A 288,358-nucleotide genomic window follows, 5' to 3' on the forward strand; every position below is an offset into this window, starting at 1 on the left:
CCTCCATCTCTGGTGGCTGTATGTTTCTTTGTCATTCTGATCAAAGTTCAGTCTTTCTTATATTAACAATAAAGGGAACCTTGAACTGATGTTCAACCTTCAGAGGCTAGACAAAAATGGCCACACATTTGCTGTTCATCATTTTTGCATGTAAAACAGCTTTTTATGACCACTTAGATTCTTTGATGTAATCACATTTTTGTGTGTTGTTGTTGTTCAGATTGCATATCTTAAAAAGTCACCAAGTGAACCACTTAGTTTGAGGAAACCGTTTTATTGAACTAAAAATGTGTGACTGGTGCACCAGCCTTCTGTTGTTCAAAATATGTACAATTTTCTTTTTCACATTCTAAACAAATTATATATCAAGTATGCAAGCTATATGGAAGCTTTTCTTTGCAAGCCCTGATCAAGATAAAAACAAATATGTGACTATTTCCTACAAAAAAAAAGAAAGAAAAAAATCAATTTTTTTACTTAAAACCGTCTCACTCTTTTTTTTTTTTTTTTTTTTGTCTTTACTTTTTGCACTTGTGCATGCAAATTCCTTACAAAAAAATTATAAAATATAAAAAAAAGCAAATTAATTGTTATTTTTAGACAATACGGATAAACTTACAAAAAAAATACATCACTGAAAGAAGTTTATTAGGTTTTAAAAGGTGGAGTGACAATTATTATTAATATTTATTTTTAACTTTAACTTTTTTGCAGATGGAAAATCGCAGCTTGAACATTATGGCAATTTTCATTGTGCAAACTCTTCCTTTAAACTGGAAAATCTCTTGGTTCTAAAAATGAATGTGTAAACAAGGATGGGCATAGTAAAACATATTGTTCTGATATCAGATTGAGGTGGTTAAGATTAGTTATATGATAAGACAGATTAAGATGTAATTGGAGAGAAAGTGGCACAGAAATGAAGCAAGTAAAATGAGATCTTAGTGGAGAGGAGGAGAGGGAGTTGAGATGGAAACCATGAAGAACAGAAAGATAGAGAGGGAAGAGCATTATGAAAAAAAAAGTGAGAGAGAAAGCTACAGTATAAAGCAAGAGATAAAGCAAGCACTCTGGAGGAGTGGTCTTCAATCTCCTCTAAAGGATTTAGAGTTGAATTCACCATCACACTCGAAACACACACACACGCACACACACCTGCTGTGGATATGCCGTTCACTGTTGTGCTTGATGGACCCGCGCCGTGGGGCTTTCGACTTATTGGAGGACGGGACTTCAGCCAACCCTTTACCATTGCCAAAGTGAGTGTGTGTAGATTTAACAGTTTTGGACTTAATTCAGTGAAAAACAAAAAGTGCAATGTGCATTGTAAAGAGCTTTTGCATGTCCACAAGGGCATCTGACTCATTTGTAGTATCTTACATCACCATATAGACATAAAAAAATACACTCAATCAGACAGCAGACATGACTGTTAAATGACTGACCTGTTTTTGGAAGTGTGTGTTCATATGCCTTGTTTTATATTCTTTTTCTCAGTGATTTAGAATGGCCATCTCTTCTATAATAATAACAACAATAATGTGTGTGTGTATATATATATATATATATATATATATATATATATACTGTATGACCCTCACCCTAAGCTCAATTAGAAAAAGAACACTTCATAGTGCATAACGATATTGATAAAGGAATAATACAATACATAAAACATACAGGATGAGTAAAAGAAAATAAATCATGAAACTGTGTACAACAAAATCTGGCATGAATTGAGGATTGCAGTATGTCATCCCTTATAAAGAGAATGTTTTAAGGAGGAGAACAATGGCTATCCTCATGCTCTATTTATGTGTGTAGCTAAAATTGCTGATGAATCATTCACTGGAACTAACATGTGGATCCTCACACCTGCTGTGGCAGTGGATTTGTGTATTCTGCGTCTAAACAAATGTCAGAGCGAGTCCAAAAGAGAAAGAAAGAAAGAAAGAAAGATAAATAGACAGTCAGGCAGATAGATAGATAGATAGATAGATAGATAGACAGATAGATAGATAGATAGATAGATAGATAGATAGATAGATAGACAGACAGACAGTCAGACAGACAGACAGATAGATAGATAGATAGATAGATAGATAGATAGATAGATAGATAGATAGATAGATAGATAGATAGATAGATAGATAGATAGATAGATAGATCTATTATTTGAAACCATGATTTCTGTCTTCCTTGAAACTCAAACTCAAAAGGTGAATTTTTGAGGAACATCCTGGCTGCTCTTATCCAAACTGAGGCTGAGGCTTTTGTGTTCCATGGAAGAAAGGCATACAATATCTTTCAAAAAAGCTTCTTTAAATTCACATGAAAACTGAATCTTCAGACAATAATACTGTTTTAAAAAAAATGTATTGTTTAAATAACTTTTAAAAGGTTACAACCTATTACATGATCAAAACTCCAGTGTTGAAATACACAATGAAGTGATTGTGCTGATCTGTTTGCGCAGAGGTTTTATGCTTTTGTTCTCTGTGCAGCTCTAGTTTTAGATTTCTACTTTGCTTTAATGAGATTTCACACTTGGAACATTCTCTGCTCACTCTGCGGTTCAGCATGACACTGTTACTTAATCTCAACTTTGCACAGCCATTTTTGGTCAAACACCCTCCTGTCCTCTGTCTCTAGGCCTTGGGAGTTGTTTTTACTTACAGCTAGGACTGTAATCTGGACTTTATTAATCAAAGTATGTTTGGAAACCAGGCCTGTTTTACCCACAGCAGGTTGTTGAACTGCACTCAAAATGTAAGAGTGGGATCTGTTGGCCTCAGAAATGACAATAGACTGTGGAACTGTTGGAATAAAACTTGAGGTCATTTTTTATATATCTGTTAAGTTGGATTCTAGAAACCACTCACCAATTTATTATGAAACCAGGCTTGATATATTATGCAGTTGAACTTCTCAAGTAAACCGATCTTGTTTTAAGCATGTTGAGATATTTAACTAGAAAACAGACCTTTGTATTGTGAAAATCATCTTGATTTAGTCTGTTCTGCTCTGTTAGTAGAGCAAATGCCTTCCAGTGGACTATATTTGAGTTCTGAGCATATGAGGTATAAAAGTACTGGTGCATTTGTATATTAAATTAAAAAAGATAAAGATGCTACATCTGGGATGAATGGATGAGAGACTATAAGAAACATATTGAGTTCTTGATCTGTCTTTCTGCTTGTGATAAAGAGCTCATTTAGGAGTCAGTGCCTGATTCAATGCCAAACCAGTGCAGTTCCACAGATAAACCCCACTGCACCCAGAATGCATTTTGATATATGACTAATATGATGGATGCACCTTTACATTTGGTTCTTATATGGTTATACATGCCATTCTGCTCATGTAATGCAAATAATGCAGTGCATGTGCAGTTTCATATAATTCATCTGTAGCGCTTCATTCTGAAAACTGATAACAGCAGGACTGCAGAACTTCTCTGGAGACTGTTATTTCCTCAGCATGTTTACTGTGGAGAGTAGTTTACATGGGTGCACATACCAATGATGACAAGGACTTACATATACACACATACACATTCAGACACACACACACACACAGTGTCATATGCTAACACTTTCAGTTAGCTCCTGCTGATGTTGTCTACCATTTTGTGTTTCCAGATATCACCAGGAAGTAAAGCTGCCAGAGTCAACCTCTCTCCTGGAGACATCATCTTAGCAATAGATGGAGTTTCTGCAGAAAACATGATGCACTCAGAGGCCCAGACTCTAATCAAGGATGCCACCCATCAGCTCACACTTACTGTTGAGAGGTCAGAGGTCACCTTTAGATCCTCTTAACTAGCTGAACAGCAGCACATGAGCTTGCACTCTGCACCACATAAAGGGGTAGCTGATGTGCATTAACTTTTTTAAGATTTGGGGTTTTGGGTTTTTGAATGTGTTCAAATAAATATATTCAGACCAATTAAAATGTAATTGTTTTGCAGACCAGAGACTAAGTTGTGGTCACCAAATGTCACTGAACACAGCAAAATCCATCCATTTAAAATGAACCTAGAGGCAGAGCGACAAGTATGTGTCTTCATATTTTATGTATGATGTCTATTTGTATTGTGTGGTTTAATGTGATCAATAATGCTTATAATTTTGCCTGACAGGAGTACACACCAATAGGAACAGGCCATAATAGAAGGGCTTCACCCTTTGTGGCCGCAGCCAACCTTGATGATACGCGTCAGGTGGTGAGCCCAACCTACAACTCCCCTATTGGCCTTTACTCTTCAGGCAATATCCAGGACGCCTTACAAGGACAGCTCAAGGGCCTCATCCCTAGCAAACCAGAAAGGTGAATGTTCGAACCTGAACTGAGCTTCTAGGAAATGTTAGTAGTTGTTAGTAGCACTGAGCTGATCAGGAAACATTGCTCAGTTATCATCATGTATTGAAATATAACATCTAGTTTGATTCTATGAAGGAGACTACATTGAAATTACGTGTGTGTAGTCCCAGGAAGCTTAGCAATATAGAGGAGTCAGATGTATATCGGATGCTGCAAAGAAGTGAAGATGAAGATGAGCCCCATGAACCACGACAGTCGGGATCCTTTAAAGCCCTGCAGAGCTTTATCAACAGTGAGGGTATGACATACTGTACACACACTGCACAAAAACAAAAGAGAATGCACAATTTTTAATAGGTATTATGCAACATACACACTCGGATGTGCACTACACACTGAAAAAAAATGGTGTAGGATTTACTTTGAAACATTTTTTACTCATAAATTGCTAGTATATTTATAATATTTATATTTATAAATATAAAAACAATTACAAATAAATTGCAAGGTTAACACACTGAATTAAACACATTGAATTAAATGTGGCATTTTGAACAACTAAAATAGTATTTTCTTGTAAAATATACTCCAGTAATTTTTGTTTGAACTTTGAACATTTATTATTTGCAGTACACAAGATACTATACTAAATATTAGATGTAACACTGATCTACAGCATCAATATTATATTAAACAGTACACAGTTCCACAGTTACATACTGTAAGATAAAACTGTTATCCATTATTATCCATTAAATATGACAAAATTAGCCATTAGCCAACCTTGGAATATTTGCGAAAGATATGTCATAAAGAGAAAAATGTCAATTATACACACATAAGTTTAGTGACATTTTCTGAATAGATGTAATGCACGTTACTGAATACTAGAATCAGATAACAATGTTTAGGGTATGCATATAAACAATACTTTCAAAATCTGCAATTGACTTGGGATCATTCAGATTTATATACTGTAATGTAAACGTTGACTGGTACTGGGATTCAGATTTTTTTGATTGACAGGTACACGTCCATTAGTGACAAGGAAAGTCTGTGCACCCAAGACCAAGCCATCTGCTCCGGCGGGGAACTTGCACAAGCTACCGATGTGTGATAAGTGTGGTAACGGCATAGTGTAAGTCAGGCCACTTGAGTCATTGCTCATTGTCAAAACTCTTATTTTTATATTTATTCTTGGTAATACATATAAGCCACCAAGTATTTCTTCTACAGAAGAAACAAATTCTGTCAAATTTGTATCCATGTGTACACCTAAAATGAAATGAAATGAAAATAAAATTGCACTACTGTTCAAAAGTTTGAGATCAGTAAGATCTCATGAATCCAGGTTAACATTTCTATCCCCCTGTCTCTTTTTCTATGGCTCTCTCTGATTGGCTCCATCTCTGTTTTCTCAGTGGGACGGTTGTGAAGGTTCAGGACAAGTTTCGTCATCCGGACTGTTTTGTGTGCACCGAATGTGAGGAAAATCTAAAGCAGAGAGGATACTACTTCATAGATGATGAGCTATACTGTGAAATCCACGCTCATGCCCGGGCAAAACCTCCTGAGAGTCCCGACCTTTGACCTTCTCGTTGTTCTTCTGAATGCATGAGGGCACCAAATGCAACTCAACTACTCAGTGCATGAAAATCTTGTTTAAAACCACAGACACAAAAGTTTTACCACAATTCATGTACAATCATGTCAACCAAATACTGAGAGACACATTTATGGATAGTGCATTGTCATGTCATGTGTGCTGTTTTGCACTTACTTTGTAGGAATAGGGTGTGTTGACTGAAATAAGTTTGTATGAATAAAGTTTTGTTTTTGGAGAATCATAATATCTCGTCAAGTGTGTTTTAACAAGACGTGGGGAGCATTTTCCTAATGTGTCCTTACATCTTTGCCATTATTTTTGATGTCACAAGAAGAATTTATGGATTCAAATGTGTCAGGCATTTATTCATTTCAATTCAAAATTCCTTTATGTTCTTCTTCTGTCGTCACTTGTCAAGAAAAGTCTGCTTTGGAGTATTACTGCCACCTGGAGTGATGTACTGTCCTGCCATGGCCTAGCCAAATATAGCTATGTATCATATTCATAAATACAAATTATTTATTTTTATACTTTTTACATAAGATGAAAAAATTAACACAAGTGAAATTTACATGCATTGTAATTATTCTGTTTTCTACCCAGATCACATTTAAAAAATGTTATTACAAAAAAAAACAGTTTGGACTTAACATTTACATTATTGACGATCGATTGTCAATATTAGCCTCAGAAACAATTCGTACTAACACGCGGTTTATATTTATTATTTACGATAACATAATTAGACATGCGATCGACTACTGAACAGAGACAAGAGGGCCTGGATAAAAAATAAAATAAAGTATAAAAAAAACTTATAAAAAAATAACGCGGCGACGTACAACAGTGACGCGAACCGCACGAGAGAGACTATCGTTGCCATAGATACACACATTAAACTAATGTAAAATGTAGAAACAAATTATCAGCAAGTGTCCCTCTCTTCGCGGTAATGTACTTTTTCACCCACAAAGAGATATCTGGATATCCTAATGAGACGAAAATTACTAAATATTCGGTGCTTAAAGTGATCTTGCAATCATTGTTACGGTGGGCTACAAAATAGGCTGTATTGTAAAAATTTTTATATTTATTTACTCATGCTTTGTTAATATTATATTCCTTTTCTATATCTAAATATTGAATAAAACCCTGGTTATAATAATGATATGTTATAGTTATCTTTAGGCTATTTGTATTGTTGGTGTGAACGGACCTTAAATTAGTTTTAACATTACTTAGTCACGTTGTTTGTTGGTTGGTTTAGTTACACAGTTAATGATAAAGGTCTATTTCTTGTTTTTGGTTAAAAGCAAGAAATAAAATGAGTTCAAATGTAAATGCAATTAATTGCATTGGGTTGCTACTCTAAATACATTCGAGATAAACAAGGTTATCCTTTTCAGGAATCCCACACAAAAGGAAAGAAGTCGTTGTGTAACAGGCATCAGTCCACAGGGTGAAGCAGAAGTCGAATAGCTTTACATAGACTTACATAGACAACGACACACAGCAGAGCTCTCAGTGCCACCGACATCATGGACAAGTCTAGATTTTCAGACAATAGTTTACAATGTGGGTTCAATTCTACCCCTGCCATGCAAACAAGAGGAAGAGGAGGAGACCAGGTTATGGACAGCAGGTCCCAAGCAACCACAAACCTTAAAGAGACCGTGCATCTGGAGGAGGATAATAAGAAAGAAAATAAAGCCATGAAGCATGAAGCAGGCTGTGCTAAACAAACCCGTAAGTGTCCATTTGAGGCCTATTTAGTAAAGTGCACACAATTAGAGAAGGAAAACCTAGAGGTTAAAAAGAAGTTTAAAAAGATGGAGAAATATTCCAGAGAATGCAAAACAGATCTGCAGAGATTTGTGGAGAAGTTTAAAGAGTTTAAAAACATCAACAAAGACCTGGACACAAGGAACAAACAACTTCTTATTAAAAACCAGCAAATGAGGCAAAGAATTACAGAGGTCTTAAAGCAGAACATACTTCAGTCTGAAGATCTGGAGACAGTCTCATGCTGTGAACACCAGGAGAAGCAGCAGCTCAGAGAAACAGCCGTTGTTCTCCAAGACAAGGTTAAGAACTTAACGGAACCAGTCAGGAAATCTCAAAGAATGAAACGGGATTCAGAAATAGTCGAAGAGAGGAAGACAACGCAGCTACAACAGGAAAACCAGATTCTAAAAGAGAGACTGGACCGCAGCAGTCAGGCCATTAAAGATGCTGAAAGTAGAGCAGAGAGAGTTCAGGAGCAGCTGGATGAACTAGAATGCTGCCTGCTCACTGTAGAGACGGAGAGGAATCTACTGCGTCAGGAAGTAAAGAGGCTCCATCAGGAATATATCAGCCTTACTAACAGCATCTCACTGCAGCTGAAAGGAAACAACAAACCATCAGAGCCTTGCTTTACAGTCCACCACAGCAAAGTCCCCCAGCTCAGCATCCTATAAGTAAGACCAGTTGAAACAAACTGTACATTTTGATGAAGATTTTGATTATGTTCACTATTTACAAGTTGGCTTTATTTTTAATTGTTTTCTTACTGATAGGAGGAGACACAACATAGCAGATAAAGGTTCAATTTGAAGACATACAACCAAGGAGAAGGACAAAATACAAAGACCTGGGAAAAATATCTGGGAATCTTACTGAGACAGATATCACACACACACACACACACACACACACACACACACACAGAGAGAGAGACACACAGAAACACACACACACACACACACACACACACACACACACACACGCGTATATATGTAAAGCGTTTTTTGTTATTTTAAATCGTAGTAAATGTTATTTAAATTAATAATATTCTTTCAATAAATATTAAATATTATTGTCATACATTCATAATTGTTTTTGCCATTCATCTTCTCTCCCACAACTATTGTTTCTTTTTACTGTTAAAGGCTAAAAACTAAATAAACATTCTCAAGCAATATTACTTGTTCTGAAAGAACATGCATTCTTTACTTTCAGTTAATTTATTAAACAAAAAAGTCGTACTGTATATTTTTGTCATTGCCTTGTATTTGGATCATTTACACACTGCGCGGTCACAGTCAGGTCAGCAGGGGGCAGTAACAGACTGTATTTTCCCTGTGACACGAAATCAACTTTGCGAGGAAGATGCGGACGTGTTATGATACGTCATCAAAGATGTCAGCCTCCTGGTGACAGCAGCTGAGTTTGATCATTGGTCGAGGGACTAAAAATGGTAATAAGCTAATTTGAAACAAACTGTTGTAGGAAACAAACCGCTTTCTTTCATGAAACCATGTTAATGTTTATGAGCTACGTTAGCCTTTTGTCAACATATGCTTCAGAGAGAATTAATGAATAGCAAGTGAAAGTCGTGAACATTTGTCAAGTATGGTATGGTGCTCTGCAACACACCATGTGAGAAGTGAACACACCGTGAAACACACACCCGGAGCAGTGTTTATCCAGAGCCCGGGGGCGGAGCAACTGTTAGCCTTTTGTCATTCACTCCCTCCCACCTATCCTGCTTCAGAGAACCTTCTGAAGATCCATACTCCCAATTAATACTTCCATAAAAAGTAGCAAGATCCATACTCTCAATTATTTCTGTCTTAAGCAGTTAATGTTGCGCGTTTTGATTTCCTCAGGTTTATTCAGAAGAGTGCGACTTTATATTTCGATTGAAAGGAATCTTGGAGTTCGCTTGCCAGCTTGACAATCCAAATGGTAAAGCTCAGATTATAAAAGGATGAGATTGATTTGAAAAACTTTAAATTTTAACTTTATTTTATGAAAAAATGTTTACATATACGCTGGTTTTTATTTTGGCAGGCGTACAAAGTCAAATCACCATATCAAAAAGTTTCCAGGATCTCCGATCCAAAGTATCATCAAAAAATATTGTTTTCACTGTAAGTAACAGTCCAGTATTAATATGGCCTAACACTGGTTTCCAGTCGAGTGTGGAAAGCTTGACAGAAGCGTCAGCATGTGGAGACATTCTGCAGTGGATAGAGTAAGTACTGTTAATTCTTTCATATCTTTAATGTTTGTGAATGTAGAGTATTATGTAGTATGCATCGTAAGAATGTATGATACTAAGTATGATACTTTCTTGTTGCTGTACACAGGTCAGATGATGGTGGGAGCAAGAAGTCATCAAAAAAGAAAGATAAGAAGAAATCTGGACCTGTGAGAGTCTTTGACTAGATTGTTTGAAAGGTGGTGACTGTTAACAGATACTCTAACAGTAACTCTCTGCTGTCCATCTTTATGTAGACTGTAGTGAATATGAAGCTGTTGTTTGAGGTCACAGAACCTGCTGGGAATACAGCTCCTAGTCTCATCCGAGTGAGCACACAGCAGCATTGTGTGAAGATGCCACTGCCTTTAGACTGTGCTCTGTCTGTGACCACTGATGAGAGATTGGCAACGTGAGTTGTTGCTGTTGTTTTTTTGGCTCAGGTTGTCTTAAAATTGTTGAGGTTTATAAGGAAGTGTTCCTCTGAATTGAATGATAAGATCAGGGTTGTGAAGTTCAGCACAATCATTGTGTGTGTGTGTGTGTGTGTGATTGATCAGTGTGTGTACAGGGCTGGTGGAGGCATTAAATAAGCAGTTAGCAGACATGGAAGAGGTTGTGCTACAGTACAGAAAGGGCTCATCTTTCCTGGTGCCACAGCCATTTCACTTTCAACTGCCTGAACCAGCTGGACTCATTACTGTAGTTTACCCTGCAGGAGTGCCAGATAGCCAGCTACAGGCCGTCAGAGAGGTAAGACATGAACAGATGTAGTACCATTCAAAGGTTTAGGGTCAGTAAGAATTTAAAAAAAAATTAATTAATACTTTTATATAGCAAGGAGACATTAAAATAAATAAATAATCCTGAAATCCTGAAAAAAATTTATCACATTTTTCACAAAAATGTTAAACACCACAACTTTAATGTCTTTAACATTCATAATAATCAGAAATGTTTATTGAGCAGCAAATTAATATATTAGAATGATTTCTGAAGGATCATGTGACACTGAAGACTGGAGTAATGATGCTGAAAATTCAGCTTTGCCCTCACAGGAATAAATTGCATTTTAAAATATATTTAAATAGGAAACCGTTATTTTAAATTGTAATAATATTTCACATTATAACTGTTTTGCTGTATTTTTTTTTTTATTTAAAAAAAGCATAAGAGACCTGGACTGGTCTTTTCAAACAATTAAACATGAATTAAACATACCGACCCCAGACTTTTGAACACTAGTGTACACAGTACACACACAACATTTTCATCAGAGGAAGCACAATGTCTCAATCCTATGAATTGCTGATTATTACTGATCCTTGTGTGGTCCCTAAACCAAGTCAACATCCTATGTGTGTAGGATCTGCACAGGAAGTTTGAATTACCCTGTGACAGGCCATACCTGAGACGTGCCAATGCCTTTCATTTCCCTGATGCAGCTTATAAAGACGGTTACCTCCGCAATCCCCACATACACCTGAACCCACCCAACATTGAGGATGCTAAGGTGAGATTTTAATAAAGGTAATAAAGTAATATTAAAGTGTAATAATATGAATAATTCACCCACAAATGAAATTAATTCATGTCATTCCAAACATGCTAGCTTATTTTTTTACCTTTTTATCCGTGGAACACAAAATGAGAATTTTAAAGTATGCATCATAAATGTTCCATACATCTTATTAAAATTATATTCCAAGTCTTCTGAAGTCATATGATAATTCTGTATGAGAAAAGATCAAATCTCCCCTTGTACTTAATTAAAAATTTGGCTTGTTAATTTCAAAATGGAGACTTTAGACACATCTGATTGACATTGATGACAGATACTAAAGAAAATGACATGGGTGGTAAGTAAAATGATGGTAACGTTTTCATTTATCTGTAAACTATGCTGTTTGAAGGTGGCTGAATATGTCATGAGCACTTTTTAAAGTGCAAAATCTCTTGATGCCAAAATCACATTTTAACCATTAACAATCTTGTCTTTGTCTTGTGTTTCTCTCTGTAGCTGTATCTGGTGCAGGGTGTGTACAGTTATCATCACTACATGCAGGATCACGTGGATGATAATGGCTGGGGATGTGCATATCGTTCCCTTCAGACTATTTGCTCTTGGTTTCAGCAGCAAGGATATGTGGAGACGGCTGTGCCCACACACACACAGATCCAGCAGGTAAACAAAATTTTCACTTTATGGGATGGCGTTCAATTTCTGCTGTCTTGTTCTATGTATTTAAGAGGAACAACCCTTGTTCCAACCATACACTGTACATTTGGTGCTTTTTCAGGCTCTTGTGGATGTTGGGGATAAAGAGCCACGTTTTGTGGGTTCACGTCAGTGGATTGGCTCCATCGAAGTTCAGGCTGTCCTTAACCAGCTGCTGGGGGTCACCTCAAAGATCATGTTTGTCAGGTAGACAAAGTGTGTGTGTATTGACTAGGGTGGTAATGGCCACAACAGATCATATTGGAGTGTTCTGAAAAACTGGACGCGTTTTTTTTTCTTCTGTATACCACTGCACACAAGTGACTATGCAATTTGGTTAAAGCCTGGAATACTCTACACAACTTTTAAGATCTGAACAAATTTTAAAAACTAGGCGTCATACATTTGCGTAATTTGTAAATGATTACAGAAAAAAAAAAAACTGGGCATCATAAACTAAACAACTAAGGATCACACAATACCAGACACAACAACAATATGTAATATCTAAATTTAGCTCAAAATAAAATATCAAGCAATCATGGATGGCAATCATAGTCTGAAAGCTAAAACGTTTGAAATATTATGCAATTTTCTGTGAAATCTGTCAACTCTGACTGCTCCATTGGCTCTGACTTTCGGCAGCTAGTGTCAACTCTTCAAGACTGAAAATCGGGGCAAAAGTCCAGTAGTGTATTCCAGCTTTAAGCTTAACTAAAGCTGATGCAAGATTATGATGAAATAGATTTACAAGTTTCTGAATAGTTTGAATTTTTAAAATGATTGTCTTTCTGTTGAACAGGGATCAGAGCTGGCAACTAAGGGCAGAGAGCTGGCCAACCACTTTCAGACTGAAGGAACTCCTGTCATGATTGGTGCGTTAACATTGTTTAGCGCCTTCCTTCAACTTGTAATTGGATAGGAGCAAGGTTTCCCCTTCAAAAAAAATTATATTATTATAATGAACATCTGATCCAACAAACTTGCAGAATACGCTAACATTTAAAACTTTGGGCTTTGCTGGTCTTTTCTATTTCTTCTATTTTTTTATCTCAAAGAATACATACATATATATATATATATATAAATATAAAAATAAAGCCAATATTTTTCTCACCAGGTGGTGGAGTACTTGCACACACTATTCGAAAAAAAAAACAAATATTTTTACCCACCAGGTGGGGGAGTACTTGCACACACTATTCTAGGCGTAGCGTGGAGTGAGAACACTGGACAAATACGCTTTCTTATCTTGGACCCTCACTATACTGGTGGAGAAGACCTGCAGACCATCACTGATAAGGTACATTTCACAATGTCCCTACTCTAGTCAGACCTTTTCATTTTAATGTAAAAATTCTATAAAATTCTATTCTGCCTTAATGATAACAAGCTACTTTGATAACACCAATAACAATAATCTTTTATGATATTATTCCATTATACCCAGACACATTGGATTTGAAGTGTATTATTTAAAACATCAGTTAATAGTTCAGACATTAGAAACTCTTTAAATTGTGTCCGAACGACAACAAATTATAGATTTTGCTGCACCTAAAGTTTCTCTAATGTCCTATTTATATTCCTCTCCACATAACTATATTATGAGGTATAGCATTGGTGAATTAATAGCTCAGTGTTTTAAGCAGGTCATTTGTTAATGATGTGCGTTTGTATTTTCTTCAGGGCTGGTGTGGATGGAAGGGGCCAGAGTTCTGGGATCAAAATGCCTATTACAACCTCTGCCTTCCCCAGAGACCCAAGACCATTTGAGTCACATGCATGACACTTGTTCGCTTTTATTTTATTTTTTTTTATTTTATTAGTCTCAATGAGTGCAAACCCACATGTCACAGAAAAGGGATTTATTACTCATTGTCATTATAATGTTTTAAATGTCTGTGCCTATTTTAACATCTGCTTTGAGTCACGCTAAAGGTTATGTTGATTTCAGCAACATCTTGCATGATTTTCGGTCCGGCTGCAAATGGATGATATTAATGACATCATATCCTCAAGACTGCCCAAGTGTACAAGTTCATCATACATCACATTCACAAGATATCTTTGAACATCTACGCAAGATAAGGCTTCCTGCAATTCAATAAAAAGATACTGCAGCTAAAACATCTTCCTCAAACAGTAAATGTTTCCTTATTCATTGATTATTGCACAGTCTCTGACTTTTCTCAGAGTGTCTTTATTAGCCAAGCTTGGAGGCAAGTCAACTGTCTTCTGTTCTTCTCATTTCCACTCTGTCATACGTTTTGTTTTAAACTTTGTCATAAAGCATTTCAGTGACATCAAGGTTTTATATGATTGGTTCACAATACACACGTGATCCAAGTTCAATTTTTCTCACTTTTTCCTCCAGAAGTCTCCCCCTTTTAAGAAAATTCTCAGCCTTTTCCTTGATTCCCATCTGCTCTTGTTGGCAGGTATAACGTGCTGAGCACATTGAGCTCTGAGCAGTTCTACAGTACCAGTGTCAGTCCTTCCTCTCGTACTTAAATCACTGACCCCAGAACAGTCAAGTTTTGACTGTTGAGGCTACAGTATAGGCTCAATACCAAATGTCCACCGGTCTTTGAATGGCATACTGATACATCTATTTACCATTCACTCCAGTAATGTTTAAACAGCCTATTTTAAATTTAAATTCTCTCTCTCTTTATGAGAACATTCATCACCAGTCCCTTGCTTTCTTCCCATCTTGAGCACTGGAGCCCGCGCAGCCTCTCTTCTGTCCTGCGAGAGTGCTGCTCAGTATGTGCCGTTCAGAGAGGGATGATAAAGAAGCGTTCTTCAAGTCCCGTGTTCTGCGATGCATGTTCAGAAACCTCCCGCACTCATCAAACCCACAAGACCATGCAATATCTTCAGCAGTCTGTCCAGCGTTGTTGCAAATGCTGAATGGAAAAGGAAGAGTTAATTGGAGAAGTGTTCATATTCATAAAATATTTACAGTTGACTATAATCGATAACGTTTGCTTTAAAGGGGAAACAATGGGACATTCCTGTTATGTTTGAGCTCTTTTGAAAATGAATATGCCCTTTTATGTCTAAATTTAGACTTTTTCAGTAAGGGAGTTTGTTTTGTTTTTGTTTGTTTTTTCAATGCACCACCATTCAAAAGTTTGTGGTCAGTCATTTTTTTTTTTTGTAAAGAAATAAATGCTTTTATTCAGCTAAGACAGATTACATTTATCAAAAGTTTTTCTTTTCATCAAAGAATCTGACAAAATATCATGGTTTCCACAAAAATATTAAGCAGCACAGCTGTTTTCAAGACTAATAATAACAATAATAATAATGATAATTTCTGGAGGCTGGAGTAATTCAGCTTTGCCATCACCTGAATAAATTACATTTTATAATATATTAACATATATTAACAGAGAATTTAAATTCTAAAAATATTTCACAATATTACTGTTCTTACTGTATTTTTGATTAAATAAATGCAGCATTGGTGAGCATTAGAAATAAAACCTGAATGGTAGTGTATATAAAATAAATATTTTATATAGAAATACATTTTATATGAAAATTTAAATATTTCAGCGTCTTTTGATTTAGTAAATTTTCATATCTTTTAAAATGTTAATAAAATATTACATAATATTTATATTGTATTAATATTATTATTTTATTTAATAAGATTAAATGTTGTAAAGTGAGACAAACCAACTTATATCATAAAACTTAACAGAATTCATAAGATCCAATATCTGGTCTCGTTTGGACTATTTAAGTGACACCAAAAACAATAGTAATAATAATGTTTTTTTTTTTTTTTAATGTTGTAATGCCAGAAAATGATATTGAGAACATGAGAAAAATCTATTAAGCCGTAGCCAATAAAAACAATATTCTCAAGAAAAAGTTGTTAAAATGTTATGATTATTAGAAGTTATGAAAAATATGATTTCCAACCAATATGATTATAACATGATATAGAGACATTAAATATACTGCATAAATACATATTGAGAATATTTAGCAGTTTCTCTCTGCCAAACAAAAGCTTGAAACAGGAACTATCAAACCATCCACTTACTCGAAATGCGCATCACTTGCCATCAGCACACTGATGCACTCCAAACTGCCCGCTCTGGCTGCTTTATGCATGGGTGTCTCTCCATTCGCGTCCAAGAAAATCACATAAAAAGTTGAAAAAATCACACACACACACACACACACACACAAAAATGTAAAAAAAAAAAAATAATAATAATAATAATAATAATAATAATAATAAAAATATATATATATATATATATATATTATATATATATATATATATATATATATATATATATATATATATATATATTGCAAAGGGCCTGGGAATTCTGGTTTGCATCAGCAAAGGTTTTAAACACCCAAAACAAGCAGAAATCCATCACCACCCATTCCCAAAATTTGTACCTGCTGGTTTGCATCAGCACCGGTTTGCAACAGCCAAAGCAAGCAGAAAGCCTGTCCTCCGCATGCCGCGAGATGAGCAGGAGATTGTCCGGGACCATTCAAACCTCCGTTCACCGCAAACCCGCTTTCAAAAAGATTACTCATGCAGTCCAGCTGAATGGATATACAATGAAACACAAACAACATTTACACATACAGACACTGTTTTCTAAAAGTTTTAAAGCGCGTTTTGACAAATAGTATGCCTATGGCTTTCGTTTTTAAATGTTTAAAACGCAGGTTTTTTTTTTTTTTTTTTTTTGTTGTTACTTGGTTAAACATGATTCTGACTTTTCATACCCATAATAGTTTCAATGAAATAAATTGACTTACCGACTCTGTCTCAAGCAGAAACATAGCTGAGGTCTGGATAATTTCACAAAGAATAACGCCGTATTAAAGTTTGACTGGGCTTGACACAGTCACTCCGCTGTTGATCTGAAGTGTTCTGCAATCAAACAAGCACACAGATCCACGTGACCTTACAACGAAAAAGCAGAGGTACAAAGCTATTTAGACCACGTTGTTCTACGACACAGACCAATCAGCATCAAGAATGGGCAGTCGTTGTCACGTGACTCTGCATCAATCCTACAGCTTGCGAAACAAGCTGTGCAGTTCCACACGTACGCACTTTTGCATCAATTCACAATCACTCTGAGATACTCATACTCTGCTTTAATAAGTAAATTTGATAAAGACATTTTTACAACACGGTCTTATTTGAGGGGGGAAAAATATATAGTTGGTAATTTGAAGTTTAAATGGGTGGCTCAGGGATAAATAATGTTATTGTTGGATTGTGCAGATTTTTATTTTTTTTACTTCATGCTTATGAGTTTATTATGAGGGGCCGTATAGGCCATAATTATTGAAAAGCCTCTTAAAACACTATTGAAACGAAAAACATTGATCAACCTTAGTGAAATTCATTCATATGCATAACTGAAAAACCTCTTACATTACAGTGAAACGAAAAACATTGATCAACCTTAGTGAAATTCATTTATATCTTGCACCCACCTTCTCAGACTGTGTTAACGCCTCTCTTTTCCGTCACAGAAGTTCAACAAAATTGAAAAACTAGCAAGTGGTTTTGTGGTCAGTAAAATAAATTATTTATAAATGTAAACCACTGTGGCACAGTTCTGCATTGTCCTTTACTTGGTCATGAACCAGTGTAAATATTTTTCAATTTTATACATTTATTTTAATAGCAGAGGATGGTGAACTTGCAAGTCTGTCTTTGCATGGTGTAAGGATGGTGGCTCTCATTCCACTTGTGCCAAGCAAACATGAAAGAGGCTTTGAGGGAATGTTATGAGCTGCACGCCCACAATCTAGCAGAATGCCAGCCTTTAAGACTGAGCTGGCAGCAGCATCAGTAAACATGCACAGTGGTCACGTACTGCGATATAATATAACAGGCAAAAGCAATGCTTGTTTATCAGCTTGAGAAATAAGTTAGAAACAGATTGTAACAATGCAGCACAAATGGTTAAAGATGGCTGCTTTGTCACTGACATTATACAGTGTTGGAGAAAGTTACTTTTAAAAGTAATGCGTTACAATACTGCGTTACAATACAAGTAACTACGTTACTTAATTACTTTTTATATTAGTTTTGTGTTACTTTTTCTAACCTATGATGAGCTTGTTTGTTTGTTTAATAATAAAAAAGTTATATGTTCACATCAAAAGTAAAGGAAATGTAAATTCACGTCTGTACAGTAGAGGGCGCAGCTCAAACAAAGCAACTGCTAATTGTTAAATCTCTTAAACACATTGATAACAAGAAGTTTATTAAGGCTTGTGACAATGTATTTCCTACCGATTGATTGTCGTAGTATTTTTTATCCTTTATTGTATCTCAATGCAGTGCTGTTTCGTATTGTTCTTTTTTTGTCTTGCAGTAAAAAATAAATGAATAACAAGCAACCATCAATATAATCTACAATCAGCAGCAGGTCAGCATAATACAGTAAGATTAAAAACAGCATACTTGAGTTATTTAACATTTCATTATTGCAGGTTTGCATAATATTCTGAGCATTTCACTATTTTAATTAATTTTGAGAAATAATAGAGTCTGTTTTTGTGCAAGGGAAATTAGTAAATGCATGTTCACAATTATTCTAGTAATTATCATGTTTACACAGCGCACAGAACGCCACTGAAACTTAAGTTACTCCTTACTTCTCTCAACATGGGAACCGAAGAGCTGCCAGTCAATAAATGCGCATTTGCGTTACTTATTTGAAAACATAAATCAGATATTTTAATGTAATACGTTAATATTAGTCACTTGAAAAGTAATCTAATCACGTAACTCACGTTACATGTAATGCGTTAACCCAAACAATGGTCATTACCAAATAAACGAATGCATGCATATGAAATTTAGTTCAAAACAATATTTAGACAGTGGATATTAGTTGATGAAAGTAATTTCGAAGCTTCTCGTAGATTTAACATGACTTGCATTTAATGGCATTTTTAAATGCTCTTATTTGCAACATTGTAATATATCTGGCAAGGCAGAGAAGGACCCAAAGACCTGAAGAGAAATAAATACAGCAGACTGCTTATCCTCGCTCTCTTCTCATTTTGTTGCGGCGCCAAACTATTTGAGGAAATGACGTCACCTGGTTACAGTAGCTAACGAGCCCACACACTTCTCTGTGCAGCAAGCTGGACAGCTGAAAAAGCCTGTTTTGGCTCTTATCTTCAACCTTTATCTTTCTGAACAGCATTTGGAGATAAACGGCGAAATCAAATGAAGTACGTCAGCTGGAGATGTTGTCTGACAGTGTCGCGGTCCCGCGTGTTTCCGGTGTGAATGTCTAAAGGTAGGCAGTGCTAGTGCTAACTAACGTTACGTGAGCTGAATGAGTTTTGCGTATGTACATTTATTGTCTAATCTCTGATAAATTTAAACATGCACGTTCAACGTAGCAGAGCTTGATAGTCCGCTAAAGGTGGATTTCTGTGGAAGGATTGCTAAGCAACTTGTTAAAGTGTTTGTCATGGAGACATGTCCCATGTGTGTATTATGATCACGTTCAGAGGCCTCTGTTTCATCTCTATTTCATAACACAAGTTTTAAGCCAGGCTTATTTCAGTTAGTCTTATTTCGAACCAAATCAACTGACAATAAGTCAGACTAACTGAATTAAACTGGTAATCGTGTTTTATGAAACAGGCTATGAAACAGTACACCAACGCTTTTACCTCTGCTTTCTTAGTGTTCATTGCACTTTTTCCAGCTTTGCAAGGATCTCCATTGTATTGATGTTTTTTTTTTTTTTAATGCCAGGAAACAACAAAGATGAACTGATAATTGGTTATCAGTCCCTTAATGTTTGGTGTACTTTTTATTTATTTATTTATTTACTGACTGACTGAATAACTTACTGTGTTATGTTTGGCTGTATGTGAAACCGTGAACCCTTGTATTTGACCCCTTTATTTTATTTTATTTTATTTTATTTGGTTTGATTATTTTTTAATCTTAATTTAATTTTATTTATTCATTTATTTTGTGGTCTGCAATCTATGTTCTGTATTCAGTTATTGCATGAATAGAAATAAATAAAAAACATCGGGTGCACTGATAAATGGTAAAAATCTTGTTACACAATTATTATATTACAATTTGTAGCCATTTCATACATTTATAATGCTTATGTAATAATTTTTGTGTAATGATTTACTTTAAAAAATGTTGGTTTTGCATTAATTATTATTTTAGCAATCATTTTAAAAAAAATTAATTGTCTCTTCAACAGTTGTTCTTAACTTTTTTGACTCCAAACTGTCGAGAATACTTTTAAAAGGCCCCATGAGTTTTTCTATTGTTTGTGGTTTACTAGACAAGGATTAAGCATAATAGTGTTTTTAAATGCGTTTTACTCAAATTTTAAGTAAATAAATAAATAGAATTTGGCATAGCTAGAAAAATGTATAAAATGTATATATTATTAAATGTATATTAAATGTATATATTATAAATATAAGTATAAGTATAAATATAAGTATAAATGTTTATATTCCATATTTTTTCCCCCTGGGCATTAGGAATGGTTGTTGCTGAGGTCAGTAAAGATAAAAAAAAAATCTTAAAGATAAAAATAGTAAAGATAAAAAAAAATTGTGATATTTTTAGTCTTTTTAAAAATACTTTTAAATTATCATACATTGTGTGCCTCAGCCCCCTAGATGAGAACCACTGCTTCAGAAAACGAATTTTTCCACTTGCATAAAGCATTATTCAACTTTTGATAGCAGGGGTGCACGATAAATATCGGCTGATAATTAATGCACATCTCGTCAGTAAAGTCGGTAAATTCCATCAGGTGCGTGATTTCACATAGAGCAGCTGTTACTACAGACAAGCTGCACAAATCCATGTTCATTAACAGCGTGGATTTGCGCAGCTTGTCAGTTAACAACGGCTCTGTGTAGTGCTGTTCCAAAAAGTTTTTTTATTACAGCTTCTTTTCCTTTTTCCGTTCAGATTCCACTGAATGAGGACACATTTGAAAGACTCCCTGCAGACATGTACAGCCTCAAAGAGCTCGAGGGAGAAGTTGACCACTCCTTCTTTGACAGTGACAGTGAAGCTCATGGACTTGGCTCTGAAGATGGGCAGCTCAATAAACACAAAGTCTCAGAAAGACAAGATGAGAGAACAGGAAAAGACACCCATGTTTCAATGAATCAGTTAGGAAATGAAGCTCAAGGTAAAAGGAACAGTGAAGATAAAGCCAGACTGGAGGATGATTCAAACCAGGTCAGGAGAACGCAAAGAGAAGAGACAGAATATGAAAGAGAGCGGCGAAGTGTTGATGGCTTATTCAAAGGCTCTTCATCACTCCCAAGTGCCAAAAGCTCAGAGATTATAAACAGCAGTCAGTCAGATGAAGGATCTAGTGTGCATTCATACTCATCTGATGAGGAAAGAGAGCCTGATGATGATTTTAAACTCAGGAAAACCAATGATAATCTCAACAGTGATGATGATGATGGATACCATCGTAGTGAAGATGAAAGTGAGGAGGATGTGAGATCACCAGTGACACAATCAACAAAACATCATGGAACGCCTAAAAAATCTGCTGGAAAATTCCACAAGCTTAGACGTAGCCGTTCATCATCATCTGATCCTGAGTCCTCCCACAGTAGTGAAGAGAGAGGCTCTTTTCGATCTCAGAAATCACCTGTAAAACATCAGCGGGTGGGTTCAGCTCACCAGAAAGAGCGACAAACAGAAACGGCAGAATCTGAAGACACGGTCACTGATGTTACCCCTCTCTCGACACCAAATGTTAGTCCTTCTCAGTCCCTCGATGTGGTTCTACCCTCTGAACCTGCAGCAGATGCTCAACAACAGCCAAGTGTTACTGAGAAGGTGTTTGCGAATGATGTTTCGGACAGTCAGGGCAGTACAAGTTCTGAAGGAGAGGATGGACCAGGTTGGTGAATTGAATTGAGAAATATATTTTTTTGTAGCTGTTTCTTTTGTAGCTGAATCTCTTTCTCTCCCTTTGCAGTGTTCTTAAAAGTAGAGAAGCAGTTAGACAGAGTACTTGTGGTCTCCAGCCCTTGCAGTGTTGGCAGCAGACGTAAGAACTATTCCTTCACAAATGAAGAGGTACAGGAGATCGACCGGGAGAACCAGCGGCTATTACGTGAACTGTCCCGTTCATCGGCACGTTCACGTAGTGGCAGCTCCGCCTGCTCCAAAACCAGCGGTGGCAGGAGTAGTGCACCACCCATACGGCTTTACCACAGCGCCCTCAACAGACAACGACAGCAAGAGCGAATTCAGAAGGAAAACCTGGTCAGTGTCAGTCTTTTATTTATTTAATATAACAAAAAATTAAAAAAATAAATAAATAAATCTTCTATCTCCCTCCACTAGAGGGAACTATTGCATATCTTTTTAGTTATGCAGTGAAGTCCTATCTAACCTTCAATTAGATTTTCATTTTAATTACACTGAGCAACTCCTATTATAAGAGAGAAACTTTGATTATTTGTCAGCCTCAGTCAGGCAAGAGATTGTGTTTGAATGTGTTCATGCTGAGCATATTCATGTACACTACCATTCAAAAGATTTTTTTAGAATGTATTATTTTAAGAAATTAATACGTTTGCTCAGCAAGAATGCACTCAATTGATCAAAAGTGACATTTACAAAAACATTTAACTTTTAAACTTTCTAGAAAATGTATCACATTTCCACCAAAATATTAAGCAGCGCAACTGTTTTCGACATGAATAAGAAATGTTTCTTGACCACAAAATCAGCCAATTAGACTGGAAATATTGTGAATATTGTGAAAATGTGAAATATTTTTATTAAAAGTAATTTACATTATAATAGAAATAATATTTCACAATTTTGCTGTATTCTTTTTATCAAATAAATGCAACCTTGGTGAGCATAAAAGACTGTCAAAAACAGTAGTGTATGTTTGGATTTGTCATTTACGGTGTTCTCTCAGACACCCCAGTATTTATCATTTTTGTTCCCTTGTTCTTTGTGATATTATTCAGTGATGTAATGGTGTTCTGTGAATGTTTATTTTAGTATTCTGTGAAAGTGTGTATGTGTGAATGGGGTTGGGGGGGGGGTTTCAGCCACAGCCAGTGAAAGCAGAGAGACAGTTACCACCTGACTGAGACGAGAAGAGACAGGTGGAAGCAGTTTTGCGCACATGCTGGGCTTGACATTATACTCTATTTACCCCCTAGCTTCAGTGACGGAGAAAGTATATCAGGGCTCCAAACAAAAAAATCGAGTAAGGAGCCATTGGCTCCTATAAGAAAAAAACTTAGGAGCCAAATAATTTTTTTAGGTGCCACAGAATAAACGTGTTTTATTTATTTTACGATTATTATTATTTATTTATTTACATTTCAACATTTCAGTCATACTGTCATGTGTTTATGTCTCATCTTTTCTTGACTTTATCAGCATTTTAATCCATCTTGTAGATGACCTGGGAACTAAAGTTCACTTAAAGTTGGAACTAAATGTCTTTTCCAGCTCGAAATCTACAGTCACAAAGAATTGTTCATTACACAGAGTCTGTACCAGTAGCCTATCATGGAGCATAAGCATCACTTGGCCACTGAGTGTAGCTTGGGCTCCTCCTACATGAGACATTTCAGTAAGTTGTACTGTAGGGTCTCTTATAAAATAGCCTACCTTTTGATGTTAATTCATGTTCACTATGTACTATGTTAGTAAAGAGAAAGATTAAATGGGTTCACTTGCCTTTGAACTGAGGCGCTAAAGCGACCGCGCCTGCCCCATTAAGGAGCGCCAAAACTGTATTTGAATTTCGTTATGAATTCGGAATAATTTTAAAGCTGGCCTGGTACTTTTTATTAAAAAGTTACAAAGCACAGAGCTTTTTGCGATTGCGATTAAAACAATTAGGAAAAAAGGCATTACATTAAAATTTTTAAGTTATAAGATGTAAATATATACCCAGATAGCAATAACCCTCGGGCTGATTCTGGCTGAAATGCGTCTCTGTCGGTTCAGTCTCGGCATCGGTGAGAAGATAATGGACTAGAGCCGCGCCGACTCTACAAAACACTTCTGGCTGACAGACGGCTTTTTCTCTATGGGCCGATCTCTGCTGAAAGCTGTTGTACACGCGACAGGTCCACACTCGGTGTAGTTGTGTGTATAAACCTTCGGCCCGAGTTCGTTTTATCACAGACGGGGCGCTGCTAGAATGAAGCGAATCATCCGCCTGCGAAAACTTTTTTAGCGGTTAAATCCTGAGAAGCTTTCGGCGGGTAGTCACCAGTGGCGACCTCAGCAAAAACGTCACTCGCAAATTAATATTTATGGTCGCAAATGCGACTGTTTTAGTCGCAGTTTGGAGCCCTGTATATAGTATTTCTTCCAAACCTGTATGATTTTCTTCTGAAGTTTTATAATATCTGTGTTGTTCCCTGATCTTGCCACCCACTATAGCTCACAAATCTTATTTGTTCATTTTAAATATATCCATATTTTTCAGGCTGATTAAATAATCAGGATCTCTCTCCTAACCTTTCAGTAACCCATGGCCATTAGAAGCAAAATAATGTGTATTGTTTGTACTCTCACTTGCTCACTGTTACACATGTAAATTCTCTCGCTCTGTCTTTTTCGGTCAACTTACAGATCCTTAGAGAGTCGGACCTTCCTCTCTGTCAGTTTTAATTGAAGAAATACTCCTTAATCAATAGAAGCAGGAGTGTGAGCTGTGACTCAGAATGCATGTTCCTCTATGTCTTGTTAGCGTTTCACTCCCTGGCAACTAATGCTGGAACACAAGAACAAGAGTACCAGACAGTCACTCTCTTTCTCTAAGAGCACTGAGCGAGCTGTCCTCTATCTTCACTCTTACTCTATTTCCACTCCCAGCTCTTTTCATGTGTTTTGCTTACTGAGAGGTTTCCAAAGTGCTGTTTGTACAGACATACGGAGGCATGACAGCTTGTGACATTCTGATCCTCCAGTACTGGTTATTTTTATTCTCAATGGCTCACTGTGACTTTTAAGAATACAGTACATAGTTGTATTCACACTAGTCTCTTGGTTATCTTTTTTGAAGCAAGTTAATTTGAGTTAATAGATGTCAAATATGTTTTATTAAAGTATTTTTAAGACCAATGTGGACCAATGTGATTTTTTTATCACAAGTTCTGTAATGGAAAAACATTATTATAGTAAATTGTCAATATTTTATTCATTATAGCAGTATTCATTAATAATGCTTAATAAATTTCATTTGATTTGGTTGGTTAAATATGTGGTGTAGAATTCTTAGTGGAAATAATAATATTTAAATGAATACAAATACGTACAATTTATCTGATTGTTATTTTTTCTTCTTCTTTTGTCCCAGATTTTTTTTTTAATTATTTATATAATACACAGTCTAATGAACCTATTCATGATGTTAGTCATTGTTTGATGCCTTTAGTTATTTTTTCAACAATTATTTTGATCCATATTAAGTTGTTTTTGGCCAAGCTAAATAATGAAAGGAATTCTCTGTCAGCATGCTAAGCATGTTAAAAATTATCATTGTAATTAAGCTAATTTGATTTGTTGCTTGTAAAATATTAACAGAGGGGTCATTGTTTGTGTAAATATGTGCTGTATGCTTGCAGGCATTCCTGAAGCGTCTAGAATCTGTGAAACCCACTCCTGGCATGACCCGAGATGAACAGCTAGCCGATTACCAGCGGCATTGCCGATACCTGGGAACACCTGTTACAGCTCTTCCTCCAGTCAAACTCAAGTCCAGCAAAACATCTGGTACATGCTTACACACAACACACAAATTTAAGCACTTTATGTTCAGTTATCTGCATGTCATCCTATTGCATTATTCCATATTCAGCTGTATGTTTCAGAAATCAGGAATAATAAACTAATTACTTGCGATATTGACGATTAAAATATATTTTATGCATTATATAAATATTGTACCTTCTGTAGTGCATAAAATATATAATATAGTGAATTCTGTTTGCATTAATATTTTCTCCTCTGAGAAGAAATATTGAGCTCCTTCTTTAAGAACTTTGTATACTGAACTCAACTTTTGTCTCAATCTCAATTATATAATTCCTTTAACTGCATTACTTGCATTTTATTCTGTATATTGTTAAATCTCAAATTAACACAACTCTTGTCTTTCCATGAAACAGGGAGGACATCAAGACCAGGCAGTAGTCCTCACAAATCTAGACCGGAAACGGCTAAGCTTAGCAGAACAATACCACATCCTGCATGGTCCTGATCCTAAAGTCTTTCCTTCTCTCTCTCTCTACCCCTGAGAATTTCACGTACATGTTCTGCTCTGACTGTAAGTAGAGAATATGACTGTAGGTCAAAACACCAAATATTCTGGGTGAATGTTGCAAAAATTCAAGCTGCTTGAGCTCATGGTAATTTGTCCAGATGTGAAGTGATATAAATTTAAATATTTGTCAGAAAATCTACACAGCTAAGCATTTGCTGACATTAATTATTTGTCAGTGTGTGGCTTAAACATTTTTTTGATGTGCTAGGTGACTAAATGAATTCAGTCAACACTGTTCGGGTGGACCATAAAGTGTGACATTCCATTTTCTAGTGCCTATATGTGACAGACAACAAAACGACTTTATATATATTTAAGCTGTGTATAATTTTAAAGCCACTGTTGCTGTTATCAGAGTAATCAATTACGTGACGTGTCTGTAAATCTAATGTGAAGTAAATGCTTTATTAGTTATGGTATTCAGTGTTGTTACATTTATTCGGAAATTAAAAGTGATTTGTTTATTTACTCAGCTGTAACACTCAGCTGTGAATACCTGGCATGCTCATATGAAGTGACACACATGCTCAGATGGTGTTTTTAACAATGTTAGTCATTCATCTGTCACTCCTGAACTGCTTTTGGAAAGGCTGACTGACACTTGCTGACACAAGGAAGGCTAACAAGGTTATTGTGCAAGCGCAGAGACTGGCACAGTAGTCATTTAAGTAGAAGAGTTTGTTGTTTGACTCCCATTATTGTAAATACTGTTACTATGTTTACACTTTAAATGGGCAATTACTATTATAATAGCATTGTGACAATTTAATTGAGGCAGTTAACAAACATTAAATAACTAATTTAATTACAGATCATTTAATGTGGAACATGAACATGTGGTACATGAAGTGATTTTTTTTTAAGGTATTATAATTTATCATATATTAATGTTAAAAAATATTATTTTATAATTTATTGTATTATAATATTTTGATGTGATATTTACACTCTACGTTTTGGGGTGGGTAAGATTTAGTAATATTTTTGCAAGAAAGCGAGAGTAAATAGTAAAATTGTGAAATATTACAATTTAAAATAACTGTTTTCTATTTGAATATATTTTAAAATGTAATTTATCACTGTGATGGCTGAGCTGATTTTAAGCATCATTACTCCTTCAGTGTCACATGGCCCTTCAGAAATCTTTGTAAAATGCTCATTTGTTCTAATTGATATCTGCCTAATATTTTTGTGGAAACCATGATTTTTGTAACCTTTAAATGGTACTATATTCTTTATTGAATATGGGAACAATGTAGTTTCCACAATTATTCTGTATTCTATTCATTAAAATGTACTTTTGTCTATTCATTAAAATGTACTTGTTTGTGAATTAATTTAAACTATGAGGCCAATATGAATCCATTACCATTACTGAGCTGACACAAAACTTTTTTATTCTGATCATTAAAGTTATAAAATCTGGAGTGAGAAGTATTATATTGTCACAGGAAAGTACCAAGCAGAAGTTGTATTTTCAGCTTTATTCTTATTAAAAGGACACATAAGGTGGAATACTAAACAAAAACAGTCAGCTTTCCAGTGTACAGCCACTTGTTTCAGTCCGGAAATAAATGTTCAGCTAGCTACAGAAGAGAGGAGCCACCGTAGAACATGTAGACTCTCAGAGAGTTATGAGGGATGGATTAAAATAAATAAATGAGAAGAAGAAAAAAACAACTGGACCAGACAGAAGGTCAGCTAAAACTGAGGGGCAGTAGGTAGATTTAAATATATTTACAAGTGTAGGGGTGGAGGGTGCAGTGGCCACCGGCGATCCCATTATCTCAGTCCAACCCTGGGCCAGCTTGGCTAAGTACACTTCCCCTGATCTCCCTGGTTGTTAACACTCTATGCAATTAAGACATACACAGCGCTCAGGGTTTCCTTTGGTGGGATGGACACGATGGATGGAGAATGTTTATGTGTACTTCTTGATCTCGTCGTACAGAACCAGCACAAAAGCGCCACCCATGCCTCTGAGCACATTGGACCACGCACCCTTGAAGAAAGCTTTGGGACCTTCATCCTTGGTGATCTTTCTCCAACAGTCGATTGTGCCTTTGTACATAATGTCAGCTTTTGGGAAGAAAAATATGTGTTTGACACATCATCAAAAAGCTTTTATTATCATCCATAAAACAAGCTTGTGCCAAAATGCACGATCCTTTGGCCTACCTCCTTTGCGTCCGGACTGCATCATCATACGACGTCTGACGGTGTCGAAGGGATATGAAATGATACCAGCAACAGCTGTCACAGTCTGGGCGATCATCCAGCTGATGACAATGTGCGTGTTCTTGGGGTCTGGGAGCATACCTGAGTGATAGACTCGGGCAATGTCATTGAGTTGTATTTGACAAGGGATTTATTTTATCCACATCAGATGTTTCTAATTAGTTGCTTACCCTTAGCTGTATCGTAGACACCAAAGTAAGCGGCTCTGTAGATAATAATGCCCTGGACAGACACATTGAAGCCAAGGTAGAGACCCCTAATACCATCTGACTTGAAGATCTTGGCAAGGCAGTTCCCAAGACCAGTGAACTCTCTCTCCGCTGCGCCTTTGCCGATATCAGCAGCAAGCCTTGTTCTGGCAAAGTCGAGAGGGTAGACGAAGCACAGAGAGGTGGCACCGGCGGCACCGCCAGAGGCCAGATTACCTACAAAGAAACGCCAGAACTGGGTATTCTTATCCACTCCTCCAAGGAAGATCTTCTTGTACTTGTCTTTGAAGGCAAAGTTGAGGGCTTGTGTGGGGAAGTATCTGATGACGTTAGCGAGATTGCCTCTCCAGAAAGACAGGAATCCCTGCTCTTTGGGAATTCTCACTACACAGTCGATGATGCCTTTGTACTGTGTCTCAACTGTGATCTGTCTGCTGGCATGCTGGACCTGTGAGGCAGCAGAGTTTGGAATGGTAAGTGGAAGATGGCGTCCTTTATATCATTGTGATCACATCAGATGTGAATTTTGGGATATGTCATGGACTATGGAGATTTAATATCATGTATGCTCAAGTGCCAGTGTTGCATGATCAACTTGTACGGGAAATCCAAAAGTTGTCTTTGATTTTAAGTAAAAATGGAAGAATTCAGAGTTTAATTCTTTACACTCAGGGATCAGCCTAACCACGTGCGCGCTGCACTTGGCGTCACACCCCACTTGCGCGCAGGGTTTCAGTATAGGGTTGCAGCCTCCAGACTATTTTTAACTTTAAACTTGCACCAAATATCGCTGCTCTTCACAGTCACGATCTTAACACACATGATTGGCCTTCATGAACTCTGGAACTGATGGAAAGAGTGACGGAAGTCTTCAAGGTCAAATTATATATATATATTATTCCACAATTTTTTTAGGAAATGCACTTCTTAAATGACAAATAACATCAATCAAAGCTTACCTAAACTTACTCTGTGCTGAAATTACCCTTTTTTCCAGTAACGCTTAATGAAGTAGCACCATGGACAGCTCCATCAATTTTCTGTGCATTATTAATAAAACCTTTTTTCTTGTTTACTCTAAGTAACTGATTCATTTTGTAAAAAAAATAAAAATATTAACTAACTTATGCAATATCATGCCACCCTCCTTTTAATTTATGCAACTGTGAATTAAATGCAACCTTTTCAAGCTATTTACGAGATTATTTGATATAATTGTAAATTTGTATTATTTATTTCCTGATTTTAAACGTACCTGCAATAAAAGTTTGACTCTTTCAATGGGGGCCACAGCTGTCTTGGAGATGGCAGCGGCCACACCACCGGCCAAGAAATCTTTCAAGAAGCTAATCACCGCGTCAGACATGATGTCCTTTCTTCTGAATGACAGTCTCACCACCAAAGGACCCTATAAGAACCCCAGCGACGCCCCTTCAAATGGGCGAGTGCTCGTGTTTGCTCCTAATATATCTGGACTCATTATCGCGAGAGGCGCAGATGATGCATCCACAAGCGAACGAACAGAAACTCAAAGCTGAAAAAATATCCCGGGTCATAGGCCATAAGTCTTACAAAAGTTCATTAATGTCCTGGGTCATGGATTTGGGGGACGTTTAAAGGAGAAATTGTATTCCTTACATAGCCCACAAATGTATTATCATAAAACTATCCGATTCGTAGCCCCTGGGAAAGGGTTCTATATAATAAAAATTATAATGCAGTTGTAAGTAGCCGTAATATTATCACAGAATCTTGTCAACATTGTATTGATTGTTTTACAGGAATATTACTGCATATGAAAAAAAAAAGTAACAACTATTTTGCTTACTGAATCATGTGTTATAAATTCATTCATACTGAGTTTATTTATGTCTATTTTGAATTCGGCTTGAATTGTTAATGTTTAGATTTATTTTGATGATAAATGTATATTTTTACATTTTAATTTTCATTCTGATGTTTCAGTGCAAAAGTAGCGTAGTTCTTGTCAGATTCCAACTCTTCTCTCTCTCTCTCTCTCTCTCTCTCTCTCTCTCTCTCTCTCTCTCTCTCTCTCTCTCTCTCTCTCTCTCTATATATATATATATATATATACATAGTGTGTGTGCCACAGCCCCTCCAAATGCTAATTTATCAAATAAACATTTAATATAAGTTCAATGTGATAATTATACAGTTCTGAACACTGTAAGACATTATATTTCATTCAAAGTTATTGGCAATTATTAGCGACTGCTGCATTTGATTGCTTCCAGATTAAAAAAAAAAAAACTACTTGAACTATATCCCACTTTTTTTTCTGAACTCACCTTACATACTAGACCACAAGTTTCACATTGAGGTTAAGCGAGCTCCACTCACCTGTGTCACGTGGCAGACTGTCCTTAAGACCTAAGGACCTTTTTTGCAACTTTTTATAAAGATACATTGATTTATTACATATGACAAAGAAACTTAGTTTATTTTTCGTTATTACGTAGTCATAATGCTTAGATGCTTGTTTATTAATGTGTTGAAATTACTGCCTGGTACAAACTAATATATAACCTCAACGTTTGGATGGTAATTCTATGTCTGGTCACATATACATTTTAATTACACGTTCGTTCTGAGTAATATGGATTAATTTTGTGGAAACTTTATAGTTTGTGTGTAATACTGCTATTGCTATATTTATGTGTAACATATGGACATTGTAACGTAGAGTGTTAAAAGGTGTGTTCACTGCACAAACCCCAGCGCATTCTGATTGCAGTTTTAGATATTTGAAACCATCACCCCATATTTTCTCCCCCTCAGACTGTTAGTTAGGTCCGTTGCCTGGCTACAGTACAGCCTGAAGGTCTTTTGAATGTTTCTAAAAACAAAGCAGGAGACAGTTCTACAAACACAATGAAGGTTTGATTGGGTGACAGGCTGTAATAACACATCAGCTCAAATTTCCTCAGTCAAGAACAAGAACAAAACTATTCAATTCTCTTCCTCTCTTCCTTGAAGCTGGAATATTATGCTGCAAAAAGAGAGGGCCAAGAGCGGTTATTTGTGATTCTGAGGACTGAAATTTGCATTTTATTTGGTTAAATCGCAACTGAGTATGTGGGGGTGGGTCGGAGACAAATCAGATATATCTCACTTTGGAGTCTTTGAAAATTTGTTGTTAATGTAATAAAAGAACCCGGTTCTTGAATTAAAAATGCAAACGTTTTCTTTTATCGGATTGGGTTAGGATTCTGAGCATTTACATTAAAACGTAGCATGTCTTTATTTAGATAAAAGAAAAAAACTTGAACGCGTACTCTTGGTCTCGTGTACTAACATCACGCGCATTTAAGATTTGCTCGTGCAACTTGCTACCTCAGGCGCGAGCGCTTGCTGTTGCTAAGAGCAACTTGGCTGCTCTTCTGTAAAACAGTAGACAGTCATCTCCTCTTATAAACGTTCTTCAACATTGTACTATACAGAACGTTTGACTTTTAGAGCCATTATAAAGCAACTGAGCTCGATGCGTAATTTCTAACAATTAGTTTCTTCGTAGCGCATAACGCACTTTGGGAAAAGGGTTTGCAGAAGATTTTCAAATCTTAAAGCATTTGATTCAGAATGTCTACTGTGGCTTCAGTACGGCTCCCGGCCATTCAACACCCTTCATCAAGACTTGGAGATCCGGAACTCATCTCTCTCCGGGGTTATTCCACAGACGGCGGCAGAGATCAGAGATGCTGGGTTCCTCCGAGAGGAACCAGACCTCGGTCTCCTGGGACGGAAAGCCTGGACTCTGCTTTTCGCAGTGAGAGCAGAAGAAGTGATATCAGTTCTCTGCTGGAGAAAGGAAAAAGAGGAGGATTAGATATTCCAGAGAATATCCCCGAGGGAGACGAGGTCATCCCCGCACAGGATAAATCCAAACTACCCGCCTTCCGTGAGTCACTAGCCCGACGTTTCTGAAGCTCGTATCAGTATTAAGCTGGTGATAGTGTAATGGTAATGCATTGTGAATTTATGGAGGTCTGGCTGGAAATGAGCATTTCAGCATTTGAATCAGCGCTAGAGGACTGATGTTAAACAGCTGACTGTGAAACATCTGTAGTGTCTGATGCAGATCACGACAGCTTAACGTACACATTTTATTTTAGTTAATTTTGAGGGGGAAATATGTGCAAATGATGGTGTAAATGTAATGGTAAAAGCATTTGCAGCCCTCAGTAGTTTGTTGCCAAATTATGAGATAATTTCAGATTTCAAAACAACATTGTATAACATATAGCCTTTCAGTTATAAAAATACATTCAGTCCATATTATTTTAAAGCAGTTCTTTGATCGTCCCATTTATTAGCCTAAATAAAATAACTACTGGAAAAAGTAGCCCCTTATTTATTTCCAGTCAGACACGACGAAAAGAAATAGGCTTCATTTTGTAAATGCATTCCCTGAAAAAAAAAAAAAAAAAAAAAAAAAAAAAATCCGTAAATAAAATGATTATTATAACCTATACGTTTTACAAGAAAATATTATTTCAGTCTTTATACTTCGATATTTCACGTTTTTTTTTCAATGTGTTACTTGCCGTTTTTTGTCATTATTCATTATTTGCGAAATTTACTAGCATTTTTTAGATGAAAATTGCCTCTACATCTATTTTTCTCGGTAGCCTACTAATGAGCCTATAACGGAGCGAAAAGTCATGAAATTCATTCGGTTTTGGTATTTCTTTTAGATTTGTTGTTTTCATTGATGTGCAACCTGTAAATATCTGTTAACATCTCAAAAATGTCTTTTAGGGTTTCATGACCTTTAAACCCACATTATTAGTAAGTTGTATGGTTATTCAGTCTTACACGTGTTAGTCCACACGAGGGCGCTGTCTCATCAAAGGAATGAATTGTCTAGTGGTCAGTAAAACCAGAGTGTGTCTTTTTGCTCAGTCTCTGATACTTATTGTATAAATACTTATAATGCAGGAGCAGTATACTGCAGGCACATGTAGCCTATAGGTTTATGATTTACATAATTTTTGCATTGTAATATTTTCATGAAAATGACCAAGTTTGGATTTTTTTTTGTTTACTTTGGTCCCTCATTCAAGTAAATAACCTACTGGATGTAGACTACAAAATTCTGTAATTTTTCTGGTTTGTGTGTTTGATATAGTTCACAAGGCAGCATCAGAGAATCGCTCCATAAGTAGAGTCTCTCATACAACACACTCCAGCACTGGGCCATGGATGACGAATCAAACTGATGACCAGGTAGTACACACATTACCTCATAAATGATATGTTAATGATCACTGCACTAAAAACACACTGCAGCTACATACAGTAGCCCAAAAAGTAGTATTTTTTGAATCAATATTTGAACACTTAGTAGATGAATATAATTAAATTTGATAATAAAATATCAGAATAATTAGCTTTTATGATATAAAATAGAAAATATATATACCGCTTCTTAACAATAACTGAGATTGCATGGCAAATGCAAAGTTGAATTTTCAGCATCATTACTCCAGTCTTCAGTGTCACATGATCCTTCAGAAATCATTCTAATTCTGGTTTGCTGCTCAAGAAACATTTCAATCATCAATGAACATGTTGTGTTAGAAAATAATTCTATAATAATTCTAATTCTATATAACAATTCTATAAAAAATTATTTCAAATAAATGTTGTTATTTCAGTTGACTGAATTCTGTTCTTTTTATCATGGTTTCCACAAAAATATTAAGCAGCAAAACTGTTTTAGTCAGTCAGTTTTTATTTATCCCCTTGGGGAAAGTAATTTGCAGCATACTCCCACATACATCACAATCATATATATACTGTATATATATATATATATATATATATATATATATATATATATATATATATATATATATATATATATATATATATATATAGCATATACAAATTAACAATCAATGATTTAAAATTCAATCTAATTTAAGCTGATCAGACTGGCTGACCATCAGTCAAGGCTGGATTTTTTAATAATAATAAGGACCATTATTTATATTTGAGCTCCAAAATTAGTGATATTAATATTTAATTAATAAGAAGTAATATTAGTGCTGTGAAAAAGTCCAGCATAATTTGTTGCAGATGCCATCTGGTATAATATTTTATTTAATGCAATAAAAATAATACTTTATTATTGTGCACATATTGTGTTTGTATAGGTGCACAATGTGATTCCCACAGAGTATAATTCTGAGTGCAGTGCATTAATACAGGCATGTTTTCAAGTATCCCCATGTGCTCTCCTCTCAATGACAAAGTTGCTGGCCTGTGTTCCCCCTTTTGACATCAAAGCCTGGCATTATCCCATTGAGAACGAGAGCGACTGCTCGTGTAGAATAAAACACAAGAACTGATAAAATCTCAGCTGCAGCTCAGTGGTTAAGACCAATGTGTGACAGAGTTTACCCAGGAGAGATATTAGCAAAGAGAGATAAAGAGAGGGATAAGGAGGGAGTACATGTGCAAATGGGTGTGTGAGAGAGAAAGTGCTGCAAATCTGCAGGTGTCTGTCTTGTAGAGGGAGTGTTGTGTATGATTAACCCTGCCAGTCTTATCCCTGGGGTCCTGTCTGTCTGACCGACTGAACCCAGCACACAGGCCCCCTCGACTCCGCCTGGTCACGAGAGCTGCCTTAGTCACACAGTGGGGGTACACACACACACACCCATCATAAGAGTCAGAGTGGGTGTATGGATAAACACACAACCCCTCCATCCCATCCCGCTCACAAAAGAAGCTTGAAATGCTGTCACTCTTCATATTTAATACATTAAGTACTTTAAAATCTTTCAGTTACTGCAAATGAATTTACACGCTACCCATAGGTTCACACATGTTCTCTCAGATTTTACATTGAGAAGAATCTTCTGTGATCAGTTTATGAGTGCTCAGTTTATTTATTTAGGTCAAATTTGCAGATATATTTGAAGAAATGTGAATGATCTCCAGAAAGGAAAAGTAAAATTCGGTCTGCAACATATACACTCTTAAAAATAAAGGTGCTTCACGATGCCATAGAACACTGGTTTCCAATCCTGGTCCTGAGAACCCCCAACACTGCACGCTTTTGGTGTCTCTCTTACCTGACACATGCATTTGAGGTCTTGGAGTCTTCACTAATGAGCTGATGAGTTGAATCAGGTGTGTTTGAATAGTGAGACATCTAAAAAGTGCAGTGTTGGGGGTTCTCCAGGACCAGGATTGGGAACTACTACCATTGAAAAACCTTTTTGTCTAAATAGTTCCATAAAGAACCTTTAACATCTGAAGAATCTTTCTGTTTCACAAAAGGTTCTTTGTGGTGAAATAAGGTTCTTTAGATTATGAAAAGGTAAGAAAGAGGTGGTTCTTTAAAGAACCTTTGACTGAATGGTTCTTTGTAGAACCAAAAATGGTACTTCTATGGCATTGCTGTGAAGAACCTTTTGAAGCACCTTTATTTTTAAGAGTGTAGCAGCAAGAAGTAACAAAAACATACAGTATATTTCTTAAAAAACATTTTTTTCACCATTTAAAAAAAAAAAAAAACTAAGTTTATTCATTCACATAATTAAATTTGCAGTAATGTGTGTAATTTCAAGAAAAGAAAAGTAAAAATCAAACTACATCAGAACAGAGTAAGTAAAACACATGTTTGTGCATTTTGCTTTAATCTCAATTACTTATGAAATAATGTCTTGCAGCCAAAAAAATGCCTATTTTGGTTTGTGCAGCAGTGTGTTAGGGTTCCAAATGAAAATCTGCGTGTTTCTGGAAAAAACGATGTAGAATATTGAGTTTTGAGTTCATAATTTTGTGTTTTTGTAAATTTGTTATTTAAAAAAAAAAAAAAAAAATACAGAAACCACACTAAAAAAAATATACAGATTTTACTCTTTCTTTTAAAGCTGGAGGATGAGTTAAAAGAGCGCATTCAAAATACAGGAGCTCTGACACTCAAAATCCTGTTCAAGAACAACCACCCTGACGGCAAACCTCTGGTCAACAGGTGAAGACATGCACACACACAGATGTAAATATCGGAAATGCTTCCATTTTCTTAAGTTTATTGTTTTCCTAGATCTGCATTACTTGAGATCCTTACAAATTTCCTGAGGAAGCCTGTCACAGCTAAACAGCTGAAAAAACTTCTATTTCGGTAAATAATGACAATGCTCAAACAATTCTCAAAATATAAAATTATGTTTTTATCCTTTAAAAAACTGTCTAATAATTAGTTCTTCAAGATCCTTTCTTGCTCTCTCTCTCTGTAGCCTGCACCTCTCTGACCGAGTGCTTATCAGTTTTGAGGAGTTTTATAGTGCCCTGAAAGACCCAGACTCCAATAAAAGTAACCCCGCAGGTCTTCTTACCATTCCTCAGACAATGGCTCTGCTGAGAGGACCTGCATGCAGCAGGTGAGATCTTTGTCATTTGACGTTTTCTGCAAAAGTTCCCGTCCTCAAATTTGTCAGTCCATTTCAATTAATCGCTGGTATCACTCTTGTCAAGGCTGTCATTCTGTAAATTACATAATTTTACCATAAGTGGCATTAAGTGAGTTACTCTTTGAATCACTGACTCGATTTGTTCAAAAACTGATTCATTCAAGAACTAGGTAGGTACTGGTCTAAAATACTGCGTGTAAAGTGTAAGTTATCTTCTTGTTCATTGGACCCCCCCCCCCCCCAGAATCTAATGCAACATGTTAATGTTATTGAAGTCTACAAATACATTTTAAGATCATATGATGATTATTGAGTCTAAATTGTAAAAAAAAAAAAATAAATTCACACAAACAGTTCTCTAGAAAGAGACAACAGTCCTGGAACAAGATGTGAACTGCTCACGCTCAAAGTTCAGCAGCAGGGAGTGAGACAGCAGCTCAGATGCTCAGGGTGGACAGAAAGCAAAAGGATGATCAGCAAAGCAGCTTACCGCTCTGTTGCCCCCTCCATTTCTCCCTCTCTGTACTACTGCAACTATTGTACCTAACTGTTTAAAGCATCAGTGCAATACAATGAGGCTGTAGAGGGAGTGTGCGATAGTGTGAAAGTTCAGTTGGTGTGTGTGTGTGTGTGTGTGTGTGTGTGTGTGTGTGTGTGTGTGTGTGTGTGTGTGTGTGTGTGTTATACTGATTGCATAAGACCTGGTCAGACCAAGACACACTCCAGCCGTGAGCAAAATAAATGAAATCTCTGTGACTAATCTCACACATTTCTTCCCTCTCTTTCTTACAGACACATTGACTATGAGAGTCCAAGTGAGAGATGGAAAGATAGGATGAGAGAAAGAAAAAAAAGAATGAATAAAAAGACAGCAAGAGAGGGATAAAGATGAAAGAGCAACAGGAAAAGAAGAGAAATGTGGCGCACATAAAAAGTGTGCAAAAGGCAGATTTATGGGTCCATAAGGCTTGAAGAGAATAAGAAAGGATAAGTGAAAGAGATAGAGGGACGTAATAAAGAAGATCATATGTATGATTGACATTGTGTGTATGCGTGTGAGAGACCGACAAAGAAAGGACAAACAAAAACAGGACTTTTAAACAATCTCTGCAATGTTCTCTCTCACACCCCCACACACTCAGACAAAAATGAATGAAAAAAAAATCATTTCGGTAACTTACAAAGCGTAGAAAAGAAACCAAATGAGAAAAGTATAATAAACTATATTTAAATGTTTACTATTTTGAATTAAGCCATTTTATATAAATTAAATAGATTTTCAGTGTGTCAATATTTTGAATATTTAATGATATTTAATGATTTAATGAAAATTTGGGCTCAGGAGGATTTTTATTAATTCTTTATTTAGAATTTAATTCTGCAAGGGTGCATTAAAATGATGAAAAGTGAGAGTAAAGACATTTGTTTTCTTACAAAAGATTTACATTTCAAATAAATGGTGCCCTTTTGAACTTTCTATTCCTCAAAGAAGCATGAAAAAAAGTGTTTTCCACAAAATATTAAGCAGCACAACACTGATAATAAGAAATGTTAAATCAGCATATACGAGTGATTTCTGAATCACAGAATAAATTGCATTTTAAAATTTTAAAATATTAATATATAAAATCTACAAATATATATCTTATATTTATATTTCTGTATTGTTGTATATTTGATCAAACAAATGCAGCCTTAAGAGGCTTTCAAAAATGTAAAAAAAAAAATAAACCGACCACAAACTTTTGACCTTTAATGTAAAAACATGAAAAATGAGCTTCTGATGAGCTGATTGCCATTTCTTCTACTGTAGGTTTCTGGAGAGTATAGAGGTTTTGTGCAAGTCAGACAGTCTTACTGAAAGCTGGATTTCTGCCCCAGAGTTCAGAAATATTCTCAACAAACTCAAACTTCACTTGAAAGATAATGATTTTGAAAAATTATGGAAAAGGTTTGAATTTATTTATTTATGCTTTTATTCAGTTATGCATTTATATAAGATTTATACCATCAAATCATTATATCGAGTTTAAGATTATAATTATCTATTAAAATAATAATAATAATTAAAATGCCTATCTTTTTTAAACAGGTTAGATGTGGATGGACTTGGAGCAGTTAAACAGACTATTTTTCTAAAGAAATTGGGCTTGAGCAGAAGGATTGAACCAAACAATGAGAAAAACTACCACACTTGCATTACCCCAAAACCTGAGGAGACAAAAGGTAAAGTTACATGTTAGCTAATAATAATAACATATGTAGAATACCTGTATCACAATCATAATAGTTTTATTTATTTATTTATTGGATTTATAAAGTATCCTCAGCTGTCAATTTACAAAATAATCAATAGTCAAATTTATCAAGAGAAGTCAATTTACAAAATAAACTCTGCACTAGAACAGCTTGTGTCCAGTCACATTTTTAAGTAAAAGAAATTTAATTATTTTTGTACTATTAATTGAAATAGGTATAGATAAATAGTATCAATTGTCTCCGAAGCAGAGGGAGCTTTGGACAGACGAACTATAGAGGGTGATGTGGTCCTGTTCCTTCAGAGTCCTTCTTCATAGATTTAGCTTTTGCTTGGTTGTTAAATATGAACTCATCAGAAAATTTAATTAACCAGAGAGTTTAAATGGTCATCTAATACATAATATCCTGTCATGTCTTCCTCTTCCCTGCAGCTCCTGGTAGGACACTCTCTAAAGCAGAAGAGGAGCGCCACACATCTGTCGCCATAGAGACCTGGCTGAAGGAGAGATTCAGGGAAGGAGCTCAGAGGATGAAAGCAGAGTTTGATAAACTGGATCCTGAGAACAGTGGAAAGGTAGCAAATGGCAAATGACTTCACAAACTGACTGGTATAGAAATGTCAGTCATATTGGTTCATGCAAATATTGTGTTTTTTGTTTCGTAGGTGAGGGCTGCAGACTTTCTGCAGGTGTTGAGGAAGTTTGACCTGCATCTGAAGAGAGAGCACCTGGCTCTCTTTCTGTCTCAGTGTGGTCTGAAGCTGAAAAAGGGTTGTGTACAGTACTTGAACTTCCTGCGCACCTTCCAAGACAGAAGTTCAGACGGCATCACTCACAAGATCATCTCCAACCCAAAACACCGGTCAGATTTACATCATAGCAATATCCTGATAATATTATTCATATGGAGCTTTGATTCTTCCAGGTTCCCAACACCTGCCATTCTGCAATTTTATTTTATTTTTTTGCAGCAAAGAGAAAACTTTTTTTTTATTACTAAGGTTTTAAAAACATTTATAGCAGTCCTATATTTTTACATTTTCATAATTCATCATACCCTTGTGATTTGTTTTTAAGGACATGAATAATTGAGTTAATTTTGTATTTTTAAAATATAGTGAGTTTTAGAATTTCAAATAGTATGCATAATCAATGGAAAGAGAGCTCAACTCCAACATTTCCAATAAATTATGTGCATGTTTTAAACTTCGCTCAAACTGACAGTGATTTACATGACACATACATAATTAAATAATAACCAAAATCTCTTTTGGCTAATATCAGAATATTCATCAGAAATTCACATCAACAAACAAACAAAACTTTTATCTCACTACCCAACATTTAATATTATTCTGTTCTGTCATCAGTAACAATGCAATGTGGAAACAGAAACTCTGAGTCTTTTCTGTGCTTACACAGAACCCAAATTACACAGACACATCTACAGAAAGTGATCTTTAAGCCTTGTAGTCAAACTCTTTCCATTTCTAACAAGCTTACGTCCCATAGTTCTTCCCTGCCCTGGGTCACCCAGCACACAGGGATCAGTAAACAGCTGCTGAACACTAGGCCTAGCCTGACTGTGTTTGGTTTGATTGGGGTGGTCCACAGCTTAAAGGATTGGCGGATGAATAAAATGGGACAGGCAAACAATTACAAAGTATAGAACCTTTCACCATGGTGACAAAATACAGTGGCCCTAAAAAGTATTGGGATAAGCCACACTTTACAATCTATGAATTTTATTGCATCAGATAACAAAATATTAGAACAAATGCAATCCGTAAACAAAACTTTTAACTTTAATTTATATTTTTGTAAGTATTTTCTTAATCAACTCTGATTCAGCCTCATTTGTAGTGCATGTTTGAACCTTATACGTTTTCGTGAGGAAAAAACATGTTTTGATTTTTTTTCTTTCATGCAGGTTTCATTCCAATGAAAACATCAGTGGTGCTTCCTCTTTAAGTGCCATAGAGGTCAAATTAACTCGCCTGTTTCAGTCAGAGTACCTCTCCCTCCTCCAGACCTTTCAGTGAGTACAATTGCGTTCTCTCTTTCTTCTTCCACTCTTTCTTCTCTTTTCTCCTTGTGTGCAAGTCCCCATAAACATCCTCCAAATTGAGAACAGGTATTAACATTATAATTAAGAAACAATACTAATAACCTCTCTCTTTTAAGACACAAGATGTTTTACTAAATTTTGGGTCAAAGTTTGACATGTTTTTTAGTCTCTTTAATTATAATTTTGCATTGTTACTAAGAACCTCATCACAGAAACCCTTCTGCTCAAATGAGTTTCCTTTCAAACCACTTCAACTCCAAATCCTCTACCTCGAAGCATCTCTCTTGAGTTTGAAAATCCAATTGTCTTACCTAGAGCTTATGTGCTCAGAAAATGCTCTATAATACTTTTACCAATATATGTGTGTATTTCTCTGTGTGTGTATTTGTATAGGAACATTGACAAGCTTAATAAAGGGACTATTAGTAAAGAAGAATTCAGAGCTGCTATGGAGAGCAGGTACACTCTTTCTATCTCTAATTAAGCTGCATGATTATTGTGAGAAAAAGTTGTTTTTCTAAATTATGACAAATTATACATTCACATTGTCTGATCGAGTCTCAACTTAAGCATGTTTGTTTTAAAAATCATTGTCATCAGCACTCTCATTTGGTAACACAAAACACATCAAAATTACAAAAAGAATATTTGTTATTTGTTATTTATTTTACAGTTTTTTTTTTTTTCTCACAAATAGCAATTTCCCAGCAATGTCTGCCTGATAAAATCTTTTGGCATAATTAGAAAATGTATACTATAAATGTACGGTGTTTGTTTATGTAGGTATGTATTTTAAATCATTTTAAGTCATCTTGCGGCCCCCTTGGAAGTTTGAAAAGGCCCCCTAGTGGGCTCTGGGCCCCTGTGAGAACCACTGTACTAAACCATCATCTGTATATGCTGAATTACTAAATTGTTAAAAAGTATTTTTCTTAAGTCATGCCTCAGTAATCCAGAACTGTGACTGGTGCCCCCTCAGAAAAGCCCCTGCCTTATGTTGTCCAAAATGGAGTGAGAACCTAATTTACTCAAATTACTAAAGACTGAATCTCCACTGTCTTTTCTCTCTGTCCTTTAAAACACATTTACCTCACCATAATCCTCTTTATTTGAGTATGTAGTATTGTAGTCAGTGTGGACCGTGTCTGTCAGATCTGAAGGACAAGCTCACATTTTTATTCATAATCTTTGATAAGTTAATTTGTCTTTATCTATGTTTTCTGGAGCGAGTGATGGTTGTAGTTTGTGTGAGTGAATATTTGAGGGTGTGCATACGTGTATGTAAAGTCTAATCCCTTGATTGACTGACCAGTGTGTGTCCAGCTCTGTGCGATGGCCGGGTGAAGAGGGCAGCTGACCTTATGACCTCTTGACCCTGCAGTGTACGAGAGGGTCAATGAGTGGCGTATGCTTAAGGCCTGCTGGACTGGCCAGCCCTGATGAGTGGACTCTCAGGTTGTGGTGACATCAGTGATCCCATGCTGACCTTCCCCTGACCTTTACCACAGGTTTGGCCTGGAGATTTCCGACCCTCAGTTTGAGCAGCTGCTGGACAGGCTCCCTCTTGACCGCCATGGAAATGTGCAGTACCCGATCTTCATGGCAGCTTTTGACACCAGGTACAGGCCATTTTGACCGGTAAGGTCAGCATTTGTTGCATCACTGTTCACTGCACACTAGCTTTGAATTTGAATTTAATTCTTAATTTAATGTAGGTATCATACTCAAGAATTAAATATATGAACATAGTAGTACCACAAATATTACACATGAAATTGACTAAGGCGGCAAGGTCTCCAACACTGTTCAAGCTTAAAAAAAGTCTTGTTTACATTTTTATGGGCTCTTGCAATCTGTTTCAGAGATTTATAAACTCAATAACTGATGGAAAAATAGTATGGAATTTGGAAAAACATAAACAATATAGTTTCCTTTATTCATTTAGATGTTTCAATTCATGACCATCCATTTGTGAAAGTAGTTTACAGCTAAAAGGCACTGAACAGAAATTGTATATACTGCACATATTTTTATCATTTTGATGTAATTCTGCATATAACACAGTTCATGATGAATACAAACATGGCACATTTAAATTTCTATGTTTTACTTTTAAATAGTTAAATCACAATTATTTTATTTTATAGACTTTTACTCTAGCTAAATACTGAAAATCTAAGAGAAATTATAGTTATATGAAAATATAAAAATAAGAGACAACACCAGCATGAAGTAAACTTTCCTTTGCAAATCATTTATATGTAGCTTTATTAACCAGTTTTTACTAAGTTTCCTAAAAATGTAAAATATTTTCTGATCAGCAGACAATACAAGCCATCATTTAAATGAAACGCTTTGGAATTGTATTGTGTCCAACTTAAAGTATGCTTTTATTTGTGTGTGTTTGGTAAATATGGCTACAACAGTTTGTGTGATTTGTATTCAGGAAGAGGGAAGAGATTAGGTCTATAGTGACATCATGCTTCAGGGTGGCTCTTTTCTTTGCTTTTGTATTTTTGTCATTGTGTTTGTCTGGTTGGATGCCACATGCAGAAAAAATAAGCCTACATTAGCCTAAAAATAATGCTTAGGTTTATGAAAATACTTGCACAAATATAATGTGTAATTGATATGACTGAAGCTGATTTGCAAGAATAATTATCCTAGAATGTAACAAGTAATTTTTAAACTTATTTTAAAGTATTCGCTTCACGGTTGTCCTGGCATAAAGAATTTTGAATTCAAATAACAAACAATTTCCAAATCAACAGAACTTGAAAGATATTGTAATATCTTTGAACTAAAATTTATGTTGCTGAAAACAATGGTAAACCATAGGTGAAATAAATGCAACACATTAATTTGTTGGGGAACATATAAATAGACAAATATGAGAATAACCAAATATGGTACGTATTTGTTGCAATGAGTCCCTCACATTTGTGTGTTTGTGCTAAGATGCTTAAAAATGGTTGGATATGAGAATTAGGATCTGACCACCCTGGGGGACCCATGTGAACTCCCCTTACCACCTTATGAATGACCAACAATAACCAACGCAATGTAAACGTTTCTTAAATAGAACAGGGTAATGAATTTTAATCTGCTAGAGTAGCAGCTCTGAGACATGCGGTTTTAGTGTGTGTGTTTCTAGGGTGTGTGCACGCATCAAATGGGGGCGCAGGGTATTAGCTTAGCTGCTCATTTTATTTTCTCTCAGTGTGTGTAGGGGATAAAGACCTAGAGAACCAGCCTGGCTTAGTTGACAGGTGACAAGGGTTATACTGAATGGGGATTTTGTTATACTAACAGTGGGGAAAAAGCCCATGCACCAGGGGACCTCCTGAATAGAGAGAAAGAAAACTTTAAAACTTCTGTACTTGCAGAGAACAGTGAGAAAGGCCAACCATGCCCAGCCAATGACAGCTACAAATTCTCACTCTCCCTCTGTCCCATGAGAAATGCTAAATAATTCATGCTAAAGCGGCCTGATCCCAGTGTCAGTAGTTCCTGTGTGGCATTTCCTCTGTTCGGGTGAAACTTTGACATGTTAGTCAAACAGAGCTTTAGCTGTCAACATTCAAACCTCGCCAGATTAACACCTCTCACATCCCCCTCTAGCTTTCTTCTGAGTTTAATCACATTATTGTACCTTATATTAGATGTTTAATAGCAACAATAAAAAATGAATGCATTTGTATACATGGAAATAATGTTTTTTTTTTTATTATTATTGATCCAGTTTATTTGTTACTAGATCTATCTGTCAGGAAATATCGGATTTTGCTGTAACCAGCTCAGGTTAGTTTCTATCAGTTTCTATCAGCCAGAATAGCAAGAGCCAGGTGATGAAGTGGTGTTTATAATGAGCAGAAATTCTAGAATAATTTTAGTTGTGTCTTTGTTGAAGCTTGGACTAGAAAAAAAATCTAAATGTGTTGCTGTAACAAAAAAGGGAATGGAAATTTACTGCTGAACTTTCTCAAGCCCATATCATATCATATCATATCATATCAAATATCATATCATATCATATCATATCATATCAATCATGTCATACCATATCATATCATATCATATCATATCATATCATATCATATCATATCATATCAATGTTTCAAAAGTTTGATGTCAGTATGATTTTTTTTTTGCCAGCATTCAACTGATATAAAAAGTGACAGTAAAGCCATTATACAATTACAGTCTTTTTAATAAATCTAATCTGAAATAAGTCTTTAAAATAAATGCTATTCTTTTGAATTTTCTATTCATCCAAAAATCCTGAAAAAAAATGTATTGCAGTTTTCACACAAAAAAATAAAAATTAAATTAAATGAAAATATTAAGCAGCACAACTGTTTTCAACACTGATAAATAATAATAATAATAATAAATATTTCTTGTGAAGCCAATGAGCATATAAGAATGGTTTCTGAAGTATCACGTGACAGTGAAAACTAGAGTTATGATGCTGAAAATTCATAAATTACATTTTAAAATATATACATTTTTTTTAATTGTAATAATATTTCACAATATTACTGTTTTTACTCTAGTTTACTGTAATATATTCTATTTTCTCATTCCTCTTTGAGAGTTCAAACAAATATGTTGCTTTTAAGAAATTCTAACTTTTTGAGAGGCTAGTAAGCACCATCTGTTAAGATGAATTTCTCACATCATTCACTTCTTCACATTTGCATGTTTGACATAATTAATGTTTGTTCTTTCTGTTTGAAAAGTATAACGATCTGATGAATAAATCATCAGTTATTTACTGTTTGATGACCTCCATCATGAAAGATTAAACTATATCAGTCTTTTTGTACTGTAAACTTTTGGTAGTTAGAAGATGTGTAGTGTTAAGAGAGTTTCATTAGCCACGATTTAACTGGATTTATTTATCTCTCTCTATAGTTTTAGAGGGTGTTGAGCCTCTCACAGTTTGTGTGGTCCCATAGTGAGGCCGAGAAAGCAAGCAGTCATAGGATGGGTAGATGTCAGATCTTCGTGTGGGAACCTCAGACGTCAAAATCCCAGATACCCCACCCTAATCTCCAGCAAAACATTTTGTTTTTCCTCTTTCTCTCTCTTCGTCCCCTCTCTCTCTTTCCTCTCCTCCCTCCACCTATTTAGGGCTTTAATTTTTATTCATGGGGTGTGAAGGGGTTGAGACAGGGGTGTGGGGACAGAATCGGGATGGAAGGGGATAACTTCTTGAGCTGGGTCCAGGGCTCAGACCAGCGCTGCTGACAATGGCCTCAGTGTTGTGCTGGGTGTTGTGAGCAGGCCGTTTGGACATTCTTCCCCTGTCAGTGGAAGCAGATCTGGGAGGTAGCGGTGCCCGGGATTACCATCTCATTAATAGCAGCCATGACTTTTGTTCAAAGAACGACTTGTGTAATGTTGCCGTGTGGATGATGGGTAATCCGCTGAAGCTGCAGCTGTAGGGGACACTGGACACAAACACACACACACACACACACACACACACACACACACACACACACACACACACACACACACACACACACACACACACTGTGACTATACAATGTGACTCCTTTTATGAAAGAGGCATTGAAAACATTCAAAAATTTACAGATGTCGATATTGACAGGCAAACTGACCATCAACTGCAAACCAACCTAAAAATGAATTTTAATATCAAAACTCCATTAAATGAAAGCATGGGGCAGCTTAATTAGGGAAAGACAGTAACCGGTCAGTCTCTTCAGATCTACAAACCCCATTATTATAAAGAAACTTTTTTTTTGAGTAGCATTTTATATATAGCCCTTTTTTAAAGAACATAATACTTGATTAAAGTATTAATCAAGTGTTGATTAGTACAGCAATATATAGGTGGATATAGAAAAGAACTGTATATTGAGTATATTGGATTTGTTTTTATATTTTGGTTATCTTGTTGCTGTTGTTGTGGATGTTTGCTAGGAAGTTTAGGTGGTTGCTTAAGTAAAATCAAAAGACTGATTGCTTGGGAAAGTAATTGCACACTGCATTCACATCATATATCAAAGCAGAAGATATTTTCCAATTGTTTTTGTTTATACAATGAAAGTCAGTCTGGTCCCAAACAATATTTTTCAAAATATCTTCTTTTGTGTAGTATAGGAAGGAATGCAAACAGGTGTGGAACTACACGGAAGTGAGGAAATGATGACAGAAATTAAATTTTGGGGTAAATTATCAAAAGTAAATCACACAAACACAGATTCTCAGTCTGAGCTCCCGCAGCTCACTCATGTGGCTCTTGTAGTCTCTTTCACACATTCCTCTCTCCACACACACACACACACACACACACACACACACACACACACACACACACACACACACACACACACACACACATACACACACACACACACACACACACACACACGTCTCCTGCTCTCAGATGGTGGCCCAGATTAAACAGAACAATACAGACCAAACGTGATAAATGTGCATCTACTTATTCCTCTCTTTCACTCCCTCACTCAGTCCATCCATCCTCAGACGAGATGAAATGAAAGCGAAATAAGCAGCCCATTCATACACCAGTTATCTCTGTGGGCATCTGTATCTCATCTCTGCGAGTGATGGGACTCCTCCTTACCTCTTCTTTTAATTTCAAATCCCTCTATCTCAGCTTGTGGAGAACAGTGGGTCCGCAAGGAGTTCAACCGACCCCTCGTCTGTTAAAACAACATGCTCTCTCTCCTCTCTGAAGATCAGTCGTCTGAGGCAGAGAGGGGTCAGCCAATGACTCTGAATCAGATCTGAACTTGGGTGGCAATCCGAATATAGAGTTATCTAAACAATGTAAACATGTCTAAATTCAAAACCACCTTCATCATACAGTTTGAACTGGCAGAACTGAGTATATGGGGTGAGAACATTTTTAAAGGCAAAACTATACTAGCTACAGTTTTTGTATAATAACATGTATAAAATAATTTAAATAGATTAATTTCACTTCCAGTCGTTAGGATGAAAATGTTTCATGAGCAATTGGAGGTTTTGACATGAGGTTTTGACATGATTAAGAATCCTTAGCAAGTCAAACTAAGAGTCATGTGCCCCCTTATGGGCATGAAAGAGACATGCATGTGAATTACCTTAAGTGATTATCTGGAAAACAAATGCAAAAGCTGTTAATTTGTTTACTGTCTATAGCAGTGTATTCTAGCTATAAGTAAATAACTCAACAGCTTATTATTATTATTATTAATTTTTAATTATTTTATGACTTCTTAAAAAAATATTTTACTGTTTTATTTGACTTTATTAGTATTTATTACTATTATATTTTCAGTTTTCTTTTATTATTTTTAGTTATTTTATTTTTAGTTTATTTTAGTCCTTCAGTTCATATGTAACATCACATCCAAATATCTGCTTAACTTATGGGAGTGACTAACAACTTGATTTAAAATTTTCACTTTATATTTTAGAGTTCAATTTTTTTGGAAATCTTGTAACCTGACTCTTTGGCTCATTTCACTTTTAGTAGAGTGTCTGTTTGTGGTATATGCTAGTGTGATGTCACGTCCTGCTGTGTTGGTTTTGTGGCAGGGCTGCTGGACATGGGCGTCCTGCTGAGATGTCCGTGGCTGGGTCACAAGGTCTCTTCCCTCAGCTTCCGACAGGTCCACTAATAGACTCAACCGCTGAATATGATGAATTAACCATATTTAGCTCTATATCTGTTCTGCTGTGACAAGCAGACTGACAAACAGAGACTCACTCTTTGTTGATTGCATTTTTCAGGAACTTTTCTCACAGAGCTTTCAGTTAACTCTTATGTTGGCTCATTCAGGTCAGCTTAACTGTTGAAAAGAGCGGTTTGTCTTGAGAAAATCCTGAAGGCACGTTCATGTTGTCATCGGCACAATGCACAAACACAAACTTAATGCCTCTTGCAGTCAGTGTCACTGCCGTTTGTCTCTTTGAACTGCTATCAACATTATTTGAAGCATCTGTCTTTTAAATCTCACCATCTTTCTCTGTCCCTCCCTTGTATTTCTTCCTTTTAAACAGTGCGTCTAACTCTACTCTAGCCCGTGACCTCTCAAGCCACAAGTCCGCCCACCTTGTTCGGACTGTGGCCTTAAGATGGCCCAGATCACTGCCCTAAAGCCTAGGGAGTGGTTGTCCTCTCTTGAGCACAAAAGAGCCACGGCTATCCGCTCAGCCGAGTGCGGCCCCCATCAACCCATCCAAGCGCACAGGGAATGCATTAGCCTAGGCTGGGCTTTGTGCATCCAATTTTTCTCATGTGCTTCTTCATAGCTTCGCTAACACTTCAAGACCATCAGGTGTCTGCCTGGTTTGACCACTCCAGTTGCTCTCAAAGCGGTCAGCACAGCAAGGCCGCTTCGGTGTCAGGTCTTGTAGCTCTCCCTGTTCGCCACTCAAGCGAGAACAGCACAAAGCAGGTCGCTCATTCTAAGGGTTCCTCAGGGCTTCTCTTATATTGTATGAAGTTATAATAAAAGATCTAAAAACCAAAGCCATGGTCTCAAGGACTTTTTCTTGCTCCCTCAGAAAAGGAGTTCCCAGCCTCTTCCAGGCAGCCGCCCAGCCTGTCTTGAATCATAATTCAGGCGAGGAGAAGGGCTCAGGAGAGGATCGGAGTGACCATGAGGTATGATCTCATGTGACTTCATCTGTTGTAAATTCCCAGATGTACAATGCCGCTTTACAACCTAAACAATTCAAAAGTTTGGTAATGGTAAGATTTCTCAATGTTTTTCAAAGAAGTCACTTATGCTCACTATGGCTGCATAAGTTTGATCAAAAATGCAATATTATTAACAGTAATATTTTGAAATATTATTGCAATGGAGAATAACTGTTTTCTATTTTAATATATTATACAATGTAATTTATTTCTGTGATGCAAAGCTGAATTTTCATCTTTTTTTTTTTACTCCAGTCTTCAGTGTCACATTATCCAGACATCATTCTAATATGCTGATTTGATGCTCAAAAAACATGTTGAAAATGGTTATCCTGCAACTGTGATATTTTTTTCAGGATTCTTTGATGAATAGCTCAACTTTGAATGGCAGTGTAGATTTTCCCAGAAATAACTGTCTAGAACTATCAGAATATCTATATGATAAATTATTATGATAAATATCAGAACAATTATTATTATTATTATTATTATAACTTTTTCTTGAAAATATTGATGTCTTTTATTGTTTAAGGGTTTTCCTTACACTATATATTTTAATCTAAATCATTTACAGTACATCAAGAAATACTCTTCCAGATCAGTACCATTAATGAACATTTCTTATGTTTCAGCTGTTTAGTCTGGTGAAGAGTTTGGTGGCAAATCGTTACAGAGATGTGCTGAGAGAGTTTGAAGAACTGGATGAGAAAAACACCAGACGTCTCACTCAGGAGGACATGTACCAGTTACTTAAAAGGTGACGTACCACATATACAAATAATAATAATAATAATATTAATAATAATAAATGTTCCCTCATATTTGTTTTCTTCCATATTGCAAAGATTTTATTGTCTGGTCACAATACATACTTGTCAGTATTTATCACTACACTCTCAGAATAAAAGGTACAAACGCTGTCAGTGGGGCGGTACCTTTTCAAAAGGTACACTTTTGTACCTTTTATGTACTAATATGTACATTTAAGGTACCAATATGGACTCTTTAGGTACAAAGCTGTGCCTTTTGAAAAGGTACTGCCCCAGTGACAGCTTTTGTACCTTTTTTTCTGAGAGTGTAGAGCATAATAGTAATAGTACCTGGCTATAAGAACCAAAGAATGCATGAAAATCAAATTATAATTAGAATAATTGATTTGTTTTCAGGCATAATGTCTTCATTAGTTCTTTGAGTACCTCAGTTTGGTAGTCAGTACTTCAAAAGATTATCTGGGGGACATTTATATAGTTGTCTCCAACACACACACACACACACACTATTGAAGAAGTACTGGAATGTGGAATGCGTTCCTTCTCATTGTCTTTAGCACCATGCCGAATCAGCTGTTGTAACACATGCATTCCTTGTGTGTCTCACAAGACCCATGCAGTCCACCCGAGTCTCCCAGCCCTGGTTTTTACAGAGCTCTTGCACTCTTTTGTCTCCTAAGACAATGCCAACGGAAAGCAGGCCTTTTCTCTTGGCAAATGATGCCTTAATTGTGCAAGTTAACAACCTACTCTCTTTTTTTCCCCATGAATGACAATGTGTTTGGTGTACGGAGCCTGAGAGAGCTGTTGGCACGGTGAAGTTCTGAAGCCGTTGGTTTTCTATGGCCTACTGCATGCTTGTTTAGATGTTCCCATGCCTGCTTCACGTTGAGCTACACTGCTGTACTATTCTATGTATCTCTGTTGCTCCTCTAGTTAGAGGTATTGCAAACATTACTATTACTCTTTCACATATAGTTTTTTTTTTCCTTAAGTTCTAGCCCTTAGTATTAAACTACTACATGACTACTAACTACTACATTATTTACTACATAAATAAAATTGTATTTTGTCTGGCTGATGAAATCCCCCAGCAAAATTCCATAGACTTGCATTGAAGGACGAGTCCCAGTCATATCTAGAGATCAGAATATTATAGTCGTGTGGCTTTTTTAGATTCCATAGACGCTTTAGAGGGCCAGAAAGTAACACCCCAACAATCACTTTGCAACTACCTGGAAGACCCTAGCAACATTTTGCATGGCCAGAAAGCACATTTTCATCAGTGTATTTTCAAATTGAAAGCATGTATGTTTATTTTTAAATATGTATTAATTTATACATATTTAGTTTCAATATTAGTTATACTTATTTTTTATTCATGTTAAATATTCCTGACATAATCTTAAGGATCTTTTTTCTTTTCTTTTTTTGTCTTTTCCCCTATTTATTTATTCATTCATTTGCATTACTAGAAAATGACTTGGTGCCTGATGGTCATATCACAATAACTGTGATTTTAAAGTTTTTTCCTGAGAGTTTGAACCGTTTGATGAGATTTTTTTCTTTGATATCTCTAGACAATTTCACCAGCTACACATTTTTGAATGTATGCACCACCAAAACTATCAAAATGAATTAAACTGCAAGAAATTACAACATGTTGATCGTGGAAGAAGTGTGTTCTTTGTCATTGTCTCTATTATTTGCAGTTTTTGCATCATGTAATTGGTTTTTAAGCGATTCAGTCTCTTAGGCTCTTGTACCTGTCATCTATTTTTATATCAACCCTCAACCCTTGTCTCTTTCCTTTAACAACTTGTCTTTTCTCACATCTTTCTCTTTTCTTTCTTTCAGTCTGTGAACTAAACATGTTGTTGTGGTGACCTGAGTTAAGAGTCCTGAACTCTTCTGAACTGTTCACCCCATGTGAGAAACTCCTCCATTTCTATAAATTATTGATCTGTTTGTTTACTCTCGTCCCTCCCCTCCCTGTGCTGTTTTTGCAGCTCTTCCTTTGACCCTTTTGTGATTTCTCTCCCACCCTTTTTTCATTCTTTTTCTGCATCACTCTCTTTTATCTCTCTATTCATTTTTTTGGCTGGAATATGGCGGCAGGCCTTAAAGGAGTCGTGGTCTGAATGGGGGGCATCGCGAGTGGATTTGCATAATCTGTGGCGTGGCACTGGTGCACAGACACTGAGAGAGACGATGCCAACCAGTCCAAGGTGAACTGAACTCTCCTCGCCAGCTCAGAGATTAGTGACACTAACAGGCTTTACAGCAGCCGAGTTCACAGAGGGTTTGGCTGATATATCAGTGCCAACTTCTCTGGCTCTCACAGTATGTGTGCGTGTGTGTCTGGTGAGAAACTGTTGCTTCCTTGATCGACTAGTACAAGGCAGTGACCAGTGCATATGTGTTTGTGCACACGTACTGTATATATGCACACATACTCAACGCAAGGCTGAAAACTATATATAGTAAACAGTTAAATAAATAAAACATAACCTAACCTAATAAGTATAACATTTTAACATGCTGCAGGGTTGTATGATACAGACGTGTTTGTTTGCTGTCAGATCTCCTGTGTTTTCTCACAGTAATGTTTTTTCTTTAGGCGTGACATTGTATTGTGTAACAGTGTGAGAGAAAATGTTGCTTCTATGCTGTTGGTTGCCAAGTTTTAGCTTTAATACTGCTTTAAATAAATAGGGCAAGGGGGTCTTTGGGGTGTGAAGGGGTTTAAAGGATATAGTGTTCACATTCTTCTAAGAATTTTAGGTGTATTCTTCATGTAGAGTACTCTTGAATCCCACTATTCTCTCCCTTTCCCTCCTCCCATCATTTATTCCTCTCTCTTTGTTTTTCATTCTTCCTCTCGCTCTGCTCAGGTTAGAGCTCCATCCTGAGGTAACTCGTGGAGAGGTCCGAAGGTTGTGGTCCTCCTTGTTCACTCAGCAGGATGGAACTGTGGACTTTCAACAGTTTATACGTCACTTTGGCCCGTCGCCCAAATCCTGCTGTTACCCCAATGCCAAGCACAATCCCCCCAAACGTGGAGACAATGACTTCATGCGCCTCTCCAAAACACTCAACTGCGTCTCAGATATACTTGTGGATGCTCTGCGGGCCAAGGTGGGGGTGTAAAAATATCTCTGCGATGGTGTAGAGTTCTTAGCTTGAGAAGAGTTGAGATATGATCGTTATTTAAACAGTTTTCTGAACCTCTTTCTCTCTCCTTCTCAACAGGTGGAGTTGTCTGTTTCTGAGCTCTGGACTGAGTTCTCTGGAATGGATTTTTCTGGAACAGGTTTTGTTAGCAGTGATGAATTTAAAGAGATCCTTATGAGTCTCTGTGTTCATCTCAGTCAGTATGAGTGTGATCTACTGGCCAGGAAGTTTGACATCAACCATGATGGCAGGTAGATACATTTAAATATATCTGTCTGTCTATCTGTCCATCCAGTTAGAAGTTCAGGACCCTTCGGCAGCTTTACATATTGTATAAAGCAAAGTAAAGTCTACTTGTGAAACTTGTGTATAAACAGACAGATAATTTGTGACCAGGTCCAAAACCAACAATGTTTTACCCATTTCGAGTAAACTGACATGAACAATTGTGAAAGAATATGATTATATTAATAGTAATATTGATAGTTATTAATGACTTGAAGCACAGGAAACACAAATATCAAGTTGTGTTTGTGATGAATTACTTTTTCTGAATTTGGATCAAGCCTATCAAAATTCACATTCATCTGTATGAGGCGGCATAAATGAGCATTTCAGGTCCTCCTGAAATTTGTCTTTTTTTTCCTTCTCCGAACAGCGTATCCTACACGGAATTCCTCAAGCCTTTTCTATCCCAGAGTCAAATATGGAAGCATGGATCCAATATGGCAGCTGCTCTGCAGACTCCCAGAGACCCTAAAGAAATGTCCACCTCGGAAACATTAAATCGCAGGATCCGGAAAAAGGTGAAGCATTGTTTATTGGTGACGATCAGTGCGAATACATGTATGAATGTTTATTTTCCTCATGTGTTGGTGTTATAGCTCCAGCGTAAGGCCAGGGCTCTTAGCAAGGCTTGTGCCCGGCTGGATGGCTCCAGCACTGGGCTTCTGTCTACAGCTGAGCTGGGTGCTGTGCTACAGCTGTTTGGAGTGTGTCAGAGCCAAGAAGAGCTGAGGAGTGTGTTCTCTACCCTTCACACACACCCGTCTGGACTCCTAGACTACCGCCCGCTCCTAATGGACAAACACGGGACATCCAGTCACAACCAGCAGGCCAAACATCAGCTCAGCCAAAGGAGTCAATAGGTCAGAGGTTTCAAACAAATGATGGCTACACTGGCTTAGTAAATTTGTAAGTTGGAGATGTCACAATTTCTTTCACGTAAAGAGAGATACAAAACACCTTAACCCTATTGGCTTTATGCAGAAAAAAATAATATTCAAGTAATATTCATGATATAAACGTTAATATTGTATTGCTTTATATTAGATTAGGTTACAGTATATGACTTGGGTATCATTGCTTTACAGTAGTGTGTTCAAAGCAATACATAATAAATTTTATTTTAATGTGAATTGATTTATGTTGTAATAACTCCAAATTGAATATGCATAGAGATGCTTAGATATGAAATACTTTTGTGACGTGCTATACTACATCTAAAACATTTTAAACAACATTTTGCTGATTTTCATGATTATTTTGCATATTATTTGTACTATGCAAACTCATTTGTCACAATGCAGGACTGCTTAAAATGAATCCAAAAATGTCAAAATAGTTGGATAAATTAATAAAATCAAGATGAGTATTTCTAGATTAAGAAGAATAAACCATGATAGATCACTGCAGTACAATATTTCATATTGTTGAATGAGATTGTTTGAGACTTTAAAATCTTGTCAAGCATATTTTTTGTAAAATTCGGACTACTGCTATAGGTCTGATTAGGCCCTCAGGCTGATGTCCTCCTCTTGTGTAATTTGTAAAAGTGTCCATCATACTGAGTGAACATGGGAACATGAAACACCACACCACCATGTCGGTGTTTCATGTGCCTCCCTGCGGTGTCAGATGTGTTTAGTTTAGAAAAGACCCATAGTTTTCTTAACAAAACCGCTTGCGTATAAATAAAACTTCAGATGAGAAGAAACTTTCTTGGCTGCTTTCTTTGGCATTTTAAGATATTTTACATGACAATAGAATAAAACCCTGAGCCATTTTAGCTCTGCTTCATATGTTTTGATTCATACTGTGTGATGAAGCTAAAGAACTCTAATTTTACCAGCTTTTCTCCCTCCGCTTAACACAGTGTTCCCTCTGCGGATTTAAACTAATATTGGCTTGTTGGTCACTCAGTGCTCTTTCATCGCTTTCGTCTTTCATGGCATTATCGTTTTTCCCATCTGCATGCCCTCTTTGTCTTCTCTTCGTCTTCTCTCTTCTTTTCCACACCAATGTTTTGAACACCGTTTGGCAAACAGCTTTGTGTTATCCACCCAATCATCCATTCATCCATCCATCTATCTGTCTGTTCATTCATCAATTACTCGCTCTGACAGCTGGATGATAGACACCTGTGCTTTTCTTCCAAAAAGTGACAATGTAGGTGTTTGTGTTGTATATACAGAAAGACAGAACCTAGTTTTCACTTTAGACATGAGAGGGGGAGTTTTGATGCATCGTTGATTCTTTTTATTCTACTTTTCTTAATAATACTTTTGAGGATGCATTAAATTGATCAAAAGTGCCAGTTGAGACATTTACAATGTTAGAAAATATTTTCAACATAATAGTTACACAAATAGTCCTTAATGAAAAATATGGTTTCCGTAAAAATATTAAGCAAGAAATGTTTCTTGAGCAGCAAACTGGCATATTAGAATGATTTCTGAAGGATAATGTGACACTGAAGACTGGTGTAATGATACTGAAAATTCAGCTTTACCATAGCAGGAATAAATTACATATAATATAATATAATATAATATAATATAATATAATATAATATAATATAAGTTTATGCGGTTTAAGGTAAAAAAAAACAAAATAACAAAATATAATATAATATAATATTCATTTGAGTGTGTGGTTGTGTCCTGCATCCCAGTCTCATGCCTGAATTCTGGCCCTCTGTTTAGGAGATTTGATTTCTTGGAGGCTGATTATTTTTCTTCAGGTCCACTCAAGGATGAAGCCCAAGGAACCCAAGATTGTCTTCCTTTCAGCTCCATCACAATGGAGAAACCCCCTTCAAAGTACCACAACCTCTCCCGCCTTCTCTAGAATCCCTCTCCCTCTTGCTCCCTTTCTCTTTCCTTGGTGCTTTCTTGGAAGCTGGTGCCATACAACTTACTTAAAGAAGGACTTAAAGGCGATGGGATGAATTCAAGCTTTGAGAAGGAGGGGTCCCAGGTCCCCTATCTGGAAAGAATCACACCTGTTTTGTACCCATCGTGATATTCTAGGACAGTATGTCCCTTTAGTGATATATCAACGCTCTTTATCTTTGTCTCTGTCTCTCTCTGTCCCCTTTGAGGAGATCTGATTGATTTTGGTTTCTGGTATTATTTGTTGTGTCAAAAGCATGTGGGACGAGGGTGGAGAGGGGCGTGGCTCTCTTCTTCTATGCCATTGTAGAGGCTAAAGAGAGTAAATCCTCTACAGTTAAAGAGGGAGAGACACAAGTGCCAACATCTCAGAAACAATCAGCGTCATGGCTGACTGAAACCTGGTAAAATTATATGCAATGTGGGTAGAGTTCTTTTATTTTCCACCACGGTGGCCGTCTCTCCCCTAAACTAATCCTGACCACAGTGAACAACTGTCTGTATGATTTGCTAAAGTCAAGTATGGAAATTACACATATTGTCCAGACTGATTCACATATTACATATATAATGGCATAATACGGCCTTAGCATATTTTGCTGTGCATTATTTACAGTCAATATTCTTGTACTTTCACAGTACTTTACTATGGTCTTTTCTTGTAAGTTGAGCTAGATGATGTCATTCCCTTAAATATGAAAAATAAAAACATTATTTTAATAAGGGGCGATGTCAGCAAAAAGAACATGCAGGGAAAAATAGTACTTGTCTCAGAAAATGCAAAAAACTAATAAAAATAAAAATATTCTGGAAAAGAAAAAAAAAACTCCATTGCCATTCAAAGGTTTAGGGTCAGTATTTTTATTTTGACTTTTTATTTGTTTGTTTGTTTGTTTGTTTATTTGAGAAATTCATGCTTTATAATGTCTTGTTACAAAAGATTTCTATTTCAAAAAAATTTCCGTACAAGTTTCCAAAAGAAAAAATATTAAATAGCAAAACCGTTTTCAAGAAGACTGCAGTGGCTACTAAAAAATTCAGCTTTGACTGCACAGAAATAAATTACATGTTAAAATATATTAAAATAAAATGTTATGTTCAATTGATAAATAAATAAATACATAAATTGTTTTTAATGGGTGGTCTAAATAACCCAATAAAGTGTAATGGTAATGAACAAGGTCATTTAAAATGGTCAAAAAATAAATAAAATATAATAATAATACTTTTTAATAAAATTGTGAGAAGTTGTATGTGTGTGTATGAGAGAGAGGGGGGAAGATAACTCGAGAGTAGGTTTGTGAACCCTTTTGGATTTTTGCATTGCTTGTTCATGACCTTCATCTAACTCAGTTATAGACCAACATAATCTGACTTAAACTAGTAACACATAAACAGTTGTACTTTCCACACTTTTCACTGCTGAAGACAGTGAGAATTTATTCAAAGTTCTGGGTGGGGAATGTAAGTGGAGCTCTCTTTTACAACTTCTCCAAAAGCTATAATTGGAGTGAAATAAAGAGATGAAATAAAAGCATGCAAAGCCTGGTTACTGACAAATCTGTTCTTCTCAAGAATGGTGGGTTAGTGTAAACCATGCTTCAATCCCAAAAGACCATTAAAAAATACAGGTGCACAAAGCTGGGAAAGGCTAAGAAAGCTTTGCTAAAGACCTGGGTCATGAACCCACAAAATGATACAGAAAATTATGGACTGTTGCTACTCTCCCTAGCAGCGGGTATCCTGCAAAGCTCAGAAACAATATTTGGGGCAAAAAAAAAAAAAAAAACTGCTTTGCTTAGAGTAAAAAGAGTATCATGGTGCATGCATGGGAGTATCATGGTGATTGTTCATGTGTTATTAGTCTAGTCAAATTGTATTTGTCTATGATGGTGACTTGAATTAAGATCAGACCACATTTTAAGTAAGCAATGCAGAAATCCATATATTTTTAAAGGGTTCACAAGCTTCACAAACTGTAGCCTAAATTAACATTGCCTCAGTGTTAAAACATCTCACATACATCAGACTCCCTCCCTATAGAATACTTATTTACCAGTTTGATTTGTTATTTGCATCCTATTTAAATATAGGTGGAAGAGACACTGGGATAGGATGGGGGCTGGATTTGTGTCCCTAAAAAAGAGGCTTATTGTCAATCAAGGGGTTTCAGACCAGCAGACCATTACGCTAAGGGTTAATCTTAGAGACAAAACAGTCTAGATAGAAAGACAAATTTAGCCATGGTATCTACGTAAGAATTTGTGCATGCCACTGAAATTAGGAACTCTATGATTTCATTTGATGATTGTGGAAAGATTGAATGATTTTAAAGATTTGAATTATGGAAGAATATAAAAAGGTTATATTTATTTTTATTTTCACGTGAAACATGAATGTAATGACATTATTTTACTCTCTCTAAATATCCAGTGTGCAAATTTTACCTTTATTTATTTATTTATTTATTTAATTTATTTATTTATTTATTTTTTGTAGTTTTGACTGAATATTAGGCCTATATATAATTGTAGCAGTTTAATGATTGCTTTTGACTGGTTTTCCCTCAATTTTCCTTTTTTAACTTATAATGCAATACTACTTTTGAACTATAGTGGATGAATAAAAGTTCTCCAAACCTATACGCTATGCAATGTGACATGTTAACAGAAATTGATTACCATTAGCTAGTAAAAATATCATGTTAGAGAATTTGAATACATGTTTTGTGACATAAAGAATTGATTTATAAAAACCATTATTTGAACTTCATGTGTCTCATACCCATTATTGTTTGGTCTCAATTATTAATTATTTAGATTAATCGTTAAAAAAAAAACAGGTTTGCTGTTAATGTTCTCTGGATATTAGTGGAAATTGATTTAAAAAACCATTCTAACATCAAGAGATCTCACTATATACAAAAAGGACTCACATCGAGTTTATTTCATGATATATCTACATATATATCTACATATTAAAATAAAGCATGTACACATATATAAATTAAGGACATCTGCAGAAGTATTTACAGAGCAGCGTGTTGTGCATTGTATAAGCTGAAGGCATTGGGGTGTGAGTGCCCGATGAAGTTCATGTAATGATGATCGAGTCCCTGAACCGGTGATAAGTATCCGCTGTGCTGAGACATCGCTGGATACGCGAGCGTGGGGCTCCGCGCCGAGTTGTGCCAGGAAAAGTGTCCGGGAGGGCTCTGCTGAAACACTGACTCGGTTGGACTTGGACTCTGGTACTCCAGCTGGCACAGAAGGTCCGTAGGGTCTGGTGAGATGGTGCCCAACGAGCCAAACACGGGCTCGGAAACGACTTTGGACTGCAAGAACGCGAGGATGCGTGCGTATTTGGTGTCTTTGGTCTCCATTCGCTCCACGGTGGTCAGGTAGTGAACGAGGTTCTTCATGCACTCGTGATAGCCGAAGTGAAAGTAATTTGCAAACTCTGCCCGCAGTTCTCCTGTGAAAACAAAGAACGTTGTTAGAAATCAGCAGGGAAGAAAGTGCTAGATTTGCAATGTGGGCGAGGACTCGTATGAAAGTTTTTTAACATTTGTATTCTGTTTTGTTGATGTTAATGAATGTTAAGTGGTTTCTTTGTATTTCCTACACACCTTTTTCTCTCCCGCGCGGGAAGTCTGCGGAGTGGAGCGCGCGCAGATACTGCACCGTCATTTCCAGGATTTCTGCTTTCTCGAGTTTCCCAGAGTTCTGTTTTAACACACAACGTCTATGAGTCACCATATTAAGTTAAAAATCAAGGCAAACGTGAGCACTTAGAGCGCGTAAACTCATTCAGCGTTTCAGCTGCGCACCTGTTTAGCCAATGCCATAGGAACTGTCTTTCCCAGCTCGTTTAGACATCTGTTGATTCGGTCTCTTCTTCTTTTCTCAATGACCTTGTGAGAAACAGGAGTTTTCTGTGGGAAGGGAACATAATAAGATAATACGTTATGGGAAGAAAAGTGCCATTACCAAACACAAAATAAGTTTGGTTACATTGCGTGTTGCATACGTTTTACTAAATGTAAAAAACAATCAACGCATATGAAGCTATAATAATGAAACCCGGGAGGATAGCCTATTCGGTGGATACAATTACCATACAGTAAATTACATTTGTCACAAGTTATGAGTCACTGAGAGCCGCGCTGCGCTCTGCTTCCCCGCGCGCAAAACATAATCGAGATAGAATGCCACTGAACGAAAGAGCTTTTACAAGTAATATAATTAATTTATTTAGAATAAAACACTAGCTTACATTTAACGTAAGACCATAAAAAAAAAAAAAAAAAAAAAAACAATTACTAGGTCTATACCGTAGCCCAATGCACACTTTCGAAGACTTAAATATATTATATTATTGCTTAAAACATTCAAGGAGGATATCGTCTGCATGCAGTCTCCGGCATCATGTGTGCGCCACGAAAGTGTCCACATACCTTGCGATCCTTCATCTTAGACGCCATCATCTGGTTAAAAACTAGGAAAAAATGTTACGACTATAAAAACTATTGTAGATAGACTAGTAGGCTCTCCACTTTCCAGCCGCTTCAGACTGAGATGAGCTGACTGGCGGCGGTCGCTTATAAAGCGCTCGCGCATTCATGGCCCTAAATTATTCCATAGGATTAAAGGCGAGCTTTTGGTTAATGTGTGCACTTAGGATCAGTTAAAGAAATAGTAAAACCTGAAGCTGTGGGCTAGCGGGGGGCAGACCTACTTTGTTAATCCACGTGGCCTGTCTAAAGACACGTGATGGGTTGTAGAATATTATTTGCATAGTAACAGGCCATGCTGGAGATGGCTAGCTCGCGAGCGCAGCGCGCGCAATGAGAACAAAGCCCCTGGAGCAAGGCGTCTCTTTCTGTTCCACGTCGCGTTTCTCACACGATCGCCTGTTTATGGGTCCCAGCAAGCCATCTTAACTTCCATCCCAAGCCCGTCTCAGGTTTAAAGCCTGTCTACTGTTATTATAGTAATTAAGTAAGCACATAATAGGCTGTTCCGCCGAGTTCAGGGGAGACCTTTTGGAGACGGAGTCCCCCCGTTTGTTCGCGGCGTTTCTCACACGACTTGGTGACACGTCCATCTTTCATGGGCTACGGCCGGGTTTTTGTTTAGATTCTAGTTTTGTTAGGGGCCTCGGCAGGTGTGGGGACCCGGCCTGGCACACGAGCGGCCCCTCCGACCATGTTAGAGACTCCAGCCGTCTTTGGCACACGAGGGTTACCCACCGCTGGATTCCCTTCAGAGGGGCTCAATTTGTATCCTATTATCCTATAAGAAAATGTCTATTGAGCGGAATGAATAGTTTCATTGGCCTAAATTTTAATAATGCAGTGAAAGAAAAGAAAAGGAGAAATAAAGAAGAATGCAGCTGGTCCTGACGCGCATTATTCTCCATCACCTGCGCCTGGAGACCTCTATTCATTTGCCTAATTTCGGTCAACTTAACAAACTTTGGGAGAAATTATTCTGGTATTGTTGTGAAGGGTGAAGCTTTCTGATCGAATTAACAGCATGTTTTGATCCGGTAAATGTCATTAGAAAGAAAGAAACAATCGCGTATAGAGGGGTCTGGGTAGCGCGCCAAGTGGCGACGCCAAAGCGCAATTCATGCCACAGGGGACTTTTGTACCCCCACATTGCTCAAGTTTGTGCCCAACAAAGGGCATTATTTTATACTTGAATACATTTCATACAACAATTGGCTGTTTTCATCAAACATATTTTCACAGCAAGGTTAACAACAGGTTTATTGTGTTCTTCCAGGCTCCCAGGCTCAGACTTCATGCGCCAAAACGCCTGGATCTTCTGCTTTTTTTTCACTGGGAACGTTTTAATCCTAAAGGTTGGCCATGCTTTAAAGTGCGAGATCGTGTTGCAACGTGGAAGGAAAAATCAAAGATGTGACGATTTTTTTTCTTTCATTTAAAGAATTTAAGCCCTTTGGATATCCAAAGCAATGGAGACTTATTTATGTAGCGCGCAAATGAAAAGCACCAATGAAATAGAATAAAGCATAAAATCCTATTACTTTTATTGTTAAATTTAGCACTTTACGCAAACGCTTTTTGGGGTAAACACAACAAACCTTTTTAACTTTCTTTCGATTTCTTAAGTTCTGTAATGCGGCTATTTATGATCTGCTTCTTTGTAAACGTGTGTTGTGCATTGAAGAAGAGTAAAACATCAATACGAGATCTCCTATCACAGCGTTATTTAACTGCTCAACATTACACCAAACAACCCAATAAAAAGATTACTGTATTTTAACATCGTACAATGAACTGATGTGTTGCATTCATTTTTTTTTTTTTTTTTTTTTTTGGTGGAAGAAAGATTTAATAAACAAAAAGAATGCACAAAGCTGGAAACCATGAACCAGAGCATCATTGTGCAACAAGTTCATCCCATATTTAGTGCTGATAACCATACGTTATAAAAAGACCAAACAATTATATATTGAAACGCCTGATTTTGAATGTTTTTACACATTTCTGATACATATTCTAACAAATATAACTTTGCGTATACAATTCACATAAAACGTATTTATATAAATGTCAGTATAGATTATACAATTACAAAATATATTATACCATATAACATATGAAATTTACATTTGTATTATTATTATTATTAATTTTCTTAAAATATAAATTGTAAAATAAAAGATAAAAACTACAAAATAACCAAACTTTTTTTGTTTGTTTTATTATTAAGTGCCTGTTACCGTTTAAACGTTTCAAAAATAAGTTTTTAAAATAATTATATTTATGACTGTCATATTATTTATAGATAGAATAAAAAATAAATCCAAAATAAATCCCAATTAAAAAAAAAATTATCACTTCAATATCAAAGTCATTAAAGCTATAAAACGTTTGAAAATGTAACGCTAATTAAAAAAAAAAAAAAAAAACTATAATAATACAAAATCGACTAAAATGACTTCATTATCAATATAATCATTTATAAAATGTATAAATCTGTGTAAAGGTGTTCGATAAAAGTCATAAACTCCCCTAATTGTCGTATCAGTGTTTCATTGCTGTGCCATACTGTATATAACAGTTTAAAGCTGTCCAAACGCGCTTCTGTTTGGGGATCACAGTCTTAAAGAGAGGCTACCTGAAAGCTGAACTCCGTCTGTAAGGATCTCTCCATGTGAAAGAGAATTAGAAGAGCGCAGTCATGCGTGTCACCCTGATTACAGCAGTACAGTTCGCCTTATATTCCGACAAACTTAAGACACACTAACCACCAGTCTGGGCTTTTTCGGACAGGAGGGGATGTTTTCGCTTGTGTGAACGGTTGCTCCGTGATTTAAAGTCCTGCCCATTGCCCTCTGCTACTGCCTTTACACTTTTTTTCCCCCAGTCTGGCTGTTTTTAAACTTCTGATAGACAAAACATCACGTATTATTACTTTTTCTAGTGTAATAATTACTTTAGGATTTCAAATAAATAAATAAATAGCCTACAAAATAAATAATGTACGCTAATAATTTATGTTGTAGTTGCTATTCATTTTTTCTCTTTTTTCGAGAATGTATTTGCCTGTAATACTTTACCTTCCCAGAAATTGATTAGAAAACTTATTTAAAACAAATCTTTTAAGATGCCTTTTGCCTAACGTTAACGTTTTGTATTAGTAAATCCAAAGCGCCATCGTGTGGAGATTTCAACAAAACTTACACGTCGACTTTTAACAGAAATATCAAAAATAAATTTGAATCGAGTCTATGAAAAATGTGTTTTAATTTATTATTGTTTATTGGTATGACTATTTGGTTCAGACAAAAGTTTAAACATTTATTAGTTCATTAGATTTATTAGTTCCTTTTAGTTGCCAAAACAGTTAGTTTTGTCGCTGCAATTCATCTGCAAGTACCCTACATACTGTACACATTTGTCATTTAGTATGTTGCGCACATTTACGAGATTTGAAATTCCTACGTTGATGGGAAAAACATGTTGATCCTCCAGACGATGTGTTGTCATGCGAGAGACGGTGACCCGTGGTGACCCCAGGCCAGAAACACACACAATCCTTTAGCTTCGCGCGCCACCGTGAGTCTCCTCTGCATCACTTCACACGAGACATGCAGCATTGTTCGAGCATTACAATAGAGCATCCTTAATATTCAAAAAAATCGTCCGAAATCAAATATAAAACTATTGCTGAATATATTTATCACTGAATATATTTAAAATGGTGAAACATAGCTTTCCTTACTTCTTGGTTTCCCCCTAATAAATTTATCTTAAAAATGAACACTATGATTCCATGGCGCTGTCTTGCTCACTAGAGGGAGACATGTTATCACATGTAGAAGTAAATAAGCGCTTGTTGAAAGAAAGCAAGTAACTTTTAATTTGCATTTTTGTTACACTTCTCAGATATCAATTCATATTTCATCCTGTATCACCACATCAAGCACACGGATACTTGATCATGAAATGGAATTAATAAATTGTAATATAATGAATAAAGTTGGTTAAAATATATAACTCAAAAAGGTTGTTATTAAATATTTACAAATATAGGTTAGACTATACGATGGTTAACAGAAAATGCTTAATTATTGATGTAGGTACACACTAATAGAGGGTTAAAAATAAACCTTTGTCTTCTTAATATTTTCATAACTCATATTTATTTGAATACGTCACCTCATTCTGCACAGAAAGAACATAGCCATGGCTTTAACTTGTGTCATTAGTAAACATTGCAGTTTTTTTTTATCAACATCACAATAGTGTGCATGCAAATTTACCTGGGAGAAAAAATGACCAATTGAACTCATTCTTTCAAGTCATACGCGTAAAGATATGAGACGGGTGTTCTGATTGGTCTCGCGCCCAGTTTCCGTTCTGAAGACGGGATCTATTGCTTAAGACTGCGCGCAGCAGAATAACAGCTGTGGGGACGCGTCATTCATTCACACCATTCAGGTCTGTGCAATTCTACCTTAATCTTGGCTGGATTAATATTACTATTCCTATGGACTGAACTGAATAACGCTTAAAAACCTCCAAACCATGTACATTAAATAAATATATCATGGTGAAAAACGAAATTGTTGCGTCAGTGCATCTGCTCAGCCTCGTGCATGCTCAGTTTTAACATTAAATGCAGTGAAGATGCCGCGTTTGGGGATGTTTTTATGCAGCGAGTTCTTTTAGAAGCAGAGTGATGGAGGGAATTAAATCAGACTGATTTGGTTTAATCGTTTTTTTAACAGTTCGTTTCAACAGTAAAATGCAATGCTTTCAACCATTTCAACACACGATCATTTTCACAGCGTAAATACGTCCTCAAGTGGTTTCTGACATGCCATCATTGCATGCAAATAAACAATAGGCACGTGATGGTTTTTATTACCTTTTTCTCTAACAAACACTAAGATTACTGTAAATAATGTATAAATAATAAACTATATTTAAAGCTGCTCTGGTTTGTATGTGCTTCTCATACAATTCCAATACACTGTATCTGTGTAGGCTACTTTATGATATTAAGCTATTAAGTAACTTGTCCATCAGTCAAAATCCTCGCTTCACTCCAAATTCTTATACCATAAGCTCAGTCATAAAGCTATCGGTTAGTTAACTACCTCATTTGTTTTTCTTTCTTGAGAACCTCACAGACTGATTCCGTCCGATTCGTGATCGAATCACTCATGTTGATTTTGTGAACCGGTTCAACCGACTCATTAAAAAGATCCGACTCAAAAGAACAACTCAACCATCGCAAGCATGAGCGAGCGCCTGAAAGAGCGCTTCCACATTTTGAGTATTTAGCACAAAATTAGAAATTCTCCCAATATATGTATGTGTTATCCCAACACGCATTTCCTTCGTACTCCTCGATCTGTCAGAGATGGCTGAAGTTCAGCGGAGGATCATATGAAGACAGAGAGGGGCGGAGATGGAGCGTGTTTGGAGACGCGCGTCGGTGCCTTGCGCGCTCTGTTGTTAGTTAATTAGCTAATACAGATCGGAATCGAATAGGGAGACACTGCTTGTCCACGGCATGTTATGGCATCACTTCTTGTCATGTAACCTCTCATTTGCTTGTCCAGATCACAGTCTATCACAAATTATGGGTGGCATCCTGAACTAGTCATTTAACTTTCTTACAAAAACGGGTTATCGGAACACTTTGTTTGATCTTCATGACAATCCTGAAATGCTTGACATACCATTTATTTGATGCCAAAAAAAAAAAAAAAAGAAAAAAAAAGAAAAAAAACCTGCGTTGATTTGGTCTATTAAAAGTTCAAAGAGAATAGCATGGTTACAGGTCTCCAGACAAGTAGACCTCTTAACACAGTTAATTTGCCCTCATTTCACTGCTGCAAGAGCTGAAATATGGGTTTATTTTTGGATCACAACCACCTCAGAGGAATTATATTTATGTAATTTATTAAAATTTACTTTATCAGAAGAATTTACACTTTGGGTATATTTTAAAGCACATAATAGACTATAATGTAAGAATCTGTGTCAAATAAGTTTTGGATTAAAAAAAAAAATCTCAGTTCTCACAGCTTGTCTGCTCATATTTTTAGATAAGAGGTGAATACCATTCCCCTCATCATGTCAGTTAAACACATCTTTTTTTGTCTTTATGAAACAGAAAGTGATAGTGCGAATATGTTGTGGTTGAGTTTTTAAACTGTAGAGCAGACACACTCAGGAATGTCTGGAATTTTGGCAGTCTAGCAGTGTGAGGTTATGCTGTTTTCATTTCCTTCTGTTTTCCATGTGTTCATGCAGACAGTTTGTTCTGCATCTTTGGGTTTTGTGGTCACGTTAACTGTCTCTCTCAAGGTTGTGGTTGCATAGAAATTTTGACTTCTTGTTCTTGTATAGTCTGAATATTCTATGGACCGTAATGACAGAATCTGTTATAATTTTGCCCCAAGTACTGCAGTAAAAGGGGAGCAGTCCACTGAGGATGGATGCCCCACCTCAAAATAACACCTGTTGCTGTGGTTACAAATCAAAATGTGTTCTTATTTTATTTAATATATCTGACATCATAGGTTTACAGATAATAATGAGTGTCTCAAATTTCAGATCTTCCGAAATGAACATCTGTTTCTATTGTAAGTCTTTCTTCTCACAAAAAAACAAAGTTTCCCTTCAGTAGAAAATTATTTGCATCATGTGATGCTCCACTTTTAATCTTGTTATCGAAGGCTTTAGGTGTGGTTCAGCAAGAAAGAGTTTAAACATGACCAAGCCCATTTCAGGCCATAATTTACATATATGGATTGGTTCAGTGACTTAAAGACAGACATTGTCAGATATCTGTGTAAGGCACATAGGCAGTTATGCTATAAAAAATAGCCTAGATGTTCTTGTCAGTAGTTCAGCCTAACTTGTTTTAGCTGTCTTTTCTTCAGGGAGCCCATGAATAGTTTAACAGCTGCTATCATGCTCTGACAAACTATGGAGATATTTGACAAGATATTTTTTACCACAATCCTTAGTTTAAATCTGAATGGGCCACTGATGGAGTTATAAGGGTTATGCAGATGTCAGTGTTATGCAATACCATTCCTGGAAAAACCCTACATATTAAAATAGGATACTAATGGCCAAATGTCCAGTTGGTACAAAATTAGGATTTTTTAAATTTTATTTAAAATTTTTTTTTTTTTTTTTGCGATTGATAGTCAAAGGCAGGTGGAATGGGGGTGGAAGTTCTCATTCCAGAAATTGTACTACTGGACACAATTTTCATCAATATTTTGGTCCTTTTTGGAGGAAGAAAAATGTTTTTGTGTGTTGTTTGTTTATTTATTTATTCATATGCCTTCATGATTTTGTGGGGCGCATTTACACATGTATTATTGGTTAAGTAAGCTTTGTGGAAATTCAATAGTGTGCCTATTAACAAGAGATTAAAGGTAAAATTGGATGCCACAAATCTGACATTCTCAATACCATCCATTGGGTGTTTTTTTATTTATTTCTGAAACAGTCTTGGTTCATGTCACGTGATTTAATGAAGAAAAAAAGAATCCACCAAATATATATGACAGTAAGTGAATCTGAAGGTTTTTAAAGAAAGCCTTTATTCCCCTTGATATGTTCCAGGGGTGGAAGCTTTTCCAGAGCTACAATATATGGTTTGCGTGTGTATTGTGTGTCATGAGTTTGGCATCCTGAGAGCTATTTGTCAGAACAGCTGTTCGTTTTAGTCTCTCTAACTCTCTCTCTCTCTCTCTCTCGCTCTCTCTCTCTTTTCATTGGGTTCCATTTATGTGACATAAAACTTTATCAGCCTCTAGTATCTCTTTAAAATCTCAGTTTTGCTCTCATTCAGCTTCAAGAGTAAATGGAGAGCTTTGCAGAACCTTTGGTAGCGTTTCCTGATGTGTTTCTTGAGAAAATGAGTTTCTTGGTTTATATCTATTTGCAATTATTCTAAAAATTTTAGGTGAAACATCTGAGGTGAACCTGATACTCAAATGAAACTTTATTAAGTCGTGTGAGCCATGAAATGTTCCTCTGGCTCCTGCTGTGGGACTTTCTGTCTGTCTGTCTGTCTGTCTGTTTCACTCGTACTGTCTTTCTCTCAGTGGGCTGATAGTGAGTGTAGCTCTGTCATTGGTTTATACTGTCTGCAGCCCAAGTATGGAGAGAGGTTAGCTTTCACTTCGAGGACAAGCACTGCCGACCTGCCATGGGATCAGCATGACATTACCCATCTGTGAGCCAGACACACACAGCTGCTGGCATGAACATTTACTCACACACACAGTCAGACAGTCAGTTTCACCCTCTCAGAAGCAGTTTCATGTGGATATAAGCATACATGAGTACATCTTTTAGGAATAACTCTTTTATAATAACACTGTGCAGCAATACACAGATATTTAAACCTTTAATGGTATTGAAAAAATGTTTTGAACAAAATAAAATTGAGCATACACATAAATATTCTATATAAACTGTACAACCACACTTTATTGTGTATCTCTAGATACTTTCAAAATTAAATAAAAACATTATTACATCAAAGTAATGAGTGAAAATGAGAATTTGGGAGTAAATGAGCTGAAGTGTTTTGAAAGTAATGTCATCGTAAAAAATTGTAATGGTCAATTCAAGTGTTAATTTAGTGTTTTTTATATACTATTATAGTATTTATTCATATTTTGAATGAGCTTTTATTTTTCAAATTTTAATTTTAGTGATTGTAATGTTTTTAATATTTCTATTTAGCTTTATTTTTTAAGTTTTAGTAATTTCAACTTCAACATATTTGATATAGTTTCATTGATTTCTATTTTGTTTTAGCTTTATTTCAATTAATAAAAATTATTTGTAATAGTTATAGTGTCAACTCTAACAACACTGGCATCGGACAGCCCAGCACAATTTGTTTCAACTTCTTTTGATTTTTTAGTGTGAAATGTGACCCACCCCTGCTCTTGACAAGCTCAGTGAGATTTGTTAGAGAGCTTATGCTTTCTGGCACATGTGGAATGCCGTCCTTATTTTTTTTCTCTTTATCTTTATGAATTACTGTATTGCGTTTGAGCAGGAGTGTGTTTGAGCTGCCACACATCTCTCGTTCTCGTATTACAGAGCAGATGTGCTACACGACTATCAGCTACTGTGCTGTTCAGCAGGAATTTCACAAACATACACAGCAATGTCAGCTCTCACATCTGACTGGATTTGTGTGCTTATGTTTCTGAGATAAGAAGAGCGTCAGTACACTTTGTACTGATGTGGGGATGCCAGAATCTCTGTGTGTTTTGGAGCATTTCAAAAAACCCACTTCATTCACACACACACACACACACACACACACACACACACACACACACACACACACACACACACACGATTGCATCTGCTAAAACAGACTACAGGGCTTCAAAACTGGAGCCAACGTCTAAAAACAATCAGTCTGAAATGAAAAGTGCATGAGAGACACATGAGAAAAAGAAAGGGAGAAATCGAGAGAGAAAGAAAAAGATTGATAGAGAGAGTAAGAGAAAACGAGAGAGACCCACGTGGTGGTATTGCTTACGTGAGGGTTATTCTGCTATTCATAGCCAGTGGTTTCCTTCAGTGCTGCTTAGGTCAGTTTAACTACAACAACAGACACACACTGAAAGCGTCCATTAAAAAACAGAATATTACAATCCAGCTAATACTCACCCACACCCACAGAAGAAACTTAACAACTAGAGCTGCAAGGTAAGGATTTTTCCATCCTTCAGTTTTGATTCCATCAGAAAAAGTGACATTGTCAAGCTGTGTGTGTTTTTGCATGTGATACTTTGGGTATGATATTGTCCCAGAAGTGAGGTAAATCTAAGTAAAATTCAGCATCCTCATTGGGAAAATCCATTCATAAATAAAGCAAAAAATCATTATTGAATATTCTCCTTTATAAGTGTGTTTGATCATTAGACTGGGTTAGTTCAAGGTTAGAGGCACTGGGACTTTAGTAGAATGGAAACTAGAGAAAATTTTCACCTTGAGAAATACTGACATTGGAGATCTTCTGTCAGCTGACATTGACATTTTATCTTATATGTTTATTTGTGCTTTGTGAAATAAATTCTGTTTTTGATATAGCCTATGTTAGAGTGAGTAAAACTGAAGTTTAATAGTGAAATTGTCCTTTACATTACTGTCATCTTATGGTACACTTTGTAGAACTGATCTTCAAATAACTTATTAAATTAAACATGAAATTTTGAAGTAGAAATTTTAAATTGTATTTTGTTGTTGTAAAATGTATTTACAACGTTAAAAAATCTTTTTTCTTTTTTTTTGTAGTACAGAGTACACAGTAAATGTACTCAAACACTGTCTAAAAGAATTTGCTTTCATTCATTGATTAGACAGATTTATCACAACTAATTTAAAATTTCGAAATAATTCAAAATGTGGTGCATCATGATATCATGATAAAATTATTTTTCTGCACTTGGATTTTTATATCTTTGCAAAATTTCTGTTACTTACCATTATGTCATGCCATATGCAACAATATTGATGTATTTGTAGAAATACCCTACGCAAGTTTGGAATAATTTAGTTTTTTTTAATGTTATTTGTTTTTAATATTGTTATGCTCACAAAGGCCCACCATTTATTTGATAAAAAATACAGTAAAACAGTTATATTGTGAAAAATTATTACAATTTAAATTAAATGTTTTCTATTTGAAAATATTTAATTTATCCCTGTGATGCAAAGTTGAATTTTCAGCATCATTACTCCAGTCTTCAGTGTCACATGATCCTCCAGAAATCATAATATGCCTTATATATATATATATATATATATATATATATATATATATATATATAAGGACTGGAGTAATGGCTGCTAAAAATTCAGCTATATATAATTAATACATTATACTAAATATTTTGTTACAGTAAATATATAATATTGCAGGAATATTGTGCATTCCTAGTTAACTGGGTTGAGAAATAATTTTTTAATTATTCTTTGAATACAATCTCCTGCTTATTCATTTTCATTTTCATTTTTTTATGCATTATTCATTTATTCAATATATTTTTCTTTGTCATTCACTCCATATGGGTTAACACATACACAAAAGTAATGTCAGATATTCACCATAAATGTTTACAAATGAAGCATTCACTCAAATGGATGATTTTCAGCTAACAATCAGGCTTTGTGTCTCACTAAAGTTGTCCCTCTGTGTTTTCTTTTTATAGACTAGAAAAACCAGAACTGGTAGAGCAATGCAGGCCCAGGATCTGATCCGGCACCTGCGGATACCTGAGCTGGACGATTTGAGGCAGTATGTGCGCAGTTTACCCGCCAACACCCTCATGGGCATGGGCGCATTCGCTGCCATCACCACATACTGGCTGGCCACCCGTCCCAAAGCACTAAAACCACCCTGTGACCTCGACATGCAGTCTGTGGAGGTACAGGTAGGTGTCAAAATGCTTCCATAAATATTTTATATCACAAAACCAATTTGATGACCAGTGGTGAGGTGAAATGGTTCGGGTAGAATAGTCTCACAGAGTCAGTCTGTGTGTAAAACGTCTGTAAACGTCGGGTGGTCTATTATGTTTTTTTTTAGGCCATATAAACAGGAAGTATCCATATGACCTACATGCAAACAACCAACTACTGTTTAGATGACGACACTTTAATACTCTGGCATGCAGCAATGTGGTGACTTTTTCATTTTGAGATTATTAACTATTTATTATGCCATCATTTGGTAAAGAAAGCAGAATATACAGTTGCACTTGAGGATATCTTGTTGCAGTGTTACTTGTTTTGATGCCTTAAATCTCACTTTAAACTTTGCCATAAAACTTTGGGAAATCAAACGACTAATTCCTCATTGGAAATGCTCATTGTGCCCACCTGGTTAAAAACCTCCCACAAGATTAATAAAAAAACTAGTGCATTCTGGTTTCCAACAGTTGCTTAGCAGCCAAGGCTTGAAAATCCACCAAGGTCATAAAAAGTCCTGCACACCATCATAGCTTGTGAAACATGTGAAACATTCAAATTTATTTAACACTTTTTAGCAAAAGGCCTTTGAAGGAATTTTAGATACAAAAGGGTGAATGCATGTCTGTCTGATGCGACAGTGATTTTTTGCATGCTTCCTGTAAAAAGCCGTTCAGCAGTACAGACTGTGGCTTTCTCTGGATTCACCACAGCATGTGAAGAGGTCACCAGCTGCATGTCACAAAACTTTTTTTGCATGCATGTATGAACTCCTGAGTTGCCCATTTCTGTGACATACTGTACATTTTGTTAGGTCTTAGTGGAGAAAACATTTGCTGCGTTTCTTGTGACCGTGCATTGTGGTTTCATGGTTTCCATGAAAACATAAAGCAGCACAACTATTTTCAACATTTCTTCAGGAATGTTTTTTAAGCACCGAATCAGTATTGAATGATTTTTGAAGGATCATGTGACACTGAAGACTGGAATTTATTAAAATATGTTTCATTTATTGCAGAAACATTTTTAAAAAACTTTTTTTTATTATAATAAAATTTCACAATATTACTGTTTTTACTATATTTTAATCAAATAAATGCAGCCTTGGTGAGCATAAGACATTTTATTAAAAAAAAAAATGTCAAAGCTAGCTTACCACAAAGTTTTGCATGGTAGTATATGTGTGTTGGGACAGCTCACCTACAGCTGTTTTTGGAATGGTTTTTCATCACATTCCTGCTTTTTTTTTCTCCACTCAATGTTTTGTTCTCACACACTGAGTAGTTTTTGTGTATATGTGTTTGTACACAAGTGCGCAGACTGTAACTTTGCTTCAGATACAAATAATTGCAGCCTCCTTCAACCAGATATATTATTATAGATGTATGTCCTTGATCTCTGTCTTTGGCTATTCTCACCATTTCTTGTATGTTTGCTATGGTAACACACTGAAATGTTTTGGCAACAGTTTTAATTCCTTTAGCATGAAGTCTTCCTTCCTTCTGCTTGTCAATGGCCTGGACTTTTTTTTTTAATCAAACCGTAGTGTAGGGAATGTAAATTGTATTTTCTTCCTGCTGTCAACTTTTATTTTGGACAAATGAATGATGCTGGTCCTCAAATTTGATTGGTGTTGCAAGATATTTGATGTACTGATGTACAACAGCACTGGGACAATTTGCTGTTTCTGTTCACACTTTGCCAGATTATCAATCTGGTGTGAAAACGAATTGAGAGATTTGCCCGGAGTAAGGAGTTTTTATTTGATTGATTTTTTTTTGGTATAGAACATCATAGATTATTTGTTTTGCTTTTCAGGGTAGTAGATATGCTCGTCGGTCCATTCTACAGGACAGTGACACATACATGACATACTACTATAAAGACGCTCAGACAATGTATGAGTTTTTCTTACGAGGAATACGAGTGTCAAGTAAGTCAACTAGTATTTAAAGCAGATATTAAAATCACCCAAAAAAGAAGCTATCATCATGTGTGAGATCTTCACATTTTTGTTTTATTTTTTATAGATAATGGTCCTTGTTTGGGATCACGAAAACCAGGCAAGCCATATAAATGGCTTCTGTATAAAGAGGTAAGATTGCTATAGTCTGCTTTGTATTTTCAGCAAATTTCAGCAAGTTCTAGAATTCTCAACAAGTTCTCATTCTAGAACTAGTTTAGCCTTTTTTTTTCTCTGTATGTTTTATTGATCCCTGTCTTGTTTCTATTTTATCTGATGTGGCTGTGCATTTGAGTAAGTTGTGTATATTCATATGATATTCATGTTTGTAGGTAGCAGACAGGGCAGAGCTCGCAGGTTCAGCATTACTCCACAGAGGTCACAGTCAAACAGGAGACAAATACATTGGCATCTTTGCACAGAACAGGCCAGAGGTAATCACATGCACACAGACTCCTACACAGATTCCTACTAAAACTGTCAACCTCAAACATGATGGTTTTGGTGAAAACAGTATTGAGTTGTGGACTGTAGGCGAATGGCATGCTTATGTTCACTTATATAAAAATAAAATAAGCAATATATTGACTTCAAAATTGGACTTTTCAGTGCTTTATTTGTCTGCCACAATTATATAGTAACTTCCGAATTATCTTCGAGGCAGGGGCTATGTAAGCATTATTGATATATGCGATAATATATCAAAGTATCATGCAATTATTTTGGTTGCATATTGATTGACGGCCCTAAATCCTACATTAATTTATTTGCTTATTATACAGCAGGTGTGGCAACTTCCTTGTTCTGTTTTGTTCATTGTATATTATTTCTATGTAAGATAATCTTAGTTGTGCATACAGTATGTATATTCCAGAACTAATTGAACTGTGTGTACAATTTCTGTAGTGGACGATTTCAGAGCTGGCGTGTTACACATATTCACTGGTGGCAGTGCCGCTGTATGATACACTTGGTACAGAGGCCATCAGCTATATCATTGATAAAGGTGAGCAAGCGCACAGCATTTTTTGCATTTCTGTGCAATACTTTTACGATATAATTCCTTAGTTTTTAGATATACTTGCTTAGTTAATAGTTTTTATTTCTGCAAGTAACATTTTTCTTTCAAAATTGTTCGTATGCTTTTCCAGAAAAGTGTTTTGTTCATGTTAATGGTTATGAAAATTTTATTGTACCTGGTCTTGGTGGGCTATAATATCCATAATGGAATAAGATTCGAATTCCTGATGACTCGTTTAGGCGATTGCGAGCCGACTCTTTTTTGATAGACAATAATTATTTATCGTGCACTGTCGGCTTCACAGCTTTGCAGATAGTTTATGTTCACATACAGCTACATGACACACTGCATGAAAGGTAATATTTGAAAAGGCAAAATAGTGGCACTTTAAGTGTTCAGCAAGCTCTCTGATTGGTTGCAGAATCAGCTTGCAATCATGTACAATCAATACACAATGTAATTGCAATCTATTTGCATGTAAAGGACCTTTCAGTCTGCACCATTTAGGTGGAACTTGATATTTATTACAATTAAATGTAAAAAATTTGAATAAAGTTAATTAAATAATTTGACAATATTTCATAATTAATCACATTAATTATTTAATAATTACCAAAACTATTTTTAATTTCAAGTTGAAATTCTGAGAAATTTGTTATGAGTAACAGAGTCTTTGTTGTAGCCACCATCTCCACAGTGATCTGTGACCTCCCGGATAAGGCTCGTCTGATCCTTGACTGTGTGTCTGGCCGCAAGCACAGTGTCACAACCATAGTGATCATGGGGAACTTTGACAGTGAACTGACTGCACAAGCACAACAGAAAGGCATTGAGGTCCTGAGCCTCAAGGAGCTTGAGGTTTGATTACACACACACACACACACACACACACACACACACACACACACACACACACACACACACACACACACACACACACACACACACACACACACACACACACTTAGACACTCTTGGTAAGCAGTGAGCCCATTAATCTTGTATTTGTGCTGCACTAAATGAAGTCTTTCTTTTGGCAGGCTATTGGCAAAGCCAACCACAAGACTCCCATTGTGAGTAAAACATTGTTTTTTGAGTTTTGATTTACATACTTATAACTGTGAATAATGAATCATTTTATTTGAATGCTTTATGTGTTTTCTGCTTCATGGCGATTAGTCCTCATTTGACTTGTTATTTCTAGCCTCCTAAACCAGAGGACCTGGCACTGATTTGCTTCACAAGTGGTACTACAGGTAAAAGTGTTTATATACTGTATGTATTTACTTAACTATTTAATTGTGATTAATCTCAGAACTATTTTGTAGTTAACACATTAATGTAATTAATGTTATTAATAACACATTAATAAATCCTTTTTAATGAAAGAACAAAACAATATGCACAAATGTGGCTTTATTAATGATTGAATATTTGATTTGTACTTGAGAAACGGATAAGTTTGATTCATGAACAAATCATTCAGACTGGTTTTATGAACTTGATCAACTGAATGTGCCAAAGAAAACTAGGGTGAATTTCAAGATTTTTTGTCAATAACGACTATTCCTTCATAAGAAATAGAAGGCTTTTGAAGACTTTCTAACGCATTAGTCATACAGAACATCTTTTATGATACTTGTATGATTTTTGTTTGACAACCATAGTCCTGATTAATTTTAATTTTTAAACTTTCTTTCAGATGTCCAACTCAGAGAATTAATATATATATATATTTCTTTTAATTTTTTCAACAGGAAGACCAAAGGGAGCAATGATCACACATGGAAACGTTGTTTCCAATTGTTCCGCTTTCATTAAAGTTACAGAGGTCAGCCAAGAGATTTTCACTTATGTATCTTTTAAAATGTATGTTTAAAAATGTTTTTTTCTCATTTGTAAGCCACTTTGGATAAAAGCATCTGCTAAATTAATATATGTAAAATTTACAGAAACTTAAATGTACTAAAATTTAGTGAAGTCTTTCTAAGGAAACAAGCAAAAATCACCGCCAGTGAGATTTAAATGGCAGATCAGATCTGTGCAGTTTTTAGGAGCATGTTACATTCTTTTTGCCAGTTAATAGTTAAGTGAAATGTTTTCTTCAAATCAAATGTATTCTTTTTGCCTTTCTGTTATGTTCACCTCTTCTTGTGCCTCATTTTCTCATTTAATTGTCTGTTTCCTGTTCCTTCCTCCCTCGTGTCTTGTGTGTTGTTGTGTTTGTATATGTGTATATGCGTGTGGTTAGGGGTTGCTGAAACCAAGTCCTCAAGATGTTCTAATCTCCTTCTTACCGCTAGCGCACATGTTTGAAAGAGTAGTAGAGGTACGCTGTATTTTACACTGCATGTGTGTGTGTTTGTGTGTATTTTACAGGTTCACTGCATGCTTAACCAGACAGACATTCACATTTCTTACCTACCACTAGCACACATGTTTGAGAGAGTGGTTGAGGTATGTATTATGCATGCACACAGTCATTAAACAATTGTTTAATATTTTCTATACAGTTTGTAACAAAGTTCATTTTTAAGGGATGGTTTGGTTAAAGAAATAGTTCACCCAAAAATGAAAATTTGTTAAAAACTTACTTACCCTCAGGCCATCCAAGATAAGTTTGTTTCTTTATTGGAACAGATTTGGAGAAAATTAGCATTAAATCACTTGCTCAGTGGATCCTCTGCAGTGAATGGGTGCCGTCAGAATGAGAGTCCAAACAGCTGATAAAAACATGTTTGTAATAAACAAATCCAAATTATTGTGACGTTTTTATCAGCTGTTTGACTTCTTATGGTGACGGCACCCATTCACTGCAGATGAATGATCCATGCTAATTTTCTTAAATCTGTTCTGATGAAGAAACAAACTCATCCTCATATTGGATGGCTTGAGGGGGAGTTCATTTTCAGCAAACATTCATTTTAGGTTGAACTATTCCTTTATATATATATATATATATATATATATATATATATATATATATATATATATATATATATATATATATATATATATATATATATATATATATAATATTTTGATTTCTTGACTGCATCTGCTACAGAATATATATATACAACAATTGCATTGTATTCTTGTTGCATAATTGTGTTTGTTTTGTGTGTAGGGTGTGCTTCTGGTCCATGGGGCCAGGATTGGATATTTTCAGGGTGATATCCGTCTACTGATGGATGATTTGAAGACTCTTAAGCCCACTATATTCCCTGTAGTGCCCAGACTACTCAATCGCATGTTTGATAAGGTACGTCTGTTTAGTTATGCACACATAAACTGTTTGCATTTATGTTTGAGCTTAAATATACTCAGTGATCTTTGCTCATTATACATTCATACATGTTTGCATTAAATCTTTGGACAGGCGAACACTCCTCTCAAAAGATGGCTGCTGGATTTTGCTACCAGCAGGAAAGAGGCGGAGCTTAAAAGTGGAGTTGTGAGGAAGGATAGCATGTGGGATAAACTGATCTTCAGCAAAGTGCAGGTAACCAGAAGAAACGGAGAAAGAGTGTGTTAGAGCCCAAGGACAGAATGATCTGATGAAACCATAGAGAACCTATAAAGACTCTGTTGCCTAGCAACACACAAATTCAAAAATACTCAGCATCCAACCATCTAACATTTATAAAGCAAAGAAAAAAACCTCATCTAAAGGCTCATTCACACCAAGAACTATAAGTGTAGTTTTATTGATCATTCTGATTCTATGAGAATATGGAAGTCCATGCCATAGCAATACTGATGCAAAGGAAAGATATTGTTGGAATAATTTTCAGAATGATTTTTGGCAACATTTTACTTAAAGCCTTTATGTGTAATGCATTAAAACACCCATTATGAAAACCTTTATAATGTATTATACATAAAGTCTTTAAGTAAAATGTTTTAATGCATAATGTGTTTTAATGCATTATACTTTCTAACAATGAATAATAATCAATAGATAAGTTTTATAATGTATTATAACTGTGGTTACAGATCATAGATTATCAGATTATCAGATCATACATGCTTTTTAAGATGCATTACAAGTCATAATGCATTAAAAGGTAATATTGTTTATAGTTATCTTTATAATTATTGGTTATCATTTTTGGTGTTTTTTCATGTTTTTCAAAAAGTCTCATATGCTCACGAAGACTGCATTTATTTTATCAAGAATAAAGTAATATTATACTTTTATATTATACTATTATACTAGTAATAACTGTTTTGTGTGTGTGTGTGTGTGTATATATATATATATTCAGCCACATGACCCTTCATAAATCATTCTAATAAGCTATAGTGCTCAAATATCATTTGATAGTCATATTATCAATGTTGAAAACCATTGTGCTGCTTATTATTTTTGTGAAAATGTATACATTGTTCTTCAGTATTCTTTGATGAAAAGAAAGTTCAATTGAACGTTTATTTGAAATACATTTAATAATTCCGCAATATTGAGCCTTGTTATGAATAGACTGTATGAGTTATTCTGTTTAAGTCACATCTACAATAGTTTGCTCAGAACTGTCTGCATATAAAATGCAGTTGTTAATTAATTTAACTCTATAACCTTTTTGTAACTGAACTGTGCGTGAACATAACGCTCCAAACTGCTACAGTACTATATAACATAACCAAAGTGACTCCTGTGACTCCCCCTACAGGCCAGTTTGGGTGGACGTGTGAGGCTCATGATCACCGGAGCCGCTCCTGTCTCTCCCACTGTCCTCACCTTCCTGCGAGCAGCGCTGGGCTGCCAGGTACACAAACACACAGAGACCTCCGTTCTCCTGCTATCAGTATTCGCATAACAGGTTTTAAGGTTACTGTTTTTCATAATATTTTTTTGGTAGTTTTATGAGGGTTATGGGCAGACAGAGTGTACCGCAGGCTGCACTATGTCACTTCCTGGAGATTGGACAGCAGGTAAGATGACGTGTTAACACATAAAACAAACAGATACACCTTAAGTAATGTATAAACATCCTGTAACACAAACTCTCTTGGTCTCTGTACTCAGGTCATGTGGGAGCACCGCTGCCCTGTAACTTTGTTAAACTATTGGATGTGCCTGAAATGAATTATTTTGCAGCAAATGGAGAGGGAGAGGTGTGTCACCAGTTAAATTATTGAATTTTAAAGGAGTGTTCTGGGTTTAATACAAGTTAAGCTTTATTGACAGCATTTGTGGCTAATGTTAATGGTGTACCTCTCAGTTGACTGTTGTGTGTGTGTGGGGGTGTGTGTCCTCCACAGGTCTGTGTGAAAGGCTCAAATGTGTTTCAAGGTTACCTGAAGGACCCAGAGCGGACCTCAGAGGCCATAGATAAAGACGGCTGGCTGCACACTGGAGACATCGGCAAATGGCTCCCGGTAAACTCCATTTCTTCTCTTAGCACTTCTGAGCCTTATTTGCTCTCTTTCGTATATTTTTTTTAGTCTCCCAGTTCAGTTCTGATTTAATCAGTGTCCTTATTTCTGTGAATCTTCTACTTCAGGGTTCGACAGCCTTTTGGGCATGAAGAAACATTTTTAATTTTTCTGGTTAATCGCTGTGTCAATACAAGCCCCACTTTCATCTTTCTCTCTCTCTCGTTTGCTTCAATGGATATAGCTGTCAGTCATTTAAAATTTCCATCGTAAAACAGTTGACATATTAAAAGATAAACATACACCACGTGCTGGCATTTTCTGTCAATATTACAACGTTAAACTGACGATTTACGCTGGAATTTGCGTTCTGCTTCTGTGAACAGTAAACCCCGGCCACTTTGATTTGATCGGCCAAACATTATTTTGACATTGACGAATGCTGTTTGGTCATAACTAAAGTAAAAACAGCAATACTGAAAAAAGCAAAGCAAGAGATTTTCATGTCTAAAGGCCCATTCAAGGATTATTACTATAACTATAAAGTTTTAATAATAATTCTAATTCTATGAGAATAGTCCGCACCACAGCTATAAGGATAATGACACAGAGGAACAATATCACTGGAATGATTTTCCGAATGATTTTGTCAGCTGAGGAACAATAAATACACTGACAGCCAATCAGAATCTGCTCAATTTTAAAGCGCTGAAGTATTTAATGCAGCAGAAGACATAACATTATTAGCATGTAAATTTTGGTGAACAAGTACAATATTACTTTTCACTGGCATTAGTGCTCATAAATCAGTGTAGTTTTGACCCTTAGAACCTAACCACGAGCAGTAACCTTTAGAACAGTGGTAACCACAAAATCTTCAACATAACAGAAACTTTTAAATGTCAAACATAACAGCATTAAACATGTTTTCCCCTTTACTACAAACCCATAAAATAACACTTGATTTCAACATTTTTTACGCTTATCCAGTGGGTAGGTGCTGGAAACTAGAAATCCACTGCCCAATTTCCAAAGTTATCAAGAAAAAATTATGAAGATACTACTTCTTAATTAAAAAAAAAACCTTAGACCTTAGATCTTACCTTAGACCCACCCTGTGTGACTGTCATCAGTCCGCCATTGTTTCACCGTCAGAGCAGGTGTAGACGAGAATGACTCCTAAGTGATTGAAGTGTTCTGTTGTCGGATGTAATAATGAACATTGCAGGCTTCATTTACTCCTGACATCTGACCCGCTGAAGATGCAGTGGATTAGTTTTGTTTCTGAAGGGAATGTGCCCGTGATCTACCTAAATGCGTCTATGTTCGTGCGAATCATTCGTGGTCCAACTTCACCAACAGAAAAACAGAAACAGAACAGAAAGACTATTAGGTTTTTTTAATGAATCTTTGCAAATCGTATTTCCTAATAATCTGCTAATTAGAAAGTTTCACAATAAATGCGGCTGAAGTAAACAGTCTTTCTGAGAGCGGCAGGAAGAGAGGGGCGGGGTCAGCAGAGCTCATTAACATATAAAGGAAAATGCTACAAAACAGCTTGCTCTGAAAATAGCTGTTTTTGACAGGGTGAAAAAGGTGTTTTTACACTACCACTGAGAAATTAAAACCCTAAGAATCATATCAACTTGTGGAAAATGGGCATCCGATGACCCCTTTAATATTTTGTTAAGTTAATGCTTGTGTTTTAAGATAACAGAACCGTCACACCTTTTTTGAAGTTGAGTATGTATTGTTTTAGAATGGGACTCTGAAGATTATAGACAGGAAGAAACACATCTTCAAGCTGGCTCAGGGTGAATACATTGCTCCAGAGAAGATTGAGAACATCTACATCCGCAGTGACCCTGTGGCTCAGGTCTTTGTTCATGGAGACAGTCTGCAGGTGAGAGACGGGACTAAATGAGAGTCCTGCACGCAGGCGGGTGAACCATTAATATTTGATGTGATGGGTCAAATATTGCAGGACTCTTGACTTAATGTCTATCACTTCTACACAGCACTGAATCAGAGCGGGTGGATGTGGTTTGTTTGGTTAGAGAATAGTATATGTGTGGGTATGTGCTATAAGTGAGAGTAAACACATCCTGTGTCTTTGTAGGCATGTTTAGTGGGTATTGTGGTTCCAGATCCAGACTTCCTGCCAGGATGGGCAAAGAGAAGAGGCATTGAGGGCTCCTACACTGAAATGTGCAAAAGCAAGGTAAAACACTTAAACAGGAAAAAGAAATTTGAAAGCTCTGGATTCAAACCATTTTATAGTTGATGACAATGATTCAATTTTTAATTTGTTGTTGAAAGCATTAGGACTTTGAATGAGCTGTAGTGTTTGAATGGCCTGTGCCATTCTTGAAGATCTGATGTCTGATTTTGTGTTTAAACAGGAACTGAAAAATGCCATCCTAGAGGATATTATTCGGCTGGGCAAAGAAGCCGGACTGAAGTCCTTTGAACAGGTGAATCTAATGAACACAATTCTTGATAACTGATTTTGCAACACTGCTGCAAATCACCTTCACACGAGGTTTTTAACCAGGGTCTGGGGATCCCTGGTTGTCCATTAATTACTGTAGGTCCGTTAGCTCTCAAATAACACACAAAGTATTTTTTTTTTATTTTTATCTTTGATATAGCATACTTCAAAATGTATTTCTAAATATGAATAAGAATTAATTTATAAATAATAATTTGTGCTATAATCTTTTTAAATAATAATTACAATACCAAAAAAAAACCTTAATGTCATTTATTAGCTTTTTTTGGTGCTTCATTTTGTTGATTTTATTACTTCTGTACAGAATAAAAATATTTATATTAATAACATGTGTAGCATAATGTAAGTTATGTACATTATGTAATGTAATTGTTAGTGTTGATCAAATTTCTACATTAAATAAATTTTATTGTCCAAAAGAGAGATGAACATAATCTTAAAAATGCTTTCTTAAAAATAATTATTAAAATAAGGTTAATCTCTCTGTTGGACTATGAAATTAAGTTAATTTAGAAATTGGGTCAACACTAGTTTAGCATAATGTAAATAAAAATATTATTTGTATTATTTGTATATTATTTATTACTACTAATAGTATAATTGTTATAAATGTATAATTATCGAATAGTATAACTTGAGATATACAGATATATATATATATATATATATATATATATATATATATATATATATATATATATATATATATATATATATATATATATATATATATATATATATATAAAATATAATAGCAAAATTATTATAAATATTTTGAGTCCCTGAAAAATATAGTTAATATTAAAATGATTATTGTTCCTAATATTGTGAATTGTTTTTTTTGTTTGTTTTTTCTTCTTTACTGGAGTCCCTGGGTCAGAATATTTTGATGACCCCTGTACAAGAATGACTGTGTGTGTTTGTGTATGTAGGTGAGAGACATTGCCCTGCACATGGAAATGTTCTCTGTTCAGAATGGACTCCTCACGCCAACACTGAAAGCAAAGAGAACCGAGCTGAGAAACCACTTCAGAGAGCAGATAGACCAGCTCTACGCTAAAATCAAAATGTGAACAACTACAGAAAGAGTGAGCTAGAGAGACACCCCGTCTACACTGAGAATGAACTACAGTAGAACACCCCTAACATGCATACTTGCAATGTGGTGACGAATTTGAAGGAGGTGCTCCAGTTCTGTCATGCTGTTCCATCACTCACATGGTCAGCTGGGGGAGAGAAGGACCACTGCGGCTCGTACTTTTTTCATTTCTACCACTTGGAGGTGCCACAGTCGTCTCATAGACCAGGTGAAGTACGGTCCCACCAGCGAAGCACATGCCAAACATTTCACGAGCCCTGCTATTCATCTGTGATGACAATTGGAAGTCAACCACACCAATGCCTTAGGCCAGTGAATGCCTTGAGTGTAATAACCCAGAACATAACCTGCAAGATCATATACAACAAAACAACATATGCCAAAAAGGTTTCTGATTTGTAAATCATATGCAGATATTTTCCTCAACACTTATTTAAAATATAGTGGTTTCCATTAAACTTCTTTAAATGGATATTTATCAGTGTTTACTATTTAAATCTAAATCTTTATTGTGAGGCACAATGCTTTTGTCATGGTAACAAACAAATGGTATGGTTATGTGTTTGAAACCTGGTCTAAACAGGTATTTTCTAAATAATTGATTTTCACTGAAATTGACAGGGAAATGACATCACAAATTGGTTCTTGTTGATACTCAGATTCTACTAACAGCACTTTGAAATCTCTGTACATCTCAAATGTGCCTCTCTTCTGGAGATTAAAGATTGTATATAGGTTATCTGTATTTGTTTGTACATCTTTAGTGTATTCATGGAAATTGTGCAAACAATTATTTGTAGCATGTGGGTGTTAAAGAGAAAAATAAACTGATGGCATTGTCTTTTAATAGTGTTCTTATTCATTAATTATCCCAGTGCCTGTATTTAAAAAAAAAAAAAAATTGCCTCATATTCCACAGAATAGCCAAGACAGTAATGATCTTGGAATGGGTGAGAACAGCATAAAATCATAAAAGTTTAGTATGCACGTAAAAAAAACAAACAAAAAAAAAAAAAACACATTAATCATCTACTATTCACAAGAAAAAAATGAGTTGCTGTATTTTATTCACTGGTGCCATCAAAATAAAATTTTTTTTCCTCAACCCCCAAAATTAAGAAAAACCAAAATTCCCAAATAACCAAAAAATTTTTCAATTAAAATTAAAACAATAACCTTGCAACCCTTCCTAACAAAAAAAATCAATGGCCAAAAATATTCCATTACGATCTAATGCATACCATAAATAACTACTCTATGACCTGCTACTAAGAGCACAACAATTTTTATATATTTGAAAGAATGTAACTGGAAAGGCAATGACGCATATGGCTGAGAAACTCCTCTTCTTGCTTCAGTTGTCATTTATTCTAACCTGAGTGTAAGGCTGTTGATCCGCCTGAACAAACTTTCTAAATACAAATACCCATCTAGCAAATTCAAGAAACTAGTCTCACTGGCTGTCAGTGTCCTACACACTTTATAGACACTGGAAGCAGAATAAAATCAAATGTGAAGTCGTGGCCTAATGGTTAGAGAGTCGGACTCCCAATCGAAGGGTTGTGAGTTCGAGTCTCGGGCCGGCAGGAATTGTGGGTGGGGGGAGTGCATGTACAGTTCTCTCTCCACCTTCAATACCATGACTTAGGTGCCCTTGAGCAAGGCATCGAACCCCCAACTGCTCCCCGGGCGCCGCAGCATAAAATGGCTGCCCACTGCTCCGGGTGTGTGTTCACAGTGTGTGTGTGTTCACTGCTCTGTGTGTGTGCACTTCGGATGGGTTAAATGCAGAGCACGAATTCTGAGTATGGGTCACCATACTTGGCTGAATGTCACGTCACTTAGTCACTTAGTCACTTAGTTGTCACTTAGAAAATGCTTTTTGCAACCTGCCTAATTAAAGATGGTAATAGGAACCAAAAAAAAAAAAACACATTATGCATTTCTAGTTTCCAACCATCAATTGATTAATAAAGCATAAAGCATTTAAAAATTTCTTCAGAATGCCTGAATCATGTTGGTTAGTTCCAGTCTTTGATTCTGATTGATGAACAAGCTGATAAAAAAAGTATGCCTACATTATTTGGCATACTTTCATTTGTTTTCTGGAGTTGAAAGATGTCTGGAGGACAAGGTTATTTCTACCGCCTCAATGGCAGGCAAGTATTTCAATTCAGTTGAATATCGCTCCTCTACATAACATAAGGAGCGTCGTGATCAAGTCACGGCCTCTCGTACCTTCCTGCTTAAATGATTGACCAATCATTCCGTGCACTGCAGAGCTGTTTAATTACATATAATAAACATTCTAGTTTATACACAGAATGTTTTTCATGTATGCATTAGGATCTCACATCTGAAAAATTGTATACATTACCACAAAAAGTGTATTGATATACAGTATATGCACCTAGAGTGATGGTTATTAAACCCACAGACTTCAACTTAAATCCTTAAATCCATAGCTGTCAATGCTTATACAAGTTTTTATTTCTGTGGGAATGCATCAGATGTCACTGATAGCGTCCACAGTTTAACTTAATTTAACCCCAAGTAAAAAATGTCTGTAAAAATGCATCATTTTGTCTTGAAAACCAACACATGACATTTCAGAAGTTATATCAAAATCTGTTAACATAGTTCTGATTGTTGTTTTTTGCTTTTCATTTTTAAATAGGCACACTGGCTCTTCCTCAATTAGGATGACTCTCATATCTAACCGATTTAATGCCCAACTCTGATTCCCTTTCAACCGTAAAAAACTAGTGCAACAGCCTATTAAAGTCCCTGATTACTGTAATTTTAAAAATCCCAACATGCCCTGCACCGGTGATTGTTCATTATCAGACTTTGATTAGAAAACCAGAGGCAAAGGACAAGAAAAACAGTATATAGCCACAAGATAAACAAAAACCTGAGCACCTATATTGACGTATAATATTTTAAATGCCAATGAGAACTACAATAACAGTCCTGAGACAGAGAAATCCCAAACTGAGCATGTCCAGCTAATGCTCCTGTGAAAAAAACTCAACCCTAAATCCGTACATTATAGCTGTGATACTGACAGAAACAGCTGGAAAAGCTCTAACAGGTCCCTCGTCCCTTCAAGCAGTGAAGTACATCTCTTTGGTGAGCATTGAGACAATGCAGGGGATTTGTTTCTTGGCGTCAAACCCAGGCATGTTGGAGGTCGACTCAAAGTCGAGCGCCACTTTATGATTGACCCTGGTCATGATCTGCATGAGCTCGAGTTCTTTGCCATACTTTGCTATCATTTCACAAAGGGACTGAATGAACCAAGAGCCGGTCATGGTGTTTCTCCAGGAGTAGTAACCTGACAGAGGAAAGAAACCCCATTAGGAAAAAGACTCCAAGTATTTAAATGACCTTCACTAGGATTTTCTCAGTAAATACTGATACATATGACTTGGTTGATTAATTAATCAGCATATCATGCAATTAATTATATTAAAATTTAATATAAAAAATAAATACTATGAGTAGCCATATTTATACACAAAAATACATGAGTATAATTATTTTAATTTAATAATAAAAACAATATTATCATCATTTTAAATAACTGTTTTCTGTCAATAGATATTTAAAATGTAATTTATTCCTTTCATGCAAAGCTGAATGTTCTGCATTTTTTATATAATGAACGGTTTTTTAATGTGTTCTTGACTGAATCAAAGAATTTATTGTTTTCAAAAAAAAAAAAAAAAAAATCTTAGTGGCCCCAAACTTTTGTACATTCACTGTTTGTGAATATTTTATCCGATACTCACAGGAAGTGTTTTTCTGGTTAGTTTGCGTCTGTACCTGATACAGTAGAGTACGCATAGAGGAAGTCCGCCTCCACAGGGATCCTTATAGGTTTATCTGCGCTGTCAGTCTCCACACCAGGATCCAGTTCTGTACCTCTACAAGCCTAGAAACAACACAGCCTTCATAAATCTCAAGAGCGAAAACAAGTGCTCCAAGCCTGCTCATTACAAACCTCACACTCACATCTGTTCACACACACAGACACACAAGAGGACAGCAGAAATTGGGGATGTACCTGTATGAAGAAAAGTTTAGGCTTTCCCACTAGTGATGGGCAGCGGTCTCCTCTGAACAGGCTAGTTAACTGTTTGAGCTCCACAGAAGTATCAGTGCCGAAAAACACTCCCTCATCTCCATGACTGAGCAACACACACACTAATGAAGCACAGTGGCTGTGGTCGCCGCGGGCAACTGTGATAAAACAACAAACAGCCACGAATAATTAATATTAAAAAACAGTATAATTATCAATTACCATAAAATCTGGGTATAGACAAATGATTCAGTGTAATTTTGTAATATTTCAGTTGCAACACCAACAGGTCTGAGAGCTGAGAGCTAAGAGACAGAGTATAAGAATTTGTGCGGAGTTGAATACGCCATACCTGCTGTTAAAACCTGTTTAATCTGTGCAACTGTCTGGTCATTGTAGACTTTCACAGTGTATCCGAGCTTTCCAAACACATTCATTACATTTCCTGCATCTACGTCAGTGCCATTGCGTTGGTTCATGCCTGAAAGAAGAGAAGAACAAATAACCATCGGTTAGATTACACAGGAGTGTACAAAGCATGATTTTTATTATTATTATTATTTTTAAATTATGTATATATTTTCATTTATATCTTATCTGTGTACATACTGAATGAATAAATAGAATATTTACAAGAGGTATTTAGCGTTATGCTGGTTAACTTCACCTGTCGCATTTATTAATATTGATATTATTTATTTTGTTTAACCCTCATGTTGTGTTCTGGTGGGGATTTTCTTGCTCCCACAAATGCTAGTTAATGTTATCACACTGTCTAAAACTTACTGACTCACATAGGGTATAATAACTTCCCAAAATGTTTTTTGACAGTCTTTGTACAGTACTTTTTCCCTCCACCCTGTTACACTTGTGGTGTTCCCAGTCAAAAATGACCATTCTACTACATTTTATCAATTTCTCATGATACATTATTAACAAATCTTGGATGCAAGCTTTGTTTTATTAACTTGTTTTCTGTCAGTTCTAAAAAGGAATAAAAAACCTGTGCAGGAACACCAAATTAGGTAGAGGCTTTTCTGGCCACTGAACAGTTATAGGCCATAATATCAAAATAAATAATCACCTTCATAGTTGTCAGCAAGGTATGCTCCTACTAAAGAGTCTGTTAAACTAAATTTGTTCACTGTTCCGTTCATAAGGTAAATGCATTTCAACAATCATCAGTTTGATGAGCATTCGAACTGACAACCTTCACAAAAACAAGTGTTACCTGTGCTGCGATCAAAGTTCTTGTTGTTGATGATGATGCAGTGGCCAATGCTGGGGTAGTTCAGGCTGTATCTGAAGGCATGTGACTGAGCCTTAGCATCAACCTCCATGGGCTGCAGTCCGGGTGCCCCAACCTCAGCAGCACTGGACAAACATTACTGAACTGTATTTAATATAATCAGTGGGACTACACAGAACTAAAGAGAAGAGACCTACATAAATCTATTTATATTTAATTCATTTAGAAACTGTATAGTTTATGAAAAATCATGGACTAAACATATACATAATAATGTTCATAGAAATAATATACAAGTAGCAACATGTCTATATATTTAAACATCATAGTAACAAAAAGAAAAGAAAGTGTTAGTGAATTCAATACTGTTTTTAAACTGTCAATCACTTCCGAAAGCTGCACAGCAACAGTCGTCATCATCATCTTACTCTTTTGTATCCTCGCGCCGAGCGTCCACGCAGTCTCCGTTCATCTTCAAACGTTTAAAGATCACTTAAGAATAAAAGGAAAGGTTTCTTGTCCAGAGGAAGCGGATGGAAATCTAACTGGAGACGTATAACGCGTTATAACCAGCCCTCGGCAGGATGATCACTGCAATCGCGTGCCGGATGGATTTTCTTTGTTGTTTGTTGACTCGCACGACCAGCCAATGAGAAGCTGCGCGAGATGGGAAAAAATGCAACGTAATATATAAATTTTTCAAAGTCAAAACAAGCAAGCTTTCTCTTATAGCTGTAAATAATTCACATAATGGCTGTATGCCAAAACCCAGGGAGCTGTCTTTGTAGACAGCGTGTTTCAAACGTGCGCGTTCACAAAGCGCCCGACTCTAACGTTAGGTTTTAAGACACAGCCTTTGTAATGAAGGTCAAGTTCCGCGTGCCCTGCTAATGCATGGTGTCCATAACAATACATTTGAGAAATTGCAAGGTCTGTTTAATAGATTTGGACTACTCAGTTGCACAAGTGAATCCAAGAGTGCAGCGTGTCTATTTAATATATGTAAAAATATGAAAGATATGCAGACGTGTATGTATGGCGTTTCTTTGTCTGCTTTTCAGTGTTCAACGGATAACAAGTGAAGATTGACTAAAACACAACACCTAAAACTTAAAACTCAGAAAACAATAAAGCAGACGCTTACCAAAATCTTGAAAATACCCTGTTATTGGGAGCTTGTAATGAGAGGGATTCCGACGACAAAGCGGTTACTCAGCATCCAGGAAGTGCGTCAGGCTACTAGTGATGTGTCATGCGCAAAAGATGCGGCTCTGAGAGCCGATGCTTTGTAGTGAATCAGAAGAGCCGGCTCGCATCGAGTGAGAGCCGCCTCCCAGTTTTTTTTCCTTTCGCCGCTTACCACAAGGCAGAGCTTTGTTTTGATTGGTCAGCAATCGCATCGGGGCCAATCAGATGTGAGGATATGGGATCATACCATTATGTAATAACAGAGAGGGGGTGAAATAGGGCAGATAATCACAGAAAGAAGAAATAGGATCAGTCCATCAAAGCTGAGGCATCTGTTTTTTTTGAATGCCAATCTTCACTGAGGACATTAATACTGTTTGCTTGAGTTTGGTTCTAGTTCCGTTCTGTGGATTTATTTGCTGTTTTGTTGTTAATTTGTGCAATAAAATGTTTGATTAAAATATTAAACAAAACAAAAACAAAAGAATGGTTTTGTAACAAAATAAATGCACAAAATTAGGCCATTATAAGGATTCTCATAAAAAACACTGCACATGAAAAGGGTTTTCAACACACAAACCATTAATTTTTGCAAAGTTATGGTAAAATAAAGGCCTACAAAAAATCCTCAATTAAGAGCCGTTCAGGAGTCGAAAGAGCCGGTTCTTCTTTGGGAGCTGAGCCAAAAGAGCCGGCTCTCTGAAAAGAGCCGAACTTCCCATCTCTACAGGCTACACCTCTTTCTCTGTGTTTTGCTGGAAGTACACGACCTCGAAGCCTTTGCGCTTGCGCTACAATATCGCCATCTGCTGGATAGATGGCTTCTTACACAAACATTCTGCCTCTTGAACATGTTCAGAATCGCTGAGAGTCAGCTCAGTTACAGGCCTTTATCAGTTATATGCTAAACAACCATTTTAAATGTTTTCATTTTAAAAAATATTAATATGTGGTTCAGGAAACATCAGTAATGGCCTTGACTACATTGACAAGTTGTGTTGGTGACCAAAGGGATTATAATGAATTAATAATTATCAAGACTATTTTAAGATATCAAAGACTATAATTTGTGTATGGGAGCATAAATTTATCAGCAAAATAAAAATAATAGTGCTTAATTTATGTATCAGCCTTCCTGAAATTTTCTCATGGACAGCCACAAATTAGACACATTGAGACAATAACATCAAATTGCTTAAACAATTATATTTAGAATTATAAATATATATATATATATATATAATATATATATATATATATATATATATATATATATATATATATATATATATATACTAGTGTCATTGTAAATACACTACCATTCAAAAGTTTGGGATCAGTAAGACAGACAGTAGACATTTATTCAAAATAGAAATCTTTTCTAACAATATAAATCTTTGCTATCACTTCTTATCAATTAAACACATCCTTGCTGAAAGTTTTAATTTCTTTCAAAAAAAGAAAGAATAAAAATGTACTGACCCCCCAACTTTTGAATGGTAGTGTTCATATATTGTTAAAAAAGATTTTATCTATTTTAAATAAATGCTGTTCTTTTGAACTTTTTATTCATCAAAGAATCCTGAAAAAAAGTATTACAGCTTCCAAAAAATATTTGGCTGTTGCCAACATTGATAATTCTAATAATAAATCAGCATAATAGAATGATTTCTGAAGGATCATGTGACACTTTTATACCGGAGTCATGATGCTGGAAATTCAGCTTTGCATCACAGATATAAATTATATTTTAAAGGATATTTAAATAGAAACCATTATTTTATATTCTAATAACATTTTCAAGATTAGTTTTTTTTTTTTTTTTTTTTTTTGATCAAATAAATGCAGCCTTGATGAGCAGAAGAGACTTCTTTAAAAAACATTACAAGTCTTACTGATCCCAAGCTTTTGAACGGTAGTGTAGGTTTTTACCAACAGTTCTTTATTCTCTGAAATAGTGTATGATGGTTTTACAATAATCTACATTTACTAATAATTAACAATTTATTAACTGTCCCCTTATCTCTAATAAACTGTGGAGATCTGTTTAGATTTCATGTAATGGGTGGTCTGATCCTCTTGCTAATGTTTATGAAATTATGTAGTAAATTATGCCTACACAATTTATGTGCGACTAACACACTTTGTAGGATTTTGGCATGAGTATAGCAGTTCAGCTTGAAGAATGTTTAAGCATAAAAAAAGATTGTTCTTGGATCAGTTTTATCATAAATAGATACCTTTATAAGGAGCAACAATTACCTGTTTTTCTTTTTATTAATTAATTTGAAAATAATATCATCATGGAGCTGTTAAAATCCATAGAAAATTTAGTAAACCATGATCAAGGCCAAGGGTCTGTAAAGATAATTCAGACTGTTTGTTTCCTTTGTTTCAGACAGTGCTTTCACTTTCTGACAGGAATAATGCATCTAAACTGCTATCTAATCACAGATCAATGCATTCAAGCACTGATCTCCCTTTATAAAAGTGAAGTATTTCAAGTTGAATATCTTAATTGTTCTGCCTAAGTGTCTTTGTGTGTATGAAAAGTAAACAGTGGTGGAAAGAGTACCAAGAAATTGTACTTAAGTAAAAGTATTGTTACTTAAGGAATAATTTACTTTAGTACAAGTAAAAGTACTGAAAAATAATATGACTCAAGTAAGAGTAAAAAAGTAGTTTGCTGAAAAACTACTCAAGTTACTGCGTTACAAAGTACTTTAGTATTACTATTATTAACATACATGTACTTTAATGTCTGTTTCACAAGTGAGACCCAGGAAACCCCTTATATGGACAAATGCATCAGATCTCAGTACAGCTGTCAACGCCGGTGATTGACAGTCAAAGCAAAGTGCGGTTTGAAGTTGAACACCCCGCCCCCCAGCTGAATTGGAAGTTTTGATTGGTTTTGCACCCGAGTCAGACCTCTTTGTTGCTGCCTGAAGGGCAGGGCTCCACCCCAGGAGTTTGAATTTGAAAAGTTCCCGTAAAAAACGCTGGCTCGCTCTGTTTCTCCATCGGCACCTTCTTTGTCCATTAAAAAAAAAAAAAAAAAATGTACTTTTGGTATAAAATATATGTAGCGAATAGTTTTATTCTGCTCAAGTAAAAGTAATATACCACAATTTAATTATACTCAAGAAAGTAGCCTACTGTAACGAAAGTATTTTTAATTAGTTACTTTCCACCTCTGAAAGTAAATAAGCGGATGCAAGACAAAAACCCATTTTAGAGAATAATTTATTGCCAGTAGTAAAGCAGTTAAGCTAGTGGCAGTATTTAATAAAAATCATGAAACAAGACCATAGCATTTCTCTCACACACACAGAGACCCTGAAAAAGTCACATGTCTGTGAATAATCTATAAATATACTGGGTCCCATTTTCATGGTCAAAAAATAAAGATGTTCAAAAGTCACAATTTACAAACAAATTAAAAAAAGAAAACATAACACATCACAAGGATATGCAGACATCCTTTCAGAAATGAACGCGTGTTGTGATGATCACACATTCACATCCTTGACATTTTTTATTTATTTTTAAAAATTATTTTCTGCTCTTTTCTTTGCTTGTGAATGGACATACAGTAAGGCTGATAATGACACCATTTGAGTTGGTATACTACTTTTTCCTTTCTTTTTTGAAAAAAAAAAGCACAAAATATCTACAAAAACCTAGTAAAACCTTGAAATCAAAACTGTACATTTAAATTTACATTACAAATGAATGAGGATTTGTATAAAAAATCAGTTTGCATGGTTATATCTATACAAATACAGATATCACCTTGATGCTTGAAATGATGCTTTTCTCCCATTATCCATGACAATATATCACTTATTTTTTTCTGTGTAAATTGTACATCTCAGCATGATCTTGTGCATGATTATCAACATATTATTTAATGGCACAGCCAAGTCTAATGTTCTCCCCAATACTGTTAAATAATAATAATATTAATAACAGCCCACAAGAGCTACCGGAGAGAACACATGTTTAAGCACATCTTTTCAAAACCCCTCTTGAGTGAGATACAGATGTATACAATGTGTGCGTTTGGATGTTTGGCATTTACGTTAAGTGTAAGACTACGTTTGTGTACCGTGTATGTGGTGTGGTTATGGTTTGAACACACAGTCAGTCTCCTGTAGCAGGGTTTCATTTAGGCACTTTTGATATTCTGGATCCAGTGTCAGACTTCAGTATGCTGCTGCTGCTGTTGAGAGTCCAGCAGCGGTATGATGAGCCTCTGAAAGCGTGCTCCCTCCTCCTCTCCGCCGCTCTCATAATCGCTCATCATCACTTCTGACTCCTCGCAGCAGGCGGACATGTCCGAGCAGGACGCCGTGGACGTGTACAGCGAGAGCGACATGTTATCGGCAGTGGGGAGATCGAAGTCGCGGCCATAGCCCAGCGGGAAGCCTCTGTGCCGGTATCCTCCGGTGGAGGATGATGTGATGGTGCTGGTGGGGTTGGTTTGAGGTTCGGGGTCTGACGAGTAATGGTGGTGGGGTAGGAATTGGGTGAGGCTGTAGAGTTGGGGTATGGGTGGGCGCTGGCGTACTCCAGATCCTCCAGGACTAGAGGGGGCGCTGTTTAGCGCTCGCGTGGTTGGCTGCAATGTGTCGTAGCGATCCCCGTACTCCGGCACGGGGGGAGGAGGGGGTAAGTCGTCGTGGGAAGGAAAGTCATCGTGTGGAGGAGGGAAGTCGCTTTCAATGTCGTATCCGCCGGGATAGTAGTCTGTGTCCAACAGGGCGGGGTCACTGTAAATGGTGGGTGGGGCCTTCACTACCTCATACTGAGGAAACTCCTGGATTCCAGGAAGTTGAACACTCGGCATCCAGTCAGATGTGTCCCAATGATAGCCTGTCAGACAAAAATAATAGTGAGCGTCGCAGAGACAGGCCGCAATACAAAAAAAAAAAAAAGGTTATATGAGGTTTACACAAATAAGAAGGGCTGGGGTCATTTCAACTTCAGAGGTCAATTTTAGTTTTGAAAAAAAAAAAAAAAAAAAAAAAAAAAAAAAAAAAACAAAACAAAACAAAAAAAAACCTTGGCATTCATAACCCACTTTACTTAACATTAATATAGTATAGAAATTAGATGTTGAGCAGGAAATTGTTGAAATGTTGGCAGCCATAATCCCTTCTTATAACGCTTCTGTCGTTATTTGCTATAATTGACAACTTTTATTACACTAATGTTAACTGACATCATGAAGACTTTTTTATGTTTAATAACACGCACTAATGTATTATTGACAATAAAATAAATTCACAATAAAAAAATAAAACACATTTTTATCAATGATTAAACTGAATAAAATTTTAACATTGCTAATTGCTTTTTAATTTTTTTTGCAAGCTGGGATAATTTGCAGGATTTTCTTGTTTCTTTATTAAATAATAATAATAATAATAATAATAACTTAATATAACAAATACACTACAATGTTAATAATGTGGACTTGAAATTGACCTAAAATTCACAGAAAACCTTCCAATGCAAATGTTTTTCGTCAAATGTTAATTTATTCTGTGCACTAACTGAAGTTGAATTGACTTCTACCCTTCATAAACCACACAGTTAATACCAGCAAGGTCATTTAAAACCAGCATGCAATGTCAGTATCACATCAACACAATGTAGATCATTCAGAGTGCATACAAATATACACCACACATGTAAATAAACAGTAACTCAGAATATGTCTATTGTTTGTAGATTTACAAAATATGACAATTAGTCAAAACGTTCAAAGATTAATTTGTACATGTTATATTATTAGGTAGGGTGTTTTAAAGGAACACCTCACTAATTTTGAAAATAGGCTCATTTTCCAACTCCCCTAGAGTTGATATTATTGATATTATGCATCACCTGAAAATAGTCCCAGCTAGGTAACTTCCAATAAGCCTATTTTCAGGCGCTGCGTCATATCATTGCGCCTGCTGCACCCATGATGGTACGACAGCAAAGTTCCTTGATTATTACATCGGAATGAGAGTATAGTTCCTAGGCAAATCGCAACTTTTCATTTTCCGTCGGTCTAAGTACACGATGTAACTACAGAAGTGTCAAGTTTTAAATAGGAAAAATATAAAAACTCTTTGGTCAGTTTTGTGTGAGATGCTAACGATCTAATCAGATTCAATGATCTATGCTAAGCTAAGCTAAGCTAAAAGTGCTACAACCAGACCCGGAGATCAGCTGAATGGATTCGAAAATAGTAAAACTCAACTGTTTAACTCTGGGGAGTTGGAAAATGAGCCTATTTTCAAAAAAAGTGGAGTGTTCCTTTAAGGTTGTTATTACTGAGTAGTTTGAGGGAATTTCAGGGAGACAATACAAAGTTTAACTGGGACACCAAAAAACTTTTTGTGATGAAAAGCTGTGACAAAAATTGCACAATATGCACTTATTTCTAATGCTACCAAAAGAAGTGAGTTGATTTGACACTATTTTTGTCACAGATTTTGTGGACATGCAGAGTTTTGTTATATTGAGTGGGTAACCAAGCAATCAAATGGAAAGGCATCAGGCAAATTGTACAAAATAAAAATCACCTCTTGGTTTCTTGTGTTCATGAGCCGAGAATGACTCTTTAGATAAAAAGCAAACAGAATAGCATAGAAAAGAGAGAAAGAGAAAAAAATGTCAAATAATAGGAGACCCAAGAACACTCTGAAAAAACAGAGTGCAGAACAAGGTACAAATGTAAGAGCCATGAAGTTATGAGACGATCTTCATGCCATTTGCTTGCACAGAAACATTTCATAACGTAGCATGGTGGGAAGGTGAAATCAGTCTTGGTAAGACTGCAATTTTCCATCTCAAATTAGCTGAACAATCATGTGCCACTGAAATAAATGAGGCACCTGATTGGCTAATGAGGCATTTGATAGAATCTTTCAAGATGTGATCAGTCATTTTTTATTTCTTTGTCTATCTAGATGTGATATGGGTGAAGAAAATGGCATTTTGGAGACCTAATAATTACCCACCAAACACTAACGACACAGATAATCAGCAATGATCAGCAATGAAGCAGCAAAAGAATACCTTCTTTCTCCACCGAGTCAACAACAGAGCTGACAAGGTGGATTACTGTCACTAGGGAGGCTTGTAAGAAGGGCAGATAAGAGAAATCTAACATTAATTTTTTAAGTAAACATGAAAAGAAAGAAACACTGGAAGTCAAGATTGTAAGGGAGAGAAGAAACAGACAAAAGCGTTTCTCACAATGAGACATTGCATTCTGACATCTGACAAAACTGATGGATTGGAACTGATTTACTGGCACCGTCAGAACAACAGATACTAACAGGTTTTATGGGATTCTGACTTCTGACAAGGGTGTGATCTGAGGGATGGGTTAATGGCAGAGGGATTCGGTTGTGTCGGTAAGGCACATTTCTGGGTTGAGCTCTGGTGGAGGACGGTGGGAGTGACGCTGACGCTGTGCTCATGATTACACACATTAACAGAGAGATGGAAGGAAGGATCAGGAAAATTCTCAAAGATAAAAGAGAACAAACACACTCTCTAGCCCCAAACCAAAACCAGCAGATGGAGAAAAATTAAAGAAGCAGAGGAATATGCGGATACATGGCCATAAGAAAATATGTTCATCAGAGGTTCAGTGGGGGAGTTGTTAGGTCAAGGTCAGGGGTTGAAAAGGTCAAATGAGGGTCAAGGGTTAGATGTCTGTAGTCCCTTACACATGACTTATGGCAGGAAATTTTAAAAATTGTATAGCAGGATTAGACATGATTGTTCAGTGTCTGTCAGACATGATGTGCTCATGCATTCAAAAATAATAGCAATAGAATTTGAGACAAGGTTTAAAAAGTAGACTTTTGGAGTTGGACAGTTATTGTTTTTCCGATGTTTATAGGGGCGAGGCTTAAATATTCTTAAATATACTTCATTTAGGAAATGATTTTTTTTTTTTTTTTTTGTAATTGAAATGAAACTTAAATAAAATTAAATAAAGCTTAAATAAAATTAAATAAAATATAAAAATTAGATGAAAAACCTGACTTGGCAACTAACTGAAATAAGGAAATAATAATGCTAAATAGGAATATGTTAATTAAACAAAAACTAATACCAATGACAAAAGCACATAAAATTGCTAAAATTTTAACTAAAATGAAACAAATATTTAAAATATTAAAAAAGAATATAAATAAAACTTAAATAAACACTGCCATCCTAAGGGATCCCAATGTTTCAATGCATTTTTTCAACACAAGCATCATTTGGTGCTTTGATCGGCCAATATCTAATATGCAAAAAATAAGAGGATTATATTGCGTGAGTGATGATATACACACCTTTGACTAGATTCACACTGGATCAGATTCTCTTTTATCTTGTTTTTATTTTTGCATAATAATGACATCATCCTACAAACTGTCCAGTAACCATTTGCTTCAAAAGGTCAGCAGCAAATGGTTCAAAGCTGAAACTGTTTGTAGTTTAAGCACTGTTACAAGGTTTGACCTGACCGCAACAGTGCAGGGGGTATGCTATAGCTTGACAGTTTGTTCCCTTCAGTTCAACACACTGGGGAACGCTGCCACAAGTCATGTGAAAGGGCCCTCAGATACAGTAATCAGGACCAACAGAAATGTTGTGTTGCTTTTGCTGGAGACCCATCATGTGTACTTTTCATACCCTGCTTTTACACTCTGAGCTGATGTCTTCAACCATCCATTGGCTTTATTAAGAGACACAAAGAAAGGAAGGGGGAAAAAAAGAAGAGAAGAGATCCAAAATATGAATTTCACACAGAGAACTAATAAAGATACTTTATAGGTCATTCTTAGATGTTGCCTTGAACTGATGAAAAACTTATGAGAAGCTGCTCTCAGCAACGGTAAAAGAAAAAGACGAGGGGGCTTAGAGAGAGAACATGCTTCCTTCTTTTTATGCATTGAGAATTTCACAGGGCCTTTAGTGATCGCTTCCTTCCACCGTGGGCGAGTGTTCACTTACGAGCAGGCCTCTATTTAAAACCTTGCTCTGTGTCTGTGGTGAGATTTGATCCAAATGGGTGCTGAAGCCCCAGTGCAGCGATAAGGAAGAGAGAGAGAAATGACATAACACATGACCCAAAAACATAACACCCTTTACACTCGGTTACATGAGTAAAATAAAGAGAGTTAGCAGATGTTCAGAAAAAAAAACCCTATGAGAACATGATAAACTATATAGGTGTCTGTCAACTGAAAAAGAGCATGCAAGACATTTAGACTATGTTTGGAATAGAATATTCCACACTATGTATACTGTGCAGTAGTATGTAGTATGCTAAATGAAAAGAAATAATATCAGATACTGTTTTTATCTATGAGATGATAACTGAACATCACTCAAAGCTTTAGTGTCTTATGTTAACATCCTTGACTGTAAAAAGTGCCATAAAAACAACGACTTAAACAGCTTTACAGTTCTAATAAGGTTGATATGAAATACATCTAAATATAATTCACGAGTTTGCACGTACATATAATCAGACTGAGCAAAAAATATGCATATTTAGAGTGCTGTTCGAGGGGAGGGCTCTGAGCTCGGAATTTAGCCCAAACCCAGAGAACTCCCCATATCCCCAAGCTGGGATATGAATAGATAGGATTGAGGAGTTGGGGTGGAGGAGGGATGCTGTAAAACTGTTGTGGGACAGAGGTAAGTTGGCTGTATATATATATTTACTATTGTGCTAATTTAGCTGATTATCTGAACGTGCTGCTCTCCATCTTTAATAAAATATATATACAGTATATATATATCCGTTACATATTTATCGTTTGCAGGTGTGGCTGATACTGTCCATACTAATGCAGCACTACTGTTTGATTTTTTCCTTTTTTGATCTATTTCTTCACATTTTTTTTTTTTTAAATTAACAGGCAGCATTTGTTGTATACTGTCTGTATGTATCACAGTATGCAGTACACTAGGTGGTTCCATTCCAAATATAGACTTTTTTGACTACTAAAGAAGCTGTATTCTTTCCATAAAGAGAAACACACAGTATAAATATTTCTAAAATCTGAAAAAAAAGCATACAAATGTCTGACAAGTATATCTGGCTGGTTATGATCTATGAGTCATCTATAAGACGAGTAAAAGCAAATGCATTCTGTTCCATACGTACCATTGTCGTCACATGACTCGGACTGGAAGGAGCTGAGAGAGTGGACCTCAGACATGCTGCCTCTGGTGTTGTAAGGGTGACAGGCACTGTCCTCCACCGGCTTCTTACTTAGACACGGGTCCAAGTCCACTACTTTAGCTGTGAGGAGAAGAAAACAGTCTCACAAACTTTCACTCACTCACTGAGCCCATTAAATACACTGTCTTAGAAGTCACACGCAGCCATACGTACCATCGTAGTCATAATCCCAGCTGGGCTTCTGTATGGAGTCGCTATCGGACACTGAGTTGGAGGGTGGGGGAGGAGGCAGGTTAGGTGCTACACTACAGACAGCCACTGTCTTCCTGTGCACGTGCACCGAATCAGGGTTGAACGTGCTGAATTCTGGGTGCTCTGGTATGGCCGAGCCCTCAAATGAGTTGCGGTCCAGATTGTTGCGGGAGTCGCTTGGAATGCTGGGAGTGTAGGAGATGGGCCGTACAGGGACCTGCGGTGGGATGTCAGAGTAGATGTTCTTGTTGAGTTTGGAGTCGAAGTACGGCCGCTGAAGGAAGGCATGCGGGGCTCCTGTGCTTACGCCAAACTTGTCGTCCTCATCAGATTTGGATTTTGAGCGCCGGCAAATGCGCTTGCGAACCACAACGAACAGTAGGACGATAAAAAAGATGCTGGCAACGAAGACAACGATTCCGATTACTTCCTCCAGGCCTATGTTCCAAGTGGTGGAGACAAATTCGTTGCGGATTTCAGAAAGAAGTTCACAATGCCGCCCGCTGTAGCCCGCGGAGCAGTTACAGTTGAAGGAGCCATACGTGTTCTGGCAGTGACCACCATTGCCACAAGGGTTCTTCAGACACTCATCTACATCACTGAGGCACCTTAATTCACACACACACATAAACAAGTACTGTAAATACAGAGCTGCAGACTCAACCTCAAGTTTTTGTGTCACGTTTTTGAAAGAAGTCTCTTATGCTTGCCAAGGTTGCATTTACTTGACCAAAAATAGAGTAGAAACAGTAATATTATGAAATATTATGACAATTTGAAAAAATGTTTTCGTTTTGAATATATTTTTGAATGTAATTTAATTTACTGCAAAAATTTTAGCAGCCCAACAACACCTCAGAAATCATTCTAACATGCTGATTTGGTGCTCAAGAAACATTTATTTATTTATTTATATATATATATATTTTTATAATTATCAATGTTGAAAACATTGCTGCTTAATTTTTTGAGGAAACAGTAATTATTTTTTTTCAAGATTTTTCAATGAATAGAAAGTTCAAAAGACCAGCATTTATTTGAAATTGAAATCTTTTATAAATGTCAGTATATTTACAATTTAATGCATCATTTCATTTAAAAAACTCTCATCTCGGTACATCTTAGTCAAAGTAGCCTCTCATAAAGAAGCTCTTCATGATGCCCATTTGATATATTTGATTAAGTCTCACAGGTTTATGAGATAAAAGATGTACCTGTCTCCTTGGAAACCTGGTTCACACTCACACACGGGACCATCCAGGCTATCAATGCACTTGCCGCTGTTCTTACACGGGTTATCTGTGCAGTATGGACCCAACTGACACCTGATAGAAAATTAAAAGGGGCCAAAATTTCATTCAGAACACACAACTTCAGATAAACTTTAAATAAGAAAAACTGTGTTTGGATAGTTTTTAATTGCAGTAGAAATTTCTCAAAGAGAAATTGATTCTGTCTTACTGAATTAAATCTGATTATCAATCACATCATCTCCCAAAGCTTCTGATTAAATTTCCAATTTAATAGGAATTACTGAGAATGCCGCATGGATTTCTTAAGTATTTTTCTTTAGTTTGAGTCAGATCATGCATATCAATGAAGTTCAATTAATGAAAATATTGACAGAGCTTACATTTTGATTTGGCTACATATCTGGACTAAACACAATGTCATTAAAATGGAGAAAGAACAAATTGCAACAAGGATGCAATGCTATGGGGTCAAAGAAAAAAATCAGTTTAATTAATAGTATTAGGAACATTTAAAATGAAAATGAATTAAAAGTAGACACATTTATCTGCTAACAGAGTCAGCAAAAAAGAAAGATAGCACAATCATGTTTAGAGCAAACTATTTTTCTAAATTTAAGCAAAGTATCTGAACACCATGCAGGTTGCTCAAGTGTCCGAATCATATCTGTAGTCACATGCGCATGTGTTCTCACCGTTGCCCAGAGTACTGTCCTCTGCACTGGCAGTAGAAGTCTCCTCCTCGTGGGATACATGTGCCTCCATAGAGGCAGGGGTTAGAGGCACAGGGGCTGATCGTGACTTCACAGTGAGTGCCCATGAACGCAGCGGTGCACTTACAGAAATACCCTACAACACACAATAAAGCACAGCACATTAGTTCATTCATTAGTCCTATATGAATGAACTAAAATGACAAAAAAAAAAAAAAACACCATGCATACCTCCATTAGGCAGTGATGAACATGTGCCTCCATTAGTGCAGGGGTTACTGGAGCAGCCCTGGACTGGAGGGGCCAAGCTGCATCCGGGAGCCGCCTCGACCAGCTCCTCCAGGACGGAGTGAACCCCTCGAACCTGAGACAGCGGCAGCTCCCTCCCATTAAACACAATCCCCTCCAGACAACCCCGCAGCCCATTTACCACAAGTCTTCCTGAGCCGGCCGCCGGCCGTGCATGACCCCCAAAGTACATGCTGGTGTCCAGGTTGAGGGTGCGGAGAGTTCCAGGAGCAGTGCCAGATGCAGCGTGGACCTGATCTAGGACCAGTCTAGCGTAGTTGCCATCTACCTCGAGAGAGACAGTGTGCCACTGTCCATCACTGACCTGGGTACTGTGCACGGACACCACACCAGGACCACTGCCGCAGTCGAACTTGTACTGCAGGCGGCCGTTCACAATCTGAAACAAACACACAGTCTTGTCTTTCATGCTGACCCTAGATTAAAATGACAAACATTTGGAGTCAATTAAAATATTTAGTATTTAAAATCAAATCCACCTTCACTACTGACAGTCAAAATAATTATTTATATATTGTTATCAAATTTCTTAAAAATAAAACTCTTAAAACACAATTATATTCATAAAATAAAATAAATCAGCTCACGTGAACCTGTCCTTTAAGTTGCATGTTTATTGAATAAATATATTAATGGGTGTCTCCCAAAACCTAGTAAGCCCCCTAAATAGTCAACCAAGGCCATTAAAGCACATGCAGTGTTTTTGGGCATGAAGTGCAAGTTATTTTTTTGCACATTTTGGGCATCACAGGCATATTCTGTGTCAGCACCTTTTTTTGACTGAAAACAAGCTTGTGATTGCCAAAAATGTGTGCCTAAAAAGTTATTGTCTAAGTAGGCAGTTTATTAGTTATTTTTAAACAGCCCAAAAGATGACTCTGTGAAGTACTTCAGATGTGATATTGTAGTAGTTAAAATCCGGCAGTTCAATTATTTTAACAGATTAAGTGAGGAATGAAGCTTCAGGGATAAGCAGAAACAGATTATTATTATTATAATGTAATAGCAGGGAGATGACACTGCTTGCATTTCAGTCCCAGACTGCTTTGCTCTTTCTGTCAGTTGTGTGGTTTTCCCTCACCAAATTGGAATGCATGAGAAAGAGCTTCCCTCTCTTCTCCCAGCTCCAGAATTAACTCTTTCTGTTTTCTCTTCTTTTTTTGGAAGGGCTGAGGGGGTTAAGAGCACACACTCACCTCCAGTATGCTGTAGTCTGTGCCTTTGGCGTACATGACAGTGGCGTGGGTGGAGAACGTTCTCAGTCTGAGGAACAGCTTCATTTCTTCCTTATTCTCGTTCTCCATTAGCTTGTACCGTGCATATCCATTTCCGCTGAATGTTAACGACTGACGCTCTACAACACAGAGAGCAAAGCAAAACAAATTATAAGTTATGCTATCATGATGGCCGCAGCCAACGTTTTTGATGCAGCAATACTAAATGTCCACTTCATGCACGAAATGTTTGTGCTTGAAACGCTGCAAAACACAAACCATTCATAATTCAGCATGCAATGACATCATCAGTACACACACACACACACACACACACACACACACACACACACACACACACACGCACACACTTCAGCTAGTCACAAAGGCAACTTTTCTCATTTTCATGTAGTTTTAGATTAAGTACTAAAATAACAAAATCTAAAAAACAAAACTTAAAAAATGAAGTATTTAAAACAAAAAACAGTAAATATGACAAAATAAAAAACAACAAATTTACTAAAACTTTCAAATTAAAATAAAAACAGAAATTTAGAAAGTTATCTAATTCCAAACATTAACAAAAATCATATATTAATCATATATTAACAATACGTAAATAAACCTGATTTCATTCATTATACACGACTCGTTCCCCTCATTAAATATATTTTTTTGTCCATAGTACAAAAACAGCAGGATGAGTTCTGTAAAGTACCACTAATAAAAGGATGGGCCTTCAATATGGTGCTTCAATAAAGAGTGAGTTGCACTAAGCTGTGTGACAGCACATAGATGTGTGTTCATACCTGAGCACTCTTCCTGTTTTCCCTCAGGACAGATGCATTTGAATTTGGTGTGCATGGGGTCTTCTACACACTCCATGCCATCAGGACAGGGGCTTCCCTCACAGAGTTTACTCAGGACAGGACACTCAGCTCCTATAATCACACATAAAGGGTTAACATCACTCTGATTCACCACTCATATTTTGTGGTTGTATATTCGTGTTACCTTCACAGAGACATTTGGATGTGCGCATGTGACGTGGCGTAACAAAACTAATCCTAGCCGTGCTGTAGGCCGACACTGCTCCCGTCTCCAAGGAAACCGTCTCTTGGCAGTAACTAAGAGGACAGTCCAAACCGGCACAGAGTTTCTTCATAACTCGTACAATACGGACTCCAGTCATCTCTTCGATTACCCCAACTGAGGCATTCAGCTTCCTGTACACCACTTCCTGTGGCTGGAATGGACTTCCTGACCTTTCTAAAGCTAGAAGTACTTCCAGGTCACCGGAGGCATCAGCAGCAGGTTGCAAGCTGACTAACTGCACGTCTCCGCGTCTGACACCGGCGATATTCCGCAAAGCCCGCAAAAAGTTACGCCAATAATCTCCGATAAACTCCTCCGGCGCTATTGCAGAGAAACGCACAGCGATGGAGTTATCAAGCGCTTGTGCTGTTGCCTGCCGTACATGAATATTGACTCGGGCAGCTGCAGTAAAGCGACCATCTGTCACTGTAATGTTAAGGACGTATTGACCGGCGTCCAGATTCCCACGGGCCACTAGTTTCCCATCAGCAGGGGAGACGGAGAAGAGGCCAGAGTTTTCAGAGGTGGAGGAACTATCGGGTGCGAGGCTGTAGGTTAGAGTGTCGTAAACATCCTGATCGGTGGCGTGGATTTTACCCAGGACCCCACCTGAATATTCGTCTGTTGCTGTGGTGATAAAGATGTCCAGGGGAAGAATGACAGGAGGGTAGATGCTCTCCTCGATCAAACGTACACTCACAAATGCTGTGGAGACCAATGGTGGGCGACCGCTGTCCGTTACCTACGGCAAAAGACTCAAGAGATTTAGGATTCAGAATTGCTACAATTGAAAATCATTAGTTTATGATTATTTGGGGTTTGAACGTCAAATCCCCCAAGCTAATTTTAAACAATATTAATATTGATGTTTGCCTTGGCAAGCACTAGTATTAACAGAAGGTTGAGTTTGAGAAAGGAGTCTAATTTCAAAACACAACTGTTTTTATACCTCTTATGGTATATTTCACTTTACAGCACAGAACAGCAAGCATCATAAATGTTATTAACTAAAACAACAGATTATTAGTCTTCTAACATATGGTGCCACATTATCAAGTCAGCTGTTTGAAGTGTAATTGAGTATTAAGGGCAGAATGTCTTTGCACATATTGTATGGAAAGGCTGATAATAAGTGCCAGTCACAGTCAGTAGAGGGAGCACTTGAGCCTGGATTTACTCTTGTAGCAATGGACAACTGCACAAGTTTGAGGCTGGCTCATGTCATTTACTCACTCTGTTCCTCTTCCTCTTTTACCAATCACTTTGCCTCCCATTTCACTAACCCTACTGATTTCCCTGAGTTATTTTAGAAAACGGGTGACATTTGTAGCCCTAATAAAAACACAGAAAAGTTTAGCAGTGAATAGCCTATGCCATTTTTTCTAAATACATCAATAAGAAATTAGTAACTACAAAATTAATTTATTTAATATATATATATATATATATATATATATTTTAAATAAATTAATTTTGTAGTTACTAATATACTAATATTTATATCCATATATATATATATATATATATATATATATATATATATGGAAATAAAATAACATGCATTTAGAGAATCACCTTTTCAAAAGGGAAAAGAGACCCATTGAATGACCTCTTACTGAACAAAGGAAACGGTACACCTAAAGGAAGAGACTGGGAAAGAGACTGCTGTAATCATTTTCTTACAGGTCCTCTCCTCTGCTCAGGTTTTCATGGCTGCTCCTTCATATTCTACTGCACATGCCAGGCCCATGTGGGGAATACTGAACAAGCAACGCTTCACCTCAGCTCTACAGATCATCTATCCCTTCATACCTCCAGTGAAAATGGAACAAGGCTCCTACAGCTTCAGTGATAGCTGGAGAATCAGAGGGAGAGATTGAGGTCTCACCTGGGCCTGTAAGAGGTAGAACTCTTGAGTCTGGCGGCTCAGAGTTGCCGCGGAGACCAGCACGCCCTGAGGAGTGATTTGGAAGGCTTCACCCTCGTTCCCACTGATGATAGAAAATGTGAAAGGAGGTCCATTGTGGGAGGCATCACGGTCAGACACGGTCAGCTGGAGAACACTGGTACCGATTGGCTGGTTCTCCTATACAACATATGCAGAACATGTTAAAGGTTAATTTAGACCTACAAAATTCACACTTTTTTTTACATCTTAAGGCAAATTTGGCATGTAAGACATTTTTTTTGACCTAAAATGTGAAGCTATGATTATATTTTAGTGCCAGCAAGCACAGGCATATCTGGTGACTAATAATGATTTTCCTCAGAGCAATGTTTCAAAAGGCAATGAATTTCAAGATTCTGCCGGAATAATGCAGGATGTCATTATTTCCCCTTTTACTAAGACATTTATCTATTGATATTTGTTTGCATCATGAAAAGTAGACTATAATATTATTACCTCATGTTGTTTTATGCTGTTCTTAAATTTTTCTTTAACCTTTACCATTTTTTTTCATGTGTGACTTATTACCAAATTTAGATTTTTTTTTTTAACACTGTTTATGTGTTATTTTAGTATTATTTATATACTATTATTGTCTTTCCTGATATTTTAAGTTAGCTTTTATTTTTAGATCTTCAGTTTTCACTTTAAGTTTTGCTAATTGTATGTGCTTTGTGCCTTTTTGGATAATTTTATTTCAATTTTAATTTCAGTTTTTGAACTTGAACTAAAAAGCTCAAGATTTTAAAGCTTAAGTGTTTCATTTTATTTAATCTTTTTTTATTTAATTTTTAGTTTATTTTTAACTAACAATAACAAGACTGTCAGTGTCATTGATATGAAGAATTCTGTTACTCTACGCAGCTGTTTTTGAATGCAAAAAACATGTTTTATGTAAAATGCATCTGATTGGTGTCTAATGACCCTAAATTCCTTAGAATCAACAGGCACTGGAGACTCAGACCTGTATAATGAAGCTGTAGTTGGCCTGAGAGAAGAGAGGTGAGTTATCGTTTATGTCTGAGACGTCTATGTTGACCGTTGAGCTGCTGGATCGAGCCGGGCTTCCGTTGTCAGAGGCCATCACAGTCAGCGTGTAACCTGAAGTCTAAAAAACAAACAAAACAAAATGCCACCATTAGGTTTCAGCAACAGACTGCCAATGCACCTGCTACTGAGACACCTGAGTGTTTTATACCTTCTCTCTGTCGAGCTGGCGGGCCACCTTGACCTCTCCTCTGATGGGGTCGATGGTGAAAAGACTGCCTTGATTGCCATCAATGATGGAGAAGCGCACCTGATTACTGGATGGACCATCTGCATCATCAGCCATGACCCACACATGGAGAAACACACACCTGGTTAAGATAAAGACATCCATGGATTCAGGTATGCAACACCCCCGCCTTTCGTCCTTCTTGTCTCGCAAGTCAGTAACTATTGGCTGAGACCCTCGAGGGAAATCAGAAGGCATGCAAGTGAAACAGAGCTGGGTATCAAAGCCTCACTTTCACACTGACAGTTTATATTCAGCATGATAAGACATGAACATCTCTAATAAATGACCAGAGTGAGAGCGAGATAGAAGACTGCAGATTACAGATTGCTGTGGGTCGCTGAGCTTTTGTTTGACATTGGACTGCGCTTGTTTAGTGTGTGTGTTCTTTGCTCTGTGTTGATTTTAGAAGATGATGTAACCCAGAGACCTGAGCAGAGCACAATAAAATCAGAAGTGCTTCAGAAAGAGAAGCCGATGACTCACAGTGAGCACGGCCTTTCCCAGTTCTGCGTCTTCGCTGATCACAGCAGAGTAAATATCTTGGCTGAAGACGGGGCTGTTGTCGTTTACATCCGTCAGGTTGATGTTCACTGTGGCCATGTCGCTCAATGGCGGTGTGCCTCCATCTGTAGCCTCCACTGTGAGATAATACTCATGTGCTGTTTCGTAGTCCAAAGGCTCGATCACAAAAACACCACCTGGGAAGAAAATGACAATGAAAACCTCTCTAAATAATGAAATATTTATTTTACAAATTACTAAATAGATATTTGGATGAACAGATAAATAAATGAATAAAATGAATGTATACAGTGTTAAAAGATGAGACAGGCCATGAAGTGTCTAATACGTATCCATCAGAAGTCAACTTGAAATTTAACTGGAAGTCAGTGCTGCAGGGTTCTCAATAGGTTCGTCTAAGCTGCTGTGTTTACCTGTATGGGGGTCGACGCGGAACGCTCCTCTCTCGTTTCCATTGATAATGGCGTATGTAATCTCTGCTCCTGCTTCTGTGTCTCGGCTGGCTGCGTGCACCCGTAACACCTGGGTGCCCACCAGAATGTCTTCAGCGACGGTGGCAGTGTACTCGCGGCGCTCAAACACTGGAGGGTTGTCGTTGATGTCCAAGATGGAAACACTGACAGTGGTGATGGAAGAGAGACGCTGCGGGGACCCGCGGTCTGTAGCAGAGGCGCGAAGGGTGTAGAGCGACTGGAGTTCACGGTCCAGAGGACGATCCAGATGCACGATGCCAGTTTCCTCATCAATGGAGAACACACCATCAGCAGAGTCCAGCAGTGAATAGAGGATCTCTGCATTAGAACCTAAACACACACACAAAGTACAATGAGACTAATAAAGACATTTAAGATGTTTATAAGTGTACACATTTATGGTCAACCCATTCCTGAAGATCTTACTGCCCCCAATTTTCTGAACAGTAGTGCAGTTATACAGTAACACTGTCAATTATTCCTTCATTTAATGCATAACTGAAATTGTAAAACAATTTTGACCAGCTGTTGCTGACATTGTTGTCATACTACAAAAGGACAACCAATTTATAATGATTGACAACAAATCAATACATTTTGCAGATTAGGAAGCTTTCAAATCAATGGCAAAGCCTCCAGCAGTTAAAATGATTTGCAAGAACTTATTATGTTTTTTTTGTCTCATTTGCTTAACTATAATGACTTATAAATTCATCCTACAAAAGATTCAGTGGTGAAACCTCTGCTCCTGAGCTGCATATTAATAAGTGTGAGTGAGTGCCACATATTGTATTGGGGAAAGCACACACACACACACACACACACACACACACACACACAAACAAGATGAAGATAGAGTACACTAATCCCTCTAATGCATTTTTGAGTAAGCCTCATTTGTGGCTTGCTAGTACAATCCTATCAAGACACACTCTCTCATTATAGCCAGTTAACACAATCTCTTGTGTTCTACAAAGTTTCAGTCAGACCAAATTACTGGAATGCAGCTGCTTTATGACAGTTCAGTATTATACAAGTCTACTGATCGCTGAATAAACACCTTCTTATGATTATTACAAGTATATTGGTGCAGCTATTGTAGGCTAATCCCATAGACCTCAATTAAAAAAGTATTTTGTAAGTGCAAGTAAAAGCATGTCATAGGTGATGTTTATAGATTTTAACTAGTATTTTACCACATCAAGTACATTCAAAAAAGCAACCAATGATATGAAGGTTGTGCCATTGATGCTGAGAAATGAGGGAAGAAGAGATTGCTTGTGTTTCGGCTAGACGTAAGTGAAACAGAGTCTGTAATGTACACAGAGCACACAATGTGACTATTTGAGGATATAGAGTACAAAAGGATGATAAGAGAGGAATCCATGCAAATGGAAATCAAAGAAATTGAGTGGAAGGAGTGAGAGAGAGAAAGACAGAGAGGTTTGTGTTCTTCTAGATTAAAGGTGCTGCCCTGTTTGACTGAGAATGTCATACTGTATGTGTGTGTTGGTTTCCTCTCTAAAGTAATAACACGACGCATGGACACCGATAGGCCATACTGTTGCAAAATTGGAGAATATATTGGGAAACACACTTATATGCAAACACAATTTCCATTTTAATATATTTTTACATTAATATATCTTTGTTCTGGATACTTGAGATCTTACCTGTGTCCAGGTCTGAGGCGTGCAGGCGAGCCACAGGTGTGTTTATCTCTGTGTTTTCGAACACAGTGAAGGTGTAGGGGTCAGAGGTGAATTGCGGAGCGTTGTCGTTGACATCTTCGACTGTGATTTCAACTTCTGCTTCACAAAAGCGTCCACCTCCATCCAGAGCACGCACCTTCATCTTGTGAACCTCTTTTTCTTCACGGTCCAGAGGGAGCAGTGTTTTCAATTCACCTGATGAAATCAAGAAATCAATCAATAATGAGTATTCAAATCAATAAGACTTTCATTCATCTTTGATGATGCAAATAAAGATATTTTAATGAAACCAGAGAGATTTCTGATTTAATTTAGGATTTACCATATTTAATGTGATGTGCATTAATCAATGTTTATATCTAAATAAAATCCTTAATGAAATCTTTAGGTCTTTATGAACATTTTGAAGCTTAAAGTTATTAGTAAGAAGTTATATCTGTAAAAACTGGCTTGGAACAACATGAGAGTGAGGAAATGATCACAGAAGTTTCATTTTTGGGTGAACAAATTATGTGAATTTGTGTAAACTCTAGTTTGTAGGCACACTGATGCTGCTTCCACACACAGAAACAGTTCTGTTCTCTCATTCTTCATGTCTTCAAAGCTGCTTTGTATATTTATTATAGTTGTGGCTTGCTAAAACTCCCAAAATTCACTCCCCATCAATCACTTTGAACATCAGCTGGCACTGCACTAATGAACAAGGCACAATCCAATTCCACTTCAAACTTATCTCATCTGTCAAGTCAAGAGGACACTCTAAAAACGTGAGCAAGGGAGACAGTTGTCTTTTTCATGAGGAAGTGATCTGACCTAATAATTTCAGCAAGCATAAGCTATGTTCCATTGGAGTGGTCACTGATTTAAAACTGCCATTTTCTGTGCCAGCTGTTTGCCGTCGACCTTTGAGCTGGAGCGCATCTCAAGGAGGATGAATGCAGGGTGTCCAAAAGTTCCCCCTGGAGGAAAGCTAAAATCATCCTTGCACTGAGAGGCTTTAAGAAATAGAAAAGATTAAAGAGGAGAGGGATGGTGAGAAATGAGAGAACTAGCAAGGGAGAAAAAAGTGCAGTCAGCATGTGGGCTGCTTGGAGAGTGAGCTGAGAAAAGAAGCAAAGGGAAAGTCACCCTCGGAACAGCAGCCGCCAGCTTTCAGGGGTCTGGTTGACTCGCATGAGAGCACACTTGGCATTGCTAACTTGCAATAATGCTCCTCTTCTTTTTCTCGATGGAACGAAGGGGAAAAAAAGTGAAGTAAATTTTCTGTGCACACTAAACCCACACAGAAGAACAGTAGTGTTCCTTCAGTTTGCGAGCCAGCATTCCCTGCCTTCACACTCAGTCTTATCAAAGAGCCAGTGAGTAGCGCCTTTACAATAGCTTTTGTGTTGTAGCAGTGTGACGCTGTCACAAACCCACTGTTTATTTCTGCTCTCTTTCCGCCTGGAAATTATGTTTAATTCACACAGCTGAAAGACAGCTGATTTGAGTTAATAGCTGAAGTGGGGCAACACTTGAAATGTTTTATTAAAATATTTTGTGTCATTGTGTTTGTGTGAATAACACAGGCAAGTAAAAAAAAAATGTAAAAGAACAATATTGGGAACAGATTTCCATGGTATTCACTGTAAAACAGTCATGAAAGCCTAAGGGGGTACAGCATACTTCCCTGGAATTACAGAAGTAATTAAATTAGAATGTATTATGGTTTTAAATAGGATGTGTGTTTGACTGCAGGCAAAAGCAAATTATGTTATGAATGTTCAGTGTGTATGTGGCATTTATTTGTCTGGCTGTTGAGACAATGATTCTTAGACTGTTCAGATGTTTGGGGTCCGTAAGATTTTTTAATATTTTAGAAATAAGTCTCGTATGCTCTCCAAGGTTGCATTTATTTGATCAAAAATCTAGTAAAAGCAGTGATATTAATGTGAATAAAGTGAAATAGTTTAGTGAAGGAATAAATAATAATAATAATAATAGTACTATTAATAAAAATAGTAATAGCAAAGGGAAACATTAACAAATTTAAAATAACCATTTTCTATGTTGATATATTTTAAAATGTAATTTATTCCTGTGATGGCAAATCTGAATTTTCAATAGCCATTACTCTAGCCTTCGGTGTCACATTTTAATATGCTGATTTGGTGCTCAAGAAACATTTCATATCATTATGAATGCTTAATATTTTGTAGAAACAGTGAAACATTTTCTTTTGGGATTCTTTAATGAATATACAGTAACATTCAAAAGAACAGCATTTATTTGAAGTAGAAATTTACTGTAACATTCTAATTGTCGTTACTGTCACTTTTGATCAATTTAATGCTTCCTTTCTACACAGCATTCATTTCTTTACAAAAATGTTACTAACTGCAAACTTCTGAACAGTGTTTGTGTTTGTGTGTGTGTATATAGCATTTTACAACAAGTTGATTTGGCCTCTTTAACACGCATTTCCAAATAGTGATGATTACCTGTCTCAGAGTCAATGCTAAAGTGCTCTGATCCGGGCCCTAGCAGCTCGTACGAGATCTGTGCATTGGAACGGATGTCATCATCTGTGGCGGAGACCTGCAGGATCAGCCTACCGGCAGGGGAGTCCTCCGGGACACTTTCCATATAGAATGACTGCAAAGAACAGAAAGGGAGACACGTGAAAAGCAGAAGTGACTTCACAAATGGGAGGATAAGGCCCAAAAAGAAGAGAGAAAGAAAAGTAAAGTAAAGAGAAAGAGTTTGGTGGTAATTGTGAAGCCAAATTGTAAAGAGGGCTAAAAGATTTTCACTGCAGGAGTACTATTAAATTTACATTATTCATAAAGGAACACAACAAGTCAAAGAAGCACATTAGCCCTCACAAAACCCTCTCACAGTGCTAAATCACTCTCTTTGTTTCTTAAATGCTGCATTTCACATAAGGACCTTTTCAAATCCCTCCTGACATTCTCTCTTTCTCTCCAAGTCTCGTCCCATTTAGCATGCACAGCGGGTAGGCAGTGCCCTCCCGTCAACTGACAGAATCAGACTACATGACATTTTGCTGCAATGCACTTCCCACACACACATACACACAAAACTAACATTCATACCTTCTCACAAATTGGGCTGTTGTCATTGGCATCTAAGACCTTGACTTCAACCACAGCCTTGGCTGTGAAGGTCCCGTCAGTGGCCGTAATGTTCAGCAAGTAATTGTCCTTCTCCTCCCTATCGAGAGGCTTCCGCACAGAGACCTTCCACTCGCCTTGAGTATGCTCAATGCCAAACTGTCCCAAGGGGTCTCCACCTAGAGAGCAAACGCAAGAAACGTCAGTCAAACTAATGAATGTGAACGGCAGTTGAAATGATTATTTATTTGTGTGGTTTCCTGCTGTATGTGTAGTAGCTATAGTAATGGCTCAATTTATAACTGCTTATATTTCATAAGTTATTGTGAGATATCTGTGCAATGAGTACTCCACAGCATTCATAAAGTTTCTGTTCTTGTTTGCTTGGACAACATTAACACAAAGCACCTTTGTAATTAAGTGGCAGTGTGACTTGTTATGCCAATTTCTGTCATCATTCTACAATCAGGCGAAGACAAGGGGATGTAATGAGACCGTTTTCTCTGCCAGGAAATGCTCATTTCATCTCACGCTTGGCATCGTTGTTCGCGTTAATTAATTATCATCAGAGCTGAAACATTCCCTCTTTATTTCAAAAGCATCATTGGGAAAATGATCCAGTTTTCTATTTATAATCTCTTAGTGATCTAAGTATTCTTTAAACAGAAATCCTTCAGATTGGGACAATTTGATTACACATCAAAGGATATTTTGCTTTAGCTGTGAGTGGTTTCCCAAAGATTATTAATTGCATGTACTATAAATTACTCCATTATAAATGAGTGAAAATACTACTGCTAAAATTAAACTAGAGGTATTAGACCTACCAGTGATAAAGTAGTTGATTTGCTTGTTATTGTCCTCTGTGTCCAGGTCTGTAGTGCTAAGAATGGCTATGACTCCACCAGGTGGGTCATCTTCGCTTACTGTGCCCTTATAGATCTCTGCTGTGAACCTTGGTGGGTTGTCATTCACATCTACCACTGTGACATCCACCTTGGTTTTGGCCATCAGCTGTACTTTGTCTCCACGGTCGGTGGCTAAGACTGAAACAGTGTACTTGCTTTTCTTCTCACGGTCAAGTTCCTTTAATGTGGTAATCCATCCCGTTTCACTGTTAATGGCAAACAATTCTGCAATGTCCCTTGCCTCTTGGTTGGAATCTAGATTGTAAATCATATGGCCATTAGTGCCAGAGTCCAGGTCAGTGGCCTTTACCTGTATAACTGAGGTGCCACCTGGAAGATTCTCCACAATGAAAGCTTCATAAGGGTTTGACTCAAAGAGCGGTGGATTATCATTGACGTCCTTGACCTGGATACTAATGTCCACAGAGGAGACGACTTTGTTACCATCATATTCGCTTTGTGCTTGTAGGGTTAGCAGATACCATTTGGTGCTCTCGTGGTCAAGCTTCTTCTCCAGCTTCAAAGATCCTGAGGTGGGGTCAACTACAAATACCTCATCTTGGTTGCTCTCAGGAGTATTCCCTTTCACCAGGCTGTAAAAGACTGGCTGATCACTTTCAGCTTGAATGACATCTACTTCTGAACTAAGAGGAAGATCTTCATCTATGGCAAACCTGTAGTGGGACTCTATGAACTTTGGCACTGGGACCTCAGGAGCAAGAATCCTGACATAGACTGGAACAACAGAGGACTTGGTGGGATTTCCACCATCTTTTGCTCGTACAAGAAATGTGTAGAGTTGGTTCTCCAATCCAATGAGGCTTTCCCTTGTTACAATGACACCACTAAACTGGTGGATTTCAAAATTCTCCTCAACATTGTCTGCGTCTCCTTCAATAGAATAGGTGATGTCTGCATTACTACCTTCATCCATATCGGACGCTGCAATCTTAAGTATGGTTGTTCCTCTTGGCATGTCGGAAGCAACATTAACTCTGTAATCAGCAGCTCTGAACTGTGGGACATTATCATTGATATCCGTTAAGATCACATTTACTGTGCAGAAGCCAACTTTGCCACCACCATCTTTAGCGATTAAAGAAATCGGAATCACTTTCTCCAGGGGGTTCTCTCGGTCAAGACTCTCCAAAGTGAAGATCTCGCCATCTTCAGAAATTGAGAACTTGTCTTTAGCAATGTCGTTGACTATATGATAGGTGAGTCTTCCATATGTACCTGAGTCCTCATCTGTCGCTTGAGCCTCAGCTACTAATGTTCCAACTGGTGAGTTCTCAAGTAGCTCAACCACATAATCCACCTGGTTGAAAGTAGGATTGTGAAAGTTAGCACTAATAACATTGACCTTCACAATGGCTGAACTTCTGAATACACCATCTGATACAGACACATTGATGTTGTAGAGAGACTCCATATGGGGTTTCCGGTGGTTTGATATGACTATAGCCCCAGTGTTTGGATCTATAGCAAAGTTTTGCCCTTCATTTCCTGATATAATTGAGAATTCAAGTTTACCACTATCTGAGTTGTCAGCATCGGAAGCCTGAACCTGAGTGACAAAGTGGCCACGGGGTGCCAGTTCACTGACCGTAGCTTCATAGACATTCTGTGAGAACACTGGAGTATTGTCGTTAAGGTCCGTTACATCAATTAACACCATGACCTCACTGGAAAGGGCAGGTACTCCACCATCAACTGCTCTAATCATCAGCTTATGTGAGGGGTTTTCTTCATGGTCAAGCATCTGAGTTGTCCAGATTGTGCCTGTGTCACGATCGATGCTAAAGTAAGCAGAGCTCTTGTCTTTATCTTCAACAATCTGATAAAAGAGCATTTGGTTGTTACCGGTATCAGCATCTGTAGCTGAGACTTGTAATACGGATGTCCCGATTACTGACGCTTCTGAAAGACTTGCATTGTAGAATTTGGTATGGAACACAGGTGGGTTGTCATTAACATCTTCCAAGATCATGTCAACAAATACTTCAGCTTTGGCACCAGTTAGCGAGTCGGTGGCCCTTACGCTGAGTTTATAGGCTGGGTGGGTCTCGAAATCCAAAGGCTTTACAACCTGAATGACGCCAGTATTGAAGTTGATGGAGAACTGATTGAGAGGGTCTCCTTCTGTGATTGTGTACACTATTCTAGGGCCTTCAGAGTCATTAGCCTGAATGTGTACAACAGGCATTAGTAACGGTATGTTCTCTGGGATCTCCAGACTGTAGAAGGCTTTCTCAAACACAGGCATTGCTTTGTTTACAACCATTATTGTCACGTCAACAGATGAGGAAAGAGCTGGTTCACCTCCATCTCTTGCTACAGCGGTTATTACAAATTCAGTGTTAAGGGAGTCCTTTTCAAGCTTCTTTGTTAGTGAGATTTCACCATCCATGCTGATCTGAACAAACTCATTTAGCTCCTGAATATGGTAGCTGATCTCAGCATTTCTGTCGATATCTGCATCAACCGCAGTCACTTTTGTGATGATGTGACCCACCTCAGTGTCAACCAGCACCAGTGCCTGATAGGGTAAATTGACAAACACAGGTGGGTTGTCATTGACATCCTCGATTATCACAGTCACAAGGACATGGGCTACATCAGATGACTTGTCTTCTCTGATCACCTCCACCACAATATCAAATACGGCTTGCTCTTCTCGATCAAAGGGTGTGCCTGTAGAGGAGAGTACTCCCGAAGTACGGCTTATTGTGAATCTCTTATCAGGGTTCAGAATTGTATAAAACAAAGGTTCATTGACTTGGTTTCCCACTGCAGCAATTACAGCCAAATTCTTCTTCTCTAAGGAATTTTCTGGTACAAAGGCCTTGTATGATTCTTGGGTGAACCTCAGATTACTCTCCTTATTCTCTCTGACATTTATTTTTACCAATGCTGTTTTAGAAAACCTGCCATCAGACACCCTTACTCTGAGCTCATACCTGCTTCTAAGCTGAGTGACATTTTGAATAGTTATAACCCCTGTGACCGGGTCCACTTTAAACTTCTCTCCAATATTGCCTTCAACAGTAGAGAAAAACAGCCTTGAATTTGGACCTGAGTCGGTATCTGTGGCATTGACCGTGATCACTTCCACTCCTTTGTAAGTTGGCACTAAGACTGTGGTTTCATATAGATCTTGGCTGAACTGAGGCGGGCAGTCATTGACATCCAGGATCTCAATGGTCACGTTAGCAGCCTTCTCTGCAAAGTGACGGGGGATTCCCATGTCGTGGACTTGAACAGAAAAGCGAAACACAGATCTTTGCTCATAATCCAATTCACTGATGGTTCTGATTGCACCAGTGCTAGAGTCGATTGCAAAGTAATTATGGGCAAATGGCTCAACAATCTGATAGACCAGCCTAGAGTTAGCATCATGGTCAGTGTCTACAGCACGGATGACAAGTGGTGTGTTGTCTTTGGTGAGGACTACACTGTTGACTGGAGAAGACTCGCTGACCATTCCAGTGAACTCATCTTGAATAAATACAGGTGCATTATCATTCTCATCCTTCAAGTGAATCAGCAGAGTAGTGTTACTAGCCAGACCAGCCATGTTGGTTCCCTGAATGGTTAGTTTGTATGATGGAATATTTTCATAATCCAGAACCGAATGGGTCACAACAACTCCAGAGTTAGGGTTGATGTCAAATGCTCCATTCACATTTCCGTCTTTGATCTGATAGAACACTGATGATTGGCTGTTGGCGGTCACCAGACTCACAAAAGCTCCAGGCAGAGCGGTTTCGCTGACTTCAGCAGAAAACTCCTTCCCTGCAAATTTAGGGATGGCATTGTCGGAAATAGTGACAGTTATTTCAACAGAAGCAGTAGCACTAAGTGGTGGTGTGCCTTTGTCAGAAGCTTTCACAGTTAGCTCAAATCGGTTCTTGTTGCTACGGTCCAGCTCCTTTGCCACAGTGATGGTGCCCAGGATAGGATCAATAGCAAATGAATTGCCCACGTTTCCTAGGAAGGAATATGACAAAGATGCATCAAACACTTGCTAAATATTTTAGATTTAACTTTACAGAACTCTTTAGAACTCATTGATTTAAACATTTGTTGTTAAACTGCTTTAAAGACTAAATAAAATAATAAAGAACAAAATGGATGGACTGATTTAAAGTTAAAATTACATATTTTTCTACATATAAATGTTTTTTTTTTCCTTTATTTTTTATGAATATTTGAGTTTGTCAAGGAAAGGAACCATCTGTATTTGACAAATCAGCTGCCTGCACGTCAGTCATTCAGTATGTGATCTAAACAATGTTTGCTGTATCGTGCACACAAATACACACACATTACATTTCAGTTGGCTTCTGTAATCTCAGACATTACAAATATGTGCATTCTCAAAAGGCCACTTGGCGTCATATCTGTGCTATGCTCTGCTTTCAAAATGCTCACAGTTCGGTGGACTGAAGGACCCTTGGCTGCCACATTCAAAACCTCCCACATTTTTAACTTAAGTGGCCAGCATGGGCCGCTACTGTGGATCTCTTAGAAATATCCCGTGTTAAAAAAAATAGGATATGATATGCTTATAAAATTTGTCTGTTTCTACTTACTTGCCTTTTCAATGTTCAGGCTTTTCAAACATCATATGTATACAATATGTAGTTTCCTGGACAATTTGGATAAAAGTCAAGAGCAATCAAATCAATCAGATGGATTACCTGACTCAATGTTATAGATGATCTCAGCATTCTGCCCTTTGTCTTTGTCAAGAGCAGAGACCTGAAGCACTGCAGAGCCGATTGCAGCAGACTCAAACACACGGGCCACATACGGTGAACCATTGAACCAAGGTGCATTGTCATTGGTGTCCTGCACATTTACAATCACACGCACCAGGTTCCGCTTCACAGGAATGTCCTGATCTCGTACCTACAGTGAGGAGAGGAGAGGAAAGGGAATATATAAAAGCAATTCTCCAATAATTGCAACACTTTGATTACAAGCTTATGTGAAACTCATCAAACACTTTACATGCAAGTCCTTAGGCGATTCACCTCCATGTCGACTGAATTAAAGATAAAACAAACTGCCAGAATAGTTTACGGTGAAGGATAGCTGTCTGGCTAACATTTCTAAATCAGACAGAAAAATCAATTGGACAGATGATGTTGTAAATTAGGTAGCAGACCACATGATCTCACCATGAAAGTTAGAGTATGTTGGTGCATGGTTTCGTGGTCTAGTTTCTCTGCAGTGTACAACACCCCAGTTCCAGGATCTAGTCTGAACTTGCGTAGACTGAATGGGTCAGTGCTGCTGAGGAGGGTGTAGGTTAGCTTGTTCTTCTCATCCTGGTCTGAAGCTGTAATCTGTAACACCTCTGTGTCAGGTGAGGTATCTTCAGGGACATTCACTTCATACTTAGACTTAGAGAACTGGGGACGATGATTGTTGGTGTCGATCACTTTAATAAGAACCTGTAAATACAAAGAAAAAATAAACAATTTAGAGACTGTTAGGCCTTGTTTAATGCTCTATTTTCAGTGTGCCAATTTCTTGCAATGAAAAATGATAGCAAGCATGTGTCAGGTTAAATTTTAAGTATATTACTATAATCAGTGATAACATCATTGGTATTCTATGATGAATGGTTAAAACCATAACATACACTAAACAAGTAAAATATCTGGCTAACAGAGATCACTGTAAATGGGGTAAGATAAACCAAGCGGGAGACTAACTGTGTCCTAAATGTATCAATGCTCTTAAAAGATCCATTGAAACACCCATAAACAAATTCACCAAGGCATGTCAAAACTCTGGAACATAACTGTTAATTTACGAAACAGAGAGGAAGATCGGCGAGACAGTTAGAACAGGCCAGTCTAACAACCATCTAGTTATTTAATGAGGTTGACTAGTGAGTTTATCTATATATTTTTTTACATTTTAGTGCAATTGATTTCGAAAAGGATGAATTAAAAACAAAACCTCACATCTCTGTGCCTGTCAGATCAAATGTGTCTAAATTCATTCTCTCCAAAGCCATCAAAGCACCGCTTTTGCAACAAATGAATCGCTTTCAACAATATTTCTACACAATTACTACTAGACTTCAAATCACCTACTGTGAGCAAGGTTAGCATAATCTGTAGGTCTCTGCTTGTTTGGGAGGACTATAATGGCTGTGTGCAAAGTTGATTGAAGTGTTCTAGTTATCTGCTTAAGTCTTGACGGAATGAGGTTTTTTATGGAGATAAAGTTAAGGTCGTGATTTTTGTTTTTGGGATAGGGACTCATTTGGACCCAATAATGGTGATGTGTGACATCAGATTTTACACAACCAAATTAACAACCAAATGTGTTTAAAATTTTGCATGGTTTGGCTCCACTTCCACTCAATAAATCTATCAGGAAAAATTCTAACTCTTTTACTAGAGCTACTACTAGAGGGGACTATATAATACCACACAGAAGTAGTGCTTTTGGGCAATCAGTATTTTCTTATAGATCAGTACTTACTTGGAATATTATACCCATAGAATTAAGAAATATTACATCTCTTGCTCCTTTTTCTTAATCGGTAAAAGGGTGGTTATTCGATAATCAAATATGTCTTCATAATTTGAAGTAGTGTTTTTTTTATATCGTTTTTTATTTATTGTATTCTAGTTTTTGTAATATGTTTGTTTTTTCTTTGTGTACTAGTGGATTATGGTTCTTACCATCAACCTGCCAGGGACTGCAGATGAAAATGAGCCTGAATGGCTAAATCTGGCACATTTACATAGTTTACTCATGTTAATTAAGTTGTATTGTCCCTTTTTAAAAAAATAAAGACAAAAATACAAATACAAAATTCTGTCTATTTGCTGAATATCTGTCAGTTACCACATTAAATATGATGTTGTGCTGTCTGATCAACATGATTCACCAGCCTAATTAAACAGCTCTTCTTCAAGACAGATTAGTCAATTACTAGAGCCCCTTTCACACTGCACGTTCCACCCGGAACACTGTCGGAACATTGCCAGATCACCTTCTGTGTGACCGCAAACACATCCCGGGATTGATTCCGGGATTGATCCCGGTTGGGGACCTAGTAACATTGCCGGGTTCAGTCCCGGAACGAGCTCTGTGTGAACAAAAGCCAGAACCAATGCCATGTCGCAGTGATGACGCACGTTATTGTGCGACTCTTTTACCTGGTGTTTTGAAGGCAGATCAACGTTTGCAATGAAAAAATAGGTGCAAACTGTAATGAAGCAGAGATCAGTTAGTTCCTCACTATCCCACCTCAATACGAGACAAATACAACTTCCCTATCAACTCACACACATGCATTACACGTCACATCCTGATGTCACACGTCATTACGGGACCTTTACGGGTTGTGTGTGAACGCACGCACATATTCTGGGAAATGGCAGTGTGAAAGGGGCAACATCTATCTACCCGGAAACAATTGCCGGGACACATTACCCATGTATTTTCCGGAATCTCAGTGTGAAAGGGGCTTAGTTGTCCAGACTACACACAGACAAGTCGATTTTAAAAAATGTGCACATCATGACATTGTATTTAATTTATGTTTACTGTCTCATACCTCATGGGATCAGAACTCTTATCACAGGTGCTTTGATATTGACCTGATCAATACCAGTAATAACTCAATAATTTAAATGCCTGGTTACTTATGACTTACATTCAGCAATTAATGTTAGAAAACCAACATGAATTCAAATGAGTTGTGGCTGGTTGTGATAACATTCCATGTTGACATTTTCTTTGGTTAGGAATGATTGTATCGTGAATGCAGAAGGATGTGTTTCATTAACAGATTAAAGTCCTACAGCGAGAGAAATGCCAAGGTTATTCCAGTGCATACTTATGAGCGTTTTGACTTTTTAGCAATTCTCAATACACACACTTCTTGTACACAGGCTAATGCAGTAATTTAATTTATAAGCTGTCATTCTGAGACACATACACACACACACACATCAATTGTGCTCACACATTTATCGTCATCTTTTTTCCCAGTCTTTTTTTTTTTTTTTTATCAAAGTAAACCATCCGTCTATTTGACTTCTTGGTGAGGATTAGTGAGTGGCCAGGAAGCTCCACACTCAACACAACCAGAGCAATTGAATAGATGTGTATAATGTGTGTAAGCATACATAAACTGTGCTCGTACAATCAAACATAGATTAATAAAGCTAGGATGTAGAAGGTGAAATGCATTGGCTTATTAGAGTTAGGTATGCATGCCAGACATCAGAGGGCGCTGTTTTACATAAAACAAATAAAAGCCTAGAGAAGTGGATCCACTGATTCAAAGCAGAATCCTCACAAATGGATTGGCCACATATGTGTCCCACTAGTCACATATGTTTTCATGTTTTCAAATGGCTGGTTGGGAGTGAAAGTTGGAGTATGTGGGAGAGTATTGGTATATCACAGAGTTATAACTGAAGGAATTTATCAAGCAGCAACCGTACAAGAGTGCATTAACTAGAAAGCCTAACGCTTGATTTCAAGAATCATTTTTCTGTACAAACATTTGAGATTCTCATATACCTTAATATATCTTTGGGCTGAGTGGCTATGCTTAGACAGTCATATATCAATATATATATCAATACATTAGAACCTTATTAATATTTTATTTATGTGCACATAATCCTAATAATATAGTTCATTACATTTCCAAGAGTTCTATTACTGAAGAAGCATGTCATCTAATACTGGAAATGATGATTGGTTTCTTTTGCACTTTAGCCACAGTTTCAGTTACAATCGTAATATGATATAGTGATACATCACTATGTATTGAATCACAATGTGCCTATGTTTTAATATACATTTTTCATTCCTGTGATGATAATGCTGAATTTTCTGTATCATTACTCCAGTCTTAAGTGTCACATAATCATTTTAATATGCTGATTTGGTGCTCAAGAAACATTTCTTATTACCATAATAACTGAAAAGAGATTTAAAATATAATTTTTTTTAAACAATGTTAAAGTCTTTACTGTCACTTTTGATCAATTTAATGCATCCTTGTGGAATAAAAGTATTACATTCTTACTGACCCGAAACTTACATATAAAATGTAATTCATAATAAAATAAGACTTTTTTTTTTTTAAAGATGTGTTAAAATGCTGATTCACTTTAAGCTTGTGTAATGGTTTTGAACACTTCATAAGGCATAATCGCTGTCAAATTTGTTTTTCGCTTTGGAACATATATCTCTCAACCATGTTAGACGAATATAGCCAAAAATAAAATAAAAAAACATAGCTGTTAGCTGCCACTTGCTCTCAGCTCAAGATTAGCCCATGTGGGTGTGAGTGTGGGCAACACTCACTCTAGTCCTGACAGTATCAGCACGTCCCCTGTCCCTGAAGAACATATTTGGTTTTATCAAATGCCAAAGGTCAGGGAAGAGTAATCTGTACCTTTTTTTTCTCTTCTTTTGCCTACTTTCTCACACCTTACCCTGGAGACGTGCCACCTGGCCCTGGCAGCCTGGCTCTTTTTTTCTTTTCTTTTTTTTTCTTGTGTAATTCATGCCGGCACAGAAAGTCAGCTGAAAGCACTGGTGTAAACAGATGAAGCTTGTAGCTTGTATTTGTTTATATCCTGCCTGCTTTTCACGATGCTTAGGAGCAGCACGATGTATGGGAAAAAAATGTAAATGTATGGGGCAAAAAAACTCAAAGGACCTACACTAATGCATAACACAGAGAAAGAAGGACAGATGGAGGGATTCGAAAGGAAGTGGTGAGTGAGGGAGTGATAAAAGGAAAAGATCAGAGAGTGTGAATGACAGATGAAGAAGGATGCGCGTGTGAAAGACAGAAAAGGAGAAAGATGTGGAACAGAAGTGAGGCACAATAAGAGCAAAGAAAACAGGAAGGACTGTAACACTATATGAAAATGAAGATCTGTATGTGTGAATGAGATATATATACACATACATCAGATGATCCCTAAGGGGGGCTATTCCAGAAGCTAGCAGCCTATTACTGAAGAGAAATTCCTGTTACAAACTCCTACCTCTTGGACTATGCATGCAAACACATTACCTCCCACACATGGACATCTGATAGACTGGTTTAAAGCATCTCAGATGCAACAACATATATATATTTTTTAATTTTAAAATTGGGCTTTTTGAAAATTGTTACGTTTTGCAGCTGTCATCTAATTCGCTCAGCTGATCTCTAATGCTTGACCCTCGTAGTCGCCCCAATGTCTTGTTTGTCTCAATGAAGGTGTTACGTAATCACAAGCACGCACATACCTAGAAAACTCTCTTATGCAATTATGAATGCTATGAATGCTATTTATTGGATTTAACATCTTTCTTGTACCAAGCACATAGGTATTGTGGCATACACAGTTATATTACACTACTGTTCAAAGGTTCGGTGTCAGTACTGAGACTTTTATTCAGTAAGGATGCATTAAATAAAGTGCCACAGTAAATTTCTATTTCACATAAATGCTGTTCTTTGAACTTTCAAAGAATTCTGTAAAAACTTGGATAATAATAAGAAATGTTTCTTGAGCAGCAGATCAGCATAGTAGAATGATTTCTTAAGGATCATGTGAAAAAAAACAAAACAGTACACAGTAATTTTCACTCATAAATGTGAGTAGAGCCTTGAGTTATTACGTCATTTTCGTTATCAATGATGGTTATTTTTCTTAAGACCGGTGCATCAAAACAAGAGTAAGGAATCACAGTTAGAAACGCACACTGTTCACCCAGATCCCCATATTTCTTTGTATGTGACTTGTCTTAGGGAAAATGACTTTGGCACAGTCGTAAACACACAAGAGTTGCCACACATTCTCTCAGAAGGCCTAAAATAGGATTACACCCAGCATACACTTTCATCCCCCTCTGCATTTTTTCTTCCCTTCCAGAAAAATCATAATCCCTCATTGCCTGTCTGAAATGTGGTGCTTTTGTTGAGATTGGGGTGAAAGAGAGATAAAAAAAGAGTGGAGATAAATGGCAAAAACACTGAAAATAGAGCATAGAGAAGGTCTAGCAAGCCCATGTGGAATACACATGACTTTGATTTAAACAAAGATATGCGGCTCCACAAGGAGGAGATAGATAATTACTTCAGGAGAGGGTCACTAGACATACAAAGGCAAAAGCAGAGCCTGAATGCAGATTTGTGATTAAAAATGTGTTTGGTGAGTTGCAAGGGCAAACAAATTCATACAAATAAATCAAACAAATAAATCAAATCCTCTCCTCGTCAGCTGTAATCTGTTTAAGATTGTGTTTTCTTTCAAACACAACTTGATATAGTTGCAGATGTACTCGCTGGGTCACACGCTGAAATTGACTTTGGCTATGAGAGGCTCTTGTTTTGGTACAGCTACATCCAAATACAACAAGGTTCCGAATTCATTAGTTGGTCAATGAAGAAATCAAAGATGAAACAAGCTTTAAATGGGTTATATTACACATCCATATTTCTCTTGTTTTGTAAGGCGAGATGAAAGCCTGCAAGTGTGCACTTGCGTCTCTCTAATTTTAAGGGCAAATATTTGCCTGATTTGTTCGTTTGGCCTTGTTTTCTTTCCAGCACCTGCCTGAACGTTTACAGTGGTATTTGGAAGTGTTGAGTATAAACTCTCTTTTGTCATTACTAATTAGCCAGCAAACTGAAAACTCCTGTCAGGGTGGTCTAATGTACGGAGGATGTCTGCAAAGGAAAAACAAACTGTCTCTTCCCTAGTCTAGTACAGTCAGACCTGTACTGAGACACAAGCTATAGGTTCCGAAATGTCATAGGAGTTTCAGTTAGAAGGACCATCAGTTAGAAGAATATATCACAAAAAAGGAAAAAAAGTAAGAAATTATATTTTTATTCTAATTCTATTTACTATTTTAGGATCAGATTTTTGCTCTCTGACATAATTTTAAAGGGGTCATATGATGCAATTTCAAGTTTTCCTTTCTCTTTGGAGTGTTACAAGCTGTTTGTAACTAAACTAAAGTCTTAAACCCAAAGAGATATTCTTTATGAAAGTTAAGACTCATCCACGCCTTCCTAAAACGCCTCGTTTAAACATGCCCCCACATCTCTATGTCACTGTGTGGGAAGATCTGCATAACGCCACCCAAATATTCACACAAAGAAAGAAGGCATAACTTTTATTCTCGCTGTAGTATTGTTGCTGCTGCCGCCGCCATGTCATGGAGACGCTGTGTGTTTGTTGTGAAAGCGAAACTACTTAGTTTGGTCTTCCAAGAGAGGACACAACTAGAAATCAGTGGTTAAGTTGTATTTACAACACTGTTCCAGAACAGTTCGACCCAAATATTCAGATGTGTGCAACGCATTTTACGGAGGACAAAGACTGTTTCCTGGGAGAGTAGCCTACAATGCCGGTGTTCTGCCAAAAAATGCTGACTCACAGCCTGTAAGTACGTTTCATATTTTAAGAATTTGCAATTGATGATTCAAGTGCAAGTTTTGAGTAATGTAGAGTAGCTCTTGTTTTTTGTCGTTTCTCCAATCACAAATGCAGACATGGTTTTATGTTTACACAGCACGATGCAACGCAACACGTAAAAAGACAGTATTATTGAAAAAGTCATTATAATCCATAATTATGTCCCCACTGGATGCTACAAATGTCTCATTTGTAATGGGTTTTATTGTTTTTGTCTCGTTGCACTGGGACACGGCATCACAGTATGGTAAGGGGCATAACATTTTTGTCACACGCTTGAGGTATTCGGCCTATCACAAAGCATTGGATAGCTGGCCAATCAGCATACGCCTCACTTTTCAGACCGATGAGCTTTGTAAAAATAGAGGAGAAACAATAATGTACAGTATGTGGAAAATAATGTGTTTTTCAACCTTAAACTGCATAAATACATTTCATTACACCAAATTCACAAAATAATGTTCTTTTTTAGCAACGTCATATGACCCCTTTAATGAAAATTCTCTTTACTGTTGTGTCCAAAACAACAGCAACAACAACAAAAGACTGAATATTGCAAAAAAAAAAAAAGTAATTTTAGTAGTTAAATTTTGTCCAGAAAACATTTAATTTTCATGACAATAGTGTCAGTAAATCAATCAGTAAGTCAAATAAATAAATGTTCCTTAATTTCTTTGTGCAAAATATACTTTGTTTTTCTTTTCCTTTTGTTTATGGGGCGAAATATGAACCACATTTGTTGTGAGAATTACCCAAAAGCTCTTGTCTGTTGTTGATTTTCAGTCTTACAAAAGATTTTAATATCTTTTTTTATTACAGGGGACTACGAGTAGATCAGACACGCGATCACTGATCTAGAGCCAGTTTAATGTTTCCCATCAAAGCCTCAATCGTCATAGGTCAACAAATTCAACTGAACCTCAAGCAGTTATGATTATTACAACATCAACATGAAAAATCCAACAGCAAAAGAGTCATAAACCCAAAAAATGTGTGCACAAGAAGGTCCAGCCAAAGCCAGACGCAGGGCACTGAAATCTGCACTCTGTGCCCCTTGAATGTGACAACTGTAACTGATTTGACTTGAAAGGTTTTAAGGCCCAACAATGGCTTCAGATTAAGCAGGGCCAATCGAGAGACGCTTTGAAGGGTTGCAGCGCAAAGACTCACAGTGTCATGTCACTGTCTCTATGTTTGGAAATTTCATCAATAAGAGGGAGAGTGAGTCGGATGGTGGGGGCTTCGGTTCAGGATATTCGTGGCAGTTCATTTTGCGTGCAGGAATGTATATGTGTGGTGGAATCGTTGGCCACAGTGGTCTGCTTGATCACAAGAGAGTTCCGACAGTGTTGCCTAAACATATCCTGGGAAGGGGGCTGGGGAGATGGTCACAATGCAGGCTCTGTTTAAAAGAGTGAGTGCACAAACACAGCCCTCAATCAGACAGCCTCAGTGACCTCTTTAGGACCATATGCAAAGATTTACTCATGATCCAACAGGAAATCAGCACATAAACTGTGCAAGCTGTTTGGAGGTGATATAATTGATGTAGGAAAGAGCCGGGGCAACATGTTTTACACTTTCTGCCATAACTCACAGACTACTACAAACCTACCTGCTAATTCATCTAGTAGAACATAAAAAATTATATGTGCCAACAGTAACCGTACTATTAATGAACTTACAATCGCAATGATGAGATCATACTATTAAAGTAAATACAAAAAATCAGAGTGTTACATTCACCCCACAATTACATTATATTAACTACTTTACAAAAAAGCACACCTCAAAGTAATAATAATATTAATTAAATACAGCATAGTCTCACTTTTATATCGTGCTAATTATATTAGCTTTTAGGAATCAGTGTTTAGGGCAAAAGTCTAGTGATATATATGCTATAATGTTTTGAAATGGTTTGAATATTTGTGTAATAATATATATTGATCATCTGATTTATTAAAAAAGGTGTTTATCAAAATACTTTGATTTTGATTACAAATATTTTTTTCTATTAAATTTTTGTTAAAATCGCCTCTGACTTTACAGAATTGATAGCATCTGTCATCCACTTTTTAATCCAAAAACCCAAAACAGATAAAACGGGTTCAATGGCAACTTTAGAAAGTAGACAAAATAAGTGTCATAACCTTAATTGTAACAAGAGCAAAGGTTCAAGTAAACTGATGAGTTTGAAGAACCTTGCAGAATCAACACTGTAATAAACTTTTATTATTGAAAGGTGTGGTTAATGTTCTCATAGGATAAATATATAACTGAATTGAAGAAAGACAGTGAGATTGTCAGAGAAAGCAAAATGAAAAAGCAGGGAGCCAGACAGCTTCATCCTCCTCGCACACTCCAGGAGTGAGACAATGGAAGATTCCAGGAACCCTGGCCAAAAACTCTCTGTCCGCCAGGCCAAGGAATGTCTGCCAGCATGTTGTGACGTGAGGCATTTGAAGAACATTCAGGGAACCTTCAGACATCAAAAATGTCTACAATATTTAACCTAAATCTAACCAGAAAAATTGTCTTAAATTTGGTATTTTGAACCTTTTTCCTAGAACAGCTTATGGCTCGGCCCACACTGAGCTTGAAAAGAACGTATCTATAAATACTTTAGAAAAATCATTGCAAAACATGTATTTGGATAAGGTTTAATAACTGTATTCTTTGCTTTCGCTAGACTTATCTACATCTGCATCAATAGCAAGATGTTGTGCTCCTTTTTTAATCCTGAAGGCTGATATGAGCTTATTCAGGGAAGACCTTTGGGACCTTCAGTGCCAGTGCAGCCAAAGAAGGAAACTCAATTTGGAAAGTTGGAAATGCTTGGGTTGCTTTTCTTTCCTCGGCACCAGCAAAATATACACGTAAAAAAAAATCTGAGCCATTTTCTGCCCTTTGTAGTGATCTCAAAAAAGAAGCCCAGGCCTCTATGGTGAGTGCACAATGCTCTGCTTCCATAAACACTTCATTAGCAATTCAATTACCTGCGTGCTGACAGATCTGGTGCCATCTGTTGCGTCCACCGTTAGGTTGTAATGGGATTTCTGCTCTGCGTCCAGTGCTTGGGCCACAATCACCGTCCCACTCGCCTTCCCCACCTCAAATCGACTGTCAGAATTACCACCTGTTGAGAGGAGGTTTTCACCACAACCAAAATGGAAAGGAAATTAGACGGCCATCATCAGAAGTTAGGCAGTTGAAGACAGGAGAGAAAGAAAAAGAGAACTGCACAGGTGGCAAAAGTTCCTCTGTTTCACACTTTTTGTGTATGACATACATTCTGCAATTTCGCTGCCTTAGTGTGGGAAAATGCACAAGATTATGTGTTCCTATAAATAAAAATATAAATTAATGACAAAATAATAGGGTCCACAATAAAAAAAGGAAGAATCTTAAAAAAAAAAATTAAAAAAGAAAAAGTATGCCAAACTACTGAGGGTTAAATTAAAAAAAAAAAAAAAAATTATATTAGGACCCACACAATGACACTTTCTTTAATTTCTTTATATCATGACAGCTAATAGCTATGATTTCACCAATTTTATGTGCATTTCATTCACTTTCATTAATTTTTATCAGTATGTATCAGTCATCCTGCTCTTTTGATCTCGCCAGCAACCATTGACCAGCAATACATATTTTTTTTAATGATTATATGACCAAACATAAATATAACAATCATAAAAACACCATACGTGAAAGAAAATAAGAGCACTGGGCCTTCAAAGTGAAAAACACTAGCCGCGTTTCCACTGTCGGGCCAAAAGCAGGCGTGCTTGTGCGTGCCAGGGCCAGTCGCGTTTCCACTGTCACTTCCGGTGCTTGATCGTGCCTCGTCTGTGCTTCCTTGGGGCCAACGACCTGGGTTTTTTGACCCGATGAAAAGCTTGGGCCAAAGCGGGCCAGATGGGGCTAGAGGACTGGTTATGAACAAAGGCGGAGTTTCTCCGCGTCTGGAGAGTGTCAGCACCGTGGATCATTTCATAAAGCTACAGCTATAACACCAGCATTAAACACTTTTTAAAATAAGTTCTGACTTTCAGTCAGCAGCGAGTGTTTGAAATAACTTGATCCGATGTGGATTATAATCACCATACGAGGCAGAAATATTTATAAGCGATGCAAAAGACTGCACGATCGCCATTAACGTTACCACAGTAAACATGATAAATGTGACTGATCAGAATTCAGACTTCAGCTTCTTATTCTCTATCACAATCGTGTATTTATTTAGTAACATATTTTATCTGTCATAAGTCTCGTCTCGAGAGTTTAGCTCCACATAGCCTGTGTCATATAACAATGTTTTTTGTTCGGGAGCATTTATAAAAATATAGAAATTATTATTTTTTCTAAATGTGATATATAGGCTACTGTGACTACAAATAGCTTTAACAGAAACAGACTCGACTGAATAGCAGGTTATGTTCATAACGCTTTATTTCTGTGTGACTAATTTTCAATCCTGATAAATGTATTCATTATGATCAATCTATCACTTATTGTAGTAAAACATTGATGCTTTTGGATTTAAATCTTTAACAAAGCATGCAAACAAATGGCCACTTTTATCATGTTCATTTTGTGATCACGCTAGTTCCCGTGACTTATTTCTGATTAGTTTTCTGATAACTTCTCTTTGTTGGTAAAATTATGGGGTTGCATGACGTTGTTCCTGAGAGGTGTGTAAAGGGCGGGTTTTAGTGAATCGCAGCTGAGCTTCTGGCCTGACTGTGGAAACGCAGTGCTATTTTGGCCTGGTGCTTCAGGTCCGGGGCTATTAGCCCCGCCCGGCCCGTTCAAAGCACTGGCTCGCACTGGCCCGACAGTGGAAAAGCGGCTACTGAGTGCATAGGCTGGCAAGGAAAACAAGCTACTCTTCATGGATCTCATAGGGTGGACAGAGACAAATTTTGAATTAATGATCTCAATGTAACTCTTTCATTTGCCAGCTCGAAAGCACTTAGGGAAAGAGGTTCAACACTTGGGACCTGGTGCAAACATGTGAAACAGTCACAACAGCACGAGTACAAAAGCACATGACAGATCTCATAATGGCCACGCACAGTAGAATTAGGAGATCTGCGGCAGATACCTTCTGCGGTGCAGTTCAGGTCGCAAGCCATCTGAACGATGTAAAACAGCTCTTTAGCCGCCATGTCCTCTCCAAAGCCAAGAAGAGGAGCAAGGAGACAAACAAGAGGAGGAAAGCAGGAGGAGAGAAGCAGAAGAAACCAAACCATTCCAAAACCAGGAAGAGAGAAAGTAAAAGCTGTCAGTGGTTAAAAGATAAAGGGACAGGAAGAAGATGCAAACTATTAAGTCATATTATGAGAGTTCTATTGAGAAGATAAACACAAAGATAGAGGTTATTTCATGCAAACAAACTTCCTCTAAAGAGAAGATTTCATCATCTTATTTTTTTACAAACTTCCATACTAACAAAGACGCTTTTTAGAATCCAAGCTTCAGCATGTAAAGGCCAAACATGTCAAACCAACACACAATAAACTCTTAAAACCTACATCCACCATACCTGTTATTTCAAACCAGACTGGTGTATCCACAGACTCTGTAGTGATGACCCCGACCATGTGTGCCACGGGGTCACTCTCCATGACAGAAAAGGAGTAAAATGGCTCGTCAAATGCCAGAGGGAGCTCGCTCGGCTCCGGCTTGGGGATCCATTCGATGTGTAGACGGCAGGTGGACGATTTCTGGGGTCGGCCATTATCTACTGCTTTAATCTGGTGGATAAATGTTGAACAGAAGACTAAGAAGATGTGTAAAATGAAATAATACAACTGCAAAATATATTACAGTGTTATTTATTAACATAACAGAACTGTAATGTTTAAAAATGTATGGAAACTAACAGAGGCCATAAAATAGTAAGAACCATGGTTTAGGATTCATATGTTTGGGAACAATAATAATTTTTGCAATTCTCTAAGAGGTGCTGTTAGTGGTACCAAAATGGCAATACTTCAAGCTCAATCAGGAAGAGATACAATTATCTGAATACTACTAAATGTGGGAAAGACAGAACAGTACCAGAACACCTGTCACTGTGACTTTAGAAAGCGACAGATGTTAGGTAATGAAACAATGGGAGGTCTGGCAAAAAATGTCACGGGCCACATGGGCAGGCAGGAAGCTCACTTTACACTCGTAAAACTTCAATCAAAGGGACATTCAATAAAAATGTAATGTGTGTCAAATCTGAGAGCTCAGGTTTCTACATTCCAAGTCATAATAACGGCCTCCTCAAATGCTGTAACTCAAGCTAGCAAGAAAATACATTCCCAATAAAAAGGATCCAGTTTTTCATATCTTTCTATTTGCACATTTCTAATATTTCCAAGAGTGCAATTACAAAATGACAGAATACGTGCTACAGAAATGGCTAGGTCCTCACCGTTAAGATATCATAATCTCCAGCAGAAGAAAACTTCTTAAAGGAAACCATGCCAGTTTTGGGCTCAATGAAAAACTTTCCCTGTTCGTCTCCGTCCTCGATGCTGTAGGAAATCTCAGCGTTTGGCCCTTCGTCTCGATCTGATGCGATGACGCGGTACACAGGATCTCTCCTGAGGGCACGCTCTTTCTCCGGCTTTTCACGCTCTGGGAGTTTGATTTTGTAGACTTTCTCCATAAACTGTGGTTTGTTGTCATTCTCATCCAGGACTTTGACGATGACACGGACGGTAGCGGACTTCACAGGAATGCCCTGATCAGATACTGTGATCTGTAACATAAGAATGCAGAATGCAAATTATTTTAAAGATTTTTCAAATTTGTTAATAAAAGATTACAGTATTTTTTATAACATAAAACTATTATTTCACAGTTTTATACTTGAAAATGTTGACTCAGAAATTGTCACAACAAATACAAAGTATATCCTACACCAAATGATGGATGGAGACATGGACAGACAGACAGATAGTTAGATTATAGTGTATTCTTCAGACCAATTAGTTGACTAGATGTTCAGACAACCCACTGATTAGTTGGTTGTGAAAATATCTACTTTTGTACAAGTTTGATTTGTTTGGATAGAAAGCTTCAGGGGCTGATAGAAAAGGATGTAATTGAGGGGGCGGAAAGATTCATTCACTCAGTTCTAGTTTTCTTCTCTCCTTTCATGTCAAATAATCCCAAAACCCAAGAGAGCCGGTGTCATAATGAACATTTTCAATTAAAGTGACAAAACGAGTGGTACTAAGAGAGGTGCACAGGACAATAATAGAACACACTCAAGAATATCTGACACAAGTGATTGAAAACCTTCATTATAGTGAGAGCTTCAATCAATCACCATTCAGAAGTAAAGAAAAATCTCCTGTTCAGAACACGGGGGCAAGTGTTCCTATCTAAGTCAATTGGCTGACAAAACTGAAGTAATTCCCTGTGCGCTTAGCTGTCAAGCAATCTTTTCAGATCTGTGCGGCAAGGTGGGAAGGGTTTCCGGAGGTGAGAAAAGACTGTTGTGCCTTTCTCTGTATGATTACAGGATGACATTTTTCCTAGATAATTTCTCTTTTATGACATCTGATGAAAAACATCATCTTGAATGTAATAACCAGACGGTTACATGGCATCAAAATGGATATGCTTTTTATTTTTCAAAAAGCTAGCCAATCAGATTGTGTCGCTTGCAGACCTAGAAAAGAATACTTCCCACATTATTCAAAAAGACAGTAGATCAGTTTAGTTCAATTGTATTGCAATTGTAGTGACAAAAAAGAAAAGTTCACAAAACTGCACCAGTTCTAACAGCAAAGCTCTTTTGTCAACAATATGAACTAATAGGTACAGGAGCTGTTCCAAACGAGAAGAGACGGCAGCATTAAGCAGACGCTGGTGGTTTGTTAAACATATACTCCTGCTCAGAAAGCTGTGTCCAATCTCAGCTGGTATCCGTTAACCAGCTCATTAATTCCTCTGGATATCTTCAGTTAATCTCTGAAAATGCCCATTTGAGGCGGCTTAAGGGTTCGCTGGTGCAGGAGCTGATGAATGCAAATACACACAGAGATGCAGACACACACTTTTTCCTGCTAATGAACTCAGCAGACTTGTGTAGCTTGAATGTCTACGGCAGGAGCAGATGAATAACAGGCCAGCACAGCACAGGCGTTTAAAAGCATCTGTTCAACACTCTGTAAAAGCAGTCCAGCTTTTGGTGTCAACAGCGAGTAGACCTATAATGTGTATTTGTTTTGTAAATCTGTCCAGTGCCATCCAACTGTTTTGGCCAAACAGATTTAACTGAACAGGACAGCAAGGGATTCAGTCAGCTCTAACAGTCCACTCTCCTGAGCTAAGCATGTTTGTATGCCTGCAATGCACTGCTTTTTTAAAACCTCTTCAAGCAACTGGAAATAAATCAAACAGTTGAAATTAAATTTTCCAGTTCAATAAAAAATAGACCATGTCTGCTTTGAACATCAATTATATAACTACCCTGAGTAAAACTGTCCACAGGGTCAAAATCTAATTTGATTGCTTAAAGTCACAGCATACCTCTCTTCAACAAGATGAAATATTTGCAGACATTATATTTATGCATTTGACTTTATCCAAAGTGACTTGACATTGCACTGAAGGTAAATTTTCATCAGTTTACACATCCCCTGAGAAAGTGAACCCATGAATTTGGTGTTGCTAGCTCCATACACTACTGCTTGAGCTACCATGATGCTATCAATCATGTTCACAGCAGGATGGCTTATAAATCCTCCAGGTATGACCAATAGTCGAGTTTCATTTGTGAAGAAATTTGTGCTTTTGAACAAATCTTTTAGGTGAATGTTTCATCATAATATAGACTCTGAACATTTCACCATATCATTGATTAAAAAGAACTGAACAAACTTGGTAACCAAATGAATTAGGCATGTTGTTTGTAAAAGAGGTTTTGGATGATGACATCACTGAATCAACAATGAATTCACTTAAAAGCACAATATGTAATTTTTCGCTGCTAGAGGGCACGTTATTCAAAATAAACAAAGACCAGGTAGCATAGTTTGATGATGCCGTGACTGAGTGTGGAATCATGGGAGTTGTGGTCTTCATCCCCACAGCCGATGCAATACAACAGGACTCGGGCAGAAATCATGTTCATGGATGAGCTAATGATTTATTAACGTAGCAGAATGAAGCAGGGTGAGGCTGAAAACCATCGAAGCGGAACGAGGCAGCTGAACGAGCGTGACACACGGCTCGAAAGAAGCGGAGCTTTTATTATGCCACAGTCGCCTGCCTCCGCTCCTTCCGGCCGTGCATATGTGGGAAAAAAAGCAGCACTGTTTTATCATACTAGATACGTTTGAGAGTTCTGTTATAATGCTACTCTGTGCAGTTATCACCGGTCTATTAAAATGCACAACATATTAAAGCATCTTTGGTGTTTACGTATGTTTTCTACAAAACAATACCGGAAATCGAGAGGTTATGACGTCATTGGCAGGCGACACAATGACACTAAGGACATGGTCCGTGTCACTAGTTAAAATTGTTTATTTCTCTGGATTTAAACATTCTTCAAAACATTTGGGATAATGTAAGTACACAAGTCAGCAAAATATATAACACTGTTCTAGTGTTTTTTGGATATTTTAATAAAAACATCTTACATATTGTGCCTTTAAACTGAAAAATTGACTTAACTATTATCCTCTTTTTAGAGGTTATAGAATTGAATTTTGCTTGCATTATTTGAGCATTCCTGTTTAACACTGTAAAGCTGCTTTGACAAAATAAAGTTGACTTGGCTTGACGTGTAGTTTGTTTTTACAAACAAAAGGGTTGACAGAATGATTCAATGACTCATTACAAGCAAAAAGTCTGGCTCCACACAGCAATATAACCTGCAAAAAGAGACTGCAAATGAATCAGAGAAATAATTCAGAGTCAGTGGAATAAATCACTGCTAATAGGTGCAAGCATCTTAAACATTAGGAATGTGTTCTGAGCTTTCAGTGCAGGCAAGGCAGTAACAGATTTCACATGCCTGGAATACAGGCAAATATCCTCAGACACTCAGGGTGTATTCCCAGAAATAAATTTCATTTCTTTGCAAATCAACTTAAGTGAATCGTGGACATATTTTCCTGTTTGGTTTTGGAAGTTCAAAGAGCAACAGGGCAGACTCTCCGACGTGCTGTGCATGCCTCAACATGTTCCAGATTAGCTCTCTCTCTGTTCTTTATTTTCTCAAATTTCAGTCCCTTCCCCCTCTAGGAGCATTTGCACCTTACACCTTCCTTCCCAGCTCTTAAGTGTGTGTGAAAGTTTGCAGGGTGCTCTCCCATATATCACACACACACACACACACCTCACCCTGGCCCCGTATAACTGCCTCTCCCTCCCCCCAAGCATGTGCTGCCTCCAACTAACCTCTACGAGCCCCTGAGCACCAGCTCATTCCCCAGTCTCCTGCGGTGCTGTGCCCAGCAGGATTGTACTGCCCCTGGGAGAGAGACAGCCAGACTCCTGGGCGGGAGGTTGGGTGAGACAAGACCCCTAGAGGAAAGATGTCAATAAAGAACTTCCTGTTGCTGGACCCCTAACTAAATGCTGACCAAAACCCAAATTTGCAGGGGTTGTCATGACTACTGCAGTGGGCCACCGGAGCCGTGCGGGGGAAATAAAACGCAGAAACAGGATCCAGAAGAATGCTTGTGAACAGTGACTGGACTGATGGTCATTTGTTTATTAGTCTTTCCCTCAGCCAGTCTAAAGCTGCGCGTAATCAAATTAAGCATGAGATCATAACAGTCCCAGAAGGAGTTTAAAGAGAGAAAAAGACTGTTGCTTTGAACAAGTTGTGAGAAATATTTCAAAAATTCTCATTATGATCCTTCTGTTTCTATGGACTAGATATCCAACCAACTAGAGAGTCTGTCGAGTTTTTTTATTTTTTATTTACTTTCATATTCTTTTCGTGTTAATGCTAAATTTAGGACCGCTGTAATGAACAATTCAGTGTGCCTGTTGAGTTTGCCTAGGTCCTCAAAGCGATTCTATTGGCAAAAAGAATTTTTAATAAGTAGCCTATTCAGTGGTTGATAACAAAATTGCTTCATGGTACATGCCGTCTGAACTGTTAACAGGATCATTAATAGTTTTTGTTACATAGTATATAATAGTATATAAGCAAAACTATAGATTTTCATTTATCACAGTCATGAACAATTAGTTTTACTGTCTACTGCACGGGTACTTTAATAATGAATGAATTAGAAGTCCCGTACATTCTCAGGAAATAGCTTACTTCCGCATTGAAAAAATAAGGTTAATATGCCAATGTTAAAGTATGCGTTCAGCATCATGCTATCAAGCAGCATTACAGACTGTTTCTGTGTGGGTAAATTAAGTGGAAATTTTGGAAGCTTTAAATGTGGTTTCAAGTCAGGGCTGGCTACCAACTTATGCAGTTTTCGCTTTTCTATTTAAAATTGCAATTAAAAGGGTAAAAGACAATGTCAGGTGAAAAGCATTCCTTGCCACAGCTAACATATGGCATTCAAGTCAAATGAAACTACACGCACCACCAAACTCCAATCTCAACAGTTCAAAAAAAAAAAAAAAAAAACCTTTGTTAATTAAAAACCAGAGGAACAGATTTAACCTTGAGGGGATCTTGGCACTACTGATATTTAGCTGAAATGCTGGCATTAGCTAATTACAAGCCTACTGTCTATTGGTCAGCAGGCTTTGCTTTGAAGTCAAGGAGAGCTGTTCACATCACTGAGGCCTGGAGAGAAGAAGGGAGGACAGACACTGGATGAGCGTATGCTGCAGGGTGTACTATCCTCCCTGGTTTTATTTCCTGTCCGCATCCCTCCTGCCATCTACAATACAATTAGAGTCACAGATATGGGTATGAAAGCACTGGTAAGGGCTGGTGCAAATTCAGCAAATGAAACGACATGCCGCAGGCTCTGAATTGCACGATCTATAATGATAATTAAAGGAGCATTGGGAATGAAGGGAGCGGGTGGTAAAGAGTTATTGAGAAAGAGAAGGAGAAAATGAGAGAAGCTTGCAGCTCAATTAAAATCCACAAGTATAAACTTTGGCTGGGCAGGGTGACGCTTCCTGTTCTGGCCTGCCTAATCCTGAGATGGTACACTGAGAGAGAACAAAGGCAAACCCCCACATGCATATATACACACACACCTACCCTCCACACACACCGGATATCTAAATCCCCTCAGAAGCACTCTGGAAGGAATCGGGGGGAAGAATGCAGTCCGCTCACGTGCGCAGTTTAGTTTGGTGGCTTATGCCTTGGGTCTAAACAGTCAAAGCTAAAAGTTTTTTACTCATCTGTTTTCCCCATTTTTAGGATTTTTTTCCCCTTTTCTTCCAAGTAGTTCCCTTTTAAATAATATTCTATTCAAAAGTTTGGGGTCAGATGCATTAAACTGAATAAAAGTGACAGTAAATGCATTTGTAATGTTACAAAAAAATGGTATTTCAAATGTTGTTCTTTTAAACTTTCATCAAAAATGAAAAATGTATCATGATTTCCACAAATATATAAAGCAGCATAATTTTATCAATGTTGATATCAGTTTGGTGATGTTGATATGTATGTTGATATGTATGTTATATCAACATCAGCAAACTGATATCAACATTGATAAAATTATGAAATGGTTCTTGAGCACCAAATTATTATATTAGATTGATCTCTGATGAATCATGCAACATTGACAACTGTAGTAATGATGCTGAAAATTCAGCTTTGCTATCACAGGAATAAATGACATTTAAAATGTAAAAAAAAAAAAAAACAATTATTGCAATAACACTTCACAATATTACTGTTTTTACAGTATTTGTGATCAGATAAATTATTTCGAAAACATTAAAAACTTTGACTGACACCAAACATTATTTTCAGGTTTACAAATGTAAATTTTTATAATAAAATTTCTAATATATATATATATATTGCTAAAAAATACCAGGAAAGCAGCAGAGATACTGTACGTATAAAGCTCAACTTTAACCCAGAACACTCCTTAATTAGGAGTAAAAAAAGGAACAGAAGAAAAAATGGACCTTTCAGGTCTTCTCTAAATATGAGTTTGAAGAATTGTCTGCTCTAAGGAGTTAACATGTGATTGGTGGATGCATCCAGGTGTATTTACCTCCAGAATATGTTCATCCTGTTGTTCTCTATCCAGCTTCCGAGACGTGGTGGTGACCAAACCTGCAAACACATGAACATAATTTAATAACCACATTAAAACTCATTACTTTAGCCAAATACAATCAAATTTCATTGCAATGGTTAGACTTGGCTAAACTAAAACTTGAAATTATTATAATAATAATTATATAAAAAAAAAAGATTAAATTTTAGAATGTATCACACACACACACACACACACACACACACAAACACAAACAAAACCTAAAATACCACAGATCCAGCTGCACAGAACTGCAGAAAAGGGCACTGTGATTGTGTCGGGACTGCTGAACAAACCCCGCTTTAAACACACACTCACACTGCCTGAAAACAGACAACACAAACCTCACACACTACCTTCAACCAAACACACAACACTCCTCATAAACAGCTTCAAGCACAGAAATGATGAGTGAAATGTCAATGCAACCATCACTGTGTTTACTCCATATATGATTCTGTTAGTAGGTGTGTTTTTCTTTGGTGGGTTTTAGAAGATTTCTCTCAAGGGCTTTATATTACAGGAAAATAAGATCTGAGCACAACCGAAATCCAATTGGAAGTGAATTCAAGTGCCGAACCCAGTGAAGAGAGAATAAACAGGCAGACAGAGATCGAACAACAATGCAAATGAGCACATGTTTCTGTAAAGAGAGTCTTGATTGCAGATAATAAGCAGACTTGTGTTTCTCTGTCAGTATAATTGTACATTAGATGGGGCAGACAGCGCAGTGGACATTGCCAGCCCCGGCCACACGAGAGATGCCTGCCGACCGCCCTGCGTCTGATTAGTGCAGAAAAAGGATTTCCGAAACCAGAAGCCATCAATGGCGCACATGCAGGCAGCAGAAATAGCCCGGCCGCAACACGCCTCCTGCTCCTGGTCAAAACTGTGTTAGGCTGCTAACCATCTCTCTCTCCTTTGCTCTTGAAGTCATACATGGGAATGAAAAAAAACTCTGAATATGGGCAGTCATCAAAATCTATGCACTTTACAACATTATATTAAAGGCAAAGCTACATTTATAGACCAAGAACTTGACTGGAATGGAAAAGAGCATTAAATAGGGACATTTAAAAAGGTTTTATAAGAGTGTATAGGCAACCCTCTACAGTAAATCACTTGCATATGCGACTAAATCTTCACTCTGGGTGACTAAATGATGTCTAACATTAGCCATTGGCTAATAAATTCTTTGATTTTACTCACCAGTGTGTGTTAGAGGCTAATTACAAGTTTAGCACAGATATGTTTTCACTCACCGAACACTCTGACTGAGCGCTTCAGAGTTTCACTCTCTGTCAAGCAATCCATACTATTTCAATTCATCTCAATGGATGCGCAGCGCACCTGTATTTGACATACTGTAAACTCTAGTGTGAAGACTCGCTGTCGCTTTGCTGAGAGCACTGTTTCTCACACACACACAAAGAAGAGAGACAAAACATCCTTACCACGTACATGTAAACAATATTCTTTGTTGTGTTAATACTTAGTCCTAAGTTCAGTTAAAATGACAAATATGCTTTCATACATGTTTACCAAGTTTTAATTCTAATTATTAAAGTACTATCATTGATAATGCTTGATTATCATAATATAATAATGTTTGTATCATAAATTATAATGCTTGACTGACTGATGTTAAGAGTGTATTTTCAGATATTTAAAATGGAAGCACACCCACAAGCCATTTCTTCCCCAGCCAAAAAAACAGTGGTCTCCTGCATTGCGGGCTAAGCATGGCCAAAGAAAATTACAGTTCAGCCATTTTTGGAAAAAAGAAAAACAAAAATGTTGACGCTAGGAGATTGGAGAGCAAATGGAAAGAAAGAAAGAAAGAAAGAAAGAAAGAAAGAAAGAAAGAAAGACAAATGAACTCCTGTCTATTTCCAACCAGGTTCAGAATGGTTTACGCTCATCCAAAGTAAAGGTTCCAAAAGCAGGTTTAGTAGAACCGTTTTTGGTTCTCCGAAGAACCTTTCAGTTCTCTTAATTCTCTTTATTTTTCTCTTAGTGTAAATCCAATGGAAAGGTTCCCTGGATGTTAAAGGTTCTTCACGGAATCATCATAAATACCAATAAAGAACCTTTAATTTAAGATAGCATGATGGTCAATGCTAGTTTGGTCAGCCAACATTGCTTATCCAGTGAAGTTAGTTGACCAATGAACTCTAGTTAAGCTACTTAAGAAAACTAGTGGGTACACCAGCAAACTGCGAGAGTGTGACCCTCAGCTAAAATTGCCTCTGCTAACTTGCTGAACTCCTACAGTAAACACAGTGAAATCTCACATATAATGTTAGCGCCACTACACTTCCTCTAGAGAAAAGAAAATGATAAAATAAGAAAGAAAACAGGGGGGGAAAAGCATCTAAGTGTCTGGGTAAATGACACTCTGCCCTTTCCTCTAAAACACTTTTGGTTGGGAGAAAAAAAGAAGAGCTATTTTCTCTTTCTGGCTCTCTTGAACTCTCCGTCCCTCAGATGAAAGGGCATTGATGGATTTTAGAAGAGGCATTGTTTATCAGGCAGGAATGTAATACCTCGTATCTGAGACTGAGATGCCACATTCCTCATTAAAGGGTTAGTTCACCTTAAAATGAAAATTAGCCCATAAATTACTCACCCCCAAGTCATCCTAGCTGTATATGACTTTCTTCTTTCAGACGAATCCAGTCAGAGTTACATAAAAAATTATCTTTGATCTTTCAAACTGTTTTATGGCACTCAGCGGGTGTTGCAGTGCATCAGTCCAAAAGAAATTAAATAATAAGCGTACATCCTTAATAAAAAGAGTCTCACACAGCTCCGGGGGGTGAACAAAGTCCTCCTGTAGCAAATTAATGCGTTTTTGTACGAAAAATAACCATATTTAAAATGTAATAATCAATTTAATCAAGCTTGCGCTCACTGTTGTACACGAAAGGTCGGCTTTGCGCATGCGACGCTCAGAAGTGATGAACGCGGAAGAGCAAGGGAAAGATCAAAACAAAACAACAGTCACTAATTAGAAGTACAAAACGAGGATTTGTAAAGAAGAATGTCAGAGGATTTTGATATAAGCCAAGAGGAGACTGGTTTTCCTTTGTTAAAGTAAGGAAACTTTAAAAAAGGGTTGCTTTTCACAAGACTCACCAGTGCATGCGCAGTGCATTCCGCCTGGAACTACCTCATTGTGCAACTGATGGCACAAGCTAGATTAAAGTGATTATTACGTTTTGAATATGGATATTTTTCTTACAAAAATGCATCAATTCACAACAGGATGCTTTTGTTCACCCCCCGGAGCCATGTGAGACACTTTTTTTTAATGGATGGGTGCTTTTATTTAACTTCTTTTGGACTGATGCACTGCAACACCCACTGATTGCAATTAAACAGCCAAACAGCCAAAGACAATTTTTAATATAACTCCGACTGGATTCGTCTGAAAGAAGAAACTCATATAAACCTAGGATGACTTGAGGGTGAGTAATTTATCGGCTAATTTTTATTTTTGGGTGAACTAACCCTTTAAGGGTTTTAAACACATGTTAAAGTGCACACACTTACAGAAACACACATGCACCACTCTTAACCACAGATAAATGTACATACAAAACACTCTCAAGGTCCATTAACAAGCACAAAACAGTCCACGCCACAACAACATAGATAAATGAGCGCACAAACAAAGACATGCGCTACAGTGGGCAGACCTGGGCAATGTTCCAAATGCACCCTAACCCTCCTCCCCATTCTAACACATACTGTGTGTGTGAATGGCAGCCATTTCAGAGCAGAGAGAGAGAGAGAGAGAGAGGGCAACACTTGAGGCTGAGAAAGGAGTCTTTGCTGGGTCTGTGTCTCTCAGAAAAAGCCTCACATTAGCCTTACACCATTAACCTCCTGCAGAACGCTCAATAGAGCCTATCGAAGAGACACTCTGCCACACTCGCACACAAGAATATGTGCTCTGACAAGCTAAAAACATGCAAATGCTGTATAATTTCAGATTATTCTATTAATAAATTTGTTTTCCACAAATATATATACTAATGAGGGTATTCACATTAAACAGTATATGAAGGACCTGTTGAAGGCCTTTACATGGACAGTGTTTTGTAGTAAATGTGACCTAAAGTAAGTTTATAATTGAAAATGACATAAGCAACAGCGGCAACCACTAGATATGTACCAATATTACAATTCAAGGTACCCAATTTTGTTTGAGCAGTCTTACCAGTGGCCTTGAACAGAATTGAACATGTAATTTCCCATAAAACTTTGTGTTTTTGCAAGTGTACAGTATGTATTCTGTAATTGTAGAGTCAATTAAATGATGACGACTCAAGACATTTCACAAATTAGGACCTCTAAAAACTTATTGGCGGATAAAGCAGACATCATCTGAATATCCCATCAGTCTTGTTGAGTGGCTTCAGCACAGTCTCCGCATTTAGCAACCGAAGGCCCCTCGAAATGGGGCAGCTGATGGCAGGAAATTCCTATCTGAGAGTGACTGAGATTACCAACACTGAGCTTTCAGACCTCCACTCTATTCGGTGTACTAACTCCATTTAGAGTGTGGTTCAGGAAGAGAGAAAGAATGAATAAGAATAAAGAGACAAATCCCTGGCAGATAATGTCTCTTTCAAAACATTCTTTCTGATTTGAGTATTCCAGAGCTCACGGCTCACTCATGCATGGGGACGACCTGGATTTACAACACTAAATCACTGCATTCCCACCTCTGTGTAAGCATGTTCCTGCGGTATGTGCTGTTTTCCATGTCTCCTCAGTGACTGAAAGAGTAGGAATCCCTCAGACTGAGTGCAGTGTAGAGAGTAACACGCACCCCTCCTCATTCTGTTGGTGCGAGCGAGCGGTCAGTCACGTTTGTGTAGGATGGCCCGGGTACACTTCACATTCAGCGTTCCTTTCTGTCTCGCGCACAGCCATGTCCGGACAGCTTTCAAAAGTATATTCAACTACAGATAAGCGCGGACGGATGAGCTCAACATATGCGCAGTACCATGGGATGCGTGGCTGTCCGCGAGCCCTCTTGATGATGAAAATAACGTAATGCCGACGGTGCGCGGACGGCCGAAGTATACATTGGCCTTTACACAATCGCCAACCGGACGTTTTTTGACTTATTGCAACTCTCTGCTCTGGACTTGCACAAACTGCATTGCAATGCAATCAGAAATGTAATTTATGTGAAAATATGAAGTCTGTTAACGCCCGATAACACAGGCCAGAGACGCTGAAGACGGACGCACAGAGAAAAATACAGCAGGCAGATCACTCACTGTTCATGATGCACAAACTATTGGAAGAAAATCCTCAATATTGATTTGGGGGTTTATATGAATGTGTTTCTGAGGGGAGCTGACTGTCGTGGTATTTTCTTTTCATCTCCTCTCTGTATAGTTCATATTAAAGGAGTGTTTCAGCAGCTTTGTTGACAGCGGTAACCAAGGAAACACTGTATCTGGTCTGTATTAGGTGTTCCAGACGCGCCTCCTGCTGTCAGAGACTGAATCTGCATCTCATACAGAGCTTCTGCTGTTTGTTTTATTCATGCATGTAGTATAATTTCACAAAGCTTGTCAGAACATTCTGGTTTTGCTTCAAATTATTAAATCAATTTATGTGTATGAATATTATTATATAACTAAATGATATGTATATGAATTATATAACTAAAATTAAATAACTGTAATTACAGATTTAAGTTAAATAAAGATGTCAGTCTTTTTTATTTTTAGGAAACAAATCAAAGAAAAAATAAACTAATTCTACTTTTTCTAATATTCTGTATGTTGCTCAAAAATAAAATATATTGTGTCCAGCGGAATTACCCAGGCATTTAAAAATAACACATTTCAGAGCTGTTACAACAATACCATGATACCGTGAAACTGTGATATTTTTGCTTAAAGTTATCATATCGTCAAAATCTCATACCGGCCCATGCCTACTCCTGTCCTTTAAGGATGAAATGCTTTTGTGCCACTAGTTGCACTAAAAGCAATTGCAAGAACAATGAATGAGTCCTAAAACTGAAAATCTGGAATAAGTCCCAAAAAAATTTGTTAGTATTTCTGCTTTCATTGTCCTGAAGTCAATTTTTGGTTAAATACCTACAAAAAGGTTTATGCCTAGCACAAGCTCAAGGTTATCTATGACATAAAATACATCAATAATACTATGGGGACATTAAACATGGTAATGGAAAACTCATCTAATCACTAATATTCACTTGCTTTTACAGTCTTGTTGTGTTTATACTCACGCACTTGCAAACTATTTTAACTGAAACTTTTGTAATTTGTAGATTTTAAAAACTGAAAGAGCTGTTGGAAGCTTTTTGATGGTTATGTGACCATGGTGAAGTTTGTCTATAGATTTAGCTTTTTACTTCTGATTATATTTGGGTTTCAAAAGTCATAAAAGTTGTGTTTATGAAGATTATCCTGATTAACAAAGTATGTGAGAATCATAAACTTATTTCCCCCATTAATCCAAAATAGTGTTCCAAAATAATCCACTAGCTAAAAATTGACAAAATCAAGGGATCAGGGTGATGCTAACTTCCGGGTTTGGTTATATGTCCATAAGGTTGGACCGATAGACGATGTTGCACCGGCATCATGAACCCCCCCCCCCCCAACTTTTTTTTCACTATCACTTTCTGGATTCGCGATCGCACATACTCTATTTATACTATGGAGCAGCAGTACTTTCCACACATTTTATAAGATTATATGTTTGTCAGTGGTACTGAGAATCTGCAAATTATTCGCCATCATCCTCAGTCATCTCTCGTTACACCATGTCTACACTTGACACAACGGCGTATCAGCTAAAGACTGTGTACACTGAACGCGACAAAGCGACCGTGGAAAATCATTTGAAATTTGTGTCAGCACGTCATAAATAGAACACGGCAGCAGTTTTCTGTCAGGGATTTGTGGTGTCACGCCGTGCCGCACCGCATCCAGTGTAGACATCATCACTGATTACACTGAGTTCTATTGACTGATCTATATATAATGAATCTCTATTATAGATCAGTGGTTCTATAGTATTTTGTCGCATCGCACCGCTCACATCCGATGTAGACACGGTGTTAGGAGTCATTAGTTGTTTTCCCTTACAAGGATTCACGCTTCGGGCAGCCCCCCAACTCCACCCCCCACTCGCCGACGTCATCGCTCATTGTGATGTTTCACTGTAGACATCACCCCAACCCTATATGTCCACATGTCATCCCTGTACCGCTCTATTGTTCTGGCAGTTAGTCCCGCACCAAACATGCCATTGGTTGATTTAGAGGTTGACAAGTCAGGTCATTCAATCAAACAGTAATGTTTTGAAAGTGCCATAATGGAAGACAGCCTATAAATGGCTTACTTGCAATCAGAGAAGTCATTTTAGAATTAAGGGGAAAAACATGAATATTCTCAAGATTCTTTATACAATGGCAAATCACAATCTTTATTATACGCCAATGTTACAAATGCAAAGATTCTTTCAGAGGTCAGATGTTTTCATGGAGGTGTGCTCGCTGGGCTGGGTTGAATGTCAGGGAGATTTCTGTTGTGTAAAATCGGTAAGTTAGCAGTAAACAAACAGGACAGGTGTGCCGGTGGATATGCTTCACAAGCCTCTAAAACCCTGCAACTTTATCCACAGGAATGTGTGAGAGGGAGGGGGAGTGATTTGTGTTTTTTTCCCTCTTCACCTCGCTTTATCCTTAATAACCTTTTGTGCCTCGTGCCAACCGTGGGAGCCTAAAAGCCAGGAAACGACAGGAAGTCATTGGACATAGTATCCATTTCCTTTCATGCTTTCCCTGCTTTGGGTTGAACACTTTGAAAAGAGCGCATGGTATTGTTGTATAACAACCCACATTTCTTTTTTCTTCTCTCAAAAAAAAATAAATAAAAGCAGGGCCTTGCTGAAAGTTGATAAGAAGTGGAAAGGAGGAGAAAGGAAAGCAGGCCTTGTGAATCATTGCAGCTATATCCTCCTTTCACTCCAATTAAACAAGCAGAGCAGGGCACAAAGACACAGAGGTGGCTCGCAGACTTCTAATTACCTGAGCTGATTTCTATCCCAGCAGCCAGTGCTCTTGATATTGTCAGTACAGCGAGCTTAAACTACTCTGGTAAGAGGACAAAGAGAGAGCTAATGCAGATATCAGGTATTACACCAGAGATCTGAGATTTCCAGAAATGTGTGTGTGTAGTTTGTACACCAGAACAAAAGCTGTCTGCATTGTACTGCTCACAATTCTTTCTGCTTGTGCCTGCCAGCTAAAGAAATAATTCCCTTACTCACATACCAGCACACTCAGTCCAAAATGAACAGTATTATTTTAATATTGTTTATATACTGTTATATATAGTATATTTAAATTAGCTTTTATTTTTATATTTTCAGCTAAAAAGTAAATAAAAAATCATTTACATTTTATTTTGTTTTAATTTTATGTGTTTTGTCATTTTTATTCATTTATTTTAAATATATTGCTTTAATTCATTTTATTTTACATTTAATAATTTCAGAACATCAACTTATTTTTTTTTTTTAGTTTATTATTTATATTCTATTTCAGGTTCATTTCACATTACTGAAAACAATTTTTAATTGTGCTGTTAAAAATAACAGCACTGACCATATGGCAAATGTAAGTAAAAATTGGTTTTGGTAAAGTTAAATGGTAAAGTTAAATATCAGCTCTAATCTATTCAACAAAATTACTGACAAAAATTTTTGTTGACTAAATTATTTTGTTCATGATAGCGAATGTGAGAAAAAAAAGAAGAAGAAAAAGAAAAAGAATGAACTACAATGAATAATGATGACATATTAACTGAATTTCAAAAGACAAAAATTTAATTAGGAAAATGCCTGATTAAACTTGGTTGGTTCCTTTAGGAATTGCAATATTTGCAAAATATGCATGATCATTTGCTACACATTCAAAGACATTTGTATTTTTATCTGGCATAAGTGATGTGAGCCAATCAAATATAACTACAATAAATACATAATATAATAAACATAATTCAACAAAAGTGATACCCGAAGTGGCAATTTTTGTTGTTGTTGTCATAATTAGATTCTCATGACTTGTTCATGTACGAAAGCATACAGGTTCGAAATGACATTAGGGTGAGTAAATGAAGACAGAATTTTAGTTTTTGGGTGAACTATCCCTTTAAGCTGAAAATGCTGTTGTCATGAAGAATATACTGATATTTGATCCTGTCTCTCAACACATGCGCTTCCGCTCTAAAAAAAATGAGTAGTCACGTTTACTTGTGCAAACACACCCGCTCACATAAAGCCTTTTCCTTTATCACATCATTCGTCCAACTCAGTGGGGTGCTTTCGAAAACCAAGCTGAACACAGCTTTCAAGGCAGATAGGTTCATTTCTCTTCACTGACAGGTAGAGCACAAAAAGAATATCTCTTGCATATATGGTTGAGCAAAAAAAAAAAAAAAAAAACATAGTGCAGTCAATGAGAGAAAGCATTTCACAAGGACAAAGGAAAAGACAGAGACTAGCGAACCAACCACACTCATCACACAAAGCAAAGGCCTCTGGGAAAGACCTTAAAGATACGAGAAAGGTAGAAAATGAAGTTGTGAAAGAATGATGAACGTGCAAGCTAATGCAGGAACACTTATGCAGGAACAAACATGTACATACACACCATATTTATGCAAAATCACATCCACGCGCTCACTTATCACTTTAACTGACCTGTGCAGAAGGGATTGAGGTCAGTATGAGCAGGTTAACCAGACTCGGAGTCTTTTACATGACCAGACTCTAAGACGGGAACAATCCGTTCACCTGCAGTGTGTTATTATCCTCAGCTACACTCGCTGAACAAATCTGTGCTCGCAACGCCTGTGAATGCAGATCTAGGACAAAACACTAATTGAACAGGGATCCTTGTTTCTCCGGCAGGTATCTCTCTAGAAAATTCTAGTGCTTTTGTTTAGTGTGGCTGTGGCACACAGGTGTCAGATAAAATTACATTCTTCAGATGTTATTAAAAGAGTTTTAAGACAGCAATTCTTAATTGCTTGACTGTCTTTTACCAAAGTCATTTATTTTTGTCTGATTTCAGAAAATATTTAATACATTATCTCTTTCCATCCATCCATCCATCCATCCATCCATCCTAAAGTTAAACAGATAAATAAAAAGGCAGGTAAACAAATATATAGACAAAAAATTAATTAAACTAATCTATCTATCTATCTATCTATCTATCTATCTATCTATCTATCTATCTATCTATATAAATTGAGAGGTAAATTAATAAACAGACATTTACTTAAATTAACTAATTAACTAATATAGATATTGATTTATTTACCTATATCCATCCAGCCACATATAATACATAAATAGAGATACGCAAGTAGATAAATAAACAGAGAGGTAAATAAATTAATATAGATATTACATTGATTTATTTACCTCTCTATCATCTATCTATAGAAATAAACTAATAAATAAATAGCATATATCAAATATCGAGGTTATAATTATGAGTCATTTTGCAGATTATTTTCTATAAATGGTTGTACTGGACAGGCTTTGTGTTGTGCACATTCGATTCATGTCTGTTTAGTACAATAAATGCTTTTCAAAAGATAAAGGAAAATCCTGTTTTCCATGACATGTTCCCTTCAGTGAAACACAAAAGCAGCACTAAGACCTGTTTACTGTTGCCAAAAGAAAAAAGAAAAAGAAGAAGAAACTCTCATCAAAGCCCACACAACCACACACAAGCACACACAACTAAAAAAAACTACCAATCAATATCGTCCAAGGTGCTTTTGTGACCAAGCAGACAGAAATGTCAGCTGAGAAATAAACAATCAAACTCCAAGACTGCAGATGTGCTCTTCACCGATCTACCAGTGCACCAACAAACAAGTTTATTCTGCCTCTTCCCACAGGTCCTATTTTTTGCAGGGCAGCTTTGTAGATGCGCCAGCGCAGGGCTCTGCTGTTTCTGAGCATGTAATTACTGAGGTTTGGCCTGCTGTATATTTAACTGCTTTATCGTCAGGCGTGACGTTTTGGGCAAGAAAATTAAATACTAATAAAAGAGGTCAGCGGTGATAACAATTAACTCCAGATTCAACAAAGCGTTCAAACCTTGTTTCTGAAAAAATATAAACAGCGCAGGTAGCTATGATGATACTGCAACCTGTGATAAAGGTTATGAGTTAATTGCTTGATTGCTTTGAGCCATATCGCATGAAGTACTTTTAAGTGTTGCAAGGAAGTTATGAATTGTTGAAATAGCTATTATAGTATCATAGTCTGCAATATTTTTACTATCTGCACACTCTTTCTCTCTCACACAAGTACACACAGGCTACTGGTAAGATTTAGTGGGTATCTCTTACTGGAGCTCTGCTTCAGAGAATTCCCAAGAGATGAAAGGTTAACAGGATTTGCTATGCTGGTAGTTTGTCTGCCACCTTACCTTACCTTTAAAATAAAATACTTTTCCTTCCATTGACTTCCATTCATACAAAAGCTCATGCAAGTGTCATCTATGTTCCAAAGTTAAAGGGGTCATATGATGCAATTTCAAATTTTCCTTTCTCTTTGGAGTGTTACAAGCTCTTGATGAATACAGAAGATCTGTAAAGTTGTAAAGACTAAAGTGTCAAATCCAAAGAGATATTCTTTATAAAAGTTGAGACTCGTCCACGCCCCCCTGAAAAGGCTCGTTCTCCTTCGTAGAATCCGCCTCAAGCTGCCTGCCTCTGCTCATTCAAGCCGTCCGTGGTTCACTCTAGACCTCTAGCATCTGCTCACTCAAGGCCGCGGTGTGTGACGCTGTTTCGTTAAGAAAGTGAAACTACTTTGTTTTTGCCTTCTAAAAGAAGACACGACTAGAAATCATGTTTATATCACGTTTATAATGGGTTTTATGTTTATGTCTCGTCGCTCCTGCCGGGCAAGACATCACAATATGTTAAGAGGCATAACATTTCCGTCACACGCTTGAGGCATTCCACCAATCACAACGCGCTGGATATTTAGCAAATCACAGCAAACCTCGCTTTTCAGAGCGATGAGCCTTGTAAAAATCGATGCGTTTCAGAAGGCGGGGCATAGAGGAGAAACCATAATGTACATTATATGGAAAATAATGTGTTTTTAAACCTTAAACCGCATAAACACATTTCATTAGACCAAATACACAAAATAATGTTCTTTTTAGCTACATCATATGACCCCTTTAAAGTCTGGTGAACTCTAACCTGTGATTCACATCACATGAAGAAGTGACCAACAGAAGATTGAAATGTCACAGGGCGACCTCTTAACTGAACTGAAAGAACACAAACTTTAATCTCACAGGTTTTGCAATGTTGCATGAAAATTAAGTATTATGCTTTTTTTTAATATTTTGGATTTACTATTTTTTGTATTTGCTAAATTCATATGTTGTTTTTGAAACAGCCACTGAATTCTGAACCAAACTTTTCATTTATTAGAGGTAGTAGCTGAAATGGTTTGTTTATTTCTTAAAAGGAAGTGACTCAAACATTTCATTTTCTTTCTGAGGTTGTTTAGTGGCTTTTTTCTCATTTTCATTCTGAGTTAGTAAGTGGAATCTTTCATTTTCCCTCTGAGCTCAAAACTCAAACAGTAGTGCAAGTCATCCTGATTAAATGGATTATACTCCCGGATATTGTGAAATGCTTAGTAAAGCAGGGATAGCATCATCTTGTTCATTTATCACCCATGATAAGCCTGTGTAAATCTGCAATAAAGCAAATTCAAGCGGCCAAATCAATCAACCTGGAGACAGTACTATTTTATTTGAATACTATAATAGTGTTTATTAATATTTTGAATTAGCTTTCATTTTTATATTTTCAATTTTAGTTTAAGTTTCACTAATTCTTATGTGGCTTATTTACATTTGCTTTTTTAAAGCTTGAATTTATTTAGTTTCAGTTTTTGTTTTAATTATTTTAGTATTTCAACTTAAACTTCTTTTATTTGAGTTAGTTGCCAAGACATTTCTAATTTCAAAAAATCTAAAGTTTTTATAATGTAGGTTGATCTTATATGTTATTTTATTACAGCTTTATTACAGTTAATGACAAATATAATAGTTTTAGTTGTAGTTAGCAACAGTGCCTTGAGGCTGAACTTTAATATTTTCATTGACTGAAAATAACTGACTTTTTTATGTTTTTATTTTTAGAAACCGGTTGAATAAATGGAACATCTCTATAAAAAAGATCTCCTCCATTGAACTTTCTTCATTTACAGACATGCTGTGCAGCTGTATGTTATCTGAAGAGACAGGCCCATCCCTGATCACTCCCAGTTATATTATATTATGTCTGAGTCTCTAAGTGTTTGGGTGGGTGAGCACCCTGTGCTTTTGAAAAACTATGTACCGTCTACATTGCATACCGATATGGCTGTACAAGATCAGTTGTGCTTTGCAGAGCCCTTCCTCTGAAGATCTGATATGCACTTGCAAGATGACAAATATTTCAGGAACTTCTCAGAACCATCTCTGTTGATCACTATGAATTAAAACTAGCAGTGCTGCAAAAACATGCTTTCTTAATTAGAAGTCTTATCTCTTTCTCATGGTAACACACAGACAGGCACTTTAATAATCCACACATCGGCCACTCCCGGAATGGTTAATATTCTACTAAAAAGTCAGACTGCCTCAATTTTCCTCTCTTTCTTTCTTTTTTTCTTTCTTTCTGTATCTCTTTATCTCTCTCTCTTTCTTTCCCTGGAGCAAATCCAAGTGTGGAACCGTTACTGAGAGAACTCAGTCTGCTGGAGGACAAACCCTTATTTGGTCTGAAACTCTCATTGGCCACTGCTAGCAAAAATAACCTTCACATTTGTGTATGTAACTGCATGGGGAAAAAAGACCACACAAGTCAGGAAAACACTGTGAGAGAGGCTGGCCACCAACTTTCACAGACTAGCCAAAACCTTCAACTCAAATAAAACTTCAGGGCCAGTTTCTCAGACTGATTGCTTTCAGGTTCAGTGGGCTTTTTTGATGCACATACTCACTCCATCCATATAAAGCTTGTGGATTTCCAAGAAATCTACCCACAGGAAAGATCATTCATAAATTATATCTCTTTAAAATCTTAACTATTTCTCCAAGGCAGTAATGAGACTGAATGTAGAGCAAATGGTTCACAGATATTTTTTCCAATAAACATCACAAACGGTAGTTTCAGAAGCTCCTAAATATCTTTTCACAGTCGCACGCAGTAGTTTTCAGTCGCATTATAGAGCCCTGACAGTCTTCAGTTGAAAGTTATTTGTTCTTAGCACTAAAACAAGTTCAGACAACAATGAAGATATTGCAGGCACTAGGTAATGTGACCTAACATGTTTTTGAAAAGTCCTGAACTTGAAGTTTGAATAATTTTAAGCAAAGGTCTTCTACAGCTGCCCGGCCTCTGGATCTGCTGTTTGCACCTTTTTATGCCTATTCTCCTCTGTATGCCTGCAAAATCATGTTCTACTCTATGGGGGAGAGGAGCATGAGGAGAGGGAACCATAGCTGCATAAAATATTCAGTGTGGGTCCATTTAGCAAACCCCATATGCGTACACAGTGATCCATGAAGAGAGTGAAAAAGAGAGAAAAGCGACAGAGAGAGATACATGGTGAGAAAACAAGAACATGGAGTAGATCTGACAGCGGGCGAGTGCACCTTCGTACACTTATTCACTGAGCCTTATGCTTCAGTAGATTTACATAAAAACAGAGGTTTGGGACTGATGGCATGCAAAGAATCTCAGAAGAGCATTAGGATGTACAGTAGCTAACCTATCTCTTACTGTTTGTATGAATCCTGTTGATGGATGTCTACTCTGATGGACCATTTTCACTGTACTGATGTAGGTAAATATGACATAAAAATGGCCCTTTCGAACAGAATATGCTCTGCAAACCATGCTGGACTAGGAAATGATTTGCTAAGTTGTGTGCCAGCTGAACAAATGATTAACAGAACTACTGTTAGTTGCCATGCTGTTCACTACTGGGCTCAGTAAGACTTAAAGTTTTAATAAATAAATCAAAAACAATAATACATTTCTTTGATCAAAAATACAGTAAAAACAGTAAAACTGTGAAATATTATTTCAATTTAAAATAACGATTTTTCCATTTATTTCCAATATATTTTGAAATAGAATTTATTCTTAAAATCAAAAATCAAAATTCAAAACACCCAAAATATTTATATCCTCAAAAATATTTTTTTTTCCAAGAATCCTTTAAAAAAAAAAAGTTAAAAAAGCATTTATTTGAAATAAAAATATTCTTTTAAATTATAAATGTCTTTACTGCCATTTCTGATCCATTTAATGTGTCCTTGCTGTTTAAAAGTATCAATTTCTTAAAAAAAAAAAAAAAAATTCCTTTGGACCTGAAATTTCAGCATTTAGGTTATTCGTGAATTAATAAAAAATTTATTCTGGTATGTAATTATTTTAATAGCGCTTTAAATAGAACATGTTTTTAGTGTAGTAGTTGACCAATATGTGTGCCAAATCCTTTAAAATAGCAATTATTTATATATCAAATAAATCTGCCTTATGTCTGATTTGAGCCCATATTTAATAAATTCTGTCAACCTCAGTATCTTCAAATCGACTGCTAGAAGGACTGTAAGATGAAAAGATGAAAAGCTCTTTGAAACACTCACCAGTCTTAGGGTTGATGCTGAAGAAACCCTGGGGGTTCCCGCTAGTGATCTTGTAGGACAGCTTTTCACTGGACTTGGTGTCTGGGTCAAACGCCTCAATCTGGATGATGGAGACATCTTTAGGTGAGTTCTCCATGACGGACGGATAATAGACAGGTTCAGAGGTCTGTGGGGCATTATCATTGACATCCTGGACTTCGATGTAGACCTCCACGAAGGAAGACAGTGGGACCACACCACGGTCAGTGGCGTAGACTGTCAGCCAGTAGTGAGGTACGGTCTCATGGTCCAGCAGTTCCTGTGTTCGGATCACACCTGAAAATAACAAAAGGAAATCTTAAAGATACTCTGTAAGACACATAAAAATGAAGAAACACATTAAAGCGAAGAAATATTATCAGTATGTATTTATATAAAGTGTATGTTACACTTTACATGTACTTACTATACAGTAGTAATAACAATAAATTATGCATAATTGCATTCATATTACTCAGTACTTAAATGTATAATTTCACTGTAATAAGGACACTGTAAAATAAAGTGTAACCTAAAATAAAGCAATGATTTTTTTTTCAATTTTATATAAAAGTTGTAATATTGTTAAGTAATGTAGTAATTTTTTCATCACAAATGAGTGCAATTCACTTTTCTTTCTCTAGGTAAAAAAACCTAAAGTAGACCTTTAAATAGCATTTCTACATTTCACAGCCACAACATCCTATACCCATCATGCATTGCCTATGATAATGGTAGCCTTAGAAGCAGATAAGTGGCTTTGATAGATTTAAGTGGGAACCTAATACCTCCTATAGGTGGTCTTATTGGTCCTCTAAGTGTACAAGGCCTTTATTAAACTTGCTTGCTTTGAGCCAGAGTCACATGTTCGGGTTTCTGCCTAGCAATCACAAAACATTAGAGACGTTTCACATGTGTGCTGCATTGCACTCAGCTGTCCAAAAAGTAATCAGATGGGGGAGGAAGAAGAGGTGGAGGCCGTCAAAGAGCAAACAGCAGGTATGCATTCAAAGAGCAGTCAAATCCATCACATATGATGGCAACATAATATATGCTGCAGAATGAACAATTACAAATACATATATCTTGTGATCTCTACAATTATCAAGGCCATGCACGCTAGTGGTGTGGCATAATTTATGCTGCAGAATGATTCATTACATTTTATTGTATCTTACATATATTTTATTGTATCACACTGAATAAAGTGTAGGCTTGGTCGAGGGCCATAAAGATTTGGCTTGCCTGAAAAGACGTGTAATGTTATCAGTAGCTGAGTGATCTCATCGTTACTGAGGGCAGGCAGGTGGGGTGTGTGAATGAAGAAAGAGAGCTAGATAGACACTCCCTGGCCAAAGTTTGCTCCTGCCAGAACAGGGAGGCTCCTGTCGTTGAAAACTCGATCCGATTAAACTTGAGCCCTAGTACTTTGAGATTATACCTAGCTTGTTAAGAAATCTTAAGGTCCTGTGTTTATTCAGGTTGCAAACATTTCAAGAATAGTCTCATTCACTTTAACTTCATTAAGCCAACTCAACAATCATGTTTAGCTACAAAGTACAAGTATGTCGCACAAGGACATACGAAACAAGGTAGCCATGACGTTATCCGATTTGTTCCAGAACAATCTTTTTGCACAGTGCATAGCACCAGTTCTGGTTCTTTGTCTTCTTAACTTGCTCTGCTGGGCTTTAACAAAGTCAAGAGGACTAGATGGAGCCTCAACAGGTTTACGTGAGGAAAAGGAGACTTACTCTTTTAAAAACAGACAAGAAAAACTACTGCTTTTCAAAGACTCAGGCTGTTTTATTAGACGTTCTTGGCCTTATTTTTCATTCATCATTGATCCGTAACACCTGAATTTAGCTGGATAGCTTAAGGCTCTAATATAGGAGGTGAGAGAAAGGAAACGGATAGCTCACTTCATCTTGCCCGTGGCTGTTGGTGTAGGGTGGCCCATAGATCAGCACTAATATATCCTCAACATTGTAAAAGCTCTGCAGAGTTAATACTTAGAGTAAAAACATGCATCAGAAATAAGACAAATGAAAAAAGTGAGACTATTTTTTTTACTAGATTTTTTCACTTTTAGAACAGCTTGGGGTCAAGGTTTTCAAATTATGAATACTTTTATTCAGCAGGGACATTAAATATATTTAAAAGGCAGTAGACAACATTTCTAATTTATGACAGTAGAAACTTTTCTAATGTTACAAAATATTTCTATTCAAAATAAATGCTGTTCTTTTGAACTTTCTATTGAGAGTCCAAAAAGATTTATCAAAGTCTCCACAACAACATTAAGCAGCAAAGCTGTTTTTGACAACGATAATAATGAGAAATGTTTCTTGAGCAGCAAATCAGCATATTAGAATGACTTATGAAGGATCATGTGACACTGAAGTAAATTCAGGTTAACCATCATATATGAGGTTGCAAACCAGCTAAAATAATTCACCCCAAAACTCTCTAATGATTAATGCATATCTCTAATGACTCTAACATTCATAATACTATAGAAATTGTCGCTTAGAAAGCTAATAGCATAGTCAAAAGTCCTACGATTTGAGGTGTTGTTCATGCACAAATAATGTGGGATGAGTTACATGCATAATTTTAATGCCTCGGGCAGGGATTTGTTAAAATCTCTCACCACAAGTACGAGCAATAGTAATTGCAATTCTCGCCTTGGCAACCTAATAAATCATATTTAAGGTTGTTAAACTGAACTTTGCAAAGGATTCGTTTAGCACTGAAGATTAACTCATACACTTGTAGAAGTTTAAGTGTACTAAACTGAGGTTGAGTGCAGAAATTGTTTGTGCAAGTCTTTGAATGTTGGACATCTATAAGAAAAAACTTTTCTTTGTAGATTTTTGGCTGAGAAGAAAGAACAACAAAGGCAAACGAGTGTGTGTGTGTGTGTGTGTGAAAGTGAAGTGACGTGACATTCAGCCAAGTATGGTGACCCATACTCAGAATTCATGCTCTGCATTTAAACCCATCCGAAGTGCACACACACAGAGCAGTGAACACACACCACACACACACTGTGAACACACACCCGGAGCAGTGGGCAGCCATTTTATGGCTGCGGCGCCCGGGGAGCAGTTGGGGGTTCGGTGCCTTGCTCAAGGGCACCTAAGTCATGGTATTGAAGGTGGAGAGAGAACTGTACATGCACTCCCCCCACCTACAATTCCTGCCGGCCCGAGACTCGAACTCACAACCCTCGATTGGGAGTCCGACTCTCTAACCATTAGGCCACGACTTCCCCGGTGTGCAGGGTGTGTGTGTGTGTGTGTGTGTGTGTGTGTGTGTGTGTGTGTGTGTGTGTGTGAGCGTGTGCGTGAGCGGCTAGCAGGGTATGAAGCTGTATCAAATAGAGTCAGAGGAGCTTAACGATAGATGTGGATGAGAAAGAGGTGGTAGCAGAAGAGAGAAAGGGTGAGACAGAAAATGAGCTTTGTCTCTGCCAAACGACTGTCCATGCTTGAGTGCTCATTTGGATGACCAGGGAACACACACAAAAGAAAGCAACTCCTTCAAGCTCAAAAGGCCACTGCTGGAAAAAGCAGTCAACAGGATGATGACTTCACCAACACACAAGCACACTCCCAGTAAAGCTCATCACTTTCACTAATGATCATACTACGCTAAAATATACTTCATATCTATTGTATACTTATGGCAATTTTACACTTATTTAGAGAGTGAACTGATAAGGAAGCTTACAAGCCAGACTAAAATTCATTCAAATTTGACTTGGTCTGAATAGACTTTAAATCCAACAGCATGGATTTACCACCCACACTACCCGCAATCAGTCATCCTCTAGGTGCCTAGCTGAGTGGAATATATCCGAATTGAAATGCAAGGACATTTACCTAACAATAAACATTCCCCACAGGATTCCGATTCATACACACGAGTCCTTTACAATACTAACCAACTCTGATTGAGAAGAAGCTTCAGGCATTCTTCAGCATAGCATTAAAGCTCAAGCTTAAATGCTAGTATAATCTTCAACACAGGAGTGCAACAAGAAGTTTGTACCTTAAAAAATAGATATTTGCCTACTAACTAGCAATAGATAGAGCCAGGTTTAGTTCAAACAAGCCTTGGAATTCAGAAATTCCATATAAACATCCTGGCGCATTCAAACACAATCTGGATGATCTGTAATTGTAATGATTCACTCAGTGCATTAAGGTTGTTTCATAGGTATTCTACCACACCTTTGAATCAACTGTGGTTGAGGATGTTGTAAAACCTGCCCTGAAGCTATAAAATATGATGACAGAAATACAGCAGGTCTTTCTTTCTGGCTGCTTTGTCTGTTTATTTCTTCACCCTGAAGCGAGACATTTCACAGCAACCTGAGTGCCTCAATGAACAATGAGAACCACTCGCACTGACTCATGGCTGACCTTGCACGAAGGTGTGTGTGCATATTTGTGTGTGCAAAGAGAGACAGACAGAAAGGAAGCCAATTTCATTCTCAGACTGGGTCAACATCCCCAGTGACTGATTAGATCATGGGAAGGCCACAACTACACCATCACCACACTGAGTTAACAAGCATTTCTTGGTTTCTGATCTTGACTTGACATGTGAAAGTCTGGTCCTGGTTGAGAGTATCAAGGACCATAATGATGGTAATGTTAAGTGGATTGGGGAATAGTACAACCTCTAAGCTGCATTCCCTCGTCTAATGTTTCTCAACTTTCCCAAAATGAGGTTTCAGAGAGATGGTCTCACTGAACACATGGCTTGTTGAGTAGTATGAGTTCACCAACATGATGTGACCTGATGGTCATGTGACTGAATCCAGCTTAGGTCATTGTTCGGTTCTTCTCCCTATTGTCTCCTGTCTACTCTTTCACAGTTATTTGTAAAATAAAAATATTATCTGATTTTCTCATGACCTATGTACATCCACTGTTGGACATTGTTGCTGGGTAAACTAAACTAGAGAGAGTGTAAAAAGTGTGTTTTTAAGGCTAAAAGCAGCCGCTCATTTCTTCTTTCTACACACAAACAAAAAGGTGACACAGCTTCACTTTGAGAAATTGCAAATTGTATGTGTGCGAAAAGCTGGCAATTTCTCCAAATTAGAAAGCCAGAAAAAGATTACCAAGGATGTCAAATAGGGGATTAAGATATGCAAAACCCTGTTTATCCCTAGTACTCATTTTCCTAAAGAGACAAGTTGCCTTCAAAAAACTGTCAATATCGTAATCCTTACTAACTCTGAGCAATCCAATGACCTTCAACAAGACTTCAGCTCCTCTAAGCACACTTGACGTTCGCAGAAAGGCTGTGAATATCATCAAAGCAAAGCCTGACTAACTCTGAGCAATTCTCTGACCTTCAGAGAGTGACTCTACACAGTTTCACATATGTAGTGGAGGTGGTGGAAGCAGAAGGATAAGTTAGGGCAGCTTGTATTCTCCTGGTCTGCACTTTAAAAAGTGGTCCGTTTCTCTTTGAACTGGTTAGGTTAATTCTGTTTGCCGGGCTCCTGCATTCCTCAACCTTCTTAGGCCTCCTGCTCACATGCTTACATAAACTTTCTCAACGATTTTTCTCTCCACCTCCCGCTTCACTCTATTTTCGATATTTTTCTTTCCCGAGACTCCAGAGAAATAGTTTAGATTCCAGTGTCAGAACCAAGAGTATTATGAGGGAACCCTCGGCTAAGCTCCCATCACCCCACCTCCCCCCTCCTTTCCCTTGGAGGGGAACTCTTGGTTCCCAGAGTATTTTTAGGGGCTTTTTTTAAAAGGGCTCTACCCCATTACTTTCACTTTAGGGATGTAGGAGCACCTAGATGGTACAAGCCTTGAGGAATACTTGTACTATGAACAAACATAAAACCTTGAAAAATATCTGGGCTCAACAGAATGATTTTCTTTAGTTTGCCCATTTGGGCCACTTCTTAGATTTCTAACTGTCCTGCCAACATTTTCAATGGCCCCAATAGACAAAATAAATATTGTTTTAAACATATAATTTTATATTTACATGTATAATTTTTACTTTTAAATTATATTTTGTTGCTGTTTATTTTTAATTTCACATTTATATTAATAACAATAATTATAATAATTCAAATATAGGTTGTTTACACATGATGTCATTGCTGTGGCACGAAATGCAGCTGGAGGCCTGGAAGTGATTTTTCTATATAGAAAAACATCACCACACCCTTTACAAACATCAATTTTTATATTCATTTTTAATTTCACATAAAAAATGTCATTTATAATACTTTTTCATCACTTGCCCCAAAACAAAATACAAATAACAAATCTAAACTTTTTATATTCATTTTTAATTTAACAAAAAAAATACCATCTAAAATACTTGTTTTTTAACATTTATTTTTATATTCATTTTTAATTTCATGAAAAATGTCATTTATAATACTTTTTAAAAATCATCATAATTTATTTATTTATTTATTTAGTTGCTTACCACATTATTGTCTTGCTGGCCACAACGCACACACACACAAACATAAATAATCTTGATTTATACATTTTATGCTCTTTAACTCTCTGATATTATTAGCATTTTTTTTTACATTTACGTATTTTTAATAATCATTTGTAATATTATAAATAGGCATGGGCAGATAATCGGTTTCAAAGTATTCCGCGTTTTAAAAAATTTCACGGTTTCAAAACCACTAATATTTTCCATTATACCGTTCCTGCGGTATGCGCTGTTTTCCATGTCTCCTCAATGACTGAAAGAGTAGGAATCCCTCAGACTGAGTGCAGTTTAGAGAGTAACACTGATCCCTCCTCCTCCTTTTGGTGAGGTCAGTCACGTCTGTGTAGGATGGCTGAACTTAAGGCCCGGGTACACTTCACATTCAGCGTTCCTTTCGGTCTCGCTCACAGCCGCGTCCGCACAGCTTTCAAAAGTATACTTAACCATAGATGAGCGCGGACGGATGAGCTCACATGCGCAGTACCACGGGGAGCGCAGCTGTCCGCGAGCCCTCTTGATTACGAAAATAACATAAGGCAGACGGTGCGCGGACGGCCGAAATATACTTTGACCTTTACACGATCGAAAACTGCCTGTTTTTTGCCTTATTGCAACTCTCTGTTCAGGACGTGGACAAACTGCGTTGCAATGCAATCATTTTCCAAAATGTCATTTATGTGAAAATATGAAGTCTGTTAATGCCCGTTAACACAGGCCAGAGACGCTGAAGACAGACGCACAGAGAAAAATACTGTAGCGGGCAGATCACTCACTGTTCATGATGCACAAACTATTGGGAGGAAAATCCTCAATATTGATTGTTGGGGGTTATATTGAATGTGTTTCTGGGGAAGCTGACTGTCTTCTGAAAAGTTTACGTGGTATAATTTCACAAGGCTTGTCAGAAAATTCAGTTTTTGCTTCAAATTGGGTTATTATTAAATCAAATTATGTATATGATTATTGTTATATAACTAAATGATATGAAATGATATCAATTACATGTATTTTAATTATATAACTAAAATTAAATATCTGTAATTACAGATTTAGGTTAAATAAAGATGTCAGTCTTTATTTTATTTTTTTAGGAAACAAATAAAAGAAAAAAGAAAAAAGAAAAAAATATATTGTTTCTAATATTCTGTATGTTACTCAAAAACAAAATATATTGTGTCCAGCGGGAAAAAAAGGTTTTATTTTTTTTTTACCCAGTCATTTAATTTAAAAATAACAAATTTCAGAGCTGTAACAACAATACCGTGATATCCTGAAACCGTGTTATTTTTGCTTAAGGTTATCATAACGTAAAAATCTCATACTGGCCCATGCCCAATTATAAATGTATAATATTTCTTAAAAATCATCAAATTCATATATATATATATATATTTATATATATATATATATATATATATATATATATATATATATATATATATATATATATATATATATATATATATATTGTCACCTAGCTGACTTGGGCAAGTAGAATTTATAACCACAAAGAACACCAAATATTTAAGTTTACAGGGCATAAAAATGCATGTAGGCCAGCAGGCCATTCTTAATGTTGAGCCCTAAATATTCAGAGTATTGAATAAACTTCAAACTTTGAAAAAGCTATTAATGTATGTATGGGAAAAGATGCATTCTAGACTAAAATTGTCTTGGAAACCAACACAAATCTAGTTTAGAAAAAAAAGGGACTGCCACTGCCGTGGTTATCGGCCTCTAATAGCAGATTGAGGAAGCAATTAAAGAATGAGTGCTTGATGACTTTAGCAAACACTCTGGCACACAAAAGCCATCTTATCTGCAAGGCATCCTGGACATGTGATTACGGGCTTGTGGAGCCTCTTGAGCCTCTTGTTACGCATCATTGCATCTTCACTATATCGTCCGGACTAACAAAGCAACTACCAACCTGACTAGCACTAAAAAAACAGCTTGTAACATCTGGCTGGAGGGAAAAATCATACTTAGGAGGAAAAGAATGATTTGACTGACTTAATATAGTACACTCGCATTATGTCATTGTGTCTCGCTCTACATATTACACTAATCTTATCATCTAAAAATCATAGAGTGAGTGGAAGCAAAAAAATAAAAAATTAAGATATAAACCTATACACTGCAATCTTGAGGAAAAAAATTACTATGGTGACAAATTCTAAGCTGGCACAAAAAAGGGGCATTGAAAAGAAGAGGAAATTCATTCAAAAAAAATTTTTTTTTCTTCTTTTTCCTGCTTGCTTTAGCCTATTAATTCCAGTTGAAAGTTTCTTTTGACACATGCCCAAACATATCTAATTGTCAAGAAGACCTTGTGTTTTTGCAGAGAACTGGCAGTGATGTTTGTTTAAATATAATGTTTGTACTTTATGCATGCTCTTTCCCCCATGAATTTAATCTTTGAGCCCTTCCTGATAGCAAGTGTCTGTCCTCCGTTATAACAACATTTTTTTGAAGCATGAAATAGCTGCCCAGTGACATAGTCAGCACTGGCATTATCACTAGTCCGCTGCATTAGTGTCCCAGTTCATGCCGGAGTGTTTTCTCTCCTCTTTTGGGAAGGCTGATAAGACTATGAAGTGAGAGTATATTTCATACGGGGTGCTGCGTTGACATTTTGAAAGCCTTACTTCTTTTTTCCTCTAACTTTTCTATTTATAAACGTGCGCTCCTTGAAGTGTTTCTGTGTGGCGAGGATCAAAGGTGTTTAAAATATTGCAGGGAGGAGTCTAGCGAGGCAGTAAAACACAGGGAATAGAAAAGTCATTTGGTTCAAACCCCAGATGTCTGACTCTTAACTAGACTCTTAATTACAGTTTTACACATCATTATGAACACAAATTTATACCTAACCGTTATCTAGGGGCAAAGCTGTGCAACCAACATTCCAAAACAAACACAGACACTGTGATATCGGGTTACATACATTAAAGTGTTCATAACACACAAACCAGTCTAAATAAAGGCATAAGCCTATGCTCCTACTTTAATTGTTTCTGAGGGAGTTTACATGGACAGTCTTATGACTACAAACCTGAAAACATGCAAAGCCTTCAAGCTGGGCAAGCCTGACTGCAGCAAAGACTACATGAAAAAATGTCAATGTACATTATACTTATTGCTGTTTTTACTGTTTTAATACTTTTTTTTGGTAACACTTTAGAATAAGGTTCATTAGTTAACATTAGTTAACTCCTTTAGTTGACATGAACTAAGCATGAACAATACTTCTACAGCGTTTATTAATCTTAGTTAATGTTAATTTCATCATTTACTAATGCATTATTAAATCAAAAGTTGTGCATGTTAACATTAGTTAACACACTGTGAATTAACAAAACTAACAATGAACAACTGTATTTTCATTAACTAACATTAACAAAGATTAATATATACTGTATTGTTCATTGTTTGTTCATGGCACCTCATTGTAAAGTGTTACCAAAAATCTACATTAAAACCGAAATCACAATATGGCTTAGTCCAATTATCAAATCGCAATGGCTGCAGTTTAATGAAATAAAAATATGAGCAGAACGTTTCAGAGCGAAGTGCTGCACTGCGTTCTTTTACAGACGAGCAGCTCATGATTCTGTCAAGTCTCAACTTGGTTTGCATCATATTCTGCTCATCACAAACTTATCATGCATGTGCTCTGTGTTCGGGTTGCTTATAACACAACATTGGCCAACCATCTTCCCAAAATTGAGAAAATGAGAAGCACTTTATTATTACGATTACATTATATATTATTATTATTAATGCATTATATACTGTCATTATATATTAAGTGGCAAACAAAAACAAGGAAAGCTAATCGCAAATCACTACAAGTTAATTTATTTCAGTAATTCAACTCAAACTGTGAAACTCGTGTATTAAATTCTAAATAATTCTAAATAAATAAAATCTCAACAAATTAGAATACTTCATAAGACCAATAAAAAATACATTTTTAGTGAATTGTTGGCCTTCTGGAAAGTATGTTCATTTACTGTACATGTACTAAATACTTGGTAGGGGCTCCTTTTGCTTTAAAGGGGTCATATGATGCTGCTAAAAAGAACATTATTTGGTGTATTTGGTGTAATGAAATGTGTTTATGCAGTTTAAGGTTAAAAAAACACATTATTTTCCTCATACTGTACATTATTGATTCTCCTCTATGCCCCACCTTCTGAAATGCATCTATTTTCACAAGGCTCATCTCTCTGAAAAGCGAGGTGTGCTGTGATTGGCCAAGCGTGCGATGGAAATGTTACGCCTCTTAACATATTGTGATGCCTTGTCTGGCCGGAGCGACGAGACAAAAACATAAAACCCATTATAAACGTGATATAAACATGATTTCTAGTCGTGTTTTCTTTTGGAAGGCAAAAACAAAGTAGTTTCCCTTTCTCAACGAAACAGAGGCACTGTGGCCTTGAGTGAGCAGAGGCCAGAGTCCTAGAGTGAGTCGCGGTCTAGAGTGAGCCGCAGCCAGCTTCAATGAGCAGGCAGATTCTTCGAAGGAGCGTACCTTGGCCTTGCAGCAACCACATGTGACGACCCCGGGCTTCATCCACGGTGAAAGCCAATTCAGCGATCCACAGTGCAAAGTTGATGTATTTCCTCAGCGACTAGCACGGATCAGCTCCAGACATGACGAAGCGGATATCGTCCTCTTTTGGAAGGCCAAACAAAGTAGTTTCGCATTCACAGTGAAACACACAGCGTCTATACGACATGGCGGCAGCAGCAACAACAATACTACAACGAGAATAAAAGGTACGCCTTCTTTCTTTGCATGAACATCTGGGCGGCATTATGCAAATTTGCCCACATATTGACGTAGATATGTGGGGGCGTGTTAGAACGAGCTGTTTCAGTGGGGTGTGGACGAGTATTAACTTCTCTTAAATCTCTTTGGATTTGAGACTTTAGTCTTTGCAACTTCACAGATCTTCTTTATTCACCAAGAGTTTGAAAAACTCCAAAAAGAAAGGAAAATTTGAAATCGCATCATATGACCCCTTTAATTACTGCCTCAATTTGGCGTGGCATGGAGGTGATCAGTTTGTGGCACTACTGAGGTGGTATGGAAGCCCAGGTTTTTTTGACAGTGGCCTTCAGTTCTTCTGCATTTTTTGGTCTCTTGTTTCTCATTTTCCTCTTGACAATACCCCATAGATTCTTCTCTGGGGTTCATGTCTGGTGAGTTTGCTGGCCATTCAGCACACCAAGCTGTTTCCAGTGGGGTGTGGGCAGGTGCCAAATCCTGCTGGAAAATGAAATCAGCATCTTCAGAACGCTGGTCAGCAGATCATCTTTGGAAAATTTGGTAGACTGCAGTCTTTGTTTTCAAAAAACTGGACTAACACCAGCAGATGAATTGCATTGCTTAACACTGGACTTCAAGCAACTTGGGCTATGAGCTTCCCACCCTTCCTCCAGAGCTTGAAAAATACAAAACTTGCCATCTGAAAAAGAAACTTTGGAAAACAATGATGTTCTCTCCTTAGCCCAGGTGAGACGCCTCTGATGTTGTCAGTGGTTCAGGAGTGGGTTAACAAGAGGAATACGACAACTGTAGCCAAATTCTTTGACACGTCTGTGTGTGGTGGCTCTTGATGCCTTGACCCCAGCCTCAGTCCATTCCTTGTGAAGTTCACTCAAATTCTTGAGATCAATTTAGCTTGACAGTCCTCATAAGGTTGCAGTTCTCTCAGTTGGTTGAGCATCTTTTTCTTCCACACTTTTTCCTTCCACTCAACTTTCTGTTAACATGCTTGGATAAAGCACTATGTGAACAGCCAGCTTCTTTGGCAATAAATGTTTGTGGTTTAACCTTCTTGTGAAGAGTGTCAATGATTGTCTTCTGGACAACTGTCAGATCAGCAGTTTTCCCGATGATTGTGTAGCCTAGTGAACCAAACTGAGAGACCATTTTGAAGGCTCAGGAAAACTTTGCAGGTGTTTTGAGTTGGATTAGCTGATTGGCATGTCACCATATTCTAATTTGTTGAGATAGTGAATTGGTGGGTTTTTGTTAAATGTGAGCCAAAATCATCACAATTAAAAGAACCAAAGACTTAAACTAATTCAATCTGTGTGCACTTAATTTATTTAATACACAAGTTTCACAATTTGAGTTGAATTACTGAAATGAACTTTTCCACGACATTCTAATTTATTGAGATGCACATGTATATTTAGCAGAAATAAAATCACACTCAGATTTTCAATAATGGCGGCCTATCCACAAGTATGATAATGAACCACTTAAGAACAGATCAGTTAATTAACCACTTGAGAACAGATTAAGGTCAGCATAAATAATTTATCCTAGTGAAAGTGCTCAATAGAACAATCAATCATCTGAAGCTAGAGGGCGCACTGCAGCTCATGGCACATCCATCAGAAATCCATCAGATTTATTTCAAAATACACTCTAGTGCTAGTTAAGAAAATACATGATAATGAAAAGGCACTGGGAATTGCTCAGTGACTTGTTGAGGGCAACAAAGTCAAGAGTGAATGAATTCTGTTGAGCCATTGCTTTCTACACCAGGCTACATCACTGTAATAGAACTATGCAATCATTTGTTGTGACATTGTTTGAATGTTGGTTTGTGTTGTCAAAATGGATACAAAACAAAAAATTTGTCTAAATGGAGGTATTTCAAAAACAGGTGCAGGTTTTTCGCAAAAAAACACTGCATTTTTGCTGCACACTCCGTGATGCAATCATTTGTTGTGCCTTTATGACTAGCTGTTGTGATTATCTGTCGAGCGCAGAAGCCCAACAGTGAAATAAAAAGCATTCATCTTCATTTCTCATTTATAACCTCTGAGTGGAAAAGCCGTGGGTGTGACATACGTAGTCCCAAGATGTGCAGTGCTAAAATGTCAGTTAACTTTGACGCACAGTCAGATATAGTTTGGGAGCAGATGTATCATACAGTTTGTCTCGCGTCAGTGGTTAGCGTTTCTGGTTTCACACTCTGCTTCCACCAGCGCCATGTTTACATCTGCTGTCACTCGCCTTAGATTCTCGTTAAAAAAATCTGTTATATCACAGGGGAACAGTGAACACTGCAACATCGCCCACCGTAATGGGAATTGGCATGTCTAAGAGCTGGACCATGGCATATGGAATTTGAGTATGAAATACTGGGCTTGACGTCAAACCATCAATCCTGTAGCACACACGTCTAAGACCAAAAATATAAATGGTCTTCTTTTGCTCAACAGGCTTTTATTTAAGGAAAATTAAAATTACAAGAGTTAACATCAGCACTAGTTCCCAAAAATTGGATCTGATAGTTGGAGAAGGCAGTCGACTTTAACAAGGGAAAGTGTGCTTTTCATTTAGCACCCTACAATCAACTCCTGATCCTGCATTCCAGAATCCGGTTGCCCCAGCAACAAGGCTCAAGCAGAGACTACACAGAGTCAGCCAGTCACAGTCATTTGCACTCAGCAAAAAGTGGAAAAGAAGTAGTCACACTCCTGAGAGACAGAAAAAGACGAGACTGGTAATAGAAGAGAGTAGTCACATAATAGGCTCAATATTTTGACACTTGGTGGGAAATGTGGTGGTACCAGGTATGGCAGAGAACCGTGATAGGAGAAAAAAACTCAGTCCCGGCCCCTTTCATTTAGATGACCCCCTTCCCCTTCCCCTTTTCCCTGCCAGGGCCAACTGAGAGGTAGCCAAACATGAGAAGACAAAACCGCCAGTACATTCCTCTGTTATCTGGCATCAGAGCAAATCAGCCAACCTTTCTCTCCATAGGAAGGACATATAGGGGATACAGCATAAAGAGCAGCATATGCACACTCTCATACTAGTGCTTTGTACATCAAACTAATTAATTTCTTCAATAAGTACCATTTCACTAGTCAGAGAAACTACAGTCAATATCTGCTGCAAAGCAAAGAGAAAGCATTTTTAATAAAGGTTGGGAACTAGTTTTGAAAATACAAGAACCGAACTTCTATGATAGTGTTTTCCGTTTTAGTATTCAGTGGAGGCACAAAACCCAGAATCTAAAAAGCACACAACATGACCAGAAAGGGACAAGTCATAAAGCAGTGAGCTGATCCAGTTCTTTTTAGGGAAATCAAAAACAGGCAGATCAGTGTAGTCGTATTACAAATCAATGAATCTTACTGGTTCTTTTAAGGGTGGGAAGTTGTGGCCTAGTGGTTAGAGAGCTTAACTCCTAACCCTAAGGTTGTGGGTTCGAGTCTTGGGCTGGCAATACCACGACTGAGGTGCCCTTGAGCAATGCACTGAACCCCAAACTGCTCCCTGGGCGCCGCAGCATAAATGGCTGCCCACTGCTCCGGGTGTGTGTTCACTGCTGTGTGTGTGCACTTTGGATGGGTTAAATGCAGAGCACGAATTCTGAGTATGGGTCACCATACTTGGCTTTATGTCACTAATAAAATGAAGAACCAAAAACATAAATTAAATTCATTTAGAGACCATGTTTGAAGATTTTGGGAGCCAGTTCTTAGAAGTGCAATTCTGTTCTCCGAATAACTTCCCCAAAAGTGCTAAAATAATTGTTAATGAACAGAGTACTTAATTTGTGTCAGCAAGTATGAAGTGGACTGAGTTTTCAAAGAGAGAAAGATGTTAACAGTTTTTGTTAAAATGAAGGCCCAAAAACATAAATTAAATTCATTTAGAGACCATGTTTGAAGATTTTGGCCGTGCCTAGAGAATAATCAATCTTTGAAACTTCTTAACCAGAAGTTTTAAATGTTTCTTATTAAAAGTATTGTTATATCGCAAGTCAGTCTGCATTTTCTTATCATCAGTCACATGGAGAACAGCAATGTGGAAGAAATCACTGGCTTTCTATGCTGCTTCATGCACAAACAGATATTTTTGTGCAGCGAGTCAAGGATTAGACATGGTTGCATGCTCAGCATTATGGGGCACTCTCTGACCTAATGGTGTCTGGCTCAAGCAGGTATGTCTGTATGCCGATTTCTAGTAGGTGCATCCGAATTTGCATGCTTATGCACTAGTCCATGCCATTTTATAGTATAAATAGTGTGTTTGCAATTAAAATTCCAACAGGAAATACACTTCAAATATCTGGATGATTTTTTTTTTATACTTTTTAAGCGAAAAAAACAAGTGTGTCATCTGGGTCACCAGTTAGTGATCATGGCATTAACCTGTGGTGAATTTTTCATCAAAACTACAACTTTTTTTCACATAGTTGAGAAATTATGATCTCCGTGGCTTTAACAAAAATTTATCTAATTGTTTGAAGGCTATTTAGATTATACTTTTGGATATTAACAACACAAACTTCGCTATAAAGGTTCGCTATATCACATCTTGCGTGGTCAACTGGGCAAAAAATCTGAGCTGACTTCATTATAGAGCAAATTGATAAAATAAAGCAGAAATGTACTATTCTCAGAACGCAAATGAGAAAACTGCCTGGTAGACATGGTTCTTTAAAATGAGCTCTAGTAGGAGGAGGTGTTAGGATTAAAATGAAAGGTTAAACCTAATTGAGCATTCAATATCATTGGCCTCAGAATTTAACATTTGAGCTCCTTTGCATCACCTTTAATGTGTTGCTTCTTAAAATAAGTTTTTAACTAATCCCACTTAAGATAGTAAAGCAAGACTTCCTAACTGGAAACCTAAAACCTAACTAGATTTTTACTTTGTTCTGGGTGGTTGCTAGGATGTTTGGTACTAACCAGGTCTCGCTGATATTCTCAAATATATATGTGTGTGTGTTGTTGTTGTTGTGTTCACTCACAGTGTCTCTAGAGAAAACTCAGCATCAGCAACCATCTATTTTCTAATAAATATCAAAGTCTAAGGTCCTTGACCTGTGACTTTGCTCTCCAGCTTTACTCCTTCCCATTTACCATGGGCGGATTATTAAATAAAGGCACTAGACTCTTTGCACAGCTCTGGTGACATCAATCAGTTTAGCGGCATACCTCATTGACTTGTGCATCTCTTCTTGTGTGTGTGTGTCATCTTGACGATCACACACATGGCAGAATTTGCCTGGCTTAAGCACTAAGGTCTCACCAGGGCACATTTTAGCCCTCTGCTTTTGACATATTTGTGAGAATCACATATGTAAACACTGCAGGAGGTTCTACAGACAGATTTCTAGCTTTGCTATTTACTGCTGAGATGGAAAAGCAGACCAAATCACATTCTGTTTTCAAGCATTAATCGGGTCAAGTTCCATTGTGTCAGTAATAGTTTAACTTATACTATGTTTCTCAGAACTGAGGTTTTTGAGGGAAGCTTTTGCTCTGCTCAAACAAACTAAAATACATCTATGGGAAGACGGGATATAAATGACGGACGTCTAACATTCCTACGAGGCAGAACTACTGAAGTCAAATGTGTAGGGCTGAGAAGAACAAAATGGGGGGTAGAAATGAACGATGGAAGACATTTAATTTGCACATTCCTCTGCCCCCTGTGGGGTCTGCAGAAGTAGAGAATAAAATGGGTAAACAACACATACACATGGAAAATATACTCCAAAGCACCAAAGCTGGCCCAGATGTGTCTCAGTCTTTCTTTTGGTGTTCATTCTCATAAAACATGACTAAAGGTACATCCATAGCCTCCAGCAACGGTGACCCCTCGTTCTTAAAATACCCATTTAGTGCAGAACAACAAATGGCTCTTTATTACTATTCTCTAACCTTTGTTTAAAGATTGATTCCTTGCTTAAAATGTGATATTCATCCCACATGTAGTGACCTCAAACCTGAACACCTACCCATCCCTCTTCTAATCTTTCCATTCCCAAGAGAGCTGCTGTTACCTCAGGCATATTTGCACTACTACCAGTCCTGGCTATGATCCTTAACAATAGGACTCTGAAAAAAGACAATGGCATGGTTGCCAGAGCAGATAAGATCGATTCAGGGGTCAAAAAGCGGGGGAGAAGGTCAGAGACTCCTGGTGACCTGCATCTCTAGTTAGGGGTGGTGCTGAGTGGACTCTCAATTGACAATACTGAGAACCACGAAAACTCACAGTAACTATTAAATTAAATCTTTGATATGGATATTATACTGCAACATGAAGAAAAGGATCGAGGTCTACAATATCAATTAATGTAGAGCTGAAAGTTCTGTTAACTGGATCAAATCTTTCTCACACTGGCCCCAGGTCAGCAGACCATCCTTACTGTTGAGCCCTGCAAAGTGCTTTTTAAGTTCAGAAGCATTATATCTGCGGTGGTGACAAACTCATTCAGGTTTCTAACTTTTTGATACACACAAGACACCATTTAACTATTTTCTGTACCCAAATCAACTTGGAAAGACCTTTAAGTAAGCTTCCATCCATTGGAACTGCAGCAAAGCCCAATCTCCATAAGACTGGGCAGGCACAATGGCCAACAGATGGTCTTGCTGGGGGGGACATCCCTATGCCAGCACATCCTGTCATTCTAAATTTATCACCCAAGAAAGCAAGATTTCTTAAAAGGGATTCAAAGGGGATACTGCTAGTTTACATTCTTAGGTAGACATGCCTGGCTTCCCTAAAACAAATAGTACAACTAGTAATACAATTCCACCTTGACTAACCTGGTGATTTGTTATGCATCCAGACACTGACTGCATGCATTCACAAAAACATATTTTAGGAATGACGTTTGGTTTTTCACTGGTTTGTACATTAATTTTTATGCCGAGCTAAATGATTACAAAAAAAACACACACACTTTATATTCACAGTCTTGTGAGCTTTGGGTATATAAGGCTTTCATTTTTTACTGGGTGGCCAATAGTTTCTCTGTGTCAAAGACCGTTGAAATTCCAGACTGCTTATTTTAAGCTTTTGGCACAGGTGCTTTGAGTGGTCAGGGAGGGCAGTTGAGAGAGGTATTAATACATTCTTTGTATAAAGATAATGAGTCCAGATGTTGACTTTTGAAATGTGTTTGCTTCAAAAAGCACCATTCCCTAACTCTCAACGGCTCACATTAATACACGTTTAGTACCCTATGGCCTACATAACAAAATAATCTATAAATGAGAAATAGCCGGTGCTTGATTTGATTATTTAAAAAGAAAAATAGACAGAGAGAAAGAATGAAGTAAAAAAATATGTGTGGACAGAAGCAGGGAGTGGGGAGGGCGAGCAATCCTCTTAATACCACGGCAACTAGTGTGGAATGTCTAGAGCAGGTCCGAGAGACAGCTGCTCCATCTGTTCCTGCCATCAATTCTCTCTCCTCCGGTGGAAAAATGAAAAGAATCAGGATGCTCTTCATCAGCTCTCTCAAAGACATCCAACTGCTACCACCAACCTGTGCAAGTATCCAACTGATGCCACACAAAATATGAATCCCTCCTTCTGTACAAAAAAAATACCTCTAATACAGCAAGCCCTTTCACATTGGAATCGTTCATATCACCGGCCACTTTCATGCATAGGAGATTTGTTTCTTGAATAATTCATTACCCGGCCAAACATCCCCCGCAACCCCGCCCCAGTCATGAATGGATAAAAGAGAAAGGAAGGTAACTTACCAGTTTCTTCATCGATAGTAAAGATCCCCAGACCCGACCCATCCCGAATGGAGTAACTGATTTCTCCATCTCTTCCTTTATCCTCATCCTGAGCTGTGATTTTCATCACTGATGTTCCAATGGGCACATCCTCTTTTATAAATCCCTTATCCACAAATGATGGGAACAATGGCCTGTACAGATTCTCATTCACGTTCACAACCTCCACCTCAATGTGACAACTCGAGGACAAAGATATCGGCTTGCCTTTGTCCTTCACCCTTGCTGTGAGACTGTACACTTGCTTTTTCTCATAATCCAGATTCTGCACGATTCGTACGGCACCACTCAATTTGTCTACTTCAAATTTCCCATCCCCATTGTCAATGAGGCTGTATCGTACCTGGCTAGATGGCCCAACATCAGGGTCGTGAGCTTCCAGCCACATTATAACAGTACCAATGGGTAGATCCTCACGTACTCTCACCTGATAGTTTGGAGGAACAAATTTTGGGGGGTTGTCATTTACATCCTCCAGTGTGATTTTAAGCAACACAGTCGAGACAAGTTGAGGTTCAGCAGCGGCCTGATCACGAGCTGCTATCTTGAGCACAAAACTGGGCTGCACTTCATGGTCTAGAGGCTTCTTCACCGTAACGATCCCAGTTTCTGTATCAATAGAAAATTGATCTGTGTCTGCCAATATGGAGTATCTGACCACGCCATTATCGCCAAGATCTTTATCTTTTGCTTCAACTTGAATGATCTCTGTGCCCACCGCAGTGCCCTCGCTGATCTCCACAGAGTATGTGTCCTGTAAAAACTGTGGGCTGTTGTCATTAGCATCCAGGATCTTTACATCCAGCAGACGTGAAGATGACTTCTGGGGTATTCCAAGGTCATACACTGTAATGTTCAATGTGTAGTGATCGGTTGTTTCTCTGTCAAGAGGTGCGTACACTTTGAGCCATCCGCTATCCATGTCAAGTACGAAACGACTCTCAGCATCACCCCCAGAGATAACGTAAACAAGTTTTCCATTAAAACCGCTGTCAGAATCCGTGGCACTAAGATGGACAATCCTGGCCCCGACAGGCAAATCTTCCTTGACCTCAATCACACTGGGAAATGATTCTGCAAACTGGGGCGCAACGCGATTCACGGAGTGAAAGTCTTGGAAGTGGTCTTCAGGTTCGCTTTGGCTGTGGATCTTGCTTCCTTGCAGCAGCTTTTCTGCCAGCATGCTGGCAACTCCAGTATCAACACATTTCACTTGGACTGGTTTATGCGCCGTAACGACCGTAATGTTCAAAAACATGGGCTGAGTTTCTTGTTCTCCATCACTGGCTATGATCTGCAAGCTGTGATAGGACACTTTTGCTGCCTCGCCCTCACTCAAAGGCTGCTTTAAAGACAGAATGCCTGAGTTTGGATTAATTTCAAAAAGATTCAAGTCATTCCCCGCTTTCATTCTGTACCTCACCAACTGCAACTCATCAGCATCAATAGCAGACACCGTTGTGATCTGTTCACCAAGGCCAAGGTCTCTTGGCACAGTTATGTCACAATCCACATTCTCAAAAAGTGGCTTGTTGTCATTTAAGTTGTTAAGTGTGACTGTAACCTGAGTTTCCACCTCACGTCGAAAAGGGGAACCCCAGTCTGAAGCCCGCAATTGCAAGGTATAAATCCTTGGCATCAGTTCATAATCCAAAATCTCTGAACTACTGATGACACCAGAGAAGTAGTCAATGACAAATGGCTGGGGATTCACATTGGCAATGCTGTAAGTGACATATCCATTTTCCCCACTGTCTAAATCAGTGGCTTTCACTGTTAGTACACTAGTACCTATGGGCATATTTTCATCAATGCTAGCTTTGTAAGATGTCTGTTTGAATTCTGGGGAGTTGTTGTTCACGTCGATCACATTGATAATTACTTTTGCAGCTGCTTTTTTGTCGCTGGTCATAACTTCTAATTCATACTTGTTCACTGAGTCTGCATGAAGGGGCCCAGCTGTTGTGATCAAGCCTGAATCTGCATTAATGGCAAAATGATTTTTATCCAATTTGTGTCTAAATGCATACTTAAGCTGAGGATACTTTGGCACAGCTGTTACCATTACAACAGGTGTGTGCAGTGGTGCAAATTCACTCACATTGACTCTGTAAATAGCTTGATTGAACTTAGAAGGCCCTACTTTAAAGTGAGGGGACGTGACATGGATGACCTTTGCAGATGAAAACTGGGGTGGACTTCCTTTGTCTTTGGCTTGCAGTGTTAGGTTGTATCCAAAGGGCTGACTATCCCAGTCAACCTGCTTAACTGCATGGATTTTATATTCCTTACTGCCTGGACTTGTCCGCATGGCTTTAAACTGCTGAAGAGGGTCTCCAGCAACCACGCTGAGAGATGCTATCTCACCGTTAGCACCTTGGTCATTGTCTTCGACAGTCACAACAGCATAAGTCGGGTCTTTGTCCGTGTCTGAGGGTGCTAGGGTTACAGCAGTGATGACCGGTGCGTGCTCGTTGGCCTGCTCCACTCGTACCGTTAACTTAGCCATGCTGCTAAATCCACTGCTACCATACAGCTTCGTGCCTCGATCCACTGCTAAAATCTCTAATTCATACTGCTTTGTCTCAGAGTAGTCCAGCTTTCCAGTAAGCGCAACTACACCACTTGTGGGGTGGACCGAAAACATTTCCGTCCATTCTCTGAAGCTGTAGTAGTACTCTCCGTTCGTACCAATATCCGCATCCGTCGCCATCACTTTGGCTACGCTTGTGCGAATAGCTGTGTTTTCCGGTATAGATATGCTATAAGCAGTTGGAGAAAACAGTGGCCGAAGATCATTTGTGTCCAGTACCTGAATCCTGACTTGTGTTCGAGCCTCAGCATTTGAATTCTTTTCCATGGCTTTGACTGTGAGAATATAGTGGTCTCTAACCTCCCGGTTAAGAATAGCACTGCTACCTCCTTTGGTCCTTATTCGCAAAAAACTAAAGTCTCCCAATTGAAAGTCCTCTGCTTTGAACAGGTTCTCATTGTCTCCCAACACGATTTTGTACCGTATTTCCCAGGTAGGGTCTGTGATGTAGATTCCCATTTTGACAGGACTTTCCAGATAGGTCTTAGCAGCAGAGTTCTCATAAATGGTTGCATTGTAAACAGACTGGGTAAACAGAGGGATGGGCGCAGAGTCGAGGCTTTGGATCCCAATGCAGCCGCACAGGAGCAGCAGAACCACCAGCAGTGAAGTCACGTGGTTCTGCATGTTTGCAGTGCACTCCTCACTGAAACTGTGGAGAATAAAGAGAAAAAAGTTAAGAGATAATGCAGCTCCACTTTTAATAGATTTAGTACATTTGGGACATATTCACATGGTTTGAGTCTCTCATCTGAACTTCTTATCTAACACTTCTTAAATTATAATTAAGATCTTGGTTGCAGCAGAAAAGAAACTGACAGGCAACTTTTAAATATCTGTTTATGGCATATCATCACTCAAAACAAATATGATTAGTGCATCGGCATCCATAAACACAGCCGCTGACTATTTGTCTATATTTCCAACTTCACCACAGACACCATGACAGCAGATAGGCCAAATGATGAATTGTCATGAACACCGTGAAGATAGAAGTGCCTTTTGTGTACATATAGTCACATTCCATTGCTTCTTGAATAAATTATACATTATTCTCACTGCATCCTGACATACATCTTCTTCAACTAAGAACAAAGCAATGCATACAGAGAGAGATGTATTCAATATTATGTTAATAAATAGGAAAGCATTAACAATTGTGTTAATAAATATGCCAAACTGATCAAATACGAAAACTTTCTTTTAATTTGATCTGCATTATTTACCAGAACTCACTAATCCACAATAAAGAAGAGCTTATTACCTATGTATTAATTTATGCTTTGTATTAGCCGTAAGAAAGGCATTATTATGGTGGTTAGTAGTATTCTTAATACTGTTTTGTTTATTTTCTGATATGCAGCACATCAGGAAAGTGTTATCTGCATGGCTAACCATATTAAACAAATCTCTAGAAAAATTTCATCATTCGTTTCATCTGTTCGCAATAATTATTCGCTAAAAGAATGGAGCAATGTAGAAATTCCTAACATTAATGCAACATTTAACATTTAATAAGTGGTTTTGTGTGTGAAGCAATTCACAGCAGGAGACTCCGCGAGCGCGTGCTAGAGATTTCCAAATGTCTTCGCAACTATTCGTGCCCTCCAGCGTATAAAACAGCAAAACACTCACAACCGTCAGTATGTCGTTTAGTTCAGAAATGAAATAAATATGACTGAACTTTCTCAGCGACACGAAAGAACCATAAAACCTTTTTCTTTTTAGCACACTAAACAACATAGCCTCCTATTTGAATGTTTTCACAGGAACCTCAGTGTTAACGCTCTTAAATATACGGCAATTTAGCCTTTGGAATGGAAACGAAATACCAAAGTAACAAAAGACGGGCTTCTGCTCCGTTGTTAAAGTGTATCCCCATCCCCCAGTCCGTCAGTTCCTATTCACTTCACGTCGCCACACTGATGCCTTCATGCGCTGGCCAGATGTATCAACTGTTCCCATACGAAAACAATTAGCTGTCCACTCTGGACCGCTTATCTTAAACTAATTCAACTGCAACTGAACACATCGAGTATTCCAATAGTTTCGCCCACCTACGGTTAACTTCAAAGCTGCCCTATTTCCACTACGGAGAGCAGCAGTGGACTCCCAACGGCAACTTTACACCGCGAGCTGACTGAAACTTTTACGCATTTCTGAAAATAGCACAGAACTAGAACACGTCCAATAAGTCCTAGCGCAATATTAAGACTTCCCAAACCGTACATACCTATTTCAGTACTAATGTCCTTTGTTTGGTGGCTTTTCATGAAGTTTGTAAGTTCCGAATCTCTGCATGGTACCGACACTCTCAGCCGCTCTCTCTGCTCACTGACTGAACTCTCCGATCCGCGCACACACACAGTGCTCTTAATATCTCTCCGCGCTCTTTGCACAGCGCACGGATCTACTTCCTATTGGCATGAAGATGAAACGTCTGTCGCTCTCCCCTCACAGTGGGACAGGAGACGTCTTTGATGTTTTATTTGATGTGCCAAACCTCTGTCTCTAATCAAGAAATATGCTGCATCATACGTTTCGGAACAAATCAGAAAAATTATCTCCATGGCTGCATTTGAGATACTTGACACGAAAAAGGCCGACGCGCAGGGTATCTACAGTAACTTGCCTACATTAGGCTACCTATCTCTAGGGATGTCAAAGTAACACCGGTACTTCGGTACCAAGTCCATAGATAAAATAAAAAAATATCAATGCCAGTTTTCTACAGCATTATTGCGTTTTCTGACGCATGTGCGACTGTGCTCTGTGAAAAACGTTCGCAACTGAAAGGTTGTACACCATTCATTCAAATGCTATCTTGGTTATTATTAGTGTTAACAAAGTTGTTTAGGTGAATATCAGTATAAAAGCTGAATATATATATAAAAATTTAACATTTATAGATTAGGTCGAACAGTGTAAACGCAGGCGACTAAACCAAACAACAAACAACAATAGTATAATGAAAAGAGAAAACCAATATATTTTAAATTTATTCGCCTAATGCATTGACTATATCTAACTCAGATCAACAAATATTTCATATTTTATTACCCCTTTTCCGATTATTTAGCCTATTGATATTAAACACATGAAAAACTAAAGCAAAAACTTCATCTTAGCCTACTCGTCTTTATTTGTGCTACTTCTGGTCATTTTGATTTTTTTTTTTTTTCTTATATTATTATTATTATTGACTGATTTTCTGCCTTTAAGTGTTTGAGAACTTAAGGTAATGTTCGCTTAATTAAGAAGTGATTGCTAATCTTTGCTGTGGTGTTGTGAATCGTATAATTTCCCTGTCTGGTGCCTGGTATAGTGAAATAGTAACATACAATCTTCATATTTTGAGGTATATTTAACAAACACAAACACTTTAAAAATTCAAATCAACGTTCCATACCACATGGAAACCCCGGGAAAAGTATCGTCAGACGGAAAACCTTTTTTTTAACCCGTCGCTCCAGCACGGCACATGCACGCTGTTGCTCGCGAATGATGGCGCTGTCTCACTGCTGACAGTGCCAGAGCGCGAGCAATCCGCGAGGCTGTGCGCTCTATAGCCTACCTCAATCTGTGCAACTCACTTTACTAATGCTTACATCCATTTGCGTGTGTCCATTGCCCATGCATGAGCATGCAATATTATGCGTAAAGACGATGTTTATAATTATGATATTTATTGCTGGTTAAGTACTGCAAGTAAAGGATTAGTTGTTGTAGTAACAGTAGTAGATACAGTAAATCTGTTTTGCCTTTTTTCTGTAATGCATTTTGTAGTAAAAGTAGCCGCATTTGGCAAAGTTGAAAAGCTAATTGTGAAGGAGGCTCACCACAGATAAAGCGGGCGAAAGCCGCCGCTCCAAAGTTGCGTCTAAATGATCTCCAGGTTGTGTTGGCAAAAAGAGTATGTAGGCATATCTTCGCATGGAGATAAATCCGGCTTGTGTTGTAGTAGCCCCTACATTTCCTTACACATCCGAAATCCTCGTGAGCACGATTCCACGCATGCAGAGACTATCCACAATACTCACTCAGAGCTCGTGCGCTCAGGCAGTGGAGGAGGCGCGCGGATCCTCCGGGATGCCTGGCTGGCTTTCCGCCGCTGTGACGTCACCGCTCTCCCGGGGAGTCGATCATTTGATTCCGTGATCTCACCTCTACCGTTCGCTTTGACCTTTCGAGCCGACATTGAACCTTGTTTATTGAGTTATAAGCGTAATGGAACTTTGTAACTTTAGACTTCAGCTGTCTGTGGTGATTCATTACATTAGGATCAATAAAATAGAGCATCCTGCCAGTCAAATAGACTTTTTATTCAGTTTAATAGTTCAATTCTGAAAGAAAGCCCAATCTGAGAGATTGAAACTTCTTGATTGTATAAAGGGACTATACTGACCTGTTTAAATCTTTATTATAGCCGGACTTTGGCATGTTGCTTAAATAGCTTAAAGAGTTGCTTAAAGAGCACCTGATGTTCATTAAGTTTAGACTCATAAAACTTTTGCCCTGGGGACTCTGTGAATGAGATATATCAGGTCCCTTGTTTGAGTGTGTGTGTGTGTGTGTGTGTTTGTGTGTGTGTGTGCCCCCAACTCCTCCTCTCACCATTTATCGAGATGCAACATTGTTCAGTCACCCCCACCGCTTCACCTCTTTACACACTCATGCAAACACACTGCATCACTCTGATCCCTCCATAAAGGTTTAATTGGATTCCGGTCAGGTGACGTGAGGGAGCCGGCCGAGGCTTTTGATCCTGCCAGTGCTGAGACATTCCATTGCTGATCTGGAGTTTGTGGAGTGGCGGCCCTAAGAGAGAACAGCTGGCATGGATGAGATGCATCCAAGTGTGTATGTGTGTGTGTGTGCAGGAAAGAAAGCTTCACAACTGGTTGTTTCAGCACAGGCAGGGAGTAACTTTTTTACCTTGACATCTCAGAATAGTGGGCATGGAGGGTTTTTATATTTCTGTGGATTTTTAGAAGTAAATCAGACATAGGTTTGGTCGGGGGCTAGATCTATTTTACTGGTACCCCAGTAAATAATTCACTGTGCCTCAGTATAATATTTCTGATAAATCCTTGTATGTCAATAGAGATTACAATATAACAACCTGAGAATCATTTTGATTCTGAGGGGAGATTTAAAGATTAAAATGTGTATTTGATAGGGGACCTGTGCCCCAGTAGTGAGTAAAGGCTAGAAATACAGGCTTTGGAATGACATGAGGGTGAGTAAATGATGACAGAATTAAAATTTTTGGTTGAAGTATCTTATACTGCTTTCTTCATATCAATGTCTTTACTCCATAAAACTAAAAAAACTGAAGTTCCATTTAGTGGACACACACAGTTACACTTCCCAAATGTCTACATGAAAGTAAAGTGACTGCCAACTTCATACTGTACATTTTATACAAAGTAGATTATGTGAGGTTGACAGATGTTTTTATCAAAACTGACTTTATGTAATTGCATATGGCAAATAACAAGCTCTGTCCCCACAAACATTTAAAAAAGCAATCAGTCTTACCATATTTAGAGAATGTGGCATTTTGTTTGTCACCGCACCTCTTTTGCACTTCTCTAGAGAACTGCAGATTATCTCTATAAATCCTTCAAGCTAAAAGAGTCATAATTGCCAGTTCCCAGTATCACACCCCACTAATACACCATTGGAAATTATCATGGGTTCTCTCTAGTACACTTGGTTTTATTTGCTGCATTGCCATCCTACTGAACACGGCAGATTTCAAAGATGGGCTTCTATAGAAATAGAGAGCTCTTTCTCATTCAGTATTAGAAGCACTTTTTTGCTACTGATGGTAGTACAATATATCTCTAATATATTGCTGCAGGGTGCTAGCATTTGCAGTGGTACTGCATGAAATACTATCATCTTACATTCGACTGCCTACAGTGCTAGTTTGGCTAGTGTGCATATGAGGCATTTGTGGACCGATGCCCACAAATAAATATGGCACATGATTGAAAATCTTTATATTTACCCATTGTTCCTGTAAATTCACATTTAGTCTGCCTATATTATTGTATGGAGCACATCACAATCCAATTGATTCACATTTTGTATAATTTTCCAATTAAATAATCAGTTTTACTCGTAAATGTCACTCAAAAATATGTCACAATACATATTACATGTCATATTGCTGTAATATTGGTAATATGGGCTGGGAAGAGCGAGATGAATAAGAAAATCAACACTTACTGTAAGTCAAATATGTAAAACATTTGTAAACCATTCTAATACAGACAGGGAATGTCAAGTGTCTGGAATAGCTTTGTAGTGTGACCAAATTACTGAATGCGCCACATCAGGCAGTTTAGACAGCTTAGTTGATTACAACTGAAGCAATCTAGCTGTTGTTGATCTGAAAATTGTACTTGGTGAGGACATTATCTCATTCCTCAGGCCACTCATGTTGTGCAGTTCCTGCATTGAGAGCATCGGCATCCTGTCTGTGGAGAAGGGGTAATGGTGCGAGAGGCTTTTAGGAAGTACTGCAAGAAAAGTGAGACAATAGACCATGTCAAAATATATAAATGTTGCAGAGAGAATTACAAAACAGATATAAACTCAAAGAAAACACAGAATACACAATATGAGGACTGAATGTCTAATTGAGCACTAAAGCAGACGTCATCCAAATATGGGATTAGGAAACAAGGATCGTTTTAGGAGATATAAAACAGACAAAAGAGATTTTTAATCTAATCTCTGTTGTTTGATTTAAGACATCTTGTGAGTGAATGCCCTGTCTGAAACTGATGTAATACCATGTAACATCAAGTCCATCAATCCTTTACCATGGGAGAGCAGAGCTTTTATTTATCACAAGATCTCATTGGTTTTCATTGCACTTTAAGTCTGTTTCCACAGCTGACACACTGTAATTATAATTATAATTATGTCATATTCAAAAATGACATGTTTTCCTGGTTAAATGTCTGAGAGAAATTGTGATTTCTGTCTTGCTGTTTATGACAGGAACAATAACTATGATCTGAATAGGTTGGTTTGTTCCTAAAAATCAATGTCATGTATTTTCCACACAGCTGGGTGTAAACTAAACAACCTATCTATCAGTTGAATTTCACTTAATGTAACATCAGTTTGACACGTTACAATTATTTATATAAGCATGAAAGCATTTCTGATGAAAAATGAAAACATAATCTTTACACCACATGAGGAAAATAAACTGTAGAAAATATGTGTAATTTTAATGGTAAAAGACTATAAGAATGGTACGGTAAAAACTTGTTAATCGGTTTTTTATTGCATTATTTTAAGTGTTGTGTGTTATTTTGTTAATGACAAGTTCCCTTACAATCGAAAAAATGTAATGCTCTCTAACGGGTCATTTTATATAATTTTATACAGTAGAATAATGTCAAAAGCACAGACGTTACATTACATAGAAACTTTACATTTGATGGCATTTTTGTTCATTTTTTGTTGCATTATTTTAATTTTAATGTGTTATATTTTTTCTTTTTTTATTGCATTATTTTAAGTGTTGTGTGTTATTTTATTTGATGGTGTTTTGACTGTGTTCAGTTTATATTATAAAATATATACTGGCTACTTGTGATGAACTCTAATATATTATCTGTCTCATGTACAATTATAATTAACAAAATAGACATCATTAAATTATACAAATATTAAATATAATACTAAACTTAAGAAATTAATTAAACATTCTATATTATAATAAACTTAAATTAACAAACACACATTAATTAATTCTGCCAAACACAGCTTTTATTTATTTATTTAATTTATTACACATTTCATGGGGTTTATTTTTTTAAGTGTTGGTATAGATGAGTGACAAAGAACCTAAAAAGGTGTTCTAAAACACCTGTAACTTTTCAAATCAAATACTGTGAAAGGTGCCCAAAAATGAAAATGCCATCATCATTTACTCACCCTCATGTTTTTAATGTAAAAAAAAAAAAAAAAAATAAATAACACATTTGTACCCCCCGAATGCCAGATTTGAAAACCCCTGCACTCCTCTACAATATTAAATAAATTTAAATTTGTATACGTATGCATCTGAACTGGTGCACATTTACAAGTCAGAGTCTTATTTTGAAAGGCTTGTGTTTCCCTTGTCATGCTGGTTTGATGTTCCCCACCAGCCGCATTGCCCCCTCAGTCATAATCTCATGGAAATTGTCTTGGATTACATACAAAATAAGTATTTCCTACATGGATTTGCGTGCTTGGATTAGTACAGTCATGTACTTGAGGCACACGTTTTCCGCACAAGCACATTAAAACCATGTGGAGATTCTTTGTAAACCATCACTGTCTTTTTTGTCTGTCACTCTAAAGTTGTGCTCTGAATTATCCTTAAGTGTGTAGCTGTTGCTTTCTCTTATGCATTCTCAAGAAGCCGATTTCCCCACGTGTTCCTGCCATGGAAAGTGCTCAAAGCCTTTATAGCAAACAGGAAATGGATCAGCATCAAAGGGGGACATACCCAGTCTAAGATTTTGTGGGATTGAACTCATGATTGATCTCTGTGACCTCTCTGGATTTTTGTGCATACCCATCTGAGTTGCGTTTCACTAAAGGATTGTTGTACAAAGACCATATATGGCCTAGTACAAACACATGGGAATCATTCAAGGTGTTTTCAAGGTCTCAGAGTCATTGTAGTACATTTGAGCCAAGGTCACTGCTATAAAATAAAAATGTGGCATTAGCCACAAAGCATCATGAGTCTTTCTTCAAGGATTCTGAATCGATCCACAAAAATGTATATTTACCATATATGATGCACTCGATGCATGTGAATAAAAGCCTAAATGAAATCTGTTCATCATATAAAGCAATCACATATCCAAACAATTCATTAAACAAACCAATTAATACATATGAAAACATACAAACAATTCATAAAAAACATATTATCTACCACCAACAACTAACTACCTTTTGGGAATAGTAGTTTAGTATTTTAAAATAGCAAATGCTAATGTTTATATATTTAGCTTGTTTTGTTCAAATACTTTGGGATTACTTTAAAACATATTGGTACAAATATAAAGAGCAAAAAAGCACGCACACATACATGCACCCTTGGCCTGTGTAAGAAGATCATATATTCTATGAGATTTATCAGGCTTACAGAATGCCCTGGGGTTACATGTTTCTAATCCCCCATCTCTGAGCAGTGATACTGCTTTTTGATGGAAATAAGCTCCATTCTCCTGAGCTAGACTGAGCACATCTACACTCAGCTGGAGCTGTGCTATTCTCTTCATGCTAATTTAGATAAAACTTAAAATGCAGTCTGAAACTTTTCAATCCAATTCATGGTAATGAGAGCTTGACGATTTCTTATCCAGATCTCCGTAGAACACCTCTGTAACATTCTCCATCTAAATGGAGTTTTGCTAAGGCTTGTTTAAAGAACTGGTAGTTGCTACATTTCCGATATTTGCATCCCATGGAAATAGAACATTCCATACTACCCTTATGCCTCTGCTATTTACTTTCAAAAGCAGGTGGTGACCAGTGGCATTTTTATGCTCCAAAAAGCATGGAGCATGCTAAATTCCATGTCTGCCAAAATCATACGATAGCTTTGTGTGTTATTATTTCATTATTTATCTGCAAATAGGTCCAGAAGCTCTCGAATCCCATTCACACTTGAGTGCATTCAAACCTGGCACATCAAGATCAGTCAGGAGACTTCCGAGATTCAATGGCATCTGACGTCACTGATGTAAAACCTGGTACAACATGTCTTGAAGGGGCAGGTCTGAATATGCTTAAGTGCCAAAGCCACAAAGCTGTTCTATGGCTCTTGAAGGTATGGAATATAGTGCACGACTAATCAAATGGACTATTTTGAGAGGAGAGGAGTCACAATACAAAAATATAAGTAGTCATTACCATTACTATGCAATTAAAACTAAATTAATATAAAACTTTAGCTTTACATATAATTTAAACATATTTATGGAAAATGACATTACTGAGTTGGTTGGCATTACTGTTTAATACATCATTGTTTCTGCCACCAGTACAAGCTAAAATAATAATGAAACAACAACAGCAAAAATCTTGTTAGCTATTCAGCTAATGTATGTGCGATCATACAGATCAAAATAAAAAGAAGGATGACTCAGCTTCCCTATGGAGGACCTCAAAGATGCTTTTAAGTGTTTGACATTGAGGTTCCTGTTAACATTCTGAAAAATATGCGCATTGACACCACTCTCATTTACATTCCTCTCAACTAGTTCTAATTCTGTTGTGACAAAGAATAAAAACAATCCACTGTGTCCAGCACTTTTACTCCCCTGTAACCAAGACTCACCTGTAACATTTTCCTAACATTACTCTGTTTTGACTCCCTTCATCTCTCTCTCTCTCTCTCTCTCTCTCTCTCTCTCTATCTTTCTGCTGCTCAGAAGTATTTTTGATAACATTCAGGAGGAAAAATGCAAGGACTTAAGAAACCAAAGTCTTTATCCATTTAGACAAAATGCTTCTCAGCTATTCTAGAAGCATCCCCTGGGCCTCAAAACGTATATCTCTGAACAGCTCTTGTCCTTCTGATACATACACACACCAACACACTCTCACAAGCAAACGCCACACTGGCAATTCTGTCGGACTGGTGCCGAATAGATAGGGAAGATAGTTGATATAGCAAAATATACATGGAAATTTTATGAATTTCAAGAATGCATTTGTTTCACTGCATTGTTCTGGAATATGAAAAGCGTCTTTTAAAAATGGACTGGAACTTCTAACTGTATGAAGACATAGTTTGGGCACTGCACATTTTAAAGCCAAATCAAAATCATGGTATGACCAGGTCATTTCATTCACTAGCCGCCGGTCACCCTGGGTTTTCTAAAAGTGCCCTGGAGCAGTTTAATTTGAGTATTTCTGCTGTGGACGGTTCAAGGAGCAGTGAAGATCAGCGTGAATGTGCAGCCATTAGTATGTCAGACCGCTGAGCCAGTTAAGAGCCAGTCAGTTGCTACGGCTCATCAAAAGCCTGTATGCTCATCATTGGATGTAGATTTTTTTTGTTTGTTCATAAAATGTCTGTTCAATGTACTGTGATTTTGATCAGTTTTAGAATCACACATTGTTTTCCATTGCAACATATACACTCAAAACTATCAAATTTTCATCATAAAATTAAATTAATAAATGTTATGAATATTTGTTTGTCATGCATAAATGAAAAAGTTACATTTCTGCATTTAAAAAACTAATAAATGTATGAAATTTGTTTGTGAATATTTGAAAATTTGTTCTGCATTTTAAAAAAAACCAAAAAATATTTGGATTTAGATTGAAACACATTTTATTTTTTTAATAATATAACAAAAATAAACACAATAAAATTTATCAATAATAAAAATTATAACCTTGAAATAATTAATCTTAAACAAAATATAAACACAATAAATAATATAAAAACAATGAATAAATAAAAATATTAAACACAAATCCTAAAAAAATTGCTGCTGGAAGGAACGATGGAGAAGGATCGTATTTAAGGAAATGTCTACATCAGTTAAAGGAACCAGTATGACACAGAGCCTGGTGAAAGACTGAAACCACTTAAGTAAACTTCAATATAGGGAACAACGATAATACAAAGAACAATATTAACATGTCAGGGCAGGCACATGGAAGGAAAAAAAACACAGTTACATGTCCTTAACCCTGACAATTTCTATAACAGCAATCTTCCCTTTTTATTACCTGTTTCATTTATGACATTATGACTGACAAATATGCATCACATTAAGTTTATTAGTTAATTTTAAAAAACAGTGAAATCATAAATGGGATGGAACTTTTATGTATTTCCAAATCAAGATAATTGCTGCTTTTGGAAGGAACGAGTACTTAAGAATTGTGTATTTTTCTTTTCAGGGGCCATAACAAGGCCAATTACCATTTGTTAATAGGATACTCCACCACACTTTTTGTTACCCCCATGTCGTTCCAAACGGACCCGTAAAAGCTCCGTTCGTCTTCAAGAAATTTAATATTTTGGATAAAAACCGGGAGGCTAGAGACTGTCCCATAGACTGCCAAGTAAATAACAGTGGGGTCAAGGTCAAAAAAGGTATGAAAGTTGTCATCCAGCAAGAGGGGATGGTTTGCAATCTGGGTTATAGAGACACTTTTTGTAAGCAAAGAAACAAAAAATAACGGTCTTTAATTCAATAATTTCCTTTGACAACGGTCTCCTCTGTGTCTCTCCATATCACTGTATGCTGTGTATGCTCTTTTGTGTCATCTGCGCCACAAGGATACACTGTTTTATTTCAAATCAAAGCTAAATACATGTAGAAACAGCGCATCTTTGTGGCGCGGATGACACAGAAGAGCATACGGTGGTATGAAGAGACACAGAGGAGACCGTTGACAAAGGAATTATTGAATAAAGTCGCTAAGATGCAAATGGTTAGAATTTTGTTTTTGTTAAAACAGATTTTTTATTAATTTGTAATTTATTAACAACAATTTAAGAAAACGAATTGCATAAACTTGCATAAAATATTATTATTATTATTATTATCATGATGAATGTCACATTTACTTTTCTTTTAGTTTTTTTCTACTAGCTTGTGATTGGCAATAATAATAAAATATGAATAAATATATAAATAAAATTAATCACTAGTTAAACATGCCTAAGACTAATATTATAAGCGTTGTCCATTTAATGTCTGTGATTAATCATAAAGAATATATTTTTTTAAATACTTAAAGTAAAAGTAGTAGTAGTAGTAGAAGAAGAAGAAGAAGAAGAAGAAGAAGAAGAAGATCATGCCCTTTTAACTGTGTTTTATTCCTGTAACAAGGCATTTCCCTACAATTGGTGCAACAGAGGTGTTTAATCATGATATCAACTTGTAGGCCAACCTGGAAGAGTAACTTACCATGTTCTCCCTCTGGAATATGTTTTTAAAATAGTGGTTTTCAATTTATGAGTACGTATGGTCTGTGGTTAACATTCTTTAAAGACACTTTTACGTTTTTTGTTTTTCAACCTAAATTACATCCAGTCATACTTCAAAGTGAATTTTGTGCTCTAAATGAGTAAATACCTGTGAACAAAGACAGCAAATGTAGGCTATGCTCATTTTATATTTTAGAGGCTATGTTCATTTCCAAACTCCAAAATCTTCTATTTCAGAAGAAAGACTGCAATCTTTAGGACGTCAAACATGAAAAAATGCTCAAGCACGACTGTCTCCTTCGCTCTGTATTTCTATATCTGTCTGTGTTCTGATACACTTAAATGGTGTGTCCTCTCAGGATCTTCATGGCAGTTTGACTGACAGCTGAACAGAAAAGCTATTTGCTTGAATAAAGGACAAACACACAAAGAGCGTTAGGAGGTCTGTTATTTCTGACATTGAGCTGTGTCCGAGAGACAAGGATAGCAAGGCACCAAAAAGAAAAGTGTGACTGAGAACGAGTGAGTGGGGAGAAAGAGAGAGAGGGATCAAGTGAAATTAAAATATCCTACCTATTCTCTCCAGTGGTTTTACAGTGTTTCCAGTCTCCCTGTGCCTTGTCAAAAGAGTTCAATCAATATCGCTCCATCCCAACAACATAACAAACCGCTGTCTGCTTTATGATGGGCCATCACTTGCCCATTTTAAAAGGTCACTGAGACTGCACAAGTCACAAATGGACAGGTTCAAAAGGACTCGTTGATACAAAAAATGAGAATCAATATAAGTGTCATAAGGAATTTTGCAGTGTGGTATCTTTATGCACAGCTATATCGCTTGGTGAGAAATAATGCGACTGTTTTAGCAACAGTCCTTTAAGAATAACATTCCTGGGTAGGCTATTTGTGAAAAATCCAGTCTAGTAACCCTGCACGAGCTGATCCTTGAGTCATCACCATTGTAACACTTGACACTTAACCTCAGGACATTCTAAAATGACTGTCGCCCATGTAAGTTGAGTTGATCCTCTTGCAGTACCCTTAAAAAGAAAGTTTTTTCATGTACAGTATGAAGACCCATTTATACTTATGTATGTGAGAGATTATATTAGATAAAGCTGGGATATTATGCTAAATTAAATAATTGGTATAACAATAACAATACATACTGTTTAATAAAATTCAATATTAATCATAGTACCATTCAAAAGTTTGGGGTCATTAAGACTTTTTAGTGTTATTGAAAGAATAACCACTCACCAATTTGATAAAAAAACAAAAACAAACAAACAAAAACAAAACAAAACAAAACAAAACAAAAAAACAAAAACAGTTAAATACACCAAAACTGTAAAATATTACATTTAAAATAACAATTTTCTGTTTTAATATTTATTCTGAAATGTAGTTTATGTGATGATTTTTCAGCAGCCATTACTCCAGTTTTCATTTTCACATAATCCTTAAGAATTATTATTTTTTTGCTTTGTTTTATACATTTCTTTACTCTCACTTCAATTTAATCCATTTGTTGTAAATAAAATTATTATTATTATTATTATTATTTTGTCTGAATGGGAATGCATTTTTTTCTACCTATGTTTTTGTGTAGCATAAATACAGATAGACATATTTGTGCTAAACCCTGTTGCTGAAGATTAAATTTAGCAGGTCTGTTGTCCCTTGCAAACAGGGTCACTTTCAAACCAAACAGCTTTCTGTTGGTCAGATTGGCAAATTTGTGGGACCAACTTAAAATGAGTAAAATCTGCCAATCATGGGAATTCCTCTTGAAATGACTGTATTTTACAAACTTACAAAATTTTGTTGCTCAATTGTAAATGTGACTGAACCTTTAAGGGGAGCATTCACTCAGAATGGCAGGTTGATAGCGTCATTTACTTGCTTACTCCCACAGCATTAGCTTTAGTGGCCGGTTCACTAATAGAAATGAGCCCACAAAATGTGTGCTAAACACAATTTGCATGGTGCAGTTCCCAATCTTGCAGGCTGATTCTCAGTGCTAGCTTGTGGAGGATGTAGCAGACTACCGTAATCCATCACACTACGCTGGGGCCCTTTTATTAATGCCATTAGATATACCTCAAAATCCACAAAGCCCTGTTTGTATACATCATTCTAATGCTGGAGCTCAAACGTTAACCATGGAGAGTTCTCGCTCACATGAATGAAGACCTGTAGAGGACAGGAGTGAGTTCAAACATGTCTCTACAAAGCAAAATTCCTCCTAGCTCTGAGTTTGCTGAGAATGTGTCCAAAACAGAGAAGGAAAACAGTAACAGCCATTAAAGAGATAGTGAGATGAAAGTGATGAACATGAAGCATTTATCACTTTAAATGGCACAGATGTGTGGGAAAGTGCAAGAGCGAGGCTTTAAACCTTTTGTAATCAAACTAGAAAGGTTTGGAAATGCTTTGGCTGAGCAGATGGTGTGCATATAATATCACCCAAAGTATACAATATTGCCTGTAGAAGTGTCCAAATACATTCATTTTCACAACTTTTTTTCATTTAAAGAACTATTTTATATTCACTACATATTATGTGAGTGATCAGATCCGTGTTTTTGGCTGCATTATATGCATGAATGAATGAATGGTTTCCAGTTTTCTGTTTTCTCTTTCCAGGCTGATATCTACTCTTAGTTGTTGTGTGAGAAAGTCTCTTAGCATCATGCTCAGACTATGTAGAGAGATCAGATTTCATAATTTGCAACATGATTTCTAAACATGATTCCAAAACAGGTTTGTGTACAATGTGAACAAAACCTGAATATCTTTTGCTGGAAGTTTATCAGAGTCTCTAGCATATACTTTTTCATACAATTTCAGAAAAATTAACACTGGGATCATGTCAATTACGAAAAATCAACTATGGATTTTTTTCTGCTGGCCCACTCGGGCTAGTGATTTACTTGCCCTGCCAAAATTTTCACTGTCCTGAGTGCATTTTTTCCTGACCCTGGGCCATTGGGTAGTCCTTATTGTTGAGTCCTGCACACTCTACACAGTTTCACAAGTGCAGTTCTTTACTTTCATATCTACCACCTTTGCATAATACTGCATCCCTGTATTTTGAGAGTAAATCCTTTCTTAGTGAGACACACGCACAGTCTTAAGGAGACAGGTATGCAGTCTTTTCTGTTCCTGTGACAAAACGTCTCTTTGTTTTTCTCTTCCAGACAGCAGCAGATAACAGCGATGAATCTACTGCCTGTGCTCTTCTCAGGTGTAGCTTTGAGTGCTTTCTAAAAGGAAATGTCAACAGAGGGACATAAAACCCAGTCCAAAGCGGCACAGAATGGTGTATTTATTTACTAGGGTTTCTCAGAAAGACTGAGGGGGAAAGTAGTAAATGACAGTGCAGTTGTAAATATCCCAGTAGAAGCAGAGGAGAGACTCACTGAGTCTCAGCAGAATCTCTGCTGATGTTACTGTTTTCTGGAGGTGCGCTGCAACAAAACACGTGGATTCTGACTCAGAAGTCATCAGAACTGTCACTCCTCAGAGAAGCTGTCAGTTGACAGAAAGCAGGTTATGGGCTCCATTCCAAAACATTGTGAGCTGTCTACGGCCTACATATAGCAGTGACTCCTAAGGCAACATGAGTTGAAGTTTAGTTTGATTTACAAAAACACACACACACACAAACTGCACACAAACACACACACACACACACACACACACACACACACACACACACACACACACACACACACACACACACACACACACACACACACACACACACACACACACACACACACACACACACACACTTATGTGCTATAGTACCATGGTACAGTGAGGGCATCAAATTGAATTACTGTGGTACTTTGATATATACTGTGGTTCTAAATGATTACCAAATGTATGTATCATGGTATCTTGCGCCAATGTACTTAAAAAAAAACCAGGGTAATACCATGTCAAAAAAGCCATTATAATCCGTTTGGTGCTATTATGCTAGTGTTTCATTTGACTTTTTAATGCTTGAAGTGCCAGAATGTGTTGATTGTGCTCAAACATGAAATCAGCTTGAATCCAGTAATGAAAATTTAACTGACCTCAAAATAATAAACTAAAATTTTAATCCCAGTGTGTTCTTTCTGCCATGCCTCTCCATTTTCATTTAAGCATGCATAATTCAAACTAGGACTGGTGTTATTAAGACTTGTCACATCTTCACAGATCAAGTTTGAAAATGCGTAAATAAGTAAATGAGATTACTTTTTTCAGTTTGTTCCTCACATGCTTCAGAAGACTTGGAATATAGCACATAAACTGTAGGGATTTTATTTTTTTTTTTTTTTTGACATACCCTGGTGACTGTACGTGTTCTTTATCTGCAAAAGAGCAGCTTGAACAGTCTTCAGAACATCTCCTTTTGTGTTCCACAGAAGATATTCTGAAGTTCTGAAAACCTGGGTTAGGAATGACATTACTGTGACTAAAATAACTGCCATTTTTTTGAAAAAGAACAGTTAAATACCAAACATTCTTCTTTTGTTGTGTGTAGACGACAATACTTTGACTGGCATGACGTGCCTCTGCTGCAGCATTGCTCTGATACTCACTTTAGCTCTGTGTGATAGTAATAGGATTCCATGACCCCAGTCTGCAGGTCAGTGGGCTCGCTGCTCTCCTCTTTTCCTTGTACCTGTCACTCTGACTGCTGGTGTGTGTCTGAGATCAGTATTGGGTAAAGAGCCTTTTTCCCCGGATGACATGCGGCAATGGAAGATTTAGAGGAGGATTCTTGACTACACTTTGAATAGAGTTTACTATATTACAACAATTGCTTCTATAGGTTACAACAATAATGTACAAATTATTAGTACCATCTATAGACCAGAACTAGCAGGTCAGATTATAGCTTGCTAGATCGTGAAAATGCATTCCAGTTTTGTGTGCAATATGCATCCCATTGAATAGATTGTGATGATATGCGCCATCTGAGGATCAGACTACACTGTAAGGACAGACTATTCATATCATGAAAATTACAGTGTGTGCGCATATTGGGGGCAGAAAATGATTAAGGCTGCTGTTATTTGATTCATAATGCCACTGACCTCATGAAGACAAATGAAGGAGCAAATAAATCAAATGTAGAGCTTTGGAGCTATATAAATACAAGCAATCCAAACCCATTGTCTACAAAAGGTTCATTTGCTGCGTTGCCGGTATACCGGGTCATGTTTCAATCTATATTACTTCCCTCCCACCCGGTAAAAACAAAATGTTCTACGCTCAGCAATCTATTTAAAATAGCTGCAGTAAAATCTTTCAAAGCTCCGTTCAAGATCAGAATCTGAGATCAGATCTACACTGTATAAAAAGTTTAACTATTGCCTTCTCAATTAATGTTTTTTCCCATGGTGAAACATTTTTACGCTCAAAAAAATTGATGTAAATTTTAAAGCTGTGAAATCAATAAAGATACTGTTACTTGGAGTAAAATGTCATTATGAAAAATATTGTAACTCAGAATAACCAAATTACTTTATATGAGAAATAAAATTAATGGATATAATCAAATTATAAAACACCACAACTGTAATTCTAAGTCAAATAAACTAAAAATATTGAGTAGATATAATTGAAATATTAGATGAAATTTAACCAAACAAATGTACTATATTTACTAAATGTAAAAATGAATTTAACTTAATATTGGACTATAAATTATCAAAATGTTTGCATTCACTTTTTTACACTATTTTACCCTTTACAATGAATATAATAAAACCAAATAAAGAAAGAAACACATTTTTAATTGAACATTTATTTGTCAATTAAACATTAGACAAAGTCTAAAAATCAAAACCTATGAAACATTTCATCCATTTTAATATTCAAGTAGATTGCATGTAAAATATGATAGCCATAAGAGAAATTACATCTTACTTTCTTCCTGGTGCATACCAGCCATTTGCAGTCACACTCAACATTAAACCATAAAAAAATAAAAGCAACACTTACATCAATATTAAAGGATAGTTCACCCAAAAAGATGATGTTGTCATAATGTACTCACCCTCAAGTTGTCCCAAACCTGTACGAGTTTCTTTCTTCTGCTGAACACAAAATATATTTTAAAGAATGTTGGTTAACAGACAGTTGAAGGTAGCCATTGACTTCCATGGTATAGGAAAATATATATATACTATGAAAAGTCAATGGCAACCTTCAACTGTCTGTTAACCAACATTCTTTAAAATATCTTTTATGTTTAACAGAAGAAAGAAAACTCGTACAGGTTTGGGACAACTTAGGGTGAGTACAATTATGACAACATTTTCATTTTTTGGTGAACTATCCCTTCAACAGAATTAATCAGATAACAGAAACACTTCCATCAGGAATGCCCCATTCTGTGGGATGATCTTGAACAGCAACTATGCAAGAAGAATATTTTTTAACCTCTGAACCTTAACAGAGAGTCTTGAAGGATCCAGCTCAAGAACAGTTTTTTGAAACCTCAAGTGAGTATCTGTGGGTCTTGGGATATCTCAAATCCAACGCGTACGTGAGTCCCAAAAGAAAGCAGCAGGCTCTGCTGAGATTCCAGAGATTGCGGAGGACAGTGATGCCCTCAATCACAAACTCCTACATCGCTGACTGCCCCATCATTGTCCCGAAGGATGTAGATTTTTATGACCTCCTCTGCCAACTCCACGTGGACGAAGACGGGTAGATCATGATGAATCCCTACAGGCAAATTGTAAAGAGAAACTGGTTAGAGCTAACATTCAACCTGAATGTAACAAGAAAAGTGACAAATTACACAAAACAAATAGCACCTAAAGAAGCAAACATCCTGTTGGACCCATATGACAGGTAAAATCTCAAACAAAGTTTACTGGGGGAGGAGTTGCAAAAATTTAAAGCATTCTTCTTAACAAGAGGACAGGTTAATTTTTCTACATAGGGAAATTTATTTTTAACGATAAACCTAAAAGAAAAATGAAAAGAGATCAACTGCGAGCTTCAAAAAGCCACAGCATTATTTTGAGTGCTTGAGAAAAGCATTTTAATCTAATTTTCACATTTTAATCTAATGCTCAAATTTCAGCTATTTGACCAATAGATTTTTAGTGTACATTCTGTCGTAAATGAAATCATATGAGTTTATTGACATGGGGAACAGGGGATGGATATTTAATTCTTATCTTTTTAGTTAATTTTGTTTCTGGGATTAATTCCACAATCATTTACACACCAGGAGGGTCTGGGGGCAAATCACCTCAGACTCACATGAGGATTTTCTTTAAACATTTTAAACAAAATCCTCATGTGAGGCTGAGGTGATTTGTCTCCCTTGTTTTCTTAAACCCTAACATTGATAAGAAAGGGCAAAGCAGATTGAATTAAGGCCATCAAAATTAAACTAATTAACTCAGATTAAAGGGCATAATATTTTCTAATTATGCAACAAGATTCAGACCACTGTTCCTAATAATATTACATTTAATATATATACATACATACATATCTATATTATAGTTTAATGTAATATATTTTTAAAGTGAAGTAAATTTATAACAAAATAATTCAAAAAGATTTTTAAATTTGTCTAGCTAATCACATTCAAATGCTTTTATGTTTTAGATTGTACATGTACATTTCATCATATGTAAGTGTAACCTACGAATACCAATGAGATCAAGTTTTTCTTCTACCCCAGACTCAGGAAATCCTTTGGACATCCTCTGACAATGGCACACTTTAGCACACTCCATTCTAGTGAAAATGTTTCCCTGAAGGAATTGAATGGCTTTATGCTTGATTTTATGTACCTGTTAGTAATGGTGTAGCTGATCATGGGGAAAGTTATCATGAATGGTATCATCTCCTTAGCTTATGATGATTCCTTGAATCGTTAGCAAGTTGCATTATTTACAAACACACACACAGTCTATAGAAATACCTGAGCTTCGATAATCCGCACTTGATCCGACCTTCCTCCTCTGTGAATATTTTGTATTCTGAGCCTGAGTCACTTTGTCCTCTACACAACTGAATCAGAATGGGAAGTCAAGAGACACCAGACAGTTTGATCACACTGAGAGGACAGAGAGAAAGAAGACAACATGCAACTGTCATGGCCTTCATTTTTTAGTCTGTGTTTAAATGTAGAAGGGGTTTAAATGCGTTGCTGTCAGATTGATGTGGTAGACCACCCAGATGGCCTTCCTCTTACTCTTCCTTTAAAAGTCACACACACACACACATGCACACGTGATGAATCATCAATGAGCATGAGTGATCTATCTCAGGGTAAATAAGCGTGGCACTTCCGTCACCTCAGGCTGAGAGAAGACAGCGCAGATGTCAGAAGTAAGTGTCATAAATTCTGCCGCTGTGTGTGTGTAGCTGATCTGAGTTCTGCCACCTGCTTTAAAATACCACCAGGATAGTGTTCAATCAGACACGTTCAAAATTACCCACAATCCACCACTTCTGTGATGACTCAATGATAATTAAAGAAAATGCAGTGGTAATTTACCAATAAAGAACCCTTTAATCCATACAGAACCATATTAAGTCATTTTATGATTTACATTAATAGGATGTGTATAATGGGCAGAGATTTGGCAGTTAGGATCCAGCATTAAAAATTAAAAATAAAAAATCTGCCATCCTTTAGTCTCATTCATGTCAATTTAAACGTGTGATTTTTCTTTCTTCCAGCACAAAGGAGATATTTTGCATGAAAGACCTGTTCTCATCCATACAAAGTAAAAGGTGTTACTGAGAAACTTCACAAAAAAGATAAAATATTAAGCTATTATTCACAGATTTTCTTCATCTCCATTGTAGCTCTGAAATCTCATAGTCACACATATATACACTACCAGTCAAAGGTTTGCAATAACCTCTCTCTGTCTATATATTTTGACCTTTAAAAAAAAATATATAAATAAATACAAAACATATTCATCATATACAATATAGAGAAGTTTTGACATTCTGCAAAATATCTTCTTTTTTGTTTCACGGAACAAAGTTAGTCATATAGTATGGAACGACATGAGGGTGAGTAAATTATCAATTTCTATTTTTGGGTGAACCTTTAGAGCCACTGAGTAGCATGATAACACTGGCTGACACAGGTTAGTAGAGGACAGGGAATGAGGACAGGAGAGGGGAGCAGGACCTTATGGATGTGTCAAACCTGTAAAAAAAAGACTTTATGGCTATGCAAAGCAAACAACACTGGAACATCATGAAATACACTACTGTGTTACTATGGTTACAAACCTTTATTTACACCGACAATTTAGGTGTAACTGATTAGTGTGCATGCATCATTCAACCACATTTGGTTAGCAGTTATCATTTCTGGGTATTTTTATATTTAACTGGGGGAGCAGGTGCAACTTTAATTTCTATTTTAAACTCCTCATAAAAATATCACTCAAAGTTAATCTCTCAGCAAATTAAGGGCAATGACATCCCAATAATACAGAAAGAACAGGATGTTCTTGCCCATTTTAAAGTGTCCTTTTTGAGAAATATGTTTGTGTATATGTAAGGGGATAAGCCAGGTCAACAGTTTAAAAGTAGTCCAACTGACAATTCGCAAAGAGCTTGGTTGACAGACAATATGACCAATCATAATGCCAAATCGGCCATTTTGTACGACAAACAAATCAGACAGTAGAGTGGATTAACTTTGGTGGACTTTGGTGGCAATACAGCAATCTATCATGACAAATTAAAGAGCAACAAAACGAGGTTTTTGAATGCAGATGATCATGTCTGAAAAAAAAAAAAAAAAAAGACTGCCGGTTAAGGTGCATAGAAGGATTCAGTGTTATTGTTTTATCATCATATTTTGTCAATACTTTAGGTGAAAAATATTTAGTGTATGCCTATTTATTTTATTCTTTTACCAGTTGTCGGTCAGGAAAATTAACCGAAATAAGCATCTCTGCAAAAATAAATAAATAAATAAATAAAAAATAAATAAAAATAAATAAAGCATCTTGAACAGCAAGAAAATTTAAAGCAGCATTCTGCAAAATCCATCTATACACCCCACCTTTCTCCTAAGTGTAAAACGCAACTGCTGAACCTGATGGGACAGAAATATATGGTTATCTGCTTCCTGGATGGTGTGCCCACTCAACCATTGTGTCTTCATGTTTCATCATTCACAAAGTTTCTATCTTCTTTTACTCCAGTTACAGCAATAACCGATATGCTGGGGGAGTATTGATGGGGGAGAGGAAAAAAAAAAATTGTTCCTGGGTGAGTCCTGTACAGGAAAACAGCAACTCTGTCACAGCTGGTGCTGCCTAAGAAGTCCTCTGAAACAGAGGAACTGGTGATGACTGATGAGGGACCAGCAGTTTCGAGAGCTGAACCAGATGAAGCAGATGAACCCCTGAGCAAGATGAGCAAGTGGTAACCAGATGCCAGAACCTGCACTACCACAGAGAATATATACTTTGAGGAAACTAAAGCACAAGCAGACATTTACTTACCGCACACTAGGGGAACCCACATTTGAATAATTCATATATCTGTATTAATGGCAGAAAATATAGTTGCTTTCATGGTGCACAATGACATCAGCTACAGAGACATTGTAATAACAAGGGAGATATTGTCAATGATTTCTGTCTAAGCTATCATTGTATCTTTAGATAGTATTTACTGACTCCTGTACTTCAGCAAAGTACAGATGTTTCAGACATAATGACAAGACAGAAGATGTCGGGACAACATCATTTTTGGAGGGGAGAGTGTAAGGTTTAATTTAATCGCATTATGTTTATATAGTTTGCAATTTACATGTAATTGATGGATTGTTATTTAGATCTATTGTTTTTTTTTTTTTTTTTTTTTGCATGCCTTGCATGAAGACATTTATGTAGGATCAGTGTCAGAGACTTTCATGCTGACATTTGGCAGACAAGATATGTCTAGGAGTGTTGCGAGATTGGGGCAGATTTGCGGAAGAGCATTGGTCAGATAAGCACTAGGTTTTCTCCTGTTGTGGCCTCACATCCATCCATGCTTTTTGTCAAATTCCTTCACGTGTTATTCGAGAAAGGTTTGACTTTTTGCCAGCATGGTCTGAGATGATCTGAGCCAATTTTGGTGAAAATCAGGCAAACCGTCTAGGACAAGTTCAAAAAAGTAGGTTTTTCAAACTATTAAAATTTACGAAAGATCCTGACCCATTAAAAAAAAAATTACATTTTGGTGTCCGCTTGACTCAACATGAAACATGGAATCAGAGGAAAAAAGAATTTTGCCTCTAAAATGTACTGTTCAAAAGTTTATAGCATAAACATTAGTGCAAATTTGAACTCTTGGTGACACTAGAGGGTTTGAGCTAGAGACTCCAAACTTGCTATGGTTAATGCTGAGTCTGTCATCTATCTGTGTGCCAAATTTCATAACTTTCCCACAAACGGTTCAATGGGCTGCCATAGACTCCCAGAGCGGAAGAAAAAGAATGGATAACAATAGGTACGGATACAGTAGGTACCATCGCACCTTCAGTGCTTGGCCCCTAATTACTAACCGATTACTAGAGTTTCATCTTTCATCTGAACTCTGATTGGCTAAAGCATCATTGTGCTGAGAGCAGGGTCAGAAGGTCAGAAGGCAAGTGCCCTGAGGAGAAGGAATGTAGGGGTCAGTCAGTAGATGGGGTTAATGTTGCCAGGAGATAAAATGTTTGACTTTGGCCACAGCATGCTGGGCGAAGACAATTCAACATCAAATGCCCAGGGAATAGAGACTCCTCCTCGTCACACAAAGCTACAGCCTGCCTGAGTGCTCACAAATCCTCCCTCGGCTGATAAGATAAATGTGAAAAACATGGCAGTTGACTGAAAAATAAATTGCACTATTGTCATTCCTGGCTGTATGTTTATTACACAGAATGTTTATGTTACCAATACAGAGGTTGAACTGCAGAGCAAAAGGGAGGGAGAAGGTTCCTTTACTGTAAACATGTAGACGAGAAAGGTTAGGCTAAGCATCTTATAACAGAGTTTCAGTCGGTCTTACTAAGAAAACAGGCCAATGACAATGTGCTGTTGGATTGAATCAACATTGGGAAAATGGGTCTGAGCTATGAACATCAAATAGCTAATGCAACAGATCTGTAGCCAACTTAATAGAAAATATATGAATAACAGTTTCTACAAATTGAACAATAAAACAAATTAATAATACGATTATACAATTAATACAATTGTAAAAATACATTTTATCAACCATTTTATTTTTTGTAATTTTTAAAAAATATTTTCAAAAAATATTTTAATTTTTCATTCTATTTTTATTAAGATCATTTTCAGATAAGGTGGTTTAGAAAATAATGTATGAAATAGCGTTCACACATTAAAACAATCAGCCTTCAAGAAGTGGTCCTCAGATAAAGATTATTTTTTACCTATTATTATTTATTAACTACCATTTATTATTATAAATATTATTATTTATCTATAAATCATTTTATCTATGTATTTTATAGATTAATGATTTTCTTTAGATTAGATATTATTTCCATTATTTAACTTCTTCTTGGACACAGCTGCTATTTTTCATATTATTATTTTATAACATGGCCATAAGCTATACAGCTACACAGTTCAGGTGGTGTAGCATTTTCTTACATTAGGCTCTGATGACAAGTAATCTATAATATATTTTGGTACAAATGTTGCTGTTTTTAAATCAAAATGATCACGTCTGCTCTTAGGTGCATATCATCAAGCTTTTGTGATGTGTCTTTTTTGGACATGCAGCATTTGATTTAATAGACACAAAGACCTTTAAAGGGGTCATATGATGCTGCTAAAAAACACATTATTTTCCACATACTCTATATTATTGTTTCTCTTCTATGCCCCGCCTTCTGAAACCCGTCGATTTTCACAAGGCTCATCTCTCTGAAAAGCGAGGTGTGCTGTGATTGGCCAGCTATCCATGCATTGTGATTGGCCGAATACCTCAAGCGTGTGACGGAAATGTTACGCTTCTTAACATATTGTGATGCCTTGTCCGGCAGGAGCGACGCGACAAAAACATAAAACCCATTATAAACGTGATATAAACATGATTTCTAGTCGTGATTTCTTTTGGAAGGCAAAAACAAAGTAGTTTCACTTTCTCAACGAAACGGCATAACACACAAAGGCCTTGAGTGAGCAGAGGCCGGAGGTCTATAGTGAACCGCGGCCGGCTTGAATGTGCAGAGGCGGGCGGCTTGAGAACAGTGCGGCAAGTGGATTCTACGAAGGAGCATACCTTGGTCTTGCAGCAACCACATGTGACGACCCTGGGCTGGACGCCGCTTCGTCCACGGTGAAAGCCGATTCTGCGATCCACAGTGCAAAGTTGATGTATTTCCTCAGCGACCAGCACGGATCAGCTTCAGGCATGATGAAGCGGATATCTTCCTCTTTTGGAAGGCCAAACAAAGTAGTTTCGCTTTCACAGTGAAACACACAGCGTCTATACGACATGGCAGCAGCGGCAACAACAATACCACAATGAGAATAAAAGGTACACCTTCTTTCTTTGCGTGAACATCTGGGCGGCGTTATGCATATCTTCCCACATACTGATGTAGATATGTGGTGGCGTGTTAGAACGAGCTGTTTCAGGGGTGCGTGGATGAGTGTTAACTTTTATAAAGAATTTGAGTCTTTGCAACTTCACAGATCTTCTTTATTCACCAAGAGCTTGTAATACTCCAAAGAGAGAGGAAAATTTGAAATTGCATCCTATGACCCCTTTAAAGCTGTGTAAAGTCGTACAATGTGAGAATCAATCAGCGTTTGTACTCAAAACCAAATATTTCAGCCATTAATGTAATTCAGCTATGGAAAATATTCTCCACAGATCTACACACCAGACTTTAACTCTTTAGCATATATTGACATATTGAGTTTATGCGTAATTTGACCTCACTTCCTGCCCTAGTACAAACAGTCAGTGACTGCTGGACTGACCTTTCTCTCACACAGTTGACCATAGGACGACAAACAGAACACAAGGATGAAAGGGTCAAAAGTTCATAAAGAGACTCTTGAATACATTTGGGTCAGTTTGTGTTTTTTTCTGGGATGGTCCCTGGTTCTTCTACATCAAGCATCTTAAAGTGGCTTCTAAAATTCATGGATTTAGCGCACACTTTTTAACGTTTGTGGATACTGAAATATATGTAAACAGTTGAAATGAGAATAATTTTTTTACAAAATATAAATAAAAATAAATAAGCTTTTGTCTTGACACTTTTGGGGGTGTTTAAGCCTTAATTAGTGCGACAGTCCACCCCAAATACCTCTCAGTTAGGACTCTGTCAGTAACAATGGTAAGTGGAATGTAGCCATTCTGGTTCTGATTCCTCATAACGATTCGTTAAGGATTTCATCAAAGTTTTTTTTTTTTGTGCTAATTTTGAAAGAATGGCTCAGCAGCCCGTTCTGGTTCACAGCATGTGCAGGAGAGGTCACTGGGCTTCAGAGCACTGACCTCGTTTGGACCCAAAAGCACTGATATGTCATTTGTGATGATAGACAAACAAGACTAGGACATATCTGTTTGTTCTCAATTAGCTACTGTAAAGAAACACTGAATTGACTTAAGTGTGTTTGTGTGTATTTATCACTCTGTGTGTGTAATAGATGAAATTGCAGTTTACAAACAAACAAATCATCTGCAACACATACGGTTTGTGATAGCATCCCAGAAAAGAGCTGTTTTACATTATGGCTTCCGTCAAATTGAGCTTAAAATAAGAAGAGAAAGAGAGAGATAAAAAAATAAATAATAATAATAATAACTGTGTGTGGGTCTGAAATACCCATTTCCAAACCAAAAGTTTATTGGATATTTGGGCCTTTAGGTTTTCATCAGGACTGGCAGACTGCACAAATTGTCATAGTATTATAGTAAAAAGTGATGCCACCAAAAATAATCATCCAAAAAGGAATTTTTGGGTTTGACCAAATCCATTTTAGAGGGCCAGATTTATGGCTACTGTTCAACGTTTATTTTGTGCACCTCGGTTAAAAATACTAGCATGAAATAACCATGAATGCACATCTGAAGTTATGTTTAATGTTACAGAACTACTTGCTGAAATGTATCATGTCTTATGTAATCATTTCAGCCTGGAAAGATGTCAGTAAATATTTGTAATTAGTGTTGGACATTCAGTGTCCATAGTTTGTTAAAATATTTACTGTATGTTCATATACTATATTACATATTCATTATATTTTACTTAAGCTGTTGTGTTGATTATGTAATGTATGCTTGAATTCATTTGTCATGAAAGAAATTTTATTACAGCTGCCTTTTAAGTGTTTAGATTTCAACAAACAAATTAGATTTGTAACAATAATATCATTAAAAGCTTGATATAAAAATTGTCGTATGTGCATTTTGTTGAATAAACTGGATAAAATAATTGATTGTTAAATAAACTTTGTTTTTGGTTTTGGAGAAGAAATTTGGTGCATCACTAATAGTAAATTTTTTAATAAAGGCATTGCAAGAGCACAGTTGTGTGGTCTTCCCGCTGATGAACTGTTGGTAATGTTGCAATTCTAAAGCCTATTCCAATTGTCTCTATAGCAAGCTCCTGAATTTGTCCTTTAAATTAATCACCCGCTAATGAAAAGATTGCTGCCTGATCTAACGATGCATCAGTCACAGCATTACTAGAGACATTAAATAGTAAATACCATGACTTAGGTGCCCTTGAGCAAGGCATCGACCCCCAACTGCTCCCCGGGCGTTAAAGCATCTTTAATGAAGTTAAAAACTGATTAGCTCTATTTACATGTGACAGTGGTGAAAAACACTGGGGAATGAAGCTAGTGTCTGTACTGCCTTCACCAAGATTAATATATAAGTCTTTTCTAATATTAGGTTATATCATTTAAAAAACACTTTAACATTTCTGTCAGCCCTATCAACCAACAGCTGGTTTGAACTAAAGTTTTAGGTTAGTTAACTGCATTAAGCAAATAGCTTTCTAATAATGAACTACGGGACCATGACTATAAACTATAGGAGAATTTTATCTCTCATGAACATAAAAATCATGGTCCTTGTGATCAAGTACATTAGGATTAAAATTGGCATAAGGAAATAATGTCTCCTAGCAGCATTTCACGAGCAAAGCTAGTATGCTGCCAAATACTTTTCTGCATTGATAAGCACAAACATATAATACTTGCCATTATATAATTATCCTCAGGGTCAAAAAAAAGTTTGGTACAGTCATATAATGATTTGACAATTCTGGTAAATAGTGGAGCTTTACAGAGGCCTTCCGCCAGCTCTTCACCAAAACAGTGTAAATGTGCTCTAGCCTGTCAACATAAGACCATTGGATCATCTGGTATTTAAGCTGTTTTGTAAAACAATTATCCTGTCAGTCCCTTCAGAGCTCCAAAAGAAAAGCTTCATTTAGTTGACAAAGCCCTGTATCTGTGGCAAAACAATGACCGTTTCTTACCAAACAATGAGGTGTGTGTGTGTGTGTGTGTGTGTGTGTGTGTGTATGTCAATGCTTCTTAGTCTTATAATCTGAGTTTTGGTTTAAATCTACTGAAATGCATTTTGCATTAAAAACAAACATAATAAAATGTACATATATTCATATTAAATAAGAATATCACTAATAATAATAATAATAATAATAATAATAATAATAATAATAATAATAATACATTTATTATTGCTACTATTATCAATTACTTTTCACGAACAACAACGACAATAATAAGAATACATTATTACAATGTGATACTTTCAATATTACATATATGCAAATTAAATGGATGTATACTGTAATGTACATATAGAAATTGTCTTAAATGAAAGTGAAACTGAAAGTCGTGACATTTTGTCAAGTATGGTGACCCATACTCGAAATTGGTGCTCTGCATTTAACCCATCCAAGTGCACACACACAGCAGTGAGAAGTGAACACACCGTGAACACACACCCAGAGCAGTGGGCAGCTATATCCAGCGCCCGGGGAGCAACTGGGGGTTCAGTGCCTTGCTCAAGGGCACTTCAGCCATGGGTATTGAGGGTGGAAGAGAGCGTTGTTCATTCACTCCCTCCCACCTACAACTCCTGCCAGCACAGAGACTCGAACCTGCAACCTTCTGGTTACAAGTCCAAATCTCTAACCATTAGGCCACAGCTGCCCATCACTAATGATGATTATAATACTACTAATAGATATTTAACATAGATTAAAACATAATTTATAAAATCATTTATATAACATATTGCTTTTTGGGTTCTATTTTGTACATAGGCTCTTGCAATCATCTATTGACAATAAATGTTTATTCAGCATGCAGGTTTGTAACTGATTGAAACATGTTCTCTTTAAGGCTTTATTTGTATAAGGCTTTCTGTCCATGCCAACGAGCTTTCCATTTCCTCCCGCTGAAAAGAAATGTCCGAACATAATGCAGCCATTCACTACGCTTGATAGCAGAGATGGTGTTACCTGGGTGTTGGGCTGTATTTGGCTTGCACCCAAACATAGTGCTGTGCTTTCAGGCCAGAGACCTTAACTTGTGACTCTTTAGAACACAATCTTTTCATCCAAATGTTTTCAGCTTGGTCACGTGGCTTCCAGCAATGCCCAATGTGACTTAATGCTGGATTTTTTTTTTTTTTTTGCCACTTTCCCAGAGGCAAATATTTAAAGTGTTATACAGATTGTTGATGTCTAGACAGTTTCTATCATTTCAGCCAAATAGCTCAAACTCTATTTGTGTTATAGCTGGTCTTTTGGTCAATTTTCAAACAATTCCCCTTCTTGTCTCAGTGCTTGTTTTGTTAAAAAGGCCAGACAGTCTCTGGCTTCTCTCGTTTTCATTCCTATTTGAGCTCCAAGTTAGATTTTTTTTTTTTCTCCCACTTTACAACATCACAATGTTTCACAGACAGCTCCTTAGTCTTTATGAGAGCGTGAATGATCTGGGGTGCGTTTCCCAAAACCATAGTTGCTAACTAAGTTAGCAACTTTGTTGGTTGCAATGCAATTTCCCATTGCCAACCAACTAAGTTGCTAACAGGTTAGCAACTATGGTTTTGGGAAACGCACCCCAGATCTACTGCGGTTAATTTTTTTTGTTTTGTTTTTTTAATGATGAGGCACTGGTGCAGCACTAGCTTATATTATACATAGGCATGATGTTTGTAGTCTATGTAATCAGTTCATTTCAAGTTCACACAGGTGTCATAGAAGAGTAACCACAGGTGTAGCTCATCACATTAAAAACTTCAAAACTAAAGTCTTCATTTAAAATGCCATTCATAGTACTAGTCAATGTACTTTACAGAATCATTCAACAGTTGTTATACAACAGATGTATATGCAAATTGTGATTTATTTTATCTATACTTAAATTCCCAAGTAAATATAGGGATGAGCAGAGCACAAATGAAGACAGCACACATTTGATTTTCATCCACACTGGTTTGATGAAACGTAATTTATTTACTCGTTGCTATATCAACGTAGTGTTTAGTGGGAAGAAAGTGTCGATATGTGTGCCAAGTTCATTGAGCCACAGTAAAAGTAAAATTTCACACTAGAAATAAAATTATAATTATTTATTTAAGTCAATATATGGTTTTTATTTAGCCTACATGTTTTAGTTAATCTTGTATTTTTTTTTTTTTATAGTTAAATCAGATTACATTCATAGAAGGGGATTTTAAGCAGTCATACGTTGTTATGATAAAACATGCACTTTACTTTCCTTCTTTCCAAGAAGACAGTGAAAAAAATATGCTGTGAAACAAGATCACATATTTGTACTAGGCATGTGTAAAATTAATGTGAAAAATAAGAAATTACTTCTTACCCCAAGTGCAATTACACAAACTTGAGAAAACCAAAAAGTGTTAGTTTGTGCCTCTTTCCTAATGGTGTTGCTGGCATTTCAGCTTTGCACACAGTGTGTGAAATGTGTGGAGAAAAAAACGGGAAGGTGAAGTACACTTTTATCCAATAGTTATAATAACATTTCCTTTGGCTTATCTTATGTTGGCAATGTGCCTGTGCTTGACTGACAGCTAATATTAGAGCAGTTTGTTGTGGCAGTGAATATGTTTGACTGACTGCAGCTCAATGCCGCTGTTATGTTAATGGATTGATTTGCTGCCATCGAAGAATTTCAAGCCAAAAGTTCAACCCTGACACAGCAACCTAGATTAAACTCATCACAGCACATTTCTCATATTTTAATTCAGATTTTATATGTTCCAATAAAATGTTTTGGTGTTAATCTGAAACTATAAATAATAGATGAAGATGAACACATAGACCTTGCAAAAGTGAAGTTTTCATCCGATTTGCTTTAGTCAAATATTCACCACTGCTGTTGACAGAAGTATGTGAGCTTGATGCGAGCAATGATTTAATTCATACTGCACATTTGTTTGATGATATTTTGGCTTATTTCTCTTACATCAAGCATACAATGCTTGCTCATCATATGTACACATTTCATCTCACTGATGATCTATTCCATTTGCGTTTAGAGTAATAGTGATATTCCATTACCCATCTTCAGCTTGCAGAGACCTTTTAAGATTGGTCAGTTTTGTCCAGAAATCCACAAGAAGTCCACTCTTTGGTTCTTGGCTCCAATGCACAACGTTCCTTAGCTTAGAAACCCTTTTAACAACTTTTAAAACTACCCACCTTTCACTTCCACAAAGAACTTTTTGTTCTCTAGTTCTTTAGAAATCCATCTAGAAACCAGCGCCAGACACATTATAAGGAGGTGGAATCGGACCACTTGTAGAAAAATGAAAAGGAGAAATTGCATTGCTCTGTATGACAGATATAGGAATGGAAGTCCTGCATTTAAGGTAAATGGGGCAATTGTCATTTGATAGTTGCTAGCAAAGAAACAAAAGATCTTTCCACCATACAGTAGATAGGTCCTTTATATGTATGTCTATTACCTACAAAGAAAATAGCTGAGGTGTTTCAAAGATGGCCGCTGAGAGTACTTTGCCAATACACGGATCTGAAGAGCCTGTAATGCAACATCAAAGAACACTTTCAATCTCCAAAGATTCATATAGTCAAGTTGAAAACTCTCTACAGTTATATATATAAAACTGCAGAAGCCATAGAGGAAGCTTTAAGTTGGTATGAAATTTCAATTTATTTTCTAAATGCATGTTATTGATCTTATTGTGAATGATGCATGATGAATTATCTTTTTTTTGACCTTGTAATTTTTAATCAAAATGTCTCACAACTCAGTCTTCCAGTGAAGCGACAGACTTCTCTCTGGTGACGTATGCTGGACTTCTCCAGTCATTTCACTCTGTTTCACTCAATCGAATGTCCATCACAAAATGGAAGAAAAGATCAGAAGCACTTATGTATCATTGCAACTTTAAGAATACATCTGAGTATGTTTTCTTCTTTTAGGTGAGTATCAGCAAATGGTTGGGTCCAGTTTCTGCAGAACTGTATAGAACTGTAATTTTAAAGCAATTTAAAGTCATTTTTGTTCTTTCAGTGTTAGCAGGGAAGAAATCTGTCTTTAACTGAGATAATAGAACATAGTGAGTCCAGCTAATTGGATGGTGACTGGTCTTAATGCAGGTAGAACAGCTGGCCGCTCATAGAGTCTCAGCTAGTGGTCAGAGTTTCACAGAGCTCAAAGCTGCAGTGACTGGACCATTCAATATTTCCTCTATTCTTTAAACCCGACAATGGAGCATTCGTGGTAGCCATAAAGAAAAATATGGAACACCACACTTTAGTTATGAATCAAATAACTATAGTCTATAGTTTCTGTTGAATGGTGCTTTAGTTCCAAGGCAACTCAAAAACTAAAAAGTCTCCCTTATTTCACTCTTTTTCACAAACAATCCTGAGAAGCCCTTTTCATTAGTTCAATGTGCTGTGCTTACTAATTTCAAAGAACCGCCTGTCTTATTTAAATGTCACAATGCATTTTACAGTCTTGGGTGCTTCACAATCTCCTGCTTGGTCATCTGTTGTGAAATATTGCACCATTATGGAACAGAGAAGATCCCTGTCTTATTCAAAGACACTATTAGAATGCTGAGGGGTTGTGTTAATGCTGTAGCTGATATGCATATGAGATGCAAGCAGCACTAAGGGCAGACTGCTCTTTTGAACTCTTTATCCTGCTGATAAAGCCTGTTATAATCCCCCAAAGCAATCGCAGAGCCTTTCAGCCTCAAAAGACCTATGAAGACACACACACAAACTTCTATAACAATGCCAGGATTAATACTGTGCGAGACTGAAAACCACATACCTAGTCCTTCAGCTAAAAACAATGCACTTGTGCCTGCTCTGTTTTGAAGTCTTACTTTTTCTTTGACTATTAGGAACTCATACACTTACTCTCTCTCTCCTTTAGACATATTACTCAGAAAGCTGCAACTAAAAGCCTTTGGTGAACACACTGTGAACCTATAATGTGGCACTTTTGGCCCTGTAGACTTTTAGAAAATGAACTCTCCTAAAACACTTTCCACACATTTCATTTCTGTTTTTCTTTTCTTTTCTTTCCTTTCCTTTCCTTTCCTTTCCTTTCCTTTCCTTTCCTTTCCTTTCCTTTCCTTTCCTTTCCTTTTTTTTTTTTTTTTTTCCTCCGCCCCCCCCCCTCCCTCCCCCCCTTTTTTTTTCTTTTTATTTTTTCCCCCCCCCCTTTTTTTTTTTTTTTTTTCCTTTTTTTTTTCTTTTTTCGCCGCTTTTCTTTTCTTTTCTTTTCTTTTCTTTTCTTTTCTTTTCTTTTCTTTTGTCTGTATTGGTTGTTTTTTGTTGTTATTTTGTTTTTACCGAAAGTTAGGAAAATTCCATTCACAGAGTTTTTTCCAATGACATTTTGTTTTGTAGTGTTCTGTGATAGAATTGTTGGAGATAGAAACTTAAAAAAAAAAAAATAATAATAATAATAAATAATAATAATAATAATAATATAAAAAAATGGCTGATTCTTTTGTCTTGCATATGCTAATTTTATTACTGATTTTCTAAATGCACACAATTAAAGGTTTTTCCTTTTAAGCATAATTTGCATAATAAAATTTTATTATGCAGAATAGAAATGTTCTGCTAAATAATTATTTATTTTATACATATTTTTTGAAACATTTGTCTAAATAATTTACACAGTGAATATATTTATTTATATTATAACTTTTTTAAACATTTAAATTCATATTTTTATGATGGATTTTTTTTTATATTTTAGTTTGACAAGGGTAAGAATGTAATATAATAGTAATAAAATATAAATATAAAAGTAAAAAAAGTGAAATGTTATTACAATTAAAAACTGTGATTTTATTTATTTTATTTTATTTATTTTATTTTTTATTTTTATTTATTTTATTTTTTATTTTTATTTATTTTAATTTTTTTGGGGGGCGGTTCTTTAAAGAATAGAAAGCATTTACTTAATGCAGATTTTTCAACAATGTCTTTACTGTCAGTTTAATGCATCCTTGCTGAACAAAAGTAATGTATTTCAAAACAACAACAACAACAACAAAACCTACTGACCCTTTTGAACATATCTATCCTACATCTATCCTGATTTCCAAACATTTTTAAACCTCCTCTATTACTAGAAATGACACATTTTGACACTTTTAGAGATTGAAATAAAATATCCTGCATCAGTTGTGTTCATCTCAAAGAACAGCAAATTCATCTCTGTCAATATAAATCTGAAATATGACACTGCTAAGAGCTCCTGTGTGATGCACAGCCCGCCTTCAACACTTGCCACCAATCGCTGCATCCATCAGTCACTCTCTCAACCAATCCATCTATCAACGTCCAGCCACACCCCCACACATCATTTAGAGTTTATTTTGCCATTTATCACTTTATCTACTGCTTGTGGAGTTTCATCTCTCATTCATTTCATTGCTCCTCAAGCCTCAATCTGTCACGAGAAGGACGTGAGACTCTTTCTATACTACTTAATGAGCTGTATATGATTTCTGACATCATACACATATATTTTGGCAAATCTTGTGTAATAATGTAAAAATGTGAGCAGTGTTTGAAAAATCCATCGCTATAGCAACAGGGTGTTTTGTTTGTGGTTGCAAAGCAGTGCAGATGTGTTCTGATTGGTTTTTGGTGTGTTGCAATGCAGTTGCTAGGGTGTTCTGGATGGTTTCTAGGTGAATTCTAGGGTGTTCTGAGTGTTTGCTCAACAGTCAAATTCAAAAGAACCCATCATTAATTCTCTATGAAAGATAGTACATAAGTAAAGAGTAGTTGTTATATGCACATTTTTTATTTATTTATTTTTAATGTTTGAATAGAGAAAAACAACTTATATTATTAAAATTGAAAGCTGAGAAAATGTAAGCATTTTAAGCATTAACATTTTATAAATGATAAACAAATCCTTTTAGGTTAATAGAATATTGATTAATCGGATTAAATAATTTATTTTGCTGCATTTAATCAATGAAATCAATTACATATGTTCACATTTAACACATTTAACATTTAATTTTAGGATTTCTTGTGTCATAATTAATTTCAAGGGAATTGTATCACTTTACACTAGCCAAAATTGGAAGTTTTAAGATACATTATTTTTTTTCCTATATACTTTTTTTTTGTAACAAAAAAAAAAAAAAAGTTTTCTTTTGAACTTTATTAATCAAAGAATCCTGAAAAAAAAAGTATCACTATTTTTACAAAAATATGAAGCAACACTGAGAATATTAAGACATTTTCTTGAGCACATAATGATTACTGAAGGATTATCTGACACTGAAGACTGGAGTAATGTTGCTGAAAATTGAAGTTTTAACATTTTTTAAAAATGTTTTAAAAATTATTTTAAATTGTGCAAAAAGAGTGGATTGCTTTACAGAACATGTGCAGCTATCCACTGTAATTGCAACAGTCATATATTTACGACATTATATTCCACTTACTTAACTGTGGGGGCTTTTAAAGTCATAAAAATACACCAAAGTACAAACAATTCCTTGTACTTGCAATAAATGCAGACTTGTTGAGCATCTTATAACACCAAACTTTTGAACAGGATATAGGGTATATATAAGGCCTATATGCCACAGTGAAGCGTCTGAAGCCAAGACTAGTTAAAACAGGCTCAAACACCTTTATATTTTCACAGTAATTATCCAGCCACCCAGCGAGCAGGTTCATAATGAGTAAACCAAAAGTGCAGTGTGTAAGACTGTGAATGTTTCTGACAGAAGAGGAGGTGAGCATCTTTCTGTGATGTCCTGCAGTGTGAAGTTTTTTTTTTTTCATGTGAGTTACAGCTTAAAGACCACCTCGGCTACTTGAGGATTACAAATATCAAAATTTCAAAACGGCTGTGGACCGCTCTAATGAGGCTTTTCTCTCTTGTGCTGTCTTTCTCACACACACACAGCTGTCACATTAACACCCCTTTTACCCTCCTAAACGTTACATCAAACAAATGACATGAAAGACCTCTCAGTGGACTGAAATTGCCTGACAACAAGTTTTAGTAAGGGGCAGGCATTAAAAGAGCCCTTATAAAATACTATTTTCTATAACTGCCCATTTGTATCTCGAGTGTCAAAACAAGACACATCTATCACCTTGTTTTGGATGAGAGAAAAGATACGCTTTAATCTTAAAGTGCTGTTTTCATGGTATGCATTTTAAAGCTGTTATTTTTGTACCTGGATAATTCGACAAGCTGAAGAGAAAACACGCAGTGACGGATTAAAAACCCTCCAAAATGTCTCAAACTACACGGCTTTATCTCCAACGCTGGATTGAAATAAAATAGATTCAACCCAGGCCGACTGGAATACAGTAGAACAAAATATCCATGTACGGTACCGAAAACCTTTAGAGCCCTGAAAATCTGAAAACTACAAATCATTGTGCAAAGCTTTATCTTTTCCCAGCACACTTTCCTTTAAAACAGATTCTTTCCATAAACCACATGCTTCACTAAACCCATAGACATTCCACATTCGTTTTATCTTTTATAACCGTACTATTTTGTTGAGCAGAGAAATCTTCATTTATAACATCTAAGCTGTGTGGATGTGTTTTGAGACTGTGGAAAGACTATGCAAAGGAGGGTGTTTTGTGTCAGTGATTTGAATTTCATGATTCTATTATACACTTCTCAGTTTTGCATGTGTGTGTGTGTGTGAGCGAAAGATTGTGTGCATGTGTGGACCTAAAAGATAAATCTGTGCTCAAGTAAATTATCTTGCCTTCACCACACGTTGCCTCATATTACGTTTTCTTAATTTTTGGCTTGATTCTCATCTGTTCTTTGTCTAGATGTTGCAGTGTATTTGAGAGTTTGAAATGTAAAAACTTACAGTGTGATTTTTATAGTGGCTGTATGCTGTGACCTCAAAGGTCAGGAAATCAGTCTAATGTGTTGCAGAATCAATGACTACCTGTGTTTGCATAACAGTAATGCATTTGCAGATTACCTGTAATAGTGTGATGTACACAGCAATGTGTTAGTGTGGCTTTCTCAAAAATACATTATTTATCATAATGTGGCATGATTAAAAAAAAAAAAAATAGTTTGTTGTCATAGAATTGAACTACAATGGTTTCACAGTAAAATTCTAAATGCAGTATTTTATTTAGAGAAATTTCTGTTTTTTTTTTCAGTTGTAACATTTTTACAGTGTTTCTATGGTTTAATCTGTGCTAAAAAAATTAATTCTTATTCAACATACGGCTTAAATTCTGCATTCTCAGTCAGGTCTCGAGAGACAGAGAGAGAGATGAGCTGAGGTGAAAAGAGATATATTCATGTTATTTTACTGGCCTAGGAGAGAGCACTATTGTAAAGTCAAATGAAGGAGGCGGGAAGCACTTGCATGCTCTGGAGATGAAATTCCCGAAACCCATATTTATTTGGAATCAGTTGATTAGGCTCAGAGTGTAATGCGCAATAATGATTAATTTCAGAACAGAGGGCTGCTCTATTATCTACTTTCATGAGTATACAGTTTTGAGGAATATGTTATTGTAATATATTTGAGGCCATCTGGATGCATAAAAATATTATTAGCATAAAATATAGTGTTTATGATCAATAACAGCTGACTGTGGCTTTGCTACAAAATGCATTTTTATCACAAATATGCAGTACAACCCATACAAACTACGAACGTAAAATGCACAGAATTTAGCTTCCTGCTCAATGCTCACACATGAGGAAAACAGGGTCTGAAACTCTTATGAATATTTATTTTATTTTTATTTTTTTAAATAAATGGCCACTGAGAGGTTCTTAATCTTTAGAAAATGCTGATCATCAGCTTCAGCGGGTCAAACTTAAAATTATATGAATTGTTTTATTTTATATTCATTTTATTTGGATTTGCCATTTTTGCAGCCCTGTTATTAAATTTGGAAAATGACAGATTAAAAACTTGGCCATTTAATTATACATTTCTAGCAATAAACATTACTTAAACGTCTAGTGTTAGTAATCTTTATTCAATTAAATAATAATAATAATGAATGTAATAAGAAATGTTTTACAGAAGCTATGTCAGAGTGGGTTGTACAGGGTTGTATATAAGCTGTCATGCAGTATAGGGGCTTCAGGACCAAATGGTGGTTTGTAGATATTGATAAACTTCATAAATTAAATAATATTTTCATTAATAGTGTGATCATTTCATCGTTGTTGAGGTTGAGCACTACAACTAGTGTGAGAAAACTGGATGAGATTATTTATTTGTCTGATAGTTAATTGTGTGTCACAATTTTAGAAATAATAAAATTTTTATACAATTGAACAGCAAATAAGGATATTTTTAATGATATTTATTGTTGGATACAGTCGAGCATGTCTAGGTAAAATAATGAGATTGTTTAATTATTTTGACCTATGAGTTTTTCTATTATGTATAGATATTAACACAACTAATAATGTATATTAAAATTGTCTTTAACCGCCAAGATTGCAAAGTCTGTGGTTTTTCAGTGGAATTTGGCTACTTTTAAACTGTTGACAAAGGATTATATATATATATAGGACACAGGATGATGTTAAAGTTAAGTTGAAGTTAAGTTGCATATATATATATATATATATATATATATATATATATATATATATATATATATATATATATATATATATATATATATATATATATATATGAATTTTGAAAAATATCAACAAATGACAATAAAACACCTTCTTTGTATATTCCAGTTCTTAAAAAACCCACAGTCCCTTTTCAGCCCAGAGCTGAAAACCTGAATCCCTTTCACTGTTTAAAATTGTCATTCACTCATATTGGGCTAAATTTAGATATATTTTCATGTTCAATACTTTTGGATTATATTATACTGCACTCAAATTGTTCTACAATTTGTTTTTATATCGGCTGAATGAATCTTTGATTTCAGAAATGAGTCTTCTATTTCTAGCCATTTATGAGGGGAAATTGAAAATTTAAACATTATCAGTTATAATGGGATGTCGAAAAATACTGTCTTCCACTATTGTCACTTCTCCTTTTATCCTTCTGGAGCTCCTCCTTTGGACTCGAGATCGGTGTGTGGCACAGATTATTTGAGTGTTTCAGTCTTCTCTATCATATGATAGATAAAGCAAAGATGCTCACACTCTTGAAATTAAATTAAATTTAAATTAAATTTATGCATTTAGCAGACGCTTTTATCCAAAGCGACTTACAGTGCATTCAGGCTATCAATTTTTACCTATCATGTGTTCCCAGGGAATCGAACCCCCAACCTTGCGCTTCATAATGCAATTTTATTTATTTATTATTTATTTTAGTTTATTTATTTATCTTGAGTGTTTATTATTCCAAATAAACTGAATAAACATTCTCCACAAGCTGGTGAAGAAGAGGGCCCAAAGGGTATTTTGAGTTGGTCATTTTGGTAGTATTTTCATTTCTAAAATTTTAATTTGACCAATTATGGAGATAGAAATCTGACCATCTATCCACAGACTCAGTAGCTGAATTTGACAGGGCCTGGTAGTTCAGTGTGGTTATATTTTCTATATCCATAACAATATAAAGTCAACCTCTTTTACTTCAAATGGCCTACACTATACATTAGTCAGAACCTCAGCTATTGGATAAGAGTACAAAATATCTATCCATAAATTATGATATTTGAATTTCTGTAAGAGTACACTTGGTTTAGAATCATTGATAATGGACCAGAGGTTCACAAGCTAATTAAAAACAACACACTCCCACATTAAAATGATAAAAAAATTATTCATTATACAAAAAATTATTTTATTAGTAAGGCACATCTTATGACAATATAAGAAATTATTACATTCATAAACAGCGCTAATCTAACCACAAACAAATATCCATTAATTTCCTCTCTTCTGGAGTAAATATGTACATGTTTGATCAGGATGGTCTCAAGTGGCACCACTGAGTTTGTTTTGACCTTTTAAATGACAGAAGAAGCGATGTAACATTTAACAATAGTCCGGAAAGCCAGGGAAACGAACTGCTGCTTTTGTTGTCTATGAGCAGAACTGATAAAGAATCAACTGAGATCATGCAGCACTATGTTAACTTATCATTGAGAATATGCATATTTATTACCTTTAAAACTATGAGGTCTTTAAGTTATTGATTACATAGCTAAATGTTTTAGAATGAGCTTTGGTCGAAAGTATACTGCAGTATATCATTTCTCATCGAAGTGCTGTTTCATTAACAAAGAGTATTGAATTGCATATATTGGTTGCAATATTTGAGTGTGCAGTGATGAGATAAAGAGTGAATAATAAATGGAAAGAGCTATATCAGGTTTCAAATAAAGAGCTATAGAGAGTTAATGAGCAATGTGCTCTATGTAAAAGGGCCAATTTACTGTCTGATGTGTCTGATATAATATTATCTCTTTTCATTATCACGGCTCTTGGTTGAGATGTAATGCATCATCTAAATGGCTTTTGTCTTGAAAGTTTTATTCTGGAGGAACAAAAGGTTCCTGATTTCCTTTTCAAGGTTTCAGTTCAGTGCTGCCTTCAGTTATGGCACCTTCTGAAAAAAGTATGTGATTTACCCTGCGTGACCTTTTTTTTTATTACTCTTTTTTTTATGGTTGATGAATAAGTGTAAATGTGTATAATCTAACACACTGAATGCATTTATATTTTAATAAGATAAAATATGAATGATGAAATACAACATATCCTTAATATATTATAAAACCTGTAAGAATATTAGGTAAAAAATTTGCTTCATCCTCAAACAAACTGGAGTTGGTTGCTTACCGCATTGGTTCTTGGTTAAAATAAGCTGCCCAAAAATTACCAGAAGTAAAGCTCCAGCTGTAGGATTCTAGTCTGCCAACATACACTCTTATTAAATTTAGTTTGTGGTCCTTTACATACACTAGTGCTTTTATTAGAATTAGTGCAGAATCTGGCGCAGCAGAATGTAAAATTTAGTTTTGTTAAATATGAAAGAACCCTGATTGTATTTGGGCAGTCCACGAAGCTGGGATAAGGAGTTGTGGTTCCATACAGTATAAATAGACAGACATATCCAGTTGTGGTACAGTCTGGTGCCAATATAGGGAGGAAGAGTGCATATAGTGGCCAGAGTGGTCACTGCAGGGAAGAAGTCTTTGCACGAGCTAAAAGTTAGATAAATATTGTATATGCACTAGTGTATAAAGATCAAAAAAGAGCAGAAGATGAACGGGTTAAGCAAAATGTATACTATTCATTATATCATTTAATATATACTGTATAATGTTAGGGGTCAGTAAGATTATTTCACATATATTAAAACAGTAATATTGTGAAATATTATTACAATTTAAAATTATTGTTTTATATTTTAATATATTTTAAATTTTTAATTCATTCTTGTGATGGAAAGCTAAATTTTCAGCATCATTACACCAGTCTTTAGTGTAACATGATCCTTCAGAAATCATTGTAATGTGGAAATTGAATTTATTTGAATTTCATTCCATTTTAATTATACTTCTGTATATTCAAATTGCAATCCTTTTTTCTCCATATCAATTCAGTTTCACTTCAACTTCAGGAAATGAATTATAATTTAAAAGACATTCTCCACTGAGATCTGAATGGCACACAATCCAGGAAGACTTGGAGGGTCAGATTTGTCAGACGCTTTAAGCATGAATCAAAATAGAGGAAGACTTATTTTATGCTCCTGCCTGATAGGCTGAAAAGGCCTTACCTTCAGGTAGGAGGAAGCTGTTGTGCTGTTGAACATTGGGTTAAACTGTTGTGAAGTACCTGGCAAGCTTTCAAAGATGACCTTCACACACACACACACACACACACACACACACACACACACACATCAAAGGCAGCGAGGATGATAAGAGTTTGACTGGTCTGTGATATAGAGGGCCCAAAGCTTTTTACCCCTCCTCGTGCCCTCCTTCCTATACTCTCATGCAAACGTTTGAACCTCTGCAAATCTCAATGGCAGTGTCACAATAATCAGAGAGATTCTCATGCAAGAACTCCATCACTTACTGACCGATATCAAATGGAGCAGAATGACCTCAAGAACGCTTTGGTGAAATGTGAAAATTCATAACCATACAGTAGAAATTCCACTTTCCCCTGAAGTAGGCAAGTGCATATAATAAAACACAATGAGATAAGGACCCCTTTCATATGTGGCCCATAGTCACTGAGTAAAGGGTTGTGCATCAAATGTCTCTCAGAAAACATAAATGGTTTTCTCATAACAACGGCAAATCAGTATTTAAGAGTCCAGTTTCAAAGCCTGACACAGTTTTGAGCTTCCGCATAAAGTTAAAAAGTTCCAATCAACTTGAAAGTTTAAATAAAAAACTGACTATACTCAATTACTTAAATTAATTAAACCATCTATGTGTTTTATTTTCTGCTCATTCATCTTAGTTAAAATCCAATAGTACTTTCCTGTAATGGAATTCATAAGTCGATAATATGCTACAGTTGAGGGAAAAAATCAGGAGGAATAATTAAAGTTGATGATACATTTAAAAGACAGAAAAGGGTGGAAGATGGAGACACATGGGGTGAATACCAGCGTTCCTGACATGAAGAAAGCACACACACACACGCGCGCGCGCGTTATGAGAAAGTAAAAGCAATTAAGAGATAACATACAGACAGAAAATGAGTGTGTGCTAAATGCTTGTGTGTGAAACACCAACACATTATATTGAAGACCGGAGGGGAAGAGAGAGAGAAAGAGAAAAAGATTCAGAATAACATGTTGAGGAAAGAATATGACTCACATTCCTCTAATTAACACAGAAAATCTGGAGGAAAACTGGGGGATTGTGGGAATTATTGTATGTGTTTTATCTGATGGCTAATAGATGTGCTTCACATCTGGCTGTGAGAATGTATATTGCCTCTAAGTAAGCATTTGCAAGTTCACATCCATTTCAGCAAGCCAAATTGATTTTTTTTTTCTTTTTCGGATGACTATGTTTGTTTGTTTTCCTGTCTTCCTTTAAAGTAATAAATGCAAATTGTGTTTAAATTACATTGCTTTTTCTTGCAAAGAAGGCTGTCACAAGATTAACTCAACAATTCAAATGCAGGCAGACATATTGCTCCATCATTTTTAATAGCTCTATATTGTATTCTGTGGCATCAAAACATAAGGAACTGTGGGTAACATAATGGCATGATGCCATTCTGAATGGCTGTCAAATCCCTTGTGAATAGTATCATGTCTAGATTATTACTTTTGAGAGGAAGACAATGAAATGTGCTTCTCATTGTATCTGGGATCTTCTTACTAAAGAGCTGCCCTTTAATGTGCAATCAAACCCATCATCATATGAATCCATTTTCAAATGAAACAAAGGTTGAAAAAAAAAAAAAAATGTGATACGGTCATGCATATCAGCATATCTTGTAGTAAAATAATGGGCCCCATTAAAAGAGCATTTTCATTTGCTCTGAACTAAAGGGATAAAATTTAATTAGTGACCTATATTTGTCAAGGAAGGGCAGCCTGTAATGGTGGTGATTCATGTACGAGACTTCATTAAAACATTAAAATGTCATATGGTCCATTACTCAAACATAGGGGAAATTAATACAGAGATCAATTATCAAACTCTTGCTTATTTCAAGTGTTGGACTAAATTAGATATTTTTAATAGACACACAAATATATTTATAGATAGCACTTTAATCTTCAGTAATATAGATAGATAGACAGACAGACAGACAGACAGACAGATAGATAATACCCTTTAATCTTCAGTTACATTATTCATTCAGGTATAACTCTGTAAGTCTACATTGAATTTTGAGTAAGATCCCACGCAGAGGCTGGAATTGACTGTCCTCTTTCTCTTGTGTTTTTTTCTTTTTTCCCTTCTTCTCATTGTGATGAGTGGACGGTGCAGGTATTTGAGATTGTGTTGTCGCTAGTAGAGGTGTAGTAGATGATTAATACCCAAGAGTGTGGATTGTTCCGGGGACGTTGTGTGTGAAGAGGGCCCAGAGATGATCCTTCACTGTGGCGAGGAACAACCCGGGACGCCTCTTATTATGAAGGGCTTCCCGAGAGCTCTTCTGATCACATTTCAGCAGTTGCATAAATCACATACAGCAGAGAAAATGACACAGGCACTAGGCATGAAATAAATACATGCTTCATAAACCGAATTAAATTCTGGAGATTTGTTCAACACTGATGCAGTGAAAAATCCACTTACTAGCCCACATGTCTATTACTGTAAAATGACTTGGTCACATGCAATGCAGCCTTTCTTTCTGCCACTGTATGCATAATTCTTTTGATGTTTCAAATGCTAGTGATGAAACTTTACAGTAAGTGTTGGACAGTTAGCAATGATTAATGGATCCCGTAGTTTTTTGAATACATTTGCTTTTTCATAAAATACAGCTGGATGATCAAAAGTATGAAACTGTTCTGAAAGAAAGATTTTTTTTTTCTTTTTTTTTTTCTAAAAGCAGTTTAGATGGTTCATATTCATGTGTGTGTGTATATATACATGGAATATTAAAGGATACATATGTTTTTGGAATAAGTACCTTATGATAATTTTATAATAATTCATTCATTTCACATTTCACAGACAGCATCCAGAAGGAAGTACACACGACGACAGGTGTGTGTGTATATATATATATATATATATATATATATATATATATATATATATATATATATATATCTATATATATATATATATATATATATATATATATATATATATATATATAATTTTTTTATTTTTATTTTATTTTTTTATTGCTGGCAGGTGAGACACACTCGACAAGACAGACCAGACTAGATGTTTCCGACAGACCTCTTGAACAGTAATATATCTGAGATGATACCATGAGGCATAATGCTTTCAACAATAAACTGGCAAAGAGGCCAGAAACAAGGCGACATTAAATAGCAAAGGAGACGAGAACAAAGAGGAACAGGTGCCAATTGCGATTGCAAACAGGATACAGGGTGCAGGGATGAAGCAGGGGAAAGAAAGAGAGAGTGAGAGAGAAAAGAGTGCAATAAACCTAACTCGTGACACTCATTAAAAGTTTATACAAAAATATTAGGCAAGACTGTTTCAAACGTAGATAATATTAAGAATCATTATTAATAATTAAGTGCCAATAATAATTGGGAATAACTTAGCAGCAAATCAGCATATTAGAATGATTTCTGAAGGATCATGTGACACTGAAGACTGGAGGAATGTTGCTGAAAATTCAGCTTTGCCATAAGAATACATTTCATTTAAAAATATAAAAAAGTAATTTAATATTATTGTAAAAAATTTAACATTTCACATAATATTTCACAATGTTTTACTGTAATTTTGGTGACCTTGGTGACCATAAGAGAAGTCATTTTAGGTTTCAGATAGGTGCCTTTATGGCCTTTTTTGCGAAGCCCCTCATGTGATGCAAGCTCCACAGCAGACGACTTCACTGTCTATGCAGCATTACGTCACCAAAGTTAGTTACTTTTCAATGCTGCAATTCTTTTATTCTAAACCACAGGGGACTTCAATAAATGACTTTTTGTGAGCTTTCAAGTCCCAAGTGACCTCACATTAAGTCTCTCCTCATGAAATTGTAGTGTCTGTTTGGCAGGGCTAAATTTGTAAAATCTACTGTAAACACACATGAAAGAGTCCTGGTTATCTGAAGGCCACTCATGGAACATGCTGTATTTATCCAACATGGGGAACTAAACTTTTTTTTTAACCATCCAAATCATTTTTTAGTAGCTTTGCACAAGTTGAAAGTGTAGCAGGTTTCATTTATCCTTTCCATTTCTCTCTTTTGTCAGGCCGCTTCCTTCCCTCCTTTCATCTCTGGGATATTTGCAGGTGTGTGGGTAATGCTTGGCTGATGTACACAAGAGCTGTGTGAATCTGTGTGAGCAGTGTACACATGGGGTTTGTGTGATTCATGCTGTGTCACCTCTGAGATCTGAAGCCTGTGATGTGTGACTAGAGATGGGACAGATTTTGTCTGAGACCAGAGATCAGTTTGTGGAATATGGGTGAATGCTGTAGAAGCACTGAGGTTTATTTTGTTCCACTACACTTTAAAAATTCTGTCATTATTTACTCACCTTAAATTTTTCATTATTTTTTATTTTTTATTTTTTTATGGCATCCCTGGAAAAAAAAAAATATTTTGGAAACTTAATTTTTAACAGTGTAACTTCTGAGAAAAGTTCTAGCATAATGTGATTGCAGATATAATTTGGGTTGATATTTTGTAATCAATGCAGAAAAATTCCAAATGAAGCATCATTTGAAGTACCATTTTTAGGTGAGTTATCCCTTTAAACTACAATGGATTGCAGGTTATTGTCAATAAAATGGAAGGGATTTTGTTGAAGCCTGTGTCAGTGGGTAAGAAAGACAGTGTTTAATGTGTCACAACCTGAGTGCTGTCAACTCTGTGACCTCATTGGGTCAGTAAGCTCTTGAAATCGAAAAAATCTCAGCCGGTAAAGGCTCTAAGCTCCTTACACAGGGTGGCAGAACATACAGTATCACCTCCATCATTCACTCTCTTACACACACACACACACACACACACACACACACACACACACACACACACACACACACTTGAGAACAATCACAAGTTAGATCTTTTTAAAATATCAATTGTTTCTCCTAGACAGAAATGAGATTACATGGAGAGCCATTGGAGATTTTTTTTACTTGGGTCTCCTGCTTATCGTATTTTCTCCTAAGAAAAAGGCCCCCGGTAATCTCACAGTATCCACTGTGACCTCAACTATTTCATAAACTCTGCTCAAAATTGACAAGATACCAAACTCTGCAATCAAATTTTTTTTTTTATTAGCTCAGACTGTTATCATCCAAATTTCCCAAATCCAAATTATATGGGTTATACTATCTGCACTAAAGGAATAATTCATAATAAATAGTTCATATAAATGGGTTTCTATATTTTTAGAGTCCTCTGCATTCATACAATAGCTTTCTGTGGATCGAACATTTTAAAAATGCGATATGGTGCCGTTAGACATATTGCTTCAGGTTTGATTGACAACCAACTTAGATTCATCATACAAAGCTGTCGTATGACTTCAGAATATATATTGCACAAGTTATACAGGCTACTTTTATACTGCTTTTTTAAAGCTTGACAGATATGGTCACTAAGTACTGTCATTGTATGGAAGGGAGCTGCAAGAAGATTCTTCAAAATTCTTAAAAAATAACACCAAAATGGGTTTGGAATGAAATTTGGATGAGTAAATTATGAAAGTATGTTTTGTTCAAATTTTCCTTTAATGTCAACAATATATGTTTGTCTGATGTAACATAATGCATGTCTGATGCAAAGTAGATACTTAAGAGTTTGAAAGTCTGGTTGGATGGATGGCCGGCCTGATGGACGGATGGATAGATAAAACCAGCTAAACACCAGCTTGGTTAGGCTGTGCAGTCTAATCCTGCTATAACAGGACATCCATCTTATGGCATTTAAAATTCAGCTCCTGCTTTTTATTTTTATTTTTTTTTTTAGCAGGGGTGTTGCTATACAGCTGCTAAGGGTGTTGTGTGTGGTTGATAGCCAGTTGTTAGGTGGTCGCTATATGGTTGTTAGGGGGTTTGGATGGTTGCCAGAATGTTGCTATTAAGTTTCTTAAGCTACAAAAGAGCAACCTCAGAGCAACTAAAATGACCCTCTAGGCGTTCATATGTAGTAGATGTCATTGTGTCGTTCTCCATTTTGCTTCATATGCATCCATGTGAAAACAGACCCCATAATGCTCTGAAATCATGCATTAAAAAACAGCTGCATTCAATTTTGTGAGTATCTCCTCAGTATTTAATATCCTGTAAGAATGCTATGCGTATGTTTTACATCTTAAATGAACACAGACAATAAACAACGTCGTCTGTGCCTAAAGTCTCACCGGCACCAAGCAGGAATTTTATTACGCTGAGATTTGATGGAATTGAATGAAAGAAGGAGCTGAGCTGCAGGAGCCGAACCAAATCGAGATGAGAAAATAGTGATGGCTGAAATCGGGGCCCTGCAGTTTGAAAAAGCCATTACACGGATATTACAAAAAGAAGAGGCTGCAATAAAACAAGGAGTGTGCAGTCTAATCCTGCTATAACAGGACATCCATCTTATGGCATTTAAAATTCAGCTCCTGCATCCGCCGCCGTAAACGGAGGGAAATACAGTTGTGTCTGTGTCTACTTCAGGACATTAGGTGTCTATGAGGTGCCGCTTATTCCCGACACTAAATAAGTCTGTTGGCAAATATAGATAAGGGGAAGTGTAATCACGGTGACACATCACGTTCTTATCAGCCCCCTCCATGCAGTTTAAATTAAATTCAGTTTCCTGATACAATGACACTGTTTCCTTGAGGCCTGACTGAGCATATAAGGAGATCAGATAGTTGAGAAATGGAGGGGAATGTTCATTCCATACAGAGCAGACGAGATGGTTTCTCGGTTTTGTTTTCTCTTCCCGGACTCATACTTTTCGCCATTCATGTGGATTGCCATTCGCACTCATCTGCCTCATTTGCATAGTAATGATTAGAATGTATGCATGCAAAGCTGCATATTTGAATGAATTAATAGACAGCAGTTTATTCATGAGATTCCTGGGAGTGTCTGAAACAGGAAGGTCTTCTCTGATCTTTCCCCTGCCTTGCCTTCGACAGTGCTGCCTTTACTTTTCTGAATTATTTGCGATTGAGGTGCGTGTTGATTTATTGCTGTCCTCTCAGATTCCCATTTGTCTCTTTTGTCCTAGTCAGCCCATCATCCATTGCTCCATCCCCCTCTCTTGCTCATTTTATCTGTCCTTTCACAGTACCTTTCACCATTGGCCTGTACTATAAATTTCCAGCAGTGTCGCCTCTCATTGAAACTCATCACATGATGATGAAGACAGCCTCTTAGCCAATAATGACGGTTTGTGTGCTGTTTTGAAGAACATACCTGTGGAGATAAGAGACCATGGCCATCGTACTCACTTTGAGCCGTTGTTATATTCCAGGACATGAGTGGAGCTGGAAAGAATCGTATAAAGCAGTCCCTTCACCTTTCCCCCCTTAGAGAGTTAATTACCTGTATGAGAGAACTTCTCACTGCAGGTGGCTTCGTAAAAGACAGCTATTCACCTGAGGATGTGAAAAAGACCTTAAAACTTGCTAGCTTGATAGATTGTCAGAGCTATAGAGAATCTTCACAGCTGATAAGACAGCATGCTATTAGTTCTGGACTGTTTAGGTGTCTTGAGACATGCTTCCTGAAAGATTTTCCAGTCATCATTGTTTCCTCAGTAGAACTGTAGACATTTATTCATTTGCGTGTGTGTTTAAAGGAATATGAATATGAATATTGTGTCATCATTTACTCAACTTGTATGACTTTCTTTGTGCTTTTTTTTTTTTATAATGTACCGGACAAACTCTTCCATGCAGTTATAGTAAATGAGGACCAGAGCTTTCAAACTTCAAAAAGGACTCAAAGGCACAGTGGAAGTGCAATAACAGTGGTCCAAACAACACTGCATTGTGTTCCAAGTTCTGAAGTCATTTTGTATGAGGAACAGGCTGAAATGAAAGGCATTATTCAAAATATTGTTTGTTTGAGTATTCCAACATGCCCCCTTCTGGCTCAGCAAATGTGGTGAGTTGTTCAAATGAACTGAAACTACAGTAAACAAAAACAAAAAACTACAACGAATTGAGTAACACTGAAACTTAACTAAAATACATTTTCATGACTCAAGAAATTATAGGCAGGGTAGGTGATTTGGTTCAGAAACATTTTTTGTTATGCTGGTTGAAAGTCTCTTCACATCCCGATAGCAATAACTAACAAACTAAAGTTAATAGGTGGTAAAGATCTGTACCAGCTGGCTCCTTTTGTTCCTAGAATACAATAATAATAAATATAGTACCATTAACTAAATAGGCATTTGTGGCCTAATGCTTAGAGAGTTGGACTTGTAACCTGAAGGTTGCTGGTGTGAGTCTCAGTACTGGCAGGAGTTGTAGGTGGGGAAGTGAATGTTTAGTGTTCTCTTTGCTCTAGGTGTTGGATCAAATGGCTGCCCACTGCTCTGGTCTACCTCTGTGCATTCATATGTTTTGGAGGAGGCGTGGCTTTGGAGAGTGATTATGCAGAGAGGATGGGATCTGTTTTTCTAAGCTAGCTTGCTGTTGCCAGAGTCGTCATGTTAATCATAAAGACCATTGGTACCAATGGTTCTACAGTCTACTTAATGCTTTTTTGGAAATGTAGCCCAGAGCAGTTGAGAGTGAGAGTTGTGAAAATGGAAGTTCGAAATGCTTGATCATCACGTGATTCACGTAGACTTCAAATAGTTCCAGGAAGTTCATAGCGGGCAATACATTAGTTAGAGAGACAGAACTTAGATTTTGGTAATTAGTTGACAATAAATCGATTTACAATATTTATAAATGCATCGACATGTACATGAAGTATTTTTTTTTTTTTTTTTCTCTTGCTACTTGTGTGCAGTCAGGTCTTAATGTTCATTGTGGTTTCATTAGTCTCATGGTAATGGTGGGCCTAATAAAGCTTAATGACAGAATGTTTAGTGTGTTGTCTTAGAAAATTCATTCCAAATAAGTGAAAATTTATCTTGTTTAATGTTTTTGATTCTTGTGCATCCCTCAATTATTAATATGTAAATATATTCATAGTATAAAATGAATTATAAAATTTAAAACAATTTAAAACATTGGTTTTTACACATTTAATTATATATTTTATGTATGTTGACTTTTGTTATGCACTTATTTACAGCAATTGATTTATGCATTTACACTCTCAGAAAAAAAGGTATGAAAGTTGTAACTGGAAGGTTTTCTGTGCTGCATAGGAATAATCCAGTCTCACACAGAAAAGAGTATGTATGTATGTATGTACGGTTTCCCTACTGATGTGGAGATGAGGGGAAAAATATGCATCAAGTTTTATTCAGTTCACATTTATTTTTTTATGTCCCCTAAATCTACTAATTTAGAAATATTCTAATAATAATCTGTTTTAATGCACAAGGTAACTTGATTAGCTGTGCTGATAATATACAATTTTATTCTATAAACGCCTTACCTTTTAAAAGTTCCTCACAGCGGTCTCTTCTGCTGCACCTCTGTGGCACTGATACTATTTGGCGCTAACTTCCGGTAACTATTGTGAGGCTCCACAATCTGCCATTGCTTTAAATACTGGTCCATTGGAGTGAATGGAGACTATGCAACTCTCTCTCAACGGCTCTGGCTGGTACCAGCCTTTCTGAAATCAGCTACCTTAAAATAAACAATAATAAATTATAAAAGGCCACATTTATTTACTTATTTATTTATTTTTTTACGAAACCTATTTGTGAACTCTTTTAATTACTGTTTGTTTATTGCTGCACTCGGTAAGCTTTTACTTAATTTATTCTTCACGGCAGGATTTTTTTTTTTTTTTTTTTTTTTACTTTATAAAGCGCTGTGAGAATTGGAAAAGTATATTATTGTCATTATTTTTAATATTAGTTGTTGTACTATAGTTAAAGTACCTAAAGTACTGCCAGCAGGTCATGTGATTTAAAAATGTCCATGAGGGGCGACCCACTCCAACCTTACTTACTGATGTTTTATTTCATTTTAAACGTAAAAAAAAAATTGTTTTGTTTTGTCCTTTCAAGTGAGAAAAAAATGACTGAGTGCATCTTTAATTTAGTTTTTTGTTATATCCAAATGATTAATAATTTACACTGTGTTGGCTGATGTGTTTTTCTTCGTGTGTTCTGTGTTTTGATTATTTTGGACCTTCACTGCTCTCTGCAAGATAAAAAATTTCTAAACAGCTTTATGACCCAGTGTGCATTGAGAAGTCACGTTCTGAATGCCTGAGGTTACAATTATGATTTCTCTTATGTCTGCTCCACATTGCAATTTAAAATAAGATTTCATTGGGCAACATGTGTTCAGATAAGTTGTTTTCCCTTAATGGAGTGAATTTTTGGCTCTGTCTGCATTTGAAAATACCACGTTGTTTTACCTGACCTTGGACCAGCATCTTCCAACCTGACATAACATCTATCATTTCACAAGAAGCCACAAAACTGGGCTCTGAAAAGCAGCTATAAGACATGACTATCAACATGGTTTGTTTATAGCTCCTCCAGGGATTAGTTTCCAGGTTATCATCGTCTCCAGACCATAATAATAACTCTGATCTATCATCCAAATAGGCTCTGTTGGGCTCTTAAAGGTTATAGTTTTGTAATCCTCTTCCGTTGTGAAATAACCCATACAAAAGGTGTTGACACTCAGTGGGGTGAATTTTTATCAGATTTTGGGGCAGAACATCAGTCGTTGAAGGGAGCATAAGGCATTAATGATGCTATTATGATCATCATCATCCATTTAATCTCCTGCTGAGGTCAGAAAGGAGAAAATATGTTGGGCCGAGACAGAGAGATGAAGCAGGACGAGTGAGGATATCAAGGCCACTGCAAATGTGATGAGCTCGATTTCATTCCCCGTTTTCAGTTTTTGGTGTGGAAACAAAACACGGCACCGTATGATCTTACGAAACGCTCCACTTCATACAAAAGTGAATGCGGCATAACCAAATCAAAGAGCTTTCATAGAACATTTTAGCTCGCTTCTGAAAACCACCATTTAACATCATTTAGAATCCTTTCATACTGTAGCAGCAGGTTTCAGGTCAGAAGGAAATAAACATATTGATTTAATTCATTCCATTTTTATGCTGCAGAACTTCATTTGAAGAAATAATGCTTTTTGAATCGATGCTGCTTTCATCAGATGTGGCAGAGCTGCTGATCCCCCAGAGTGGAATCAGTGAACGTGAAGAGATCTCTTCAGGACAAATGCACTTCAACTTATCAAAAGTAAAAGCTAAACCCTCCAAGTGGAAAGCTGGGAGCTTATGTTTGTCAGTTGCTCCTCAGCTCTCGGTATGTAGATCTTTCTGTAGCACTCATAATTTAAAGTGCATGAGTCAGCTTTAGCTTTAAAAAGACGTTAATCCAGCAGGGGTTTGAGCATCTTAGAGGAAGGCTGAGAGATCTGCTTCACATATTCTATAAATGGGTTTCTAAATGTACATTTTGGAGAGTATGTATGTATAATCGCTTATCGCAGTTCTAAATATATAAACAGTTGTTTATTTCCATATCTTTTAAATACGTTTTGAACTTGTGAGCACAGCAAAAACTTATGTTCCTTACATGTGTCAAACCATGTGTCATGTACAAGAAGCATTAAAACAAAACGTTAATAAAATCATTAAAAAGTTTGTTAGATGATTATAAAAAAACAGATAGTTATATAAAATTTCTGCACAGTTGATTATAAAAAAACAGATATAAATAATAAAAAACTCTAAATAAAACAAAAAAACACTATTCCAAATAAATATATATTTATAATTTTATAATAATAAACTTTAAAGACTTCTAAAGATCTCTATTTCAAATATATATATATTTTTCTTTTGAACTTTCTATTTATAGATAAACCAATTTGACTACACAACAACAAAAACAAAAACAACAACAACAATAATAATAATTGTTTGTACATTTAATATTTTAATGCAATAATACTAAGATATTTTAAGTATCAAAAAAATGTCCACATTCCTTACGTTAAATGCTGCATGAAATGTACATAATCATTCTAATCATAACCCAAACCCTTTTTAAATGTATGTTTTATCATCTGAGCAGTCAGGCATTGTGGATGAGCGGATCGTCTGAATTTTTAAAAGGGGTAATAACTCATGCTCACTTCTCATTTTTGGAACAAATGTGGATGAGTTGGCAATTACTGTCTAAGAAATCATATTCTGACAACTCCTAAGACTAGGTACAGGGCCTTGGAAGACTTTTGCCAAGTACCTGTCACATTCATTTTCCAAGCCCTTGATCAGTTTGCTAACTTTAAATTAGATTCAAATACCTAACATTCCTTATGCTTGGAGAAAACCCTTTGTGAAATCGAAAGCCATATCCCAGTGCAACAGAGTAAATCCAGCCATTTTAAGAGAATTTTAATGCAAAGAGGACACACATGTGATTGCAAAGAATGTGTCTATGTCACAAGGGCTTGTCAAACAAAAAGACAGCGTTGAAGAAGACCTAGAATGCCATGCAGGGACTTGTAGGAGTTTTTCATTTACAATTTCATGATGTATCAGTTCAGCAGAATGAATCACACTTTCCACTGGTACATGAGAGAGGTCAAGAGGGCAGAGATTAGGAGAGCTTTTCTGTTTCACACAGATTGCCACCCTCTCCTTGCATTTTTGCTGGTCTTTTTTTAAAGAATGAACCTCCTTGAGAGAACACAGATTGGATTTCCCTGCTGATAGAGAAGTGGAGAAGTTTTTTTAGTCTCTTGTTACGTTTTAATCATAATCCAGCAAATCGGGGCATACTGAACACTTAGACCTACAGTAGACGTGACCTTATCTCAAATCCATAAGCCATGAGTGTCCTGATATGGTGAGATTTAGTTTTGTCATCTGTGGCTCAGTGAGTAGTCTTCAGCTGAGCACAGGCCTGAGTTTGGCCTGATCACGGGTCAGCAGCCTGAATGAGTGGGTATCACTTAAACTTTCATTAATAAGTATAAATCTAAATGTTGTGTCACAATGTTTAAAGCACACAAAGAAGTAGTTCAAGTTCAAAATAGAGTTTAATAACATAAATCCAAATATAACAGAATTAAAAAACAAAGAATAAACACAGAATAAACACAGAAAACAAAAAGCAAACACAAAAGAAAAACAAACATAAAATAAAATATAAGAGCATACGAATATGAAAGGCACACACATCTAAACTAAATAACAAAATCAAATCCGTTACCATGACAACAAACGAGGCAGGGAGGAATGGTTCAAATGAAGACAGAAGTCCATGTGATGTGTGAGTGTGACATATCTATCTATCTATCTATCTATCTATCTATCTATCTATCTATCTATCTATCTATCTATCTATCTATCTATCTGTCTGTCTGTCTATCAGAAAGTTGTCATTTTCAGCCTCAGTGTGTTTAATCCTTCAGACAGCGTTCAGTTTTTTTCATTCCTCTCTGAGCATCTCAAACCCTTCTTTGAGGACAGGCTGCTTGCTGACAGTGGGAGCAAGGTGAGTAGCGAGAAACAGGCTCAATACCTCTTCTTGAAAGTTTTAATGAAATACTTCTCACCAATATACAGTTTGTGGAAAGTTTGAATGTGTTTATCTGTCACCCACTCGCTCTTTTTCTTTCTCTCTTACACATATTCACAAAGTGAACTTCACTGCATTAAAATCCTGCATCAGAGATTAACAGGCAGCTGGGTGCGAGAGAAACACTCAAACACACTCCCACTCACATCTCAAACCTGTTCACTGCTGCCACACCAACCGCTGAGGAACAAATTACCTTGTGTGAGTGTGTTTGCGTGTTGAGTGCTGATGTTGATGGTAGAATTAGTGCACAAGTGGCTTCTGCTGATCAAAGACGTTCAACCTAGCGGAAACAAACTGATGGTTTTTTTTTTTTTTTCTCGAAAGAGAAAAACATGAAAAAAACCCCAGAAAGATTATTATCCACTCAATCATATTAATTCATTCTTTACTGCTAGTGATACTAAAGCTGAATTGTATTAAAACAGTTGGAGTCATGGTAAAGCAGTTATCTTGTGTGTTCTGGTGAAGCATCCTGATCAGCATGTTTCATTTAACCGGATAACTCTATCTACATTAACATGTGACTTTTGAAATTTATAATTTATAATTTAAACAGTTACTTTTTCAAGTATGTCACTTTTCTGTTTAATTAAAGGAACAGTTCATCCAAAAAATAAAATTTACTGAAAATGTACTCACCCCAAGGCCATCTAAGATATAGATTAATTTGTTTCTTCATCTGAACAGATTTGGAGAAATTTAGCATTAAATCACTTGCTCACCAATGGATCCCCTGCAGTGAATGGGTGCCATCAGAATAAGAGTCCAAACAACTGATAAAAACATCACAATAAACCACAAGTAATCCACACCACTCCAGTTCATCAGTTAACGTCTTGTCAAGTAAACAGATGATTGTTTGTAATAAACAAATCCATCATTCAGGCATTTTAACTTTAAACCATCGCTTTTGGCCCAAATACCAGTTCATAATCCATATTAAAACTTCCTATCATTGGTGAGCATGTGATGTGAATATCTCCAAATTGGTTCTAATAAAAATAAATAATTAAAAAAAAAATGCATCTTGTATATCATTTTTTATATCTTTTTTTGATGAACTATTCCTTTAATTTATTTATTAAAAATTAATTTGAAGACATCTGGAAAAACAACAAAAGCAACCTGCAAGTGAAGTGTAGTGCTACCTTCCTTGAAGAGAATGAGCATCTGACTGTGAGTAAAAGTGTGTGATTTTAGAAAAAGAGCCATATTAAAAAAAAATAAAAAAAAACTTCACCTTTTCACTAGTTGATTTATTTTGTCCAACATTGGATATAAATACCTTACAGTAGCAGTAGAATCCTGTCATTTTACTAATTGTCAAATTATGTGCTGTGCTTGACATTTCAAACATTTTTTTGGAATAAAATGTCAGACTTATGTGTTGTCAAAAATGTCCTAACTAGCAAAATGCTTTAATGTGACCTTCACATTTAAAACAAAAATAAAAGTTCTTGTTCCTTTAGAAAGTAACATTTACCCTTAATTATTTGCTGTCACTCTGTACTGTAGCTGTTTAATAAATAAATTATCGAATATAAGTAAAGACTACAAACACCAAAATTAAAGACACCATACACCAAAATTAATAACATAATAAAACAGAAACAACCTCCTAATGACAAGAGAGAGTGACACAGAGGCAGAGAAATAAGATGAAAGAGGCAAGGAAAGAACATCTCAAAAAACAATGAGGATTTTAAATTCACATCACTGCTGTTCACTTCAGAGCAGACTGAATGACACCTCCTGCTGACAAATGTTTCTGTCACACCTGCAATTGTGATAATTAACGGGTGATATTTGACTTTTTTTCTTTTTTTTTTTGAGAAGCTGACATTTTTGTCCCTTCCTTGGTGTAAAAGTGAGAAAAACGCATATATTAAATATATTCCAGGTATTTATTTATTCGTTTTGATTAGTATTCTTTGCTCAAATTAGTAAATATTAATTTTCCTTTCTCTGTTCATAGTCTTTCAAGCTTAACTTGTTTTGACGGGAATATTTCCTTTTTTTTTTTCGTGTGCCTTCATGCCTGTTAGTCATTAGTAACCCTGTTAAATCTTTTCTAACTAGAAAAAAGGAACAACAGCACAAACAGTAAGTATTAGAAATCGAAAAGTATATTTAATATATAAATAGATGCTATATTTTCTATAATTAGTAAATTTATATTTATTTACTTTTAAAAATGTATTATTTCATTTTATTGCAGCTTTATTTCAATTAACAAGGTGTATGTGTGGTGTATATATATATATATATATATATAATATATATAATATATATATATATATATCATAATATATATATATATATAACAACACTGGCTTGGAATTTACAAGCAAATTTCTAAAATTCTGGTATACCTACTTCAGAAAGCTCAAAAGCTAAACAGGTATGACCCAGCTCAGCTGGAATTTGCACTGTTGTGATAAACTCAGAAATTCAGAAATGTCAGAATCACTGAATTCATAGCCCATTGTTCATGTGAGTTCCTCATTTCTGAGTTCTGAGTCTTTCTTTCAAAGGATTCCAGCTGAGTCGAGTCTCGGCTTGTTCAGTTTTTTCAGCAGCTCTTGCTTGAGGTTGTAAAATCAGAGAAAGGTCTTTCTTTTTGATTTCCTGAAGGAAAGAGCAAAAAGCAGTGCAGAGAAAGATATCTTTTTCTTTCTGTCAGTCTCGGGAGAGAGAAGGGATGATAGATGTATAGAGGGGGAATGAATACAGTGTTGTGGTCGTCCATCTTGCTAAATGTGACACACTGACACAATGGGGTATAACTCATGGGTCAGAACACAGCAAGACTGTCTCATAGGGACTGTGGGGTTAAATCACACACACACACACACACACACACACACACACACACACACACACACACACACACACAGAGAGAGAGAGAGATCATAACCTACAGTCACTTTAATGAATTAAAGAAGAAAGAAGGATTAAAATTGCATCAGTAGAAAAGACTACTACTGGTTTGCTTTGTGTTAGTCACAGCTGGAAACAAGCGATGAATGACCTGCAAACATAGAACATATTGCAGATCAAGCATTTATGGGAATAATTTTGTAGCATCACTTTAAGGTATATTTTATTATTATTATTAAAAATAGAAATTGCATTATCTAATAATAATACTTTAGAAATTGCATAAATGACCGTAAAGTGACCCCACAAAGGGGTTAAGAGCTATATATGCAAACAGCAGTTACATCCTGCTTTATTCAAAATAATTCATATTAACCAACATTAGCACGAAAGAAAAAACAAGCATGTCACATGTACTGTAAGCAATAAGTTGTGTGTGAGTGTGTGAAGAGTGTGTACCAACAGAGGAACTGTACATGTGTGTGACTACTTGAAAATCTAACGATTGACTGTCACCTATGAAAAGAAACTTGATGGATTCTGAAGGAAACATTTTACAGTTTACTCTTTTTAACAAAATATACACTGCAAACATCTGAAATGTCATTCACTATAGACTAGTCAGAATTTTCCATGAAATGCTAGAAGGGAGGATTTTTTGGATGTGCCTTTTAATCTTGTTTACTCTACACTGTTTGGGTTTAGCCATAAAACAGGGTTTGTGAAAATATCCTAGAATGAGACAAGAACATGTCAGAATGTCACATTAGAGCACTGAGTGAATGTACTGTGGTTGGTTTTGCACACAGTTGCTTTTTTGTAAAGAGGAATCATTGTGAAACTACACATATACACTACTGTTCAAAAGTAATTGTAAAATATGAATGCTATTTAAAATAAATGTACATTTTTCTATTTAAATGTTTTAAATAAATATCTTTATGGTTATTATAAATGTCTTTAATTCTATAAATGTATACATTACATTGCCACTTTTGCTTAACATCTTTGCTGAATAAAAACATTAAGTAAAATAGCTTTAATTGATTTGATATTTTCAAACTTATTATCTGGATCCAAGCATAGCTGAGCCAAACCCATCTGTTATAGAACATATCATGTTCTAAGAGACCCAATTTCTGTCCTTTTATGCAGTATGTTTAGGGTGTGGTTATTGGTATTTACTGAACTTTGTTTTATCTCAGTGCATTAAAATGTATTAAAATAAATGTATACAGGACATATTGAGAGGGAGGGGGAAGAGGGCATGTCTTCAATCTACGCTTGTCGCAAACACTATTATGTGGTGTCATTACAATTATTTTAGTGCTTTTGACTGAGACAGAGCTTCCCCGAACTCAAATTGTAAAATATCAAACACGTGCTTTCAGAGTATTATAAGGCTAACAATCGGTTGAAACGGTCTTCAAGTCTGTGGTCTCCCATGGTTTTAAAATCAGTTAATATTTGAAAATCATCCAGTGTGTTCCAGGCCTTACTTAACTGCACCAACTTTTTTGTAAGAGGCCTGAATAATACATTCTTTCATGCAAGAGACTATAATGCTGGATTGAGGGAAAACTGTCTTTTCTGTCTCTCCTGCTCTCAGTCCTGGCCTCTTTCTTTCCCTTTCACTGCACACCTGCAGTTAAGATTATAGCAGACTTATCTGTGCTGTCTTAAAGCTTTGGGAGTCTCTCTGCTTATCCGTCTCACCGTCTCGCTCTCCTTTCCTCTTCTTCTCACTGACCGAATGTCTACCACTATCCAGTTGTGTTCTTCCACACAAATGTGCTTCTGTCAGCTTCTTTTCAGCTGTTCTGTTTGCCATTCCTTCTGCTTTTCTCACTTCATCATTTTCTGTTTTTCTCAAGATGGGCCGGATTGTTGCATACACTTAAGTTCGGTGGGATGGTTATTACTAGGCTAGGTGTAAATGTGTGTATTTTTGAGTGTGTATGTATTCATATATTTATGTAGTATGGCTGGCATGAGCGTAAAGGTGTGAGTGTGTTAAATTAACTTAGTATAGTACAGTTATCTTAACTGACAATAACAAACACAATCTAGGGAAGTTAGCTATGATAATGTCACGCTAGGCTAAACAAATGCATGAAGATGAAGCTTTAGAAAGTCTTTAATCCAACACACAGACTAAGACTGACAGAACACAGACTGAACTAAAATACATGAGATAACTTGACACACCTGAACATAATCAAATTAATAACCATGACAACCAATTTAACCAAGGGAAACAGTGCAAATAGAAAACAATGTCCAAATTAAGGCATACGGTGACAGATAGCTTATTGCCACAATGTGTACTTGTATCTGGCTCATACAGTACATTTTTATTTGCATTTAGAATGGTTTTGTAAGATGTGTGTACTCACATATATTGACGGTGTAGGGAAATAATTAATTTTTGACTTTGTTTACTCCACATTATTTAATATTTGATTTTTTTTTTCTTTTTAATCTAATAATCTAAACCATTTCTGAGTACATTTTTGAAAACTTGAGTGAGCCCTTTTTGTAATAGGAGTTGAAATCTGAAACAATTTAAATCTTGAGTGGAGTGGTTATATCAAAATCCACATGTATTTGTCTCAGTCAGTTTAGTCAAATGTATGTGTGTTGTTTCAACAAGATGCTGACAAAAAAAAGAAGACAAAACAACAAAAAAAACAACTATCCAACAATCAAAACAAACTGATGTCTTCCATACAAAAAACAAAAGCTCTCTCCCTGCATTAAAAACATGTCTCTTTCAAATAAAAACACTCCTCGTCATGTCTGCTGGACACATCAGTTTGAAATGAGAGATACAGTTGTTTTCCTGTGTTAGTTAGTGTTATTTTCATTGCCTTCAGTGTGCATTTCAGATGGTAATGACACCCTTCTCTTATGAATTCTACACCTGCCTGCTGATAACAGCTCGTGTGGTTTTGCTTTCCAATCTCCATTTTCAAAAATATACCTATTATATTGGCAAATGAGGGGATTTACTCTCCTCCGACACAAGCGGCATTCTGATTGGGAAATGTGAATTCCTGTCAGCGTGCTATCTTATCTTTTAAGCTTAATGACATACACTTTTCTCTTTCTGCCTCATTCTAATTTCAGATCCCTTCAGTAATATATTCATGAATTCATAATGGAAGAGAGGATAGACAACTTCAACTGTTTTAATCAGGAATTTATTAATTTATCTTCGCATGATGACAAGAAATGTAAGTCTGGGAAGACAGCGAGCCGTGCATTTGAATGGCATTTCTGCAATTTTGTATTTTCTATAACAATGGTTTTTGCATATTTCGAACTTCTACACGACAACAATGTTGATGAAATGATTCAAGAGCGATTGAGATATCAAGAGCGAATATTTGCCACAAGCAGGTGTTTGAATCAAATAGCACATTCCGATCAATCAATTTACAGAGGAGTCAAAAATGTGTCTGTTTTTTGTCAGTGACATCATATCATCATATTTTCACATTATGTTTTAATGGTCAAAGATTTTGTAAACAAAATATATCTATGACTAGAAAAGAAACTCTTAAAACACATGGGCTGTAATGGACTGTGAATTAAGAGGCAAGTATTTACAGCTCACTGCTCCCTGGGTGACTTCTATTTACAGCAAGGACTGAGCGGCACATGGACAGGCGCTCTCTCTCACACACAAACTCATTAACTAAGTCCCGCTCTAATTAAGCAAGGACCTGTTTTCTAGCAGGCCGGCCTTTCCTGATCTGGGCTTGTCAATGAAAGCTGTACAGCTACAATTTACTATGTGCCTGCAATGCACTTTGTCCAGAATAGTCACTCAATAAGACACCTGTATAAAAACATATGTGGCATTTACCGGTATTATAACGTACTGCATCATGAAAATCGATATACTATTGCTTTTGGACACATTTTTCCACGCATCATTTTACGTTGTCGCTGGATATGCCCACATTCAGTCAGTATTTTTGATGTTCGGAATAGGCAAATTAATTTTTTTAAATTCTAATTCAGTCAGTATAAAGTTTCTTCATCTTACGTAAGCACTGGATAGCATTTTATTTTATTTCATTTTATTTTATTTTTCGCTTGGTTATTTATTATGCATTGCGCCATATAGCCGCGCACACCTTTAAAATTTAAAGTTTAAATTCAGTTGGACAAAATCCTAGTAAATATTGTCAATCATGGATGAAAAGAGACTTATTGAATAAGTTGGAAACCGTTGGCTATAGATGATGATAACTTGTCTATGCTCTGTTCAGATTCACTGTGACTGCTGCATTTTGTTGCGTTCACGTTCATTGTGGACAGATTCAGAAGAATTGCTTTGACTGGAATCTTGTCGACTTACGTCTGGAGGACACTGTGTAAAACTAGTCTTCCAAACCTGTAAATCTCATAATCCTCTACCTCTCATTTAGTTTCCACTAGAGACATAAAGACCCAGAGTCTATCATTTCTGTTTATGAGCTTATGGAGCTCTAATTTAACATAATGTCCAAACAGTAATCGACTCCTGTTGCTGTCATTAATCACATAAATCAAACCCGCGTTGCGTGTGGAGAGTAACAATATGGTATGAGTGTAGAGTCCAAGCATCATCAAACAGTTCATTTAACAAACAGTTAATTTAATTTATTTTAGAATATTATATGGAAATTTCCATGAAAAGCTTTTAAGCATATATTAAGCATTATTTTGTGCCATACCATATTGAATTCAATGCATTTTAATGAACTTAACATAACAATATAAGTAATTTTGTAAGAGCTGAAAATTATGACTTGATAATGAATATGTTAGGGCTGTCAAATGGATTAACAGCAAATACTCACAACACAACCAAATACAGAAATGCACTGCAAAAACTCACAATGCAACCAAATACAGAAACCTGCTGCATATACTCACAACACAAACAAAAAAAAAAATGCGCTGCAAATACTCACAACACAACCAAATACAGAAACCTGCTGCAAATACTCCAACACAAACAAATGCAAAAATGCACTGCAAATACAGAAACGCGCTGCAAATACTCACAACACAACCAAATACAGAAATGTGCTGCAAATACTCACAACACAACCAAATACAGAAATGTGCTGCAAATACTCACAACACAGCCAAATACAGGAATGCGCTGCAAATACTCACAACACAACCAAATACAGGAATGCATTGCAAATACTCACAACACAACCAAATACAGAAATGCACTGCAAAAACTCACAATGCAACCAAATACAGAAACCTGCTGCATATACTCACAACACAAACAAAAGCAAAAATGCGCTGCAAATACTCACAACACAACCAAATACAGAAATGCACTGCAAATACTCACAACACAACCAAATACAGAAACCTGCTGCAAATACTCCAACACAAACAAATGCAAAAATGCACTGCAAATACAGAAACGGGCTGCAAATACTCACAACACAACCAAATACAGGAATGTGCTGCAAATACTCACAACACAACCAAATACAGAAATGCGCTGCAAATACTCACAACACAACCAAATACAGAAATGTGCTGCAAATACTCACAACACAACCAAATACAGAAATGCGCTGCAAATACTCACAACACAACCAAATACAGGAATGCGCTGCAAATACTCACAACACAACCAAATACAGGAATGCATTGCAAATACTCACAACACAACCAAATACAGAAATGTGCTGTGAATACTCACAATATAACCAAATGCAGAAACAGTATTACAGGTTACAGTTTTCCAAAACATAAAAAAATTAATGGGAAATCAGCTTGTATTTAGTTTGACCTCTTAAGATTGAAGATAAACAATTTCTCTAAGCATTTGAAGGTTAAGACCCTTTCTCTACCAATTTGTTGGAGAGAAAAATGTGTAATTTGGAAAGAACAGACCCCCGCCCCCACACACCTTTTTTTTTTTTTTTTTTTTTTTTTTTTACAATTTTGTAGAATTTTCCCCATTTTGAGTGTTTCTGGGTTTATACAGTTATTTTTTCTTCATGGTTATGGAATAGCAATGTGTAATAGGGTCAGTGCCCTTTTTTAATCTCAAAATCTGCTTGGCATGCTAGTGTCCATCAACAATTCAATATGTCTCCACTTATTTAAAACAAACTGGTTTAATTCAACATAATTTCATCAGCTGTCTCTTTTGCCCTCAATTTCTCTGCATATCTATGGTATTGCTTTGCAGACAAACTCATAGTTGTCCAGGGGATCTTTCTGAGAGTTTTAATTGATCTCATTTAGCGATATATAGCTTCACACAAGGATCAATGGCATCATTTGATTGGCCAATTTAACCTGTGCCATTTTGCTCTTTCCTCTTTTTTGTACTCTTTTGCCAGGTCTTCTACAAGTCCTTTGTGTTGAAAATGAAAGAAATTCCCATCCTTACTGTGGTGTCATGATAATCGTAGCTTACAAGAGCTCAGCTACAGCCAACACACTGTGTACTATGAATCATAAAAACTACACCATTATTCCTCAAAGTAAAATGAAAAAGGGCATTTGTCAATGCTTCCAATCCTTCTGAGGCACAGTGAAATATTTTGTGGGTGAGAAAAGGTACTTTATTTGGTAGAGCAGACGTAGGCCAAATAGGTCAGTGCAGTGTAGAGCTCATGTGGACGCCTGTTCCTGGTGTCCTGGTTTCTAAAACCTATTATTCCTTTAGTGTCTTTGTCTATTCTTACTGATGGGCACATGCTACTTTAGAATAGTAAGTAGATTTTGAATGCAATGTTGCACAGTAAAAAGTGTGCACATCCCAGATTTTTAACACTAAACAATGTCCAAATGTAAATAATAATAATAAAAATGAAATAAAATAAAAATAAATAAAAATGTCATGCAGTTTTATGTCTTCATAATTAACTAGTATATACCTTACAATTGTTCAAACATAAAAATGAAAACAAAAAATACATAACTGATGGGAGTAGATGGTATTTCTTCTAGTTGGATTAACATTGTTCACTTCAAATCAGAAAAGATTATCTCGCCCACAGTATTGTGTTGGTTTTAATGAGAGTCATGTTTTGTTTTTGTTTTTTTTTTTTTTCTCAGTCAAACGCTCCCTTGTCAACCTGTAACTGATGGTGTATCTTTGATTCACAAAATCACAATTCAATTTGCGGCACACAATTCACTTTACATAATGAAAAATGATCAAAGCATAGCAACAATATTTCAGCCCAGTTAATGTTTAGCAGAATTCAGTACTTTGCTTTTAAATGAGCTTTAAAAAGATAAATATACTGTAATGCCTCATAGTCTAAGGTTGGAACATAAGCCCTAGGAACATCCAGCATATACTGTGGTATAAAAAATATAGTCAGATCTCTGCTGGTTGTCATATTTCTATTGTTGCACTTAATACAATTGTTCTCAACAGCTCTACTCCACTTTAAAGATTTTTCCCATCCCTCTTCTCTCTCTCTCTCTCTCTCTCTCCCTCGACTACTTCTTTCTTTACAACGAAACTGTACAGCCAGTCTTTCAGAAGAAAAACTAATTCCATGGACCCAGCAATCCTTTTCTGTAAAACAAATTCTGCTGTCTGTGTCTATATTCGGCATTGGCTAATACCTCAACCTAATAGGGTAACTTTGGTTTCTCTGCCAAACAATGTATTAGTCAATTTATGTGCACCTTCTTATTCGAGATTAGCCTAAGGTCATCCTTAAACCAATGAAGCAGAATTAATTTTAGTCTAGTTGTAAACAGCTTTCACTCTGATACAGGACCAGTCTCCCTCTCCAACATTCAAACCTTAATCGTTTTAAGCGTAGCAGCGAAACCCCGCTGAGAACCATGGTGGTTTGGCTCAGGTCAGGGTCAAACAACAAGGCTTTGGGATGTAATCAGAGCTAATCTGGGATAGAGTTTTATCCACCTGCTTGTTGTCTTTAGCAGCTACTTCCCATTGTGATCTGCAGAATAAAAACAGAACAAAGTCAGCACGCCTATAGGCTCCAAAAATACAAAAATTGAATAACAGACTATCACACATGTGTTGACGTTTTGAGCATGCAGGCTCTTCATTAGACCATCTCTATGAAGACACAGACCCATGTATTTTATGCAGTTGAAGAAGGTTACCTAATCTGTGTTGTATGTCTCAAGTTGTCAAGTTGTTGAACAATGTATGTGTGTTACAACCACAGAATGATTGAATTTCTTATATTAAAAAGAATATCTATAACATTTAGGTTCACAGATTTTTTCTAGGTTAATTGAACTTATTTTTATAGTATGTAATGAAAATTAAAAAATGTTCAGATGTAACTTGACTTTTTAATTGTTTTCTGCAAACATTTAAGTATTATTTGATTAAAAAAAATAATCATTTTTTTGGCATGGGACATACAGTACATATGACAACACAGAGGTCTAGGTTATGAGTAAGATATAATAGTTGAATGTAAATATACAAATATATTCATAATGTAAATGCAAAATAAAGCATAAATAAAAAGATATGTATACAGTATATTTTAATTTGTGCATAAATAAAAACATTTACATTTTAGATGATGTCAGTATGTCCATGTTGTACGTTTCAGTATACAAATTTAAACATGATATGTATACAGTATATTATGTATGCATCCTGTGAAAACTAATGAGACCAGGCTGGAATAACAGAAGATACTTTGTAAGTGTTACTTGAAAAATTGACAAGGAACAGTTTGTAATTACTTCTGTAAACATTAGCTTTTTCCAATTAAGAAATAGTGACCTAGTCCAGTTATAGGACAAAATTAACTTTCAGATGGATCCAAACAGCAGGCAGGCTTATGGTTGTCTTAATTGCAGACACAAGGGAGGCTCATCTGCAGCTGAATTACTTTGTTTATCCTCCCTTCAAGGCAAAATTCTAAATCTGATGTGATTTTCCACATCTGGATAATCATAAACATTTATAAAACAACAAATATGATTAGAAATCTAGAAATATTGCACAGTAGTATACATTGTCAGAGTGTACTTGATACCATCATGTACAATTAACCACCCTAAAAAAACCCAGAGTTAATCCTGAGAGCTAATCCTGTGGTTTCAGCTAATCCAACATCAGATCAAAGAGTGACAAAGAGGTTTTAATGAGATAGTTCCAAACGTCTTTTAGTAGATACTTCCTTTTCCTCATTGGTAAGGGCTCACAGAGCCTGATCTCATCCTTTTAAGATAGTCAACGGAACTATGATCAGATGTGGGAGAAGGACTAATGTCTAACTGTTCATTCCCTGCTCAAGTGACTGACCTGCTTAAATGTGGATGGACACGTTCAGGTCCAGATTGGTCGGACTTGATCTAATTGAGTGTGTATGTCCTCTGTATGTGTGTGTTTGGATGGATGAGAGGATAAGGGCAGCAAACTGCACATACTGCACAATATATGTGTTCACAAGTTTAATATAAAACAACCTCTCCAGTCCTTCAGACATTGATGTTTAGTGAGTTGGCAGACCTCGTCTATCAAATATTTGTACTGATTAAGATTTAAACGTGCTGTAATCCTTCTTAAATTAATTGCAGTAATGTGTCTATTAATAAGGAGAAATGAGTGAGTTCTTATCATTATTTTTCATTAGGTTAAAGATATTTAATTAACCTGAGCAAACATGAAGACACTAATCAAACAAAGAAAAATAAATCAACATCTTAGAATGATTTCTAAGAATCATGTGACACTGAAGACTTTCAGCTTCGCGTAACATTCTGTTCTATCATTGTCACCTCAGGATGCTATTAAATATTCAAGATAGGGCTAGTTGTTTTATAAGAAGATTTGATTGTGTCTGATTTGTCAGATCAGACACTGCCCTGCTTGCCTTTGCTGATGATAATGCATGTGATAAACAAGTTTAGTTCCCCTTTAGCCCAGGTGTCTGGAAATGTAATTAAACTGAAAGACCTCAAGATGTTTAATAGTGTTTGTGGAGGTCTGGGTCGATCATTACCTTACCTAAGTGGTCAGCAGAGCAAATGTGTCTATGTTTTTAAATATGTCTGATTTTGCATCGTGAGTTGTTTTCCTACTTATTGACCACACAGCTACAACTAGCTGACGCAACATCAATCTTGGGTGGTTCTTATTTGCTGACTATGTGAAAAGCTTTCAGTACTGTGGAGGAGGACAGGAGAGAAAAAGTGTGAGAAAAAAAAAAAGCATTTTGAACTTTTCCATCGATCTGTGTAGGACTGCAAGAGAACAGAGGCGCCACTGAAGCCCACACATCTGGAATGAAGGACTGTGCTTAGATTCTGATGGAGCGTCACAGAGAGTTTGTGTATGTGCGTGTGTTTTAATGCATTCACGTCTTACTCTTGGTTTAAGTGGCTGGATCACAAATGACACCTATTCACAGCTACTTCAGAGAAAGGAACGTGAAAAACAAACAGCGAGGGCTTTTTAACTCTGTATAGACAATCTTATCATTTACAGAGAGCCAAAATTCTTTTTGATCTTCAAAAGAATGGTTCAGATTTTTTTTGCAGTGATCCGTTATTTCAAAATCTTCCAGAGCATATCTATTTGGTGTGTTTTTAAAATTGTTTGTGCATTGATATCAACAAGGATGCAATGTCTGAGTGTTTGTATATATTTTGTGTCTGTATACGTTTATACACAGCATACAGGCTCTGCATTGTTACTTAATAGCACTATGTGGGTTTGCATACATTTGCATGGCTTTCTTTCTGGTAGTCCTCTAACTGTCATTAGCTAAATGAACAAGCCCGGTCTGTGACCCCTGCCGTCGCCTTGTGTGTGTAACAGGATTATGCCATTTGTTTCTTCAGTAAGCCTGAGGGGCGCGTCAGTGGAGTGTTTCTCCTGCCATCTGGTATCCAATCACAAAGAGAGCAGCTGGATCAAAGAGGAGCCGCCCATCAGCTTAAAAACCCCTTAAAGGGCCCCAAAATGCAAAACACAAGTCTAACTCTCTAACCATTATGCCACAGCTGCCCCCATTGGACTGCATGTGAAAGTGAAATAATTTTAGAATTTATTATTAGAATGAATTAATAAACTGATCAAATGTGAGGTAAGACATTTATGATGTTAGGACATTTTTTTTTTTCAAATACAAATTCAAATACAAATGTTCTTTTGAACTTTTTATTAATCAAAGAATCCTGAAAAAAAAAAATGTCATAGTTTCCACAGAAATATTGGGCAGAAAAACTGTTTTCAGCATTCATTACAATATATATATATATATATATATATATATATATATATATAGTGACGCGTGTCCCAAAGCCTCATCAGTGTCGCCCTGGAAACACACGAGGAACACCTGGGAACCTTGTCATGGGCTGATTGCTCGCGGCTGTCAGCAATCAAGATTCTGATGGATTCTGATTCTACATAAGGGATCCCACCGCTAGCCAGGTGGCGGAGCGTGTGGTCATCGACCGGCTCCTTCGCGCCCTTCCCCACACCCACCGTCAAGCTGCAGGGATGCGGAACCCCATGACTCTTGGCAAGCTTGTGGAAGTCATCGAGCTGGCGGACGCGGCCCAACGACGGGAGGCTGGGGAGCAAGCGCCACCGTTTCCCCAGAGGGTGGTCCGGTAAAGACGCATGCCGGAGGGCACCTCGCGACCAGTTGGCAGGCCGGCGGCTCCCATGCCTCAGGACGAGCCCATGCCCACCGAACAACCCCACCCTTCCATGCGGACTTGGCTGGCAGGCTGCACCGTCCATCGCGCCCCACCAGGGGGGGCTCCACGGGCAGAGGTGAAAGTGAACGGCCACCCGTTTGAAGCTGTCCTGGACTCAGGGAGTGCGGTCAGCCTCGTCAATCTGGCTGTCTTGTCCCCCACCCAGATTCTAGAGCACGCCTCACCATCACGTGCATCCATGGAGCTACTCAAGAGGTTTGACCACCTCCTTCTCACCGCCTCACAGCCTGCCAACCCCAGTGGGAGCCGCCGAAGACCCCAATGTGTAAAAGGGGGCCGACGTCGTCCTGTGCTGCTGGCCTCAGACAGCGCCAGAGATTGTGAGTCCCCTAATGACCTTAACCTTTTCTTTGATGTCTTCCAACAGATGTCAGGAGGGGGCGACTTCAGCAAAGCCCAGCATGAGGACGACCGGCTGAAGCACTGTTGGGCTTAAGTGAGGCTGATTGAGGGGAAAGAGATCCTGCCAGGCCCCTACCCTGTCCCACACTTCATCGTCAAGAAAGGCCTGCTTTACTGTGTCGCGCCACGAAGGGGGGAGGAAAAACCCTTGTTAGTGGTACCGCGATCAAAGACAGAGACGGTGATGGAACTGGCCCACTCACATCCCATGGCCTGCCACCTCGGGGCTCAGAACACCATCCAGCGGATCCGTGATCACTTCCACTGGCCACTCCTGGATGCTGAGGTGAAGCGGTTCTGCCAGGCGTGCCCGATCTGCCAACGAACGTTGCTACGGACACCTCCCCCCAGCCCGCTAATTCCTCTGCCCATCATTGAGGTGCCCTTTGAGAAGATTGGGATGGATCTAGTGGGGCCGCTGCCAAAGTCCGCCCGGGGAGACGAGCACATCCTGGTGATTGTCGATTATGCCACCCGGTACCCTGAGGCCGTTCCCCTGCGCAAAGCCACCATCAAGGCCATCACCCAGGAGCTGTTTCTCCTCTGCTGCCGAGTCGGCATCCCAGCTGAGATTCTGACCAACCAGGGGACTCCCTTCATGATCCCTATGATGGCAGATCTCTGCTGGCTCCTCAAGGTTAAATAACTATGGACCACAGTCTACCAACCCCAAACAGACGGCTTGGTCGAATTATTTAACCAGACCCTCAAACAAATGCTGAAACGTGTGGCGGCTGAGGACAGACGCGATTGGGACCAAATGCTGCCCTACGTCCTCTTCGGCATCCGAGAGGTCCCGCAGGCTCCCACGGGATTCACCCCCTTTGAGCTCCTGTTCGGGCTTCAGCCCCATGGCCTCTTGGATGTCGCAAGAGAGGCGTGGGAGCAGCAGCCAGCCGGCCACCGGTTTTCGATCGAGCATGCCCATCTGATGCAGGAGAGGGTCGACAGATTGATGCCCTTAGTTTGGGAACACCTCAGTCAGGCGCAGCAGGCCCAACAACGCTACTACATTAGATTAGATTAGATTCAACTTTATTGTCACTGCACATGTAAGGTACAAGGCAATGAAATGCAGTTAGCATCTAACCAGAAGTGCAATAAGCAGTAAGTACAGAATATACAAGGTCTACAATATGTACAATAACTATACAGATAAGTATTATGGACAAAATTTACAGATTTTAAATACTATCAGCATGATATACAGATAGGTGTACTATGAACATATTATACAGATGAAATATGTGAAGTGTATGTACACTATAGGCAGAACCATGAACATATGAACAATTTAAACTATTGCAATGGAAAGTAAAGTGCATAGAAAATATTTCAGTGTGCAAATGGGTTATTCAGTGTTCCTGGATGAACAGACAGTAGTGCAAGTAATAGCAAGTTTGCTGTTTTTGCTTGTTGTAAATAAATAAATAAATAAATCAATCAGATGTAGTGATGAAGTGGGGGAGGAGTCTGTGTGTATGGTGTTGGGGGGTGTCAGAGGGCAGAGTTCAGCAAGGAGACAGCTGTAGGGAAAAAGCTGTTCCTGGATCTGCTGGTCCTTGTCCGGAGGCTCCTGAAGCGCCTCCCGGAGGGCAGGAGGTTAAACAGTCCATGGTCAGGGTGAGAGGAGTCCTTAAGAATGCTGCGAGCTCGACGTACACAGCGTTTCCTCTGGATGTCCTCAATAGCAGGAAGTGTTGTGTCCCTGTGATGCGTTGGGCAGTTTTCACCACCCTCTGCAGTGCTTTGCGGTCAGCCACCGTGCAGTTCCCATACCAGACTGTGATGCAGCTGGTCAGGATGCTCTCGATCGCACACCGGTAAAAGTTCACCACTATGGCTGAAGACAGCTGGTTCTTCTTCAGTGTTCTGAGGAAGAATAGGCGCTGGTGAGCCTTCTTGACCAGGCTGGAGGTGTTTGTGGTCCAGGACAGGTCCTCCGTGATGGTGGTTCCCAGGAACTTGAAGCTGGAGACACGTTCAACAACCAACCCGTTAATGTGGATGGGGTCATGCGTGCTTCCTTTCTTCTTCCTGAAGTCCACAATGAGCTCCTTTGTTTTACTGGTGTTAAGGAGCAGGTTATTGTCAGCGCACCATGTGGCCAGGTGCTGAACCTCCTCCCTGTAGGCAGTCTCATCGTTGTCACTGATGAGGCCAATCACCATGGTGTCGTCTGCAAACTTAATAATGGAGTTGGATCCATGCACAGGCTTGCAGTCGTGGGTGTAGAGGGAGTAGAGGAATGGCCTCAACACACAGCCCTGTGGTACGCCGGTGTTTAAGTGTGATGGTGGTGGAGTGGGTGTGGCCTGACCGAACATGCTGAGGCCTGTTGGTCAGAAAGTCCATGATCCAGTTGCAGAGGGAGGTGTTAATGTCCAGGTCTCCACGTTTTGTGGTCAGCTTGGAGGGAATGACGGTGTTAAATGCTGAACTGAAGTCAACAAACAACATCCGTACATATGTGTTGTTATTGTCCAGGTGTGTGAGTGCAGAGTGCAGCACTGTGCATACTGCATCCTCTGTGCTCCTGTTTCTGCGGTAGGCAAATTGATGTGGGTCCAGTGTGGGTGGGAGGCAGTCTTTGAGGTGTGCTAGGACCAATCGCTCAAAGCACTTCATAATGATGGGTGTGAGTGCTACAGGGCGGTAGTCATTTAAGCACATCGGGGAGGAGTGTTTCGGTACTGGCACAATGGATGTGGACTTAAAACATGTTGGCACAGTTGCTTGGGTGAGGGACAGGTTGAAAATGTCTGTGAAGAGCCCTGCAAGCTGCTCTGCACATGCTCTAAGCACACGTCCAGGAATGCCGTCCGGGCCGGCAGCCTTGTGTGCGTTGATCCGGCTCAATGCAGTGTTGGACATCTGAGGAGGTGAGTTTGAGAGGTTGGTGATCTGCTGAATGTGTGGTTTTGGTGGCCGTCTCCTTGCTGTCGCTGTTGAAGCGAGCATAAAAGTCATTTAGCTCGTTAAGGAAGGAGACGTCCGTGACCGTTGGAGTGGAGTTGCTTGGCTTGTAGTCACTGATGGCCTGGATGCCCTGCCACATGCGTCGGGGGTCAGAGTTGGAAAAGTGTTCCTCTACCTTCAGCTTGTAGCAGTACTTGGCCTTTTTGATGCCCCTTTTCAGGTTAGCCCTGGATTTGCTGTAGGCCTGCACGTCATCTGACCTGAAGGCAGTGTTGCGGGCTTTCAGCAGAATTCGCACCTCTTTGTTCATCCATGGCTTCTGATTAGGGTATGTTGTGATCTGTTTTTCGTGATGTAACACTGTCAATGGTGGTGTTGATGTAAGTCAGTACAGAGGAGGTATAGATATCAATGTCCGTGTGAGAGCCACAGGCAGCCTGAGAAGCAAACATACTCCAGTCCGTGTGTTGAAACCTGTCCTGAAGCAAAGAGTCTGCTCCAGCTGGCCACACTTTGATAGTTCTCACTGATGGCTTCACACGGTTGATGAGGGGTGAATACTTGGGGGTGAGAAACAAAGAAAGGTGATCAGACTGTCCGAGGGGGGGGGAGGGGGGTCGCGGTGTAAGCTCCATCAACGTTTGTGTAAACATGATCCAAAGTTTTGTCTCATCTGGTGTGGCAGGAAACATGCTGGTGAAATTTGGGGGAGCACTGTCTTTAATTTGCAGTGATTAAAATCACCCGCGACAATAAAAGCAGCCTCCGGGTGAGCAGTCTGTCGTTTACTAATGGCTGCGTGAAGTTCGTTCAAAGCAAGCTTGGCATTAGCATCCGGTGGAAAATAGACTGCAGTTATTATGGTGGAAGTGAACTCCCGCGGCAGATAAAAAGGTCTACATTTAACCATGAGAAACTCTAGGTTAGCTGAGCAGTGTCTCCCAACAATGACAGTGTTCGTACACCAAGCTTTGTTAACATAAATGCACAATCCACCACCTCTTGTCTTGCCGGAGTCATCTGCTGTTCTATCTGCCCGGAGCGTGCAGCGTCCGGCTAGCTCAATAGCATTATCGGGTACATCGTTGTGTAGCCATGTTTCTGTGAAAACCATGACATTGCAGTCCAAAACTCTCTTACTGTGGGTGATGCGAAGTCTTAACTCGTCCATTTTTTTTCACCAGTGACCGCACATTAGCGAGGAAAATGCTCGGTAAAGAGAGCCGGAGCGGACTTAGTTTTAGCTTCGCTCTTAGACCTCCGCGCTTCCCCCGCCTTTGTTTACGATCTCGACGCCGCCTGCGAGCACTTCCGCCCGGCCGGGTAGAGTGCGCAGCCTCGGGTGTTCTGGCGATCTCAGGGATGAGTCGAAGATTGGTGATAAAAACTGTTGGAAAAGTCCTCACCGATACCCAAAAGCTCCCGTCGGGTGTATGATGTTAAAGCAAAGCTGTTCAGTACGAACAGACCCGAGATGAGCAGGAAAAATACTGCAAAATTGCAAAAACTGGAGAGACGCTGAGCCTCGCGATGTGTACGCGCCGCCATCTTGGTCTATACTACAACCGGGCGGCCCAGCCACGGGAGTTCCAGCCTGGAGATCACGTCTTGGTCCTGGTTCCAAATGTGGCCTGCAAATTCTTAGCCACCTGGCTGGGGCTGTATACCATGACCGACAAGGGGGGTCCGGTCACCTACAGGGTGCGTCAGCCCAGACAAAGATGCGAAAGTCAACTGTATCACGTCAACCTGCTTAAAAAATGGATTGGATCCAGGGCCCAGCTCACCGCCCTTGCTACCTACACTCTCCCCCCTCCCTGGGCGGACCAACATCATTCAACACGCTCATCATAAGGCAGCGGCCTTATTGTGTCCCGGAGGCTCGGCGACATGCCATCGAGGAGGAAGTCAAGGAGATGCTGAGGTTAGGGGTAATTGAACCATCACGGATCACATGGTCCTGCCCCATCGTCTTAGTTCCGAAGCCAGATGGCACCCTCCAGTTCTGCAATGACTACAGCCACCTCAATGAGATCTCAGAGTTCGACGGCTAACCAATGCCCAGGGTAGACGAGCTGCTGGACTGGCTCGGGAGGGCCCGGTGTATTTCCACCCTCGACCTGACCAAGGGGTACTGGCAAGTCGCCCTTACTGTGGAGGCCAAGCCAAAGATGGCCTTCTTCACTCCAAGTGGCCACTGGCAATACCGGACCCTCCCGTTCGGCTTGCATGGGGCTCCAGCGAACTTCCAGTGCATGATGGACATCCTTCTTCGGCCCCATCAAGCCTATGCAGCCGCAAATCTGGACGATGTCGTCGTGCACTCAGAGCGGTGGGAGGACCACTTGGAGCATCTTCTGAGGGTGCTGGGAGAGCCTCGGAAGACTGGACTTACTGCCAACCCCTGGAAGTGTCACCTCGCCCGGACCGAAGCCAAGTATCTGGGTCTTCAGGTGGGACGCGGCCTGATTAAACCCCAGGAGAAAAGGTGACAGCTATCCTCTCCATACCACGTCCCAGCTCCAAGATGCAGGTACGGGCTTTTTCTGGGGTTGGCAGGGTATTACCGTTGTTTTATCCCTAACTTCTCCTCCTTAGCAGCCCCCCTGACAGACTTGACCAGAAAGGGGCAGCCAGAGAAGCCACCCTGGGGCCCCATAGAAGAAGAGGTGTTTCGTCGGATCAAGGCTGCGCTTACATCGGAGCCAGTCCTACTTTAACTGCCCCTTTCTGTTGCAGACGGACGCCTCGGACACTGGATTGGGAGCTGTCCTCTCCCAAGTACAGGACGGCGAGGAACATCCAGTGATCTACATCAGCCGAAAGCTGACCCCCGCAGAACGACGCTATGCCACCGTGGAGAGGGAGGCATTGGCCGCCAAGTGGGCAGTCCTGGAGCTCAGGTATTATCTGTTGGGAAGAAAGTTCACACTTGTTACTGACCATGCCCCCCTGCGGTGGATGGCCCGGGCGAAAGATACCAACGCCCGGGTAACTTGGTGGTTCCTAGCGCTCCAGGACTTCCACTTCAGCGTTGTATCTCCCAATTGTACAGGAGGAACAGGGCAACACTTGGTGATCACTCCAGAAGACTGGACGCTAATGTTCTCTTGTGGTTGTTCCTTTCAGAAAGCCCGTGACCGATCAGCACCCCACGCACGGACACGCCGCACTTGGGACACCGCCACCACCAGCGCACCAGCCAACAAGCACTCCTGCACTTTCATTTCACTATTTCTGACAATAAAGCCACCCTCCGGGTCCTTTACTGTATTCCTCGCTGTCGTGTGATTCTTCACCCCGTTACAATATATATATATAAATATATACATACATACATATATACATACACACACACATATATATATTGTTACTTGAGCACCAAATTAATAATTTTACAATGATTTCTGAAGGATGTCAATAGCTGCTGAAAACCCAAAATTTTTTTTTTTAAAATATATATAAAATAGAAAACAGTTATTTTAAATTCTAATTATATTTCACAATATTGCTGTTTTTACTGTTTTTTATTATTATTATTATTATTATTATATATATATTTTTTTTTATCAAATATGCATCCTTGGTGAGCATAAGAGACTCAAAAACAATTAAAAGACTTCCCAACACTAAACTTGACAATACTGAACTTGACGCTAAGTAGAACACAATAAAGACACACTTACAATGTGAAGCACATAAGTACTGTATTTCCATAGCTGTATATTGCTGTGCTGCATCTATTAAAAACTGTTCTATTATTGTTTACATGTTAAGGTCTATATGCTCTAGCACAAGGATGACATTTTTTATGGGTTTTATGGAAAATAATAGCCTTTAGATGTGGCTATATTCATAGTATAGCAACTATCATCTTATTTTCATTGCGTCTCCTTCTGTAATTCAATTTGTGAAGAAGAAAATGAGAATAAGTTCAAAATCATATTTGGCTATCATGAAGCGTGTATTACCAACAACACTGACACTCCAAACCCTGGGATGGATTAACAGTATTAGCACAGGCTGAAACTGAAGCTATTTGTAAAATCAGTCTGTCAGTCATCGACTATGAAAACAGAAACATTAAGGCTGAAATTAGTTTATAGTGTCAGTAAATTCCTCTCACCCACATTTGAAAGCAGATTTTGATTTTGTGAAATAAATCCAGAGAGAGCCATATTCCAGGCTCCCATTGACATGGTTTGCATTATCAAAATTAGCTTACTACAAGAGTATAGGACAAAATGTAAATTATATTATCAACTGTTAGTTTTAAGAATGTGGCTAACCCTTCAGTGGAAAGTTTATATTGGACTGGAGTATTGATGGCTTGAATCTTGGGCTATGGTCTGACTCTGTTGTGGATATTGAATCACAGCCTCTGTGTCAGTTTTACTTGGCATTCACACTTTAAAAAGGATCGTTAACATGTAATTATAACCTTGAAGACCTTTGTGCCAATACTAACCTGCCTACCAATAATCAGGCCACACTTACAGACAGTGATGTAACTACCCAGTTACTGCAATAGAAGAGTCTGTGCTACATTTTTTTCAAGTCCTAATCCATCTTTTTTTTCTCTCTGATATGGTCTTAAAATGTCTTAAAATGCATATGAAACTGAATATGAGATGCAAATGTTAAAATGTATTAGTTTACAAATTATGCACTATGGTACATATTATTTTCATGATAATGGAATTGAACAAGGATTCACACAAAATTAAGTGTTTATTAATTGTTAATCTGCCCCGTTATCATAATTTTTGTGAAAAGGAATAAAATTATTTGCCATTTTACAAGTAATGGTCATTTAAGCTGGAAATTGCAGTGATTTGTATACAAACCCAATTCCAAAAAAGTTGGGACACTGTACAAATTGTGAATAAAAACTGAATGCAATGATGTGGAAGTTTCAAATTTCAATATTTTATGCAGAATAAAACATAGATGACATATCAAATGTTTAAACTGAGAAAATGTATCATTTTAAGGGAAAAATAAGTTGATTTTAAATTTCATGGCATCAACACATCTCAAAACAGTTGGGACAAGGCCATGTTTACCACTGTGTGGCATCCCCTCTTCTTTTTATAACAGTCTGCAAACGTCTGGGGACTGAGGAGACAAGTTGCTCAAGTTTAGGAATAGGAATGTTGTCCCATTCTTGTCTAATACAGGCTTCTAGTTGCTCAACTGTCTTAGGTCTTCTTTGTCGCATCTTCCTCTTTATGATGCGCCAAATGTTTTCTATGGGTGAAGATCTGGACTGCAGGCTGGCCATTTCAGTACCCGCATCCTTCTTCTACGCAGCCATGATGTTGTAATTGATGCAGTATGTGGTCTGGCATTGTCATGTTGGAAAATGCAAGGTCTTCCCTGAAAGAGACGACATCTGGATTGGAGCATATGTTGTTCTAGAACTTGGATATACCTTTCAGCATTGATGGTGCCTTTCCAGATGTGTAAGCTGCCCATGCCACACGCACTCATGCAACCCCATACCATCAGAGAAGCAGGCTTCTGAACTGAGTCCTGATAACAACTTGAGTTGAGTTGTCCTTGTTCTCTTTAGTCCAGATGACATGGCGTCCCAGTTTTTCAAAAAGAACTTCAAATTTTGATTTTGATTCTGGATCATGTTTAGATATGGCTTCTTTTTTGACCTATAGAGTTTTAGCCGGCAACGGTGTTCACCGACAATGTTTTCTGGAAGTATTCCTGAGCCCATGTTATGATTTCCATTACAGTAGCACTCCTGTATGTGATGCAGTGCCGTCTAAGGGCCCGAAGATCACGGGCATCCAGTATGGTTTTCCGGCCTTGACCCTTACGCACAGAGATTGTCCCAGATTCTCTGAATCTTTGGATGATATTATGCTCTGTAGGTGATGATAACAATTTTTCTCTGAGAAACTCCTTTCTGATATTGCTCCACTATTTTTCGCCGCAGCATTGGGGGAATTGGTGATCCTCTGCCCATCTTGACTTCTGAGAGACACTGCCACTCTGAGAGGCTCTTTTTATAGCCAATCATGTTGCCAATTGACATAATAAGTTGCAAATTGGTCCTCCAGCTGTTCCTTATATGTACATTTAACTTTTCCGGCCTCTTATTGCTACCTGTCCCAACTTTTTTGGAATGTGTAACTCTGAAATCCAAAATGAGCCAATATTTGGCATGACATTTCAAAATGTCTCACTTTCAACATTTGATATGTTGTCTATATTCTATTGTGAATAAAATATAAGTTTATGAGATTTGTATATTATTACATTCCTTTTTTACTCACAATTTGTACAGTGTCCCAACTTTTTTGGAATCGGGTTTGTAAATGGGTATTTTTGGATTTTTGCAAAAATGTAGGTAGAGGCACGTTTTTGACTAAAAGTTTTGGACTCATTTTACACCTCTGATTAGCACTTCCAACTTGTGATTAGATAACTTGAAATGGATCTTTATGTCTCTTTTTTTAAGTTTTTTTTCCCACTGGCACACACACACACACACACACACACACACACACACACACACACACACACACACACACACACACACACACACACACACACACACACACACACACACACACACACAAACGCACACACATAGTAGTAGATACAATCTACTCTTAAATGGTATTTGCGTAATGCTTAAACTTTTGTTTGTGTGTGTGTGTGTGTGTTGAGATATTGTATTTAGGTCAGACTCCAAAGAGACATCTGAATGTAGGATTAGTGGCTGAAAGAATCAGTGAGCCAAGAGACGTATGCATGCACACACCACAGGGAATTCCCAGATTTCACGTAGAAATGTTAATAGCATTTGTGACAAAAAGTAAAGAAGGACTTTTTTTATAGTAAAATATAATATACTGTATATAATATATATAGGGAGAGCAGGGTGAATTGAGCCTGTGGGGAAGTTGCTCGAAAGTTGCTGTTGTGGCTGTTTAGGTGGGAATAAGTGATGAAGTGCTGTTCAGTCAAATTATAATAATATTCCACTTGTTGTTGTTGAGTGTGATGAAGAAAGTGGCAGTCAAAACAGACCACACTTGTTCCTGTCTTAAGCTCGATGCACTTTGGAGAGCATGAATGTATATGGTGACTGTAAAAACCGTCTTTTATGCAAATTTCTCACAATTGAGATTTATACATAATCTGAACGAGATACAACTATTTGAAAACCTGGAATCTGAGGGTGCAAAAAAGTCAAACTAAGAAAATCTCCTTTAAAGTTGTCCAAATGAAGTTCATAACAATGCATATTACTAATAAAAAATTAGGGTTTGATACATTTACAGTAGGAAATTTACAAAATATCTTCATAGAACATGATCTTTACTTAATATCCTAATGATTTTTGGCATAAAAGAAAAATCTATAATTTTGACCCATACAATGTTTTTTTGGCTATTGCTAAAAATATACCCCAGCAACTTCAGTCTGGTTTTGTGGTCCAGGGTCACATATGTCTAAAGAGTTTAAATAGCAATTACATATTTCACCACAATCTTTTGTCAAATGCTTTTTTGTTTCATTTGCAAATTTAAACAGACATCAATTTCTTTCCAGCTCCAATGCTGACAGTTCATATGATGTCACAGACAGACTGTCCTCACATCTTTTGTAAAGTTTGTGTTGGTGACATTTTAATGCTTCATATGTTTGTGTATTTTTGTTTCGAGTCATTCTGACTGAGAGCTGTCACTGCATTGTAGCATTGCCACACATCAAGGGAGACTGGGAAATGTGCAGTATTCCTCTGGTCCTGATAGAATCAATGGCACAAGCATTCTGTGATACAGAGGCTGCAAGACATTAGATTTTCAATAAGGCTGCTATCAAAATCTCAGCGCTTGTTTCTTTAGTGAAAATAAGGTAATTAGCGTTTTTGTGGATCTTTTCCAATTATCATTACGTCTGTTGAAGAAGGGAGACTAGTATTTTAGATTCAGACATGATTGAGAAGGCAGAATGGATAAACTAACAAAGAATACAAGTAACTTCTATATTTAGCAGCAGTAGAAAATGTTATAATTATGATGCAAATTTTCTCCTTGTTGTTGCAACAGATCTTTTCAGCTTCTAGGCTCAACACAGACTCTGTACGCTACATAAGGAACATTTTGATTACATCACACACGTCTGAACAGACTGTCTGCAGATGGAATGAATGGCAGTTCTTTAGTAGACAAAGACCTTTTGTTGCCTACACAATGGAAATGAAATGAAAGTGTTGACATTACACACCACAGGCATTCAAAAGCCAATAATATAGATTTAGTTTTCCTGTTGAGATTTTGTTTGGCATAGAGTAACAAAACAATTAGACTGTAGAGTCACATTTGAGTGACAGATATTCACACTGCTGCCTATGAGATGCATTTACTGTACTTAATTATTCCCTTCATATTTCAATACTCTCATGTTACTTTTATCTATGGTTAGTCTAAATGATACCAAAAAGTTAATGGTCTACGTTGCTTGGTTTATGGAATATTGGCTTTCAATAGATTTTTAACTACCAGTTTCTATAACTACCATTCTAATTGGTCTCAATTAATAATTTATTATTATTATAATTTATTTTAATTTTTTAAAGAAAATAATACATTTAGTCAGCAAGTGCACATTAAACTGATCAATATTTTCAATATAGACATTTATAATGTTACAAAATATATATATATATTTCAACTAAATGCTATTCTTTTGAACTTTCTATTTATGAAAGTGTCACAGTTTCCACAAAAATATTAAACAGCACAACTGTTTTCAGCATTGATAATAATAAGGAATGTTACTTGAGAACCAAATCAGTATATTAGACTGATTTTAGAAGACTGGAGTAATGGCTAGTAAATATTCAGCCTTTCTGATATAGAAATAGATTACATTTTAAAATATGTTCAAATATAAAACAGTTCTTTTAAATAGTAATATTTCACAATACTACTGTTGTGACTGTGTTTTTTTATCAAATAAATGCAGCTGTGGTAATCATATGCGATTTATTTCAAAAACTTTTTTAAAAAATGACCAGTGTAAGCTTTCATTCAGATTATAAAGTAAAAAAGAAACCCATGTTAAAGAAATGACTTCTGATAATAGGTAGAAAAAAACCTTTTTAGGAGTTCTGCATGATGGGTACACAGTGTGTTTGGATTCAATTAAATTAAATCTAGCTATCCCTAGACACACAAATCTTTCACACTGTTATTTTCACTATCATACCTCTTACATTTACCTAAGAACTATTTTATATTCAGGTGTAATGAAGCTAGGGAGTCTCTTCTCTTCGCAAGGAATTTGGAAATAAAACATTCATAGCCCAACACCCACAGAATGAACCTTTGACTTAACTCTGAAGTGGAGGTTTACAAATGTATATTTAACTAACTAGTCTTTGATTCCTTTCTTGATAAAACAGGTCCAAAGCAAATTGTTAAGATTAATAATTTACTTGTCATGGGATTAAAGCAAAAATTCTTAGAAATTATAATGAATTAATAATTAATTGTAATTAAAATTGAAAATGTTATTGCATTATTTTTTTAAATAATAATTTACTGTTTCATATTATACTGGTATATACAGTACAGTATATGTAATACAAAATCACCATGAGATGCATTGTGTAGGTCTCTTCCATTAGACATTTATTTCTATATGTGTATTTAGCTGGCAAAATATGATTAAAATGAGAAATCTGCTCATTTTCCCAGCTTTGATCCCATCGTCCATTTCAAAGCATCTGTTTGGCTCAAAACATATTACCAGACTGGATTTCCTCCAAGAACTCTCTCACACACAGCATAGGATTTGGTTTGAGTCTAGCCACCACTCACATTCTGCTGGAATTATCTCTCTCTCTGTGTGTGTGTGTGTGTGTGTGTGTGTGTGTGTGTGTGTGTGTGTGTGTGTGTGTGTGTGTGTGTGTGTCATTCTAAGGATAACTGAGATCTAACTGTAGCACCTTCACAGCGGTCTGATTATAATGGGTTGTCAGGGAGACACCAAAAGAGCCATTCTGCAGAACTAATGGCAGATGGTGAAGTTTGATAATACCTGATATTGTGTTATTGGAGTGTGTTCACTTCTCTATGAAATCTAATAGCACTACTGGGCATCTTAATACAAGACAAAATTGAAACAGCTATGGCTGTGTGTCTCTCATACAGTTTGTGCCATCACTTTGTTTGAATCCAGATGTGCCACTAGAGAAAAAATGAAAAGAAAAAAAATTGCAAAATCAAAGGCAGCTGAAAAATGGCAGCAGTTTGACACTGACATTTTACGTTTACATTACGTTTTTGGATGTCTGGTTCTCAATTCATACTTTATTGAGCTTTTTTTGTAGCAGAGAGAAAGTAGGACTTTGATAAGCTACTCAAAGTCTGACTCACATTCTGATTTTGGCACAAAATAATAATAATAATAATAATAATAATAATAATAATAATAATAATAATATAATTTAACAAATTATCAACATAATTAATAATATTATAGAATAAAATTATTATGTTGATTGTAGACTTTTCCAGTGTAGACAGCATTGTTGAATTGTTAATCTGAACAGTTTTTTCTTTGACGTGCCTTGCTGCTCACATCCATTGTGTAATGCTGAGAGTATGGTTGCTAAGCAACTCTGTGTATTATTATAGATATAAACCGATGTGCACTCACAGGTGGGCTATTGTACTCATAGCACACCTGTGAGTCATCCAATCAGAATTCATTTGAATTTATTTGGACTCATCCAATCTGAATTTGAAGTCTTTTCTTTTTAACTTGTGTTTTATACTGTTAAGCAGCTGTTTTTGCAACAATACCTGAAGTATTATTGTTTTATTATTTATTTATTTATTTTGTAAAGTTGACTTATTTTGTATTTAATTTGCAGCAAAAATAACTGATATGTGATCAAATATATCACTATTATTTTAAAATGACTTTCTGAAATTGCCTTTTTTAAGGACGATGAACAACTTGGTCATTCTCGAAAACTTGATAAAAATGCCCTGATTTTGGATATTTTGATTCTCCTTTTGATAGAAAGACTAAAAGAGTAATGATTAACTGAACCAGAGATAGTTTACTCAAGCCTATATACAGTATATATGTATTGTGTGTGTGTGTGTGTGTGTGTGTGTGTGTGTGTGTGTGTGTATGTGTGTGTGTGTGTGTGAGTGATGGATTTCTCACATTTCTGTCATTAGAATGGATCATGTGACACTGACGGCTGGAGTAATGACTGCTGAAAATTCAGCTTTGCATAACAGGAATAAATTATACTTTAATGTATATTAAAATAAAAAAAACAAACATATTTTTAATTTACTCTTTACAATACTCTATACCCTATACAACATTATTTTTTTCTGTATTTTTGATCAAATAAATGCATCCTTGAGCTTAAGAGACTATAACACTATAACAGCTGCAGCTATTTTCTTTGCTCACACACTCACATGTTCATCATTCTTGATAGGCCATGCATCTTGGGTCATGCCCTGGTCTGATTTGAATGATTGATTAATACATTAATCAGATATTAAAATGGGTTCTGCACAGCATCTTCTAACACTGTGGCCAGATAATGTCATCATCATCACCACATCCACTGAGCATAACTAATAAGAACATCTCTGAATGTGTGTGTGTGTGTGTGTGTGTGTGTGTGTGTGTAATCTGTGATAGATTGCTCACATTTCTGTCATCTGACTTGGTCTGTATTTGGTCCAACAGTAACACATGAGAAACAGACGAAGCTTACACAAGTGTCTGTTCCAGAACCTAGCGAGCTGCCTACGGCTGCAACATTTTAAAGGTATATGTCTCCTGAAAAAAAAAAAAAAAAATTCTGTTATTTTATTTCATGTCTTTCCAAACCCCTATGACTTTTTTCTTCAGTGGAACACAAAAGGTTTTTTTTTTTTTTTTTTTTGTAGAATATTCTTCCCACTCTTTTAATAAAATAAAAGTGGAGGAGGACTGAAGCTGTCAAGCTCCAACATGACAAAAAAGCACCATAAAAGTATAATAAAAGTCATCCATATGACTCACAGGCTCTGTTCAAAGACCTCTGAAACCTGGGATTGCTTTCTTTATGTAACAGTCTCGCAGATATTAAATTCATATTCACCGAATATCTTAAAGGTCACATGAAATGGATATTCATCCTATCTATTTGAAATGCATTTTAATGATCCTATTGTGAACATTTCATCTGTGCATATGTTTAATTTGATTGTTTGTTTACATATTTACATTGTAATTTTGTATACCAGTCATTCAGTCTGATTAAGTCCCACCCCTTTCTTACAAACACCTACAAATTCAGATTTAAATCTGCCTCCTTATCAACACCTGATGGACAGAACCAAGTCTCTACGTTTTTTTCCCTTAAGGATGTACGTCATAATACAGAAGAAATCTGTCTCTGTCACTACTTCCATTAAGTCTCGACTTTAACAATTACACTGGCTCACCTTGATAGCTCATGAGACATAGTTTAGAGTGAGCAACATTTGATTTCTTAATTCATAAAAAAAAAACAATCCTTTTCACAAATGCTGCTTAAATTGATCTGTTCATCACACAAAATTATTGCATAACTTCATAAGAGATATTATGCTTTACCACAAAAAGAAATCCAAACTGATGGAGAAGAGAAATATTAAGTTCAGTATAAATAAATGCCACACAATATCTGTGTAAACTGCTATTTTTATACTTTGTACGTTTGTACGTTTAAGAAAGTATAATGAGAGCAGTAGCATATCATACTTAGCAACATGCTAATGTCAAATCAATTGTGAGTAGAGAGCGAAGCTCTATTAGTGTGCCGTGCAGAAGTGCTTCCTTTGGTAGAGTGTTCCAAAGCAGTGACTTATGAAGTTGAAGGATGGTTAAAATATTGTCTTAGAAGTCAGCTGTCTATGTAGGCAGCAGACAGCAAGACAGCTCATTAAGTTTTGAATCAGAGCTAATGTGTATGCCATCTGTCACAAGTGTGTGTGCACATGTTGTATCTGTTCTGTTTGTGTAAGTTTGTATATATACATAGACACCTTAAGCTTAATCCTGCCCCTCGAATGTGATCAACTAACTTCTTTTATTTTTTTTTCTGCTGAAAACATGGTTGCAGTGCTGACTCATACACAGGCCGTTCTTCTGTCTAAGGCAATCTGTGCACTGGATTCCCAAGCAACTGCGTTCACACAAAAACAACACATATTCTGTTAACAATTACTCATCTAGGGCCTCTTCATAACATTATTATGAGTAAAGTACTGCATAATTACTCAGAGGAAGAAAACGTTCATTTTCAGAAGGATATCACAATGTAAAACAAAAGATATTTGCAGATTTGTCATCACATAGCCCTGGGAATGATTGAAAAAACTTCACAGTTTGAAAAATCACATGTATATCAATAGGAAAGAACTGTGAGGAAAGTTTTCAAGTTTTCAGAAAAGTTTTCAAGTTTTCAGTTAATTAAATCTTTTTGTATACCCCTGTTCTCTTTTGTTGTCAAAATCTTTTCCCCACATTACACATTGAAGCTGGAGTTGGATAACAACAAATGGATCATGCTAAATATCCCATTACTGTTTGTGTGAAGGATTTTATAAACACACATTAACACTCACAGTTCATGAATCACCAGGAGTTTGTCTCTAGCAGATTTATCTGCCCCAAACACAAACAGCATATTAGTGAGTCAGCTGCTCTGTTTATGCTGGCCCCTCTCACAGTTTTGCAAATTTAAGCTTTAGCTGTGCTGTAGTTTAAATCATATGTTGATATAGCGCTCTGCAAATAACTAAAGGGTTATCAGTCCTTGATTGATATGCCTTTTAGTTTGTGAATGATTCAAAATCAGATCAAATATTTTAACATTTTGGCAGTAGGATGATTTCACACTTTATGTGCTAAGTTCTCTCAATGGAACTAATTTCTAAATTTCTATGAATTTATAACATGTGACAACTTGACCTGTCATTTTTTAATTATGTCTTGCATTTGTACTTGCATTTATGTCCTGAGAAGATCCAAATCTACTTTCATTATTGTCTGAATGTATTCTACTATGGTTTTAATGTGCTCACTTATTTACCTATAAAATAAAATAAAATAAAATAAAATAAAATAAAATAAAATAAAATAAAATAAAATAAAATAAAATAAAATAAAATAAAATAAAATAAAATAATTAAATTAAATTAAATTAAATTAAATTACATTAAATAAATAAATATATAAATAAATAATATGACTATTTCCGTTGGAGGACAGAATTTAAAAAAGGAAAAAAACATCATTTTGTAGTCCCAGTTTTCCTTTTTTTAGTCCTGTTACCACAGAAGTTTGGGGTCAATAATATATATATATATATATATATATATATATATATATATATATATATATATATATATATATATGGAAAGTTTAATATTCTCTATACTATTATTCAGCAAGGATACAATCCGATACATATTATTGTGTATAAATTGTGACAGCATGTTATAATAAGTGACAGCAAAGACAAATATATATATATATATATATATATATATATATATATATAAATTCACATCATAATTGAATCGATGAGTTTTAGAGTGGGCTCAAAACAGCAGGCCAAAGCATGTGTTTTTTTTTTTCTCTCACCCTAGATCAGGAGTGAGGTTTGAATAAATGAACAATTTATCGCATACATTTTTTTTTTCTTGGCTAATATTTGAATGTTCACGGCAGGCGATAACTGCTGCTCTGTTCCAAAACTAAGTAAGCTGCCCACCAGTAGTCAGTAAAATTATGCTCCATTGGCTTGCTTTGCCAAAAATCTATGGAAATATTGCATGTATTTTTAAAAGCAATCCCAGAATGTGTTGTGATGAGCACCATGAAAAAAATGAATGCAAGATTACAGACAGAGCTGGGAGAAAAATTCATTTTGCACTAAAAACCGCTAGTAGGAAATCATTACATATAATTTAAATAGTGATATTTCAACCAATATGTATACTTACTATAGAGAATAGACTTGTTAGTTTAGCCACATGCCAACTGTAGAATCAACAACAAGTTCTATTCTAGTAGTGTCTCTTTGGAACATGTTAATGGAGTTGCTGCTCATGAAGTTGGCTATGCAGACAGTGAGATGGCTTGGTAGATTTGGAACAGAGCTATTATGATACAGTTCCTTTTAGAGCATTCATGCCATATTACAAACAAACATTTATTTAATTATTTTTTTAAGAACAATTGAAATTGAAATTAAACTACAAACAAAACAAGAATCCAATAATTGTTTTATTCACTTAAGCTGACAAGTTCAAGGTAACCAAAGTCAAAACCAATAACACCGATTTTCTTAAAACATTAATATCATCAGTGTAAATGCAATTAAAAGCCACATTTCTTCTTTGCCATAAGATAAAAACATGATGGGGCTTTTACACCCAATATCAAGAAGCTTTTACACTTTGGTATCAGGAAGCATGGAATGATGATTTAAATATTTTAAACTTCAAGTTCACACTAACAAAATATCAAAAGGTACCGTGTGATTTACACATATGAAACATTGTCATAGTCCATAGTCCATAGTCCATTGTCATTTTTCATGCTGAGATAGTTTTCTTTTCTGAGCAGAACATTGACATGACAGACGTATCATCCAACAGATCCCAAGACTTAGACTTATCTTCTCTCTTAGCCACCAAATCCACTCGCATTGTGGCAGTTGGACGTCTCGTTCGCTGTGGGATGACCATACTTAAGAAATTGGACAAAAGCAATCGATAACTCACTGACAGACCTCCTCTGTAGGCCCAATTTGGATCTGAGACCTCCAACCCACACATCCCCTTGACAGTTTCCATGCTGCGCTATACTGTATGACACAAGCTGACAAGCTAACAGCATGAAACTGAGTGACAGTCGACTCTGTCCGACGTCCAGCCCAAACCAAAGGTCATGAAATTAATATCTGTGTAGGATAAGAGTGGAGGGATACAACTGAAATTTCACAAGCTAGCTAAACCTATTAATTACAGAGCAAATAACAATTGATAAAAGTAACAGAGGGCTTTAGTGCAGTGCTAACTTAATTACTTTTAAATCAAAGATATTGTGTCTCATTTTTAGGTTCTCTATTCTGCAAATTGACTAATACCATTTATCGATTTGGCTTTCTTACCAGCGAACAACCTCACTGCATGCAAATGAGACTATATGCTCAGAAATGGAAACCAGAGAGACAGAGAAAAATAAATCATAAAGATTTCTGTGCTCCCGCACTCTTGGAATGCCACTGAAATATGAAGACCTGAACTATATATAATGTCACATTTGCTTGAAGTAACCGCTGCAAAAATCTGCTGCTCAATATCATTTTGAATGGTACATCGACAAACCTTACTGTAATTATTTCTTTACTTTAGATTTATTACACATCAAATCATTGTTTGTTTTGTTTTGCACTCTAAAAGTTACTGTTGTTGTTTCTTTTAAACCCTCTGGTCATTTTGACCTGAAAAAGTTAACATTTTTTTTTTTTTTTTTTTTTTTTTTACAATTAGTTTTTACTTCACCAAAGTGGTACAAAACCTGGTAAAGGTTTTGGCACTTGCTATGTGAACACACACAGACAATCATGGACATGATTTGAAAATGTTAAGGACCGCATTAGAAGAGATTGGGGAGTGAATTTCACAACTTTTGGTACTGTGCCTAAACAAAATCTAAGTGAAAGATAATTTTTTAAAGATAACACCCTCAAATTTGGAACATAACTTTGGCTTCCTTGCAGTTTTAACATAAAAATGTTTTGGAAAATACATATTTCATATCAAATTTAAAAATTGAATTTTTTGTGTTTTTTCATAATAATAAACTTAAACTTTTATAACCATACCCCCCCCCCCCCCCCACACTGTTTTATTTACTTCAGCAATATTGCCAAATGTCTTCTTTAAAAGAGGTCAACCTTAAGTCTGTGCTCCAAAGCATACACCATTTATGACAGTTTAAGTTGGAAATTTAATTTTTAGGTCTATTCTCCTAACTATTTCATAAATATTTAGTACCATAAAATCCCCTAAAAATACAAAATATTAAAAAAAGAAATATCAAACTAAAATATAGTATATTCATTTCATTGAAATTAAAAAACAAACAGAGGATTAAGTTGACCTCATCATATAATTTGCTCACATGTCAGAAACCCTTTACAACTGAGTTGTAGTTGAACTGCATAATTTTACACTCAGTTTTATACTTGAAGCCACTTTGTGCAGTTTCAAATGATTTGTTATTTTTATCTTAAAAGGGAACAGCCTGAGAGCAACACATTCATAACCCAATTACTGATCACAGCGAGATACCAGGTGACTCCCATGACCTGAAATAAACTGCTAATGATGTTGTTATTGTCTAAGATGTATCTTGATTAAGAGCACATGAGATACTAACTCAATTTTCTCATGCTGAGGGAGCTTTCCAGTGGATCTGCTTTGATTGCATAAGCACCTATTCTTTTTCTACTGCTCTCTGTCACTATCTTCTCTCTTTGGGGAAGTTTATCTTTTCTCTTTTTTCCCCCCGTTTTAGCAAAACTATGTGTTTTAATCCCCAAAATAGCCCATTTAGTTCCTAGTAAACTGATCAAATGACTAGACAAAATTACAAGCCACTCTCTGTCAGCAGATCAACTACACACCACACATCTGGATACCTATCCCAACCTGCCCAGTTAACCATATTATATGGTACTTACTGGTATGCGTGTGCAATTTGCAGTTAAAACATTATTTGCTTCAAGGATAAATGCAAACATGTGCCAGTAAATGTAAGTACTAGATATACAGTACTGCATTTATTATGAATGTCTGTGTCAGGGTAAAAAGGGTAAATGTGACTTCATTTAGCAATGTGATTTGATGTCTCACAATTGTGACTTCACATACATAACTTTACAGCTCACAATTGTGACTTTATATCATGCAAATGAGACTTTTTACCTTGTAACTGACCCTTCAATCTGACCAATCTGACCAATCATAACACCAATTCTGCCATTTTGTCCGACAAACAAACCAGACAGGAGAGTAGATTTAAGTTGGTGGACCTGAACTTGAAATATGGTATGCATTGATGTCTTTATGCGGTTGAAACAGGATACTTCTGATGCTCACTCATGTTTATTTTGTGCTATAACTAGTAAATAGGAAGAGATGATCAGTTTCACGTGCTGCTTGTACTGAGGTGCTACAGCAATCTGTAATGACACATTAAAGAGCTACATTTATTGTTAGAACTTCTTTAAAAAAGGACAAAATTTGAAAGCTGAGACTTTGTTTCATACCAAAAGTAACCTGATCTGCCTTGTCTTGCAGTATGTTGTAAGTGTCCTCTTTGCTCTGTGATGTATTTTTCACTGGGTGAGAACATGATGTGATGTGAGAGTGCATAGTTTGTCGGACATAGCAACAGTAACTGGGGGGGGGGCATCTTTTTTCACACTGTGGCTCTAAACAGACTGTACTTTACAGATATAGTTAATCTAGACATCAGAATTCTTGGTTCCATTTCAGTCAGTCACGTTCTGACGTAATGTCTCAATTTCCTTAATCAGAGAACAAGGGTTACATATGTAACTGAGATGTTACACTTTAGTTTTCAATGTTACAGTGTCATTGTACAATTAAATTCTACTATTAATTTATCCACCTTAGTTTTCCAGTAAGAGTGGGTGGGGCTATTTGTACATTTTATGGGACTGGCTTCCAATGTCAGACTGTTCCGTGTTTTGTTTGTTTTGCTTCTCATGTGTTTCCTTATGCCCATATTTGGTTATGTTCCTGTTCCTTTCCTCATTAGGGTCTTTCGCACCGCTTTAGTTCCAGAACTAAATGTACAGTATTAAAGTACTAACTATTTTCCAGTATCATTTAAAGGGTTGCATTCACACCAACAGTGTGTACTAGGAAGTGACGTCGACAGCGACGTCATTTGTGCACGGCGTTCAACAACGAAAACAAAGAAGAACAACATTAACAACAGGAGGATGGAGGACGCTGTGATCGGAGCTGTGTTTTGTTGTGTCTCGCGGGTTTCACAATAATGGACATGGAATGTCTATGTATGTGTAAAGCGATTGAACGAACAGAAAGGAGGACTAAGATTCTCCAATGACAACTGGCAGTGCCACATTTGCTACAAGTGCCTGCACTTCAGCGTCCGTCCATCTATCGCTGTTCTCCATACTTGCAAAATAAGTTGACACAATGTTTACAGTATGATTGCACGTCTTTTTAAATCATGGCGGGTGAGGGCGTTAGGAGCATATTTGGTTCTCGAAAAAGACAGTCCAGTACTAAAATCGTACCCAGTTCCAGCGGTGTGAAAACCCCAAGTGGGTAGTTCCACAATTAGTTTTGGTACTATGAAAAGGCTCCTGCGGTGTTAAAGGCCCTATTGTTTTATTATTAGTTCATTAGTATCCACCTGTGTTTGTTAATTATCTTGTTTAGTTTGTGTGTTTAAGCCCTGTGTTTTCTTGTATCTGTCTGGCATTAACGTTGATGTTGTGGTTCTTTTGTGTCTCTGCCTGCCTTGTGGTCCCTCTTTTGGATTGTGGATTATAGATTGTGGATATTTTTGAGTTGATTTTGAGTTTATCCTTGCAAAATGGTTTGCCTTACCATATTATTTTAATGTATGATCTTAATTATGAACACATTGCAAACAATTTCAAACATTTACACCACTTACTTAACCTTGCTAATCTCCTTATTTCCCAATGGCAGCTAATGAACCAAAGTTCACATTCACAGAAAACGCCTTACTTCCGCGTTGAAGAATAAGGTGGATACTAATCATAATTTAGTACATGTACATACTATAGGGTTAGAATTAGGGTTAGTTGCATAATTAGTTTGCTGTTACTACTCAAGTGAGTACATATAATCAGGACACTGTAAATTACAGTAAAAATTATTTCAGAATTTTCTCTCAGGCAAACACACACAGAGAACAAAGAACTTACACAAAGAACTTCACACCTAATCAAAGCAGACCACTGTAACTCTAAGGGTTTCTAAGGGTTACTCTGAATCCAGGTCAGGAATTAGAGGGATTTTCTTTCTCTCTCTCTCTCTCTGCGTGTTTGTGTGTATGTGTGCGTGCATGTATCAAATTTCCAGGCCTTCCCTTCAGTCCAGAATCTCTGCACTGGCTCCAGCCGTCTGTCTGCCTGCTCTCTAAATAAAGTTGACCTCAACACACATACACTGCATTCAACATGCAGTAGTTTCCAACAGAGCCCCATTTCCAAATATCTTCCCATGGTTCTTGACATGTTAGTTCCATATTCACACTGGCATCACACTCATCACACATCAGTCTGTTTCATTTTCCATGATCCTTCCTACCCAATAAAAAAAAGCTTAGGTTTGTTTTAACTGCAAATTTTTATGTGTAATTATCTAGTGGGTGTAGTGCAAACTGTGCCACTTTGTACCTACAGTAAGTTGTCTTCTAGTCAAGGATAAAGAAGATATAAAACTATATGCTTAATTGTAATTCAGCATGTCTGCTAAAAGTGTCTGTAATTAAGACCATAGAAATATAGTCTTGCGTAGCCAGACCTTCAGAGTGAAGGTCTGGAATTCATGGCAGCTTTCATTGGTCAAGGCCCACCCATGAGGCCGTTTGACTGACATGTCAAACAACCAATCACAGTTCGTTTCGCTTTGCGTCATGTTTCGGGGCGTGGAAATGTCGCCACAATAATAGACCAGTGTGTAAAACTCTCAGACATATTTGAAAGATTCTATGCCGCGAACTTTAAATAATTCACATAAACACTAAACCCCACTTCTTAGCTAAACACTACGGCTTTCTTCTTTAGTGAGGGGGTTTGGAGCCACGGCATCTTTGTTTCCAGGCTGAACATTAAAGAACGTGACATACACGTCTCCCGGAAATCTTGTAGAATTCAACAAATCTGATGACGACTTCGACACTCCTGAAGCGTTTCCACTTTTGTGTCCCATATGCATCAGACGTTTAGCCAATGGTCTGTGGGCGTGACATCTGAGGCTGAGACTAATAGAAATATGACTACTGAAAAAGATATTGATGATGAAATGAGCTACACCATAAAGTTTGTTGAATCTTTGGGGAATATGTGAATTATTTACATTTGAAATAAAAATATGATCATAAATTAGTTGCTTATACAATTTTACTGTTATTTTCTCCCTTACTTTACCATATTGATATCCCTTTCCTTTTTATAACATTTTTATTTATATATTTATTTTTATACCAAGATAATAATCTAGACAAAAAAGGTTAAAGGTTAATTTTATTATTTATACAATTTTAAAATAAATGTGTTTAAAACTGTTGTCTCAGCATGCAGATTCTTCTAAAAATGGGAACTTGGGGACATGCTTACTTTTGAAGCAAATTACACTGTAAATAAAAATATGTGGAATTTTGAGTAAAAAAAAATATATAGTAGCAACTGATATAATGTTAATGTACCAACCAAAGTTTCTACATTTTCACTTTCTTGAGCCAAGTCTGCAATGCATCTCAGTATGACAGTAAAATACTGCTATGTGTGTGTGTGTGTGTGTGTGTGTGTGTGTGTGTGTGTGTGTGTGTGTGTGTGTGTGTGTGTGTGTGTGTGTGTGTGTGTGTGTGTGTGTGTACTTTTTAGATTGTAAGAAAGGTCAGGGCAAACATTTATAAATGCACACATAGATGGATGAATAATCATGACATGTCTTGATGGGCATGACCTGAGGACACCTTTTTCATCTAAATACTGCTTATACATTCAGAAAATCCCCCAACCGTAAGAACAAGCAACCAAATCAAAGACCACATTGTGACTGACCTTCCTGTGTCCAGACATAGCAGAGATGCTCGATATGAATTATGCAGATAACCATCTGTTTTAAGACAACAACAACAACAACACACACACACACACACACATACAGTACACATAGTACACTTCTAATATTGATTACCTCATACGCAAATACTTTCAATCTACTGTGCTGGAAATGTATAGGGAAAGTTGAATTACTGTATTTTACTCAAGATTCAAGAATGTGATTCCCAAAATGAAGAACAATTACATTTTTGTAAATGGAAAAATGCATGTTAGTACTTAATTCACTCTTTTAAAATGTCTCTGCCTCGCTCTCTTCTTCTACCTGTCTGTTTGGCATTCAGGACGGATGCTCTTGGAGAGTGTGTTAATGCTGTTTCAGCACAGGCCCGGGACAAAGAGAGAGGAAGACAGAGGTGATAGCTGGGGGGCTAAAGGCTATGGGGTGGTTAAACAAAGGCCACTAGTTTGATCCCAGGTGGAGACGATTTATGAATTGAAAATATACTGAATGATCTCAATCACCAGTGTGCCCTTCAGCAAGGTCATTTCCTAGGGGGTTGTCCCGACAATTGGTGTGCTTTGAATAAAAACTAAAATAACCAAAGAAACAAAACAAACCAACCCATAATATTAAAGAAATAGGACACAATAGACATTTCAGTGATTTGGTCACACTTTATTTTAAGGTCCAATTCTCTTATTAACAAACCATTAACTATGACTTTTGCCTCAATAAACTCCTAATTTGCTACTTACTAATATTAGTAACATAGTTGTTCAGTTTAGGTATTGGGTAGGATTAGGGATGTAGAATATGGTCATGCAGACTATATGCTTTATAAGCATTATTAAACAGCTATGTTAATAATAAGCATGCTAATAAGCAACTAGTTAATAGTGAGAATTGGTCCCTATACTGATAGACTTGAGCTGATCTAAGGTCGAAAAACTTAGGCTTGTTTAATGCGTTTTTATTTTTCCTTGATCATATGTCTGATACTTCTAAAGGATATGTCTTTGATTCTGCTTCCTAATATCAGTAAGCACTGATCATTTTCTGTGTGGTGCCTTTGGGAATAATCTCCCATGACACTTTGGCAGCTGATACCCAATCAAAACTACTAAATGATCTTCCCACTCAATGATTGGTGCATACAAGAATAAAATCAAACAGACAGGGCAAATCAAAGACCATCAGTAACTGAACACCCCAAAGCTTAGATATAATTTAGTGAGCCATCAAACTCTTGAAAGCAGAGCTGTCTAAATTACACAGCCATGAAGTTTCTCTGCTAATTTGTCCTCTATAATGTGTCCATTTCTTCCTTTCAGTACAGCACAGAGTTAGTGATTGCAGCTAATGGGAAGAGAAGCAGATTAAATTTGCGGCCACACATAGGGCAGATTAATTACGCTCATCAGGTTTGGTAATGAAGTCATGAATAATGTGCTTATAGTGCATTACTGTAAACTGCAGGAAAACTACTGCTCTGAGAGAGAGCTTGATTTGTGAGAGTGAAAACACTGAACCCTTATCAGGGGTTTTATGTACTGGTGGAAATATCAGATTTATTAATAGGTGGGGTGGATGCTGACAAGAATGAACTGTAAATAATAGAATCCTCTACAGGAGTTGGGTGACAGAAAGTCAATTATTTAAAAAATATTTTATTGTTTATATTTATTAGTGTGTTGTTTTTTAATACATTTTTTATTAAAGAAGTGTATTATTTATATAATATATTCTTTACTTTTTATTTATATTGTCAGAAATTTATAATTATAAACACTAAGTTCTTCTATTCTGTAATTATTTTTTTTTTAATTCACATCTTTTGTGTTCTATCATTCAGAAATGACCTGATGAAGTGATACCTCCCATAGGAGCCATTTTGCTGGTTCAAAATCATGGTTAATGCAGATGTACGTACATATACAGTATCACTAAAAATATGTTTTGATTGGCTGTGATTTTTATTTTATTAATTTTTTTATTTTTTTTGGCACTAATTTTTTTGGAAAAGAGGTTGGAAAATGTGATATGTGGTAAGGGCATAATTGGCTCAGCTTATACAGTTTTTTTATATTTTTTTTTTTATAAAATCTAAACGATGCAAGACAAGCAAGCAATTCAACAAATAAATACATAACGGTTCTGCTAATGATGAGCGTGAGTTCAAGGGTGTAAGTGAGTAGGTGGGTGTTTGAATACAGTAATGCACATTCAGTATTACTTCACAGTTAATAAAAACACAGGCTAGAGGACTGTCAAGCAGCTAATAGCTTCCCAAAAAGTAGTTGCAACTGTTAAGTTTTACGGTAATGAATCAGATGGAAAAGAATGTAAATAATAACAATAAAATGACACGTTATGCTTCAACATTATGCTTTTTTCTTTCCTATGTCTAATTGTAAGAAATGACAGGCTGCAGGTCTGGTAAAAGGGAAGCTATGGACTTCAATTTCTTGGTCATTTTATCCTGGGATCAAACCTGTAACCTTTATATTATCAGCCAAGCACAGTATAAGGCTACCATCATGCACCAGGTCATTTAACACAAATCGCTGCCATTTGTTCTGAGTCTAGCAACACTGAAATGAACCACATAAAGTATTTTACTGTTGAACCAATACATCACACAACAAACAAACACACACATGCGGTGCAGTCTAATTCAGCACTGCAGTCGACCTCCATTCATATGACCTGAGCACAAATGAGAGACAGAAAAATGCAGTGTATTCTGAGCAAGAATTGTTATACAGGTAATATATTCTGTGCACTGATTTAAATGAATTGTTCCTGGTCTTTTGATAGACTCTGTTGATTTAAAAAGGATGTATCATTTTATTTGGTATCAGGTATTAGCATTAATAGGATTAGCATTATTGGCATCTCAGGTATAGGCATTGTTGATAAGTTATTTACAGTCTTACATTAATGTATAAAAATCCAACTATTTCAGCTGGATCCATAAACATTTTTTGGAATGGAATCAAAGTTTCAAGCTCTTAAAGTTACAGCAACAGTTTAAGTGGATATCAGTTTTTTTTTTATTTTTTTATTTTTTTATTAATTTTATTTATCAGAAGAAGAGTTCTGCATACAAGTTACAGAATGATTACATTGTGCATTGCTCTCTTCTCTCAAAAGATCAAGGTCAGTGGGGAAAATTAAATTGAATTAATCATTATATGACCCATAAGACACAACAGTGACCTATTGTGACTGTGGTAGTTCGTGCAATTATCACTGATGTAAAATTCACAGTGAGCTGCTATTAAAAATCTCATTTATAAAGTTAATATATGCAGTCTGAGATTGCCTCATAAAATATTTTACTTTTTTTTTCTATTTATTTTTTATTTTTTTTAAATACTCTAACTAACTGCAGGAAATTTACATTTCAAATTTTGTGTATTGGCTATTTTTCTCAGGTTATAATTCTATTAAATTTATTAGAGTTCTTACTTTATTTAGATAATATTAATCAAACAATGCCAATAATGGCCACAGGGCTTTAATGTGTTATTTTTTATCTTTTATTTATTATTATTTTTTATACCACATGCCACATGATCTGAAAATACATCTGTGTTAAATATGAAGCAGACACTGAGAGTATGTCAGCGAAGCAATAATTAAGCCCTCTCTTGGCCATGTTCTTTACATAATTAAAGCACCACTAAACAAATTATCCTTTCATCTTTTTAACGAGCTGACCATTATAACTGCATTCCTCTAAAATGCTCTGGAAAACTGCTCAGAAGACTGAAACCATATAAACATTCCCTGCTAAGATTTGTCTGGCGAGGGTGTTTACAGCCCCTGGCTGTGCAGATCTTACAGAGACAGTTTTGTTAAGGTAATTATTCAGATTAATGTGAAATGATTTTTTTTTGAGATACTGCTAATGAGTTTCTACCAGCCTTCACACCAAACTCAGAGTTCTATAAAACTGATTTGTTTTGTTTACCCACACCCTTCACACACAGACTTTTGTTTATTTAGCATCCATATGGGTTATTCACTTGATAATTTAGCATTGAATTTAGCATTCAAATTCTTGAAAGAATTCTGGTTAAATGAAAAATAAGAGTGTCAAGGAAACAAGGTTTTAAGAATATTGTTAGAAGTTATACTCTAATGTCATTATTAAAGCAAAAAAAAAAAAAAAAAAAAAAAAAAAAAAATTAAAAAATTAAATAAAATCACAAAGTTGGACCTGTCATTATAAAGACCGAAATTTAATAGATTTTATTTTAGTGTCAACTTTAACACAAGATCCTGTAACCAACAGTGAATTATGACTGACTGCTTTTACTTTCATTTGTTTCTTGCCTATATTGGCTTAACCAGTCAAAACACAAAACCCCTGGCATACAGATCCTTCAGCAAAAGTCAGTGTTGTGGAAAGGTAATGGCTCTTTCAGAAGCTTCTTTCCATCAACCGAATGTATATCTGAGCTGTTGCAGATGGTCATTTCTCAACTGCTGAATGAATTGTTTGATAATAATTTAATAAATAGCTGGGCTGTTAATAAGAAATTGTAAGATTTTTTTTTTTTTCTAATTATTAGATACCACTCAAAGTATTTGTTTCTATAATATAATATAAGAATTATGATATGATAAGATATGATATGATATAAACTGCGCTTTATAATTTTCGTATACAAATAGATTGTTCAATAACATCTGTAAGCATTTTAATTTACATTAACTAATAATCTGTTAAGCATTATGAAACATTCAGTGTTAATTAATAAACATTTATAAGCACAAAATTTCTGTTTGAATATATATTAACCAATTATCTGTTAAGCATTATATAATGTTTATTAATGATTTACTAATAAAAGTTATTATAAAGTGTTACAATAATAAAATGAAATTAAATAAAATATTTATTTTTAGATCATTTAAAAAAAAAATATATATATATTATTATTATTTTATTTTACAGATATTACAGATACACTGCCGGTAAACATTTAGAATAATCCCAAAGCCCCTTTTGCTCACTAAAGGCGTGTTCTTTGATCAAAAAATACAGTAAAAACATTCATATTGTGAAATATTAAAATTTTAAAAATCATACTTTTTTCTTAACTGTTTATATTCTGATATGCTCACAATTTTTTTTTGCTTCCAACAAGTAAAAAAAAAAAAAAAACCTTTGTGTGAGAGTGTTGTGCAGCTGATGTTTCGCTTGGTGGTACATGGGATATTGAGGAGTTTCACACTGTGTGAAGTGTCCGTGTCAAGTCCTTATCTAGCCACAATGATTTGTGCATTTTGGGTTATTTCAGTTCTGTTATGCCTGACAGACATGTGAAACAGCAGATGTGTTGATTGCTTGCTAACAAATTTTATGGTGTGAACCTGCTGAAAACACACACATGCCTTTACTGTCAGCATGATGATTTATCTTAGAGTGTTGAAAGACTTGTATGTAACGCACCTGTTATTGGGGTAGCAGATAGTTTCATGTTATAGTAAATGGTGTTTTTACGTCAAAAGGAAGTAGTGTGAAAAATCTTGACACCACTGACAAAGTATTACACCTGTTTCATCAACCACAAATTAACATTGGCTGATTGGAATCCTGCATTTTTGAGGCCAAACCTCAAGAAGAAAAAAGAAGAAGAAAAAAATGGTTTTCATCTTTTGGGGAAACACATTTTGGAATATATTCACAGCATCCACAAGCTCTTATTCATGCATCATATTTCATAATATTACAGAATTTTTAAATAATAATAAAAAAGGTTATGACTGTAACCATTGGAGATGTTAATTGTGAATTGTGTTGTTTTATGGAGATGTTTATTTGGCCGATTCTGTTGTGTGAAATGATCAACTGTGCGCTTGTGAACGATGTCAAGCTGTGATTTGCTGAAGATAAGCGCCTACTGCGAGGTTCAACACGGACCTGTTTCTTTGAAAGGAATCTTTTCAGCTACAGTTAAGCTGCTATTTACAACTGAAAATAACTTTAAAATTGAATATATTTTCAAATTTATTTTATTTCTGTGAGGGCAAAACTGAATTTTCAGTAGCCATTACTCCAGTCAAAACAGTTTTGCTGCTCATTATTTTTTTCCATCCGCTTAAGAACAGCAAATTTATGTATGTATGTATGTATGTATATATAATACATTTTCACCCCAATATTTATTTTGGTATATTTATTTTACAAAAATACTTTTAAAAAACATTATAAAAAATAAAAGGTAGTCAACTTTCACGAGTATACTTGCTTTAGTTGTCTCAAAGCCACTAAATAATTAAGATTTCATACTTTTTTTTTTTTTTTTGGAGACATCATTAAACATTACATACAGTCATTCACAGGAGATCAGGACATGATTTAGAATGTGTGATAATTTAAGTAATTGCACCTCTCAAGGAAGACAGGATTTGTTTCACCTTAATGAGTTTCTAACGTTTGAAATTTACTGACATTCCAGTATGTGGAATTCTGGAATTTGTAGAATCAAACTGACAGAGACGGTTGAGATTCACATTGTATGGTAAATGGTAAACAGCCAGGCTCACTTGTTGTTCATGATCCTGTGTGACTGGCATATGTATGGATTTATCATGTTTACATACCGTCCCAATAAAGCCGTGCAACAAATTCTCTGAATCCAGCTCCTCTGAAGCCCCAGCAAGTGGTCTGCTCAATTGGTTGAAAAGCAAGTCAGTGTGTGTTTAACTCATAAATTACACCAGTAATGATCCAATAATGCAGTAGGCAGTAATGGAGTAAATAGCCTGAAGCTCCAACACCAGCGACCCTGCTGGGTTTTAAATGCAGTCTCTGGTCAGCAGTCATGGTGACTGATTCCAGAGAGAATCGAGGAGTCTCCTCTGAATGAATAAACACACTGACTGATCGTCTCATTCTTAGCCTGTGTTTACTCATTCATCAGTGTAAACCTGCAGTTGGAATCATATTTCATTTCTCTTTTCGCTAACAGAGCCAGAGGTTTTCCTCAACCTTGAGCAAAATACTTCCTGTCTTCCTGTTATCTATAAAAGCAAAAGTTAAATTAATCTTATGAGGCGTTTAGTATTGATTGCATGTCAGCACGCCCCTTGAGTTGCCTTGCATATCTGTATATTTTCTGATTGGCATTTGATTGGGCCACTCTGGGCATCTGATTGGCAAAATTAATTTTCTTTTGCGTTTTTGTTGCATTCTCTCACCCTCTCTCCTTCACTCTTTCTTTGTTTATTTTTTTTTAAATTTCATCTAAATGCCCTTCGTTTGTTTATTATTTATTTTGTGTCTTTTTTTTTCTTTTTTGAACATATGACTTGCATATTCTTGATGGCAATGGAATGAGAAATGAGGCAATTAAAATGGTAGACAGAAAGACAGAAACACAATGGCAAAACGGACAGATGAATTATTTGAACAGTGTGTGTGTTGCTTGTAAAAAAAGAAGAAGAAAAAAACTTCTGTGCATTTATTTACATGCATTTATTTGATTTAATGAATGCTGGAACCAGGAAATGTTTATTTGTAGCAGGAGGTCAGAAAAAAAAGGAGAGAGCAATAAAATATTTTATTATACACTTCCCAACTTTTTTTTTCCTCAAAAGAGCTGGAGGAGAAGGTGGAACATGTAGCAGTTAAATATGATAGATTTATGTTTTAGACAAAATGTAGCCCTTGGTGCATCTGAATTATCTATGATGTGCATTAATATGAAAGTGCCTTCAGCGGTTCATATCTCTCGCTGTTTTATGTTCTGCAAGTCTGGAACTCAAGACAGATAGATACTGTAGATAGGTAGGTAGGTAGGTACTGTAGGTAGGTAGGTAGGTAGGTAGGTAGATAGATAGATAGATAGATAGATAGATAGATAGATAGATAGATAGATAGATAGATAGATAGATAGATAGATAGATAGATAGATAGATAGATAGATAGATAGATAGACTTTTCCATTTCTTTATTGTAGACTCTCTTAAACTGTTTGCCATTGACCTATGCTTGTTTGTGAATGTATAAATTGCAAGGCCTCTATTTTTGCAACATAATGTTAGATCTAGATCCAGGGTACATGCAGTTAAGAGCGCATCAGTCAACTGTCCTTTCTCTCTCTGTATATGTTTCTGAGGTAAGGTTCTACATAATACACTTCTCGTCCAATGTGTGTGTATGTGTGTGTTCTCTCACTGCCCATGACGTCTCACCTCATTAACCAGGCCCAGGGGAGGACTACATCCCTGTTAATTAAACTCAATGAAATTGAAGTGAGATGAAGGGCAGAAAGACATGACAGCTGAGAGCCCTCGGGTGTGTCCGGTGCCGAAGACAGAGGACGAGGCACATGAGTGCATGTCCCCCCTGGACACTCTGTTCTGTTTGCAGTAGAGCTATGAAACCGTGTCTGACTGACAGTTCAAACAGAATTGACAGCTGACGGCTTTACTGACAAGGTGACACAAGTCGGAATCTATTAAAAACAGAACATTTAGCACTCTTTCCTGTCTCTGTCCCTAGAAGTTTCAGCTAGAAAATTAGATTGAATGCCTTAAAGCCAAAGCTTGTAATTTTTTGTCATGTTAAAATACATTCTTCTCCTCCCATATCAGTACTTTCAAGACTACTGGCATATATCAGGCAGTGCAACAACAACAAAAAAGCTGGAGAGCACTTTTAAAGTTAGTAGATTGTTGTGCTACAGTATGATACACTATAAATGTTTATGTTACGCATGAACTTTGTTATGCATGCTATTCCAGGCTGGCTTATACTGGTTAATTTTGGCTTGTTAACAATGTCTCACATTATAAGCAGATGTAATTAATTAAGGTTTATGCACAAAGCTTATTACTGTTAATATTTTAGATTTTATGTAATATTTTAAATTTTAGGTTAATGATGGACATATTTCAATTCTTTCTCTAAACTAAACATTCATAGACAGAATAAAATCTTGAATAAAATATTAACATTATCCTTAAAGCAGATTTGAAAGCTTAGTAGTTAAAGTGATTTAACGGGATTGTACACCCCCCCCCCCCCACAAAAAAACAAAAAACAAAAAACATACAAAAAAAAAAAACTGTTAATTTACTCACCCTCAGGCCATCCAAGATACAGTAAAGAACAGTATAGAATATTCTGAGCTAAAATCGTGGTCCTTGATGATTCATAAAAATCAGCAGCTGCCTGTTTTTGAGAATAAAAAAGCTTATCAAGCAACACAAAATGTATACCAGTGGCTCCTGGTGATATATTGAGGTCTTATGAAGCTAAACAATCTGTCTGTGCAAGAAACTGAACATTATACAAAATTATTAACTCTAATCCAGAGTGTCAGGCAAAGGGTTCAGAGTAATATGTGGTTCACAAACATTCTTTTGAACCGGTTCTTTCTGGTGAACATGTCTGACAGTCCCGCTGACTCAGAAATGAGCCAAAATACAGGCGTAGGCCTATCTGATCCTATGATGCTGGTTTTTGTCAACTCATTCAGCGCTCCAGTTCCTTTAATAGTCACTGAACTGAGGAAACAGCTCCGATTTGGACCGAAGAACTGAAATGTGCATTGTGCATTTCAGTATTGGCTATTGTAAATTGCCAAGTTGCCAGCAATAGTATTTTTGTAAAACTGAGGGGAAAAATCACAATAGCTTCTCTAAAACTGTTGCTTTGTCCAATAATAATAATAATAATAATAAAAGATAATGTTCACTTGTTAGCCTACCAAGTCATTTCTAATGTGAAAATCCTATAAAAATATAAATACTTTAAAATCTGTATTAAATTTCTTTGCATGGACTATTTTAGAATAATGAACTGTTCTACACAGTGTATTATTATTATTATTATAGCATTGCTACTGTATGTGTATGCTAACAGTACATATAAAAACAAAAGATTATATAAATGAGTACAACAGAGACCAGAAACTTCCTGTTTTGATCACTGTAACTATTTAAGTGCAAATACAGTTATTAGCAATATAATAGTTATTTGAGTCAGATGGTGAAAAAAAAAAAAAAAAAACTGTAATTGTGCAGTAAATCAAAACAGGAGCATTCATCAACTTAAGTGGGCACTATCTATTCCTCTTGAATTTACTCAACAACAGATATAATGGAATTGATTTAGTTTTGTTACATGGTGACAGTCCACTTCCTTCCTGAAAAAAAAAAAAAAAAAAAAAAAAAAAAAAAAAAAACGTCCGGTGCAGCTTAGTCTTACCAAGACAATCAAAATACCTTTTGATTTTGTGTGCTGCTTGGATGTTTATAATGAACCAATACTGGTTCTAAAACTGGAGTAGTGTCATCCTTATCTTTCATTATAAAACACTAGATATTTTCTTACAGCTGATGAAGACAAGCCATAAAATTAGTATTTAAAGTCATGGAGTAACCCAGCATGTTGTGATGTCAAAATCGTCTCTTGCATCGTTTCACGGTGTACCTCTGCATTATGTGGTCGTAAACTCATGTGAGGAGAAGCCAAATTACTTTATCTCATTACCCATAATCACTCTGGGCAGATTATCACTGTGGAGAATATGTTCTGATTAACTCATTTTAATACGCATGCAACAGCATGATAATGTGATATCTGCATGGCGTTAGGCTAATGTGTGCTAATGGCCTCCGCTGCCTCTGATTTGGTGAGGCTCATTTGTCTGTCCATTCCATAATCGGTCAGTCAGCACAGTTTATCATATTTAGACTGAATCCTCTAATTGAGGACGACCTAATTAAGTTGAAACATATACAGTGGATTTCCATTCACCTATCAGTCTGTTTTTGTTTTTGTTTTTTTGTTGGGGGGGGGGGGGGGTATGATAACTGGGCCATATTAACAATGATTGGCCCAAGATGCCTACTTACACTAAAAATGCATTTAAAGGTGTTCGTATGTGTGTGTGTATAAACAAAATTGACCTTACTAACTTTTATTTTATTTGTTTTAATACTTGTGCGCTCCTCATTTGGGAGTTACACTCATGGTCTTCGCGGTCAAAAGTGACCGGACACCTGAAATTTAACTTCTTTTTTCTTCAGTGAAATCAATCTAATATATTTTTTGTTCAATAACATATTTTCTTTTTTCTTTTATATTTAGAGAGAATTTTATGGTAATAATAAATATTTATGCAATAATTATGATCAATTTTTCCCATTGAGAAAAACATGTAATTCCATGATGTTACCACTAACATGTTAGCGATGTTAGCTTTTGAATTCCCTAGTTGTTTTTATACATAATTGTTTACTTTTATGAGGTTGTGGATTTAAATTTATATTAAGGCATTCTCAAAGACTACTTTTTGTCAAGGTTTATATTTTTTGTTGTTTTAAATGTTGATTTGAAGCGTCAGTTTTTGAATTATTATTACT

At 36.8% G+C, this 288,358-nt stretch overlaps 11 protein-coding genes across 26 annotated transcripts; 6 read left to right on the forward strand and 5 right to left on the reverse strand.

Annotated features, from left to right (window-relative positions):
- The first annotated feature begins 1,075 nt into the window (after positions 1 to 1,075).
- Positions 1,076 to 6,173, forward strand: pdlim3a (PDZ and LIM domain 3a). Its single transcript, XM_042766901.1, has 7 exons — positions 1,076 to 1,259; positions 3,642 to 3,793; positions 3,971 to 4,055; positions 4,142 to 4,329; positions 4,488 to 4,621; positions 5,350 to 5,461; positions 5,745 to 6,173. Exons 1-7 carry the CDS (start codon positions 1,167 to 1,169, stop codon positions 5,911 to 5,913), a joined length of 933 nt encoding a protein of 310 aa, XP_042622835.1. The 5' UTR covers positions 1,076 to 1,166; the 3' UTR covers positions 5,914 to 6,173.
- Positions 6,174 to 6,784: 611 nt separating this feature from the next.
- On the forward strand, positions 6,785 to 8,631 carry si:dkey-256e7.8 (mitotic spindle checkpoint protein MAD1). The gene is made up of 3 exons (XM_042766910.1): positions 6,785 to 6,878; positions 7,336 to 8,388; positions 8,488 to 8,631. Exon 2 carries the CDS (start codon positions 7,468 to 7,470, stop codon positions 8,386 to 8,388), a length of 921 nt encoding a protein of 306 aa, XP_042622844.1. The 5' UTR covers positions 6,785 to 6,878; positions 7,336 to 7,467; the 3' UTR covers positions 8,488 to 8,631.
- A 387-nt stretch (positions 8,632 to 9,018) lies between these two features.
- Positions 9,019 to 14,303, forward strand: ufsp2 (ufm1-specific peptidase 2). The gene is made up of 12 exons (XM_042766776.1): positions 9,019 to 9,167; positions 9,580 to 9,658; positions 9,764 to 9,947; positions 10,063 to 10,123; positions 10,211 to 10,365; positions 10,514 to 10,706; positions 11,320 to 11,466; positions 11,974 to 12,138; positions 12,254 to 12,378; positions 12,970 to 13,046; positions 13,350 to 13,474; positions 13,861 to 14,303. Exons 1-12 carry the CDS (start codon positions 9,165 to 9,167, stop codon positions 13,945 to 13,947), a joined length of 1,401 nt encoding a protein of 466 aa, XP_042622710.1. The 5' UTR covers positions 9,019 to 9,164; the 3' UTR covers positions 13,948 to 14,303.
- Positions 14,025 to 17,140, reverse strand: ankrd37 (ankyrin repeat domain 37). Its single transcript, XM_042766993.1, has 4 exons — positions 16,978 to 17,140; positions 16,606 to 16,758; positions 16,235 to 16,326; positions 14,025 to 15,083 (listed from the first exon to the last, which is right to left on the reverse strand). Exons 1-4 carry the CDS (start codon positions 16,999 to 17,001, stop codon positions 14,861 to 14,863), a joined length of 492 nt encoding a protein of 163 aa, XP_042622927.1. The 5' UTR covers positions 17,002 to 17,140; the 3' UTR covers positions 14,025 to 14,860.
- A 2,110-nt stretch (positions 17,141 to 19,250) lies between these two features.
- Positions 19,251 to 26,994, forward strand: cfap97 (cilia and flagella associated protein 97). 2 transcript variants are annotated; one of them, XM_019119620.2, is made up of 5 exons: positions 19,251 to 19,493; positions 21,161 to 22,118; positions 22,197 to 22,486; positions 25,831 to 25,978; positions 26,374 to 26,994. In XM_019119620.2, exons 2-5 carry the CDS (start codon positions 21,203 to 21,205, stop codon positions 26,463 to 26,465), a joined length of 1,446 nt encoding a protein of 481 aa, XP_018975165.1. In that variant the 5' UTR covers positions 19,251 to 19,493; positions 21,161 to 21,202; the 3' UTR covers positions 26,466 to 26,994. The 2 variants fall into 2 exon arrangements, with proteins under 2 accessions (XP_018975165.1, XP_018975164.2); XM_019119619.2 differs by lacking the exon at positions 19,251 to 19,493 and adding an exon at positions 20,042 to 20,738.
- Positions 26,995 to 28,031: 1,037 nt separating this feature from the next.
- Positions 28,032 to 30,421, reverse strand: slc25a4 (solute carrier family 25 member 4). The gene is made up of 4 exons (XM_019119622.2): positions 30,231 to 30,421; positions 28,937 to 29,423; positions 28,707 to 28,847; positions 28,032 to 28,607 (listed from the first exon to the last, which is right to left on the reverse strand). Exons 1-4 carry the CDS (start codon positions 30,339 to 30,341, stop codon positions 28,450 to 28,452), a joined length of 897 nt encoding a protein of 298 aa, XP_018975167.1. The 5' UTR covers positions 30,342 to 30,421; the 3' UTR covers positions 28,032 to 28,449.
- Positions 30,422 to 31,438: 1,017 nt separating this feature from the next.
- On the forward strand, positions 31,439 to 55,682 carry LOC109085645 (EF-hand calcium-binding domain-containing protein 6-like). The gene is made up of 18 exons (XM_042766529.1): positions 31,439 to 32,894; positions 34,125 to 34,222; positions 36,883 to 36,983; positions 37,056 to 37,133; positions 37,249 to 37,392; positions 39,236 to 39,373; positions 39,515 to 39,648; positions 40,113 to 40,255; positions 40,346 to 40,542; positions 41,611 to 41,718; positions 42,142 to 42,207; positions 43,257 to 43,367; positions 50,302 to 50,401; positions 51,070 to 51,194; positions 54,102 to 54,345; positions 54,460 to 54,632; positions 55,040 to 55,187; positions 55,266 to 55,682. Exons 1-18 carry the CDS (start codon positions 32,576 to 32,578, stop codon positions 55,527 to 55,529), a joined length of 2,691 nt encoding a protein of 896 aa, XP_042622463.1. The 5' UTR covers positions 31,439 to 32,575; the 3' UTR covers positions 55,530 to 55,682.
- Positions 55,683 to 60,527: 4,845 nt separating this feature from the next.
- LOC109113134 (hairy and enhancer of split-related protein helt-like) lies at positions 60,528 to 65,648 on the reverse strand. Of its 2 annotated transcripts, none has more exons than XM_042766973.1 (4): positions 65,533 to 65,648; positions 61,384 to 61,488; positions 61,183 to 61,279; positions 60,528 to 61,028 (listed from the first exon to the last, which is right to left on the reverse strand). In XM_042766973.1, the coding sequence occupies exons 1-4, from the start codon at positions 65,575 to 65,577 to the stop codon at positions 60,583 to 60,585; spliced, it is 693 nt and encodes a 230-aa protein (XP_042622907.1). In that variant the 5' UTR covers positions 65,578 to 65,648; the 3' UTR covers positions 60,528 to 60,582. The 2 variants fall into 2 exon arrangements, with proteins under 2 accessions (XP_042622907.1, XP_018981503.2); XM_019125958.2 differs by lacking the exon at positions 65,533 to 65,648 and adding an exon at positions 62,011 to 62,206 and having other exon boundaries at positions 60,530 to 61,028.
- Positions 65,649 to 66,397: 749 nt separating this feature from the next.
- On the forward strand, positions 66,398 to 86,393 carry acsl1a (acyl-CoA synthetase long chain family member 1a). 3 transcript variants are annotated; one of them, XM_042766643.1, is made up of 21 exons: positions 66,398 to 66,531; positions 73,311 to 73,532; positions 75,388 to 75,502; positions 75,600 to 75,664; positions 75,865 to 75,966; positions 76,439 to 76,538; positions 77,236 to 77,411; positions 77,594 to 77,626; positions 77,758 to 77,809; positions 78,311 to 78,384; positions 78,933 to 79,010; positions 79,684 to 79,818; positions 79,924 to 80,058; positions 81,230 to 81,325; positions 81,419 to 81,491; positions 81,586 to 81,674; positions 81,822 to 81,938; positions 83,695 to 83,838; positions 84,055 to 84,156; positions 84,338 to 84,409; positions 85,380 to 86,393. In XM_042766643.1, exons 2-21 carry the CDS (start codon positions 73,338 to 73,340, stop codon positions 85,518 to 85,520), a joined length of 2,094 nt encoding a protein of 697 aa, XP_042622577.1. In that variant the 5' UTR covers positions 66,398 to 66,531; positions 73,311 to 73,337; the 3' UTR covers positions 85,521 to 86,393. The 3 variants fall into 3 exon arrangements, with proteins under 3 accessions (XP_042622577.1, XP_042622567.1, XP_042622557.1); XM_042766633.1 differs by lacking the exons at positions 66,398 to 66,531; positions 78,933 to 79,010 and adding exons at positions 71,065 to 71,805; positions 78,805 to 78,882; XM_042766623.1 differs by lacking the exon at positions 66,398 to 66,531 and adding an exon at positions 71,067 to 71,805.
- Positions 86,394 to 87,811: 1,418 nt separating this feature from the next.
- On the reverse strand, positions 87,812 to 92,164 carry LOC109096543 (caspase-3-like). The gene is made up of 7 exons (XM_042766970.1): positions 92,027 to 92,164; positions 91,311 to 91,539; positions 90,865 to 91,007; positions 89,986 to 90,114; positions 89,616 to 89,791; positions 89,375 to 89,483; positions 87,812 to 88,883 (listed from the first exon to the last, which is right to left on the reverse strand). The coding sequence occupies exons 2-7, from the start codon at positions 91,352 to 91,354 to the stop codon at positions 88,654 to 88,656; spliced, it is 831 nt and encodes a 276-aa protein (XP_042622904.1). The 5' UTR covers positions 91,355 to 91,539; positions 92,027 to 92,164; the 3' UTR covers positions 87,812 to 88,653.
- A 3,134-nt stretch (positions 92,165 to 95,298) lies between these two features.
- Positions 95,299 to 184,313, reverse strand: LOC109096534 (protocadherin Fat 1-like). Of its 12 annotated transcripts, none has more exons than XR_006161129.1 (31): positions 182,467 to 182,630; positions 177,602 to 180,885; positions 158,528 to 158,842; positions 142,723 to 142,784; positions 135,969 to 136,298; positions 135,087 to 135,297; positions 134,646 to 134,714; positions 132,535 to 132,674; positions 122,243 to 122,518; positions 121,760 to 121,970; positions 116,976 to 121,046; positions 116,131 to 116,327; positions 115,516 to 115,669; positions 112,997 to 113,230; positions 111,264 to 111,653; positions 110,812 to 111,026; positions 110,248 to 110,385; positions 110,014 to 110,157; positions 108,990 to 109,187; positions 107,021 to 107,843; positions 106,816 to 106,947; positions 105,989 to 106,146; positions 104,715 to 105,171; positions 104,466 to 104,619; positions 103,735 to 103,845; positions 102,482 to 103,128; positions 102,251 to 102,388; positions 100,768 to 100,810; positions 99,148 to 99,207; positions 98,652 to 98,687; positions 96,549 to 96,948 (listed from the first exon to the last, which is right to left on the reverse strand). XR_006161129.1 is itself a non-coding variant. In XM_042766419.1 (30 exons), the coding sequence occupies exons 2-30, from the start codon at positions 180,858 to 180,860 to the stop codon at positions 96,272 to 96,274; spliced, it is 14,007 nt and encodes a 4,668-aa protein (XP_042622353.1). In that variant the 5' UTR covers positions 180,861 to 180,885; positions 184,073 to 184,313; the 3' UTR covers positions 95,299 to 96,271. The 12 variants fall into 12 exon arrangements, 8 of the variants coding, with proteins under 8 accessions (XP_042622353.1, XP_042622344.1, XP_042622367.1 ...); XR_006161130.1 differs by lacking the exon at positions 100,768 to 100,810 and adding an exon at positions 101,089 to 101,149 and having other exon boundaries at positions 96,886 to 96,948; positions 182,467 to 182,629; XM_042766419.1 differs by lacking the exons at positions 100,768 to 100,810; positions 182,467 to 182,630 and adding an exon at positions 184,073 to 184,313 and having other exon boundaries at positions 95,299 to 96,948.
- Between the last annotated feature and the right edge of the window lie 104,045 nt (positions 184,314 to 288,358).

The sequence above is a fragment of the Cyprinus carpio genome, chromosome A1, assembly GCF_018340385.1.
Source record: "Cyprinus carpio isolate SPL01 chromosome A1, ASM1834038v1, whole genome shotgun sequence".
In the NCBI taxonomy this organism is placed as follows: domain Eukaryota; kingdom Metazoa; phylum Chordata; class Actinopteri; order Cypriniformes; family Cyprinidae; genus Cyprinus; species Cyprinus carpio.

Coding starts and splice junctions, on each gene's coding strand:
- LOC109085645 (XM_042766529.1), top strand. CDS start 32,576: ATGTCTACTGTGGCTTCAGTACGGCTCCCGGCCATTCAACACCCTTCA. Junction 37,134..37,248: donor CTGAAAAAACTTCTATTTCG/GTAAATAATGAC, acceptor CTCTCTCTGTAG/CCTGCACCTCTCTGACCGAG. Junction 39,374..39,514: donor TTTGAAAAATTATGGAAAAG/GTTTGAATTTAT, acceptor TTTTTTAAACAG/GTTAGATGTGGATGGACTTG.
- pdlim3a (XM_042766901.1), top strand. CDS start 1,167: ATGCCGTTCACTGTTGTGCTTGATGGACCCGCGCCGTGGGGCTTTCGA. Junction 3,794..3,970: donor CTCACACTTACTGTTGAGAG/GTCAGAGGTCAC, acceptor ATTGTTTTGCAG/ACCAGAGACTAAGTTGTGGT. Junction 4,330..4,487: donor ATCCCTAGCAAACCAGAAAG/GTGAATGTTCGA, acceptor ACGTGTGTGTAG/TCCCAGGAAGCTTAGCAATA.
- cfap97 (XM_019119619.2), top strand. CDS start 20,685: ATGTTTATATTCCATATTTTTTCCCCCTGGGCATTAGGAATGGTTGTT. Junction 22,119..22,196: donor TGAAGGAGAGGATGGACCAG/GTTGGTGAATTG, acceptor CTCCCTTTGCAG/TGTTCTTAAAAGTAGAGAAG. Junction 25,979..26,373: donor CAAGTCCAGCAAAACATCTG/GTACATGCTTAC, acceptor TCCATGAAACAG/GGAGGACATCAAGACCAGGC.
- ufsp2 (XM_042766776.1), top strand. Junction 12,139..12,253: donor CACACACACAGATCCAGCAG/GTAAACAAAATT, acceptor GTGCTTTTTCAG/GCTCTTGTGGATGTTGGGGA. Junction 13,475..13,860: donor TGCAGACCATCACTGATAAG/GTACATTTCACA, acceptor TATTTTCTTCAG/GGCTGGTGTGGATGGAAGGG.
- si:dkey-256e7.8 (XM_042766910.1), top strand. CDS start 7,468: ATGGACAAGTCTAGATTTTCAGACAATAGTTTACAATGTGGGTTCAAT.
- acsl1a (XM_042766643.1), top strand. CDS start 73,338: ATGCAGGCCCAGGATCTGATCCGGCACCTGCGGATACCTGAGCTGGAC. Junction 79,011..79,683: donor TGTTTGAGAGAGTGGTTGAG/GTATGTATTATG, acceptor TTTTGTGTGTAG/GGTGTGCTTCTGGTCCATGG. Junction 84,157..84,337: donor CTGAAATGTGCAAAAGCAAG/GTAAAACACTTA, acceptor GTGTTTAAACAG/GAACTGAAAAATGCCATCCT.
- LOC109096534 (XM_042766419.1), bottom strand. CDS start 180,860: ATGCAGAACCACGTGACTTCACTGCTGGTGGTTCTGCTGCTCCTGTGC. Junction 158,843..177,601: donor TACTATCGATGAAGAAACTG/GTAAGTTACCTT, acceptor TGTTATTTTCAG/GTGTGATCCGAACACAGGAA. Junction 106,147..106,815: donor AAAACAGGAAGAGTGCTCAG/GTATGAACACAC, acceptor TCTGTGTTGTAG/AGCGTCAGTCGTTAACATTC.
- LOC109096543 (XM_042766970.1), bottom strand. CDS start 91,354: ATGAACGGAGACTGCGTGGACGCTCGGCGCGAGGATACAAAAGA. Junction 89,792..89,985: donor TAAACAGGTTTTAACAGCAG/GTATGGCGTATT, acceptor GTTTTATCACAG/TTGCCCGCGGCGACCACAGC. Junction 88,884..89,374: donor TGCGTACTCTACTGTATCAG/GTACAGACGCAA, acceptor TTCCTCTGTCAG/GTTACTACTCCTGGAGAAAC.
- ankrd37 (XM_042766993.1), bottom strand. CDS start 17,001: ATGTTTCTGCTTGAGACAGAGTCG. Junction 16,759..16,977: donor TTCTGCTTGAGACAGAGTCG/GTAAGTCAATTT, acceptor ATATCCATTCAG/CTGGACTGCATGAGTAATCT. Junction 15,084..16,234: donor GCAAGTGATGCGCATTTCGA/GTAAGTGGATGG, acceptor TTTTCCATTCAG/CATTTGCAACAACGCTGGAC.
- slc25a4 (XM_019119622.2), bottom strand. CDS start 30,341: ATGTCTGACGCGGTGATTAGCTTCTTGAAAGATTTCTTGGCCGGTGGT. Junction 28,848..28,936: donor TGTCTACGATACAGCTAAGG/GTAAGCAACTAA, acceptor TCTATCACTCAG/GTATGCTCCCAGACCCCAAG. Junction 28,608..28,706: donor GCAGTCCGGACGCAAAGGAG/GTAGGCCAAAGG, acceptor TCTTCCCAAAAG/CTGACATTATGTACAAAGGC.
- LOC109113134 (XM_042766973.1), bottom strand. CDS start 65,577: ATGACAACACATCGTCTGGAGGATCAACATGTTTTTCCCATCAAC. Junction 61,489..65,532: donor AACATGTTTTTCCCATCAAC/GTAGGAATTTCA, acceptor CCCTTCCCACAG/AAAACTCCTGTTTCTCACAA. Junction 61,029..61,182: donor CCCGCGCGGGAGAGAAAAAG/GTGTGTAGGAAA, acceptor TTGTTTTCACAG/GAGAACTGCGGGCAGAGTTT.